The sequence below is a fragment of the Tachypleus tridentatus genome, chromosome 2, assembly GCF_004210375.1.
Source record: "Tachypleus tridentatus isolate NWPU-2018 chromosome 2, ASM421037v1, whole genome shotgun sequence".
NCBI classification, from domain to species: domain Eukaryota; kingdom Metazoa; phylum Arthropoda; class Merostomata; order Xiphosura; family Limulidae; genus Tachypleus; species Tachypleus tridentatus.
In genome coordinates, this window is record NC_134826.1 from 134,913,083 (window position 1) to 135,201,440 (window position 288,358).

Below are 288,358 nucleotides of genomic sequence, written 5' to 3' on the forward strand. Positions count from 1 at the left end.
TATTCGTTGGTAAAAGAGTAGCCCAAGAGTTGACAATCTGCCTTCCCTCTAGTCTTACACTGCTAAATTAGGGACGGCTAGGACAGATAGCCCTGGTGTAGCTTTGCACGGAATTCAAAAACAAACATAAAACAAAACAGGTCATGTCCATTGATGTACAAATGTAGATGTTTTTTATTTTACGGTAAATGCTTTTCTTCCTGTCGTTCCTTATAAGCATTAAGTCTTGGCCATACAAAGAGTTTCATACATACCGAGAGAAAAATGTATAGCACTAACATTATATTTACATTAAAAACATTTTAAAATAAAAGTAATACTATATCTAACTCCCGGTTTGTCAAGTAGTCGGTTGTCATAGGTTACATAACGAATCCACTAGACTTAATGGGAGATGTACTTAGGTCTGACTTCATCATGTATGATAAACTTGTACGATGCTCTTAGTGAAGTAATTTTATTTCTTGAAGTGTCCTATTGATCTCTATTGAAGTATTACTGACAACATAGGGATATTTACATACTTGTGCGGGAAGGCTGTGTTTGTGTAACTACGCTCTCTTTATGTTTCAGTGATTATTTAATTTTGAATTATGTGTAGATTGTTCCTTTGTGATTGGCTATATTTAATCATGATAGGTTAGCATACTTTGCCATTGGACCTATTATAGATTTCAAGTATGTTTTCAGTTTTTGCTGGTCAAACGTTTGTAAATAATTTGCTATTTGCCACATTTTATTTACGCTTTTGGTGTGTGTCTGTGTGTTTTCTTATAGCAAAGCCACATCGGGCTATCTGCGGAGTCTTCCGAGGTGAATCGAACCTCTGGTTTTAGCATTGTAAATCCATAGATTTACCGCTGTATCAGCGAGGGGCTACACCTTTGGTCCAATTTATTCTTGAGTTGTAGAAATTTGGCTAATGTGGCTATCGGGAGGAAAACTTCGTTGAGATGTAATTTTTGTGGCTGTTTGCTTCTCTTGGTTGATTTTTGTGAATAATATGATTTGTGTTTTGGAGGCATTTACCTTAACCCTCCATTTGTTTCGGTAGTTTTCTGCTTAAGTTAATCGTTATTGTAAATTTGTCGCTACTATAGTTGGCGTATAGGAGCGCTTCCAAATAACTACATAACCAGCAAATTGGCAAAAGAAGCAGAAATGTGGATTTTACTCACATACATGATGACTAGTACAGGACTAACTATACCTCCTTTGAAGGTGCCCAATACATGAATTCTAGCTTTTCTATTGTCTAGAAAGTTGGAGCGTCAGAGAATAATACCAAGCATAACTTCATTTTAGATACTTCGAATTTTAATCCATTATGCCATGCACTGTCAAACGCTTTCACAATGTAAGAAACCAGGTGACAATGAATTCGTTACAGCTAAAACTATCTACTATAACTTCTGTAATTCTCACCAGGTGATCTGTGGCTTGTCCTTTTTTTTTTTTTTTGTCAGAAATCAGTTTTATATCTCCAGTAATTTTGATGCCAGTCCGAGATAAGTCAAAAGTCTGGAAATATCTGTTTTTTTGTCTAGAAGTTTCCACTACAACTGGTTAAGCTGATTGTTTTTTTTTTTGTTTGCTATGAATTTCGCACAAAGCTACACAATGGCTGTCTGATGTAGCCGTCCGTAATTTTGTACTACCAACTCTTGGGCTACTTTATTACCAACGAATAGTGTGATTAGCCGTCCCATTATAACGCTTTCACAGCTGAAAGGGCGACATGTTTGGTGTGACGGGGGCTACTTTTTTACCAACGAATAGTGTGATTAGCCGTTTAGCGTCGCGCTAAACATGCTCGCCATCCCAGCCGTGGGTGTGTATAATGTGACGGTCAATCCCACTATTCGTTGGAAATAAGTTGCGATTTTAGTCATGTATTCAGAAAAGAGATAACTTCCTAGGTTATACTGGTATGTTCTTCTCGGTGGGTGGTGATGACTAGCTGCCTTCCCTCTAGTCTTACACTACTAAATTAGGGAGGGCTACAGATAGCCCTCGTAAGTAGCGCTAAACATCTTCGCCATTTGTGTATAATGTGACGGTCAATCCCAATTCAACAAAGGTTTGTTTGTTGGCTACTGCTGTGTCCACCGCGGATACTCGAATACTGGTTTTAAGTGTTATAAGTCGCAAGACTTACCCCTATCCCACCAAGCAATAAGTATCAGAAATTTGAAAAGTTAAGAACATTAATGAAAGACAGTCCGATTGAATAATTTGAGATTAAAATATTACAGCACGCACCAATAGAAAATAATTTTATATCTGGAAATTAAAAGTAATTGAAAGAAAGAGAAATGCGAAAAGCAATGGAAGAAAATAAGGTAGAAACTTACAACGCACGCAAGGGAAGTAAAAATGAAACCACCATTTCATAGAATGTATACTTATCTTTATTTGCTTCTGGACATTCAAACATTAGATTCTGCTTGTGAACAACTGTGCTGAGTTAGAACAATAATTATATTACATGGAGAAGAAGAAATTAAAAGGTACATATATCGTCACGTTCTGAGGAATAACATTGCCATGGGCCATTACATATATTGCCATCTTTTGGCGTTTTTGGAAATAACTCTCATTTGAACGTATTTGAGGACTAAGTGAAAAATATTGATAAAAATTGATATTAATTTTGATTGTTTGATAAATGACGTATTACAAGTTTAAGAACCATATTTATTACTAACGTAAAATGCCCATTAAACAAGAATATTCTAAAGGTTTATTATTATTATTATTTTACTTAGACAAATAATACTTAAAAAGAAAGAAAACAGAAATCGTAAAAATATGAAGCATAATATTCAAAATTACCCGTATTTCAATGCACATATATATTTATATATATTTGAAACTCGGTTTCTGTAAATAAAAATAACTGCAAACAAACATTTACACAGTTACCACATTTATATTATCGGGCCACATACTGATTGTTGCCTGTTTCTCTATTTATATCAATCAAACACTGGCTTGTTTAGAGATTACAAGTTATGAAAAAATCTCAGGTCAGAGAAGTGGGAAAACTTATACAATGTACATCAAAACTACCACGAAAGTAAAACATTTGGGGATAAAAAAAGCTAACTGATTTGTGCATATTCCAATACGTTTGTTATATTACCAGTGAGCAGTTGAGTGCCATTCTTGCTCTGACCACAAAATTAATGCTAAAATGTACACATGTACAAACATCCAACCAGCGTTTTCTTTCAGTATACTCGATATATATATATTAAGAGTATATATATATAGTTCGTCCTAATTCATATTAGAAGGTGAGTTCAAGAGCGTACAGACGTTCAGACTTCTAGAAACCGGTGTTCGATTTGCATACGTAATATGAACCACGTGCAATTTTTGTTAAGATGATAATACAAGACAAACAAGAAACGGAGGACTATTTACAAGTTTCAAACTTTTCCCTCATTTCTAGGATCACTACAGCTAAAAGGAGCTATATAAGACTGCCTAAGTCAATCTAAGGTCAAGGTCACAGATGATTATATGCCACAGATAAAGATACACAAAGATATTGCTCCATCAGTTTCTTTTTGTCACGAGTTTAGTAAGAGTAGCAGTCTCTGATAGTGAAACTAGAGAGAAAGTGTTCACCCAATTTTCAGATAATAACGGTTCGAAAACATAACAAATAAATCTTGCACGAATTTTACTCATCAGGAATATACAGATCACGTGATTCGGACAATTTGTCACCTAATTACCTAAATGTAACTTGGTTTTAACGTAAAAATATCACATATAAAACAAGTGTAATATTTGTATATCCAACTTTCTGAAAAAATAAAGATCGTATTTTTTCTTATGTGGCAACAGAAGACAATAATAATAATATATAATTAATGCACTGTTTTCTGGAAACATCCTTATAAAGAAACTGACAATCTTTCCGTTCCGTATTCTGATGGAATGAAAATTATTAAATTTATCTCTGAAGAAACTCCTTAAATTTATTTTTGTACAAGATAAACATCACTTTAAATAAACAATTACAGATGTATTCACTTAAGTAATACTAAACCAGTAAAGTACAGGACTCGTCGTATGATGTACGAGACACCAAAATACAACTTAACTCCTTACATCGTAACACGAATGTTAATTAATTATATTGGAACTTAACAACCTACGTTTAGATCAACAGTGTCGAAAGGACTGATTCTGCTTGGTGGTGTTTTGCTAGAAGGCGTTTTAGTCAAGACCTAAAAGTGTTACGACCACATTATAGTTACGATTTATAACACTTTAACGAACACTACGACAGGAGGACCTTTACCAAGTCTAAATTATTGGTGTGTTTTAGATTCAAGTGTACTTTGATTCAACACTGGGAAGATCGTTGGTTACATTCAGTTGTTTTATTTTTGACAAAAATCAGATGTGTATGTTGTTTTTATTTAATTAGCGGTTGTATGTGGTGTTAACCTACCAGTTCTAGGGTTTTAGGTCAAGTAAACACCTTTTGTTTGAAGCTATCTGTAAAATTATGCTTAAATGAGGCGTCAGTTTTTGGTGTGTTTTGTATGTGTGCTTTTATAGCGTCTGAATTGCATGGGTGCAGTAGAGTATGGAAATGAGAGCCCTGATGTCCACCTATGTATTCTATATTCTCCAAAAAGCTGTTTGTATACTTTTTTTTTTGTTTCGTTTAACGAGTTTAAATTAGGCTAAGATAAATCACTTAAATTATTTGTGTAAAAGAAAAACTCCGACAAACAATAAAAACGTATTCTTATGTAAAGTAAACATATCTTTAAATCTGAAGCACGTTATGTGTAACAATCTTTGATTTCATTTTGGACTAGATAAAAGTTTCGTTTTTTTGATTACGTAAAATATTACACAAAATTATACAAAAACCTGAGTAATGTAGTAACTTCTGATAGCTAATGCGTTTTAAATAAAACATAAGTATTAATGCCCATACAGTTTTGTCCCTAAAAATGATTATGAAACCAACTTTTTTATCCTGGACAGAAAACAAATAATGTACATCTTCGTAACACGAAATCATATCAGAAACCACAGTTATAAACTTCTGTACAATTCTAGGCCTTTGTTATATAATAAAATTCGAAACCATATATACATATCTATAGATTAAATGTATATAAAAAAATCCTTGTTGACCATACGAATTAAACTGTAAAGATGTTTAAATTCAATTTAAAATGTTGTAAACAAATAGAGTTGTTCAATAAATAAATAAATGTAACACTATTTATTAAAATGCAACTTAACAAAAAACACAACACCAACTGGAATTTGAAGGTAAAGAACACACTTTTTATAACTTATTTTCATTATTATGGTAAACAATGTTTTATATCTTATTGAGGAAACACGAACAAACTGGCTTTGGAGTATTCTTGTTTATCTATATTCACCAGATACGATTGTTAGAAGCTTATATAAAGCAAAATTATTGTAAAAATATAGGAACAAAAAAAATGACAATCACAGAACACCGCGTTCGTTGAAACAGGGTATAACAAACGGCAAATTATCGTAATTTATAAAACATGACATTGTGGAAAAGGTTTTATTGTGTCACACTTTGGAAACACACCCTCTAGTGAGTTAGTTAACAACGAGTCAATTGTACCTGTACGAAAAATGTTTGTAACAGAGCTGAAGAACAACAATAATAATAAACAGACGAAAGATACTGAAACATTTACAAATAACGTTTACAGTGTTAACCATACATATGTAAATATGGCTAGGACAATCATGAGAAACCTATGTGGAATGAAAAAGAAATGTACTCTCCCCTTCTCAAACAAGTACGTCTTAGAGATACGAAAATGGAATACGTATTATGCTATTAACTAAATTTCATATTGCTGTTAATGAAAGTTACAAAAATTTAAAATTTATTACATACATAAAGTTAGTCAAACACTAAACATTAAGCCTAATGTTATGGCATTACGAAATTCGAAACTAAAAAACAAACTTATCGGTGTACCTAGTTCTTTGTAACACGAATATCCTGACAGATGACAAACGTTCTATTTTTGTGAATTTAAACTTTTTCGTTTTGAGCTGCCAGTTTTATTATGGCATGTTTCAGGATTTTCCCCTTTTTTTCAAAATATTTTGAAATTTAACAACAAAATGGTAGAGAATATATGACTAAATGATCTATAATAGTATTAATACCTTGTTACGATGTGAAAAATAAGTAACTATTTTAAGTATATACACATAATATGCGAAATTTCTTTTTTTACTATAACATTATCTATAGTGCAAAATTATATATCATTTTGAATAAACTGGAATTTCAAAACACAGAACGATGAGATGCAATTTGCACAAGTGCTAGACGCGATTTGCTTTAAATTAAGTAAATACATATCAGTAAAAGTTATCAATACACTGGTTTATACATTTTTACTTTTCTCGAACAAAATATCGATTATCGTTTTCAGCAATACTGCCACCTACAGTCACCCGTGATCTTGCACTGTGAAGGCGTGACTTATACCACGATAATTTTAAGAAAAAAAAGTTTACTAAACACTGGCTATGCACAAACCTACATTTGTATTTTTCTACAGTTACATAAGGATTACAATTACTGATTTTAGTTCGTGCTAATATTTTAAATTATTATTATTAATGCTTTGATATTTGCTTTAAGTTTGAGCCACTTGTATATTACCATTAAAATTGTACAAGTCTCTCGCACGAACAGTGGTGGATGCTAAGCCTAATCAACCCATTTTTCTCAAAAAACGGTAATCATGATAGGGTGACGTAATTGTTGGTCTTACTAGCGCGTTATATAAAAGTCAGAATGCAGAATATTCACACCTAAGACACTAAAAAGTGGTTTTATGTGCATTCTGTTATCATAGCTCTGAATTGAAAGTTTCTAATTTTTAACCGTCCCCTCGGTCAGAGAAAGCAATGCTCACGAAAAAAGGATCGTCTCTACAGAGGGCGCTACTAACCAAAATGAAAATTTTTAGCGTTATGACGAAGTAACAATGCCGATGGGAGTTGCATAAATAAAGGGTGGCGTTGGTGTTGAGGCCGAAGTAGGTGACGGTGAGATGGCGCTAGTGTTCAGCATATGATTTCCAGACGAGTTGACACATTTGTTACTTATTGCATCACCGCCAGATTTGGACTTATCCTCGTCCAGCCACTTATCTTGTGAGCGCCGTCTAGCATTCATGAAGAAATTTCCCACCGTGCTCAGCTCCAATCCCAATTGTTGAGCAATCGTGAGTTGCATCTCTTTGGAGGGGCGTTTAGTCTCCTTAAAAATAGCTTGCAGAGTACGGCGCTGGAGGTCTGTAAAAACCAATCGGGGTTTCTTGGGTTGATTGGGGTTTTTGTGATGTTGCTGCTGCTCTTCTTTCCGCTTGCAAGCTAAAAAAGAAAAAAGGTGAAATCTCTGTCGTTATGGAAATAGGTATAAAAATGAAATTTAAGTTGATTTAAAATTAAAAATGGACATCGAAAACGTTCATTAGTCACGTGCATAATAGAAATGACATTATTAAAAGGATTTATTTAAATTTATTTTCTTTATTTAAATTTCTTGTACAAAATCCATTTTCGACACGATCGTGAAAACAATATTGCTAACTTATAAGCTAAACTATGAAGTATTTCTCTCATACAGTTTAGCAAACTTACAAAAACATCTAATAACATTTAATCTGATTACACCTGATTTCAATACTCCAGAAGTACGAGTTAAAGCTTTGAAAAGGACAGAACACAATAATGTTATAATTCCCATGATATATTACAAAAATGTTTTGTCAGTTCAAAGTTAAGTTTTGAGAAGCTTTATTCATTCGTTTTCGAGAACTATGTGCTTATAACCTTGATAAATATTTATTATTATATTGTAACAATTATTATTTTTTTTTTTAAAGGGCGTGTAGTTGTAACTCTTTTATCTAACAAAATACGTATGTACACAGAGTTTGTATTCTTCATTTAGTATTTGGCAATTAATGATTCATGCCGATGAACAAAATTAAACATTAATTTATATCATGATCACACACACGCAACTACAGTTATAATCACATAGTTCTTACCGACGTCGGGCTAAGCATATTATATGAACTGAATCGTATACTGCAAACAACGCCATCAACAACAGTTGTGGTAACCATATTTCTATCCTAGAGGCGTCCTTTATTAGTTATTAAAGTGAATATTCAAGTAGACAATATTTGTTATGTCATCAGAACCACTATTATAGCGAGTTAAACGAGCTCGAAGATTTAAATTATGATGAAATGAATAATACAAGCAGCCATATTTGGCATGTAATCGTAAAGAAACTAAGAAACTAAATAAATATTTGTTTCTAAATTTTTTGCACAATACAGTTAATATCCAAATAAAAGCATAAAAGGTTCTAGATAGAGAGAATTTTGACTAATCAATACAAGCAATAATCGAAAATAAGATATACCAGAAAGATTATACAGTATGAGATAAAATAATTCTACATCTAGAAAATTTTATAGATGTACCAAGAATGATATTGTTCAAAGAATTCTACATCTAGAAGGAAGAAATTAATCAAGAATGATATGTTTCAAACAGTTCTACATCCAGAAAGAGGAAATTAATCAAGAATGATATGTTTCAAACAGTTCTACATCCAGCAAGAGGAAATTAATCAAGAATGATATGTTTCAAACAGTTCTACATCCAGCAAGAGGAAATTAATCAAGAATGATATGTTTCAAACAGTTCTACATCCAGAAAGAGGAAATTAATTGATAATGATATGTTTCAAACAGTTCTTCATCCAGAAAGAGGAAATTAATCGAGAATGATATGTTTCAAACAGTTCTACATCCAGCAAGAGGAAATTAATCGAGAATGATATGTTTCAAACAGTTCTACATCCAGCAAGAGGAAATTATTTGTATTATCTTTCTATTTGTAACCCTAAAGTAAGTTTAAGCGATAACATTTGGAGTTTTATAGGACATTCACTGTATTTACGGAAACGACTGTAAATAGAGAAGTCTGTTACGTAGTTATATTTGAGAGACAGAAAATTATAGTAGGAAAATATCATCATTAGGAACGTTAACTAAACTGACCATTTGTGTGATCACATGTAACATTCACTTTGAAATACTGTACTTATTGTCGAATATATCTTGATTAAAAAAAAAACTCTTCAAATGGCTCAGCGGAAGTTCGAAGACTTATAAAATTAAAAATTAGGTTTCAATTCCTTCGGTGGGCATAACACAGATAGCCCATTGTGTAGCTTTACGCCAAGCGACAAAGGAATAAAAACAAGGAATAATGAGTGTATGTAATGAATATAAAAGTAAAAACTCAAAAGGTAGTTTGTTTGTTGTGAATTTCGCGTAAAGCTACACGAGGGCTAGCTGCGCTAGCCGTCCCTAATTTAGCAGTGTAAGACTAGAGGGAAGGCAACTAGTCATCACTACCCACCGCCAAATCTTGGGCTACTCTTTTACGAAAGAATAATGGGATTGACCATCACAATATCACGCCCCACAGCTAAAAGGGCGAGCATGTTTGGTGTGACAGGGATTCAAACTCGCGACCCTAGGATTACAAGTTGAGTGCCTCAACCACCTGATCATGCCGGGCTTTGCAGGAAGTCTATCAGATAGGATAGAACACAAATCACAGACATGAAAAAAATAAAAATACGACTCGTAAAAATAGTAAAGTTTTATTTACACAAAGTACAAAAGCGAGGAAGGAGCTGGAAAAGTAAACAGGGATGAACGGAAGTAAAATAATATTTTCATTGCGCTCACAAAAAGAAACAACAAAAATTATTAAGATGTAACCATTGTGCTTATTTTATGATCATGTGCTATCTAATGTAATTCAACTTTGTTGTTGGTGTTTCATGGTTACTGTTAATCACCTTCACAGAAGAACAATCGACATCTTGTACAGTCTGATGCTACCGTGAAAACTTTGCCCTCTTAAATTACTTTTGAATTCGTGGATAATATTTTCAGATTGTAATTGGAGATCAACTTCTCTGAGTTTCTCAGTGCGGACCCTCAAGTCCTCCATCAGTATAAGGAAAGACTGATGACTTTGCTCTTGATGGACTAAGTACATGCTGACAGAAAAGTTGTTTTTTTTTTTCTTATAGAGGGAGCTCATGAATAACGAAATGGAACTGAAACGTCTTTACATACGATCTGAAGAAAAAAACAGAAACACATGATTATGGGTATTTATCATACACAGACATGTAGGTAGAAATGAATTTATTTGAATTCAAAATTTGCAACCACATAGAGAGAGACGTTTACACACGCACGTGAAACAGTAAAATAATGATAAAAAATAGAGGGCAGGAGTTTATGTATAGATCTTTCTCAAATGTCTTCCAATAATAATAATAAAAAAAATTCTGAATTAAGTTTGTTGTTTTATTTTTATCACAGTGTTACTAACTATGATCATGCCTGACCAAAAGTTTTGGGAATAATGGTAAATTATAACTTCCCTACACAAACCTGCCAGCATTGGTGCCACCTCTATACGTTATGTAGAAGTGGGGGTGTGGAGAGGGGTAATGGGGCACAGACTTGTAAAGAAGGCCTGGTTGTGGGAGATTAGTCTAGAAAGAGCCACTGAAATTTGTTACGGAGATCTTTAGGCGACCGCGTGCGTTATCAAGTTGGAGGCGGGGTTCTAGGGGAAATAGACAAGTTTGTGACATGGCACGAGCAACGCTACCGAGAGAGGACAGGGTGGTCCTCGTGCGCGTGCCATTTCGTAGCCAACACACAGAGAAGCCGAGCTATGGGAACGAAGCCACCTGCCGCTTTTCGCTGCGTGACAAGCAGCTTACGGGGTGAGGAACTGAAAGGTGGAGGTTGATGGAAAACATGCAATGTTTGTCTCGAATCTTCTCCGTCTTTTCTTCATGGCTTTAATCACACCTTTTGGTTTAGCAACCCGTTTGCGTTTTAGCCAGCTAGAACTTGGGATTGGCGCTTCTATTTTATGAACTTTTCAAAGAATGGTAAACCAGAAAAATAGTTCTCAATAAACTGGTATCTTTTATCAAAACGTAGAACGACACCTTACTTCATTAAACTGTATAACGACTTCCAAAGCAGTCATATCAGTTAGAACAGTTAACAGTTGAATTGGCTGAATCAAAACACTATCAACGTAAACTTCAATTTATTCCAAAATATCTGAATTATATATATATGTATTATAATTATATAATGATCTATTATAACTATGTTATAATTATATATATATACTTATGTATGTATATATAGATAAGTGTAAATTCCTGTTCTGGCAGTCGTTTGCACATTAACGCACACTAGATGTATGGTGTTTAATTTTTCATATGCACGTGTTTTAGGTCCGGCATGGCCACGTGGTTAGAGCGTCGCTCGCAATCTGAGGATCGCGGTATCGAACCCCTGTCACACCAAATATGCTCGCCCTTTCAGACGTGGGAGCGTTATTATGTTACAGCTAATCCCACTATTCATTGGTAAAAGAGTAGCCCAAAAGTTTGCAGTGGGTGGTGATGACTAGCTGTCTTCCCTCTAACCTTACACTGTTAAATTAGGGACGGCTAGCGCAGATAGCCCTTGTGGAGCTTTGCGCGAAATTTAAAACCAAACTAAACAAAAGGATTTTCTTGTTTGAAAGGTACTGACGTCAGTAACAAAGAACTAGTACAATTTTGATGTCGAGTTCGTTTTCCTGGATAGATTTTCAGTGAATTCTGCTGTATCTCTTGTACTGGTTTTCAACATCAACGATCTATTCTTATTGTTTTTCCATACATATATATATATTTCTATAGTCATTACATTGGGCAGAAAATATAGCAGACGATGTTGTATTCGAATTAAAAGTCGTGTCACCACACGGTGATTCCGATATCGCAATGCTCGATTATGAATACATTAGAAAAACATACCAAAATAACACTCCTTTCTCAAAACAATAACACTCTTGCATGCACGTGTTTGTTTAATTTACAGTAGCGCTTGTGGATAAACTTTCTGATTAGTTTCGTAGAATGCAAACTGTAACGCTACTTATGTGGTTGTTTGTTTTGGGCTACTCACTGTAACGCTACTTATGTGGTTGTTTGTATTGGGCTAATCACTGTAACGCTACTTATGTGGTTTGTTTTAACGCTACTTATGTGGTTTGTTTTGGGCTAATCACTGTAACGCTACTTATGTGGTTGTTTGTTTTGGGCTACTCATTGTAACGCTACTTATGTGGTTGTTTGTTTTGGACTAATGACAAACTGCTAAATTCAACGGCGGAATGTGGACCCATAAGCGATTGAGCTTTTCAGCTACTTGGTCGTGTTAAATCACGTTTGACCAATTAAGCAGCCGTGCAATTTGACTAATTATTTGAGCCTCAAATTGCATGCGCAGCTCTGCTCTTGGTTAAAGCCCGACAGATTCGACGAAAGTTTGCAAGGAAAAGTAAACCTTCAGACCTAAAAGACTGTCTTTTATGAAGAGGTTCTTCTAATGCATTTTCAATATTTCATCCTAAACGTTTTGCAGGTTAATAACACTGCATTCATCTGTCGTTTTTTGTTTCTCTTGAAAACGTAACAAAATACTCACAAAGTGAGTAAAAACAAGCAACATTTCTGCGAGGATTTTTAGTAGTATTCATTCTCAAAGAAAATTGTTGTAAAACAGGGAATCGAGTGTTATGTTATGTTTTGAATTTCGTGCAAAGCTACACGAGGGCTACCTGCGCTACCCGTCCCTAATTTAGCAGTGTAAGACTAGAGAGAAGGCAGCTAGTCATCATCACCCACCACCAACTCTTGGGCTACTCTTTTACAACGAATAATGGGATTGACCGTCATATTATAACGCCCCCATGGCTGAAAGGGCGACCATGTTTTGTGTAATAGGGATTCGAACCCGTGACCCTCGGATTACGAGTCGAGTACCTTAACCACTTTAGTAATTCAGGATTAAGTGCTTATTTTAACCCTAGTATAAACCAAAAGTTAATTGGTGTGAATCAGGAAAAAGCGGGAATTGGAAACAGCAACAACATCTTTATTCTGCACTTTGTAGCCGGACAGTTTATCACAGTACGTTTTGGTTATTACGGAAAACAAGCAAAAATTCAGAAAACTTTATTTACAATCTTTGACTTGGACAGTTCTATTGTGGTTTGAATTTTGTTCATACTCAACTATTTACAATATCTACTGCTGTAATGATAAAGGAATTATTCTGTAAAGTATTTTTATTTTTCAACATATGAGAAAGTTTAATATGCGTTTTTTGCTCTAAGTCAGGATGCCAAGTTTGGTCCGGATCGGCTAACAGGAGATGAGTCCACAGACAGATAAAGTTTTCCTTGATAGTTACCACACCGTGATGGCTTCAGAAGAATATAGAATATGTTAAAACGTCTGTAATACAGTTTGTATTGAAGACGGGTATATCTGAGCACTAAGGGTTCAGACCTGACTACTTAGCCCGTGTGCGAATAACATGCCGTTTCAGAATAAAAATACAACTACTATCAGTTGTTTGTACTTGTAATGACAGTTAGACTTCGACGAGTATGTCGAAGTTTCGTGAATATCAGATCCTCAACTGTCGTTAGAACAGGAAAGTTTAACAGAGGTAGCCTCAACCTGCCATTAGAACAGGAAAACCAGGTTTAACTGGAGAAGGTATGAATACAGGCGATCTGGAGAAACGGTACCAGATGAATACAGGTGATATCTGGAGAAACGGTACCAGATAGAACAGGTGATATCTGGAGAAACGGTACCAGATGATAACAGGTGATATCTGGGGAAACGGTACCAGATGAATACAGGTGATATCTGGAGAAACGGTACCAGATGATGAAACAGGTGATATCTGTACCAGATGATAACAGGTGATATCTGGAGAAACGGTACCAGATGATAACAGGTGATATCTGGAGAAACGGTACCAGATGATAACAGGTGATATCTGGAGAAACGGTACCAGATGATAACAGGTGATATCTGGAGAAACGGTACCAGATGATAACAGGTGATATCTGGAGAAACGGTACCAGATGAATACAGGTGATATCTAGAGAAACGGTACCAGATGATAACAGGTGATATCTGGAGAAACGGTACCAGATGATAACAGGTGATATCTGGAGAAACAGTACCAGATGATAACAGGTGATATCTAGAGAAACGGGAGAAACAGGTGATATCTGGAGAAACGGCACCAAGTGAATACATGATATCTGGAGAAACGGTACCAGATGAATACAGGTGATATCTAGAGAAACGGTACCAGATGAATACAGGTGATATCTGGAGAAACGGTACCAGGTGAATACAGGTGATATCTAGAGAAACGGTACCAGATGAATACAGGTGATATCTGGAGAAACGGTACCAGGTGAATACAGGTGATATCTGGAGAAACGGTACCAGGTGAATACAGGTGATATCTAGAGAAACGGTACCAGATGAATACAGGTGATATCTGGAGAAACGGTACCAGGTGAATACAGGTGATATCTGGAGAAACGGTACCAGATGAATACAGGTGATATCTAGAGAAACGGTACCAGATGAATACAGGTGATATCTGGAGAAACGGTACCAGGTGAATACAGGTGATATCTGGAGAAACGGTACCAGATAATAACAGGTGATATCTGGAGGAACGGTACCAGATGATAATAGGTGATATCTGGAGAAACGGTACCAGATGATAACAGGTGATATCTGGAGAAACGGTACCAGATGAATACAGGTGATATCTAGAGAAACGGTACCAGATGATAACAGGTGATATCTGGAGAAACGGTACCAGATGATAACAGGTGATATCTGGAGAAACGGTACCAGATGATACCAGGTGAGCTTTGGCGAAACGTTTTTTGATTTTTCATGATTTAAACTGCTGAAGGTTTCAACAAGAACGTGAAACCTATTTTCATAACAAACGTTTCACAGCAAAATATAACGATGAAAATTCGGTAAATATTCTATAAATAAAAACCACAACACTTGTCTTAACACTATATAAATGTGTGGAATTTGAAATACATTCATAGTAGTTTTTATAAAACGCCACTTGTATTTCAGTCATTATACTAATTATATATAAGTTCATTAAGTCATAATAATTTTGACTGTGTATGGCTGTGAAACCATACCGAGACATACAGATAAAACGTGATAGATAGAGGCCGATTCTAGAGTAAGTAATCCAAGACGTATTAAGTGATACATTATTATACAATGGATGTCACGGTGTTGTCGGTGTTGTTTTCATTCCACCTTGCGGTACTTTATTTCAACTGTAACGATAATTATTCACCCTTGCGATTTCGTCTCAACTTGATAATGGGCTTCTGTTTATTTTTACATAATGGACTATCTGCGCTGTGCCCACCACGGGTATCTAAACCCAGTTTTTACCGCTATAAGTTTTCAAAATTAATGCTCAGCTATTAAAGCGCTCTGGCTTCCACGACGTCACAGACAATGTAAGCAATCAAACTGTACAATATAAACCCACAAGCAAAAGTGAATATTCAATGTTTTCTCTGTCTAACATAATAACGTTCAAGACAAACAACCCGAACTCCAAAACTCCCTTCTAGCTAATAAATATCCCAGACACTTATGTGCACGTGGGAAGCTACTGTTCTTACACTTTTACTACAATACAAAACTTTGTTTACGCCAGATAAAAGTTGCAATTAGCTCTCCAGTTAACCTCAGGCGAGAGCTACAGAACTCACGTCCTTTATTCACCTTGAGGTCAAATCACACCTCGTGCACGTGCCGACCCACAGGGTGAATCAAGTTTCGCCTGTCTAACTGGTGGGCCTAATTCGATAGGTCAACAGAACATTTGTGTCCCTTTCGGCGGCTAATATGATCAACTTCCAGCGTCACGCACTCTACGTGAATACAACTTAGTTGGAATCTGGTTTTTTTTTCTCTTCTTATGACCGATCTAAATCGTGTAGGACTTATATAATTAATATGGATTCAAATCATGCGGATACTAAAAGGACGCAACGTATAAAGAATTTACTATCAAAGAGGTAATAATAATTTTAAAAAAGTGGAGTGAAAAAAGCTGTTTCACTGAACAGAAAGTAGACGAAAAAAAATAACGAAGTGAGACGCATCTAGAAAATATTATTCCTAAAAAATCAGCTGCATTTGAAGTTTATAAATCTAGAGGAGTCGTAAAATTAGATTATAAACAGAAGTGTTTTCCGCTGTTATAAAGGTGTCGTTTTTTCTCTCTCGACGTTGAATAGAAAGCAGCCTCGTTTAAAACCTAATGCTGAAACTTCTCATAAATAGACTTTGGAATGTAATAAGACAGAATCTTTTTTCTATGTAACATCTGTTTTTGAATTTTTATGAACGCAGCATTGTTTCGTGGTGTTAGGCTTAAATTGAGACCAGTGAAGTAATGTCGTGGAAGTCTTCCATTGCCAAGTACCAACATAAACTTCTAAAACTTAGTGATGTTCCAGTGCGAATACTTCAAGTATACTAAAAAAAAAATAGAAAACTGAATAAAACTTATATGTGTTTCGTGAGTATATGTTTATTAAGTACCGCCCCCTTCCAAGCGTTTGTTATTTCGGTTCCTCTATTTAATGGGAGATGTAGCTTTTGAAAAACGCATGAAAATGTATTATTCTTTAAGAGATACACAGTCGTGTAGGTTATTCTAGTAGCCAGTTGTCTAACACCCATGGTCCTTTAAGTATTGGTACCCAGAGTTAAATGAGTTGACAACAGAAAGTGGGAAACAGTTGGAAAAAAAAAAGAAAGAAAAAGGCGAGTCACGTGATCGGGGATATATATTTGTTACCCCAATAGGAGTTTGTATACAAACTAAGTTAGATGTTTTTCACGAAAGATATATTGTGAGAGATTTCCCACATGGACAAGAGTAGCTTGGGTAATTATTTAATGAATTCACCTAGGAAGCTTAAAAAGCATATATGTTGTTTTTTACTCATGCGTGTGAGTCTCGGAGAAGAAATAAATAAAGGATTAATGATTTGATGTTTCCTCACTAGATGGTGCACAAATATCTCTTTCCTCGTGCGTAATTCGTGTTTTTAGTAATTTGTTTATAATTTCCCAAAGGTTAAGCACCGTTAGTTTCCAAAAGTAGCTTCATGATTTGCTCAACTGACTTTTTAACATTTTTATGTAACTTCGGTTTCCACAGGTCCGAGCGTGTCCGAAGGTTAGCATGTCGGACTATGGACTTTCGAGGTTTTAGTGCGTGTACCGTTATTGCAAAAACAATCGCAATTCGCGCTTTGGAGCTTGGGGTGCATTATAAGTGTAACCACCAAATCCCACGATTCGATTTTTTTTTTAATTTCGCGCATAGCTTCACGAGGGCTATCTGCGCTAGCCATTCTTAATTTAGCATTGTAAGACAGCTAAGAGGTAAGGCAGCTAATTATCACCACGCATCACCAACTCTTGGGCCACTCTTTTACCAACTAATAGTGGAATTGACCGTCACATGATAATTATCCACGGCTGAAAGGGCAAGCATGTTTGGTGTGACAGGGTTTCGAACCCATGACTCTCAGATTGCGAGTCAAGCGCCCTAACCACGTGGCCATGTCCTGCCTGTTATCCAATTAAGAAGGAATAAATGTTGTTTTAGTCACGTATTTAGGAAATACTGTATCAGATTTTAAAGTATTTTCAATTAAATACCTTTCAAAGCTTTCGGGCCACCATTCTATTTCACAAAACTAGTTCAAGTGTTGTTGGTGGGTATTGTTATGATAGGTACTGTTAACTAACTGTGTTTCCTCTATTTCTTTAATTCAAAATGAAGGCCTGTTAGCAAAGATAGCTTTTAAGTCAGTAGCTTAGAAGAAAATAAAATAAACAAAGCCCTTTCCACTTTTCTTGTGCCCTGCCAAGGAAACAGCGGTATATCTGCGGACTTACGAAGTTATAGACCTGACTTAAATACTCAGAGCACAGAGAGCCCATTCTGTAACTTTGTGTTTAATTTGAAATCAACAAACCGCTTTTTTGTAGTAGGATTTTTTATGCCACGAGTGTTTGTTTTCGTGCTGCTCTAGTGAAACACATCAGTGCCAGTTTATTCATGAATGTCCTTCATTGATAAAATAATAGAAAAAGAAATTTCAAGGTCAGGAGATGTGATTACAAAAAATCGCCATAACTGATCTATATTCGAGCTTAAGTGACCTCTAACTTTCTCAGTTTACTTGAGTTCATGAATTATGTGTGTTAACTGTCCGAACTGGAAGTCACGTTAACCACTATACCACTTGTTATAATGTTACTTGGTGTTAACTCTCCTTGTTGGACGGTAAAGTAATCACTGTACCACTTGTTATAATGTTACTTGGTGTTAACTCTCCTTGTTGGACGGTAAAATAATCACTGTACCACTTGTTATAATGTTACTTGGTGTTAACTCTCCTTGTTGGACGGTAAAGTAATCACTGTACCACTTGTTATAATGTTACTTGGTGTTAACTCTCCTTGTTGGACGGTAAAGTAATCACTGTACCACTTGTTATAATGTTACTTGGTGTTAACTCTCCTTGTTGGACGGTAAAGTAATCACTGTACCACTTGTTATAATGTTACTTGGTGTTAACTCTCCTTGTTGGACGGTAAAGTTATCACTGTACCACTTGTTATAAGGTTACTTGGTGTTAACTCTCCTTGTTGGACGGTAAAGTAATCACTGTACCACTTGTTATAAGGTTACTTGGTCCGTGATGACGAGAAAACCTTCTTGAAGAGAAAAATTAAATCTTTAGAAACGACTGGTATGGATAGAGAAGGCACTAATAAATGAGCGAACAACGTTTCGACTTTTTTCGGTCATCGTCAGGTTCACAAAGAAAGAAAGGGTTACTGCCCGGTAGCTGACCACATGTTTGAAAGCGGTTGTGTAATTGAGTGTAGGAATGTAGAGGGCGTGCTTAGATGTTAGATTATATTTATTAATATAGGTATAAAGATGTTCCTTTGTATTGGTTTAATTTTGGATTGAGTTGTTGTATAAGTAAGGCTTCTTTAATTTTGCGTTTGTTTCTTTATTTAGTATTTGGGTGTTTTCTATATACCCCACGATTTAAAAAATCACGAAACCATATACGGCTGCATACAATATATTCTCGACATCAGCAGAAAAATAACCAACATTTGGCAAAAACTAGTAACAAAGTATGACATTCCAGTTAATACCAAATTTATTCAAAAACCAGGCACAAAACTGAGGTCTATATTATGTAAAAACTACACTGACAAACACCACACCCACATTATTTATAAAATACAATGTGATAACTGCCACGACTTCTATATTGGAGAAACAAGTAGAAAAATGGAAACCAGATTCAAAGAACACGAAAAGTCACCTTCACACGTTTTCGAACACTGCAAATCAAATAAACACAACATAACCACAGAACACACCCAACTACTAAATAAACAAACACACATAAGCAAACGCAAAATTAAAGCCTTACTTATACAACAACTCAATCCCAAATCAAACCAATACAAAGGAACATCTTTATACCTATATTAATAAATATAATCTAACATCTAAGCACGCCCTCTACATTCCTACACTTAATTACACAACCCCCTTCAAACATGTGGTCAGCTATCGGTCAGTTACCTCTTTCTTTCTTTGTGAACCTGACAATGACCGAAGAAGGTCGAAACGTTGTTTGCTTCTCTTTTTCTGTTTTCTCTACCCATACCAGCCGTTTTTAAATATATAAGGTTACTTGGTATTAAATCTCCTTGTTGGACTTTATAGCAACCACTATACCACTTGTTATAATGTTAATTGGTGTTAACTCTCCTTGTGTGATGTTATAGTAACAACTATACCACTTGTTATAAGGTTATCTTCAAGCTTTAGTTATATTTGTGTGTGAAAAGTCCTTAGGACGAGAGCAAGTCGGATACTAAGTTACTGCTTCTCCAGATTATTTTGACAAATTAGGTTTTTTCTCGTGCGTAAGCTGATACGTATTGATATCGAAAAAAACTCGATCATTACGAGAAAAGCACAATGAATAGAAGATATGATTGTCGAACAATTTTATCTCCATGAGAGCAAACAAATAAAACAAGAGAACAACGTTTCAACCTTTTAAAGATGACGTAAAGATGCTTTATCAGTAAAAGTGTTAATACCCATACCAGCCGTCCTGAGATATATTTTTACTTCAAGCGACTTCCCATTTAGGTGCTCTTAACTCTTAGATCAGTCTTTTGAATATCAAAGCTTAACATATTGGATGTTTCTAAGCTAGTTTTTAAAAGTTTCTGATGAAGTTTCAATGATTATTCAGTAGACACTTCTTATCACTTAGGTTTCGATTATGCTAATATTAGGAAGATAAATATGTAACTTTTGAGTAACACTGGTGTCTGAAGGGCGGGAAAAACTGACGTTTAATAGTGTGCAATAAATATTATAAAATTAGACTTTCTGCAGTCTCAGAAAAAATCGTTTTATTTAATAATTTGTTGTATAAAGTACCATGAGATTGGGAACAATTTCATACACTGTACGTGAGACTGTGCCCCCCGCTAGTACAGCGGTATGTCTCCGGATTTACAACGCTACAATCAGGGGTTCGATTCCCCTCGGCGGGCTGAGCAGATAGCCCGATGTGGCTTTGCTATAAGAAAAACACGCAAAAACACACGTGAGACTGTTATATTCACCATATACCTGCGAGAGTGTTAGTAGGTTTTATTATCTACGTTTGAATGTTAAATGTGGTTCAAATTCTACACTAATGTACTATGAAAGTTATTTTACTTCGTTTATACGGTAAAATATTATGCAAAACAAACGTTTTTATGTTATTTTGAGACTGGAAATAGTATCTTTTTTGAAATTTAGTTGGACAAACAACAATTGACAGTTGTTAAAACACACAGCAGAAAGTTACACAATGGGCTATCTATGATCTGCTCGTGACGGGTATCGAAACTCGGTTTCTAGCGGTGTGAGTCTGCAGACATACCTCTGTTCCACTGGTGGTCGCGTGAGTTAAGAGGAAGACGAAATTCTTTTTTCTTTCGTCTTAAGATATTTTCGTCGTTTTCTACACTCGTGTTTCTACAACAGACAGTTGACGTTTATCCAACTGAATTTCGTCATGAATACTCTGACTAAGTAATGTATCGAAGAACAGTCTAATGTTTAAATATTCATTATATACTATTGAATGTTGGCTTTGTTGTTTAACACCTCTGTGTTAGTTTGTTATATTACCTATGTTTGAATATTAAATGTGGTTTAACTTCTACACTAATTTATTATAAAAAATATTTCACTTAATTGTCTCTCGAATTCTTGTCAGTTTTCAGGTCTGTTTTCGTCAGATCTGTTAACGGTTCACCATAAAAGGTATTTAATATTTGGTACTATCAACCTAAACCTTGGTTGACAGGGATCAGGGATCGTCTAAAAAGTCCTGGCATAGTCACTCCTGGCTTAAAACTGCTGATCAGAAGGTGGATAAAAAATAACACTATGTGACTATTTTGTTTAATTGCGAGAGTGACTGTTGAAAGTTGTGACTCTTACATTCTTTAGTGTAGCATGCTAACCTACATTCTACTGTCTACTCTTGACTCCGATGCTTGTTAAAATTGAGTTAACATGCCAGAGTTTGTGCTTGAGAAATTTCATGTATTAATTTGACAAGAGTTCGCACTTACATTTTGGAAGCTCGTGAATTTAGTTAAATGGGATTAAAGCTGGAATTCAATTTGATATTTATCATGACCAGTCTGAAAATCCGGTAATATTACTGAATCAATTCTACAGGAATCCAAGCTAGAATTCGACGCGTTTCGTGGACCTGTAGGTCCAAACTTGTATGGTGCAGCGTGTTTAATAATTCACTTTCTCATTGGCCAGTATCTCAAACCGACCTTGCTTCATTTTTAATGAGGAAACATTCCTACAACAAATACTCGCTCACCGTCACACCAAATATGCTCGCCCTTTCAGTCGTGGAGTCGTTATAATGTGACGGTCGGTCCATTCCACTCTTCATTGGTAAAAGAGTAGCTCAAGAGTTGGCGGTCGGTGGTTATGATAAGCTGCCTTCTCTTCATAAAATAATAAAATCAATTATTATTTAAAAATAAAATTTTAATTTATAGAAGCAAAGGTTTAAAGTGGCTTTTATTCCTGTTTTATGAAAGTTCATTCTTGTCGACTATAATTATCAGTTAGCTTTGGATAATTTGTAATGCGAACAAAACAGAAATATTATCTGAATAAAACCAATAGATGGCGTTACTACATATTATATTTGCAGGTGATAATATATTCGGATTTTGCTGTATTTGAGTGAGAGATAAAAATATCCTAAAAAGTACGGGCTAGGCGTAGACTTGTAGTTGGCATATCGGGTTGCCTACTACAAAGCTCGAGATGGGATGCCACTCAACACATTTGAACATTCAGGTGGGAACGTGTTATAAAAGTGACAGCCATTTCCGTTACTCAGTTTCAAGAATCAAGCAAAGCTCTGTAGCGATGGACGCTGCTAACTGGTTTCCTTCCCCTAAGGTCAGTAATTTAAAATAGGGACGGATCTACCTGAGCCCGTGCATTTAGTCCCGGGCCTGGCATGGCCTAGCGCGTTAAGGCGTGCGCTTCGTAATCTGAGGGTCGCGGGTTCGCGCCCGAGTCGTGCCAAACATGCTCGCCCTCCCAGCCGTGGGGGCGTTATAATGTGACGGTCAATCCCACTATTCGTAGGTAAAAGAGTAGCCCAAGAGTTGGCGGTGGGTGGTGATGACTAGCTGCCTTCCCTCTAGTCTTGCACTGCTAAATTAGGGACGGCTAGCACAGATAGCCCTCGAGTAGCTTTGTGCGAAATTCAAAACAAAACAACAGCATTTAGTCCATGTGCATATTTCGCTTCCCTAACAAAACGTTTTTGCAGTAGTTTATATGTTTCGTTCTAAATTAGCTAATATGTTCTGCAGCATTGCGTTACTGATTATTAAAGAAAGACACATCGAGTTGGCAAATAACAGTAATTTTGCGATGATGTAGTTTCAAAAATATCTTTCTCATAGAATAGATAAAAACTACATATGTTAATGAATATTCTGTCTCTATGTGTATACGTAGGTAGCGAGAATTGAAATTGAAAAAAAATATGATATTTAAGAAACTTAATTTTTAAATACCTCTTTACTTGCGAATGAATAGAATGGATATCTGAGTTGCTTGTTTTTATCCGTGATATACAGTAAAACATACATTTTCACTACAAATATTTAATTGGTAACAGATAAAACATTTTAGAGAATTTGAGAAAGAAATCGTGGTAAATAAGAGACACAATTAAGAAACACATAAAATGACTATTCATTATTCCTTAGCACCACATTGAAAATTGAATTTTGCTCTGTATTCCATTATCTAAAATAGGCTAAGTAAGAAATTAAGTGTTAGCCCTCTATCATTATCTGGGATATTTTTTCGTCACATTTTGGTGCTACTTCGAAACGAACCACAATCAAGTATCAATAATTATAAGCTATGTACAACAGTACTTGCCGAATAACAAACTAGTTTATATGTGTGCTTTTATGTGAGTGTATATTTACGTATGAACATTCAAGTTTCCATAATGTTATGCTACTATTAGTAATTCCGGCTGATGAGGGCAAAGGTAATTATATACATGTTTAGCTAATTTCAAATCATAATTTTCTCCTCGAGTTTCATTCCTAATTGAATTTTAATTCCTGTTGTCCAAGAAATTTTAACAAAAGTCGAAATGATTTTGTGGTTTGTAAATTCTTCTTAAAACAGGCTTTACGGATTATATATCTTAAAGTTTTGATAGTTAAACAGGCCTTTACAAAAACTGAAACAAAACCCACTTAGATCGTGTCAACAATAACGATTGATATATAAAGAAAGAACGTATGTTTTTCTGAAACTGTCCTCCCTTGGGTCAGTGGTAGGTTCATTGAATGTTTGTTTGTTTTGAATTTCGCGCAAAGCTACACGAAGGCTATCTGCGCTAGTCGTCCCTACTTTAGGAGTGTTAAACAAGAGGGAAGGAAGCTGGTCATGACCATCTACCGCCAGCTCTAGGGCTACTCTTTTATTAACGAATAGTGCGATTGATCGTCAGGTTATAACGCCCTCACTGCTAAAAGGGCTAGGATGATTGGTGCGACGGGGCTTCGAACCAGCGACCCTCAGATTACGAGTCGAGTGCCTTAACCACTTGGACATCGTAGGCCATTCGTGGAATGACAGCGTTAAATTTTGTGACTCGATTCTATGTGATGTACAAAGCGCAGACATTCTACTGTGAAGCTTTGGTCTAATACCTCTTCCCCACATAGACCAACACACGCACAAATACATACAGAGCGCTGTCGTTGGTAATGACTTGTAAATCGGGGGGGGGGGAAGCAGCAGACTTACAATGATAAAGTCCTGGGTTCGATTTCCCGCGATAAAACAACTGACAGGCACCCTAGTGTGGCTTTGCTTTAAAAACAAATAAATAAACGGTAATGAGGAATAGTGATTTTCATATATTTTATTTGTACTCATGCTGAGTAATAAATTATTTTGTTTGTAAATCTATTTCACCTTTTTATATGCATGCTTCAAAACATATAAATATATATTTAGGGTAAGCGGAAAACAAATCCAATTGTATTTATTTATTATTTATGAGTACCAACTTTCAACGATAGGTTACAGGTTTGCCAGACGTTAGGCTTATTACATCAGAAATTTTAACTTTCACTTGCTCAGATAAAATTGTTTTCTTTGCTTCGAGAAGAATGCAGACTTTCTGAACTAATAATGCATTATGGAAATACAGGGGCAAAGAGAAAATATCAAGTTAACTTGGAGAAATTGCTGGAGGCCGTGGACAACAATGAAGCAGATGCAAGCCTACAGACTTCTGTTCCACTATTACTAATGCATACACATATGTGTGTAAACAGCCGCTTCAATTAAAGGGTGTACAGGCCTGGAGGCTGAATGACATAATGAAGTTATGAAACAGTGTATACATTACAAAGATTTTGCTCTCGCGGATTCTTCTTTCTTTGACTGTCTGAAAAATCAGATTAATAATTAGCAGCGCCATCCTCAGGTGAATTCTGAATATGATTTATTTCAATTTGCCGAAAGGTATTATTTAATTTGTCGGCTCGACTGTGTGGTTTTAAAATGGTTAACCACATCCGGGAACTTGGCCAGGAAGTCATTTAGGTCGTTTCTATCTTGCAGAATGTGAAGTGCCTATTTTAAAAGAAATGTTTAAAATTTACGAAGCTTTACAGAAGGTGGGATAAAGTACATAATAAAATAAATAAACAAAAACAAGGGAAAATATTTCAGCGTCTTAAGGGACCATAATTCTTTAAAAATAGTTATATATCGTAACAAGAAACTGGTAAGAGGTCGCTAGTATTCGCGCAGCTAACTTTTAAAACTGACATGACTCAACATAAAATATTTTAAGCAACAAATATGAGACGTATATCCTTGCTTATCCATTGAAAGTTATAATTAGCATTCTGTATATTTAAATATATTGAGCTATAACTTAATTTTGTTTGAGTAATTTGTATCATGTCACGAGGCCTTCTCCACTGACTTTGGAGAATATAAATAAACTTGTGAATACCAAATATTCTTGACTTACTTGCATATTTAGAGCAGCATTGCTTGCCTGCGTCGAACTTAGATCATTCCGTTAGTTTAACTTGATCGTTGCCACAAAGTTATCAACAACTGGTTCCATCCAACCCGAGATTGACGGGGCGTGAATGTGGTTAACGTGCTAGGCTGCGGTTCGTAAGGTACAGAATTCGAGTCGTGTTGCAGCTGAACTTAATTTGTAAGTTCAGCTGTGGACGCGTTATAGTAGTGGCAGTCAATCCCGTTATTCGGTTCAAAGAGCCTGAAAAGATCACTGTGACAGTGGCTTTTGCTGATTGGTTGACTCCTTTTTAATCAACAGCTCAAATGAAAAAAAAACAAACAACAGCTGTGTTAGAACTCTAGTGTTCTGGACATTTAGCCCACGTGCCTCCTTTCAGTGTATGCTGATTCATTCATAATGCGAACAGTATAGAAAGAATGAAACGCACGATTATTCTGTATCATAGAGAGTGGGTAACCTGCTTTGGTTCTATCAAAAGCATTTTCTCAGAATGTTTACTGAAACTTTTAACGTTACTACACCACAAAAAGACTCTCTGCTGTTTCTTATATTAAGTTATACACTAAAAGGAAGGACATTTTCTAACAGCACACATTTTCAACACTTATTCAACCACAAGACCGTCTGTTTTATAACATAACAATGCCTCCAGAGTGAAAAGCGCGATTTTGAGACAAGTGATTCGAACTATAAACCCTCGGATTCACGGTTTGGATACCCTGACCACTATGGCACACCCGATCCATGTAAATGTATGACATAAAATCGCTTTACAATGTTAGTAATAAGGATGTAATGAATGATAATAACAAACGTTTCTTCTGTACCAGACGGAAGATGACATCATATAGTTCTATTGAAAGAACCTCCTTTGCGATTTTAACTCCACATGTATCGGTGAATCCTATTGCATGAAGAAGCGAGAAAAACACATCTGGAATTGTGTCTGAGAGATCAGATACGTTACTCTATGAATAATGTAATGTTTACGAGTTTCTTTGGAGACTTTACTCGTAGAAGCTTCAAAATCATTTCAAATTAAATGAAGCGTTTAATGTACTGCCCATTATATGTATATATATTCAAACAACCAGACCTTTGTGTAATTTTAAAATAAGCCATGCACTTTACTATAACAATTATTATGCTTGATAATATTTTTATTTAATATCATTAATGCTTATTGATAATGTATTAGGTTGTCCAGAAATAAATATCGAAATTCTCAGGATGACATTTAGAAGCTGAATATTCAGTAACTTATTGTTGGTTGATTGGTTTAATTCAATGTTTGTCACTTACAAGGTGTCTTAATTGTCTGCTCTTTCAACTCTAGTCAGAGTTAAGTTTTTCAACTCCCAAAACAGCATGGACAAGAAGGACTTTCGTCTGATTTCCCTCTACGACTACGGACTTGGACGAAAAGCTACCAAAACTATACAGAACGTCAACCAGGCATTCTGCTGTGGATCTATTACTGAACGTACAGACTTCGACATGGACATGAGTGTCTTGAAGAACACGAAGGTCATGGAAAGAAGCCATCTTTAGATGAAAATACATTAAGGGAAGCAGTTGAGACAGAACCTCACACAACTGTACGTAAGCTTGCAGAAAAGCTAAGCACAAGCAAATAAAGGATTACCAACCACTTGAGTGAAATTGGAAAGACAAAAAGTTGGATAAGCGGGTTCCACATGAGCTGACTGAAGATCAACAAAATCGACGTTACGAGACCTGTCAAGGATGATGCTCCAAAAATTGAACGAATTGAGAATCGAGGTTCTGCCTCTCATCCACCTTACTACCCAGACCTTTCCCATACATATTTTTATTTTTTTCAAGCACTTTGACAACATTTTGAACAATAAACGCTTTCAAAACCAGGCAGCTGCAGAAAATGCTTTCAGGGAGTTCATTGACCATAGACACTCTGATTTCTACAGCAGGGACATATACAGCATCGTTACACGTTGACAAAAGTGTATTGAATCAAATGGTGTTTACTTTGATTAAAGCATGTTGTACAAAACTGGTTTATATTTTTCCAAACTTCGCAGTTCAAAAACGACATTTATTTCTGGACAACGTAATAGAATGGTCTTGGATTATAGAATACGAGTAGGTTTACGGTGCAACATGCATACGAAAGACTAAGACGCTAAAACACAAAATTTACTTAATTATTATAATCTAAGCTAAGTTCTAGATGAATATTTTACCATTTGGCTATAAATACATCCCTGGTAAGTATGAAAGAAATTGTATTACCAGTAAGCCCACAGCTTTATGATAGCATCATGAAGAAACATGTTTTATCCTTTTTCGTTTTCTGTTGGAAAGTACATTGTTAACTTATTTAAAACAACGTTAATTTAACATAATTTGTACTTATATAATAGAGGACATTTTAAAAAAGTTTAATTTGATTAAGAAGTTATGAAAATCACACCAATTCAGAAAAGCCCTTTTCTGTTCAACATACGTAAATTGTAGGTATAGTTTTAAATGTTTGTGTATTTTAATGCGTATTTTATACCTGCATGTATTTGTTATTACTTTTTAAAGATTTGGGGCATATGTTGTATACGTTTTATAGAATATCTGTTTTATTTAACGAGCTATTCTGAAGAATAACCAGGAAAGTTATGTGTTTTTATTTTGTTCTTTTGTTGTTTATCAATAAGTCATGCGCAACTGACGTCTTTTATCTACCACGGGTAGAGTTCTAAATGCCTATCGAGTGTGGAAACCGTGTGCTTTAAACCCCAACTTGTCTCATATGTATATATAAAAATAGACAAACGCACGCGCGCATTCGCATTCATACACACATAACGTGTTACATGTTATTGATACTTCTGTTCTGATAGCATACATTAAATATCGTGGTTTTTTTATAGTACATTCGGCAATTTCGAAAAAAATACAGTATTCAAAGATCTTCATGTGACAAAGATAGGAGGACACGATAACTGATAATAGGAAAATTACACAAAATTCTTGTCGTGATATCTTGAGAAATGTTGTGGGTTTCTGAGAAGAAAAAAAAGGTGAAACAGATTTATATTGAGTTTTGAAATATGTATGTTTGTTTGAGGGTTTCCAATAAACCCTCAAGTAAATTATTCAAGTTGTCAAATAGAAATATTCATCGTTTCAAGTTTTGCATCGTATTGGATTTTGTTAAAGCAATGTGGTCATGTATTACACTCGGAAAATAAAGAAATATTACAGTTCGCGGACCTTTTCAGGTTTTATGAATACTTTATTACTTGCTTTATGTCTTTGAGTTTAGTTCGTTTGGTCCAAGTAACTAAACTCTCAAAGAAACTTCACAACTAACATTCAGATGTCAAAACTCGAAAATTTGGTAATGAAAGTGCAGTCTAAGTGGAGACCCTTTTAGTCCAGGGATTGATGAGGAAGGAAAGGACAGCTATGAAAAACATACATGAATTAATGCGGGAAAGGGGTAATCTATTTCCTACGCACGTGACTTGCAACCTCACGCAGGCGGCACAAGGCGAAGCGGTCGCACGTGCGAAAAGAGAACCGTTTGTGGCATGGCATGAAAATTAATCTATGAAACAGTATAGGAAGTCGACGAAGTGCATTAAAAGCCTTTTAGGCAAATGGCTCGATCTGGACTAGTTGTCGTTTTCAATCTCGGGGACACTTGTTGTAACGTACAAAATCGTGGGCTGGGCCGGTGATTTCTCTCGCCTCACGCCGCCATTAAAAAGTCATTTACTAAGCTCTGTCGCTTACAATTACCTTGCTATGAAACTTGCCATTACCTCCGTTTTGGTACTTACTCAGCCAGGAACTAGGAACTAAGCAATAACCAGTGTAACATAGTTTGTTGCATTTACAACAAGGTATTAATATTCGACAAAAGTGTAAATCAACTCATTAATATGTAGAAAAGTCAATACCTTTCTAGTTTACCCTCTATCTTTCTATCTATAATTCGTCGAATATCTATAAATAAATAAATACATTTAGATATATACTACAATGTTTATGCAGTTTCATAAAGTATCTATCGTATGCAGAGTTACAGGTTTAGTCCACCAGAGGCGCTGTTTCAGTTTGTCAAGCGCCGTTCTCTCTTCCACTGACGCTTATTTACACGCACTTGTTTATTACTTTGTAAATAAAACTTTCAGGCTTTGTTCGTTTTCCTGAACAGAAGACTACGTGGTTAATATTTGATTATTATTAGCGTTATTCTACGAATTGAGATATGTCATTGAACTTACAAAAATACCACGTAGATTAATTTTGGATCGTATTAAATCATTCTGGAAGATATATGCAAAAGCAATGAATGTACATGTACATTGTTATGTGATAACCAGTTGGTGAGAATTACGAGTGTTGTTTGAGAGTCATATTACTCCATAACCTGGTGATTACTGTGCTCGACTTTCAGTCTGTGTATTGCGGGTTCGAGTACCACCACCAAACATGTTCGCCCTTTCAGCCTTAGGAGCGTTATAATATGATGATTAGTCCCACTTTTCGTTAGTAAAATCCAGTTCAAGAGTTGGTGGTGGGTGGTGTTGACGAGATTTTATCTCTTTAGTTTATCACCTCTTAAAGCAGCGACAATTATCGCAGATAATTCTCGAACAGCTTTGCGTAAGATTAGGCAAACAAACAAACAAACAAATTCAAGAACTGTATGTACAATGTACGAAGAATAAGGCACAAGAACATCCACAAAGTCTTTACTCAATCATTTCATAAACCCATCCACACAGTCTTTACTCAATCATTTCATAAACCCATGCACACAGTCTTTACTCAATCATTTAATAAACCCATCCACACAGTCTTTACTCAATCATTTCATAAACCCATCCACACAGTCTTTACTCAATCATTTCATAAACCCATGCACACAGTCTTTACTCAATCATTTCATAAACCTATGCACACAGTCTTTACTCAATCATTTCATAAACCCATGCACACAGTCTTTACTCAATCATTTAATAAACCCATGCACACAGTCTTTACTCAATCATTTAATAAACCCATGCACACAGTCTTTACTCAATCATTTCATAAACCCATCCACACAGTCTTTACTCAATCATTTAATGAACCCATGCACACAGTCTTTACTCAATCATTTCATAAACCCATGCACACAGTCTTTACTCAATCATTTCATAAACCCATGCACACAGTCTTTACTCAATCATTTCATAAACCCATCCACACAGTCTTTACTCAATCGTTTAATAATTTGAATCCATTCACACGGTCTTTATTCAATAATTGAGTAAGTCAAATTCACACAGTCTTTACTCAATCATTTAATAATTTAAATCCATTCACACGGTCTTTATTCAATAATTGAGTAAGTCAAATTCACACAGTCTTTACTCAATCATTTAATAATTTAAATCCATTCACACGGTCTTTATTCAATAATTGAGTAAGTCAAATTCACACAGTATTTACTCAACCATTTAATAAATTCATCTACAAAGCTCCTCCTCATTGGGAAGAAAATGAGTTAACAGCAGAACAATCAGTTATACTTGATTTTTACTTCTGCTCCTAAATGTTAACCGCTTTTTTATCGTTTGTTTGTTTGTCTTAAGCAAAAATTCAACCAGCGGCTATCTGTGTTATACATATCGCAGATACAGAAATCTGATTTTCCTTTGATACAACAAGGAAACATTCTCCTTGTATTTTTCTAAAAACCATATCACACAATACCACCTACTCTCAGTGACTCAGCTGTAAGTTTGAATTTTCATAATACTAAAAATCCATTGTGGGCATGCTACAGATAGCCCACTATTCACCTTTGCGTTTAAGAACAGACAAGCAAATAAAATAAAATATATCATTATTATTACGTTTTTTCGTTGTTATAGTCTTCTGTAAAGGTGGTTTAGCGCGGTTACCATAGAGAAATGACAGTAAAAAAATGGTTTGGACATCCGTCATGCATTAGGACAGAGTACTAACTGTCACATATATAAAGTGTCAAACAATCCAGTTTGGCTTAATTTTAGAATGAAACACAAACATTTACTTTCCAATATGGGTTTTGATCATGGAAAGAGGTGTTAATCGCTTTTATATGAACGGTTTGTTTATATTTAAGCAGTGTTGTGTTTATCGCTGTACACACGAGCCGTGGCGCAGCGAACGTGTTCGACACCTTATGTAACTAGTCAAATGAGAATTCCCGGTAACTTAGTAGTGTAATGCTGTCAGATCATGTTACTGGAAAAGAACACGCCACATCCGTGTTCCGAAGGATAATAACAGTGTAATAAAGTTGTTAAACACTGTGAATTTCAAGGAGACAGCATTTAAAGAGAAAGATTTCTATATCCTCCATAAAACCAGCCACACGGTATGACAGTGAAAACAGTAACGAGTCACAAAATTACATCTCAAAGTAAAGGCTGTCTACGAAAAAGATCCCTTCAGCCCATAACCCATTGCGAAAAACCTGTGATTATATCGTGGTGTTATTAACAAGTTAATAAACAACAATTTGAAACTGATGGAAGCCCATAAGCCGAAAGTTCAGAATATTCTAGATCCATTCTGAAATCAGAGTTGCTTTTTTTTTTTTTTTTTTATGGAAACGATGGTTTAAGAAGCTGGAATTCTAGCAAATCCATTCGACCACGAACATGTCAAATTCTCTGATGCGACCCAGGGCGACGACACTAAGTACTTAAATGAATCGGGGCTCGGGTCCATAGGCGCGGGAATTCTTGGCGTTTCAGTATAATATCAATCCTGGTTTTTATCCTTCGATTTTTCAAGAATTCAACTAGGGATTCGGGACAGAACTAGGGCACGAACTCCGTACGTCAGTACCAAGATTCTGGGTGTGGCTTTTATAAACATTTTCGGTCTTTAGCTAAGAGTAGTGATGTGGTGTGTAAAAATATGTCAGGGTATGTGGCTTAAGAGTAGTGATGTGGTGTGTAAAAATATGTCAGGGTATGTGGCTTAAGAGTAGTGATGTGGTGTGTAAAAATATGTCAGGGTATGTGGCTTAAGAGTAGTGATGTGGTGTGTAAAAATATGTCAGGGTATGTGGCTTAAGAGTAGTGATGTGGTGTGTAAAAAAATATGTCAAGGTATGTGGCTTAAGAGTAGTGATGTCGTGAGTAAAACATGTGTCAAGGTATGTGGCTTAAGAGTAGTGATGTCGTGAGTAAAACATATGTCAAGGTATGTGGCTTAAGAGTAGTGATGTGGTGTGTAAAAATATGTCAAGGTATGTGGCTTAAGAGTAGTGATGTGGTGTGAAAAAATATGTCAAGGTATGCGGCTTAAGAGTAGTGATGTGGTGTGTAAAAATATGTCAAGGTATGTGGCTTAAGAGTAGTGATGTGGTGTGTAAAAAAATATGTCAAGGTATGTGGCTTAAGAGTAGTGATGTCGTGAGTAAAACATATGTCAAGATATGTGGCTTAAGAGTAGTGATGTGGTGTGTAAAAAATATGTCAAGGTATGTGGCTTAAGAGTAGTGATGTGGTGTGAAAAAATATGTCAAGGTATGTGGCTTAAGAGTAGTGATGTGGTGTGTAAAAAATATGTCAGGGTATGTGGCTTAAGAGTAGTAATGTGGTGTGAAAAAATATGTCAAGGTATGTGGCTTAAGAGTAGTGATGTGGTGTGTAAAAATATGTCAGGGTATGTGGCTTAAGAGTAGTGATGTGGTGTGTAAAAAAATATGTCAAGGTATGTGGCTTAAGAGTAGTGATGTGGTGTGTAAAAAAATATGCCAAGGTATGTGGTTTAAGAGTAGTGATGTGGTGTGCACAAATATGTCAGGGTATGTGGCTTACGAGTAGTGATGTGGTGAGTAAAACATATGTCAAGGTATGTGGCTTAAGAGTAGTGATGTGGTGCGAAAAAAATATGTCAAGGTATGTGGCTTAAGAGTAGTGATGTGGTGTGTAAAAATATGTCAAGGTATGTGGCTTAAGAGTAGTGATGTGGTGTGAAACAATATGTCAAGGTATGTGGCTTAAGAGTAGTGATGTGGTGTGTAAAAAAATATGTCAAGGTATGTGGCTTAAGAGTAGTGATGTGATGTGTAAAAAAATATGTCAAGGTATGTGGCTTAAGAGTAGTGATGTGGTGTGAAAAAATATGTCAAGGTATGTGGCTTAAGAGTAGTGATGTGGTGTGTAAAAAATATATGTCAAGGTATGTGGCTTAAGAGTAGTGATGTGGTGTGTAAAAAAATATGTCAAGGTATGCGGCTTAAGAGTAGTGATGTGGTGTGTAAAAAATATGTCAAAGGTATGTGGCTTAAGAGTAGTGATGTGGTGTGTAAAAAATATGTCAAGGTATGTGGCTTAAGAGTAGTGATGTCGTGAGTAAAACATATGTCAAGATATGTGGCTTAAGAGTAGTGATGTGGTGTGTAAAAATATGTCAAGGTATGTGGCTTAAGAGTAGTGATGTGGTGTGAAAAAATATGTCAAGGTATGTGGCTTAAGAGTAGTGATGTGGTGTGTAAAAAATATGTCAAGGTATGTGGCTTAAGAGTAGTGATGTGGTGTGCAAAAAAATATGTCAGGGTATGTGGCTTAAGAGTAGTGATGTGGTGTGTAAAAAAAATATGTCAAGGTATGTGGCTTAAGAGTAGTGATGTGGTGTGTAAAAATATGTCAGGGTATGTGGCTTAAGAGTAGTGATGTGGTGTGTAAAAATATGTCAGGGTATGTGGCTTAAGAGTAGTGATGTGGTGTGTAAAAAAATATGCCAAGGTATGTGGCTTAAGAGTAGTGATGTGGTGCGAAAAAAATATGTCAAGGTATGTGGCTTAAGGGTAGTGATGTGGTGTGTAAAAATATGTCAAGGTATGTGGCTTAAGAGTAGTGATGATGGTGTGAAACAATATGTCAAGGTATGTGGCTTAAGAGTAGTGATGTGGTGTGTAAAAAAATATGTCAAGGTATGTGGCTTAAGAGTAGTGATGTGGTGTGTAAAAAAATATGTCAAGGTATGTGGCTTAAGAGTAGTGATGTGGTGTGAAAAAATATGTCAAGGTATGTGGCTTAAGAGTAGTGATGTGGTGTGTAAAAAAATATGTCAAGGTATGTGGCTTAAGAGTAGTGATGTGGTGTGTAAAAAAATATGTCAAGGTATGTGGCTTAAAGAATTTTCTCCCCATCTTTCTCAGAAGCCTAATACAGTGAATATTGAGGCGTGGGATAATAGTGTATAATCATAGTCTCCATGATGGACAATGGAGGAAGTAATCCGGACATCTGGAACGTCATTCTTATAAAATGTTATTATTTTCAATAAATATGTATTAGTGTGACTGACGCATGTGAATTTTTTACTTCCTAATTAGAGAACGTACAGTTATTGTGTTTTTTTTTGTGATGATTTAGTAGAAAAAAACAGTTTTAATGATTATTTAGATAATTTCACAATTTAGTTATCTGGGTAGAACAAACCTTAAATTTCAAAGTTATTGGAGTAAAGAAAAAGAAACGTATTCATTTTGACGAGTTACAAATGTTATACTTGCGTAATGTTAACAAGTGTATTAGTTTGTTGTTTGTTTTGAATTTCACGCAAAGCTACTCGAGGGCTATCTGAACTAGCCGTCCCTAATTTAGCAGTGTAAGACTAGAGGGAAGGCAGCTAGTCTTCATCACCAACCGCTAACTCTTGGGATACTCTTTTACCAAGGAATAATGCGATTGACCGTTACATTATAACGCTCCCACGGCTGAAAGGGCGGGCATGTTTGGTGCGAGAGAGATTACGAGTCGAATGTTTTAACACACCTGGCCATGCCGGGCCTAAGAATAATAGTGGGAAATGTATATTATAAGACCCTAGCACACGATGCTATATTAATCTTTGCGTTTGGAGGAAATTATGTAAGTAATCATAATTGTAATAAACTCTGTGTCATCTAGAAATCCAATCTTCCCTCTTTAATTATTCTTAAAAGGAACAAAATGAATCGTCAAGCTAATTTTCGATCTCAGTACAAATATAGTTTTGATGTTGGTATCTGAGCGACGTCACCGAAAGGCTCTGATAACGAGAGTATTGCATGTCACGAGTTTCTTTTTTTGCACTCGGTGACATTTTGTATGTACTTTATACACGCGCGCATGTGGTCTTAGAGATAAACATCAAACGAAAACAAATCATTTTGGGTGAAAACAATTTTAGGGGCATTTTAAAAGAGTGTATTACTTCAATCTCTTTAAAGAAAGGGGAACCCATCTAATACTGTAACTGTGGTGAATAGTTGTCTTTTTACGGGTGCATTAAATCATAATAGTTTCCAAAATAATGTCTAATAAGAATCATATCTGAAGAACTGAATCTTCCCAGGTATAACACATAAAAATACTTAACGACAGAGTATTAACATTTCGCTAAATACATCAAAACAAACTATTCATAACATTTAGCTAAATACATTAAAACAAACAATTCATAACATTTAGCTGAATACATTAAAACAAACTATTCATAACATTGAGCTAAATACATTAAAACAAACTATTCATAACATTTAGCAAAATACATTAAAACAAACTATGCATAACATTTAGCTAAATACATTAAAACAAACTATTCATAACATTTAGCTGAATGCATTAAAACAACCTATTCATAACATTTAGCTAAATACATTAAAACAAACTATTCATAACATTGAGCTGAATACATTAAAACAAACTATTCATAACATTTAGCTGAATACATTAAAACAAACTATTCATAACATTTAGCTAAATACATTAAAACAAACTATTCATAACATTTAGCTAAATACATTAAAACAAACTATTCATAACATTTAGCTGAATACATTAAAACAAACTATTCATAACATTCAGCTGAATACATTAAAACAAACTATTCATAACATTGAGCTAAATACATTAAAACAAACTATTCATAACATTTAGCTAAATACATTAAAACAAACTATTCATAACATTTAGCTAAATACATTAAAACAAACTATTCATAACATTTAGCTAAATACATTAAAACAAACTATTCATAACATTTAGCTAAATACATTAAAACAAACTATTCATAACATTTAGCAAAATACATTAAAACAAACTATTCATAACATTGAGCTGAATACATTAAAACAAACTATTCATAACATTTAGCAAAATACATTAAAACAAACTATTCATAACATTGAGCTGAATACATTAAAACAAACTATTCATAACATTTAGCTAAATACATTAAAACAAACTATTCATAACATTTAGCTAAATACATTAAAACAAACTATTCATAACATTTAGCTAAATACATTAAAACAAACTATTCATAACATTTCGCAAAATACATTAAAACAAACTATTCATAACATTTAGCTAAATACATTAAAACAAACTATTCATAACATTTAGCTAAATACATTAAAACAAACTATTCATAACATTTAGCTAAATACATTAAAACAAACTATTCATAACATTTAGCTAAATACATTAAAACAAACTATTCATAACATTTAGCAAAATACATTAAAACAAACTATTCATAACATTGAGCTGAATACATTAAAACAAACTATTCATAACATTTAGCAAAATACATTAAAACAAACTATTCATAACATTGAGCTGAATACATTAAAACAAACTATTCATAACATTTAGCTAAATACATTAAAACAAACTATTCATAACATTTAGCTAAATACATTAAAACAAACTATTCATAACGTTGAGCTGAATATATTAAAACAAACTATTCATAACATTTAGCTAAATACATTAAAACAAACTATTCATAACATTTAGCTGAATACATTAAAACAAACTATTCATAACATTGAGCTAAATACATTAAAACAAACTATTCGTAACATTGAGCTGAATACATTAAAACAAACTATTCATAACATTTAGCTAAATACATTAAAACAAACTATTCGTAACATTTAGCTAAATACATTAAAACAAACTATTCATAACATTGAGCTAAATACATTAAAACAAACTATTCGTAACATTGAGCTAAATACATTAAAACAAACTATTCATAACATTTAGCTAAATACATTAAAACAAACTATTCATAACATTTAGCTAAATACATTAAAACAAACTATTCATAACATTTAGCTAAATACATTAAAACAAACTATTCATAACATTTCGCAAAATACATTAAAACAAACTATTCATAACATTGAGCTGAATACATTAAAACAAACTATTCATAACATTTAGCAAAATACATTAAAACAAACTATTCATAACATTGAGCTGAATACATTAAAACAAACTATTCATAACATTTAGCTAAATACATTAAAACAAACTATTCATAACATTTAGCTAAATACATTAAAACAAACTATTCATAACGTTGAGCTGAATATATTAAAACAAACTATTCATAACATTTAGCTAAATACATTAAAACAAACTATTCATAACATTTAGCTGAATACATTAAAACAAACTATTCATAACATTGAGCTAAATACATTAAAACAAAGTATTCGTAACATTGAGCTGAATACATTAAAACAAACTATTCATAACATTTAGCTAAATACATTAAAACAAACTATTCGTAACATTTAGCTAAATACATTAAAACAAACTATTCATAACATTGAGCTAAATACATTAAAACAAACTATTCGTAACATTGAGCTAAATACATTAAAACAAACTATTCATAACATTTAGCTAAATACATTAAAACAAACTATTCATAACATTTAGCTAAATACATTAAAACAAACTATTCATAACATTTAGATAAATACATTAAAACAAACTATTTATATACAAATACAGTGTTGAGCGACTTGAAGGACGACCTTATATTTGATTACTCTCAACAATATGCAATATCTCAACAGTAAAACTGTTATTATTATATTTTTAGCAAAATGAAATTAATTAAACGTACAACAAACAACAATTAATTTTAAGACCATAAACTGGTAATCAAGTAACTTTCTTCATATTAGTACGGTGCTATTCTTCCTAGCCCGACATAGCCAGGTGGTTAAGGCACTCGAATGTTAATCTGAGGGTCGCGGGTTTGGATCCCCGTCGCACCGAATATGCTCTCCGTGGGAGCGTTATAATATGGCGATCAATCCCACTATTCGTTCGTACAAGAGTAGCCCAAGAGTTGGCGGTAGGTGGCGATGACTAGCTTCCTTCAGTCTAGTTTTACACTGCTAAATTAGGGACGACTAGTGGAAATCGTCCTCATGTAGTTTTGAGTAGTACATTACAATGTTCCTCCTTATTCTTTCTCAAGTAACGACAAAGTTCCTTTTACCTTAGATAGTCGGACGTGGACTGTTGATTAGCGTGCTTAGTTTGAGCATCTTAGAGTTCATGGTTCGAACCATGAGGGCGGAGGAATGTTATAGAAGTGACCGTATAATTCGCTATACTTTCAGAATAGCCCAAGAGTTAGCGGTTGATTAGTTAGCTGTTTTCCTTCAAATGTATCATATTGAAACTTCTGGACGGCTATACGTAGTTTGTCCTTTGTGTAGAATTTCACAAAAAATTTGAATCATTTGTCGTGTATTTAAAATCACCAATCTCGAAATAGTAGAGCTTGATTGTAAAATTCGAACCAATCTAGTAATAGTATAGTTTGTCTGTAAAATTCGAACCGGTCTCATAATAATAAAGCTTCATTGTTCAAAATATTTTTGTAATGCATGGCCGGAGTCAGTCTCTTCTAATAATACAAATGTTGAAAACATACCACACTTCTATACTATGAAACCACGTTTCACTGAGCTGATGGACATAGACAATAGTCGGGAATCTTTTTCCACCTTCTCTTAACTCTGAAGATTTATAATTTTGACCCCTCTATAACCTAAGCTTTATTTTCACTAGAAAGGCTTAAGTATTTGGTTTTTGTTAAATACTTCTTTCCTGTGCCCCACCCTATACTCCTGCTTTAATAATGACGAAAGAAAGTAAATGAATCATCGTTTCTCTAATAGTATCTCGAAGGTGTTTGTTTGAGATGTTGCAGGATTTCTTACTGTCGTTTAACAGTGTCTCTTAAGATACTGAACATCAAACATATTAAGCTTTATGAAACGCCCACTTCTCAAAAGAGTTTTACGGTGCCATTGAGAAATGTTGACAGCTTCACGCTTTTTGTAGTTTGAACTTCTAGTTTTCGTTACTTCAACGAATGAGTTATTTAACTCTTTTATTACCCCGCGGTGTTTGAGCCCCGTCTTTCCTAGCAGATTGGTTACAGAATGATTATGGGGTCAAATGGAAGTAATCTCTGAAATCAGACTCGTCCAGCTCGATTTACTTCAGCAGTTACCTACAAACTAAGCGACTCATGCATGTCCAGCTCAATTTACTTCAGCAGTTACCTACAAACTAAGCGACTCATGCATGTCCAGCTCGATTTACTTCAGCAGTTACCTACAAACTAAGCGACTCATGCATGTCCAGCTCAATTTACTTCAGCAGTTACCTACAAACTAAGCGACTCATGCATGTCCAGCTCGATTTACTTCAGCAGTTACCTACAAACTAAGCGACTCATGCATGTCCAGCTCGATTTACTTCAGCAGCTACCTACAAACTAAGCGACTCATGCATGTACAGCTCGATTTACTTCAGCAGTTATCTACAAACTAAGCGACTCATGCATGTCCAGCTCAATTTACTTCAGCAGTTACCTACAAACTAAGCGACTCATGCATGTCCAGCTCGATTTACTTCAGCAGTTACCTACAAACTAAGCGACTCGTGCATGTCCAGCTCGATTTACTTCAGCAGTTACCTACAAACTAAGCGACTCGTGCATGTCCAGCTCGATTTACTTCAGCAGCTACCTACAAACTAAGCGACTCATGCATGTCCAGCTCGATTTACTTCAGCAGTTACCTACAAACTAAGCGACTCATGCATGTCCAGCTCGATTTACTTCAGCAGTTACCTACAAACTAAGCGACTCATGCATGTCCAGCTCGATTTACTTCAGCAGTTACCTACAAACTAAGCGACTCATGCATGTCCAGCTCGATTTACTTCAGCAGTTACCTACAAACTAAGCGACTCATGCATGTCCAGCTCGATTTACTTCAGCAGTTACCTACAAACTAAGCGACTCATGCATGTCCAGCTCGATTTACTTCAGCAGTTACCTACAAACTAAGCGACTCATGCATGTCCAGCTCGATTTACTTCAGCAGTTACCTACAAACTAAGCGACTCATGCATGTCCAGCTCGATTTACTTCAGCAGTTACCTACAAACTAAACGACTCATGCATGTCCAGCTCGATTTACTTCAGCAGTTACCTACAAACTAAGCGACTCATGCATGTCCAGCTCGATTTACTTCAGCAGTTACCTACAAACTAAGCGACTTACGCATATCCACCTGGTTCTACTTCAGCAGCTACCTAAAGACTTGGAGGCTAAGATATATTACATCTTATAAATATAGTATCGTAATTATGTGTTCATAAAACACAGAGTTAACATGAGGTATTGGAAGCAAATGTCGAGCTAGTAAACCACCTTACACACAAAGTTGCCCGTGTTGTAAAATGTTGTATTGTTTAATTAGAATCGATTTGCTCTCGTATTTTTTACGTATATGTAATTATATATACTGAAAGAGAAAGCAAAAATAGAGTCGCACACGTATGACAAACAAGCGAAATTAGGTACTAACTATGTTGCGTGGATGATAAAAATGTATCTTAGTGAAAAGGGTATCTGAAGAGGTAGGATCAATTCTTTCAATTACAAAGTTAGCGTTGTTACTTGTAAGCCTAACCAACAAGTGGCACTATATTTTTTTTCAGACCTAGTTGACAGTGTTTTTATACGAAGGCTGATAGAATATTTATAATTTCATAAATAATTTTACTTCATAATACAGTTACCTTATCTTCATATCATAGAGAAAAACTTTTATTAACAAGATATATAGCATTATATTCTGTCCTATTAACTTCATTGATGCGAGGTGTTAATTTATAGTAATATTAACATTTCACATGCGCACACACGAATGTAACAAACGTGACCTACATTAAAAATACTGAATAAAAACCCCAAGAACATGTGATTGTTTCATGGAACGTCGCTTTTTCACAGTAAAGATCCTGTGACGTGTTCACCAACCGTTCGAGGTTCGACTGTCCAGAATACCGCTAAAGAATGGAGTATTCAGAGCAGCGATCGACTGTTGTGACAATCAGAAGAGCTTCCACGAGCTTGCTGCCAGATCGACGTGTATCAAACAAGTGACAACCAGTCAGTCAGAGCTGACCAATATCCGTGATCGAACTACAAGCAAAACACTCTCTCTAATCTCTCCATCGATCACCTTTGACCTCTGCAAGCTCGTCAGTTTTGATATATATATATATATCAGCCGAGAGTAAAAAGTTGCTACTAGCTTTGCGAAAGAGTCGTTATTAATAGAGCGCAAAGTTTACTTTGTTCTATATTAAAAATACGGCGAGGTCTATGGGTTCCATTAAAAATTCTCAAATTAGTCACATAATTTCAGTTTGGTGTACGTAGAATCAAGCCGTACAGGAGACTTTGTGGTGTATACCATTTATCCAGTTCGAGAGAAATATAAATCCAGAAGTTAAATCTACTTTCCTGCTTCCAAATCTGTTAAATCTTACATGAACCAAAAATACATAATTTTTTTATCATTCCGTATGTATTCCAATACAAACTCGTGGTTGTCTTTTGTCGCAAACAGTAAATCAAACATATTAGATGCAAGGGAAATAATATAATACGTATGAACATAAACCTACTCCTTGTTATAACACTTATATGTTCTATTGTTTTCAGCTGCTTTTTAAGTGGATTGGTTCAATTTAATCATTTCTAGTGAGTATATATATATATATTTTTTTTTCCCCAAGTTCGTATGAATGCGCCTTTATATGTGCTTGAAATTGCATGACTAAACCACCGTGTAGTTTAGAAAACCAAGTGTTAGGACAAAACTTAGAAATCGACTGATTAAAGCTAACATTCACGGAATACAAATCGTTGAATAGAGTCGGACAAGCTTGAAAACAGAGAACGCCCCGTTCAATTTGAAACACCGCACATTTTCAGTCCAATCACCCGGTATAGTCGTAACGGACTGTTTAGACGTGGTAGAACAACGTGTTTACCCAGTATTGACTTAATATTAAAAGTATACCTAATCAATCTTACACATCTAGCACTGAACAGTGATGAAACAAACAACAGACTGTGTTAGTATGATATAATGGAGAAAATGTGAAAGTTGTAGGCAATAATGTTTTGCTCGTGCAGCACATAAAACTCCTGAGTTATACGTCAGAAGTTGTCTCGAGACTTATTTCGGAAAATGGCGGTTCATGGTAAAATTTTAACAAAGGCAGTTTTCAAACAACTCAATCTAACGGAAAACAAACAAATTCCTGGCGAAACTTGATTAACGAACCAATGAAAAAGAAGGAGAAACAAACTTGCAATAAATTTAGATCAAATATTCAATGTAGCTTTTGATTTAAAAACGTAAAAGGAAATCAGACAATACAACAAAAACCAATATCGTTCCAAGAAAACATTAAAAATTATATTATTTATTCACAATATTTCATAAAAAAAACTGCATAAGAAAATATCGAAACAAATGGTTCGAGATGTGAAAATTAAAAACAAACAAACTGCTTAGCGTATCTTAACAATACAACCAAAATTAAAAAAAAAAAAAAAACAGGTCTCGAAAGTTACAAAACATAGACAAACTGACCGGCGCTCAAATTTTAGTATGTTGTCGTTAGTTTCGAACTTGAACTAGTCCAATATTTTTTCTACATATTTACTTGTATTTCAGATTCTTTGGGCTTTATTAGAAGACAAAATTAATACACAACTAAAACAATGAGTATGAACTGGGGCGTTACTTTAGGAAGAATACTGAAATAGCAAATAGGACTCACTGGGGGTGTGCCCGTCTCCTGCCCTTAGTAGCTCCTGCCCTCTGGTGTTCATTGCGACTCTGATACTCTGCAATGAGACAAGAGAGCCTGACTGAGCTCGCTCACTCAAGTTCAACCAATTAAATTGCATCTTTAAATTAAATTGTTATAATACTCAGCGCGTTTAGAAAAGTTTCCAACATGTTTTCGTCTTATCACTGAGGGAAGGAATGTAAAAGAAGAAAAGAGAAAAGATAAAAAACAAATTACAGTTTTAACGGCTTAACAAAACTACAGCAAAATCAGTTTAAGTTTCTTAACGTCTTAGGCACGAAACTACCACATTTGAGAAAAACTTTAGTCTGTGTTGAACAGAATAACAAATAATAAGAAAATTCTATTTAATTTATAAAGATGTTATTTACAATTCAAGTGTTCATGTTTTGTAATTAGAATTATTTTCTACTAAGAAAAAACGACTTCAGCTAACTAAGCAGAGGTACTAAATAGTGAAACATCAAAATGGAATGGGCATCTTTAATCTCCAAACTCTGATTAAATAGACCGTTCCCTGCTATGGTTTCATTACTCAATATTGACGTCCTCATATTGCACAGCTTTTCTCTACATGAGATGTTATATAAGTGTGGGTGTGATTCTAGTGAGGTGTTTTAATTAAAGAACAAAATCTTATTGAGTATACACATATGTGTACGTGTTCTAAGTTCACCAAGTTGGAATTATCACGCTAAAACAAGCCGTGTAGGGTTAAACGGTTGAAATTTGAAATAATAATTCGTTATTTAACGAAATGTCATATAAACTTGATAATTATTCCATTAGTTTAATAGTTTAACTATGATCTTATCTCTCTAATTAATAACAATCTGACCACTACCTAAATACTAACTAATTCTAGTATCAATTTTGAGATTAATTTTAAGCTTGTCTCTTTCAATAATAATAAGTTATTGTCTGACTAAAACGTATACAAACTAGCTAATTCTCTGACTAATTTCGAGAATAATTCTGACTTTGTCTCTACAAACTACATAATTCTAACATTAATTTCAATATTAACTTCGACTTTGTTTTTTTCTTTTCTTCTCCGTATTAAATGACTGGCTATATGTATTGTTTTGTTCATATCTAAATCTTTCGAACATTTACTGTATTTTGAGAATAGTGGACATAAAAAGGATTACATTTGGATATTAACACCAATAAAACTATTGGTATCTGATGGAGTTGGTGTGACGTCATTATCTACGTCATAAACAGATTGCGTTTTGAGTTCATCACAACGAGCCAACTCCAAAATTTTGAACCTTGCAATTTAGAATTTTGGAAATATCAAAACCGATTCCTTTTATCGTTTTGGCATTTACCACTGGAATCGATTTGGTATTTACCACTGGAATCGTTTTGGTATTTACCACTGGAATCGTTTTGGCATTTACCACTGGAATCGTTTTGGTATTTATCACTGGAATCGTTTTGGCATTTACAACTGGAATCGTTTTGGCATTTACCACTGGAATCGTTTTGGTATTTACCACTGGAATCGTTTTGGCATTTACCACTGGAATCGTTTTGGTATTTGCCACTGGAATCGTTTTGGCATTTACCACTGGAATCGTTTTGGTATTTACCACTGGAATCGTTTTGGTATTTGCCACTGGAATCGTTTTGGTATTTACCACTGGAATCGTTTTGGTATTTACCACTGGAATCGTTTTGGTATTTACCACTGGAATCGTTTTGGCATTTACCACTGGAATCGTTTTGGTATTTATCACTGGAATCGTTTTGGCATTTACAACTGGAATCGTTTTGGCATTTACCACTGGAATCGTTTTGTATTTACCACTGGAATCGTTTTGGCATTTACCACTGGAATCGTTTTGGTATTTGCCACTGGAATCGTTTTGGTATTTACCACTGGAATCGTTTTGACATTTATCACTGGAATCGTTTTGGCATTTACCACTGGAATCGTTTTGGTATTTACCACTGGAATCGTTTTGGCATTTACCACTGGAATCGTTTTGGTATTTGCCACTGGAATCGTTTTGGTATTTACCACTGGAATCGTTTTGACATTTATCACTGAAATCGTTTTGGCATTTACCACTGGAATCGTTTTGGTATTTACCACTGGAATCGTTTTGGCATTTACCACTGGAATCGTTTTTGTATTTACTACTGGAAACATACCGAATAAAATGTATTGATCAAGATATTGCAAAAAATAGAGAACTATTCTTCTCTAGACCACAACTTTGTATCGCTTTTAACAACAGATTAAACTTTGTAACAATTACCCAGTATTGAAGAGCACCTACTTCGCTTCCTTATCCACCAATTGGGAGGAGGACTTGATCTCCCTGGTGGATCCACAGCGTAGGTATCCAATTAAGTAGCTTTACGCTAAAACGTAGGCTTCTCTTCCATAAACAAATTTAACTGTATAGATATAGCAATAAAGCAGGGATAATTCACCAGTGAAACTTTAAATTGGGTCAGTATTTTAACACCTAATAATCCTGTACATCAACACCACTTTCAGAACAGCAACTCACACCGTGAGGAATTAACGAGGCACTATACTCCTTTTAACACCATAACTTAGACATAAGAAATATCAAATTCAAAACTCAAATTGTGTAGGTTCAAACATTTTTGAATATTTCAAAATCAAATCTTTGTTAACAAACCCAATTTTTCAAACTAAGCAACCTTAGAAACGCTTCTGTACCTAAGAAGGTTTTAATGTCAAAGAAATTTAAAACTCAGAGAAAGAAGGACTTACGAACACATATCAATAAACCAAAGAACTAAAGTGAAGATCCTACTAACACTATAGATTACGTGGAGAAATAAGCCTAGAGAAAGATGAAAAAAAACTTGGTAGTATTTGATATTCAGTTACCGAATCAAATTCATTGTACTAAAAACGAAAACATTCGTAAAGAATGATGAATGACCTGAATGCTTAGAAATAGAATAAAATATCAGGTGTCAAAAAATCAGCATAGGTTACCAAATAGAAAATCATTCATGTTTTAACATGAGCGTGTATGTCACATGTCACTTCATTCTTTCAGCATAAACTGATAGATAAAAATATCTGTTATCTCTTAACATACATAAACGGACTAGAAAACCATGTTTTAATATCTGAACATAACGCAACAGTTAAAAATATATGGCACGAGATACCTTTTCAGAATGGTGAGCAAAATAATACATTTATTATCTGTTAACATATGTTAACAAATTGACATGTCACTATTGGCATGTGGTGCCACCTTATTCTGAAGATAAGAGCAACATTTTAAGTTTTTTGAACACTCTGGGACAGAAGATACAGTTTTGTGACTGACGCTTTAACAGCCTACTTTTATATATTCAAGAAAAAAATATGCACCACAAGAAGTGGTTCTTTGAAGTAAACAAACATATAGCTTGTAAAGCTGAATCCATGCACTAACCCTTCCCAAATAATAAATATATTATATTCAGAGCAGGGTTGTGAGTACCTTGACGTGCCATAACTTAGGAAAATCCTTCATTTCAATATCAGCTGAACGTTTATCTCAAAATCAGTTGTATTTCATAAACAATGCTGAAAAATTTAAACTTATCTTTTCAATGGTTTCTTTTGTTTTTAACAACTCGGGTTCAGATCTTTCTAAAATCGACACGAATCTTAACAAACTTTGGAACATATTTTTCAGTTGTTTTTTTATACTTGGGTTAGATACACAAAACCTGAGTTGGTTGAATATTTTACACTTAACTATAGATAAAAAGATAGGACTAACTGGCGCATTCCATTATCGAAAAAGAGTCCAAAATATTCTGTGATATGGACGATATGATTTTATACATGCCGGACAGGAAGAAAAGGGTATTGTTTGAGTTTGACTTGGAGAGCAAGGGATAAACCAGATTCGGACTTATGACTGTGATAATTTAAAGTTCTAATTATAACCAGAGCTGACAAATGTGGTCGTATCAGCTAACCACTAGAGAGAGAGAGAGAGACTCGTGAGGCATAGCAACTCAGCAGTAGCAGGACACTGATAAAATATTCACGTTAGAAGATCAGAGTGTTTTAATTTGAACACCGACTATTACTAGATCGCAAAGTATAAACTTTCACCCTCATGTTATTGATTTGTTTATGTACTTTTCACCACTGGTAGGATCTACATATTATATTAATTAATTAAATTATGTTCTTGTCTGATAAGGCAAACTGTGTAAAAAAAAATTGACTTCGAAAAACTGGGAAAAACTACGTAGAGAACCCCAGCAATAACTAGTTAGATTCATTTCATTAATGACAGAATGTTTGTTTACGTTTTGTATGTAATTCTTGTGTTTTTTAAGAATTCTTTAATTAACAAATTCGTGGATCCACAAGCAATACGGTGCATAAATATCCACAAAAATATGTTACAAAAACAGGTTTATTCCATATTGACTCCTATTGGTGGTGGTTCGAGGGTTAACTTTGTTGATGTTCATTCAATAACTGTGGATCACTCGTACATAGTACTAGGTTACAAACTTATGAACTACCATGATGACTTAACCTTAAAATAACAGCGATAATAACAATAATAAAACACTTGACCTTAAAACACTCTTTAACAACTTTCCCTTTGTGAGATATCACTGCATTATTTTCGTTTAATAGAATTTGCTGTACATATATGGATAGTATAAAATAAAGGTCATACTTTAACGTAAAACATTTTATCTTGGTACTTTTATTGAAAACGTGTTCTTTTTGCACGAGAATCTACAAGATCTGACAATGTTTTGGATTCGGTTTTCATTGGTCGTTTCTTATTTCAAAAAAAGAAAAAAAGGGAATTTTAACTCTAGGAGATGCTTCATGAGATGTAGGAGACTCGATGTAAAACATGACTATTCTCACTGATCCAACTCGTGCTTTCACTAGAGAACGAAACACAACAACATACACTTAATTAATTTCACACAGTGGAGAGTGAAACACAACAACATACACTTAATTAATTTCACACAGTGGAGAGTGAAACACAACAACATACACTTAATTAATTTCACACAGTGGAGAATGAAACACAACAACATACACTTAATTAATTTCACACAGTGGAGAGTGAAACACAACAACATACACTTAATTAATTTCACACAGTGGAGAGTGAAACACAACAACATACACTTAATTAATTTCACACAGTGGAGGTGAAACACAACAACATACACTTAATTAATTTCACACAGTGGAGAGTGAAACACAACAACATACACTTAATTAATTTCACACAGTGGAGAGTGAAACACAACAACATACACTTAATTAATTTCACACAGTGGAGAGTGAAACACAACAACATACACTTAATTAATTTCACACAGTGGAGAGTGAAACACAACAACATACACTTAATTAATTTCACACAGTGGAGAGTGAAACACAACAACATACACTTAATTAATTTCACACAGTGGAGAGTGAAACACAACAACATACACTTAATTAATTTCACACAGTGGAGAGTGAAACATTGGTCTTTTCCAGAACTCGTCAGGTCGAAGTTTGGAGATTTTTATCATCAAAAGGCCTGTAATATTAGTGGTTCTGGACGTTCGTGTATTGCCCTAGAATTTGAATGTTGTAGACAATTAAAAGACAAAGTTATTAGTACGAGACTTTTTCTTGTTGACAAAATGACTTTACATGTTTGGTAATGACGTAAGTTGTTGATTATGTTAGATTTATTCACGAATTCAGTATACAACCCTGTAGTGCTTCAGCGGTAATTCTAAATCCTTCGAGCACTAAACACTGGGCTTCGATACCCGTGATGGGTGCAGTACAGAAAGGCTATTGTGTAGCTCTGCGTTAACAACAAACAAATTTAGCACCGTCAGCAGTAGCTTTGATCGTTTCGGTTTAGTTGTCCGAATCTTTAGGCTTACTGAGCTGAAATACCCGTTGTTTGCAGTCACAATAAATGGATCGATGATATGAAAGTTGACCATCTTTTAAAAAAATTCCAAATCTTTCATAGTTTTTAATCTTGACTAAATTTGCGAATGAAAGTTTAGGCTACATGAATCAGGTTACCATGGAAATGAAATCAAAATAGTAGAATATTGTTTTGGGGCTTCTATTTTTATTCTGACGGTGATTTACAGTGGAAGGTTTTTTTTAGTTATTTTACGTCATTCTAAAACGAAGTTTGACATACTAGTAGCTGATTCGTAAACGGAAAGATACGACCAGAGAATGTTCAATCATAACAATAGAAAGGACTGCTCCCGATCAGTTCACCAATAATAAACATCCAGAGAATAAGCCACATAATATAAAATTCTGTACTGCTCAAGTCACTAAGGAAAGTTTTTAGCGAGGAAAAAGTAAAAAGAATGATCCACCTGTCTTCAGCTTAGGAAACAAAATACAAAATATTCACTCGAACATTTGGTAATCCATTAAATTGTAAAATCAACTGTATGTCCAGTATAACATGAAAACTCTTGGTAATTTATTACATTATAAATCAACAGAATGTTCTAGTATAATGTGAAAATATTTGGTAATTGATTACATTATAAGATCAACAGAATGTTCTAGTGTAACGTGAAAACACTTGGTAACTGATTACATTATAAAATCAACAGAATTTTTTAGTATAACATGAAAACACTTGGTAATTGATTACATTATAAATCAACAGAATGTTCTAGTATAATGTGAAAATATTTGGTAATTGATTACATTATAAAATCAACAGAATGTTCTAGTATAATGTGAAAATATTTGGTAATTGATTACATTATAAAATCAACAGAATGTTCTAGTATAATGTGAAAACACTTGGTAATTGATTACATTATAAAATCAACAGAATGTTCTAGTATAATGTGAAAATATTTGGTAATTGATTACATTATAAAATCAACAGAATGTTCTAGTATAATGTGAAAACACTTGGTAATAGATTACATTATAAAATCAACAGAATGTTCTAGTATAATGTGAAAACACTTGGTAATTGATTACATTATAAAATCAACAGAATGTTCTAGTATAATGTGAAAACACTTGGTAATTGATTACATTATAAAATCAACAGAATGTTCTAGTATAATGTGAAAACACTTGGTAATTGATTACATTATAAATCAACAGCATGAGTTTAATGCATTTGTTTATTTTATCTTCCAAGCAATATTGACGAGCAGTTAATTCGGCGAACTACAGAGGGTGTAACGAATCAAGGAAAAGTTTGGACCTCTAGGTAATTCTTTCTTTTTCTTTGAAGATCTTGGGATTGACCGTCAGATAATAACGCCCAAACAGCGTTGTTCTCACTGTTAAACAACTGTTACATTTAACACGTCGCACCAAACATGTTCGCCCTTTCAGTCGTGGCTATAGTGTGCGGTTAATCCCACTATTCGTTGGTAAAAGTGCAGCCCAAGAGTTGGCGGTGGGTGGTAATGACTAACTACCTTTCCTCTCGTCTTACTCTGCTAAATTAGGAACGGGTAGCGCAGATAGCCCTCGTGTAGTTTTGTGCGAAATTCAAAACAAACCAATCTGTTACATTTAAATTTAAAAGAACATGTAACGAGCTCCTTGTCTGTTTCGTTTTATATTTTCTGAAAATCTCAGAAAAACTTTACCAACAGTATTAATTATAGCGGTACGTCTGAAAGTTGGTGAAGTGCTTGAAATTGACAAGACTTAATATTTATAATAAAAATTACGTAAACTGAATATCTCTCCCTCCGTCTATTTATCTTAATTAGTTTATTTGAAATTTGAATTCAGAGGTGTGTAATAAAAACAACTTTCCAGTTGATATGTTTTGGTAGTTGATTCGAAATTCGAAAAGAACATGTTAAGAGAAACGTAAAAGAACAAGGAAACAAGGAGTAGGAGATGATGAATCTTACCTGTACTTTTAAATCTGAGTAAGAGATGATAAGGCCTAATTATACTTTTGAAACTGAGTAAGAGATGATAAGGCCTGATTATACTTTTAAATCTGAGTAAGAGATGATAAGGCCTAATTATACTTTTGAAACTGAGTAAGAGATGATAAGGCCTAATTATACTTTTGAAACTGAGTAAGAGATGATAAGGCCTAATTATACTTTTAAATCTGAGTAAAAGATGATAAGGCCTAATTATACTTTTGAAACTGAATAAGAGATGATAAGGCCTAATTATACTTTTGAAACTGAGTAAGAGATGATAAGGCCTAATTATACTTTTGAAACTGAGTAAAAGATGATAAGGCCTAATTATACTTTTGAAACTGAGTAAAAGATGATAAGGCCTAATTATACTTTTAAATCTGAGTAAAAGATGATAAGGCCTAATTATACTTTTGAAACTGAATAAGAGATGATAAGGCCTAATTATACTTTTGAAACTGAGTAAGAGATGATAAGGCCTAATTATACTTTTGAAACTGAGTAAGAGATGATAAGGCCTAATTATACTTTTAAATCTGAGTAAAAGATGATAAGGTCTAATTATACTTTTGAAACTGAGTAAGAGATGATAAGGCCTAATTATACTTTTGAAACTGAGTAAGAGATGATAAGGCCTAATTATACTTTTAAATCTGAATAAGAGATGATAAGGCCTAATTATACTTTTGAAACTGAGTAAGAGATGATAAGGCCTAATTATACTTTTGAAACTGAGTAAGAGATGATAAGGCCTAATTATACTTTTAAATCTGAGTAAGAGATGATAAGGCCTAATTATACTTTTGAAACTGAGTAAGAGATGATAAGTTCTAGTTTTCAGTTTAAGAGCTTGAGTAAAATGTTGTTTAATTCAAAATATAATGTTATCTAGCTCTATGTTAAATAGTTTATTTGTTTGTTTTAGAGCAAAGCCACACTAGACTATCAGTTGTGTTCACCACGGGGGGATCAAACCCCGGATGCTAGCTTTATAAGTCTGTAAACTTACTGCTGTCCCACCAGAGCATTATATATGTTACAATAACAAATAATAGAGGTAACTTATGATAGGAATGGTTTGGTTTGAATTTTGCACAAAGCTACCAGAGGGCTATCTGCGCTAGCCGTCCCTAATTTAGCAGTGTAAGACTAGAGGGAAGGCAGTTAGTCATCACCACCCACCGCCAACTTTCGGGCTACTCTTTTGTCAACGAATAGTGGGATTGACCGTCACGTTATAATTCCCTACGGCTGATAGGGCGAGCATGTTTGGTGTGATGGCGATTCGAACACGCGATCCTCGGATTACGAGTCGAGTGCCTTATACCACTTGGCCATGCCAGGCCGTGATAAAAATGACCTTTCGTTTAATTTCAACATATTCATTATGCTTATGCATGAGATATTTGACCACCTACTATCAGAAAACTGTTCCACCTGTGATGCACGAGAATAACAAACTACACCTGCGGACAGCGTGTAAGAGTGCGTTTTGTATCCAGTAACTTTGAATAAATAAGACAGTAAAATGTTATTTATATGTAATTGAAATTTAACTAAGTACATAAGTATTATTGTAAAGTTCTGTTTCGCTGTATTCCTAGCTTGTAAACTGAGATTGTTTAAAATTGAGATGTTTCTTTCCGACATTTTCTCTTCACTCGCACGTGCCTTGCAGAGAATCCCTTAATTCTTCGCACTAATTAATCACTTCACATTCCCATTGTTAATCCCGTTCTCACACAGCATATGCGCTTGAACAGATGAGCACTAATTTACTCTTTCTATCACATTCTAATACTGTGTTGCTTCGCCTGTGCCAGTTTCAATCCATGCCACGATAATGAGAATTTCTCCCCAACTCTGACTTCCACTATCAGCAAAGAGAGAGAGAGATTTAGCCGGCTCCAGTACCAGCTGTGGCCTGGTACCGGACAAATGACCCTTCCACTAGCTACTTAGTGACGTCGGCCTCCAAAGCTGCTTTTGCTGCCAGTGGTACAACCGTTTTGTATACTATGTGCAGCAGAGCGATCAGGTGATGCCTGTTCCATCAATCTTCACTGTTAGACTTACACATATTCAGCAAGAGCCACTACATTCACCAGTTTGTATGGGGGGCCGTGCCAACAACAGCATGGTTTTACAATCACTGATCTTATTTTGATTGGGCAAAGCTTCTGGCACCAAATGGTCAAGGGGAATTCTGACCGTGCCAACACTCGGTCAGAAACTTGCAAAAAAAACACAAAAACGTAACTGTATACGACCAGCTGCGAACCATTGTCCATGCCATTAGTTCAGTCTACGTTACACTAATGTCCACATTTGGGTGCTTAGACAAAAAAACACCTACTAATATTCACCCTTGGACACTCGTTTCCGAAGACAGGTTAATAACGAAGTGTCACGATGTTTCAGATAAAACTGTTTCGCTAAACCTACTGTGGGAAATTATTCGATTGGTTAATAGTTTCTGCGGTCGTTAAGGAAGATTTCAGTCGATTAGCAACGTATACAACAGTTTAAATGTGCCGTTAACATAAAGGAACTAGAAACTCGAAAGTCAGTTTAAGATCTCTCGAGGTCTAGCTTTTAGTATTAGTTGACGAAATGAAACTGATTAGAATTCTTTGATATTAGTTCTGTGAGTAGAAGAAACCCCCAAATTCATTACTACGTCTTTATAAATCTCGACAAAACCCGTGCTGGGTGAAACATAACACTTGGATGTTTACTGTGAAACATACTTACGTTAATAATAAACAAACTAAGCACTAATTCAAACTACTGAAAAAAAATGTACCCCCAGAATTTCAAAAGTACAATAAATCGCGTCGTATTTTAGTTCTATCAAAGTGCGTTGTTTATACATGGAAAAGCTAGGAAATTGTATGTTATTGTGATAGTATTAATAAAATGTAAGACATATGTTTACTATAATCTACAGCAGAAGAAAGTAATAACTGAATAAAGTAATCATTTGATTATTTTCTTTGGAAATGAACCGAAAACTTGCAAAAATAAAATGTCCACATCTTTAGTTTTCGTGAAGAAAAGTCTTAGAATTATTCTAATGGTAAGTTAGTCCTAAGAGGCATTTGATAACATATATTTTACTTTCAACTTATTCTTAACGAATCACTGCCAGGAAACAAGGAGAGCTAATGTTTAAGGGCAAAGCTAGTCAGAGAAATTAAGTCGGATTATATTTTTAATATATCATATTTGTAAATATGAGGGCAGCTGTCCGTGGACTACTACTTTCAAGATCAAATAACACAAACTTTGAGATATTAATTATATATCTTTATATAAATGTTTTGGTTTGGTTTATTTTCGAATTTCGAGCGAAGCTACACGAGGGCTATCTGCGCTAGCCGTCCCTAATTTAGCAGTGTAAGACTAGAGGGAAGGCAGCTAGTCATCACCACCCACCGTTACCTGTTGGGCTACTCTTTTACCAACGAATAGTGGGATTGAATGAACATTATAATGCCCCCACGTCTAAGAAGGCGAGCGTGTTTGGTGTGACAGGGATTAGAACCCGCGACCCTCAGCTTAACCACCTGGCCATGCCGGGCCATATATATATATATATATATGTACCTTTGCCACAATAATAACACAAATATCAATCTATTACTTAAAGACAACAGTATCTTTATTTCAATAAAATAAAAGAAATGTTTGACTTCATTTTGTTGTGCATTACTTATTTGTTTCACCCTTCGATATCGCATGCACTGAACGGGTTATATTACCAAGTCAGAAACACCTAAATGACCAGGACAGAGACACCTATTATTTAAGCATAATTTTTAACTGCAGAAACAGCTACTTCTAACCAAGTGTAGGGATTGACTGTTACTCCTATAACGTAGCCACAGCTGAAAGTTCAGTTCGTGTTTGGAAGCGCAACGCTCGTATTCTCGATAGGCCTATCACTAGCTCACACATGAACACCAACTAAACATTTAATATGTTTTCACCTTTGCCTATGCATTAATTTTCACAATAATTCTATAAATATATGAATGCATCAATATTTTTATTAAGTTATACGATTAACAGGCGTTATTTTACACTGTACTTTCATTCTAAATGTATTAGTTGGTACCGAATAAATAATAAAAATAAAAAAAACGTGTTAATTTTTCAAATGCAATTTTTACCCATTAGAAAGTTTAGAACATTTGTAAGGGTCACTTGCTTTGTAAATGTACCATAATGTTTATTTATTTACTCGTTTTAACGGTAAAGGAATTTTTGCACCAATCAATGTGCGAGATCTTCTCCCAAATTAAAACATGATTAGCTACAAAATAACTAAGTCACACAGAAATTAATAACACGTTTGATCTTATACGAACCTAACTATTACATCATCAAAATTACAGTTATTCTTTCCTACCTGAAGCTACCTGTTAATGAGCAGACCACCACGTGATAAAAATATGAATAGAGTAAATACGTGATTTAAATAATTAAATAATAAGTAATTACTACAGAAATTAAAATATTAATATCACATTTAATTACCCGTAGTGGCTTAGCGGTAAGTATTCGGACTTATAATAGTAAAATCAGGTTTCCATACCCAGTTTAGATAGTCCATTAGTTCGTTTTGTGCTTAACTAAAAACAAACATATATATTCAATCATTTATTTAACTTGGACTATAATTCTTCTGCAATTCTGAGTGAAAACAATGACGTCACATCTTAGTAATAGGTAAATACACAATATTGTGTCATCCAAATTTTGTGTCACGTTTTTTTAATTGGGTAAAAAAGTGTATATAAAATTCATCGACTGTGTTCTAGCTTTCACTAAGACATGCCTCTGCTTAACGTTATCTCAAATAATAGTAAATTTAAAAAAAATTATACAGATATTTTATTAAATATACTTACGAACCACTTAAATATACTTGTAAGATTTTTATATCATGACATATATAGAGTCCCCTCCCCAGTGACACAGCAGCATGCTTGCGGACTTACAACGCTATAAACCGGGTTTCGATACCCGTAGTTGGAAGAGCACAGATAAGCCATTGTATAGCTTTCTGCTTAATTACAAACAACAAGAGGACCATGAAAGGACCCGGTCATGTGACTGTTTTGAAGCAAGAGGTTTTCAAATGTGGGGCAAAAATTAAAAAAAACAAAACAACATCAAACAAAACATTCGCACACAAAACGAGTATTATACAAGAATATTAGAATATGAATATCACATTTAATTGTCCTTAGGTGCTTATCGGTAAGTCTACATACTTTTAACTCTAACATTCTGGTTTCGATACTTGTGTACCTTTTCAATTTCACCGCTTGTGTTATTTAAATTATTGTGATACATTTTACTGGTTGTAATACTTTTAAAATATTCTATAATATAAAAACCTTGGACGAAGAGAAAAGATGAATTCATTATTATGTTAAACCAGAGGGAAAAAAATCGCTTCTTCGAGGACAGTAGTTATACAGAGCGGAAGACATATTTATTTAATAAGCTCGATATTTCTTTAAACTACAATACGTAATACTGATAGCATAAAAACTACATTTTACATACTTTTATCTTTAAGTCCTTAACCATTTTAAAGTAATTGTACGTTTACTTTCGAAAATATATCTTTCATATCTATATCTATATATATATATAACATCTTAGTCGTGGTTCCTATATATTTGGAGAAGACAGACACTAAAACACGTTAAAGGTTTTCGAGAGATTGAATTAAATAGTTTCTTATACTATTGTCACTATTCCTCCAACCGACGGATTCTCAACGTCACACTGTCATCTTTGATCACGTGATACAGTTATTGTGCTTTGCTGCTTCCAGCAATGGTGAATGTATCAAAACTGGTTTTAGCATGCCCGCTTTTCTGCTTTAGCTAGTTTTGAAGGTGTTTCACCTTACTCTCGATAGTAAGCTAGTGTTAGACATAACATAAACCAGCCCTGACGTTTCGACCAAAATCATAAAACGATGTGGTGAAATCACAGGCCAAATGCAGGAATTGGTATTCCATTAAATGTTAGCGTTGATGTAATAGACGATGCGGTTCCAGGTCTCGTTTTTTGATGAACTAAAAAGTTTTTTAAACATATTTCAAACAATAGAACAACTTTTCTTGTTAACATTGACCTAATAGGCACCAATTCTTTCTTTAGAACTCGTACGAGAAAGTGCAGAGTTATCACAAACATCTGATTGTAAACTCTCTACGTAATTTTGGTCTAATCTTCTACAAGCCTTTTTTATATGCCCGTCCGTATATTTTGTCCCGTGTAATTTAACTTTAATAAACAGAACCACAGAACTATTTTTTTTTATAAGAAGGTCTTGAAATATATATCTATCTACCGAATGAAAACAACAACTACAAAATGAATTTTCTTCCCACACATTTGCTCGTTTTTAATAACGTAAAATAAATAAGTCCTAAAATGCTAAATCAGTTTGGCAATTCTATTTGTTCGTGAGTTTCTTTCTTCATGTATCAACGGTACCGATTAACTGTAAGGTGTCTTCCTGCTACAAATATTAAATGCACTCCGACAACTGGAGCGTTGGTTAAATTTAAAGATTCTTTTTCGACAGATTATAAGACGAAAAAAACAACAACAACTTATGATTGGAACGGGAAATTTAGTTTCGGTTTTTCCCCGTGTTATTTATATTCGGTTCAACAAAGAGTGCATTTTTCTCATCAGCGTCGTTTGTAGCTATTTTTCAACAAATAATGCTACTTATATCTTATATTTTAAACTACAACTGCTTTGTGAGGATAAAATCTTTTTTTTTACTGATTTATACTTTAAATTTTTTACTTCGGAAGATGCAGCAACTTTTCATGTTTCCATTAGTGTGATTTAAACAGCGTTTTTGTTTTAAATTTAGTGTCTTTAAAAGTAAATAGTTTGGTGATTTTAATCGTGAAATAATTAATCTTACGTACACTCTGCCCGCTACTTCTTGACTGTGACATCATTAGAAAGACAGTTTTACGCTCAAGTATTAAAACTAATTATGCTTGAATAAAATAACAAGTATGTATTTGAGATCTTTATTACGATGTCCCCTTTATATTGTTATGCTACAAATTGTTACTATGTCTATAAACCAGGCCCGGCATGGCCTGGTGGTTAAGGTACTCGACTCGTAATCTGATGGTCGCGGGTTTGAATCAATGTGTTAATGATTTTAATAACTCGATTCTCGTGTTAACATGTGATCTCAATTTCAGGGCCCGGCATGGCCTGGTGTGTTACGACGTTCGACTCATAATCCGAGGGTCGCGGGTTGGAATCCCCGTCGCACCTAACATGCTCGCCCTTTCAGTCGTGGGGCGTTATAATGTCACGGGCAATCCCACTATTCGTTGGTAAAAGAGTAGCCCAAGAGTTGGCGGTGGGTGGTGATGACTACCTACCTTCCCTCTTTTCTTACACTGCTAAATTAGGGACGGCTAGCGCAGATAGCCCTCGAGTAGCTTTGCGCGAAATAAATACGTATTTTAATTTCAAATGTAAATTACTTTCCACATATTAAGAACTCTTGAAAAAAAAGACGAAACTTTTCAGTTTAACTTTACACTTGTTTATTTTTATTCATACTTTACATTTATATCTTCAATCACACTTACCTCTACACGTTCCCACTTTTTATTTTCCATTTGCACAGTTTATATATTTTAAATTTCCTTTTACATGTTTTAATAGGCACGATACCCGCCTCGCAACCTGTAGGTCGCGGAATCGAACCATGTCATGGAACATGCTCGTCTTTTCAATTGCATTATAAGAGTGACCAAACCAAACCGTTCAATTAGATATCTACCTTCCCTCAAGTTTATAAGCTGAAAGTTAAGGACGGCTTTCTTTAGTAACTGTCGAGAGTCTCTACGTGAAATCCACTAAAACAAATAAATAATATTTTCGGTCTCTATTCATACAATTTTAACCTGCAGTTTCCGTCTGTACATTTTTAAACACCAAATACGATATTTTATAGATTTAGTATGCATAAAGATTGAATAGATTAACTAAATCATTCACTTTAGATTTCACTTAACTAGGTATTCGTCCATCTAAAATGTAAAAATGTCCAGTGTGAAATAAAACCTACTATACTGCCAGTCGATATAATTGGTATTATACGGTTGGTTCTAAAAATATTGCTAATAACTAAAGCCAAATTAATTTTTATTTATTTCAGAGAAACAGCAATACATTAAGCTGTTCTCAGTAACAAAACTGTGTAGCGACTTTTAATCCATCTTGTATTAGCAGACCAGATAAATACTTCATAGAAATCTAACCAAACAAACCCAGCTCTATTCTGAAGCGACTAAAAAAATAGCGATTGCTCTATGTAATATGGTGTTCAGAAAACCACATTGAGCTGTTGATGGCTTATAAACCAATGAACAGGCATTTCCATGGCATTATAAGTTACAACTTCTTTTAACTACTGATGACATATCTCTATGACCATGACTTTTTATGACCCTTATGTCTTTTTCTTCCAAATCTATTTGTTTTTCACGGATCATACGTGGCAAACCTCTAGCTGTTTGTTTTCAAGTGAACAACTCAAAAAATAAAGAGACATAACTTCTTAAAAAAATATAACAGAGAGTTATAACCCAATAAAACTTCATAAAATACTTGTAACATTGATTCTAAGTTTCACACTTGTCATATTGTAACTATAATTTTCATTCATATAAGCCTTGACCTATCACACCAGAGAACGTTTTTTGTTTTAAATAGAGTGATATATAAATATATATATATGTGTGTGTGTATACATAAAATCATACTTATGAAGTTGTTAAACTTTTTTATAACTTTGAAGACAGTCCCCTATTTGTGGTCAATGAAAAATAGCCATAAAACGATTATAACAAACCGCTGTGTTCACCAGTTTTTAAAAACAGGCTGTTTAGTCTATGGGGAAAAAAAGTCTATTTTAAGGATTATTCAACGTTAGCTGTTCTTGCTATGCTATTTCCGCTTCACTATTGGGAGTGATAGCTTCTTTCAAGGCTCTAATGAGGCAAAATTAATTAAAACTGTACTGTGTGCACCTGTTCACTGGTGCTAGCGGGTAAAAACTTCGTGCCTTGCCTCCACGCGCCACAATTTTTTCATCCTTTTTGGAGCGCGCATGCCACACGCTTTTACATTAATTCACGTGCAGTATGAATTCTAATGAAAATTGCCCTCTAGGGCTAAACCAGTCGTGGTTGTCAGACTCAAGTTATTTGTATACCATTCGTACGGTTTTATTCTTTTATTCTGATTTGAAGTTAAATACTTAAGTAAAGACAGGCGGAAGTTAAAAGGACGTTGCTTTACTCACGAGCTACACGATTAATGACATATAATTCAGTTTCTTCGCTTTCATTTCTCTTCCGACATATAAATCAAGATTAAATAAACTTAGCAGTCGTCCTTTGAATACAAACCATGTTTTTAAATCAACATTTGAATACTTAAGAGTGGAATTTAGGGACACTAACACTTTCGAGTTAGTCTCTTACTAAGGCAACCAGCATTCGGTACTAACTATTTATCGGCTGTTTTGTTTAATTACCAGTATAGGTATGCACGAGATCTAGCTGGTGAGCCATTAACATAAATAATGTTGTTTTTTTCCTGTATACGACAAGGAACTGAAATAAACACTTGAAACGAAAGGATCGTTTTTCTACATGAGAAAATAAAAACAAAACAAGTAATTACAGAAGGGCGAGTGAATCACAACAGAAATTATATTTTCTACCTGAGTCGATTAGCTCCCCGTAACACGACTTGACAAGTGTGCCCCTGGGTGGTCTGTATCCTGAGTCCTCGTATGGGTTCAAATCTAAGATGGTAGGAGAACCCATAATTAGAACCCATTATTACAAAGGGTAACGGTTTGATTTTAACAGAACATTTGTTAATCTAAACACATCAGCATTCGAAATAGCATTTGAAAACAAAGATATAGATTTCTGTGGTGTTACTACTGGTTAATTGTCACTATTTATCACAGTTAAGCAAGTGTGGTTTAGGTTTTATTTTCGGTGCTACGTTTGTTGTTGTTTTTCAATCTGTAATGTGAACGTTACCCACAATTCAGACTGTGAATATGGGGTTACGTTATGGGGGAAATAAATTTTGGCTGTGATGCATAAACAGCAAACTTTGCTATTTCATTAACTTCTTTTGTCCGTAGATATCAAGTTATATGATGACTTCCCATAGTTGACAGCAAGTAATGTTTTAGAACTATCCAGTATAGACGATGCTAGAATGGATGCAGTTTATTAGAAATGTAATAGCGCGATCTAATGTGTTTATATGTTTATTACAACGTATAAACAACAGTCTTTTCAGTTAAGGATCTATTGAATAGATCGTACATGATCTAATTTAGATCAGAATGGGTTGATATTAATCCCATCCAACGTATTTAGAACAGGTAAGTACAACTTAGATGTCATAAAGATTTATTTCTCTGAGTTATGTCATTTAGGTTGGAGTAATTTCATCTAGGTGATTTTAGGATCGGTGATATTAAAATGAAAAAATCCGATGTAGTTAGGGTAACACAACACGCTTGAAATATTCTGAAGAAGTAAAATCTTAGTCGTGGTGGATTTCAAATCTACAATTCTATTTTCATCAAATGTTTTAATCAATTAAAAATACACCGTACAAGGAATACCACTATTCATGGTTTACACTCTGATAACTATAGACGATGGAATTTTCTAGCTTCACAGATCAGTGTGACACTGACAATAACTAGAATACAGGTCTTAGTTTTCACTTCTGAAAGTTTCTAACTTCACAGATCAGTGTGACACTGACAATAACTAGAATACCGGTCTTAGTTTTTACTTCTGAAAGTTTTTAACTTCACAAATCAGTGTGACACTGACAATAACTAGAATACAGGTCTTAGTTTTCACTTCTGAAAGTTTCTAACTTCACAGATCAGTGTGACACTGACAATAACTAGAATACCGGGCTTAGTTTTCACTTCGGAAAGTTTCTAACTTCACAGATCAGTTTGACACTGACAATAACTAGAATACCGGTCTAAGTTTTTACTTCTGAAAGTTTCTAACTTCACAGATCAGTGTGACACTGACAATAACAAGAATACCGGTCTTAGTTTTCACTTCTGAAAGTTTCTAGCTTCACAGATCAGTGTGACACTGACATTAACTAGAATGCCGGTCTAAGTTTTTACTTCTGAAAGTTTCTAACTTCACAGATCAGTGTGACACTGACAATAACTAGAATACCGGTCTTAGTTTTCACTTCTGAAAGTTTCTAACTTTACATATCAGTGTGACACTGACAATAACTAAAATACCGGTCTTAGTTTTCACTTCTGAAAGTTTCTAACTTTACATATCAGTGTGACACTGACAATAACTAGAATACCGGTCTTAGTTTTCACTTCTGAAAGTTTCTAACTTCACAGATCAGTGTGACACTGACAATAACTAGAATACCGGTCTTAGTTTTCACTTCTGAAAGTTTCTAACTTCACAGATCAGTGTGACACTGACAATAACTAGAATGCCGGTCTTAGTTTTACTTCTGAAAGTTTCTAACTTCACAGATCAGTGTGACACTGACAATAACTAGAATACCGGTCTAAATTTTCACTTCTGAAAGTTTCTAACTTCACAGATCAGTGTGACACTGACAATAACTAGAATACCGGTCTTAGTTTTCACTTCTGAAAGTTTCTAACTTCACAGATCAGTGTGACACTGACAATAACTAGAATACCGGGCTTAGTTTTCACTTCGGAAAGTTTCTAACTTCACAGATCAGTTTGACACCGACAATAACTAGAATACCGGTCTAAGTTTTACTTCTGAAAGTTTCTAACTTCACAGATCAGTGTGACACTGACAATAACTAGAATACCGGTCTTAGTTTTCACTTCTGAAAGTTTTAACTTCACAGATCAGTGTGACACTGACAATAACTAGAATACCGGTCTTAGTTTTTACTTCTGAAAGTTTTTAACTTCACAGATCAGTGTGACACTGACAATAACTAGAATACAGGTCTTAGTTTTCACTTCTGAAAGTTTCTAACTTCACAGATCAGTGTGACACTGACAATAACTAGAATACCGGGCTTAGTTTTCACTTCGGAAAGTTTCTAACTTCACAGATCAGTTTGACACTGACAATAACTAGAATACCGGTCTAAGTTTTTACTTCTGAAAGTTTCTAACTTCACAGATCAGTGTGACACTGACAATAACAAGAATACCGGTCTTAGTTTTCACTTCTGAAAGTTTCTAGCTTCACAGATCAGTGTGACACTGACATTAACTAGAATGCCGGTCTAAGTTTTTACTTCTGAAAGTTTCTAACTTCACAGATCAGTGTGACACTGACAATAACTAGAATACCGGTCTTAGTTTTCACTTCTGAAAGTTTCTAACTTTACATATCAGTGTGACACTGACAATAACTAAAATACCGGTCTTAGTTTTCACTTCTGAAAGTTTCTAACTTTACATATCAGTGTGACACTGACAATAACTAGAATACCGGTCTTAGTTTTCACTTCTGAAAGTTTCTAACTTCACAGATCAGTGTGACACTGACAATAACTAGAATACCGGTCTTAGTTTTCACTTCTGAAAGTTTCTAACTTCACAGATCAGTGTGACACTGACAATAACTAGAATGCCGGTCTTAGTTTTTACTTCTGAAAGTTTCTAACTTCACAGATCAGTGTGACACTGACAATAACTAGAATACCGGTCTAAATTTTCACTTCTGAAAGTTTCTAACTTCACAGATCAGTGTGACACTGACAATAACTAGAATACCGGTCTTAGTTTTCACTTCTGAAAGTTTCTAACTTCACAGATCAGTGTGACACTGACAATAACTAGAATACCGGGCTTAGTTTTCACTTCGGAAAGTTTCTAACTTCACAGATCAGTTTGACACCGACAATAACTAGAATACCGGTCTAAGTTTTTACTTCTGAAAGTTTCTAACTTCACAGATCAGTGTGACACTGACAATAACTAGAATACCGGTCTTAGTTTTCACTTCTGAAAGTTTTTAACTTCACAGATCAGTGTGACACTGACAATAACTAGAATACCGGTCTTAGTTTTTACTTCTGAAAGTTTTTAACTTCACAGATCAGTGTGACACTGACAATAACTAGAATACAGGTCTTAGTTTTCACTTCTGAAAGTTTCTAACTTCACAGATCAGTGTGACACTGACAATAACTAGAATACCGGGCTTAGTTTTCACTTCGGAAAGTTTCTAACTTCACAGATCAGTTTGACACTGACAATAACTAGAATACCGGTCTAAGTTTTTACTTCTGAAAGTTTCTAACTTCACAGATCAGTGTGACACTGACAATAACAAGAATACCGGTCTTAGTTTTCACTTCTGAAAGTTTCTAGCTTCACAGATCAGTGTGACACTGACATTAACTAGAATGCCGGTCTAAGTTTTTACTTCTGAAAGTTTCTAACTTCACAGATCAGTGTGACACTGACAATAACTAGAATACCGGTCTTAGTTTTCACTTCTGAAAGTTTCTAACTTTACATATCAGTGTGACACTGACAATAACTAAAATACCGGTCTTAGTTTTCACTTCTGAAAGTTTCTAACTTTACATATCAGTGTGACACTGACAATAACTAGAATACCGGTCTTAGTTTTCACTTCTGAAAGTTTCTAACTTCACAGATCAGTGTGACACTGACAATAACTAGAATACCGGTCTTAGTTTTCACTTCTGAAAGTTTCTAACTTCACAGATCAGTGTGACACTGACAATAACTAGAATGCCGGTGTTAGTTTTTACTTCTGAAAGTTTCTAACTTCACAGATCAGTGTGACACTGACAATAACTAGAATACCGGTCTAAATTTTCACTTCTGAAAGTTTCTAACTTCACAGATCAGTGTGACACTGACAATAACTAGAATACCGGTCTTAGTTTTCACTTCTGAAAGTTTCTAACTTCACAGATCAGTGTGACACTGACAATAACTAGAATACCGGGCTTAGTTTTCACTTCGGAAAGTTTCTAACTTCACAGATCAGTTTGACACTGACAATAACTAGAATACCGGTCTAAGTTTTTACTTCTGAAAGTTTCTAACTTCACAGATCAGTGTGACACTGACAATAACTAGAATGCCGGTCTTAGTTTTCACTTGTGAAAGTTTCTAACTTCACAGATCAGTGTGACACTGACAATAACTAGAATACCGGTCTTAGTTTTCACTTCTGAACGTTTCTAACTTCACATATCAGTGTGGCACTGACAATAACTAGAATACCGGTCTTAGTTTTCACTTCTGAAAGTTTCTAACTTCACAGATCAGTGTGACACTGACAATAACTAGAATACCGGTCTTAGTTTTCACTTCTGAAAGTTTCTAACTTCACAGATCAGTGTGACACTGACAATAACTAGAATGCCGGTCTAAGTTTTCACTTCTGAAAGTTTCTAACTTCACAGATCAGTGTGACACTGACAATAACTAGAATGCCGGTCTAAGTTTTTACTTCTGAAAGTTTCTAACTTCACAGATCAGTGTGACACTGACAATAACTAGAATGCCGGTCTAAGTTTTTACTTCTGAAAGTTTCTAACTTCACAGATCAGTGTGACACTGACAATAACTAGAATACCGGTCTAAGTTTTCACTTCTGAAAGTTTCTAACTTCACAGATCAGTGTGACACTGACAATAACTAGAATACCAGTCTAAGTTTTCACTTCTGAAAGTTTCTAACTTCACAGATCAGTGTGACACTGACAATAACTAGAATGCCGGTCTAAGTTTTTACTTCTGAAAGTTTCTAACTTCACAGATCAGTGTGACACTGACAATAACTAGAATACCGGTCTTAGTTTTCACTTCTGAAAGTTTCTAACTTCACAGATCAGTGTGACACTCTAGAAACGCGTGGATTAAAATGTATTAAGTGTTTTATCGATGTAACCTTACTGGCTTAAAGTATAACATTGGAACTGATGAATACAATTACTTGTTGTGTTTTTGTTACTTGTTTATTGCGTGATAAAGAAAACAGCCAGTTACGTTTTTTTGAATTGCTTAGAGCCTAAAACAAGAAAAACCGAGTTATAACAGTATTTATTGCTTGTAAATAAACATTTAATTACTGACAGAATAAACTTTGAAAACCAGATATATTTGTGTGTAAATCGTAACCAGAATAAACAAAATTTGAAGTCTTAGCACAACCTATATATGCTCCGTTTTGGAGATGTAACGTTTTTCTTTAAAAATTATATTTGATAGTCATCCAGTAATGGTTTGATCAAAACATAAGATTTCTGAACCCTTTTTTTTTTACATACTGCTTTACGAAAAACACATAAAATGTTTCATCATTAAAGGACAGTTAAAAAATTAAATTCTAGGTAAATGATAAAAAACAAGTATTTTTAAAACATGAACAATGTAAAGAGAGTTTTGGGACATGTAGTGGAGCGATATAAGCCTAACAATAAGCTTTACTCAGAACAAAAATGCAAATATGTAATCAGGCGGGAAAAGTAAACCAAACACAATGTTTCTTCACACAGAAATTGATTCGACAAAGACTGAAACTGTATATAACCGATTCTTCTACATTTTTAGCCAGTAGATGATTGATAGGCAAACATTTCTCACATGAAAAGTTATTTTGAAAGTCGTTTAAGTAATATATGTTCGAGTAAAAAAAATATCTTTATAGAAGAATAATTCTTGTTTTCTAGTAGTTACAGCCTAACAGTAACTGAAACAAAATTAAAAACGTTTTTATCATTAATGTTTACATCTTAGCAGAAGTCAACCAAGGGATGTATTGTTATTGTTTCTTTTCACATGTTCGTCTGATATAAATAACGTTTCATTAAAGACTATGCAACTCAGTCGGTCTAATTAGCTATGGGGCAAAAACTCTTGTCCACAAGTAATCAAACAATAAAGCATAATTGACATGCGATTATTCATTTTTCCTACTGAGGGCTTCTACTGGGTCACTTGATAACTCTGACTTCAGTTATCATTGTTTTGTTTGTGTGTAGGTGGGACTTGATATCACACCTGTAATAGGGCTAAAGGTATTTCGCGTTTTTTTTGCTTTTCGTTCACAAGCCTGGCGTAGTTAGTGATTAACATGTCAGTGTATGGACCCGGAAGTCCATGGTTTCAGTTCCGTTGTCGCAAAATTATGCTTCTCCTTTTATTTCCGAGAGTATGCTATAAGAGGGGCGGTCAAGTTGAGCTATTTGATTGAGGTCACTTAATAGTTGCCAGTGGGTGCTTGTTGCTAGCTGCCCTCCCCTCTAGTCTATCAGTTCAAAATTGAAGGACGGCTAGCGAAGATAGCTTCTGTGTGGCTTTGCGCGAAGAAACAAACTGTTATTTGGGCCTATACTAAAGTGTCTCATAAACGTAAAATAAAAACGGTCAACACACGATCATTGCGTGGTGCATGGTGTTGTCGACTCCACGCTCACATCTCACGTATAAACACGCATCTAATGGGCTGGCTGCCTTGAAGTCTGTCGTGTAATAGTTCATATAAAATTAATGTGTAGCAAAGAAGAACCTGGTGGTTATCTTTATGTTACCTAGTTCATGATAAATATTTAAAAACTACCGACAGGTATAAGTCTGGCTACCCTGTGAGAACTTCCATTCTGTGAGAAATTAGTGGTCAAAGCCCATAAATTCCACGTGAGCGATGCTGAATTTAAAAAGTAGAACCAAGAGTAGGCAAACTGTGACTAAACAAAAAAATTGATCGTTGTTCTGTACATCAATATGTTTATAAACATAAACAGACACTGAAGGAAACGTCGCACGAATTTATGGTTTGCCATAGTCTACATTTAACTACAGTTTCAGTTTTGTTGTTTTTAACAATTACTAAGAAATGTTCGTAAGACATGTCTGAAATACAGTCATCTAGCACGAGACCTGCACCACCTGTTACGTATGAACAGGAACATGCATGCATCAAATACGTATAATCTGTAGTTCGGAAGTTATTTTTCTTTGTCATGAGTTTTCCATAGTGCTATAATGATATGAAACACACGTACTCAACCACCCATCTACAGTGAAGGAGGGCGTATAAGAAATTGAGGCCAAAAAGCTTTAAAGATCTGAAACAAAATGAAGTCATTTTTTGTCGCTTCTTTTAAAATGAGATCAAGTAGAATCAATAAACAGTTAGCTTTTGGAAATACAGAACACGAAAAAGAGATAAGGGAAAGTTTATCCAATGTGTGGAATTATTCACGACTACATGGTGTCTCTTGAAAGACGGGGTAAGGGTAATAAACACCTATCGGTACGACTTGTTCGTATCGGATCTATAATGGATAGGAAACTCTTGAAGATATATTTTCAGTTTTCACTGAAGTTACAACATTGACTAGTTTGATTTGTTTTGAATTTCGCACAAAGCTAAACGAGGGCTATCTGCGCTAGCCGGCCATAATTTAGCAGTGTAAGACTAGAGAGAAGACAGCTAGTCATCACCACCCACCGCCAACTCTTGGGCTTTTCTTTTACCAACGAATAGTGGGATTGATCGTCGCATTATAACGCCCCTACGGCTGAAAGGGCGAGCATGTTTGGTGTGACGAGGATTCGAACTCGCGATCCTCGGATTACGAGTCGAATGCCTTAACCGTCAGGCCATGCCGGGCCTCATTGACAAGTATAGTTCTTTTAAATAAGGAGAAAATGACGAGGTAGTATGTAGATGTTACTTGTTTACAGTTAGACATAAAGCTGTGCAATGGGCTACCAACACTGTGCCCATCAAAACCGGATTTTTAACGTTATCAGCCTTCAGACTTAAATGCTATGAAAGTGTTATTGGAATACAAGACAAATTTAGCTTCATTATATTACATAGTTTAATATCAGACCTTTTTTACTTTCCGAAGTCATAACAAACAGTTTGGACTTTGAATTCGAAATATCTTTATAGAATCTACAGTTCACAAACTTAATAAGGGATTGATATTAATTTCATTTGGAGATATTTTTGTATCTTGAAACATGGAAACTTTTGACTGTTTTAAATCACAAGACAAACGTTTTTTAAATGAAAAAACTGCCCGAACAAAGAGTATTTCATAGTAAATTTAATGAACATACTTGAGAGATAGAGAAGGTCTAAAACTGATGCAGAACTATACAGATCTGCAGGATAAGGGAGACTAAAACACCACTGAAGTGTTTACTGCAGGGAAAAATATAGGGACCGATGATTCTTTGATATTAACACCCAGTAAACATAGATTCATTAAACGAGAAAAGTTTGTTTTTGAATTTCATGCAAAGCTACACGAGGGCTATCTGTGCAAGCAGTCCCTAATTTATCAGTGTAAGACTAGAGGGAAGGCAGCTAGTCGTCACCACCCAACGCCAACCATTATGCTATTCTTTTACCGACGAATTCGAACCCGCGACCCTCAGATTACGAGTCGAATGCCTTAACTCACCTGGTCATGCCGGGCCTCGCATATTAACAAAGATATATAATGTTGAAATGGTTATGAGTGTATACAAATAAGCCGTACTTTTTCTAATATTGGAATTATATGTGTATGGCGTAATATTAAATGTGTTATGTGTTTATATATCCACTTCGTCAATGACTCGAAACTTCTGTATTCATTCACTCGTCAGCTCTTAGTCTCTATATTCGAATATTCCCTTAACGCCGCTTAGTCTCTTATATAATTGTCTCTGCATCCATTCACTCAACCTCTCTTGATCTCTCTATGTCTAACCCCCCGCAAGTACAGCGGTATATCTTCGGATTTACAATGCTAAAATCAAGGGTTCGATTCACCGCGGTGGGGTCAGTAGATAGTCCGATGTGGTTTTGCTATAAGAAAACATACACTCTGTATTTCTTCATTCAATAACTATCTTTCTCTTGTATAATTTCGTTTATCCATCTATTCAAAGAAGAATAATTTATTTTTCCACAATTTGCTTATTTGGTTCTGAAAATAATTTCTATGAATTCATTATCATTAATTGTTTTGTATGTTAACTATTTTTTTCTATTGTATTAGATTCTTTCTTTAGGGGCAACAGTAAGCTGTAAAATACATTATTTTGTAAACATAATCACAATTTTTTTGGATAAGAAAGCGAATTTCACGCAAGGGAAACATATAAGAACGAAAGTAAAAACGAACTTCTGTGACAAAATGCTCATGGAGAAACATATATATTTCCATCATAATTCCTTCCAGCTTTGCGACTCGAACACACAGAGATTAGTTAATAAGATATGATGCTTTGGTGTATACCAAAAACGTTTCCTTATAAGCTTAATAGAGGGCGTGGTAAATTTTCTTAAAAGCTGCAAATGGAAGCTCGAATGTCTGATGTCCATCATAAAAGAAATGCGAAAATATAAAAACGTCTGTGGATTTTTGTTTTGGCTTCTTGAAAACGTTCTGAATGCCGTATTTTTATATCAACTTGAAGAGTAAAAATTTAAAGAAAGGGGGCAACAAATGTAGGTAGATACATGCATGTTTAAATATGTTGCTTCATTGACTGAACCAAGAAAATTATACATGAAACTAAACCGCGTTTATGGCTGCTTTATGCAAACATAAATCAATCTATTAAAACTCGAACGACGCTTACATGTAGCGTGTAATTTTCTTTAAAGCGCTATTAATTCTGACTTCTCTTCATCTATTTAAGTCCGTTAACTCTGAAGACAGTACGTACAGTTAAGAAAATATTATAGCCACGAGGCACCTGTTTTTACAACTTCAGTTTCTCAGACACCTGCCTCGTTTAGTAGTTTTTCCTGTCTTACCTGTATTGTACACGCCTCCTCTAGGCCTTTCAACAGAGTAGATATTGCACAGAAAACCGTCATTGTATAATGGTCTATTTGCATGTCGACCAAACAAAGAAACAATTCAAAAGAATTAATATACATATGTATTTACGCACATATATATGTACTAAAACATGCATAAGAAATGCAAGATTCGTATGTACAGTTGTGCTCCCACACTTTCGTTATTATTTCTCGTGTAATTTTTTTCCCCTTATTGCATGGTATTTATTATTAAGAATATTTCTACAAAAGACAACAGGTTCTGTTTAGTAGGATACACTCTGTTTGGAAACACTGAAACAGCCAAGTCTTTAAAAAGAAACAACAAAAATATTGTTGACGTGAAAGAGACAGAAACATGAATAATTTCCGTAATGAATTAAGTTTTCGATTTTTGAGTTGAATATAAGTGTAAAATTATTGCACTAACTATTCATTTATTTCTCTTTCTCTCTTATTTGTTGTTTAAAGAAACAGACACGCTCTGAGCCTCCCACAGTCACGTGATACCAACATTTTTCTAGCGTGTACTTCGTTCGTATCTTCCGAATATTTGTAAATAACTAGTATATACTTTTTGTTACGTAATACCAAAAGGTAAAATTCAACAATATTTTTCTAGCGTGCACTTCGTTCGTATCTTCGGGATATTAATAAATAACGACTATGCCTTTTTTTTTTGTTACGTTACGGAGCCGTTAGATTACTGAAAACATTAATCCAAGTAGTTATAAACATTTATTCTGTAATTATAATAACATTCAGCACACTTTCGATCCCTCAACTTTTCCCATTTACCTTTGTTGGCACGAGAGGGCGCTGGTTTTACGTGATAAATGAACCTTTCACTATCGTAACTATTCACATTATCATAAAGTTGTTTGAAGGAAGTTAGTTACTCGTGAAGACATGTGACAAAAACGTTTTGAAAGTAGGTTCCGGAAAAAAAGTACAAAATGATCAAAGTAACTCTTAAATGAAAGCTATATTTCCAGTTAAGAATCCAAAAACAAATAAATAAATAAAAGACCATTCATGAAATTGAGGGAATCAAAATATATTTTATTTCATAATTTTGTGAAAAGCCACACGAGGACTATTTATGTCCCTAACTTTGTACTACCAGTTTCTACTTAACAGCAGCACCCGCCAATAAGTGCTGGACGTTTCTTGTATGACTGAGTGGTGGAACTTAACCACCACACTTATAGAACAGCCACAAAATGTATAATGCTTTGCAAACTAGGAGTCTATGAATTCACAGTCTGGGTTTACTAACAACAGGCCACTCCCAGGTCCGGAAATCAAGTTAAGCTACAGTTACAGAATAGGAAATACTTGTGGATTATTGTTTGTAGTTAACCACAAAGCTACGCGAAGGACTAGTTGTGCTCTGCTCACCACGCGTATAGAAACCCAGATTTTAGTGTTGAAGTCCGCAGACATACCGCTGTGCCATTGGGGGGTAGTGTTTGTGGAACAAACTCTAGTTATGTTTGCTAAGCAATTCCTGATTATTCGATTTTACGAGCATATATAATGAAGAAATATAAGTTTTGTTAAGTTATTCAACAGCCATTGCATTAGAAACATCATATATAGATCCACGATCACCTGTAGGTATTATAATTACTTTTTTGACATGCGTGTTTAGTATCGCAAGTATGACAAGAGGTATGATAGTGAATCCAAAACTGTTAAAATGTAATAAATTTCACACAAAACTACGCGAGGGCGATCTGCAATAGTCGTCCCTAATTTAGCAGTGTAAGACTAGAGGGAAGTCAACTGGTCATCACCACCGACCGTCAATTCTAGGCTACTCTATTACTGACTGTCCTATTTTAAAGCCCTCATAGTTGAAAGGACAACCATGTTTGGTATGACGGCGATTTGAACCCGCGACCCTCAGATTAGGAGTCGAGTGCTTTAACTACCTGGCCATGCTGGGCCTTGTGTAAAGAACTAGAACAAACTAAAAAAAAAAATTGCGTCAACCCCTATGAAAATCTTTTCTAGTGTACGCAGCTTTCACTTGTTTCTCCTGAGTTCACAACTGCTTATTGCTTTTACAATGTATTTTACCCACTTCACTACTTCTTACACTTAAAATATATCGTCACTATCTGCACTAATGATTTTTAAAAGTTATACTTTTGAACGATTTTTCTGCTTAACATTTTCTTATGTTCTTCGATTTGCGGACAAATATATAGGACTCCAGTCCGTCAGATTGTTTGTTTGTTTGTTTTTGAATTTCGCACAAAGCTACGCGAGGGCTATCTGTGCTAGCCGTTCCTAATTTAGCAGTGTAAGACTAGAGGAAGGCAGCTAGTCATCACTACCCACCGCCAGCTCTTGGGCTACTCTTTTACCAACGAATAGTGGGATTGATAGTAACATTATAACGCCCCCACGGCTGAAAGGGCGAGCATGTTTGGCGCGATGGGGATGCGAACCCACGACCCTCAGATTGCGAGTCGTACGTCTTAACACGCTTGGCCATGCCGTCCGTCAGATCTTCAATAAACAAATTTATCACAAAACTCTTAGAAGGCCCGGCATGGCCAGGTGGTTGAGGCACTCGACTCGTAATCCGAGGGTCGCGGGTTCGAATCCCGGTCGCATCAAACATGCTCGCCCTTTCAGCTGTGGGGGAGTTATAATGTGACGGTCAATCCCACTATTCGTTGGTAAAAGAGTAGCCCTAAGAGCTGGTGGTGAGTGGTGATGACTAGCTGCCTTCCCTCTAGTCTTACACTGCTAAATTTGGGACGGCTAGCGCGGATTGCTCTCGAATAGCTTTGCGAGAAATTCAAAACCAAACAAACTCTTAGAACATTACAGAGAGCCTGGGGGAAAAATACAGCATTTTGTTACACGCAGTTAAGTTAGCCACTTGCGGTTTGTTTCATTCTTGCGAATAAATATTCATTATAGGATCTCTTCAATTTATTTTTTTGGAAATTAGCTAAAGAAAACGAGTTGACATGCGTTACGAAACAAATTAGATGTAAACCTTTGTTTGTGTAATTTCGGGTAAAGTTATTCGAAAGCTATTTACGATAGCCGTTCCCTAGTTTTAGTGATAGACTAAAGGAAAGGCAGACAGTAAACATCACTCATTGACAACTCGTGGGCTAATCTATTCGACTACTGGGATTTGACAGTGACTCTTATAATGCATCTACTACGATGCACGAGTTGTTGTTTTTTCGCTAATGGAACGAGAACCACGGTAGCTTTGATTTACAATGTGGAACACAAACCATTGTCCACATTGGTCAGTTTGTGATGGTGTATTAATAAGTTAAGGTTTTAGTAGTGTCTTTTTCTGCCTGAAATATTTCTTGTCATGGGGTAACTGATTTAACGACCTGTGCCTAGATCAGGAAGGAACCACCATCAGCATATAGTCTTTCTTAAATTAAAGTAGATGAGGTGAAAGGTTGTTCAGTTCGCTCTGTTCTTATTTAACTAGCTTATTTTTCGCGAACTTTTAACATTGTAATTTATATGAACTTTTGTCGTTTAATAGATTGAACAGACAAGACCTCACGCCGTGGTTTAGCGGTAAGTTTCACAGTTTACAACGTTAAACTTTGAGTTTCAATACCCGTGATAGGCAGAGCTTAAACAGTCCATTGTGTACTTTTGTGCTTAATAGCGAACTATTGGAACGTATGTCAAATTTCATAATGATTTTGTTTGTTCCTTATGAAGACAGGTCCATCAAGTATTGAAAGGTTTGGCATTTGTCAGAGTTGTTTTGTTGCTTGGTTTAGAGTTAAACACAGAGCTACATAATTGGCTATCTGTGTTCTGCCATCCACGAGTATCGAAATCCGTTTTTAGCGGTGTGAGATCACTTGGGGGGAGGGGCTACCACCAGAGTTATAAGGTGACCAATCCGGGCCTGCTTTCCCACACTAACGTTGTATAAGAAAACCATACCCTCGACAGAAGGTTCTTTTACTCCTGTGTAAACCCATTCTTCTTGCTGCACCTGTTTGTTTGTTTTTCATAGCTGTATGAACCTATTTATCTTTTCTTATTACTGCGTGATAAACTTGAACAGTTGCTATGCAAACATATCACCCTTCTCTTACTATTACGTATTAAACACAGGTAGGTGCTATGTAAAACTATATTCTTCGCTTGCTACTGCCTATTAATAAACAGGTAGCTACTATGTCAACATGCATCCTTCTCTTACTGCTAGGTATTAAACACAGATAGGTGCTGTGCAAACATATGTCTTTATTTTACTATTTCGTATTAGAAACAGGTAGCTGCTGTGTAAACATACATCCTTGTCTTGCTACTGCGTATTAAGCACAGATAGCTACTGTGCAAATATGTATCCTTCTCTTACTATTACGTATTAAACACAGGTAGCTGCTGTGTAAACATACATCCTTGTCTTGCTACTGCGTATTAAGCACAGATAGCTACTGTGTAAACATATATCCTTCTCTTAATATTACGTATTAAACATAGGTAGCTGGTATGTAAACATGTCCTCTTTCTCTTGGTATGTGTTAAACATGGATATCTGTCGAGCAGATTAATTACAAGTGTACTACACATTTTAGGAGTTATGTTGCTACAGTGTTACAGCTCTATTACACATTTTTAGGAGTTATGTTGCTACAGTTTTACAGGCATATCACACATTCTAGGAGTTATGTTGCTACAGTGTTACAAGTCTATTACATACTCTGGGAGTTATGTTGTTACAGCGTTACAGGTCTATTACATATTCTAGGAGTTATGTTGCTACAGTGTTACAAGTCTATTACATATTCTAGGAGTTATGTTGCTACAGTGTTACAAGTCTATTACATACTCTGGGAGTTATATTCCTACATTGTTACAGGTCTATTACACATTCTAGGAGTTATGTTGCTACAGTGTTACAAGTCTATTACATACTCTGGGAGTTATGTTGTTACAGCGTTACAGGTCTATTACATATTCTAGGAGTTATGTTGCTACAGCGTTACAGGTCCATTGCACATTCTAGGAGTTATATTGCTACATTGTTACAGGTCTATTACACATTCTAGGAGTTATGTTGCTACAGTTTCACAGGTCTATTACACATTCTATGAGTTATGTTGCTACAGTGTTTCAAACACAGTATGCGATCTCTTCCTCACAGTCCTATCAATCAGGTGGAACAGAATGACAAGCAGTCCACACAGATATTTACGAGACAGACATTCTAAGAGCAATAAATCATTATATTTATTCACACACAGCGTGCATGTTAGGTTACAGAAGAAATGTTGCCCACCTGTAAGTTGTAATCAACACTTTCAAAGGAGATATAAGAGTAGAAAAGATCGATCGTGTCAGGAGGTAAAGCTGTTCCCCAGGGAATAAAGTTATGAAATATTTAGAAATGTCAGTCACGAAGTTTTGAAAACACGAATGTTTATAAGTTGGTGAAATTAAAATACACTATAGCGTCCAATACGAGAGAACGCTACGTGTGTGGGATCTGAATAAATATTCAAGTTGAACATGAAAGAATGGAAATAGGCTGGAATTGAACTTCCTAATTTGTTCGTACAAGCCACTCAAAGTTAGCTAAAAAAACTACGTGATAAACGAAAAACTTGGCACATTTGTAAATCACACGTTTTATCTTGATATTCAAGACACTTTCTACGTCTTCAGTTTCATTAATCAAAATCAATGTTTTGTGCTGTTTTCCCACTTGAAAAAACTACGTTTTTTAATTTAGTATTTCATGTCAGTACTTCGTATAACCTTCTCAGAATGAGCAACAAATTAGTGCTCTGTTGGGACCGTAAGTCGACACTCAGGTATAAAGTAAGTTGTATCACGCCATTTGAATAAATCTTTGGTTTAAAGTTCATTTTCTGTTTCTCTTATTTTATGCTATGTAGGTTAGATGCACGCAATGAGAATTATCTGATTACGTTGTATAGTGAGAAAATACACACCGACTGTTTCAACTCCACCCGTTTCTTGCAACTGCAAACGTATAATTTCTGGAACATCATCTTTTAATTATAAAGACCATCTTTTTAAGCTAGGAGACTACAGTATAAACGTCTTTTTTTAATAACAAGTAAACCTCGTGAGCATCTTCTGCGTCGCATGTGATGGTTCCTCAACAATACCTGTATTTATATCATTAACACACGTTTTGGTTCGATCTGATAAAAACTTAAATCCAAATAAGAACAGACAACTTGTTCAAATACACAGGTTTCCGAACAGCTAAGCTTGTGCACAGACTAGAAATGAAAAGAAAATCCTTTTCTCTATGCGACAGGTCTACAAGAGTAAGGTTGTGATTCAAAATTGGGCTTAGTAACAGCCAAGATACGTATGTAAAAACAGCCCGCCAGAAGTTATGGGATGGTTAAACCCAGCCATTCCAGAAGTTAAAACATTGGTAAATCCTCAGATTTTCCAAAAGTTATCGAATGGTTAAACCCAGCTTTCCTGGAAGTTAAGACATAAGTAAAAACTTAGACTTTCCAAAAGTTATGGGATGGTTAAACCCAGCCTTTTGAGAAGTTGAGATATGGTTAAACTCAGCCTTTCCAGAAGCTAAGACATTGGTAAAACATCAGGCTTTCCAAAAGTTATGGGATAGTTAAACCCATCCTTTCCAAAACATAAGGCATGGTTAAACCCAGCCTTTTCAGAAGTTAAGACATTGGTAAAACCTCAGACTTTCCAAAAGTTATGGGATGGTTAAACCAAGTTTTTCCAGGAGATAAAGTATGGTTAAAACTTAGCCTTTCCAAAAGTTAAGGTATGGTTAAAAACCAAACTTACCAGCAGTTAAGTGACAATTTAAAAGTTAAAATTACCAAAAACTATTTCGTGGTTATGTCATAAATATTCTAATAATTACGTTTTTCTTAAAGCGCACACTTACCTGAGATAAGTTGTAATTAATACCCTGGCTTACTAAGTTGTGGTTAAATTCATGACTTAACAAGAGTTAAATTAGGACTAAAATCTAGAATTTAAATTATGGTTCCATTTTTATACGAGCTTCTACTGACAACTGTCTCTTGGAGGACTAATGTTTATAAATCAAGCCTACTTTTAATCATTTTCGGACTTATGTTTCACTTTACTGGATCTTACAAAGGAACTTTTTGGATTTCATTTCCTAATCTTGTCTGTTTCTGGATAGGGTGTTAAAGTTTCGGATTCTTTTTTGTCCGATAAACATGTTGTTGTATTTGTATGAATATTAAGTTAATTGTATGTTAATAATCCTGCTCAGGTTTGTATATAGAAATACCATTCAAAAAATAGACGTTAATAACGTCAATCCTAAACAAGACACATTAACATCCAAAGTAACTCCGCTGAAGATCCACCCCCTTGACACGTCATAACCGGGCTGCCATTATCGTCAGCCGTTCACAGCCACTCCTTCTCGTGTTGAATAACTACTCTTAGAACAAATACTGAGTTCATTTCGTTAAAGGGCTGCGTGTATAGTAACACCAAAGATAATCTCAAAATTATAAAATATACTAGAAGATATTGCTGTCTTTTTTCTTTGTCCAAACACTCAAATTTCCACTTCTAATTTGTTTGTGCACAGCAAATGGTATATATATATATAATCCAAAAACTGCAAGTCGTCATGTTTACCACTAATCAACCGTGTACATAGTAAGCACACTTGCTCTCTCTTTACTATCTACGAAGAGTTAAGGGTATATTTTGTATACGAGTACATTATTTGTGTCACAGAAAACATGAGGTTGGAAAACAATAAGAACACAGTATTGAACTTTAGGAGGATTAAAACTAGGACTGCTTAACTTAATAACAGCATGTAAGATGTCGAAACTTAACACGTTATTGTGTTTGAGAACATATCAGAATGATAAGATGAGCTGCTATTCTTCTAAGAAACGTTTGTTCTCTTAAAACAACAACTGTACGTATAGGGAAGAAACTTGAGGTACGTAAGGGAGGAGTAGATAAAAAAAATGGTGGAACACGTGACAAAATGATCACAAATGGAAGAAATTTATGACAGGAAGATGTTGAATTTTGAGATTATTTTACAAAAAAATTCGTGAGAGAATTTGAAAAATAGAACGAAAGATTAATAACTAGAAATGAAAGGTGTGGAAGAAAAATAACAGATAGTGTGAACCACCGTTACAAGCTGTTTGATTAATAGTTACTGTAGTTAGAAGGGGTCTTCCCGGGTAAATAGAACACCCACTCTCTTCGTGCACCTGGCGTCCTTTCAAAAGTGTGTATTTCAGGTGCACGCTGTTTCATTCTCGATGTACTTCCATGCTTTTTTCGTGTTGTTTTTTTTTCTTATTTAAGCCACAGCAACGATTGCGTTTGGTACAGACAAACAAAGAGAAAGACTACGCGTGTATGTGAAAACAGCAGGAGGTCATGAAAAGGTGTTACATTTCCCACACGGACATTAAGAAGGACACAATGGCCCCTGGTTCCACTACGCTCAGTGCAAGTGGACTCGTGGCTCGCGCTTGTCATAGTTTATAAGCGAGACTGACATACACCGTTGCCACATGCAATGCTCTATCCATGTCCCAGCAATTAGATCAAAGTCTCGTTTCAATGCACATGTATGGACGTATTCGACTGTTACGGTTATTATTGTATTAATAAAAGTGGATATCCACAACAGCACAACTCGTCATATTTATTTCAATATATGCTATAAACTAAAGGCAGGAAATTTCTGTAAAATAATATCCTTATAAAATCGCTTGATTAATCTTAAGCCTTAAACGAAAATTAGATTTTTCTAAATTCATTTCAATGCTTTCAAACTAATTTTAATTTTCCACAATTTCATCTTAACACTATTTCATGTTCCAAGGTCTACATCAGTCATTCTGCAGCACAAAATCATAATATACCATTCAAAACATTAACCACAATATTTTCGAATTGTACTTCCGATACAATAAAAAGATAATTATTTATATTACTTCGAAATAACCCCTACCCCCAGTGGCACAGCGGTATGTCTACGTACTTGCAAAACCAAAATTCGAGCTTTGATACCTGTGGTGGGCAGAGAACAGATATCGTGTAGGTTTGTACTTATCTACAACAAACAATGTACTTAGCTCTATATCATTGGATGACTGATTATGGAACAAGTAATACAAGTAATCTAAGTCTTGCTTTCAAATGACTGATTATGGAACAAGTAATACAAGTAATCTAAGGTGGCACGTCTTGTTTTCAAATGACTGATTATGGAACAAGTAATACAAGTAATCTAAATCTTGTTTTCAAATGACTGATTCATCCTTAAGCTTTAACATAATTGATCTATCTCCAAGTACAAAGATGTCTGATTCTTCCTCAAGTATTAAGATGCCTGATTCTTCTTCAAGTATTAAGATGCCTGATCCTTTCTCACATATTTAGATAGCTGATTCTTTCACAAGTATTAAGATGCCTGATTCTTCCTCAAGTATTAAGATGCCTGATCCTTCCTCAAATATTTAGATAGCTGATTCTTTCACAAGTATTAAGATGCCTGATTCTTCCTCAAGTATTAAGATGCCTGATCCTTCCTCAAATATTTAGATAGCTGATTCCTTCACAAGTATTAAGATGCCTGATTCTTCTTCAAGTATTAAGATGCCTGATCCTTCTTCAAGTATTAAGATGCCTGATTCTTTCTCAAATATTTAGATAGCTGATTCTTTCACAAATATTTAGATGCCTGATTCTTCCTCACAATTTAGATAGCTGATTCTTCACAAATATTAAGACATTCTTCTTCAAGTTTAAGATGCCTGATCCTTCCTCAAATATTTAGATAGCTGATTCTTTCACAAGTATTAAAATGTCTGATTCCTTTACAAGTATTAAGATGTCTGATTCTTCCTCAAGTGTTAAGATGACTGATCCTTCCTCAAATATTTAGATGTCTGATTCTTTCACAAGTTTTAAGATGCCTGATCCTTCCTCAAATACTTAGATAGCTGATTCTTTCACAAGTATTAAGATGCCTGATTCTTCCTCAAATATTTAGATGTCTGATTCTTTCACAAGTTTTAAGATGCCTGATCCTTCCTCAAATACTTAGATAGCTGATTCTTTCACAAGTATTAAGATGTCTGATTCTTCCTCAAGTATTAAGATGTCTGATCCTTCCTCAAATATTTAGATAGCTGATTCTTTCACAAGTATTAAGATGTCTGATTCTTCCTCAAGTATTAAGATGTCTGATTCTTCCTCAAGTGTTAAGATGCCTGAACCTTCCTCAAATATTTAGATAGCTGATTCTTTCACAAGTATTAAGATGCCTGATTCTTCCTCAAATATTTAGATGTCTGATTTTTTCACAAGTTTTAAGATGCCTGATCCTTCCTCAAATATTTAGATAGCTGATTCGTTCACAAGTGTTAAGATGCCTGATTCTTCTTCAAGTATTAAGATGTCTGATTCTTCCTCAAGTATTAAGATATCTGATTCTTCTTCAAGTATTAAGATGTCTGATTCTTCCTCAAGTATAAAGATGTCTGATCCTTCCACAAGTATTAAGATGTCTGATTCTTCCTCAAGTATTAAAATGTCTGATCCTTTTTCATGTATTAAGATGTCTGATTCTTCCTCAAGTATAAAGATGTCTGATCCTTCCTCAAATATTAAGATGTCTGATTCTTCTCAAGTATTAAGATGTCTGATCCTTCCTCAAGTATCGATCTCTATTCTTCTCAAGTATTAAGATGTCTGATTCTTCCTCAAGTATAAAGATGTCTGATCCTTCCTCAAGTATTAAGATGTCTGATTATTCTCAAGTATTAAGATGTCTGATTATTCCTCAAGTATAGATCTCTGATTCTTCTCAAGTATTAAGATCTTTGATTCTTTTCAAGCATTAAAATGTCTGATCCTTCCTCAAGTATTGAGATGTCTGATTCTTTCTCAAGTATAAAGATGTCTGATCCTTACTCAAGTATTAAGATCTCTGATTCTTCTTAAGTATTAAGATGTATGATTTTTCCTTAGGTGTTAAGATATCTGATTTATCCTTGAGTATTAAGATATCTGATTATTCCTTGTGTATTAAGATTTCTGATTCTTCTTCAGGTATTAAGATGGCTGATATGTCCTCACGTTTTATGATGGCTGATTATTTTCAGGTTTTATGATGACTGATCTTTCCTTCCACAAAAGACTGTTGATCTACTCTCAAGTATTAAGATGTTTCACTCATCTGCAATCTTTACAGATGGCTGATTCATGTTTCTATCCTACAGCTTTAAAATGGCTATCTATAAATAAACCTAATTGATATGTTATTCAGCCTTAAGATAGTATTATACTCGAGAGATTTAAGACGTCTAAAGTATTCTCAAGGTTTATGATGGCTTGAATGTATCCTCACGTCTTCATTTTACTTTAAATTTTGATGTGTGATCCATTTTTGTGTAGTTATGAAACAAACAACACTTGACATCGCTGAGGTTTGGAAATGTCTTGTTCTTTTTGGTTTAAAATAGACACTCTTTTCTCAGACTTTTTGTACAAGGTTGATTTATACTGTTGCTTTAAAGTAGCTTTTTCATCAGATCTTGAACAAAGTTCATCTGTTTGCAATTTTTAAGATGTTTAAGTTACCCCAAAGTTTTAAATCTTCGTATTTAAACAAGCTTGGTTCGTTCTTTTGTTTTAATAAGGCTAGGCTAATCTGAATATGTAAAATAGATGACATTTTCGAAAATGAACAAGAGTTATATATTAAACATCCTAAATCGTTTTATCTACTATCAGTTGTGAGAAAGGAACTCTGTCACGAAGCTTTACTTCAAGCTATATACAAATCTGGACGTGTCTTAAAAAGCTTAAACTCCCTTCACAATTTGGCATTATGATTTCTTTTAACTATATCCTTAAATTCTGAAGTCTGATGTTTTCTTTCACAATCTTTAGAAAGACCAAACCATTTTCATACTTGAAGAAGATTGATATAATGATGACAGGATAATAATGTATCGGAAAACTGAATTTTTACGTATCTGCAGCTATGAAGAACGTATTATTAGCGATGAATTGTCATTGTACTTTTTTCGGGTAACGGAATGCTAATTTGTTTCATTCCAAAACTAAAAGCAAACATGCATTATTTATTCCACGTGGATTTTTATCGAGTGAACATATAATTATTTATAAATATTGAAAATATTTAAATGGACTATTAGCCTATTGCAATTTTGTGTTCGAGTCTGATAAATATGTATAGATCTGTTATATACAACAAATGTATGAAAAACCTTCTTTAAATACTTTTTGAAATACAAGCAAAAAGTAGTTGTCCCAAGAAGGTTGGCCCAGCAGGGCCAAGTGGTTAGGACACTGGACTCGTAATCTGAGGGTCGCGGGTTCGAATCCCCGTCGCACCAAACATGCTCGCCCTTTCAACCGAGGGGCGTTATAATGTGACGATCAATCCCACTATTCGTTGGCAAAAGAGTAGTCCAAGAGTTGGCGGTGGGTGGTGATGACTAGCTGCCTTCCCTCTAGTCTTACACTGCTAAATTAGGGACAGCTAGTGCAGATAGCCCTCGTGTAGCTTTGCGCGAAATTCTAAAACTAACAAACTCGCAATCTGAGGGTCGTGGGTTCTAATCCCTGTCACATCAAACTCGCTCGTCCTTTCAGCCGTGAGGGCGTTATAATGTGACGCTGATTCCCACTGTTCGATTACAAAAGAGTAATCCAAGAGTTGGCAGTGAGTGGTGATGACTAGCTGCCTTCCATCTAGTTTTAAACTACTAAATTAGGGACGGTTAGCGTAGATAGTCCTCGTGTAGATTTGCGCGAAATTCAAACCAAACAAGAAGATTGTAATGTCGAATATACGTGAAATGAATTCAACTATTCTAGAATTCATTGAGCGTCTTAGAAGAGCTGCTGAGACACTTTCTTTCTACAAAGGCATTTAGTTATAAGAACGTTTAATAAATCCAGATGACATTCTGAAGTTTGTGAAGAGATAAAACTGAGACGCCCGCGATTCGAACCTGAGATTTAGCTGACCAAGCTGATTATTTAGCCAATTGAGAGTGTTATTTGAGACATGATTAGTTTAGTTCGAGTGACCAAAATACCTCACCGTTAGCAGAATCGGGAGTTCGAATCTTGCCTGATGTTCATTTTTACTTTTTTAAGAAAAAGTGCTAAGTTCACAGAAGAGCGTGCCATTTCTGTATATTGCAGTGTTTGTTGACCTTCGAGTTCGTTCGACAGAAACAATCCCATCTTGATAAAAAGTTTAAAGTGTAAATGCATAAGTTTTATAAAAATCTACATTTATCATTTAAACAAGATAACCAAAGCTTCAATTATGGGCATTGTATTTAAAAGATAAAATCAGTCTAATGAGATTCTTTAATGATCTTACGAGATTTATTAGCACAGGTTTAACATAAATTTGTGTATCATACTTGTCTGTTTAATGCTTAGCTGATTAGTCATTTTCAAATATACTGGTAAGGTGTTCACGTGACTCATAACATTCTAAACTAAAGATATTTTCTTATTAGATGGATAGATACGTACGAAACTCAGAACCATAGGCACACGTTTATACGTATGTGTAAATAACCCCACAGAAATTATTCACTGTCTTTCGCGAAATAAAACCAAAATAGGGCGGTAAAATGATTCTCCTTCAATTCTATTTCACGTCATGTATCTGTTTCCTGGTCCTACTTTATTTATAGCAGAAACCTTATATCAAAGTTTCATGATCATTTCATTAATTGCTTTGATGTCCGATTCGACGCGTCAGACATTTCTCAACTTTTCCAACGCGGATTTTATTAGAAACATTAAAACACGTTTTGGTGTCATTACGCTGAAATCTCAGCCAATCAGCGACAACAGAGTTTGAAAAGTTTAAATAATACCGTTTCATGTAAGTGACCAATCCATAGATAGAGTAGAATAGCAAGGCCAGATATTTTTTGATAGGAAATAATGAAATTCCATGCAATAAATTTTGTTTTTTTCTCAAATCTGGCCTCATCAGTGATAACAAGTGGTTACTGTCACGAAAATCTTAATATCTCACTGAAAACAGTAACATATTTATGGTTTATTAAAAATTAGTGTTGTATGCATGCACACAAAGGTTGTCAGTTGGTACAGGAATGAAAGGATGATGCAAATGTGGTTTAACATCTGGGGAATGGAAGTCGTTCATTTAGATATAAAACAGAAGCTTTTGTATCTGCGCAACAAATATTATACAGGGTGGCCCGTAAGTCTCTACCCATCCATATGTTATTATGTTATATTCAATTACGCATGTATTATAAATTTGTTTCTTTTTTTTCAGAGAAATATGGCCGATGTAAGCCCATTTACACTTGAAGAGCGTATTGTGCATAATATTATGCAACGAGAATGAGGAACAGCACACAGATACACTGGATACATAAGATATATGGATGGGTAGGTACTTTCGGGCCACCCTGTAGTGAGTGGAAAATGCAGAAACAAATGGATATTTATTAGTGTGCTTTCTTTATTCACTATTTAACAAGACACTACTTATTTCAACGCCGAAATCCGGCGAAAAATGGAATATAGAAAGAGAGAAAAAAGAGCGCGTATTTTATAACAATTTTTAGGACATAAATTTCTGGTAATTATTACAAGAGGACAGGTCTTGTTCCTTGCTTGTTGTTGTTGTGAATTAACCCCAAGCTACACAATGAGCTATCTGTGCTTTGCCCACCAAGGGTATCGAAGTCCTGTTTTTGGCTTGTAAGTCCACAAACATATTGCTGTGCCAATGAGTGGCACCTTGGTTGCTAACAAAAAGTAAATTTTCCTGAAAAGGGTCTAATCTTGTGGCATATACCAGTTCTAAGAATAGGCTAAGCCTCACGTTTCATTTTATTTGTTTGTAGTTAAGTGCAAAGCTACACAATGAGCGATCTGTGCTGTGACCATCACTGGTATTAAAACCCCATTTTTAGGGTTGTAAGTACACGGACTTACAACTGTTAGAGAGCCTGATCTCAACACACATTTCCTTTTATGGAAGTACAAAGTTCTGATAAAACAAAAGAAATTATGATCTATCCGACAGAAATATCATCCAATTACCTAATATATGTTCATTCGTATATATTTGTTTTGTTCTGATTTCTCAACGATACGTAGTAAAAGTTTATAATATCAGCGATTTTCGTACAAAGGGCCCAATCTTTTCAATTAAAAAATCATTTATTTGGTTAAGCGGTGTCGAAGTTGCTCATTGTTACGCGAGAAGACCGTGCAAGAGGGCGCTGCAGCCCTGTAATTGGTAACCCCACTTTGCTTCTGAAGAGCTGTTGTTTTCAGACATTCATCACCCCAAGGTTATAATCCGCAAACGTCTCCTGGCACTTTTCGTTCAAAAATTGCAGGTGATTAAATGGAAATCTCCATAGAAAACGGTTAGGTGCTCTTTTACCAGCTTTCAGAGCAAGATGCACGAGCTGGCGAGCTCTTTAATGACCCTAGTCCCCCCGTTTCTTTTTTGTTTGTTTGATGAAGAAACAAGAAAAAAAAAATGCAATTTGCATGTAACTCGAAGAACCAATACTTGGAAAACTGAGTGAAAGGGAACGGCTGCTGATAGTACGCTACTTGCTACCGAAAACGCTTACTGGACAATCACCGAGAAAGCAACCGGAAGTCTGCACACCTCGTGCAAGGTGCGAGAACAAGGAACTCTTAAGACATTAAATTTTGAATAGAGGTATATTCTATCTACTAACGAAGACAAAAACCACTCTAGGCGAGGAATCGCATGCTTTTCTCTAGCTCTTAGTGTGTGTAAGAGAATTGCTTCTTATTATAGACGGAGGCTATTGTTAAATTTTGTAATAAAACTATTAAATACGATAAAACATATATCACATTACTTCTGCCACATGAACCTTTTTTTGCAACTAATGCGTATGGCTTCCTTTTTAACATTTGGTAAAAATAGGAATAAACAATAATGTCTTATCGTGACCAAATGTTTAATTAGTCTTTCTTTCAGTTGGAAAGTTGTTCAGTAATACTTTAACTTGCACAACCTAATTTTCCATTTAAATTCTCATGTATTTAAGGTTTACGTTGCAGAACATAGAATAAATAATAAAGTCTGTTTTACATTCTGTTGCGCTAGAGGACGACTTGCAGAGTTTTGGAAACAATACCACCAAATATTAAGGTTAAGTGGTGGGCCTGGCATGACCAGGTGGTTAAGGCGCTTGACTCGTAAGGCCTGTCACACCAAACATGCGGCCCGGCATGGCCAAGCGTGTTAAGGCGTGCGACTCGTAATCTGAGGGTCGCGGGTTCGCATCCCCGTCGCGACAAACATGCTCGCCTTTTCAGCCGTGGGGGCGTTATAATGTGACGGTCAATCCCACTATTCGTTGGTAAAAGAGTAGCCCAAGAGTTGGCGGTGGGTGATGATGACTAGCTGCCTTCCCCCTAATCTTACACTGCTAAATTAGGGACGGCTAGCACAGATAGCCCTCGAGTAGTTTTGTGCGAAATTCAAAACAAACAGACCAAACATGCTCGCCCTATCAACTGCTATTTAATCTCGCTACTAGTTGGTAAAAGAGTAGTATAAAAGTTGGTGGTGGGTGGTCACTATTTCACAGAATGCACACGTCATCACTATATAGAACAGTTCTTCTACGGTGTACCTTACAACTAAACAAACAATGCTCCTTTGTCTCATCTGACAATGTTGTTTGTGTTTTAATACTAATGCTGTCAGAAAACTGTTTTATTTAAAGAGGGTTTTATTTGTAATTATGCTTTCCCACGTGGATAATCTTAGTTGGAATTCTTTGTTTTTTTTCCATAGGATGTCTACAGCTTTGCGTTGAACGTATCAACACATAATGTAAGTTGAAGTACAGTAAATTATAGTGAGCGATTTTAACACAAATTTCTTAATGTTTCTCCACTATAATGGCTTGAATTATTCTTTTGCCTCTGCTGCTTCACTAATATTCAGTTAGTATTCAAACATCTGAATTGTAAGACGAATATTTATTTTCTTAATATTTCACGCCTGTTTCGCAGTCTTATATTTTCGTAACTTTCCTCCACCAGGGTTGCTTCAATGAATGCTCATCTACTATCATTTGATCATTACCCTACTCTTGAAATATTAATGTTTTCTTTCCTTTAATATTTTCGCATTAATAATTCTCAGCTGTTTTTCTAATTAAACGATCAGCCTAGATATCTGGTATACCTTTATCTGTCTATATGATTAAACCAGTCATATCTTGGCTTTATAAGATTAAAATGAGGAGACTTTGGAATTTTAACACTTAACTTTGTTTATGGACTTTTTCCTTTTCAAATTTCGCACAAAGCTACACGAGGGATATCTGCGCTAGTCCTCTCTAATTTAACAGTGTAAGACTAGAGGGAAGGCAGCTAGTCATCGCCACCCACCGCCAACTCTTGGGCTACTCTTTTACCAACGAATAGTGGGATTGTCGTCACATTATAACGCCCCCACGGCTGAAAAGGCGAGCATGTTTAGTGCGACGGAGATTCGAACCTGCGACCTTCAAATTACGAGTCGAACGCCTTAACCACCTGGCCATACCGGGGTCCTATTACCTTGTTAACAATGAAAAAATACGTAGTGAACACCAAGAACCTGTTTGTTTGTTACCAAGCTCAACTGTGCGCCACACGGTATCGAAAGTCGAATTTTAGCTTTGCCCAGTGAGCTCGACTGGCACATGCTAAAATACCAAGCTTTCCAAGCTCTGAATTAACAGCTAAACTCATTCGAAAACAAACGCCGATTAAACTTGGAAAAACTGCCACCTGTTTAATAATAATAATTAATATTAAGTTTTAGTGTTTGTACTGCCATCTGTTGTTTGATTTTTAAGATTGTTATAAAATTGTTATCGTTGTGGTTTGGAAAATGTTGAAACAAATGTCGAATTTCGTAATTAATGCATTTTAGCTCTTGTATTGATATATTTCTCTGTATTAGAATACCACAGGTCTTCTTTTATTAGTATTCATTCTGCCTTATCTTTTCTTATCTTTGTTTTTTTCATTTTTATCCAACTGTTATTTTCAGATACAAATAGATTAACTGAACTGATATTTCATAATTTTATCAAATAAACTTGCATACAAAGTTTAATTCGCTTATCATGTCTAACATCAGTTTACCTTAGGGCTCGTTTTGTTTTTGTTGTTTTGAATTTAGGCCCAAATCTACACAATGGGCTATCTGTGATTTGCCCGCTAAGGGCATCAATACGCGGTTTCTAGCGTTGGAAGTTTGAAGACGTAGCGCTGTGCCACTGTGGGTGAGGGGGATATCAGGGAAAGGTCTCCATATAATTCTGCAAACATCCACATATCTCTCCCCCCTCTGCTTCTGTAACAAAAACAGAAACACTCAAATAATAGCAACCCAATTTACTCTCCGCTACTTGTAAATATATACAGACTCCATCAAGCTAAATAATGTTAGTAACAGCAGCGCAAGTCATATCTTATACAACAAATCAAATTCAGTAATGCTAGCTAAATTCCAGCCTGGAGTTCGTTATCCTATCGATTATACAAGTGTGGTACTGGTCTAATAATTTTGTACGAGTTACAAAACTTGATCGACACCAAAATTTAATCTTAAGATGAAACCACAAAACCAGAATATTCCTTCACACAGTAGACAGTGGTGGCATTGCGAGCCCCCTTCCCCTACAATTTCTAAGTAAGTGCTTTAGAACGCCGCTGTCAGCTTTGTTGTACTGGTCCACACGTGGTTGCCAGTTTTAACTTCATCAAAGCTACATCCATCACTAGATGTTTTATTAAAGCCAACCAAACGCCTTCCTTTCCTCCGCCAGCATCTTGCCATCAGCCCCGTCAGCTGCTGTCTTGGCGGGACGCATAAGTAAGAAACACACTGCAATGCCGCGCGCGAAACATGCATAAAGCCAGTGGGGAGGGAGGGGGAGAAGAGACTAGTTACCCTAGTTGCTCGATGTTCCCTTTGGTAACGGTCACTCACCCAAGGTAGTGCAGGCTTCAACATTCGGTGAGGTCACCCTCTATTGGTCTATTTCTAGTTATACAAACAATGTGCCATTCATACAAGTATCACAGCTCTGTCGTTATAAACAGGGTCGTTAGCTCAGAGACGTAATTAAAATCACATTCCACAGTATATAATTATCTTAATCAATATTCACCCTGAATCTGTTGTCTAAGTAGATAACGAAAGAGAGACAGACTTGGTTCAAGTACAACTCATCTTTTTAGTGTAATTTTATTACAGAATTAAACGAAGAACGTACCATTATGGATTTACTAACTTAGAACAATGTATTTTTACAGAATGGCTAAAAGTTCAAGTGACTTTATTAAAGGCTCCCCACGAACATTTGTAGAACAATTCATTTATTTCGGGCGTGGCAGGACTTGACTGTTAGGGGTGTTAAAGCGTTCGACTCGTAATTTGACAGTTACGGCTTTAAATTTCTTCGCCAAAAAAGCGTGCCATCTCAGTCGTGGAGGACTTATTGTGTGATGTACAATTCCATTATTCGCTAGTAAAGAGTAATCCAAGAGTTGGTGGTGGGTTGTTTTCACTAGCTGCCTGTGATAGATGTGGATGTTGCTTGAGTCCTGTTAAATGCAGATATATAAGTATATCATGGTTACTTTACAAGACAATTGGTAGAAACAAGAATATCTTGAACTTCCAGAAAAGTTCGATTTGAGGTTGCTCGTTTAGCAAGATCTTCATTATGAAATACCATTTTATTTCTTGGCTGTTCATTACATTTGTTATCAAACGTACCAACATTAACAACTGAAAATTAAGAAGAGAATCAGAATCGTAACTGTAAACTGCTGATAACTGACTGAAATCAAGGACGAGACTTGTAAAGTGCAAAAAACATTGAACTGTATTCTAGTTGACCAATTCCAATCATACCTTGTAAAATCCATAAATAACATGTCACGTGATAGTAGAAAAAAAACAATTCACAAACTTCTTATTTCTTACGAACTGACCGGAAATGTGTGATATGGTCAAATTACTGGGGAAAATAAAATACGAATAATATTATAGATACAGCATAATCTGATTATGCTGTATCCACAGTTGCTGGAGGTAAAATAATGGTGTGGGAAATGGGTTTCTGGTGTAACATCCTTTGTGTCATTTATAAGAATGAATAACGCCCTTGATGTACGTCTGAAACGTTGCTTTCCTAACAATGATACATTTCTACCTTGGGGTAAGAGCACTCTTTCCAAAATAAGGCAGCACTTTACTGTTGTTCGTAATGTCTGATATTAAATTGATCAAAAAATTTAACGGATTTCAATTGAATTAAAAGCTTGTAGGCTGTACTTGGACGTCGCATTTCCTACCTTAACTTGTAAGATAACAGGTAAAGCATACTCCACCTAGACGAATGGACTAGTATCAAACAAGATGTTTTTCGTTACCTTCGGAAGGGGCGCTAGTGAGCCCTCGGGATAGTTCTGGATGTCAAACAATATTACTCATACTTTTAGCAATGGGTGAGTTATAAGAATTGCATTAAATTCCTTTCCATGGATGGTGGGTAATAGGGTTCTGTTGACTGGCTGTTTTTCTTCTTTGTGGCAGCGCAAAGTAGAGACGGCGACAGATAGACTTAGTAACTTTACCATAAATACTAAAACAACAACAGAACAATACAGTTACGTTTGGAAGACTATACCATTCTAAGGGATTTCAGGCTAATTTAGCAACAAAAGACTATTCAAATCTTTCTCATGGTAAATTATTTTATTCATTATCATTTGTCTTCTCTGTGTCAAACGTTGAGCTCAATGTTTTGTTATTCTTCGCAATAAAAAATCGTTTGTTAATTTTCAGTAGTTTCCTACGACAACTTCACACAGACACAGTTGTAACAGAGGTTTTTGATGGGTTTTTTTTTACAGTACAAAGCTGCTATGAACTCACTATCAGGATAGTACACCATGATAAAAAAGGTGATGTAACTAGGCTAATTGTTTAACTTCTTTACGATACCAACAAGGCAGTTAAAGTAGAGATTTTTTTCCTGTTTGCGACATACTTGGTTAAAAATAGGGGTTCGATTCCCCTCGGCGGACTCAGTAAATAGCCTGATGTGGCTTTGCTATAAGAAAACACACATACATAGTCAGTATCCGAGTCGAGCCTGATGCAACACATACGAACCGCTGTGTTGTAGCAGCAAATTCAACGTTACAATAGTTTAAAGTTCTTTGATTTCCAACATTGGGAGCAGCACAGATAGTTTAACAAGAAACAAACATTACTTTAAAGTTTCTCGGGTAGCTCAACGGTAAGGCCAACGGTTGGAACTTTTAAGAATTAGGTTTCGATACTCGTAGTGCGCACAGCATAAATATTATTTTGTATATTTTTCCCCTTAACAACAAATAAACAAAAATAAGAGTTTAAAGTCCCTCATTTAGTTAAAGGTAAATCTGAAAACTTATAACGCTAAAAATCAGGTTTCGATACCGCAGCGGGCATAACACGGATAGTCCACTGAGTAGCGAGGTGTTTAACTTCAAACAGATAAACAAGAGGTAAATTGTAATGTCACATACTGCAAATGATTGGATAGTTAATACAAAAAACAAACTATTTACATGATACACGGTCGTTTTAGAAGGTAAATGAGAACCTAGGAATGTCTTTTAAATCTTCTATTTATGAAGTTCAAGATAATTACATCTTTCTGTTCAATTAATGGTTGTAAATAACAGACGATAATGTACCCAGTAAGATGAACAGCGACATCTATATAATAAGCAACTATATTCATGAGGATTTATTTGCATGTTTGAAATTATTGTAATATTTAGCGATATGACCACTGATGATTTAATTCTGTTTTTCCGACAAATTTATGCGAATATTTATTCGCTGTGATGGTGTTTTCAGAGCTGCTTAACCCAAGGTGCTTATTTACATATGCACATAGACCAGTCATTATGTAGTGACGTAGCATTATAGATGATCAAACAATCCAAAGTGATCTATTTCACGAACATATGACCTCAGTCTCATTATTAGCATATGAAATAAAAAAGTAAAAAAAAACGTTTCATTACATAAGCAGTACTCCAATCTAAAGTATGCAAAGTAGAAGGACAAAAAAATAGTATAAAAATTAGAATCTAGGAGTTCTTTGTAGGGGGCGTATACATGCCAGTATATATATAGATATCTCTTCATACGTACATATATATTCACCTGAAGTGATTGCATCAGTTCTAAATTAGCTTTAAAAAGTGGGAACTTCCTCATTTGAACAGGTGCAGAAGAGAGTAGCAAGGCTTGCTCTACGAGAACACGTCGTTTAAATGCACATATGCAATAGGATTTTCTTTTTCGTAGGAAGTTCTATATAACTTATCTGCACAAGCTTTTTTAACTTGTTTAATTGGCTATGATGCATGACCAATACGAATGGGCTGCTTTATGTAATTAGACGATCGACATTATTATTATTATTTTTTTTTTGCATGAGAAAAAGTTTAGAAGGATTGTCGTTAATAACAAAAAGTTCTCAAACAAAGAAAGTTATATCGCTCTAGTCTATTTCAGTGTTACCTGTCTGCTTGTCTGTCTCTCTCTCTCTATATATATATATATATATATACACATCTTTTCAAAATACTAAAAATATAAATAGTCGCTTTTTAACGGCCCTCGTAATCTGAGGGTCGCGGGTTTGAATCCCCGTCGTACCAAACATGCTCGCCCTTTCAGCTGTGGAGGCGTTATAATGTTACGGTCAATCCCACTATTCGTTGGTAAAAGAGCAGCCCAAGAGTTGGCGGTGGGTGGCGATGACTAGCTGCCTTCCCTCTAATCTTACACTGTTAAATTAGGGACGGCTAGCGCAGATAGACCTCGTGTAGCTTTGCCCGAAATTCAAAAACAAACAAAGAAGACACCGAGAAAAATGGCCCTTTGACAGTATGATATTTAAGACTTATGGAAAGAAAGTAAACCAACAATCCAATTTGTTTGTTTTATATGAGTCCTACGATTGTATTCCATTTTACACTAGGATTTTTTGTAATGAGATTCATGACTGAACAAGACATTTGACGCAAACTTCGCTTTAATTAACTGAGTAAAAATAACGACCTAAAACGCCGAGCAAGTAAAAAAAAATTTTTTTTTTCTTCAAGATTAAAGAATGCTAATTATGTTTTGATTTATTAAAGCAAAATTAATGGGATAGGTAAGGAACAACTGAATAGTGTTTGGATGCCCTTAAAACGATCACAGGGAAATATTTCTAGATGACCATTTTTGTCCAACAGGCCCGGCATAGCCAAGAGTGTTAAGGCGTGCGACTCGTAATGTGAGAGTCGCGGGTTCGAATCCCTGTCGCACCAAACATGCTCGCCCGTGGGAACGTTATAATGTGACGGTAAATCCCACTATTCGTTAGTAAAAGAGTAGCCCATGAGTTGGCGGTGGGTGGTGATGATTATCTGCCTTCCCTCTAGTCTTACACTGCAAAATTAGGGGCGGCTAGCGTAGATAGCCCTCGAGTAGCTTTGCGCGAAATTCGAGACAAGCAAACCCTTGACAACCAAGTGGTAGGGAATAAAAGTACAGCACCCCCTAGTAACAGGTAATAAAAATTCAGACAAATAAAGATGAGCGAATAAGAGACGAGATGATTAAATTGTGAATACCTACTTTTGTTACAATAAAGCAACATCAGTGAATTTGAAATTATTTCATTTATTTTTTCACGTTTTCTTTATTTTGAGATAATTTTATCTGTTAAAGAAGGGGATATTATTTAAACCATTATAAAGTATCACACAGTTTAATTTGAAATAAATGTAAGAGAAATTTTGACCGAGTCATTTCTCCAGAAACGAGCCTGGGGTAACGCACGTAAATATCTTTTTATGAAAGAAACGTAAGGAATAGCAAATAAATTGTCTTGTTAGTGGAGCGGGTTCGCGCCCGCGTCGCGCTAAACATGCTCGCCCTCCCAGCCGTGGGGGCGTTATAATGTGACGGTCAATCCCACTATTCGTTGGTAAAAGAGTAGCCCAAGAGTTGGCGGTGGGTGGTGATGACTAGCTGCCTTCCCTCTAGTCTTACACTGCTAAATTAGGGACGGCTAGCACAGATAGCCCTCGAGTAGCTTTGTGCGAAATTCCAAAACAAACAAACAAACTTGTTAGTGGATGCAAGACTTGTTTATCAGAAATAATGAAAAAACGAAAAGTTTTTAACTTCATATTGGTTCTGTCTGCTCAAGCTTCTGAGAAAAAATTAAACAAATAATGGATACTTCACTAGTTGTTGTGTGATATAAAGTCAACACTTATAAACACACACATGTGATAACACAACAGAGAGAATGAACTCAACTCTTCTTCTTAACCCTACGAACCTGTAAGTACGTTCACAATATGGACACATTTTTGTGAACAACTTGATAAAGTAAGAAAATTTATTTACAAAGAACATTGTTAGCTTTTTCTTTGGCACAGAAAATCACGCAATAAATTTCAAATTAAAAAAAAAATCCTTTTTGTAGTAGGTTTCGTTCATGTTGAATTAGGATAAGGTAATTGAAAGAAACGACTACTAACGGGAAGTATGTGAGACTAACTGTGACTTAATAATTATCAAAACATTGAAAACCTTATAGGACTGAACTGCAAGTTATCTAAAGATTGAATACGTTGTAACACCGAATTGTGACTGAACAAGTGTTTAACGTTAAGAATCTGAACCACTGAGCTGTAACTTAACAACCATGTAGGGCTGAACTGTCACATATAAGTTATCAAAATATTAAAACCTTATAGGACTAAACTGTAACTTAAAAGTGATCAGAACATTAAAACCTTATAGGACTAAACTGTGACTTACAAGCTATTGCAACGTAAAAAACCTTATAGGACTAAATTGTGACTTACAAGCTATTGCAACGTAAAAACCTTATAGGACTAAACTGTGACTTACAAGCTATTGCAACATAAAAACCTTATAGGACCAAATTGTGACCAAGTAGTTGTCAAAACATTAATATCTTATAGAACTAAACTATGGCTAATTAGTTATCAGAGCAAATATTGCTAAATATGAAATTTCTCCTAGTAGTAAGTCTGAAGGCTAATAACGCTAAAACCCCGAGATAAGTACAGAAACAGATAGCTCTAATATGGTAACTAATTGAGAGTTTTACACAAAGAAACAACACTGTTTATTTTCAGAAAGAACAAATAGTGCTAAAATCAGGGGTTCGATTCCTCTCGGTAGACACAGCAGATAACCAGAAGTGGCTTTGCTCTAAAGAAACATAAACACATACAGACAGACAAATAATAAGGTTTATTTCTTATCGTCACAAACGATAAAAAATCCACATTAACCCTAACGTTTCATCTTTGATTATTTTACCCTCTTTCCAAAAAGGGTAAAGAACTAGGAATGTTAATTTCATCACTAAGTAAAAGAAACAACATTGATTTTAAGTTTAAAGGGTTTTCCATCATTACGTATTTTCAGAGAGGACAAATAATAAGTTTTTTTTAAATATTTTCTGACGAAAAGAATTAACACTGAATTTTCGAGTTAAACGTATTCAACTCACCTTTAATTTAAAATAGAATCGTCTGCTATCATAAACGATATGTCTATACGAAACTGCCTTCGTTACAAAGCTTACAGACATTCGTAATTAATCGCATAAATTTCAGCTACTTTCCAGATGAGTTTTCTAGATTCTAATACACAGCCATAATCTACAAAACGTATTAAAGTTGATGTACTTTTTTTTTCACGTCCTAGCCTTTCGGAATTTGTTTCCAATATCTGTCAACATCTCTTCTAACAAAAGAATAAGTAACCAATTGCTTGTAAAAATTAGCACTGAATGTTCAGTCATGTGTAGTAACACTTAATACGAAGCCTATGGCAGCTTCACTGTTGATGTATGAACAGGAAAAGCGAGGTATCCCAAATCACATCTCTCAATAAGCGAGTTAATTTATTAAGAGTTAACAGAGACTCTAGGGTTACATATAATCTATATAGCATCTTTAAATCAATTCAATTACTATATTAGCTTTAGGGTGCTCTAACTGAATTAGTTCAACCAAGCCTAGAAGTTAGCCTGGGAGTTGTTTAGTCTTTTAACTTATTCCTGGAGTTTATAAGTAGTGAAACTGTGTATCAAGTAAAGGTTATACACGATATCACAAATATATTGTGCTACAAAATTTAGTTAGTATTATTTATGCACGTGTACTTTCTGTTGCTCGAGCTAGTAGTTATGGCGCTCGAATCGTAATTTGCGAGTTGATAGTTCGAATCCTGTCACCAAACATGTTCACTCTTTCAGTCGTGGAGGTATTTTAATGTTACAGCCAATCCCATTTTCGTTGATAAAAGAATAGTCTTAAAGTTATCGTTGATTGGTTGGACTAACTGCCTTCCCTATAGTCTTACACTGGTAAATTAGGGTCGGCTAACACAGATAGTCTTCGAGTAGCTTTGTCAGAAATTTCAACAACAAAAACTTTTTGCTCATTTTAAAATAATAATACAAGATGTTCTGAAGTTCGTGGAAAAGGTTCATTCTATGTTAAAGAAAGGTCACACAACAAGTTGTATTGAATACTAATTATTACGATGAATACACTTTACTTATATTTAAAGACCCCGGCATAGCTAGGTGGTTAAGGCACTCGACTCCTAACCTGAAGGTCGCGGGTTCGAATCCCCGTCACACCAAACATGCACGCCCTTTCAGTTGTGAGGGCGTTATAACGTGACGGTCAATCTTAAAAGAGTAGCTCAAGAGTTGGCGGTGGGTGGTGATGACTAGCTGTCTTCTCTCTAGTCTGACACTGCTAAATTAGGAACGGCTAGCGCAGATAGCCCTCGTGTAGCTTTGCGCGAAATTCAAAAACAAGCAAACCTATTTTTAAAAAAACTAATTCTCTTTCACCAGTTTGTTTCGGTCTGGATTTGTTGGAGTTAAACTGGTAAATATGACATTCAGCTTAATTTAACTACTAACTGACTATTTCAGTTTATTATAAACTACTCGGTACCTCTCACACTTTTAAAGTGCTTGCGAACTCCTTCAGTTAACAATAAACTATTAATTACCAGTTTCTGGTTCGTATTCAAGATGCTAACGGACGCCTTCAGTTAACATTATCTATTAAATACCACCTGGCACGGCATGGCCAAGCGTGTTAAGTCGTGCGACTCGTAATCTGAGGATCACGAGTTCGCATCCCCGTCGCGCCAAATATGCTCGCCCTTTCAGCTGTGGGGGCGTTATAATGTGACGGTCAATCCCACTATTCGTTGGTTAAAGAGTAGCTCAAGAGTTGGCGGTGGGTGGTGATGACTAGTTGTCTTCCCTCTAGTCTTACACTGCTAAATTAGGGACGGCTAGCACAGATAGCCCTCGAGTAACTTTGTGCGAAATTCAAAAAACAAGCAAACAAATACCAGCTGCAGAATTGAGTTGCTAACGAGAGCCTTAAATGGACGCTAAATCGCTAATTAACTTTTTTAGGTTTATTTAAGTTACAAATGGACTTATTCTCCCAAGTCAATCTGCTAAATATCACCTTCTAGTTTAAGTCAAACTAAGTCTCCATTTAACTCTAAACTGCTAATTACCTGTTTCCCTCCCCCTCCCAGTGATACAGCAGTGGTGGGCAGAGCACAGATAGCCAGCCCATTGTGTAGTTTTGTGCGTAATTGTAAACAAACAGACAAGCTAATTACCTTCACCTTCAGATTTTCATGATTCATTTTTGTCTTATTTAAGTTAGCAACCAATACCTTCAGTTAAACTGCTAATTACTTCCTTCAAATTTATGTAAGTTGACAACAGGTGCCTTTAGTTAGTACTAATTAGCATCTTAGGTTTATGTGGTGTTTATTTATTTATTAGAGTGGAGCTTAATTGTATATTTATTATGTACTTAAAGCGCGGCTATTTCTAGGTATTCTACCACATGTCAAATGTACTGAGCAACATACAAAACAAATTTCTTCCAGCTCTTCTGGTGTGCTCCATTGTTACTTCTGTTTGTTTGTTTTGAATTTCACGCGAAACTACTCAAGGGCTATCTGCGCTAACCGTCCCTAATTTAGTAGTGTAAGACTAGAGGGAAGGCAGCTAGTCATCACCGTCAACTCTCGGGCTACTCTTTTACCAACAAATAGCTGGATTGACCGTCACAATATAACGACCCCCACGGCTAAAAGGGCAAGCATGTTTGGTTCGACCGGGATTCGAACCCGCGACCCTCGCATTACGAGTCGAACGCCTTAACCCACCTGGATGTTGTTCTCCCAAGTGGATGGATGACTTATTCTATCCACTCTCTCTAAGATACTGTGCTACAAACAGTAATTGTGTCTAGAAATATCTTCAGCTTTCTCTTGAATAATCGTTCCTCAGGTGTCGTCCATGGAACTCGTAGAATTATTTTAAAACAGAGAAGTTCGGTGTCTAACATTCACATCCATGTAAGCATCTAGGTGATAAGTGGAGTATAGAATCTTCAGACTTAGTGGTAGTACCTCATCAAGTCTTGAGAAATTATTATTATTCCCCCCGCCTTATTTCTCAGCCTTGCTTGTGATGATAATTCATTCCAGTATTCAAATGGTTCCACCGCTTCAACAGCTCCACAATCAACGGTTAATGGTACTTTATTTATTCTCTGGATATCAAGTACCACAATTTTTGCTTTATTTGTGTTCAGGAATGGCTCCTTTCCTCTTGCTTTGATTATTAAAACACAATTCTTTCAGTTCCAGAGATTTTCTTAAAAATTGTACACGGTTCAACGACATCACACGTTCTTCGAGATCTTCACCTACTCCGCATGGCCATATTTTAACCTGATTATTACTTCTTGACTGGCAATAAAGCCACTCTGATAAATTGAGAAAACCGTTATCAGCAGTACGGCCCACAATAAGTTGTGTCTCAACACATTCACAAGTCTGGTATTTATTAACAACCGTCTTCAGATTGACATTTCTGCTTTCAAATGCTAACAGTCTTTGTGAACACGAGATTCACTGTTAATCCCTGCTCACAGGTCCACTAAGAAGCCCTTTTTTGAAAGTTTAACATATAAAATCATGTTAAATGTTACCTTAACAGTTTATGCCAAGTATTTGATATAGTTCTTCGTTTTAGGCGCTACCTGTAGCTACTCACGTCAGATACTTAACAAGGACCACTGTGTTAAAAGTCGTTTTTCACAACGGTTTATGTAAAGTATAACGTTAAGGGTTATGTTTTTTAGAGACTCGTCTCTTATATCTAACATGGACCACTGTGTTAAAAGTCGTTTTTCATAGAACTTTATGCTGAGTTCCCTAAAATGTACTTATTATTATTCACACTATATTTAACATAAATTGTGGACGGTGTTGTAAGTCGTATTAACAATTATTTTACACGATTAAATAAGACATTTAAGTAAATGAAATAAAGACGAAATATATTTTTCAGGTATTCATCGCGTTATTGCAAACTGTCTGAGTCATCCAAAAATTGTGACAATGCGTCGTAAACTGATTCAAAAATTACGCGTGATACAAGAACACAAACTTCCTCCAAAATAAAATTACAGTTAAAATGCTGTGATTTTTAGAGGTTATTTTTAGATAGAAGATTTATTAACATTTGTCTTGGATGAAATATGTTGAGGAAAATAAAAAGGTGTTATTATGTGTGAATAAGAGAGGCAAACACTTTGAACATTGGCTTTAAGAAAAGTTATGTGTGAATAAGAGAGGCATACACTTTGAACATTCGCTTTAAGAAAAGTTATGTGTGAATAAGAGAGGCAAACACTTTGAACATTCGCTTTAAGAAAAGTTATGTGTGAATAAGAGAGGCAAACACTTTGAACATTCGCTTTAAGAAAAGTTATGTGTGAATAAGAGAGGCATACACTTTGAACATTCGCTTTAAGAAAAGTTATGTGTGAATAAGAGAGGCATACACTTTGAACATTCACTTTAAGAAAAGTTATGTGTGAATAAGAGAGGCATACACTTTGAACATTCGCTTTAAGAAAAGTTATGTGTGAATAAGAGAGGCATACACTTTGAACATTCTGCTTTAAGAAAAGTTATGTGTGAATAAGAGAGGCATACACTTTGAACATTCGCTTTAAGAAAAGTTATGTGTGAATAAGAAAGGCATACACTTTGAACATTCGCTTTAAGAAAAGTTATGTGTGAATAAGAGAGGCAAACACTTTGAACATTCGCTTTAAGAAAAGTTATGTGTGAATAAGAGAGGCATACACTTTGAACATTCGCTTTAAGAAAAGTTATGTGTGAATAAGAGAGGCAAACACTTTGAACATTCGCTTTAAGAAAAGTTATGTGTGAATAAGAGAGGCAAACACTTTGAACATTCGCTTTAAGAAAAGTTATGTGTGAATAAGAGAGGCATACACTTTGAACATTCGCTTTAAGAAAAGTTATGTGTGAATAAGAGAGGCATACACTTTGAACATTCACTTTAAGAAAAGTTATGTGTGAATAAGAGAGGCATACACTTTGAACATTCGCTTTAAGAAAAGTTATGTGTGAATAAGAGAGGCATACACTTTGAACATTCGCTTTAAGAAAAGTTATGTGTGAATAAGAGAGGCATACACTTTGAACATTCGCTTTAAGAAAAGTTATGTGTGAATAAGAAAGGCATACACTTTGAACATTCGCTTTAAGAAAAGTTATGTGTGAATAAGAGAGGCAAACACTTTGAACATTCGCTTTAAGAAAAGTTATGTGTGAATAAGAGAGGCATACACTTTGAACATTCACTTTAAGAAAAGTTATGTGTGAATAAGAAAGGCATACACTTTGAACCTTCGCTTTAAGAAAAGTTATGTGTGAATAAGAGAGGCAAACACTTTGAACATTCGCTTTAAGAAAAGTTATGTGTGAATAAGAGAGGCATACACTTTGAACCTTTGCTTTAAGAAAAGTTGTGTGAATAAGAGAGGCAAACACTTTGAACATTCGCTTTAAGAAAAGTTATGTGTGAATAAGAGAGGCAAACACTTTGAACATTCGCTTTAAGAAAAGTTATGTGTGAATAAGAGAGGCAAACACTTTGAACATTCGCTTTAAGAAAAGTTATGTGTGAATAAGAAAGGCATACACTTTGAACATTCGCTTTAAGAAAAGTTATGTGTGAATAAGAAAGGCATACACTTTAAACATTCGCTTTAAGAAAAGTTATGTGTGAATAAGAGAGGCATACACTTTGAACATTCGCTTTAAGAAAAGTTATGTGTGAATAAGAGAGGCAAACACTTTGAACATTCGCTTTAAGAAAAGTTATGTGTGAATAAGAGAGGCATACACTTTGAACATTCGCTTTAAGAAAAGTTATGTGTGAATAAGAGAGGCAAACACTTTGAACATTCGCTTTAAGAAAAGAAGTTGTTTTATAAACACCCTTAAAACTTGTTCATTCATCTTTCTTATATTTTGTACTAGCATAAAATACCCAGATTCCGCTTCGAGATTCTAAGGTTCCCTTATGATTCATAGAGGTCTAAAAGTACCAGTCAAGCGTCTCCATTATCTTAATTACTTATGTAGCTACCACAATGCGCCAGGTCTTTAACTGATTTGTGTGTTACCATTTCCCGGACTGAAATCACTTCAACTCTTTTTAAAAGCAAATAGTTTTGATTAAGATTCTCGGATTCGTTTTTTTTGTTCATTCTGGGTTTTTATTTAAATTATTTTCATTTTTCGAATTCTCCAATATTTCCTGATTGATATTTTACTCGCTGTTTTTTTTTCTTCCGTTTACAACAATTATAACGATTCAAATGCTTTTAAATTCTCAAATTTATATTTTTCTTCCCATGTTTGTGTTGAAAAAAAAATGTATCTTGCAGGAAGCCTCCACATATTATTCATTTAGTAAGTGAGAATTAGAACAAAATGTGATACTTTTCAAAAGACCTTCAGAAATGACAAGTACAGAGATTAGGTGTTACAGGGGGAAAATTCGCTAAAAGTTCATTGAGTCAAATCCGAAAAAATAATACCCAGGTGCACACCTCAGAATACCTTTATTAAAGTTTTGGGTCTCTAGGTTCTGCTCCCCTGTAGTAGAGCGGTTTGCCTACGGACTTAGAACGCTAGAAACCGGGTTTTGATACCTGTGGTAGGTAGAGTACAGACAGCCTGCTCTGTGCTTAACTCGAAACTTAATCTTTAGTTTATTTACCTTTGGAGCTTCGAAAGTAACAACATAGAGACTCTTTTATTATTATTATACATCTAAACCAGTCATTAAGTGGGTCATCCTACACGTGGCCAGAATAATTATTATTATTATAGATCTAAATCAGTCATTAAGTAGGTCATCCTACACGTGGCCAGTATAATTATTATTATTATAGATCTAAACCAGTCATTAAGTAGGTCATCCTACACGTGGCCAGCATAATTATTATTATTATAGATCTAAATCAGTCATTAAGTAGGTCATCCTACACGTGGCCAGTATAATTATTATTATTATAGATCTAAACCAGTCATTAAGTGGGTCATCCTACACGTGGCCAGAATAATTATTATTATTATAGATCTAAATCAGTCATTAAGTCATTAAGTAGGTCATCCTACACGTGGCCAGCATAATTATTATTATTATAGATCTAAACCAGTCATTAAGTAGGTCATCCTACACGTGGCCAGCATAATTATTATTATTATAGATCTAAACCAGTCATTAAGTGGGTCATCCTAGACGTGGCCAGCATAATTATTATTATTATAGATCTAAACCAGTCATTAAGTAGGTCATCCTACACGTGGCCAGCATAATTATTATTATTATAGATCTAAACCAGTCATTAAATGGGTCATCCTAGACGTGGCCAGCATAATTATTATTATTATAGATCTAAACCAGTCATTAAGTAGATCATCCTACATGTGGCCAGTATAAACTAGTCACTAAGTGGGCCATCCTACACTTGGCCAGTATAATTATTATTATTATAGATCGAAACCAGTCATTAAGTGGGTCATCCTACACGTGGCCAGTATAAACTCATTAGCTCCTTCCTAGTGGCACAACGATACGTCTACAGACTTACAACAGTATAAATAGGGTTTCGATACCCATGGTAAGCAGAAACTTTGTGCTTAATAACAAACAACAACATAAACTCACTAACATCTCTTATGTGCCTAGCATTAAGACAGAATTTACTTTTTATTGAAATAACATAAACACTTCTACCTACTGATACATATGTTATTTAATAAGATTTAACTCTACATAACCACGTTATTGGTAGTTTTGTAAATCTCATACAGAAGAATGTGTAAATATTCACATTTCATATTGTTTTCTCAATATTTATGCCTCTACAAACAAATTATTAGTGCACATATATGAATAAATACTCCATGTAGATAGAGTACTACTAAACTCGGAGATTTCTAGTTTCCGTGACACTAAGAAATTTCCTTAATTACCTAAACTGAATCCGTAAAGACACCAGGAAAGCTCTTAAAACGATATAATTTTCTTATTTTTGTTGTAAAACTCGAGAGGTACTGAGACCTGTATAAACTAACTTAAGAATCTTTCTAACAGTAACTGAGTCTGGAGTTCGTTATTGTACACGAAACTTGAAGTAAGGTAGAACATTATTGAAGAATGGAGTGGAAAAGAATTATTATGATCGTTTTTTTTAAATTTACATATAAAACCTATGGATTACGTGACTAATAACACAAGCAACATAACTAAAATTGGCGTTTAAACATCATATCAATTATGAAGTTTACTCCTATATTTTTTAAGTACAATTTACATAAAATGTGCAAAAAAAGGAATTATTTTAATCGTATAATGATGTTAAAATGTATATGGTGAAATATAGATACAAAATATTTTATTAATTTCATATTATTACAACTGAAATGAACCTCGGAATACACAGAAGACTCCTGGTGAGAAAAAAAATTCAAAATCTCTCTTTTTTTACCTTTATGATTTAAGAATGGGTGAGTCTAATCTTTTACAAAGCTTTTACAACGCAACTAAGTACTAAGTGTTTATAATAGGACCCTGGTATTTAAAATACTGTAACAGTACGATTATATATAAGGAAACAGAAAACGTGTAAATGATAGTTTTAAACGCACGACATTCGTTTTAAATTAGTGCGTTTCTAAAACACGTAAAAATACAATACTTAGTTTTTCAACCTTATGCGACACAGGAATAAAAATGTCAAGTTAGTGACCACTAAGTTCGAGAGTGGCCAGCTCTAACATAGAGTTGCTTGTCAGTAGGAGGACAGACTATCAGATGCGCTTTTTTGTACGGAGATTCTTAACGGGATAGCGGCAACAACTGTCACGCTTATAACACCATGACAAGTGAAATAAGCGTAGAATGTCCAGTGGGATATCACGGATCAAACCTTGCACTTCCGATCCGCAGCTCAACATGCTAACCAATAGGGAGGCTAGAGTCTAATACACAGGAAGGCATAGAAGTAGGCAGTCCTGAGTTTGGTTATTACAGATACCACAAGTCTAAGATGTTAAATTCGCCTATTGCCTAGAGATATAGATTAACTGTGCTACAAAGATGGTCACAAATGTGATTTTTATCACGAGGTAGGCCCCTCCCCTACTCTGACACTAAAAACAAGGTTTCGATACTGTGTTAAGCAGAACACAAACACTTCATTGTGCAGTTTAGTGCTTAACTACAAACAGATATAATAATCAGTCACGTTTAACCATACACAAGTTGATAACATCAAATTTTATAGTTCAAAGTGTTGAACTGCGCAAACTTTCATTGTTCCTGTCAGTGTCAGTTTCCGTACCAGATGCAAGTTAGTCTGCGCGTGCGTGTGTTTGAGTTTCAAATAAACTACAGATACTACGTAAAACACAGAAGAGAATTCTAGGGACTTTTATAGCTACGTTTTGAAACAATAAAATAACATAAATTCATATATCGGTATAAAAGTAACAACTGACTGATAAATCACTTCTTAAAGAAAGCTACATGTGTTTTTCCGCAAAGTTTAAGAGTGAGAAATTGTTCCAGAAAAACATACCTCTCTCATTTATACAAGTTACTGTCACCAACAGTGCACAATACTTTACCTTATTACGTTCACATCTTAAGAAAGAATGGAGCACATAATAAGTACAGTTACGTCTAACTGGATTATCCTGTTATATTAAATAACAGTTACAATTTACACTTTGACTTTTTAAAAACGTAATTCACCATTTTAACGATAACATCGGAATCGTTTAGTTGCAACAAAAATTAGTTCAATAAATTTAGAGTCACGTGAATGAAAGTGAAGTTGGAAACATGAACCAACTATGTTTACAGTTAAAGTAATAATAACAAAGATTTTACAACAACAGTTGCTTGAATATGGTAAAAACTAAATACCAGAACTCGTGATGGAGAGTTATTTCGTAATGCGAGAACTAGACCTGTTTCTATTGTTGGGTTGCTAAGTAACAAATTAAATAAGCTGTTGGTAATGTTGGGGTTGCTAAGTATTTAAGTAAACAAACTGTTGCTAATGTTGGGATTGCTAAGTAATTAATTAAACCAACTGTTTCTAATGTTGGGGTTACTAAGTAACTAATTAAACAACCTGTTTCTAATGTTGAGATTGCTAAGTAACTAATTAAACCAACTGTTTCTAATGTTGGGGTTGCTAAGTAACTAATTAAACAACCTGTTTCTAATGTTGGGGTTGCTAAGTAACTAATTAAACAATCTGTTTCTAATTTTGAGATTGCTAAGTAACTAATTAAACCAACTGTTTTTAATGATGAGATTGCTAAGTAATTAATTAAACCAACTGTTTCTAATGTTGGGGTTGCTAAGTAACGAATTAAACAACCTGTTTCTAATGTTGAGATTGCTAAGTAACGAATTAAACAACCTGTTTCTAATGTTGGGGTTGCTAAGTAACTAATTAAACAACCTGTTTCTTATGTTGGGGTTGCTAAGTAATTAATTAAACCAACTGTTTCTAATGATGAGATTGCTAAGTAACTAATTAAATAAGCTGTAGGTATTGTTAGGGTTGCTAAGCATCTAATTAAACAAACCGTTGCTAATGTTGGGGTTGCTAAGTAACTAATTAAACCGTTTCTGTTGTTGGGATTGCTAAGTAACTAATTAAATAAGCTGTTAGTAACGTTGGGGTTGCTAAGTATCTAATTAAACAAACTGTTGCTAAGGTTGGGGTCGCTAAGTAACTGATTAAACCAATTGCTATACTCCCTTTTGCATGTACATAATTTATGTCAGCATACACTAAACCTGGTGAAACATTCTAAACTGGCCATTATTAAAACATTCCAAACTAGTCCCTGTTAAAAGATTCTATACTAAAACCATGTTAAAGCATTCTACACTAAGCCTTAGGTCATCCTATACTATCCCTTGTTAAAATATTCTACACTAACCCTATTAAAACGCATATTTTTCATAATTGCGAAATTGAGTCTCATTTCACCTAGTGAGAAAAAGTAAAAAATAAAACTTTCAATATTAAAAGTCTTCATTTCTCTGTAACAGTTATTCAATTCGAAAGACAAATTTGACTGAAAAGCTGCTATATATATAACCCACAATAATGCTATTTAAGCTGAGATTAAAGCGTGAGCAATTAACAAGCAATGAATGAAAAAGTGTACTGGGCAAAGAGTTACAAAAGTTGGACAGTATCGTCCAGAGTTCATCATTTCTCGTGTAGTCCATCAGCTGCCATGTTTTACGATGATATTACTCAAGTTAAACGAACTGTCAGTGGCGCCAAATCATGGCATACTCCGCTAACCCGTCACGTGCCACGCTAAATTCAAATAGATGCAAGAGAACAAACAGAGTTTCAGATTTGAAATGACAGGAACCTGCGTTAACCTGAATATAGAACATATATATATTTATAAACACGTTAGCAAAAATTATGTTAAATTGAGTACAATTCCGGCATAAGGATACAAAACGAACCGAATAATATTTCATAAATTTGGAGATCAGAAACGCTTTATAAGTAGAAAGCTGCCAACGGATGGGAAAGCAAACATCGGTGGTGGGGGGGAAAAAAAACTCCCAGTGTTAACATTAGAATAATAACCGGAAACATCTGGTAAGTTTTGTTCTGTACCAACTATTTAAAAATAATCACCTCTAAGTCCACATGCCACACCTTGTATGCAAATCTTATTTAAGTTTGTTTATTGGTTGAAAAAAAAAGCCTGATGATAAAGACCGAAATAAATTTAACTTGGTTTAGCTTTGACAAAATAGATAAACATTTGAAACAGCGCGAAACGACATTCAGACAGAAAATAGGAAACTCTTTTATGTATTCCTTGTACTTAAGCCTTTCAGAACTTCATACAAAATGTTGGTTTTCATTATATTTCGATGTCAAATTCAGATGGGTCTTTTTAAACAACCAGTGAGTTCTTGTCGCGGGTGGTAAGTATATGTCATAGACTATACGTTCATATTTCATGTGTAGGTTAGTGGCGCCAATAAAACTACAAACGTGTGTGGGTGGGTGTGTGGTGGGAGAAACAGCTAATGCAAAAATTGTAAAAAAAGTGAACCTCTAAACTAATTCTCAGGTATTCTCTGCAGGATTGTATACTGTCCGAGTCATTAAAAATTGCAACAACACGACATAATCTTTTCAAAAAGTATGTGTGACATATGAGCACAAACTTAATCCAAAATAAAATTTCAATTGAAATATTGTGATTTTAAAGTGTTTTTTTTTAATAGAATGATTTGCTAATATTTTTCTTGGATGAAATAATTTCAATAAATCAACATTTAGTCTTAGTTGTTTATTTTAGTCGTCTGTTTGAATGTTATATTGAGATTCTGGAAACAGACAAATTGTCGCGTGCGCAGAGTAAATTTATCAACAGATGAAGCAAAGACGGTAAAATGAGGAGCGGTTTGGTTTGTTTTGAATTTCGCGCAAAGCTACACGATGGCTATCTGCGCTAGCCGTCCCTTATTTAGCAGTGTAAGACCAGAGGGAAGGTAGCTAGTCATCACCACGCACCGCCAACTCTTGGGCTACTCTTTTACCAACGAATAGTGGGAATGACCGTCACATATAACGACCCCACGGCTGAAAGAGCGAGCATGTTTGGTGTGACAGGGATTCGAACCCACGACCCTTAGATTAGGAGTCGAGTGCCTTAACCTCCAGGCCATGCTGGGCTTGAGGAACGGCAAAAATGCTCAAACGTTCACAGTTGAAAGTTTTATAAAAGCTTCTTCCTCTTGCTGTTAGAATTGGGGGGAAACCTATTTTGTTTAAAGTGTGTGGGAGATGATCTGTTGCCACCCTTTCTCCGTCGCTATGGTATAGAACAAATTTGTCATGTCCTGGCTCTAGTCACCCGGTGGTACAGCGGTAAGTCTACTGATTTACAACGCTACAACCGTGGACTCAGCAGATAGCCCGCTGTGGCTTTGCTATAAGAAAACACACACTGGCTGTAACAAAACATTAGTAATCTAAATTGAATTTTTGTTGTTGTTGCCAAATTTCGTGCAAAGCAATTCGAGAACTATCTGTCTTTAATTGTGAAGCGATAGAGTAGAGAGAAGACAGCATCCTTCATTGCCAACCCTTGGATTACTTACTCACCAGCTTCCCAGCGGCAGATCTGCGGACTTACCGCTCTAGAATCCCGGTTTCGATACCCGTGGTGGTTAGACCACAAATAACCCATTGTGTAGCTTTGTGCCTAATTTCAAACGAACAAACAAACCACCAAACATTACGGGCTAAAAAAAGGATATGGCGAAAAGTAACACTAATGCTAAAGGTAACATTACGCCATTACAAATAAAAAAAAAAAATTACTTTCAAGTTGTGCTTATCTGTTTCATCTATTACTACCCACACGGCAACCCCGCTAGTACAGCAGTATGTCTCCGGATTTACAACGCTAAAATCAGGGGTTCGATTCCCCTCGGTGGGCTGAGCAGATAGCCCTTTGTGGCTTTGCTATATAAAAAACAAAACAAACTACCCACACGAGATATATTTCGTTTAAAATTTTAAGCCATCCATTGAGTAATATAAGCGTTTTTAACTTAACTTATATAACCACAAAATTAAAATCGTGATTCATACTTCCAACATTTTGTTTTCTGTGAATTTATTCCATTAATTTCTTGGATAAGAAAACTGGAAATGTGTACACGCAGTACGTGATTGACAGAAACGTCACAAGACTCAGGCTCGTGGCTTGTACGCGCTGAAGGGCGCCTGTTGATGAGTCGCCAAACGATTGTCTGTTTCATCGTTTTCGACACTAGTACTTGTTGCGTTCGTCGTCAAGGTGTTTGTTGACTGACTGTTAATCTATTTCTTCGTAACACAGCTGGAAACGAGACCAAATAATGGGAAAAGAAACAGCTGAATATGTTTGTCTTTTCATAACTACCTGATACATAGAGAAAATGACTACCAATAAAAACAAGCGCACAAACATCCATAACTTATGGGACTGGGCGTGGCCTCGGGGTTAGCGTGCCGGGTTGTGAATCTAAGGTATGAAGAGTTGGCTGGGGTGCTGTGGACTCCTTGCTTTCCCTCTAGTCTATTAGTTCAAAATTAGGGACGGTTAGTACAAATAGCCCGTATGTAATTTTGTGTGTATATCTGAAACAAACAAACATAACTTCTGTTCCTAGTAAACGTACATCAATTTTGACAATTTGCTAAGAGTAAGAAAATCGACATATGGCAAACACGCCTTTTACAGCGAGGACGTGTACATGTAAACTGGTTGCTGAAACAGTGCATTGTCTTCTACGTCACTTTGAATGTCAAACAGAACCACACGAAAATACTATTTGGCAACAAATTACAGTGTGATTACAGATAACTTTTTCGGATAATTATTTGCATTTCACGTGCGGTAAACTATGTTCTACATCGCGGTAATAAAGCAAAGGTAATTCAATTTTTCTTTTTCCTGAAAACAAAACTGATATGGAGAAAGTATCATAGTGTAGCGATTATAGTATAGACTAGCATATTATCTTTAAATATAATTCATATACATAATACATTTCATCAAAGATTACACTAGCTTGTACTCGCGGAACGAAAATCCTCGTTTAGTCAAGGATATAAAAAACGTACTGACTAGATTCCCCACCATCGCTATCAAATCATGCCTCTTATGTAATAAGAAGCAATGTTTCATTAGCGGTGATCACAGCAGGGAACCTCGAATAAAACAAAAAATATATATATTATTCGGAATTTGTTGATCCAAAGCCATCTATAAAGGATGTTTCGTTTCTTTTTTTCTTTACATCAGAGCCTGAAAATGACTTTATTAAGACCCGTGTTTTCCTGTTTGCGATTTGCGCAGGCACGTGTGTATGTAAATATAGCAGCAACAGAAGAGGGGGGTTTCATTGTGAGTAGCTCTAAGCACGGGGGAATTCTGATCGTCCCTGAAGGTCCTTATATATAACAAATCATTTTTCTTCCAGATCCCGCCGGAGCTGTGGGTGTCACTATGAAAAATGATTGTTACTTGTACGAAAACTGGTTGTCATATTTTCAAAACGGGGATCTTTTTTTTTTCGAAAATCGTGACATCTCCTAATCTGCAGTGTCTTAACTAGATTCTCGGATACTTACTCTCCTATACTGAACGTGAATAGTTAGATCGAGAGCTGTTTTCGTGCATACGAGATGCCGCGGAGATTCGGTTCACTAATCTCCAAGTCAAAAAGGTTCCTGTGGTGGACAGACAGACGGATATACAACCTTGCTGCCTTAGTGCTAGAATGTTTGTATAAAAACTAAGTGCAACTGAATGGATCTTGCAAAGAACACAAACACATGTATAGACGGAGAGAGGCGGAGCAGGAAGTAGGCGGGGCCTGAAGATCAGCAGCTGTCATCATTTTCAATATGGTGTCTTTCATCGTGGTTTGAAATTCATATAAAAAGAAACAAAAACAGAAATCGACAATTTTACAGTGAAAAGGAAATGATATCACTATATCCCTGATAACTTTATTTTTAACTAAAGATTTTTTGTTCTCAGTGAGAAGAAACTTATGCCCAGTAGAAGCCCGGCATGGCCAGGTGGGTTAAGGCACTCGACTCGTCATATAAGGGTTGCGGGTTCGAATGCCCGTCACACACAAACATGCCCGCCCTTTCAGCCGTGGGGGTGTTTAATGTTACTATCAATCCCACTATTCGTTGGCAAAAGAGTAGCCCAAGAGCTGGCAGTAAGTGGTGATGACTAGCTGCCTTCCTTCTAGTCTTACACTGTTAAATTAGGAACGGCTAGCGCAGATAGCCGTCGTGTCGCTTTGCGCGAAATTCCAAAAGAAACAAAACATACCCTGTAGATATCTCACACCTGTATTTTCTATCCAAGTGTAGAAGTACATATGTCACTCAGATATCTTTACTTTAGAGGTTTTAATCCTCAGTTAGCATCTACAAGTTCCCCACTCTTACATCTTTTTAAATAAATAAAAGGATTTTTATTCCCAAAAAGGAACAGATCCAACTATACACGTGATATCTTTACTTTTTATTGAAAATAATTTTAATTCCAGTGTAGTAATACAGATCTTACTACGTCCTTGGTGGTTTTACTTTCAATTCAAAAGGTTGGTATTCCTGGTTTAAAAAAAGGTCCAAATCTTGATATCTGTATGTGCTGTTGAATAGGATTTTATTTAAGTATTGCTCGAGAGCACGTGTATATATAAAAAAAACAAACATGCACGCGGTGGTTGGTTGTCCTACTACTATAAAGTCATGCACTCAGTGGTTGTGTTATTATTCAGTAAGAGCGTGTTCTTATAAATATTCATTTGTTCTGATTTATAGGTTGTAAGTTACAACGCCAGATATACCAATCACAAATTTATTGTAGACATATTATCCCAGTTGGTAAAAGAGAATAGCCTTGTTTCAGTTTGAAAAATGACCACCTATTAAATAACAGTCCAGTTACAGTTAGAGATCTGACTATCTATTAGGTAATAGCCCAGTCTCTTTAGAGAGTGAAATATTTTATTTTTTGAGATGTAACCAGTCTGAAATTTTTTACAAACTGAACATGTTTGATTGATTACAACGCCATACCTCTGTTAGGATACAAACAGTCCAATATTCAGTTCATCAGAGTAATGCGTGACTACCTAACGAATAATATTCAACATCGGGTTAAAAATCCACTGATATATGACATCATATATTTAGTTCTGACTAATTGAGACATAATATCCGAACTGATACTCTAACCATCCTAATATATACTATCACAGACTATCTTCTGACTAACTGATTACGAATATAACGTGTATTATAAATTCTTTTGAGACGAATTTATTGGTAGAAGTATTATATATATATATATTCATTTATTTGGCGAATATTTATTTCATGAAATAATCATTGATTGATTGGTTAAGAATCGAGACTAATTTACGAGCTTAAATATATTCTGATTTCTTTGTTTTTTGTTTGTTACTTTAATAAATAGTTGCTTTGGCTCTAAATTACAAATTTATGATTGTTCAATCTTTATTTAACCGTCAAATATAATTAACTAGTGTAGATATACGTTACTAGATGGCGGGACAACAGTTTGCTTTTAATCTTTTCGTTTGACAAACGTACAAGATTATATTAATACCAAGTAATTTTAAAAAATACAAAACGTTAAGTGTGATGTAAGAAAGTCAATGCTAAGAAAGCACAGAAACAAGTTAGGGATAAATACACGAAACCAAAAAAAAAAAATCTTTTCACCAGTAACCAATAAGTTCTGAGTCAATCTTACAAGTTTATGGTTATTAGCCACTGTAAAACTATATAGCACTTTTCAGTTCAAATGCTCATAACCAAACACGAACTAATGCAATTGACAGGAATTCTACACTTATTTGTAGATAAGAGTTAGGCTTAGAGAAACTGGGTTACATATGTAGTTATTTTTGTATGATTTTTGTCTATTTATCTCTACCTTGTTTCTGTACCTTAAGGCTTTGCCATACTACGTCATACTTAAATTTTCCAAATTTTTTATTACTTGTTTACTCTCTTTACTTAAATAATTTCATTAAAGTACGTTGATATGTAAACATTCGTTTTAATTTTATCAATTCAATGGTAATATATATTGTTTATACAATATCAGTTTCTTCATTTCACTTGTAGAATGACCCCAGATATTAATATCATATCATACAATTGTAATGGCTACAACAGAATACTAATCACCACTGGTCATAATCTTGACTTGTGTGAACTTAGTGTTGAGAATCCTACAGTAAAGGAAGAACATATAAATAACGTATAGCTGTGTCATCTCTATATTCATGTTTCCGTTCTTTTGGTACTGCCATCTACACAGCATTTTATGTTTACAAAATATATTTATTACTTGTTTTATGACGTTTTCCTCTTGACTGAAATGTGTGTAATAAAATTTAATATTATGTGTATTTATCTTTTTTTGCACTTTCACTTTATAAATAATATAGAGGTTGGCTCCCTAAAGACATCGATTGTATAGTACGCAAAGCATTGAATATTCTACATCTTACAGTAATCTAATGCTCATCTATTATTTGCTGCTAATTCTCCTGTTTCACTCTACACTTAAGCTTTTTAAAGAACTTCCAGATTTCTATAAGAAAGCTAACTTCAATGTGTAATGATAACATCATTTACACTATAATTACGAATATTAAGCTCAGCTAAGAACTACGGCGCTTATCGATAGCCTGTTCCCAAATACTCTTAAAATGCATTTCTGTCGTACTGAAGTCAATGGCTGAGCATGATCAGGTGGTTAAGGCACACGACTCGTAATCCGAGGGTCGCTGGTTCGAATTCCAGACACACCAAACAAGCTTGCCCTTTCAGCCATGTGGGCGTTATAATGGTACGGTCAATCCCACTATTCTTTGGTAAAAGAGTAGTCCAAGAGTTGGCGGTGGGTGGTGATGAGTAGTTGCCTTCCCTCTAGTCATACACTGCTAAATTAGGAACGACTAGCGCAGATAGCTCTCGTGTAGCTTTGCGCGAAATTCAATACAAACAGACAGACAAACAAACAAACAAAACCAATGCCAAAATTTCCCATTTTTTTAATTTAGTCTACCATGGGAAAAGAGAAAAAAAATCATTTTGGTTCTTTAGCTCTGCTGTAAAGGTTTACATACAATATAAAGATAGTAATGTTAATTTATTATTTTAATAAAATCATATTAAACCTACAATAGATGCAAACATTTGGTAAGAATCAGTTTGTTATACATAAGCATAAAGGTAGACAATCGGTTACCTGTGCTTCGTCTACCACGGGTATCGAAACTCGGTTGTTAGTGTTGTAAGTCTGCAGATATACCTTTGTATCACTTGGAAGCTGATAAGTTGTTTGTTTGGAATCAAGCACAAAGCCACACAATGATCTATCTGCGCTCTGCCCACCAGGGGTATCGAAACCCATATTCTAGCAGTGTGAGTCTACAGACATACTGCTGTGCCACTGGGAAGCTGTTGAGAATCGGATTGATTTTGAAAATCGTGCTCAGTGTTGACTTGAGATATTTATCTTTTTCTACTGGTTTATTTTAAAGTCGGATATGGTTATCATAATAACATTTAAAGGGTATTAAACAACTTTGTACTTCAAATAATTGTTGTTTTTTTCTGAGATATTTATTTGAAATTAATGCGTTCACATATAATATTTCGGCTCACCTGTTCAGAAAGAAACTGGGATTTCCATCTGAATAACGTCTTCTGTGAATGTGAGCTAAACGGCCAGATCAGGGAACCACTGACCAAACAGCAAGATTTTTAAAAAATTCAGCTCGTCCTTTTCACGTGATAATACAGTCTATTGTTGTTAAAGAACTAATATTTATTGTGTGAAAGCTTCATCAAAAACACTACACGAAACCCCACTTTCTTATTTTGAGAACACTTTGATAGCCTAACGTATAACATACAGTTTATAATATTTTTCCAACACGAGAACTTACGGCAAAGTATCAGATACGCGTGACTTCAGTGTTAAAAAGCAACATGTTTGATGGAATAGGTGTGTATATAGTAATATCCGACTTCGAGTTTAATATTTTAAGTTTAAATCGTTTTCGATTGAATATTTTCTGTGCTCAAAATATCAAGATGCCGATTTTACACCAAAAACAAATAAACATCTACCAGTATTAGGGATAAGTTTTATTAAAATTTTACATCAAAAACAAATAAACATCTACCAGTATTAGGGATACGTTTTATTAAAATTTTACATCAAAAACAAATAAACATCTATCAGTATTAGGGATAAGTTTTATTAAAATTTTACTTCAAAAACAAATAAACATCTACCAGTATTAGGGATAAGTTTTGTTAAAATTTTACATCAAAAACAAATAAACATCTATCAGTATTAGGGATAAGTGTTATTAAAATTTCTGTTTTATTGCGCCCATTTAAAGCGGTTCGTAATTTACAATCTAAACCTGTGTCTATGAAACAAGGAAAAAAAACTGTACGAGTGGTACAAAAAAGTAATTTTAAATAGTTGTAGAATTTGGTTTTAATGGACAGATCCTGTGGGTCACAGGATCAAAACCTGTCTCTGAACTTCCTCGCTTCTGCAGCCGTATGTGACGATCAATCTCGATATTCAAAAAGTAGCCCAATAGTTGGCGATAGGTGGTATTTACCAGCCGCTTTCCTTCTGGTTTATTACGTCAAAATTACAGGTGGGGTACTTCAATAATGACTCTTAAGTAGCAATGCGCAAAATTCAGTAAATAAACAAAAAAATTAACTTCTATTTTGAGATACTTTTCAGGTTGAAATACTATGCCTATAAATAAATACTCTGGATTGTTTCTTTGTCTTGGTTTTGAATTTCGCGCAAAGCTACTCGAGGGCTATCTGCGCTAGCCGTCCCTAATTTAACAGTGTAAGATTAGAGGGAAGGCAGCGAGTCATCACCACCCACCGCCAACTCTTGGGCTACTCTTTTACTAGTGATAGTGGGATTGGCTGTCACATTATTAGCCTCCACGGCTGAAAGGGCGAGCATGTTTGGTGTGACGGAAATTCGAACTCGCGACCCTTAGATTACGAGTTGCGTGCGCTATGCCGGGGCCTAGTACGCTGGAAACAGCTTTAAATAGTGATTTGTAAAACTCACTGTAAAAACTTAATGTATGTGAGTCGTATTTATACTTTTGACTAATATCGTTCAATTTATTTATTTGTAATTAAGCACAAAGCTACACAATAGGCTATCTGTGCTCTGTTCATCACGGGTATCGAAACTTGGTTTTTATCGTTGTAAATTTGAAGACGTACACTGAGGGTGTCGTTCTGTTTCAGTGTTACGTTTATCAATCCATTCTGTCTTGTAAAATTAAAGACGAAATATGCACTTGAGAAAAGGTCTTGAGTGATAAAACTCCAGAACAGGTTATTGGATATACTAATAACACATTTTGTTCATCTATTTTTTTTATCAACCTTAAGGTTACATGCTCTTTCTAATTATTCTTGTCTTTGTTACTTGGATATATTTTGTACCAACACAAACACACACATACTAATGTTTTACAAAATATTTATCCTGACTTTCATCACATCACACAATCCCATTACAATTGAACAGAGTCTTTCTCTTTATTATACTACGAGAAAAGCATAACTATATAAAATAGCACTGATAGTTCTATATACAGTATTATCAGTGGACGCATCGTTTAACGCACGGAGAAAACATAGAACCCACTGGAATGACAAGGGTGGGGGACAGATCTAAAGACAGGCCCCTCTAGATCACTCTTTGTAGCTCCTAATGGTACACAGCAGATTACAGGCCCCTCTAGATCACTCTCTGTAGCTCCTAATGGTACACAGCAGATTACAGGCCCCTTTAGATCACTCTCTGTAGTTCCTAATGATACACAGCAGATTTTGGTAACAGTTGGTCTAGTAGTTCACCATTTGTAAGCTGTAAAACATCCTTTACGTATCCTGTACGTATATTTTGGATATCAAAGACTAGATGTGCTGTATTTGTCTATAGTCCATTAAACATCAAGGAACCCCGAGGAATAATAGAGTTTAGTCAAAAAGTGCTATAGATAAACATTTTTCAACATACATTACCCTCCAGAGAATGTGTTGAATTCATACGTAGTCTCTGATTCCTCAAAACTACAGGTTCTTATCAATAACTTAGTTTTAAAAGATTTGATGATAACGTCCCATTCGGAGCCTATAAAAACAAACGTTAGTGTGGAGGTTCATACCTTAGTACTCAGAGTTATCAAGATAACTTCTCATCTATAACTTGTTGACACCAAACATTAGTGTGGAGGTTTATAACTTAGTATTCAGAGTTATCAAGATAACTTCTCGTCTATAACTTGTTGACACCAAACATTAGTGTGGAGGTTCATAACTTAGTACTCAGAGTTATCAAGATAACTTCTCATCTATAACTTGTTGACACCAAACATTAGTGTGGAGGTTTATAACTTAGTATTCAGAGTTATCAAGATAACTTCTCGTCTATAACTTGTTGACACCAATATTAGTGTGGAGGTTCATAACTTAGTACTCAGAGTTATCAAGATAACTTCTCATCTATAACTTGTTGACACCAAACATTAGTGTGGAGGTTTATAACTTAGTACTCAGAGTTATCAAGATAACTTCTCATCTATAACTTGTTGACACCAAACATTAGTGTGGAGGTTCATAACTTAGTATTCAGAGTTATCAAGATAACTTCTTATCTATAACTTGTTGACACCAAACATTAGTGTGGAGGTTTATAACTTAGTATTCAGAGTTATCAAGATAACTTCTCGTCTATAACTTGTTGACACCAAACATTAGTGTGGAGGTTTATAACTTAGTATTCAGAGTTATCAAGATAACTTCTCGTCTATAACTTGTTGACACCAAACATTAGTGTGGAGGTTCATAACTTAGTACTCAGAGTTATCAAGATAACTTCTCGTCTATAACTTGTTGACACCAAACATCAGTGTGGAGGTTCATAACTTAGTATTCAGAGTTATCAAGATAACTTCTCATCTATAACTTGTTGACACCAAACATTAGTGTGGAGGTTCATAACTTAGTACTCAGAGTTATCAAGATAACTTCTCATCTATAACTTGTTGACACCAAACATTAGTGTGGAGGTTTATAACTTAGTATTCAGAGTTATCAAGATAACTTCTCGTCTATAACTTGTTGACACCAAACATTAGTGTGGAGGTTTATAACTTAGTATTCAGAGTTATCAAGATAACTTCTCGTCTATAACTTGGTAACTACGAACTGTTGTACTGAGACTTATAACTTAATCTACAGAGTTTTGACAATACCAGTTTTTCGTCCATAATCCAGTAAGAAAAACCGCTGTTGAAATAGGTGAAGTTAGTTAATTATTTATTTAAACACGGATTTTTGTCATTTCTAAATTCAAGATAAATAGGGACATTTGTGAGTTGAAAATGTCTGGTAATAAATTTCCTACCTATACCCAAAAAGCTGAAGTATATAATTGTTTGAAGTTTTCTATTTTATATAATCTTAAATTAGGTGATTGCCTCCTCCTTCCCATTGGCTCGTATTTAAGTCTGCAGGCTTACGACCTTCAAATTCTGTATTCAAAACAATTAACGTGTAGAGCACAGATTGTGTAGCTTTAAGTTTAATGGCAACCAAACCAACCCTACTGGTTGGACCAAGCGACAATTGCCGTTTTTTATACCGTAGAAAAGACGTGGTGTTTTTTTTTTCTTCTGAAAATACATGAACGTACAAGTTAAACATCTCGAAACAAATATGTGAGTAATGTTTGGGTGAAACAAATATGTGAGTAATGTTTGGGTGAAACAAATATGTGAGTAATGTTTGGGTGCACTGAAGTTTCGAAATTTTGAACATTACTGCAGACGAAAAACAAGTTGTTTATTACAATAAGTTCTTGGATGTTTCGTTCATTTTGATGAGGCTACAGAAAATAATAATATAAGAAAGATTTCTTGCAACGATTGTTTTGTTTTCTTATTTATTTGATCTCAGTAATATGAAGTTAGTTGTGTGTAACAACAGGCAACTGCATCGACCAAAGAGCCAGCGAATAGCTTGTGACTTGCTTTTCACTAACATTGGCCAACTTTGATCGAATATAAGGGTATTCACGAATGTGATTTGCGATTAGACTCGTTCCATCGGATTCTACCTTTTCTAGACAAATAATAATAAAGAAAAACAGCTATTTTATTCGGGATTCTTGAGCTATAGAATCCTCAAAAATCAATTTCATATTTGTTTGTTTTTATAGATTGTCCATCAAACCATCGATGCTAAATTTCAAATTCAAAGGTAAGAACATTACGGGTAAAGAGAAACAAAACTGCTCCTGTGGTTAACTCTCTCACTGGTCTAATCACAAGTTTTCCACCCCCATCCCCTTTCCGTCACGAGGCGGGTTTTTCACTTGAGGAACACTTTGTCGCTGATTACGAGACAACTTGGATGTTTAAAAACGACTTGAAGATAGAGAAACGTGATCAAGTTGCCAAACCGACCCGTAGGAGACCTTGTCAACAAACCCAAGATTTGTGAACGCAGGGCTCATGTTGATACAGATCCAAACTTTGTGCTTTGTTAACAAACGACAAGATAGCTTCAAATAGGTTTCAACCTAGCTATCATTAGTAAGTAGAGATCCCACTTGATCTCGATAGGTTTGAAACGCCGGACTTCAACAATTTCAAGTACTTTGCGCATGTAGCGTCTCTGAATAAAAGAATGGAACAACACAGAAAGATATGTGATGTATCAACAAATTGAGGCTTATTTACCCCAAGAGCGCTTGAAATTTTATTAAGCAACAGTTAAACGGATTTTCGGCTAATAAAACTGTTCTCTATGAACGACAGTAGAAAGAAGAGAGGATGGTATTGTATCTGTACTTTTGTACACACAACAAGCACTAAGTTATGAAACACCCACAGATAAATCACGTACCAAGGCACGTTTCTAGGGTGCTAGAAAATAAGGTTTATCAGTGCATATAAAACAAGGTGTTTCAAGTGACAAGATCAAAGGTCAAGTATTGATACTTTAGAAAAAAAATCAAATATATATCGAAACTAGTAAATGCTACAAAAATAATAACTGCAATTTTGATTCACGAGTTTATTGGTTGACAGGGATCGTATGACCCCCAGCAACCAATCAGCATGTAAATCAAAAGTGCAGTACGTACGTAACACGCGTATACAAAAGTATAAGAGTACTGGTGAATTATGTAAAGAAAAAGAGTATTTTTTTTTTAAATACGATGTACTCTAAGTGACATTTGTTTTCAGATGCTAAGCACTTTTGAGATTGGTCTAATTTAAAGGACTTCTGTTTGTTTGTTTTTGGGAATTTCGCGCAAAGCTACAGGAGGGCTATATGCGCAAGCCGTCCCTTATTTAGTAGTGTAGGACTAGAGAGAAGGAAGCTAGTCATCATCACCCACCGTCAACTCTTGAGCTAATCTTTTACCAGCGAATAGTTATATTGACCGTAAGATTATAACGCCCGCACGGCTGAAAGGGCGAGCATGTTTGGTGCGGCGGGGATTCTAACCCGTGAAGGAGTTCTGTACCTGGGATTTTATTTCGTGAAGCTATTTTCCTATACCACGGGAAAATAGCGAATTGTATATGTATTTATGTTTGTTAAAACTAGATTATTAGACGTTTGTAGTGTCGTGAATCAATCATCGAATCTTTCAACATCTCAGGATATTTGTTTCGAAATCGTGAAATTCGTTTAAGCAAAATCACCTTATTTCTAATTTAATAAATCAGTTAAAACATTTACGCTGAGTGAATTGTATTTTTTTTTTCAAAATAAAAATAACAATACTAGGTTAATTTAATCCAAGTGATTATTTTCACTGTAACCTGTTATGCTCCCTCTAACTCAGCACAGATATATGTTCCGTGATTATAAGCCATGGTATATGTTCTACAATTTTTGAAAACAGTTTTCTATAAAATAAACAAAAATAATACTTTCAGTGAGTGTGACCAATATGGATATGTCAAAGTTCGGTTACTAAGTTGTTATAAATTAGGAATTGGTCCACTGGAAAACCGGGCAATCAATCGCCCGGTGGGCCGCTGCATTTGATGCTTTCATGGAAAATGATTTTAAATTCTATTTTTTTTTTTATAGCAATTATAAGCATGTGATTTTTCCCGGGCTGATCCTTTGCTGCCAATCCGCCCTTGCTATAAAATAAATGACACAAATATTCTCCTCGTCGCACCAAACATGCTCGCCCTTTCAGCCGTGGGGGCGTTATAAAGTGACGGTCAATCCCACTATTCGTTGGTAAAAGAGTAGCCCAAGAGTTGGCGGTGGGTGGTGATGAGTAGCTGCCTTCCCTCTAGTCTTACACTGCTAAATTAGGGACAGCTACCGCAGATAGCCCTCGAGTAGCTTTGTGCTAAATTCAAAAACAAACAAACAAACACAAGTATGATTTTTAACAAATGCAGTTATTGTTTATTTTTGTTTTTGCTGAGAAACATACGAAATATGTGTTCTTAGATTATAATACAAAACATAGGATACTGCTTTTTTGCTTCTGAGTTGATTTTATATTAAATCTTTAATTATACAAATATTAAACTGAACCTGTTTGAAGGCGAACGAAAAATTCAAAGAAAATGTGAATGCAAGGAAAGACTGCTCTCTCCACTTAAGTGGTTTCTACCAATGATACTATATAGTTGAATCTACAAAGGGGAGGAAGGAGGGATAAGGGGTAGACAACAATTCCTATCAACAGTACGGTTATTCTTTTATTCTTGCCAGCGTTCCGAAATGTCGACTCTGTCGGCAAAGTGAATCTTTATAAAAATCCTCTTGACCCATTTATAAACAGTGAACTTAGCTAAGCCTATTATTAGACTCGAAACTAGTGGAAGTCAGCATTTTCAATAAGTTGTGTCTGTACGTGAATTTTGGCAGTTATAACCAGTATTATGGCACAATTTGTTGACGTCATGCATAGTTTCTCAGAGATTTTCTTCTAAACGGATTCAGTACTGAACTTATTTTGAGTCAAATGGATGCCCATTGTAATCTGACACTTTACATGAATATCTGAGGGTTCTTTGTTATTAGTGTCATACCTGTCATTTAACCTAGGATCCTGAGGGTTCTTTGTTATGATTGTCATACCTCTCATTTAACCTAGGATCCTGAGGGTTCTTTGTTATGATTGTCATACCTCTCATTTAACCTAGGATCCTGAGGGTTCTTTGTTATGAGTGTCTTACCTGTCATTTAACCTAGGATCTTGAGGGTTCTTTCTTATTAGTGTCATATCTGTCATTTAACCTAGGATCCCAAGGGTTCTTTGCTATTAGTGTCATAATAACCATTTAATTTAGGAATCTGAGGGATCTTGGTTACTAGTGTCATACTAATCATTTAATCTAGGATTCTAAGGATTCTTGGTTATTAATGTCATACCTGTCATTTAACCTAGGATCCTGAAGGTTCTTTGTAATTAGTGTCATACTAACCATTTAATGTAGGATCTTGAGGGTTCTTGGTTATTAATATCATACTAACCATTTAATTTAGGAATCTGAGGGTTATTGGCTATTAGTGTCATAATAACCACTTAACCTAAAATCCTGAGGGCTCTTGCTCACTAACATCGCAGCAAATAACTTTATAATAAGATTCTGTCAACGTATAAAGAAACAATTTCAATTATGATCGCGAGAGTTACAAATGTCACAGCAAACCATTTCTGAATAGTTTTAGTAGACACGTGTTTGTTGACGTCACAGTCCGTAGCATATGTTTTATACATACTCTCATTGGATAAAATAAGGGGGGGAGGGAGGAAAAAACTGGACTTTTCGGTGACGCTCTTGGTAATAAGTTCCAGCTCACACGTGCATCGCGGGTACCACTCCTCCCAGCCATTGCTCCTCCTAGCTCACAAGTACATCACAATACGGTCACCCCTCCTCCACGGCCACTGTTCCTCCATTATTAGTGCACTTTATTTTGTTGCTGTAAGGAAAGAGACGATAGAAAAAAAAACAGGCTTAATTACACGTGAAAAAGAAAGATTGTATATGTGAGCAGGGAGCAACACGACGGCTGGGCTTGTTCCCACACAGCTAACACTCCACGCAGCGGCCTCGTGCTAGATGATAGTTTCAGGGTTGTTAGCAAAAGAACGTTCCAGTTCTTTGCTGGTTCTACAATCGAAACTGCTAACTTTGAATTCATAAAAACTCTACTTCCTTTTCTCTCGGTTTCACAATATAACAGCGGAAGTGAATAAAACAAAATGCAAGATAAGTGTTTGGCACGAGGAAGTGAACAATTATTACAATGTCATTCTTCTTCATTAACATATCGAACATGCAGTATCTTTCACTGTGATTGTTTTTAAAACAGAATTTCGTCCACTGATGTTTGGTTTGTTTGTTTTTTCTTTTTAATTTTGCGCAAAGCTACACGAGGGCTATCTGAGCTAGCCGTCCCTAATTTAACAGTGTACGACTAGAGGAAAAGAAGCGAGTCATCACCACCCACCGCCGCCAACTCTTGGGCTACTCTTGTACCAACGAATAGTTGGATTGACAGTCACAGTATAACGCTCCTACGGCTGAAAGGACAAGCATGTTTGGGGTGACGGGGGATTCGAACCCTCGATTCTCAGATTACGAGTCGAGTGCCTTAACCATATGGCCATGCGGGGCTTTTCACTAATGTTGTTGTTCAAAACATGTTTAAACAGTGATTCAGAAAACCTAAATTATAATGGTGTTCTTGTTTGTTTTAATTAACCACAAAGCTACACTATGGGATATCCGTGCTTTGTCCACTACGGGTATCAAAACCCGCTTTTTAGCGTTGTAAGTCCACCGACATGCTGTTGTACCAATGGGGGAGGATTGTAATAGCATTGTTCTTTTAAGCCCAAAAAGATAAAAAGGTGCTTATCATTTACGTGAAGTTTACAGAAATTATTTACATTGACCACACACGTCCATATTTTTTGCAATATTTTTAAGTGTTATATTTTCCCACAATGCATGTTTTTTTTAAAGTCTTTTTTTTTGTTTCAAAATGAACACAGTACGAGTATGGTTTGGACTATTTAGGATGTTCCAAAACACATAAGATGAACAGATAAAAGACAGAACCAGAAAATAAAGTGTGTTGTGATCGCTTTCGAGAAAATGGACTTTCTTTCATCTAAGGGGTAAATGAGCCCTGGTGGAGGTAAGTCCATTTCCCGAAAGCGCTCGGGGAGCTCTTTTATAGACAGTAAATTAATACTGAAGTACAGAAACAATGCCATATTTTTAATCCCATACCCCAATATGCTCGAAAAATAAAAGAAACAGGTCTCAGAACAGTTTATCTTTCTCTTCACCTATTGCTATTAATTAGATCATTTTGCCTATAGCAACGTTAAAGGTTCGGATTCACAGTTCGTACTTGTCTGTAGGACGTCATTTGGTGCTACTTGCAGTGAAAGGTTCCATCTGTTCTACATTTGAATCAGCGTGAGGACACTGTTCCTTTACGTATTTTTTATACGTTTTTTTTTATCCTACCTATCACGTCCAAGCTGCTTTTACTTTAACGTGAGAGAAATGTTGGCTCTTTGTAGTGCAAGCTTTGAACACAATCTACTGAAAATTCGTTGTTTATCTTCGTGTAATGTGATATAAATTTGTAAAAATGACGCTAGTCTTACAAGAATCAGATGAGGTTTATTATTTAACCATTCAATAGAAAGAAAGAGAGAATGAAAAACAACAGCAAAAGATTAAGAATTGATATAATTTAAATTGTTTAAGAGTTGTAGGGAATTATTTTATTGTTGTTTTTCCCTATATGACTCAGACAGCCCATCACTGTTTTGGTTTGAATGTTTTACTCAACAAGTAGCTGCGAAGGTCCTGGTGACAGGGATCGAACCTGGTAAGTATATGGTGTACCAAACTGTGGATTTGCAGGTCCCACGTTCATATCCAACTTTAGAGCTATGGGTATGTTACAAGGCTGACCACATTATTCAGTCAGATAATAGTAGACAAATGCGATGAATTATATTGACTACTTTCCTTCTATGTAATCAGTCAGCTCAAAATAAAGTACAGGTAGTGCAACTAACGCTCGAATAGGTTTGTTGTGAATATCCAACGGCTTGCTAATTTAGCATTGTTAATCCGAGAATTAATGGTTCTCGTTCCATTGGCACAATATTATGTTCTGCTCTTTGGGGCTGTGGGTTCTCTGTTAAATCCCGCTATTCAGTGAATGAAGAATAGCTTGAGAGTTGGCTCTGAGCTCTTTTGACTCGTTGCTTTTCATGCAGTATATATAACTTCAAAATTAGGGTTAGCTATGCACATATAACACTTTAGTAGCTTTACGCGAGGCCTGGCATGGCCAAGCGGGTTCGCATCCCCGTTGCGCCAAACATGCTCGCCCTTTCAGCCGTGGGGGCGTTATAATATGACGGTCAATCCCACTATTCGTTGGTAAAAAAAGTAGCAAAAGAGTTTGCGGTGGGTGGTGATGACTAGCTGCCTTTCCTCTGGTCTTACACTGCTAAATTAGGGACGGCTAGTACAGTTAGCCCTCGAGTAGCTTTGTACGAAATTCAAAAAAGAAACAAATGAACAAAACAAGCTTTACGCGAACTTATTAAACTATCTTTAGAAATACTCTGCATGTTTAACACACAGACATATATATATATATATTTATTTGAAAATGTATTTTGATTTTCTACATTTCCTCGTTCTACCTTTACAGTGGTATTGTTAAACCTGTCGTTTTAATTACTGAGAAACGTTTCCTTACAACTTATAACACATTTTACAAAAAAAAACACAACAAAAACGTTTAAGTACTGAATTCTTACTGTTCAATTTAATATCATATAAACTTTTCTGTGATGATAATTCGTATTTCATAATTGGTCGTTTCACTGACAAAGAAACTTACTAAACTTATTAACAAGAGGTCCCCCAAAGCCTTGACAGCGTCATAAATCATTAAAAAGTTAAAATTCTTCTTACAATTCGTCACCATCAAGTTTTACACTGAGTTAATAAATGTGTGTATTACCTTAAGTTGTGGAAGCATTGTTCCTCTTTAAAATTTGAAAAACTGTGACGGTTATAAACTGCAATCAATACAGGCAAAACATAATTGCACATCGTTCTTTTAGCGCCATCTATCAATATGTTTTTTAGCAAAATGAGTCATTGATATTTCCCTAAGCTTTGGTGAAAACTACGCTCAAGCAATATCGACGTGGACAGAAACTACGTAACCTCTCTTGTTGGGGAAGAAAATATTTTTAAAAGTCACTTTTTAAACTACTTTAGGCTGTGTAGCATTTATTTAGTAAAAAATATATCGTAAGTTAACAATAAAATTCATTAGCGAGGTCTACAAGTCAGCAGTGATAGTCATGTTTAAGCCGTTATGAACTGCATCCAAAGATTTACAATCATTGTAAAATCAGACCCATTAGAAATAACATATATATGTATATATATTTGTGTGAGTGTGTGTGTGTGTGTATTTACAATATTTTTAACTCATTCGTGCTTGGTTTTTGGATCACTCAAAGATGAGTGAAAACTGAAGGACAACGGATGCAACATGAAACCATAGGCAGAGTAACCTTTATTTTTATGTAAAAGCATCATCACCAAGTAGCCCTCAACCATATCACAACACTCGCACTTGTAATCATAACCCTACTAATATTTTATCACTTCCTAAGCTTATACTCATAAAAGGTTATTAGAATGTGTGATAAAAAGCTAGGATGCACTCATGATTATGGCTGTGTGTTTCCATAGAGATTTGTCTGGATATTAACTAAAATAACATATTTCTGCTTTGGACTGGTTTCATGTGGAAACTACACGGCTGCGTGAGAAAATTAAATGAAAATATGAAATTGTAGCGGGATATTTAAGGCAAAACTGATGTTACCATATGGTGAGAATAGCTGAGCAAAGCCTTGCTAAATCAAAGAGTGAAGACAGAGTTTAGGAACCAGCTTAGTACGAACGTGACAAGAATCAGATGAATTTTTCTAGTTTAGCAGTGAAAATACTTTTACAGGGGTTGTCTTAGTCAACACAAAGAAAAGTTTCGTGAGAACTATCCCTGTCAAGCGGTGATAACAGTTTTACAGGGCAACGTGGGTAAGACATCGAAAACAGTTATACAGGGTTATTTTAGCCGAGATATGGAGATACTGATAAACACTGTCGAAATAAAACAGTGAAGGTAGTTTGGAATACCTCAAGTAAGTCAAGAGACTAAAATGTCTTAACAGAAACCATTCTCAGTCACGAGATGAGAGCAGTTTATGTGAATCAATAGGCAAAGGAAGTTTAACCACTGCTGCTCGCACTAAGTGATAAGTACAGTTTAACACGCATTATTCAAACCAAGCAGTAAGTACACCTTAAAACAGTGATGGGTGATGGTTTGAGAGAGCTTATCTGATTCAAAAGATGAATGTTGATTGATAGGACCGTTTGAATCAAACTACGATGACAGTTTCACAGGGGTTGTCAACTTACATGAGCTGAGCTTTGAAGTCATTTTGATGCAGAACCTATCTGAGTTTAGCAATAACAGATAGACGACATGACAGTTACAAATCGACACGTGAAAATTAGACACTGATAACAAAACAAGTCTTTACTTTGAGGTATTTTTAATTGAAATAAATATAAAAAGGCAAGACAGGTTAAGAAGAGTTACTTTATTCGAGTGACAAACATCCAAAGTAGTTGGTAAACTTAATTTAATAAAGTCAGTTGATAGCAATTAATAGAACAACAAAACAAAACACGATTTTTAAAAACGTTAACTGAGAACTAGTAAAGGAAATTACATGGAGTAACAATGTCTTGTGTCAGAAAGCAATACGTCAAGAAATACAAAAGTGGAGAACAATGACTATTGTCAGAAGACAATAAGCCAAGAAGTACAAAAGTGGAGTAACAATGTCTTATGTCAGAAGACAGTAAGCCAAGAAGTACAAAAGTAGAATAAGAATGTCTTATGTCAGAAGAGATTAAGTCAAGAAGTAGAAAAGTGGAGTAAGAATGTCTTATGTCAGAAGAGAGTAAGTCAAGAAGTACAAAAGTGGAGTAACAATGTCTTGTATCAGAAGGCAATACGTCAAGAAATACAAAAGTGGAGTGACAATGTCTTATGTTAGAAGGCAATACGTCAAGAAATTCAAAAGTGGAGTAACAATGTCTTATGTCAGAAGAGAGTAAGTCAAGAAGTACAAAAGTGGAGTAACAATGTCTTGTGTCAGAAGGCAATACGTCAAGAAATACAAAAGTGGAGTAACAATGTCTTATGTTAGAAGGCAATACGTCAAGAAATACAAAAGTAGAGTAACAATGTCTTATATCGGAAGGCATTAAAGTCTTAAACAAGTTACATCGTAAAAGTGAAGTAACAGTCTCTTCTGGTACAACATGTTTTTATTGTTCAAGTTATAAAAAACCAAAGAAGTTGGCATCCCACAAGTTACATCGTACCAAGATTAAAGTTATCTTAAATGCAGCACGTTCGACAAAAATCGCACAATTTGGTAATTATACAGAATATTGAATCAGTTGCTAAAGGAGCCAAAGCCTCAAACTCGGAGTAACAGAAAAATGTATTTATAGTCCATTCTCTATATCATGCTAGTTTCCAAAGTCTCTGAGCCGTCATTACACACACATATTCAAAATCAGCAAAAACACAAAATATGCTGACGAACTAAAAAGTGAAATACGCATTTCCTTAGAGATATCATTATTATATATTATTAACTACAGCCACTTTTTAAAAAATAGAATATTCTATTCATTAATAGTAAGTACCACGAGATGTTTTTTTCTTCTGAAAAGGCAAACTTGCTAAAATTCTCCACATAATAGATAGTTTATTTTCTCTATTCAAACAGTTAAAATATTTATTTTTCTATTACAATGAGTTAAAGTGCAAAATAGTAGATAAATAAGTAAAACATGCCAGACGATTATTACTGCAAATAGCAAGAGTATTGTTATAGGGTTAAAGCCCCCCCCCCTCCACTCCCAGTCGTTGAAATAAAATATCAGAAGAGAAAGGAAGAAAAAGTGCGTTATTAGCAAAATAGATTTAACGTAAGAAAAACTGAAACAAGGTACATGTTTAGTCAATAAGGTTTTATGAGAAATATCTGTAATTAAAGTCAATACACTTCACTTAGTGTTGAATATTACTCATGTCTCGCATATTCCAGTTCTTGTCTTTTAGTAGATAACAATTAGTGTTGAATATTACTCATGTCTCGCATATTCCAGTTCTTGTCTTCCAGCAGATAACAATTAGTGTTGAATATTACTCATGTCTCGCATATTCCAGTTCTTGTCTTCTAGCAGATAACAATTAGTGTTGAATATTACTCATGTCTCGCATATTCCAGTTCTTGTCTTCTAGCAGATAACAATTAGTGTTGAATATTACTCATGTCTCGCATATTCCAGTTCTTGTCTTCTAGCAGATAACAATTAGTGTTGAATATTACTCATGTCTCGCATATTCCAGTTCTTGTCTTCCAGCAGATAACAATTTATGTTGAATATTACTCATGTTTCGCATGTTCCAGTTCTTGTCTTCTAGCAGATAACAATTTATGTTGAATATTACTCATGTTTCGCATATTCCAGTTCTTGTCTTCCAGCAGATAACAAGTTCTCGTCTTCTAGTAGATAACAATTAGTGTTGAATATTACTCATGTCTCGCATATTCCAGTTCTTGTCTTCTACCAGATAACAATTTATGTTGAATATTACTCATGTCTCGCATATTCCAGTTCTTGTCTTCTAGCAGATAACAATTAGTGTTGAATATTACTCATGTCTCGCATATTCCAGTTCTTGTCTTCTAGTAGATAACAATTAGTGTTGAATATTACTCATGTCTCGCATATTCCAGTTCTTGTCTTCTAGCAGATAACAATTAGTGTTGAATATTACTCATGTCTCGCATATTCCAGTTCTCGTCTTCTAGCAGATAACAATTAGTGTTGAATATTACTCATGTCTCGCATATTCCAGTTCTTGTCTTCTACCAGATAACAATTTATGTTGAATATTACTCATGTCTCGCATATTCCAGTTCTTGTCTTCTAGCAGATAACAATATGTAATATATTAAACGGTGACTCACACCTTTGAATTATAATGTGTGTAGCCTTGACTTTTTACTTGTTTATACAATTTAAAATAATTAATACCTGTTTATAGCGCACGTGAGAAGAAATCTCTGTGGAAGTGGGATATGACAATCGCAATGACCTTGTGGTCTGTCTCAAAATGTATTCCATTAAATGTAATTTATGTGATGTGTTGCAATATAGCTAATAAAACATTTCCGGTTAAACTAAAATAACTGCATATTTCCTACAAGATAACTTGAAGTGAATCTGGCTTACTATATAACGTACGAAGACGCGTTTTAATGTGAGTTGTAACCAGTGCCACAAAAACATTCTTCTAAATGTCTTCGTAAAGAAACTAATTAGTTTAAACTTTCATAGTTTTGAAAATAAAATTACGGCTGTGACCAATACATCTTTTACGAGAACCCAATCTAGGTACTATAGCTGAAAACTAGTCACAAATGTCAATGAAACTGTCCAATAAAGTTTTCTTCCATAATTCTATGTCACATAACATTTACGTATTCTGGGACTGGGAGTTCTACTGATATCTAACTACGAGAACGAAGGTCGAGAAGAACAAAGAGCGTGAACTTTTTTTAGGCCTCACATCTGATAGGGCCCGGCACGGCCAGGTGGGTGGGTTAAGGCGTGCGACTCGTAATCCGAGGGTCACGGGTTTGCATCCCTGCCGCATCAAACATGCTCGCCTTTTCAGCCGTGGGGGCGTTAAAAAGTGACGGTCAATCCCACTATGCGTTGGTAAAAGAGTATCCCAAGAGTTGGCGATGGGTGGTGATGACTAGCTGCCTTCCCTCTAGTCTTGCACTGCTAAATTAGGGACGGCTAGTGCAGATAGCGAAGGTGAATCTTTGCGCGAAATTCAAAACAAACTAAACCAAGTAAAGAACTTTGAGGTTCAAAAAACAAACAAACACATAAACGCATCTGATAGAGTAACTACTGAACTTCTTGTTACTGGAATACAATAGTTCAAAATTTATCCACGTGTATCGAGAGCTCAAGACGATTCTCGTATCACGTGCATTGAAAATTTATGGCTATCTTAGAATCATTTCATGTAACTTCTAAAGTTAGAAACATGATAATATTTTAATGAATATGGAACAGGTTTATAAGTCGTCATAGAATAGCTTGGCAGGTCTTTGCGACAGAAACAAAACAGCATCGTTTCTATTGTAGTGTACCTGTAATAACACAGCAGTTGGTACTATTAACATTAATTAATAATATTGTATGTTATGCTTTCACAATTGCTTTGAATTTATTTTTGTAAATCAGAAATAAATTCCCTTAAAATACAAGCAATATAAAGAAGCATACAAACAGAAACTAAAAATATGAAATAGTCGAGTGTGTTTGTGTGGAATAAATGCTGTCATCTTTTTGGGTATCATTTATGCTTTGTCACAATAAATGTAATTTAGAATAAAAATGTTAAATAACTATATATATATATATATATATATATATAGTTAAATACTGACTCGTATAACGAAGAAAATTATTTTTTTCTCTGTACAATAACGTGTTTATCTTCTAGGAAACTCTTCAGATTTCTGATTATAGTGGATCCTGGAATCCTTATAAAATCTCAGCGCCCTTCTCCAGGGGAATCCTCTGATTCTTTGAAGAAGTCATATTGCCATGGCAACAGCGGACATTTTGGCTCTGTGAACCCGGAATCGGAAACCATATCAGTCTAACCAGATTACCCAACAAGCCCCACTAGTAATTATATTAGAGCAGCCCGAGTCAACAAAGCGGCCTCTGCTAATCACGTTATGAGCTGTGAACAAATACAGCTTTCAGAATGGGACCAGTCCAACTGAAAACAGGAGTCCCTTTAGAGACCGCCTGATCATAGAATACGTCTCATCCACTCACAAAATAGCACACGCATGTGTGCTGAGAAAAACTAAAATAAACAAACAGACTGATAGACATATAGATAGATATTGTCATTAAAACCATCTTTAGAGTTGTGATGCAGCAACGTTGAGTTTTATCTATCAACATGGCTATGAAGTTGTGATATGTAACATATCAACATTTTTTTCCTTTTAAATTAAATAGAGGGCGTGATGAATTCCTTAAAGGTTGTAAATGGAGTCACAAACATCTGATGCCGAGAATAAAAGAAATAGCCTAACTTTAACTGATTTTTTTCTTATAAAAATGGTTGAGGTACTTAGGCTTTATGAAAACATATTATGAACACATGTTTCGTGATTTTATATCACATGATATCAACAGTGTGATTATTGGTTGAACTGATAAAGTTTTATTATAAAAGTTTGCCACTAAAAGAAGCGCATGAAGCTGAAACCAGAGCTTCAGTCACAAATCCAAACTTGAAATTCAGAACGCCAGTTAAACACAACATATTAATAAACAAGGTTATCCAATCTTACATGTCGAGTCAATAATTCGTAATCTTCTTTCTCAACATGTTCTTAATATGATATAAGTGTGATGGGAGTTAGCAATGATAGGGTATAGGAGTTATAGGACTTTGGTCTAATAAGGTGCAGGCCTGATACGGTATAGGTGTATAGGGTAGAGGTCTGATACAACACAAGAGAAAGAAATTAGATATATATGTGACACTGTATCACTATAACACTGCAAATAATTTAATAGTATCGTTTCTATTATATACCACTTACGATAAGACCTTTATTTAGTACTAGAACTCATATTGTCTAAGTTACATCATTTAAAGCCTTCACTGAAATTGTTTATTTCTGTTTTTTACAAAGCGTATAGGTACATAGGCTGGTGTTTTCGGAACCCCACAACGTCGCGACAGTTCACGTTGCCTCCTCCAGTCATGCTCTATCTGACAACTGTGCACCTTGACAACTGCCCTGCAACGTAGTTTTTATTGTAAAAGGCTTCGTTGTAAGGTTGTCATGTTCAGGGCAATCTACTACTCCCTGTGACTTTACATAATCCATTTAGTATATGAGAATAATATTTTTTCCAGAGCATGTTTCAACAATTCTATCCCACAGAAATTCATACGTGCTGTATCAGGCGAGGTGACTGGAATGTCTTCATGTGGAATATCATGAGTAAGCGATTCAATGTTTAAATACTTGAGATATGTAATTGTTAAAGGGATGATTGGTAGAATAAATCTGTGAACCACCTGACTTGTGTTATTTTACCTATCGGAAATTCTGTTTGATTTTTGTAACGTTACCTGGAGCTTCAAGAAGGCTCCTGCTGCTGAATTTTGTGTTCGTGGATTTTCGCCCGTCACAAAACTTTTGCTTAGAACGGCTTGCGTAGGACTTGCTACATTCTGAATGGTTCTAGTTCCCAAATCTATACATATTTCTTTGTAGTCCGATACTTCAGCTAAAAAGGATTATACCGTTTTAAAATTTCCAAATATTCCATCTAAACATATTTTTATGATTTTATTGTACGAATATTTTGCAGTGGAAAGGGCTGTTATGTGCCCTTTTAGAAAGCAACGATTTTTTTTTATAAAATAACTATCTACACGACGCTAAAGAATAATAAAATATTCAACACGATATTATATCTGCTGTAATTATCACATCACTTGTCAATTTTAACACTTAAATTCGTTTTTGTATAATGTACACAACCTAAGCTATTTGAGTACGATCCCTTAGCAGGAACTAGGTAGACCACTAAAGAATTATCCAATTCAAATTATTATCAAATGTTGCTATGGTACACCTTTTCCATGGTAACCCCCATCCCGTTACCTCAACAATAAATATAAAAGCTTATAATGTTAAAAACCAAATTTCGACAACGTTAGGCATAGCATGAACCGCCCATAATATAGCTTTAGGCTTAGCAACAACAAAACCCAAAACAGTTTCTCTATTAACTATGGTGCTTCGCTAGTTTAGACATTATGGAATGTAGCATACTTTAAACCTTGCATGTAATGTATTCCAAATCGATTTTAAAATATTCTTAAAATATTATTCACAACAGCGAGTCATTATATGCCCGTTCTTGGGCGCACTATGTCTACACGAATACAAACTGGGTGCAATGTTGAAGAAAGTCAACTAATGTGACGTCAGGAAAATTGAAAGAAAAAAAAACTGATAATATATATTTCAAAATACTTATACCGAATACTTCACAATGTTCTAGAGACAAGATAATAAAAATTTATTTTATAAGTATTTTACAGTTCTCACAAATTAAGGCTTAAAACATGGCTACTATAACTACCAAAGCTATAGCAGTTGACCTGCTGTTGGGTGTAACATTGATAATTTTGTTTTCTACACCTTCCCTCTACTTTCATTATCGAAGTTCTAGCAGTAGGTAAGTCTCTTTAAATATCTTACCTCTCCTTGTGTTCCTGCAGTTCGTGCACAGTTCACGCCTTCCATTCCCAGACCGATTGGCTTGTATTTAAATTAATTGAAATAATAATACTTCCACATGTGGTCGTTTGATTGCAAAACTTGGTTTCCATGGCGACCTACGCCAGTTCACTTCGTTTGCCTTGGTAAGAGGCGGATCGTCTCAGGGCTTAAAGTTTGTACAATTAAATAGCAGCCCCCCTTTCATCAACTTTATATACCTACAGGCAGTAAGTTATTGTTACCATAGTCACATTTTCAATGTTTTTGTTGTTTGTTAGACGTCAAAATGTCAGCCATTATCCTTTGAAACTGTATAAAGCACACTTATGCAATATCCTATGCTTGAAATGGCACACGTAAATTCACTGCTCTTATAATGTATGAAGGAAAAACAAAAATAAATTAAATTGTTTTTTCTATTTATAAACACATTCGAAACGTGGAATTCAACAACCTTACCCGGCCAATCACAGTTAGGACTGTTCACTTCTAGCCAATCACAATCAGGGCTGTTTGCACTTTCTCTGCTTTTGCTTAGAATGCACGTTTCTCTCTTACAATGGTCATTTTTCATGCGTTTGTAACACTTCTCGTAAAATTATGCTACAAGTTGTAATATGTGATGTCAGAACTCAATAATATTAATATCGTTTTATAAGTTTCGAGAAACTATGTGTATAACAACGCTTTCAATACATGTAATGAGACAATACAATAATAATTTCTTAAACAATATCTCAATGACCATGACGAAGCAAAAATTAGGTAAATTCAGTTACACAAAACATCTCACTGTCTTACCTGCATGCGGTTTAAACTTTCTACTTATTATAACCCTTACCCTATGAGAGGTTATCCCTGTAGCGAATAAAATGGTCTGACAATAAGTAAAGGTAATAAGGTCTCACAATTATTGACACAGAAATTATAGCTTTACATGAGAAAACTAACGTCTGTTTAAGTCTGATTACGTAAATATAATAAATTTTTGTGGCTTTGTCATGGAAATACAATACCAATCTGACGTAGCTTTTAAAGTTCAAAATGAAATGTACAATTTTCGTATTACGTCATAGCTAGTACCTTCAATAAAATTACGGTGGTTTAAAACACATTATCATTGTAATATAAATGATACTGGAAGTTCCTTGGTTTCAGTAGTTTAATACAATGCTTAAGCAAATCGAAACCTTAACTGCAGAATTGCTGGGTTTTAACCAATTAACCATCTCTTAAGATACTGTCCCACAATGTGCTAAAGAAAAACCCATTAAAAACATATCCGTCATTATTTCGACTTAAGTTATATCCTTTGTAATGATGCAAACATAAATGTATTTCATTGTGAGATAAATCTTCGACTGTACACTGGTTTGTTAATTAAAGTTTCAAATATGTAGAATACTTACCTTAAAACCCGGAGGGGTTTTTTTTTCACCCTAATTAACCAAACTTACGTGAATTATGATCGTCTCCCTTCACTGGCTGTCTGTTACGTTGCTGAGTCTGGGTAAAACTGATGTCTCTCCGATCATCACGGTTGATCAGAGAGGTCGAGAGAGATAAATCAACGTCTACTGTCCACTAAATAATTGATAGAAACACTTACTGCCTTGACCACGTGTTTTCTTATTTGATCACTTACCTAAAAAGAAAAAGAAAGGAAAAAAAACCTTATTTCGCTTGCAAATCGCAGTGAAACGAACATATTTTGCAGATGAAACATTTTTTTTCTTAAACTTTTATAGCTTCCACATAACGCTGGTAGACAAATAAACATACGAATTTATCATAATAATACTCAATTTTTGCCTATTCTGAAAATTCTCGTGCACTTTACTGTCTAAATGCGAATGCACGAGCACTTTATTTTAACAAATGTTTGTTTTTTAACTTCGCGCAAAGCTACTCAAGGGCTATCTGCGCTAGCCGTCGCTAATTCAGCAGTGTAAGACTAGAGGGAAGGCAGCTAGTCACTACCATCCACCGTCAACACTTGGGCTACTCTTTACCAACGAATAGTGGGATTGACCGTCACATTATAATGCCCTCACGGCTGAAAGGGCGAGTATGTTTGGTGTGATGGGGAATCGAACCCGCGACCCTCAGGTTACCCACCTGGCTATGCCGGGCCTTTAACAAATGTAAACAGACAGCTGATGTAAATATGATTTAGTAACTGGTTTGTACAACAACACAGTAACATATTAAAAGATCAATCAAAGTTTATGAAAAAGGTCTAATTTTAGGTCTGAGAATGACATTATAGGTTTATTTATTCATAATATTACGTACGGTAAAGTTCAACTCTAAATAAATTAAAGCAAAAACTTATTTCAGTTATTATAGTGTTAGTTTTTAAATTTATCGCATGTTTGTTTGTTTGTTTTGCATTTCGCGCAAAGCTACTCGAGGGCTATCTGCGCTAGCTGTCCCTAATTTAGCAGTATAAGACTAGAGGGAAAGCAGCTAGTCATCACCACCCACCGCCAACTCTTGGGCTACTCTTGTACCAACTAACAGTGGGATTGACCGTCACATTATAACGCCCCCACGGCTGAAAGGGTGAGCGTGTTTGGTGCAACCGGTATTCGAACCCGCGACCCTCGGATTACGAGTCGAACGCCTTAACCCACCTGGCCATGCCGGGCCGAATTTATCGCATACAGGCTCGCATTCAATAAAGGTTAATGCTAGGCCTAAGACGAAAGAACTTAACAGATTTCAGTGACTGCGATTAGAATTATTTTACATTATTCTAAAAATTCTGTATTTATAAAAAGAAGTGTTATTGTAAAAATACGATAACTTGAGAGTAGATGTTTTTCGGTTCTCCACTAGTTGAAAAATAAAATACACTCATTGATTTCCGGAACGTTTCGTGGCTATTTAGAATTACAGAATTCTTCGGGACAGCTGCGAAACAACTGTTCTGTAACGTTTCCATCCTTATGGCAAGATTATTATAACAAAGTGTGCACCATAGAGCTGTAAACATTTTTAAAGATTACCTGATCCGACATTATAAACCTAAACAATTACTGAAAAATGTCGAATTAATTTCATTTGTGGGCTGAAATAGTTAAAACATGTAACCAGTAAATATGAAAATATAAATTTCTTTGTTCCCTTGTTTTTAATTATTGGAATATTAAATATCGAAGTAAATATACCTTGCTGGCCAAAATCTTAAGGCCAAGGAACATAAAGAAAAAATATGCATTTTGCGTTGTTAGACTCAACTACTTATTTAAGCAGAGCTTCGAAAGATGAAAATAAGAAAAGGGAAAATGAAAATAAAAACCTTTATTAGCATTTAATAGGGAAAATGTGAACACTATGAAATTAGCCTAAATACTAGCTGGTCAAAAGTTTAAGATCATACTAAAGGGAAGTCCTAAACAGGGTAGGAAATGCCCAACAAGAGGTCTCAGTAGTGAGTTGCACGGCCGTCATTGCGAATAACTGCAAACATTCGCTTTGGCATGGTCGGTATAAGCGTTTGCAGAAGTCTGGCTAGAATGTTATTCCAAGTGGTGAAGATGGCTTCACGAAGATCATGCACTGTTTGGAATTGACGTCCATTTCTATAGACTTTCCTTGTCATCCATCCCCAAACATCTTTAATGGGGTTCAGTTTGGGCGAACACGCTGGATGGTCCAAAAGAATCACGTTATTCGCTATGAAAACGTCCTTTGTCCTGCGGGCATTGTGGATTGCATCGTTGTTCAACTGAAAGATCCAGTCATTTCCACACAAACGAGGGCTTTCAGTCAATAAAGGTGCTTTCTCCAACATGCCAATGTAGCCAGCTGATGTTTGACGCCTCTGTATAACCTGAAGCTCCATTGTTCCATGGAAGGAGAAAGCACCCCAAATCATGATAGAACCTCCTCCACTGTGTCGTGTAGAAAATGTCTCCGGTGGGATATCCTTATCGTGCCACTAACGTTGGAAGCCATCTGGACCATCCAGGTTTAATTTTTTCTCATCAGAGAACAAAACCTTTGTCCACTTTTCTACGTCCCATGTTTGATGCTTCTCAGCAAAGTTTAACCGAGCTGTTTCGTGGTGTGGAAGGAGGCGTGGCCTTTGAAGACGTTTACGGTTTTTAAAGCCTTTCTCTCATAGATGTCGTCTTATTGTTCTTGAGCTGCATTCTGCGTCCGTAAGGGCCTTAATCTGGTTCGACGATCGGCTGGTGTCTTGCCGGACAACCCGTCGAATCCACCTGCTCAACGCCAGCGAAATTTTCTTGGCCGACCACTTGAAATTCTCGTTCCGTATCCGTCTTTTAAGAAATTTGCAACAACAGTTTTACTACGTCCAATCTCACCAGCAATGACACGTTGAAAGAGACCTTGCTTTTGCAGCTCGACAATTCTGCCACGTTCAAACTCTGTCAACTTTTAGACTTTGCCATGTTTTTACCCAATGTAACACAGGAGATGTCAGTGGGAGATGTTGACAACGCTAAAGCTTGGACAGAAATGACAAAATTTTGTTACGTGTTTACCGATTAACGCTTCGTTTTAGTATGGTCTTAAACTTTTGACCAGCTAGTATTTAGGTCGCGTGGTTCTATCTTCTGCAGTTGCATTGTGACACCTGTAGTTTACACTCAAAGCTTTGTTTTGTTTGACTTTGTATTTTAGCACAAAGCTACACAAAACTCCGTCATACTAAACGCGCTCGCCATTTCAGCCATTCTATATTTAGTTTTAGATTTAATTAATGAAGCATGCAAATCTAGAATTTAAGATAAGTGGCTCTGGCATGGGGGCGTTATAATGTGACGTTATAATGTGACGGTCAATCTCACTATTTGTTGGCAAAAGAATAGTCCAAGAGTTGGCGGTGGGTTGTGATGAGTAGTTGCCTTCCCTCTAGTCTTACACTGCTAAATTAGGGACGGCTAGCGCAGATAGCCATCGTGAATCTTTGCGCAAAATTCAAAACAAACTAAACCAAGTAAAGAACCTTGAGGTTTATTGTGTACTTATACCTAGACTTAATCAGTGAAATATTTACATCATTGAAGTTTTAAAGCTTTAATACTATATGCCACCGTTTATAATTTTGAACCACTGACCAGAGGGAAAGCAGAAAATCTATATCACCCAATCACTTATCATTCACACTTTGGTATTACCTCTCACCCACGAATAATCGCGTAGAATCTAAACTTGTTACTATAAATTCATTTTGTAAACCACTTATGTGGCGAATGGTATATTTTATACACTACTTCATTTGGTAATGGTAGTTTTTTACAAACTGCTTAAGTGGTGAATGGTATATTTTTATAAACTACTTGTGCAGTTTGTACTCTTAAGTTTCACTTGTTGCATATTTCACAATGCGCCAGTTTCAATGATAGAGATTCTTATCAAAATTCGTTAATCACGTGCAGTGTTTCACTTTCTGAAGGAAGAATGACCACCTATAATTAAGAGGGTTCTATGACAGAACTTCTAATTACAACAAAACTTCTTGTTATTTCTGCTGTTTGAACCAATGCTATTTCAGCTCTTATAAGGTGACGTCTCGACACGGTAAGCCAGCAGATGTTTAGTCTTATGAGCTGAAGGACGTAGGAAGAAAGGAAGTTGTGGGTGCAAAATATGGCTTGGTTGTTATTAGATGCAAAATTTCTCAATGTTCTTCCCACCACGAATAATGAAACCTGATTTTTAGCGCATTAAGCCTAAAGACTTACCGCTAAGGCCTCTTAATACAGAGTAGCATACAAAGGAGTAATGCTTAATGGTTGCCGATAGAGGGCTTTTGTCTTAATTGTTATTACCTTCATTATATTGTTTCTGTTGTTCAGATTTATGTTTTTCATGTTTACAAGTTTTGTTATTTTATTTGTAATTAAAACATAACTATTAAAAGACTGAGACTGCTTTTGCTAATGTATGTTGGAAATTGACGAATTAAAAAACGATAAAGATTTACCTATTATAACTTTCAAAAATAATTCAAAAACATTATCCAGCAATTCATCTTTATGCAGAAAAGTAAATTTAATGGGCCTAAAAGTCGCTGAATAAACGTAATTTTATGGCGAATTATTGTAACATTTGAGCTTAAAGTAGTATAGGAACACAGTTAATCCAAACCATGCTTGTTCCAATAAGCCTAACTTACACATTGACATTCTATCCTGTGCTAATTATTATTTTATCTATTTACTTTCTGTAATCTAGTATCACGTTATTTCACCCTAAATAGTAACAAATACTTCTATAACTTTCCAACTAAGCGTTTGATTTTTATTTTTAAAGGTATTTCAACTGATCATTTTGAATAATTGTATTCAAAGCTCTTTCAATGTACATTTATATACTCTTAGTGAAAACCTTATTTTAATACTTGTATACAACTAGGAAAGGATTTCTCCACAGCTACGATAATGACTAAAAAAGACGTATGTTTCACCAACTGTTTAATCATGTGTCATTAAATCAACGTGTTATTTTTCTGAATACATTTGAACATGCATTGAATTTTGTAAGAAAAGACACAGAAATAGAATTCTCGACCTGAAAAGCACTTTATGTGCACATGGGACAAATTGTGAGGTTAGCGACCCCCCTCTAGAGATTCACGTAGAGCCAACTCTAATTTAAGAAAACTGATTGGAGTGAGAAAAGTTACACAGCAGCACCCGGACGATCAGAGCTGTGAACCGAACATCAGCATTGAATTTCAGTATTATAAAACCCGTGGCTGTGAATCGAACACCCGCATTGACTTTCAGTACTATAAAACTCAGGACTGTGAACCGAACATCAGCACTGAATTTCAGTATTATAAAACCCGTGGCTGTGAATCGAACACCAGCAATGACTTTCAGTCTTATAAAGTATTCACAGCTGAAAGTTCAGAGTGTGTTCAGCTTCCTTGGCACCATCCTCCTCTCCCAGGATCTTCAGTCCGGCAGGCTTACCATCAGACTGTACCGTGGTCCGATTGTTTAAGTTTAACTCTGGTATTGGTAAAACACTACTGATTAAATTTAATTGTTAGTTTAAGCCCTGGTATTGGTAAAATACCACATATTAAATTTAATTGTTAGTTTAAGCCCTGATATTGGTAAAATACCACATATTAAATTTAATTGTTAGTTTAGTTCTGGTATTGGTAAAATACCACAGATTAGGCCCAGTCTTCAGTTTATTCTTCTAGAGAAACTATTCGAGATAATTGTCTTCGCTCAACACTATGTTCCGACTTATGACCACTTAATTATTTTAAATTTTAGGATAAAATGCTGCTGTGTAATATACGTTTGTTATAATCATTTGCCAGCTAGTAGCGTCACTGTCTTTCACTGTACTATGTAAATAAATAACAACATATCAGTTTTATGTCAATAATGCTTCGTATACGAAACTAATATTTTATGCAATGAATTTATGTCATAAATATATTTACGGTCTTTGTTTGTTTCGACACGGAGTTATTTATATATAGCTTTAGAATCATAACCTTAATTTTTCCTCAGTTCATATGAAACAGATTACTTACTAGAATCAGGTTTAGTTGGTTGGTTTTTGAATTTCGCGCAGAGCTACACGAGGGCTATCTGCGCTAGACATCACTAATTTAACAGCGCAAGACTAGAGGGAAGGCAGCTAGTCAACCCACCGCGAACTCTTGGGCTACTCTTTTACCAACGAATAGTGGGATTGATCGTGACATTATAACGCTTCCACGGCTAAAAGGGCGATCATGTTTGATGTGACGGGGATTTGAACCCGCGACTCTCGGATTACGAGTCGAGTGCCTTAATCATCTATCCGTGTTCGAAGGTGTATAAATATATGACCGGTTTTAGTAATCAAGTACTTTGTGGTGTTTTATTTTGATAAACATTTTTTTTAAAGAGAAGATGGAATTCTGCAAACCGTTTTAAAGTAACTTAATATAAAAGTTATACAAACAAAATATTTTATTTTGCCTTTGTTTTCGGACCCGGCATGGCCAAGGGGGTTAAGGCGTTCGACCCCTAATCCGAGGGTCGCGGATTCGAATCCCCGTCACACCAAACATGCTCGCCCTTTCAGCCATAGAGACGTTATAATGCTACGGTCAATCCCATTATTTGTTGGTAAAAGAGTAGCCCAAGAGTTGGCGGTGGGATGATGACTAGCTGCCTTCCATCTAGTCTTACCCTGCAAAATTAGGAACGGCTAGCTCTGATAGCCTTCGTGTAGCTTTGCCCGAAATTCAAAATACAAAATACTCTTTGTTTTTCCGAAAAAGTAAGAATCAGTTTAAAATATTTTTACATTTAGTTTTTTTTTTTCAGCTATATTTGAGTGTTAGGCTTATAAAGCTGTATAAATTGAGTCTAATTCATGATATCAAAAATCCACAAATCGAATTTTTGTATAAATGGACACGTATGTGTAAATTGATAACCTCTGCTACTCAAGTAAAGAAATCGCAATCTTTTGTTCTCAATACTGGACAAAAATAAATTTGGGGTATATTTATATTTATGTGTGTATTATCCCCGTACATGTACCCACATGCTTCTCTATCTAGTCCCAAGAGATTCCATACAATTTCACACCCGACTGAAGATGCCTGTTTAGGCCTAGCCCTGCGGAAAAAAATCATGTACAGAATGCTGGTATTGATCAGTTAGGCCTAATCTCCTATTGTTATCCAGCAACCTGTAGACATCTCGAAGAGGAAAAGATATTTTAAAAGACAAACTCAAAAGCGATTTTCGACGTCATACTTATGTCTCACTTATTCTTCTGGCTCTGTAAAAGGCCTGCAAAATGTTGTGTACTTTAGGAAAACTCTCTGTCTCTACTTCTGTAATTAATTACTGTGATTAGAATAAGTTGTTTACTAGAAAATAGTTGAAAATTTGGGCTTCTGCTCGTGAAATATAAGATACGATTCTTAATAAAACACAGTTGAAGAGTTTATCTCTCTACTCACAAAATACAGGATGAGGTAATTAATAAAACACAGTTGAAGGGTTTATCTCTCTACTCACAAAATACAGGATGAGGTAATTAATAAAACACAGTTGAAGAGTTTATCTCTCTACTCACAAAATACAGGATGAGGTAATTAATAAAACACAGTTGAAGGGTTTATCTCTCTACTCACAAAATACAGGATGAGGTAATTAATAAAACACAGTTGAAGAGTTTATCTCTCTACTCACAAAATACAGGATGAGGTAATTAATAAAATACAGTTGAAGAGTTTGGCTTTCTACTAACAAAATATAGGATGAGGTAATTAGTAAAAAAATACTTTAATGCGTGTATGTACGAAAAACAAAAAGGAAAACCGTGTTCTTATTTATGGTGGTTACACTTGTGACTAAAGCGAGAACAACATATAAAAATCATGACCTTAATCTGATTTGTAGTGATTTAAATGGTAAAAGTGGAAAATAAAATTAACACTTTATAAATTTAATCCAATCACACCTAAGAAGTTGTTATTCAAGCAATTGGACGATATAAATAACATCTAATATGTCACTGTATCCCAGCCGGTCCGAAGAGTCCTGGTAACACCCGAAAGGCCTCATCGATACTGGATATACCACATATAGTACAGTTTAGGTTTTATTATATACACTCGTTTTGTACTTTCACTCACAATGTCTTAACGATATCACGTTATATAAAAGTGCTTGACCAAAAATTTCATTCCAAAACGAAAAGAATCATACAGAAAAATGCTTTTCACGGATATTTTTTATCCTTTATAATTTGGTAGACAGGTAAATAGTCAATATTTTAGTGTTGAAATACAACCTTTGCATGCACTTTCACACACGTAAATCGGTTGTGTCATTACCAAGTTTCATTTTTACAGAATTGTAAAAAAAAAAAAAAAAAGATTGAGGTAATCCTACTTTGAGAAATAACTTAGGCCTGTTACCTTCATTTACAGGTGCTGATGACTAACCTTTTGTACAGCGTTGGACTTGAGTTAGCTGCTTGGGAAAATATGACCCCAGTCTGTCACTCATTATGTACTTGTAGCTAGCTTTCAGTAACACTCAGGTCCAACATGGCCAGGTGATTAAGGCACTCGACTCGTAATCTGAGGGTCGCAGATTCGAAACCACAGTCCCACTAAACATGCTCGCCCTTTCAACCGAGATGGCGTTATAATGTGATGGCCAATCCCATTATTCGCTGGTAAAAGAGTAGCCCAAGAGTTTGCAGTGGATGGTGATGACTAGCTGCCTTCCCTCTCGTCTTATACCGCTAAATTAGGGACGGCTAGCGCAAATAGTCTTCGTGTAGCTTTGCCCGAAATTCGGAAAATAAACAAACAGTAACCTCTATAATGAATCAGTAGGCTTATGTTTGCTTAATCATAATGCGTTAGTTTTTGTTGTTTTGTTTATCGTTTTCAGTAGTACGGTTACTTAGTTCACATGCTAATATAAAGATAAATATTTCGAGTTAGCGTAATTCCACGTGCGTTTTATAATCTTTAATTTTCTTCTTTTTCTTTTCGTCTTCAAGAAAAACAGCTAATCCTCAAGCATTGGCTCGTGTAATCCTTTGAATAATGCGATAGAGATGAATAATGAACAGTATTTCGAATGAATGTGAAGATACCAGTACACTCAGCTAGAACCACATCTTGTCAGAGATAGTGTTGTCTATTTCTGCTCAGACGGTCAAGGTGAGTGTATGCATTGAAATAAAATAATGACGAACTGGATTAATGTACGCATCGCTGACAAAGAAGCAATGACAACAGTGCAGGGACAGGAAAGAAAGAGCACAAACAAAACCAAGATACAGTAATCACATAACTAACCACAGTTTCCATAGCAACCGCGTCCTTAGGTAATAGTTACCACATAGTGAAGGAGCTTGAAGTATTAATAGCTGAATAAACTTGGTTAAAATGACCGTGCAGATTAACCCTAAATACCCCTAGTAGCAATGAAACCAACCTTATATGATCATGTTAATTATCGCAAGAGGCTGGAGTTATCCTAAATTAACTATAAGGATCCAAGATCACCAAATATTTATTCAAATGTCACCGTAGTTACCTTACAGGTAGCCCTTAAAAGTCACTCACTGTTGTTATGGAAACCGTAAAACTCAGTGTGAATATATAAGGTCAATAATATCATCCCGTAAATAAATAGAATTTGAAAGGCGGGATACAATAAACATAGATCACATTTCATAGATAAATAGAACTGAACTCCTTATTGGCTCGGTGTAAACTTTCTGAATGCAGTTTCACAGATGAAGAACAGCTTGTGAAAGTTAACTGAGTCTAATCAGTTAGTTATTTTACACGTGGGTATACTTTTCACATATATTCTATACGTTGATTTACAAAACCGTCAGATAAAATTCACGTGACATTTTCAGTAGTACTATATTTTTACTACGGTAAATTAAACAGATATATTTCTTGTGTTTTCTGTTGTCGCTCTTAGGAGGTTTCAAAAGCAAACACGAATATCCAATAATCCGAACAATGATTTAGGAACAGTTTTGTAAATAGATATTTTTAAAATTGTTACCTTGTATAAAGAAAGATGTCACCGAAAGCAAAAATTAGTACTAGTTGTTTAAAATGGAAGCGATAATTCTACGTTCTCGTATCAGCTATAACTTTCCGTACTAGAACGGCAACGAGTGTGTTTGTTTAGTGTTATTGATAATACTCGCTAAATACAATTAAATCAAGTGAGCACACCGGGGCCCAAAATGGCGCGCGTCTCGTTACGTAGCGTGACTGATTATACAAATGACCTCCACTAATTAATATGGCATCTTAAAATTGCCGCTTGTTTTCCATCCTCTGTTCTTGCTTTAAGTAAAGATACATAATTGTCAGCGAAGTAGCAGTTCAGTGAGACAGATTAGCGTACGTAAACATATGTTAGGCATATATATGGGTGTCTGTTTCACGTACACTGAAACAGGATTATAATGGTAATAACGGAGGCCTTGCCATGTATGTATTAAGAAGAGGTTTAAAACACAACTTTGCATAAATCATTAGTAATGTATATCGTCCATCGTTCAAGAACACATGCACAAATAGAAATGAGCAGAATGACGTGTTTTTTTTAATCTATCGATGTAGTAAACACGAATAGTTCCAAAATGGTAAAAACATCACACATATTTCGATGTGCGAAAAAAACAAAACAAAAACATTTTGCACGTTTGACACATTTTGATGGAATAATAATTAGAATCATTAATTATTTTTATCATCAAAAGTATTTCTTTTATATATTATAATTTTAATTTTACTCATTTTCACAGATACTGTGTCTATGGTCGTTATAGTAAATATACTCTGCGGAAAAGGCACTCATTTCCTAATCTTACTTACAATAAATCGTTGTCAGGGTGGCTTACTTTAACGTAGTCCTTTCTCGTTTTAGTTACAATAAATCTTTGTCAGAATAACTTATGTTTAACGTAATCTTTTCTCCTCTTAGTAACAATAACTATCTGTCAGAATAACTTGTGTTTAACGTAGTCTTTTCTCCTCTTAATAACAATAAATCTGTCAGAATAACTTGTGTTTAACGTAGTCTTTTCTCCTCTTAGCTACAATAAATCTGTCAGAATAACTTGTGTTTAACATAGTCTATCCTCGTCTTAGTTATGTACAATAAATCTCTGTCAGAATAACTTGTGTTTAACGTAGACTTTCCTCGTCCTAGTAACAATAAATCGTTGTTAGGGACAATTTGTTTTTAACTAATTTGTCAATAACTTGTCCCTCTCCTCAACAGGAATAGATGACAACAATCCTATATTTTTACTCCATCTCTTGTGTTTTACTCATAACATTACTACGACAATGAATAATTCATAAGGACGATAGGCTGAATGTTTGTTTGTTTTGAAATTGAAAGGCAGTTAGTCATCACCACCCACCACCAATTCTTGGGCTATTGTTTACCAAATATATAGTTGGATTGACTGTAACATTATAACACCCCCATGACTGAAAGGGCGAGCATTTTTCATGTGACGGGGATTCGAACCCGCGACCGTTGGATGACGAGGCGTACGCCCTAACCACCTGGTCTAGGTTGAATGCCAGAAGATCATTTTCTGGTTATCGCTCTGGGAGTTTCGTATCATAAAAAAATACAAACTCTGAAGGTGGTATATTAGAAGCTATTTTTTAATGTATAATTTTATTACAGTAAACTGTAAAAAACGTTTAAAACTTCTGTTAGTCTGGTCTTACAAACATTTTGCAAATTTCAAAACAAGCTAGTTTTCAGTTCCTAAACGTTTATTCTCAATATATATTTTCAAGAGTATAAAAACTTTATTGCCGTACAAATGTTTTTTTGTTTTGTTTTACTTGTGTGCCACTGTTACACCAAACATGCTCGCCCTTTCAGCCGTGGGGGCGTTATAATGTGACAGTCAATCCAACTATTGGTTGGTAAAGGAGTAGCCCAAGAGTTGGCGGTAAGTGGTGATGGCTAGCTGTTTTCCCTCTAGTTTAAGACTGCTAAATTAGGAACGGCCAGCGCAGATAGCTCTCGTGTAGCTTTGCGCGAATTTCAAAACCAAACAAACTCTTCATTGTTGAAACGCTTTCAGTATTATATGTGAAATTAACTTTCTCTGTGGTACTGATATTTGTGTTATCAACTTCTCTTGCTGTGGTTGCGAGATTCGTCAAATTTTGTAAAATTAATATAGAAAGAAAGAAGGAATTATATTCCGAAAGGTAAACCACTAATGGCTTTCCATGCACCTCTACCTGCGATATGGTAAGTAGTATTGAACATTTACTGCGCTATTCAGACTTTCCAGGATATTTCAGTTAGTTAAAAACCAGACCTCTCTCAATACGAGACTTTCAGTTTCCCAAAATGACAACAACTTTTAATGCTAATTAACATTTGACTGAAAGCGAAGATATTGGATTACAGCAGTTGATTTAAAAAACAAAACAAAAAACGTTCCTCTATTTAAGTTTCACTAACTCGCTAGCTGTGATAATTATAAATGAACATTAAAAGAAAAGACAAAAATCTTAATAGTTACGACAACACGACCAACATAAAAAAAAAAATTGTGTTCGTTCCTGGCTACAATTGGTTGGTTTTGAACAATACGCAAAGCTACACGATAGCTATCTGCGTTCTTAATTTAGCATAACACACTGGAGACAAGGCATCCAATCAACACCATCCAACATTAACTTTTGAGCTTATTTTTATCAACGAATATTGGGATGGGTCATAATATTATAACTCCTCCACGACTGAAAGGGCGATTATGCTCAGGGATTTAAACCCGAGATTCTCTGATGGGGAGTTGAGTATCCTACTACCAAGTCATGTCAAACTACACCACGTAATTTTATAAACGTTTTACTGGGGTTAATGGAAGTTCGTTGCAGACGTTTCTCGAACATGTAAAATGTTTTCACTGCTTGACAATAAAATACACATACATATATATACATACACTTATATATCCGTGTATTTACACGTATTTTTTAGAGAACAACAAAAAGTGTACAGTTTGTCTTGTCACATCTTCTAAGCACATTTTTGCTTTTTATTCAGAGGTATTAGCACTTAAACTAGTGTACAAAACTATAGACTTACAAGTTAAAGTGAGGAAAAATCAGAGTACTTCGTGTATATTCTATATAAAACTAGATTCTTAGCCGGCAAGTACACAATTTATAATCAAAAACTCAATGTTTTATTTGTTTTTCTTTAAATCAAAGGACATTTGTTATAGACACGCTCAATTTATACGTCTCCCGCACGTGATCTTTGTGTGAAATCGACCAGAGAAGCGTCACACGTGGTGAAGCAACATATTAAGTTAGGTGGCCAACAAACAAGAGTGTACGTGGTTGCACAGTGTATATGTGTGTAAGTAAACCAGTTTCACCACCCTTTGAGGACCAATGCCGGACTCACTAAATAGGGTTTAAATACGGGAATTTGATTCAGGACGAGTATCGTACCTTGATTTTAATGATTTGGATCTAAGCACAGTTCTTATTATTATCAAAGAAGCTTATTTTCCTATCATGTTGATGTATTCTGAATACTATACAATGGCATCTCAGTGTTAGGCAAAAAATTAGAAACTGTACTTTTACAACATTCCTAACAATATTTTCCTATAACCAAGTTTTGTTACGAACAACCATTTTCAGATTAAACAAAGTAATAACCTGTTTATTGCGAAAGATTATGTACAATGTGAAGATAATATCAAATTATATATATATATCTTTAAATCCATAAATAGCAGTTGTTAACCCATTCTCGCTTAATATATGTGTGTGTGTGCTATATAAATCAATACCACAAACATGCTATGTTTTTATGAACTTAGCTTAAATTATATAAAAAAAATGTTAGTCCATAATATATACATATATGCGTGTGAGTGTTCTTATTTATTGTATACGATGTTCATGGACCATTTAATCCCTAGTCTATCATTTAATATCGCAAGAGAACAAATCCATTACAAATACTTTCTAGTAAAATGCCTCTTACGTATAACGGTAATGCCAGCTTCGATAATGTCTGGTATATGTACAGTGCATACCATGACGAGAATGACAAACGTCAAGACAACCAGACACTGAAAGTAAGAACAAAAACTATTAAATGCCTTGAATAATATTCAAAGACTGGAAGATAAAAATTGCCCCAAGATTATTAAATTACAGTACTTAAAGAATATTCCGTATCTAATAGAATCCCCATGTTTTAAAGTAACCGGAAATTGATTACCTTTGTGCTATTGTGTTACTGATCTATTAATACAGCAATTTTGTACTCGCAATTATTAACAAAGGAGAATAGACGTGTTGGTTTTATCAGTAAACAATCATTTGTAACTGTATGACAAAACCTGGTTTTCCTGTAAATTTCCGCAAAACTATACGAGGGCTATCTGCGTTAGCCGTCTCTAACTTAGCAGTAGAAAGGGAAGGCAGCTAGTCATAAACATCCACCATCAACTCTTGGTATTTTTTTTTTACCAAGGAATAGTTGGATTGACCATCACGTTATAATACATCTACAAATGAAAGGGGGAGCACGTTTTATGAGATAGGGGATTCGAACTCGCGACCCGCAGTTTGCGAGTTGGGCGTCCTAACCAGCTGGCCATGCCAGGCCATCATAATAAAATGCAAACATAAACACATTTTACGCGTGTTTTGGATAGTTCTGTAAAATATATTTAAAGTAACAGCCTATAAGTTACAGTTTAACCAGTTCCAAATGAGAGTTTCTAGTTTCTCTATATAATGGGGAAACCCTGACTGTCATTGTCACCCTCTAGATGTGCCAGAAACTTGCTACCATGATAATAATTAAACACGTTTCAGCTACAAGGTATCTTCAGACTTTTGATATCTGAAACCGTAGTCAGAGGTTTTTGGACAAAACATAGCGCAACGCTTGAAACATGAAATGAACACATATTTATTACCAACACCATCACTAAAGTAGCCAAGAATTTGGTTAAAATGTTTACATATAATATCATTATTATTAACACTTAATACATTTAATGCTGTATCATAATATGTAATAATCTGTATAACTATACCGGTTCTATTTACATCATGAACGATTTATTAAAACAAGAAATAACTTTATAACACACCTGTAGAGAGTTGTGTGATTCGGAATTTATTAAAACAAGAAATAACTTTATAACACACCTGTAGAGAGTTTTCTGATTCGGAATTTATTAAAACAAGAAATAACTTTATAACACACCTGTAGAGAGTTGTGTGATTCGGAATTTATTGAAACAAGAAATAACTTTATAACACACCTGTAGAGAGTTGTGTGATTCGGAATTTATTAAAACAAGAAATAAATTTATAACACACCTACAGAGAGTTGTGTGATTCGGAATTTATTAAAACAAGAAATAACTTTATAACACACCTGTAGAGAGTTGTGTGATTCGGAATTTATTAAAACAAGAAATAACTTTATAACACACCTGTAGAGAGTTGTGTGATTCGGAATTTATTAAAACAAGAAATAACTTTATAACACACCTGTAGAGAGTTTTGTGATTCGGAACTTATTAAAACAAGAAATAAATTTATAACACACCTATAGAGAGTTGTGTGATTCGGAATTTATTAAAATAAGAAATAACTTTATAACACACCTGTAGAGAGTTGTGTGATTCGGAATTTATTAAAACAAGAAATAACTTTATAACACACCTGTAGAGAGTTGTGTGATTCGGAATTTATTAAAATAAGAAATAACTTTATAACACACCTGTAGAGAGTTGTGTGATTCGGAATTTATTAAAACAAGAAATAACTTTATAACACACCTGTAGAGAGTTTTGTAATTCGGAATTTATTAAAACAAGAAATAACTTTATAATACACCTGTAGAGAGTTGTGTTATAACTTTATAATACACCTGTAGAGAGTTGTGTTATAACTTTATAATACACCTGTAGAGCAAGTTGTGTTATAACTTTATAACACACCTGTAGAGAGTTTTGTGATTCGGAATGTATTAAAACAAGAAATAACTTTATAACACACCTGTAGAGAGTTGTGTTATAACTTTATAATACACCTGTAGAGAGTTGTGTTATAACTTTATAATACACCTGTAGAGAGTTGTGTTATAACTTTATAACACACCTGTAGAGAGTTGTGTGATTCGGAATTTATTAAAACAAGAAATAACTTTATAACACACCTGTAGAGAGTTGTGTGATTCGGAATTTATAAAAACAAGAAATAACTTTATAACACACCTGTAGAGAGTTGTGTTATAACTTTACAACACACCTGTAGAGAGTTGTGTTATAACTTTAGAACACACCTGTAGAGAGTTGTGTTATAACTTTAGAACACACCTGTAGAGAGTTGTGTTATAACTTTACAACACACCTGTAGAGAGTTGTGTTATAACTTTATAACACACCTGTAGAGAGTTGTGTGTTTCGGAATTTCACCTATCACATTTAGACATATGTACAAAATAAAACATCATATTATTATAAGTAGCAACTGTAACCTTATATACGTTTGTATTAAACACTTAGTAGTTGATTGGCCCTTCTCCTACTGTATTAACCTCTGATAGGTGGTGTAGCAAATTGTTGATGGGATTATTGGTATAACCCACCGTGATTTTACCCAAAGTTTCACCAGAGGAAACTTTAATTCAGCTAAAGTAACTGGTTTATGGTTGTAGTTAGCAGTTTTCCAACTTAGTATGTGTGGAAAATAATATCAACATAGAATAGTACACAACCATTTTTGCCAACAGTGTATTCCTTTTTCTTGGACGTACTACATGTGTATTAAAATCTAAAAATATCTTGTAATGTAAAGAGTGACAGATATAAAGAACATCACGCTAAGCATCACGTGTTTATTTGAAAGACATTGTATCCTTTCTTCCACGGCGCAAAGACCGCGACAAATAGAACCTGCCTATATGTGGCGACAGAAGCATACTGGATTTTTACACCTTAAGACCTACAAACTTTACGGTCAATATTTTGTATTCTTATCACGTCTCTATATAGCATGCATTTCGCACCATATCCATAACATAAACGTCCAATCAACACTTTTGTCAGCGCGTGGTCAAAACGCCTGTGAGATAAACGTTCGATAAGACGGTATTGTCATATGTGTTTTTTATTGTCTGTTGAGGCATCAACAATTGATAACAAGGTAATACTGTACCCCATCTTATAGGGATTCCGTACAACCATAGTCTCATAACAGGCGTTTCATTATTTTAATCAATTTTCAACATCACGTGTGAGAAACGTTTTGGAGTTCATGGTTGCATACCCTTTTCATGTTGACACCACCTTATCAGCCGCCTCTAATCTCATTTAGAAGACTAGACGTATTAAGAGTTGGGATCAACACGGGTCATGCATTTTACTCCTACAGGTGTCGCTGTAAATAAACACAATGATCATGAAACTGTTACAAGCTACTGATACAAGATTGATGCGAACTAAAGAACTTTGTTTTTGTCGAAATAACTCCCGTGTTTGTTCAGGAAATAAACTTTATTGTTCAAACCAAAGAGAATAGGAGAAAAACTGGTTGTATCTATATCAGTACACGTATGTAAACCAAACAGAGTAGGAGAAAAGCTGGTTGTATCTATATCAGTACACGTATGTAAACAAAACAGAGTAGGAGAAAAGCTGGTTGTATCTATATCAGTACACGTATGTAAACAAAACAGAGTAGGAGAAAAGCTGGTTGTATCTATATCAGTACACGTATGTAAACCAAACAGGGTAGGAGAAAAGCTGGTTGTATCTATATCAGTACACGTATGTAAACCAAAGTAGGAGAAAAGCTGGTTGTATCTATATCAGTACACGTATGTAAACCAAACAGAGTAGGAGAAAAGCTGGTTCTATCTATATCAGTACACGTATGTAAACCAAAGTAGGAGAAAAACTGGTTGTATCTATATCAGTACACGTATGTAAACCAAAGTAGGAGAAAAGCTGGTTGTATCTATATCAGTACACGTATGTAAACCAAACAGAGTAGGAGAAAAGCTGGTTGTATCTATATCAGTACACGTATGTAAACCAAAGTAGGAGAAAAGCTGGTTGTATCTATATCAGTACACGTATGTAAACCAAAGTAGGAGAAAAACTGGTTGTATCTATATCAGTACACGTATGTAAACCAAACAGAGTAGGAGAAAAGCTGGTTGTATCTATGTCAGTACACGTATGTAAACCAAACAGAGTAGGAGAAAAGCTGGTTGTATCTATATCAGTACACGTATGTAAACCAAACAGAGTAGGAGAAAAGCTGGTTGTATCTATATCAGTACACGTATGTAAACCAAACAGGGTAGGAGAAAAGCTGGTTGTATCTATATCAGTACACGTATGTAAACCAAAGTAGGAGAAAAGCTGGTTGTATCTATATCAGTACACGTATGTAAACCAAACAGAGTAGGAGAAAAGCTGGTTCTATCTATATCAGTACACGTATGTAAACCAAAGTAGGAGAAAAACTGGTTGTATCTATATCAGTACACGTATGTAAACCAAAGTAGGAGAAAAGCTGGTTGTATCTATATCAGTACACGTATGTAAACCAAAGTAGGAGAAAAGCTGGTTGTATCTATATCAGTACACGTATGTAAACCAAAGTAGGAGAAAAACTGGTTGTATCTATATCAGTACACGTATGTAAACCAAACAGAGTAGGAGAAAAGCTGGTTGTATCTATATCAGTACACGTATGTAAACCAAACAGAGTAGGAGAAAAGCTGGTTGTATCTATATCAGTACACGTATGTAAACCAAACAGAGTAGGAGAAAAGCTGGTTGTATCTATATCAGTACACGTATGTAAACCAAACAGGGTAGGAGAAAAGCTGGTTGTATCTATATCAGTACACGTATGTAAACCAAAGTAGGAGAAAAGCTGGTTGTATCTATATCAGTACACGTATGTAAACCAAACAGAGTAGGAGAAAAGCTGGTTCTATCTATATCAGTACACGTATGTAAACCAAAGTAGGAGAAAAACTGGTTGTATCTATATCAGTACACGTATGTAAACCAAAGTAGGAGAAAAACTGGTTGTATCTATATCAGTACACGTATGTAAACCAAAAGAGTAGGAGAAAAGCTGGTTGTATCTATATCAGTACACGTATGTAAACCAAACAGAGTAGGAGAAAAGCTGGTTGTATCTATATCTGTACACGTATGTAAACCAAACAGAGTAGGAGAAAAGCTGGTTGTATCTATATCAGTACACGTATGTAAACCAAACAGAGTAGGAGAAAAGCTGGTTGTATCTATATCAGTACACGTATGTAAACCAAACAGAGTAGGAGAAAAGCTGGTTGTATCTATATCTGTACACGTATGTAAACCAAACAGAGTAGGAGAAAAGCTGGTTGTATCTATATCAGTACACGTATGTAAACCAAACAGAGTAGGAGAAAAGCTGGTTGTATCTATATCAGTACACGTATGTAAACCAAACAGAGTAGGAGAAAAACTGGTTCTATCTATATCAGTACACGTAGGTAAACCAAACAGAGTAGGAGAAAAGCTGGTTGTATCTATATCAGTACACGTATGTAAACCAAACAGGGTAGGAGAAAAACTGGTTGTATCTATATCAGTACACGTATGCAAACCAAACAGAGTAGGAGAAAAGCTGGTTGTATCTATATCAGTACACGTATGTAAACCAAACAGTGTAGGAGAAAAGCTGGTTGTATCTATATCAGTACACGTATGTAAACCAAAGTAGGAGAAAAGCTGGTTGTATCTGTATCAGTGCATGTTTATAAACCAAACTGTGTTGGAGAAAAACTGGTTGTATCTATATCAGTACACGTAGGTAAACCAAAGTAGGAGAAAAACTGGTTGTATCTATATCAGTACACGTATGTAAACCAAACAGAGTAGGAGAAAAGCTGGTTGTATCTATATCAGTACACGTATGTAAACCAAAGTAGGAGAAAAACTGGTTGTATCTGTATCAGTACATGTTTGTAAACCAAACTGTGTTGGAGAAAAACTGGTTGTATCTACATCAGTACACGTATGCAAACCAAACAGAGTAGGAGAAAAAGCTGGTTGTATCTATATCAGTACACGTATGTAAACCAAAGTAGGAGAAAACTGGTTGTATCTGTATCAGTACACGTAGGTAAACCAAACAGAGTAGGAGAAAAGCTGGTTGTATCTATATTAGTACACGTATGTAAACCAAAGTAGGAGAAAAACTGGTTGTATCTGTATCAGTACATGTTTGTAAACCAAACTGTGTTGGAGAAAAACTGGTTGTATCTACATCAGTACACGTATGCAAACCAAACAGAGTAGGAGAAAAAGCTGGTTACATCTATATCAGGTACACGTATAGAAGGTTTCTTTAGTAGAAGGATAACGCACCGACAGATATCTGCGCTACGTTCACCGCGGTTCTCCAAACCGAACCCTAGTATTATAAGAACCAAAGTTCACCATTGAACCATAAGGGACGATATCAATATAAATATTTTTTGATGGTCTTATTTCTAAACCGATGACAAAAGTTTTTGCGATGTTTATGTTGTAATAAAATCAGTTACCTTACGTATACAAATAAAAATCGTGTTTAAACTTGATATTTAGCAAAAAGATTAAGTACACTTCAAGTAGAATAAGTGAATTATTTCTAATAATAATTAAGTATTTAAATGTTATTTGCATTATTAAAATGAGCCTTATAACGCTAGAGAAAGTGGCCACCGTCACAAAATTGTTATCTCCGGTTTGTATATTAATTTTATCTGTTTGAAACTGTGTATATAGAAAGAAACTATGACTGTTCTCGTGTACTGCAGTTTAACAAGCCAGGTTATCTATTATATAAAGGAAGGCCTGGATACCCTGAGGACGTGCGCGTGTCTCCAAAGGGACAAGACCCAGCTTTGTTAACCACAAGTTCGTTACCTAGCAGTGCTTTAGTTGGATTTTCCCCCAAGGTCCAATTATTTCCTAGGGTGAACGGTACTTCAACGCACGGTTGAAAGCCTGCAGCCTGCTGAACCAAGTTGACACGGACAGACAGACAGACCTTTTTATTACCGCCTGTACTCGAGCTGACGTTGTAGTGAGATTCTTTTGAGTTAAACAATATGTGAGCTTTTTAAATGCTCTTAACTTAAAAGCCAACTTTAGGATGTCTAGGAGCGACGGCACTGCGTGAGCACCCCCGGCTGATTGTTAAAATTGTATCTGAGGGTCCTCGTGATTTTGTTCAACTTAGAATAATTGTATACAATAACTATGTTGTCTACAGACAAAATCTGATTGGGTCTAAGCCTATCTAGCTACAGGACTGAACAAGAACCTCGAGCACAAACAACCGATTGAACTGCATGTATCTCAGTCTTTTAGTGTTTATAATAAGCAAAATTTCAACAAGAAAGGTCAGCAAACGTCGCCAAATTCTATTACTTCCTACTCCTAAATTAAAACTCCTACACATTAAAATTGTCATTTTTTATATATTACGTTTAGACTGTAATTAGTAATTAGCAGGATAAGTGTTTATGTTTTATTAGACGTATTAATAAATAACTTACTACTTTTGTTTCTATCGTTTCGCTATTTATATTTGTTTATCCACATAACGAAACAAGTCAAAGTTATATTAATCAATTATTATATTTTGATTTCGTTATGGAAACAAGAGGTTTAAAAAAATGTACCTAATTGCAGATCGTTCTCTCACTATGCAAGTTTACAGACTTACAACACTGAAATCCAGCGTTCGATCATTCATAGTGGACAGAGAGCAGATAGCTACTGTACTGATTTACGCTAACAGACAACTTACAGACTAACAAAGATGTACGAATTTACACGAACGAGCTTCAAACCCCTTTTTCTTTTCCTTCATACACTGTTCAAATTAACTGAGTTTATTTTTCATTTCAAATCTAGTTTAATTGTTCATTAACTTGTTCATTAACAAGCTGTTGACACCGCCTTAACGACAGGAAATGTTATCTACGTAGTCAAGTCATTCGTGTGAGATACCTGTTTTATGGTCATAGGTTCTAAACTACATATTCTCTGATATAAACTGTTGATTCTGTTGTTTTGACCAGAAGCTTATTCTACACATTGTTACACGTTGGCTGTTATAAGACCAAAGAACTGATTTACATATTTTTATATGTTGAGTGTTATAATAATCAAATAACTGGTTTACATATGTTTATAGGCTGGCAGTTATACTGCCCAAAGGCCTAGTTTACATATCCTTGTATTTTGGCTGTTATACTGAACAGGAGCTTACTTTAAAGATTCGCCGTTTCTGCCGTGGAAGCGTTATAATGTGACGGTCAATCCCACTATTCGTTGGTAAAAGAGTAGCCCAAGAGTTGGCAGTGGATGGTGATGACTAGCTACCTTCCTTGTAGTCTTACAATGCTAAATTAGGGACGGCTAGCGCAAATAGCCCTCGTGTAGTTTTACGCGAAATTAAAAAACAAACAATAATAAAACACACTTTACAATTTGTCATATGATGACTGTTGTACTGAATATGGTCATAGTTTAAACATTAATACATGTTTACTGTTATACTGAATATGGTCATAGTTTAAATATTATTGTGTGTTGACTGTTACATTCACATAAAGAAACAAATCAAATTATATTAATAAATCAATATATCTAGAAAGGCCTAGTTTATATATCGTATTTGATTAGAAATGGGTTCACATCATTTCGAAATGTTGTACTCAATCTTCAAACGGAGCTAACTTTCTATTTTGGAGTCGTCACCAGAGTCATCGTGACTCTTTGGATGCAATTTGTTGTTTACTGAAATGATGTATTTTTTTCTATTTGCTGGTTACGTGACCTTTTGCCTTTTGTATATTCATTAAGATGTCGAATCTGTTTTTTTACTGATATGAATCTAGTTTTATGTTTCCTTGGGCAAGCTACACAACCATTTTACTGATGTGAAATCTAGTTTTATGTTTCCTTGGGCAAGCTACTTAACCATTTTACTGATGTGAAATCTAGTTTTATGTTTCCTTGGGCAAGCTACTTAACCATTTTACTGATGTGAAATCTAGTTTTATGTTTCCTTGGGCAAGCTACATAACCATTTTACTGATGTGAAATCTAGTTTTATGTTTCCTTGGGCAAGCTACATAACCATTTTACTGATGTGAAATCTAGTTTTATGTTTCCTTGGGCAAGCTACTTAACCATTTTACTGATGTGAAATCTAGTTTTATGTTTCCTTGGGCAAGCTACTTAACCATTTTACTGATGTGAAATCTAGTTTTATGTTTCCTTGGGCAAGCTACTTAACCATTTTACTGATGTGAAATCTAGTTTTATGTTTTCTTGGGCAAGCTACTTAACCATTTTACTGATGTGAAATCTAGTTTTATGTTTCCTTGGGCAAGCTACTTAACCATTTTACTGATGTGAAATCTAGTTTTATGTTTCCTTGGGCAAGCTACTTAACCATTTTACTGATGTGAAATCTAGTTTTATGTTTTCTTGGGCAAGCTACTTAACCATTTTACTCATGTGAAATCTAGTTTTATGTTTCCTTGGGGAAGCTACTTAACCATTTTACTGATGTGGAATCTAGTTTTATGTTTCCTTGGGCAAGCTACATAACCATTTTACTGATGTGAAATCTAGTTTTATGTTTCCTTGGGCAAGCTACATAACCATTTTACTGATGTGAAATCTAGTTTTATGTTTTCTTAGCTACTTAACCATTTTACTGATGTGAAATCTAGTTTTATGTTTCCTTGGGCAAGCTACTTAACCATTTTACTGATGTGAAATCTAGTTTTATGTTTCCTTGGGCAAGCTACTTAACCATTTTACTGATGTGGAATCTAGTTTTATGTTTCCTTGGGCAAGCTACATAACCATTTTACTCATGTGAAATCTAGTTTTATGTTTCCTTGGGCAAGCTACTTAACCATTTTACTGATGTGAAATGTAGTTTTATGTTTCCTTGGGCAAGCTACTTAACCATTTTACTCATGTGAAATCTAGTTTTATGTTTCCTTGGGCAAGCTACTTAACCATTTTACTGATGTGGAATCTAGTTTTATGTTTCCTTGGGCAAGCTACATAACCATTTTACTGATGTGAAATGTAGTTTTATGTTTCCTTGGGCAAGCTACTTAACCATTTTACTGATGTGAAATCTAGTTTTATGTTTCCTTGGGCAAGCTACTTAACCATTTTACTGATGTGAAATCTAGTTTTATGTTTCCTTGGGCAAGTTGTTCATCCTTTTTCCTAACATAAGATATTGTTTCGAAGTTCGTAGTTTACTAATGTAATTTGCATTTATAATATAATGACGGTTAATCCCACTATTTGTTGGTAAAAGAGTAGCCCAAATAGTTGGTGGTGGGTGGTGATGATTAGCTGCCTTTCCTCTAGTCTTACATTGCTAAATTAGGGACGGCTAGCGCAAATAACCCTCGTGTAGCTTTGCGCGAAATTCAAAATAAACAAACAATGTGAGCCTATTAATTGAGAGAGCTTGAAATAATTAAAGCACATAAAGCGCCATCTTTTGTTTTTTATTTAATCGTACAATGCAAGTAACAATTAAGAACTGAACTTGAGATTTTTCAGAGACAGCTGGCTTATAGATACTGGACTTTTTAGAATACCTGGATTTTTATTCAGAAGCTGGGTGTTACAAAATGGTTATATTGATTTGTGTAAAATGTGAGATATAGTTAAATAAAAATCAAGCCAACTCAATAAAAAACAGATTTTAGAGAAAACAAAATCAGTCATCTGTATAAAAACAAAAATATAACGTATATTTTTGTGCTTACATCGTTTTGAATGGAGATAAAATCTGTTTCAGTAACATCGAGTTTATGTTTAGTGCACGAATTATTATGGAACTGGAGTTTCAAAACCGAACCAATGTTTGTATTAGCTCGTGCGTGCAAACACAAGCTATGTCCTAAAATAAAAGGTAACACCTGGATTGAAATGTTGATTGTAGTCTCGAATGAATGAAAGCCTGTAATCACTGCAGGCTTATCGTTGGACGTATGTGTGCAAGTGTGTATGTATTAAATAAAACTATCGAGCTACTCTGAGAATGAAAGTACTGCGAGAAATATAATATTATCAGAGTTACTTATTAAAGGAAAAGGGATAGAAAGAGTAATGAAGGTCTGACAAATTAAAGGGAGAAAGTAATCACAATAGAACAGCGTACACACAAGCACAAAGAGAGAGAAAGAGAGTCTAGACTATGGGACAATTAATAGGAAATGATAACAGGTTTGTCGTGAGCACTCCCCAACCACCACACCTGCGTAGGCAAAATTATAGGATGTCGACATAGCAAGTAATTCTACAGCTATGAAAGTTAAGTCTTCATCAACATACATAGCTTGTTTTCCTAATACTGATTAGATAAATAGTTACTAGTGCATCGTATCAACAGACGGACAGAACAGCTAACAGGCAAATATGTATACTTATGTTGTTCGATATAACGTTTTGGTCGTTTGTCACGTTTTACATATTTATTATATCCCAAGAAATTCAGACTACATCTTCGTATGTAAGTGCGTAAAACTACACGTGTTACAAATATACATCCACGTTTAATAACTTGAATTAAGTGTTTATTTTCACGTATACGTGTATATTAAGAAAGTAAAACATTGTACGACTTTCAGTTCTGTCGCACAGCACAGTTCTTTCTAATTAGACGTTTGTAGACTGCTGTTTACTGACGTGCTTGTGTAAACCCCTGGGAACGTGCCAGTGGCTCAAGCCGCTAACGACCACTAGGACGGCCAGGTCTCAGGGCGGTTGTTCCCTATATGAAGTTCTAAGGATCGGCAAATACACTTCTCAGCTAGCTTCAGAAAACAATGGCCAAGACAAATAGGGGAAAAGCTAAGCCTGCCACCAGTCTGGTTGTTTTCCCTGTCTAGTAGTATGTGTTTAGGCATGCAAAAGCACTGTACCAACGTAACCCTCTGTTTTTGTATGAAAGCGTACTCCCCTTTTTCAGTTCTTATCTGTTTTTTGTTATTACTTTTTACACAGATAATGCTTTACGTTAGATGGTTAAATCTGCCTATTGAAACTGACATTTACCGACACTATTTTTTTTTTAACTTGCAGCGTGTAATTGAGTGAAGCGACACCTCAGAGGATGGTAAACTTTAACCTTGATGTTTATTCAATCTTGAACATAGAATACATATACTTTAGTGGGTTTTAACAGCTCACTGCTACTTACACACAACCACAAAGGATGAAATGTCACATTAACGTTTCGCGATTAAGTGCGTGTGTGTTTTTCGTATAGCAAAGCCACAAAGGGCTATCTGCTCAGCCCACCGAGGGGAATCGAACCCTGATTTTAGCGTTGTAAATCCGGAGACATACCGCTGTACTAGCGGGGGGCTCGCGATTAAGTGTTTATTAAAGTTTGTGTTTTGTCTTTTGAATTTCGCGCAAAGCTACACGAAGGCTATCTGCGCTAGCTGTCCCTAATTTAGTGGTGTAAATTTAGAGGGAAGGCAGCTAGTCATCACCACCCACCGCCAACTCTTGGGCCACTTTTTTACTAACGAATAGTGGGATTGACCGTCATATTATAACGTCCCCACGGCTGAAAGGGCAACATATTTGGTGCGACAGGGACTTTATTAAAGTGTATTCTCGAAAACTACACGTTGGTAGATAAGAGACAGTTAGGTAACCAACAGCATACACCAAGACTACTTGTGTCTGGCCGAAAGTTTTTCTTAACACATGTTATCTTTGTACAACTTTAATTTCCATGGGTTTCATGGTATTCGTAATGAAGTAGCTTAAGAATAAATTACACTTTTTTCTAATTAAGAAGGCTAGAAAATCACACCAACGATTCTTAACGAAAACAACTAAGTCACCTTTCTCAGATTTTATATGTGTATCAGATACAGCTATTCCACACACATATTAAACGAGAAATTACTTAAATAATTTCTGAATAATTGGTCTCTAATGCGTAATCTTAATTGGTTATTTCTATTCTAAGTATACAGATAACTTCTTCAGTTTAGTTTCATTAAGATATGGTCCTGCTGGAAGTTAAATACTTTTATATGTATTATTTCAAACCTGCCACCCCAATTTATAAAAAAGTAAAACAATTATGAAAAATAACAATACTTAGAGCAACAAATAGTCTGATTACGGTATGAGGTAAATATATAAAAACTTAGCTGCTACTAAAATAAAAACGCTTTCAGTAAATATACTGTATCAGACGAAACTATAAGTGTTTATTATTAAAAAAAACGTGCAGTTTTCACCAATAGAACGTGCAGAACTGTCAACATTTAAAAATATTTTGTGGTAGGACTGACAAACTGGATGAAATAGAACTCAGCATTCTCATGAAGTCAAAATTTATCAATGAATCAGTGATTACTAAAACGTTAAAAGCAACTTAATACATTTGACACATGGCAAAGAGGAAAGGGTTAGATTTTTAAGCTTTAAGTATTTACCCTATAAACAGGGCTGGCATGGCCAGGTGTGTTAAGACGTTTGACTCGTAATCTGAGGGTCGCGGGTTCGAATCCTCGTCGCACCAAACATGTTCGCTGTGGGAACGTTATAATGTGACGGTCAATCCCACTATTCATTGGTAAAAAAGTAGCCCAAGAGTTGGCGGTGGGTTGTGATGACTAGTTGCCTTTCCTCTAGTCTTACACTGCTAAATTAGGGACGGCTAGGGCAGATAGCTCTCGTATGGCTTTGCGCAAAATTCGATAACAATAGTATAAATATGTATGCAATATTTTTTATGACGTAACATGTTTTATTTATTATACATATTCGTCCACTATTACAAGCACATCAGAGATGAAGTATGTTTTGAAAAGCACCAACAACAATATTTATTAAATAAAAAAAAAGATAATAAAAGTTTGGGAAAAAACTGGAATTTTATCATTAACTCTAAGAGAAAGTTCAAAAATAGCACCAAAATAAATCAAGTTTTATGTAAATAATAAGATTAATACTAATTACGTACCATAATCAATAAAGCTAGTTTACTAGCTCTCTTATAATTTGTGGTTTGATATATTATAATACCAAAATAGCAACGTACTCTAGGAGGACATGTAGTGAGTGAAACGGTCTCGAGAGCACAAGGTTACTGAGTCCGAGATGTATCTGATAACTCTGTGAAGAAGGTAAGCTAGAGAGAAAACCTGAATAAACACATGTTTACACAGGCTCCAGCTGCCATCGTGTACTCTAAGTACATCTCGTTCTGCCGTAGAAATAACATGTAAATGAGTGATGAGACTGATATAACATCTCCCCCCCTCCACTCCCCGAGATCAGCGTAAGGTGGTTACTATGGCAACACCCCCATTCTCTGGTTCGTGGTGTTGGATACCCTGCGGTCTTATTGTTTTACCTAGCTTCATCTTGGCCTATTCATTAACACGGACATTAGAAGTCTCCACAGGAGATGCGTACACAAGGCAACAAAGCTTCCTATCTGCTCTGTTTACACACGCTCAGATAAGAGGCCGTGATTGGCTATCTTATATAATTGTTTGTAACAGATGGTAAAGGTAAGATTATATTTATTTCCAGATGGCAGAGAAACTTATACGCAAAGAGAACTTGTGCAAACAGAATTAATAAAAAAAAAGACAAGTTAATAGCTTTCACAACTTCATTTATATTGTTATTTAGCTAAATCTGGAATTCAGGTTTCCAAACGAACTTTCCAAGTAGTTATTGTACACCATTGCATCTTGTGGTTTTTATTTTGAACCTGATTGTGCTTTTTCTGCAGTTTCAAACTGAATTAGTCGACCGGTACGAAAGTTTATTCATTCAGCTTGTAACATTCCATTAGTAAACTATTACAATTCACCATCACGTGATTCCAGCATAACCTAGCGTTTCGTTTCTCTGCTTCTTAATCTACTGAAACGCTTCATTTAACTACTATTCTAAAAGCAGAACCCTTGTGCTTCGATCACTAGTCTGAAAAAAAACTGACTTACACAGAAATTAATTAGGTCACTTTCGTAAACCAGTTTCTAATCTATCTTCTGTTGCTAAGACTACTTAACTAAACTAGTGACTATTCTCGCTCTTAAATTAACTTCAGTTACTGTTGTAACGGAATTATTACTTTAAATATTAACTCTGGTTTTTTGGTCACATTAAATAGAAAATTTTTACTTAATTTATTTTTTGTGACACTCTTTAAACACAAAGTGAGAAGCGTTGGAACATCAGAATACTGGTAGATTTGACTGATACAGCTAACTAATGTGCAAAGTATACTTGAATTTTAAACTTATATAAGGGTAGACTCGACAGTAAGGAACATCACCACTAGACCGAATTAAATGTGAATTATAATTCTGATCTTATGATTCAATTACTTACCTTATTCCTATAGACTGTTACATTGAACGTAAACTTTGGTATCTTTACTGACCTTATTCCTATAGACTGTTACTTTGAACCTAAACTTTGGTATCTTTGATTATTAATCTGGACAACAATTGAGAATCTTGATATGGGTAACTCATTTTGATATGTTGTGTACTACTCTGAACTTAAACTTTGGTTACTCAGGTTACTACGCTAGACTAGTTATCTGAACTTCTTTGGTTACTCAGGTTACTACACTGGACTAGTAATCTGAACCTAGACTTTGATTTAGGTAATGCAAACTACTACGCTGTACTAGTAAACTGAACCTAAACTTTAGGTTCATTAAAGTTATTAAGGTAGACTAGTAATCTGAACTTAAACTTTGGTTAGTACGTTGTACTAGTATTGTGAACCTAAACTTCAGTTATCCAGGTTACTACGCTGGATTAGTGATCTGAACCTACATTTTGGTTACTACGATGGACAACTACTTTGCATCTAATCTTTGAAAATTTCGTTACTGAAGTGATTAGTTACTACGGTGGATCGCTACTATGAACCTAGACTTTGGTTACTGAGGTTACGCTGTTCTTATAATTTTTAATTAAAACATTACCATCTTGGTTAATTAAGCCATTATAGTGATTTAATTGCCTATAGTTGTAGGCTATTTTATTCATATCAGAAATATATGTTTGATAAGGCTGATTTATACCTTTATTACAATAGGCGAGCTGTGATAATCCTAATAAGCATCATCCCCGTCACACCAAACATGCTCGTCCTTTCAGCCGTGGGGGCGTTATAATGTGACGATCAATCCCACTATTCGTTGATAAAAAGAGTAGCCCAAAAGTTGGCGGTGGGTGGTGATGACTAGTTGCCTTCCCTCTAGTCTTACACTGCTAAATTAGGGACAGCTAGCACAGATAGCCCTCGAGTGGCTTTGCGCGAAATTCAAAACAAACAAACAAACTAATAGGCATGTGATTACAATGTTTCCACTGTTAAAGTTGATACTGAAAACTAACATCTCACTTACTTTGATCAGTTATAATATAAATATAAACTTTAGTTACTTTAGGCTATAAATATAATTCAAATGTAAACTCTTTGTTTCTCAAGTACAAACAGAAATTAACATTCAGAATAAAAGTTTCTTATGAAAGTTGTGTTATCGAATCACTAACCTAATTGTAAACCTTAATTATACTAATCACCTTGTAAATTCATTTACCTAATTCAATATTATATTTACATAATCTGCTTTAAGAAATTGGTAATTTAAGTTCAGCAGTACAAACCAGATAAAAGTATACTTTTTGGTAGGAACTCAGTTATGTAATCTAACTTGTGGGTCTTGCGAGCGCGTGTCTACAACTTCCACGCCGTATCAATTAAGTGCTTTATTTTCATAAACCAATACCAAGTGTCAAGTATGTTCGTGAGGGATATTAAAGATTCACTCAGTCATATCTAAATATTAATTCCTCAAGTATTTAAGAAACGTATTTGTCTAACGATCATTTTAAGAGATTAGGTATCTCATTTGTTTGTTTTGAATTTCGCGCAAAAATACACGAGGTCTATCTGCGCTAGCAGTCCCTAATTTAGCAATGTAATACCAGAGGGAAGATAGCTAGTTACCACCACCCATCGCTAACCTTTGGGATACTCTTTTAACAACGAATACTGGGATTGACTGTAACATTATAACGCTCCCATGGCTGAAAGAGCAAGCATGTTTTGAATTTCGCGCAAAGCTACACGTGGGCTATCTGAGCTGGCCGTCCGTAATTTAGCAGTTTAATACTAGAGGGAAGACCGCCAGTCATCACCACCCACCGCTAACGTTTGGGTTGCTCTTTTACCAAGGAATACTAGGATTTACCGTAACATTATAACGCCCCCACGGCTGAAAGAGCGAGCATGTTTGTTGCAACGGGGATTCGAACCCGCGACCCTTGGGTTACGAGTCGAATGCCTTAACCCATCTGGCCACGCTGGGCCAGACATTTCATTTACCAAGAGAACCTAACAGTTGGTTAACATTGACCTCAAACCCAGAGTTCAGTTCATCCAAAATATGGTGGATGAAGTCGACAGCTTGAAATGTTTTGGTTTGAATGATCTGAATTTATGTTCTCATTATCTTTAAATTTTTCTTAGTCTCCAACATATATTAGAATTTGTCACCGAATGCAATGAACGACCTAAATGATTCACTGATTTCGAACTATGTTTCTTTCAAGCCTCGGAATGAAACATCCAAGCATAACTCAGTTTCTGTGTTCATTCTTTATTCATTTAACCGCTGGAACGACATGGCCAGGTGGTTAAGGCACTCGACTTCTAATCCGACCGTTCGCGGGTTCGAATCCCCGTCACACCAAATATGATCGCCCTTTCAGTCATGGGGGTATTATAATGTGACAGCCAATCGAACTATTATTGGTAAAAGAGTGGCCCAAGACTTGGCGGTGGGTGGTGATGACTAGCTGCCTTCTTTTTAGTCTTACACTGCTAAATTAGGGACAGCTAACACAGGTAGCTGTCGTGTAGCTTTTCGCGAAATTCAAACCAAACCTTTAACAGCTAAATCATATTTTTCCACATGGTTTTTTGGTCATGGCTAAGAATAATATTTCCTCTAGCTGACTCTTTACAAAATGGAAAAGACAAATGACAGGAAGCAAAAACGAAGGTATATTTCGAAGTTTGGTATCAGCTATTTTCGTCTACTTCTAAAACTAACAAACGCGTCATGATTTTCTGTTTATTTTTTAATGTCGAATACAGGTATACAAACGCCTGTGTTCAGACTTATTCTAAATCAATAATTTAAATGTTTATCAGATTCACCACTGATTGTGTTGATTATCCGTCATCAGTATCCAACGTGTTGCCTCTCTCCAACATAAATAAGGTTTACGTTTTGCTTAATCATTTAGACAGCAGCAGTCTAACAGGTCTTGAAAGTTTGTAGGCGAGTAGGTAATAAGATTTTACTTTTAACATTGAGAAAGAAAAAACACACAAAAAAATCTTGCATCTGTACTTATGGTCTTTACGGCAATACTCTGAGGTAGTTTTGAGACGCTTGTATAAATTGCATGATTTAATTTGAGATTTTTTCTTTCACAAACTAAATGTAATTATTAATAATCAACTAAGCTCCAGGGTGTTTCAAACAGTTACTTATTATGTTTAAACCCCATATGAATGGCTATGAAGTTCATCAAATTGTTAACAAAAGTCTTAATTGGTGAACGCTAGAACTTCACTGTATGCCATTTTTTTCAGACTTCTGAAACGCTAATAAAATCAGTAGCATCCGTATTACTAACGATCTATCCTTTCTTCCTTTTCAAAGGTGTTTCGAGTAACAATAAACTATCCCAAAGGATATAATAAAATCTTAAAATGGTGAACTTTCTTTCAGTATACAATAATTGTTTTTTTATTTTTTTTAATCTGAGGGTTGCGGGTTCGCATCCCGGTCGCGCCAAACATGCTCGCCCTTTCAGCCGTGGGGGCGTAATAATGTGACGGTCAATCCCACTATTTTTTGGTAAAAGAGTAGCCCAATAGTTGGCGGTGGGTGGTGATGACTAGCTGCCTTCTCTCTAGTCTTACACTGCTACATTCGTTGTAAATGTTGATTTGGAAGGTTAATTCAGTGAGTTAAAATGGAACAACTGTCATCGCATTGAAGGCAAAAAAAGAATAACAAGATAAGGATGACAGTAACCGGTCACGAAGTCAGATTGACAAAATAACATTTCTTTTCTGCGAGAAAATGTTCAGAACTTATTACTACTTAACAGCTCGCAATTATATGTCATCGCATTTTTTGTTTCTAAATGTAAGTAAAACGTTTAAAACGAACTCAGACTTGTTTATTTTTCAATACCAACCAAAACAAATTATAAGCTCCAAAGTCTTGTATTTTTTTATACTCTAAAACGTTATAAAGAGACTTTTATCTGTTTCAATCTAAAGATTGTTTGTTTTTTGAATTTCGCGCAGAGCTACACGAGGGCAATCTGCGCTAGCCGTCCCTAATTTAGCAGTGTAAGACTAGAGGGAAGGCAGTTAGTCATCACCATCCACCGCCAACTCTTGAACCACTTTTTTACTAACGAATAGTGGGATTGACCGTACCATTATAACGCCCCCACTGCTGAAAGGGCGAGCATATTTGGTGCGATGGGGATTCGAACCCGCGACCCTCAGATTTTGTTTGTTTGTTTTGGAATTTCGCACAAAGCTACTCGAGGGCTATCTGTGCTAGCCTTCCCTAATTTAGCAGTGTAAGACTAGAGGGAAGGCAGCTAGTCATCACCACCCACCGCCAACTCTTGGGCTACTCTGTTACCAACGAATAGTGGGATTGACCGTCACATTATAACGCCCCCACGGGGCTGAAAGGGCGAGCATGTTTGGCGCGACGGGGATGCGAACCCGCGACCCTCAGATTACGAGTCGCACGCCTTAACACGCTTGGCCATGCCGGGCCGACCCTTAGATTATAAGTCGAACGCTTTAACCCACCTGGCCATGCCGGGCCAATCTAACGACACATGAATAACTAACCCTATTCATAATAATTTTTATAAGACTTTGATAAGTGAACAGTGGTAACAGTGTAACCAAACGAACTATTTTTGTAAAAGGAAAAATTTGTTTCTCAGAAAATTCTGAAACTTCAAATTAGGTGTGAAGATATTTTTAGTTCAGTTTTTTTTACGGCTGCCTCTCGCCTGATTAACTCATTATATGCTAAATCATTAAACGAAGTTAAGATTTTCATCTGGACAATGGCCCGGCATGGCCTAGCGCGTAAGGCGTGCGACTCGTAATCCGAGGGTCGCGAGTTCGCGCCCGCGTCTCGCTAAACATGCTCGCCCTCCCAGCCGTGGGGGTGTATAATGTGACGGTCAATCCCACTATTCGTTGGTAAAAGAGTAGCCCAAGAGTTGGCGGTGGGTGGTGATGACTAGCTGCCTTCCCTCTAGTCTTACACTGCTAAATTAGGGACGGCTAGCACAGATAGCCCTCGAGTAGCTTTGTGCGAAATTCCAAAACAAAACAAAACAATCATCTGGACAAAACTGCACAACTTTGACACCGTATCAGTTATACAATGACGTAGTTAGAAAACTGTATGGCTTTAAACCAATGAGCAGGCAAGGTTAACATATGCAAATAACTCACAGCTTGAGCTCAAACTACCGAGAACAAAAATAACAATGAGAAAAAAAAACATAAAATTATAATAAATATAATTATTTTAACTGAGTACCTCTTTTTTATTTGAGTACATTTTAGACGTTTTTATATCTTACAGAAACTACACGTTTTTAAAGTCTCTACCGAGAGAATAATGTCTTCATAGCTCGACACACGTTACTTTAAACAATAATCGTAAAGGATAATTTTAACACGCGTTTAAGAACTGCCTTAAATCATACAAATGGAAAATATAATCAATCTCTCCCTTTGGTGCTATAATACGTCCTTTTATCATTCTCAGTGATCATTAAAGCAGTCACACGTACATTAAAACCCGGGCATGTTTAGACTTAACTAAACTAACGTAATCAACTTTGTATTTATTGAGATTTAACCAAACAGCATGCAGTTGGCACAGCCTTGCAACAAAAAAAAACAACTACAAACGAATTATCATGATTTAATCTCGTATAAAAACCTGTTGGGAATAAAGTTTATGGTAATTAAATAATTTATTACGTTTTTAAAGGTTCACGATAAATACGTTTTTATTCTATACATAACGACAGTATTCGCCAGGAATGTATTCTTTACAATTTCATTTTATATAACCATGTGCATGTAATTAGGCTTATCACGTTTGATTGAGTGAAACGCGTCGTCAATAATGGATATAAACGTACAAAGTGTGGTTGAAATACTGTTGATTTAGATTCTTTTAGTTTTAAAAAAAATTTCTAAGGGAGTAAATTAAAAATACTGTGTTCAAAAATATAATTAATTATAAGCAGGCTTGGTAAACTTGTAAAAGGTGTTCGCACCATAAAATACGCTGTTGTAACAAATTGTCTATATAAATAATCTTCCGGCCGCTACTATATTTGTTGTATTTCAACCGTCTAGAAGAATTCTGGATCGAGCGACACATGTGGTTGTTAATAAATATAGTACGAAATAGTGTGGTTGGAATACTATTATTACATACTCTACTGGTTCTTGAAAATCCTTAAGAGATGAGATTAAGATATTGGTGTCAAAATGTAATAGGCTTAAGGTAATTTCTTTTGTGAATTACGATTGATAAACAATAATGATTTGCCAGTTTATAAAAGGCGACTATACCATAACAATAATGTATATAGATATATATCCATATCATTTTATGTAAGTACACACGTAAACAGTCTTTCGTTCATGCCGATTATTACTTCGTTTCTCAAAATTTTAGTAGAAAAAATATTAAAATCATTAGACTATCAAACTTTTCATTAGAGAAATAATTTCGTCAGGAATGTATATTTGCTTGCTTTTGAGTTTCGCGCAAAACTACACGAGGGCTAACTACACTAGCCGTCTCTAATTTAGCAGTGTAAGACTAGAGTGAACGCAGCTAGTCATCACCACCCACCGCCAACTTTTGAGCTACTCTTTTTACTAACGAATAGTGAGATTGACTGTAACTTTATAACACCCCCACGGTTGAAAGGGCGAACATGTTTGGTGGGACGGGGATTCTTCAAACCCGCGACTCTCGGATTATGAGTCGAGTACCTTAACAACCTGGGCATGCCGGGCGTTCGTCAGGAATGTATTATGTAAGCAGTCACACACAATTAGCCATTCACGACTCAGAATAAGTCAGGATTATTTTTCATATTTTTCCTTTTTCTTGTTTATTGAAATATTTGTTTCTTACAGTTTAAGTTTCATAAGCTTTCCAGAATTACTTAGGCTAAAAGGTAAAATCACAAGAAACATTCATTAGGTGACTATAGGTTTCGAAGGTGTTCTTTTTTATATATATATATAAACTTTAAGTAGATGTGATGGAGAAAATAGGAAGTGTTGTCGTCTCGATCCAGTACTGTTCTCTTTTCCTCCATCTACTGAATCTCGACAAAGAAACAAAAAAGAGAAACTTGGACTTTCGTCATCAACGTCAACCATCAAAGCTTGATGTTCTCTTCCTTCTCCCGCATACTGGCAAACGTGAGAAATGTTGCAGCTGACATAAACGCGAAAGAGAACGTGCTAGTTCTTACTCGAAGACGAAGTATGTTTTTGAAGGACGCAACGTTATCGTTCTCTCATAAAGTTTAGAAGGACCCCTGCTGCCAGACTTTGTTATATGAAATAATGAAATATTGGAAGTCTCGTACAAAAAAATAATTCAAAAGACTTCAACAAAAATTTATATATACTGTTTGAAAAAAAAACAAGTTGTACTTGAACTCTTCGGAGAAACATAAACGACCTAAACTAAAGTCCATCAATTAGACAAGACAACTGAAGTATATACCACTAGCATTCACAAACTTTTAACCTTTCAACAATGATATATTTTATGAAACAAAAAAGGCAAACAACTAATGTGTTAAACCGGACAAAACACAAAACAACTAATGTGTTAAACCGGACAAAACACAAAACAAATAATGTGTTAAACCGAACAAAACACAAAACAACTAATGTGTTGAACCGGACAAAACACACAAAAAAAGGGTGAAAACGCATAGACGTCTTCGTGTGTCTCAAACTTTGAGTCAGTGACATAGAGGATAATACAAACTAATAGTTTAGTATTATTCCAAAGACGGTTACAGAGAGCTGCGCAATGAACAAAGCTTTATGTGAACACCAGTATCGTAAGAAATCACTTGATCAGTCAGCCTGTTAAACATTGGTGTAGGAGATAAACAATCACGTAGTCGTATAATGTTATAATAAAGGACAATAGATTTCTGTTTCTGTTCTTCGATATGGGGATGAACACATTGAGGTGTTATGCACATGACTGATATTGCTGCTGACACGTGTTTGGTTACTAACTGGATTGAACAAATGTGTTTCTATCGAAATACATCTGTAACTTAAGTCTTCCGTTAATTTTACTATGAAAGATAGATAGGTGTTTTAGATTATATTGCTCTTCACTTGGTCAAACATAATTTATATTGCGCGACCAATGGTTTTTCCTTTACAGCTTCAAAAATGACAGTTTTAATAAATAGGCCTAACTGCTGCCCACTCAGCCTCCGTGTCTGAAAAAAACACAATAAAAAACGTGTAGTTAATATTATAAAAAAGCCATGCCATATATAGCAACGGTAAGAGAAGGCCCAAGCTGTGTTTGTGTAACATCAGTAAATCGGAAAGCAACAATAAACTAATTGGGCTCTTTACAAAGTAAATGATACCCTCGTTACTAGAAGACATACAGACTCAAATGTTTTGAATAAAGCTGTATTATTCGACAGATCAAATATCCTCAACTCCAGCAAGCATCCAAAGAGAATTAGTTTACAAATAATAAAATATTATTCAGCTGAAAAAAAAATCTCGATTTTAGCGGCTCATTCTATAAAGTAATCCCCCCCCTCTAATAAAAGAAAGATGAAACCTCTCGTATGTTACTTGTATAAGTCTTCCAACTGAGTTCATGACCAGGAAACCACAGTGCTCCCTCTACAGCAAACTCATGGCTGACATGTAGATAACATACTCCAGTGAACCAGCCAACTTATCTGACTTGTCGTCACCATTTTATCTGTCCTTCCTTTCCCCTACCATCGTCCAGCTGGAACTGGCGTTCACACTTGGGCGGACGACACTCGCATGTCACTTAGGTGACAGTTCATGAAGAACACAGAATCGGCAGCCGAAATCTGAACTCAGAAGTGTTAGAAAAATGTACGAAAACGGAGGGTGAGACGAAACGGGAAAAAAAGCAAAATATAGCGAACTTCGATTTTCATACTTCGCTGGTTTTCTGTATAGTTTGATGACATTGAAGTTTTAAAAATCTAAACATTAGATGGTGGTTTTATGTTCGCCTGCCATAGCTGACAAGGGCTGTTTTCTTGACTCTGTAGGGAAGGAGGGAGGGAAGAAAAGTAATTGTTGAAATCTAACTTTTCAGATGACATAACAACGACCTTGGAATGTTTTAAATTCACTCAACATTAAAATAACACAAACAGTATTCCAGACTTTCCACCTACGCATAAAAAAACGTTATTAGCGTTTTTTTCAAAATATCAAAAATGGAGATGTCACGAGCGTTTACAAAATCTTACCTAAAGAAGTTGGAAAACTCAAAGTACTTACATCTGTGTCAGAGTTCATATCTGTTATGTACATGTGTTCATACAACACAATATATCGTACTTACGAATTAGAGAAAATGACAGAAATCTTACGTCCCAAACTTTTGGACTGGCAAACAGTTTCTTGGAGATACTGCAATCCCCAAGTAAAGGCTGGCTATCTGTTAGTTCGAAACCTTAAGACGTGTAAAATCTTTGTGTGCGTTTTTAAACTGTTTGTGTAGTACGTTGTAATTCTAGTCCGCTTGGAAAAAATCCTTAGTAAAACAAAAGTAATTAAAGTTATTATTTTATTATCTAATTATATGAACTTTTTATTAACTGATTTTAATTACAGATTTCATAAAAATGCTATTATCGGAGCTACGAGCATATGTTGCTGTGTTTAAACCGCCATATGGTTAAGACCTTATTAGAGGAGAACGAATATTTACACGTATGTCCATACTCCTAGACACGATCCTATACGTATGTCCATACTCCTAGACACGATCCTATACGTATGTCCATACTCCTAGACACGATCCTATACGTATGTCCATACTCCTAGACACGATCCTATACGTATGTCCATACTCCTAGACACGATCCTATACGTATGTCCATACTCCTAGACACCATCCTATACGTATGTCCATACTCCTAGACGCGATCCTATACGTATGTCCATACTCCTAGACACGACACGTCCATATCCTATACGTATGTCCATACTCCTAGACACCATACCTATACATCCTATACGTATCCATACTCCTAGACACGATCCTAGATGACCATCCTACACGATCCTATACGTATGTCCATACTCCTAGACACCATCCTATACGTATGTACTTAATAAACTCAAAATTAAAAGACAGTGTTGGCTCAATCTGATTTTAGTAGGATCACTCAAAAGGCTGTGGTGGGACAACATTTACGTATGGGTCAACGATGTATTCATGTAAATTTGTTTAGCAGAACAATCTAAAATCGATAACTTATGTCGTTTAAATCTAGCTAGAATCAGTGGCTGGTGATGTAGCCGGACAGCGATATTTAAGTTAGGAAGGCAATGGAGACCAGACGTGACTCAACGTTTCTAGTTAAGATTTCTACTACTTAAAGATCGTGTCCAATTTGTCATTTTCAGGGATACGGTGTTCGAGTTTGTTTGTTTTTTGTTAAAGAATCGAACTGTTTTGTAGGAGGCTACTTAGAAAAGAAAGTTGGGAAAAGAGCTAAATACTGGTTAACTAAATAAATATAATTAAGTCAGCTGAACAGAAGTTAAAAGCAGTTGAGAACATAAGAATTAATACGTGACATAAGTAGACTATATATGAACTTTTTTACAAACAAAACTGGAGTTGTAGGTTTGATGTAAAATTATATCGAAAAGTAAGTTGAATCTGGAGATATCTGGAGCTAATAGCTAATAATAGCCTATGGAAAATGTTTCTTCATTAAAGCAGTTGATTAGGGATCTATATAGAAAAGTTAAGATGTTGGTTAGAGATCTATATAGAAAAAATAAGATGTTGGCTAGGGATTTATGTAAAAAAATTAAGTTGTTGGTTAGGGATCTATATAGAAAAGTTAAGATGGTGGTTAGGGATCTATATAGAAAAGTTAAGATGGTGGTTAGGGATCTATATAGAAAAGTTAAGATGGTGGTTAGGGATCTATATAGAAAAGTTAAGATGTTGGTTAGGAATTTAGATAAAAATGTTAAGATGTTGGTTAAGGATCTATATAGAAAAGTTAAGATGGTGGCTAGGGATCTATATGGAAAATAAGATGTTGGTTAGGGATCTATATAGAAAAGTTAAGATGTTGGTTAGGGATCTATATAGAAAAGTTAAGATGGTGGTTAGGGATCTATATAGAAAAGTTAAGATGTTGGTTAGGAATCTATATAGAAAAAATAAGATGTTGGCTAGGGATTTATATAAAAAAATTAAGTTGTTGGTTAGGGATCTATATAGAAAAGTTAAGATGGTGGTTAGGGATCTATATAGAAAAGTTAAGATGGTGGTTAGGGATCTATATAGAAAAGTTAAGATGTTAGTTAGGGATCTATACAGAAAAGTTAAGATGTTGGTTAGGAATTTAGATAAAAATGTTAAGATGTTGGTTAAGGATCTATATAGAAAAGTTAAGATGTTGGCTAGGGATTTGTACAAAAAATTAAGATGTTGGTTAGGAATCTATATAGAAAAGTTAAGATGGTGGCTAGGGATCTATATAGAAAAGTTAAGATGTTGGTTAGGAATCTATACAGAAAAGTTAAGATGTTGGTTAGGAATCTGTATAGAAAAAATAAGATGTTGGCTAGGGATTTATATAAAAAAATTAAGTTGTTGGTTAGGGATCTATATAGAAAAGTTAAGATGGTGGTTAGGGATCTATATAGAAAAGTTAAGATGTTAGTGAGGGATCTATACAGAAAAGTTAAGATGTTGGTTAGGAATTTAGATAAAAATGTTAAGATGTTGGTTAAGGATCTATATAGAAAAGTTAAGATGGTGGCTAGGGATCTATATGGAAAACTTAAGATGTTGGTTAGGAATCTATACAGAAAAGTTAAGATGTTGGTCAGGAATCTATATAGAAAAATTAAAATGTTGGTTAGGGATCTATATAGAAAAGTTAAGATATTGGTTAGGGATCTATATAGAAAAGTTAAGATGGTGGTTAGGGATCTATATGGAAAAGTTAAGATGTTGGTTAGGGATCTATACAGAAAAGTTAAGATGTTGGTCAGGAATCTATATAGAAAAATTAAAATGTTGGTTAGGGATCTATACAGAAAAGTTAAGATGTTGGTCAGGAATCTATATAGAAAAATTAAAATGTTGGTTAGGGATCTATATAGAAAAGTTAAGATGTTGGTTAGGGATCTATATAGAAAAGTGAAGATGTTGGTTAGGAATCTATATAGAAAAGTTAAAATGTTTGTAAGAGATTTATACAAAAAATAAAGATGTTGGTTAGGGATCTATATAGAAAAGTTAAGATGTTGGTTAGGGATCTATACAGGAATGTTAAGATGTTGGTTGGGGATCTATACAGAAAAGTTAAGATGTTGGTTAGGGATCTGTATAAAAAAGTTAAGATGTTGGCTTGGGAATTTATATAGAAAAGTTAAGATGTTGGTTAGGAATCTATATAGAAAAGTTAAAATGTTGGTTAGGAATCCACATAGAAAAGTTAAAATGTTTGGTAGGGAAATAATGAAAAAGTTAAGATGTTGGTAAGAGATTTAGAGAAAAAATTTAAGATATTGGTTAGGGGTCTATACAGGAAAGTTAAGATGTTGGTTAGGAATCTGTATTGAAAAAATAAGATGTTGGCTAGGGATTTATATAAAAAATTAAGATATTGGTTAGGGATCTATATAGAAAAGTTAAGATGTTGGTTAGGAATCTATATAGAAAAGTTAAGATGTTGGTTAGGAATCTATGTAGAAAAGTTAAAATGTTGGCTAGGAATCTATATAGAAAAGTTAAGATGTTGGTTAGGGATTTATACAGAAAAGTTAAGATGTTGGTCAGGAATCTATATAGAAAAAATAAATGTTGGTTAGGGATCTATATACAAAAGTTAAAATGTTGGTTAGGGATCTATATAGAAAAGTTAAGATGGTGGTTAGGGATCTATATGGAAAAGTTAAGATGTTGGTTAGGGATCTATACAGAAAAGTTAAGATGTTGGTCAGGAATCTATATAGAAAAATTAAAATGTTGGTTAGGGATCTATATAGAAAAGTTAAGATGTTGGTTAGGGATCTATATAGAAAAGTTAAGATGGTGGTTAGGGATCTATATGGAAAAGTTAAGATGTTGGTTAGGGATCTATACAGAAAAGTTAAGATGTTGGTCAGGAATCTATATAGAAAAATTAAAATGTTGGTTAGGGATCTATATAGAAAAGTTAAGATGTTAGTTAGGGATCTATATAGAAAAGTGAAGATGTTGGCTAGAAATCTATATAGAAAAGTTAAAATGTTTGTAAGAGATTTATACAAAAAAATAAAGATGTTGGTTAGGGATCTATATAGAAAAGTGAAGATGTTGGCTAGGAATCTATATAGAAAAGTTAAAATGTTTGTAAGAGATTTATATAAAAAATAAAGATGTTGGTTAGGGATCTATATAGAAAAGTTAAGATGTTGGTTAGGGATCTATATAGAAAAGTTAAAATGTTGGTTAGGAATCTATATAGAAAAGTTATAATGTTGGTTAGGAATCTATATAGAAAAGTTAAAATGTTGGCTAGGAATCTATATAGAAAAGTTAAGATGTTGGTAAGAGATTTAGATAAAAAAGTTAAGATATTGGTTAGGGGTCTATACAGGAAAGTTAAGATGTTGGTTAGGAATCTGTATTGAAAAAATAAGATGTTGGCTAGGGATTTATATAAAAATATGTAGATGTTGGTTAGGGATCTATATAGAAAAGTTAAGATTTTGGTTAGGAATCTATATAGAAAAGTTAAGATGTTGGTTAGGAATCTATATAGAAAAGTTAAGATGTTGGTTAGGAATCTATACAGAAAAGTTAAGATGTTGGTCAGGAATCTATATAGAAAAATTAAAATGTTGGTTAGGGATCTATATAGAAAAGTTAAGATGTTAGTTAGGGATCTATATAGAAAGTTAAGATGGTGGTTAGGGATCTATATGGAAAAGTTAAAATGTTGGTTAGGGATCTATACAGAAAAGTTAAGATGTTGGTCAGGAATCTATATAGAAAAATTAAAATGTTGGTTAGGGATCTATATAGAAAAGTAAAGATGGTTGTTAGGGATCTATATAGAAAAGTTAAGATGTTGGTTAGGGATCTATACAGAAAAGTTAAGATGTTGGTCAGGAATCTATATAGAAAAATTAAAATGTTGGTTAGGGATCTATATAGAAAAGTTAAGATGTTGGTTAGGGATCTATATAGAAAAGTTAAGATGTTGGCTAGGAATCTATATAGAAAAGTTAAAATGTTTGTAAGAGATTTATACAAAAAATAAAGATGTTGGTTAGGGATCTATATAGAAAAGTTAAGATGTTGGTTAGGGATCTGTATAGGAAAGTTAAGATGTTGGTTAGGGATCTATACAGAAAAGTTAAAATGTTGGTTAGGAATCTATATAGAAAAGTTAAGATGTTGGCTAGGAATCTATATAGAAAAGTTAAGATGTTGGTAAGAGATTTAGATAAAAAAGTTAAGATATTGGTTAGGGATCTATACAGAAAAGTTAAGATGTTGGTAAGAGATTTAGAGAAAAAATTTAAGATATTGGTTAGGGGTCTATACAGGAAAGTTAAGATGTTGGTTAGGAAACTGTATTGAAAAAATAAGATGTTGGCTAGGGATTTATATAAAAATATTTAGATGTTGGTTAGGAATCTGTATAGAAAAGTTAAAATGTTGGTTAGGAATCCACATAGAAAAGTTAAAATGTTTGGTAGGGAAATAATGAAAAAGTTAAGATGTTGGTAAGAGATTTAGATAAAAAAGTTAAGATATTGGTTAGGGATCTATACAGAAAAGTTAAGATGTTGGTTAGGGATCTATACAGAAAAGTTAAAATGTTGGTTAGGAATCTATATAGAAAAGTTAAGATATTGGTTAGGGATCTATACAGAAAAGGTAAGATGTTGGTAAGAGATTTAGAGAAAAAATTAAGATATTGGTTAGGGGTCTATACAGGAAAGTTAAGATGTTGGTTAGGAATCTGTATTGAAAAAATAAGATGTTGGCTAGGGATTTATATAAAAATATTTAGATGTTGGTTAGGGATCTATATAGAAAAGTTAAGATTTTGGTTAGGAATCTATATAGAAAAGTTAAGATGTTGGTTAGGGATCTATATAGGAAAGTTAAGATGTTGGTTAGGGATCTATACAGAAAAGTTAAAATGTTGGTTAGGAATCCATATAGAAAAGTTAAAATGTTTGGTAGGGAAATAATGAAAAAGTTAAGATGTTGGTAAGAGATTCAGATAAAAAAGTTAAGATATTGGTTAGGGATCCATACAGAAAAGTTAAGATGTTGGTAAGAGATTTAGAGAAAAAATTTAAGATATTGGTTAGGGGTCTATACAGGAAAGTTAAGATGTTGGTTAGGAATCTGTATTGAAAAAATAAGATGTTGGCTAGGGATTTATATAAAAATATTTAGATGTTGGTTAGGGATCTATATAGAAAAGTTAAGATTTTGGTTAGGAATCTATATAGAAAAGTTAAGATGTTGGTTAGGAATCTATATAGAAAAGTTAAGATGTTGGCTTGGGAATTTATATAGAAAAGTTAAGATGTTGGTTAGGAATCTATATAGAAAAGTTAAAATGTTGGTTAGGAATCCATATAGAAAAGTTAAAATGTTTGGTAGGGAAATAATGAAAAAGTTAAGATGTTGGTAAGAGATTCAGATAAAAAAGTTAAGATATTGGTTAGGAATCTGTATTGAAAAAATAAGATGTTGGGCAGGGATTTATATAAAAAAATTAAGATGTTGGTTAGGGATTTATATAGAAAAGTTAAGATGTTGGTTAGGAATCTATATAGAAAAGTTAAGATGTTGGTTAGGAATCTATATAGAAACGTTAAGATGTTGGTTAGGAATCTATATAGAAAAGTTAAGATGTTGGCTAGGAATCTATATAGAAAAGTTAAGATGTTGGTTAGGGTTTTATACAAAAAAATTAAGATATTTTTAAGAAATACAATTTTTTTTTTTCAAATGATGAAATTAATTTGGAGAAACGTTAAGTATTTTTGAGAGATTCAAATAATTTGACGAAACATTTATATTACATGTCTTTACTTATACCTGATGACGTAACATCGCCTTGACGAAACATTAAGGATTAAGGAACTCCTCATGGAAGTCAATAACTTGACGAAGTATTTATGTTGCGTGTCTTCAGTTACGCCTGATGGCCTCAAATTACTTCAGAGTTCTGAGCGATGTTTTTTTCATATCATATTCAGATATTTTTATAAAAGGTTTTAGACTTAAACTCGAGTTTTTTAAACAAGTGATTTAAATAGAAAAGATAAAAATCGATTATCAAAATAAGCAAAACAAAACGTTGTCACTTTTTGTCCATTTATTGCATAACTCGATTTGAAAACACTTTCTCATGATTTCATTACATTGAACTACGTATACTGAATAAATAAGTACATAAATATGTAACTGCGGTGAATCCAACGTGGATGTAAGCCCACACCGAAACAGAGGTTATAACGAAGAAATAATTGGACAATATAAAGAATAACATTAAAACCTTGGCAGTCCTAATTATTATTAATAACTAGCATTAGAAGTGTTAAGACAATGCCTCAAAACCGGTTTGGGCCCGGCATGGCCAAGCGTGTTAAGGCGTTCGACTCGTAATCCGAGGGTCGCGGGTTCGAGTCCCGGTTGCACCAAACATGCTCGCCCTCCCAGCCGTGGTGGCGTTATATGTGATGGTCAATCCCACTATTCGTTGGTAAAAAGTAGCCCAAAAGTTGACGGTGGGTGGTGATGACTAGCTGCCTTCCCTCTCGTCTTACACTGCTAAATTAGGGACGGCTAGCGCAGATAGCCCTCGAGTAGCATCGCACGAAATTAAAAAAAAACAACAAACAAACAATTCCCAGATTTAAGAAAGAATGGCTTCTGATTACCAAGCTGAACACTTTGGTACACTAATCTGACGACGTGATACTTGTTTACAGCACAGATTAATAAAACTGTAAAAATTCGTATCTACACGTGGTTATTTCTGCTCTTCCTTACATTACGCTAACACACTATTCAAATTCTTAATGTTATTTAAACCGGCATTTTGTTACTATTAGCCATTGGCTCAGGTGTAATGAACGTTTGATACATTACACTTATTACAATAAAAATAACTGACTTCGACCCCCAAAATAAAAGTTTAGCTAAAGTAGTTTTTCATATTTTGCAAGACTAAGGCATTTCTGAAAATGCACGCGATTCTATAATTACAAGTTTCCTCAGAAAGCAAACACTAGAGTTCTGTTTAACTCGTGCATTCTTTAGCACGAGACTCACTTAACCAGGTAGCAGTTAATATGCTGACGTCATTATTAGGTAAGAATTAAATAGTATTTTTTAAAAAATGCACAATATGATAAGGACAAGCATTATTTAAATCTCAGGCTGTCCGTCCTCCTTTACTTTGTGGAGGTTTTATTGTGATTCACAGTTTCTCCACAAGGGCTAACAACATATGTTTTTGTTAGTTAAGGCCAAGCCGTGTAATAGTTATTTTGACTGTAATGTCAAAATTAAATACCTTCTAGTTTCATCTAGTAAGAACCTGTGGAATGAGGTTAAGTTACAAGTCTTAGAGCAGCAGTACGGGAATTATATATTTTGTTGTTTTATGACTAAAACTACAAAATACGGTTGTTTCTTGTGGGTTAAGATCAAGTTATATTTCTTATAAGAGCAGTGTTAAAATTAAGTTCGTTCGAGTTTCATCACTAAGTCTGGAAAATACAATTGTGTAAGGTTGTTCTTTGCTAACAGTCTCGGCTGGAATATCTATATTTCCCAGAATTATAACTGTTCTCTCTTTCTAGTATCTTATGACAAGAGTTCTTATTCCCAACCGACTTTATTCTGCACTTCTTACCTCATACAGGCTTAATTCTACACTTCTTACCTCATACAGGCTTTATTGTACAGTTCTTACTTTACTTCATACAGGCTTTATTCCACAGTTCGTATTCCATACATGATTTATTTTACAGTTCTCAGCAGTATATCCTTTTAAGCTACACTTGAAATAAAATTTTCTTGTGGTATATTTTTCCATTTTAATTAATAATTTCAGTTCTTCTGTGTTAACTGTGACTTTAATGGATTCTAGTTTCATCACCAACTTTAATATTTCTTCAGCCGGATTCTTATATCCTTATGTGCTGAAGCATCTGTAATTTGGTCACTTGCCAAAGAATCTATCACTTAACAAGGAGAGTCCAGGAAAATAGTTGTGAAATCTTTCTAAATCTTCTGCACGTTTGGCTAAGACATCTTTCCTTCCTACACTGTTACTGAACTTTATTCTAGAAATTCCTTATAGGACAGCCAGTTGCTACGACTCTCAGCCAGAAGGCTACTTATTGTCGTTAAAACTAGATATTTTAATAAAGGTAAGTAGTTGAATAGTTTGTGTTTTCTTAAACTATTCCATGATTACACTTTGGAACTGATTTCGAACTGAGCCCGAAATGACTTCTACGATACATTCAAATTACAACCCTTTGATTTTATTTATTTGGCTGATGCTGAAGTGGCCAGCTAAATTCTGAAACTGGATTTGGTAATGATATAGCTGGAGTAGTCCAGGAGAGTCCCAAAGTAACAAATAGCAGGTCAGTAGTGGTAACGGATTAGGGGATGAATAGATTCTCCCACTTTATATTTTGTAGAAAATGGTGTTTCGGCTTGGAATTCTTGAACATTTGCAAAATGAAAAGTAGCTGGTATGATATTTGCAGAAGTGAAAGTAGCTGGTATGACATTTGCAGAAGAGAAAGTGGCTGGTATAACATTTACAAAAGGGAAAGTGGGTTGTATGACATTTGCAGAAGAGAAAGTGACTGGTATAACATTTGCAGAAGGGAAAGTAGCTGGTATGACATTTGCAGAAAAGAAAGTGGCTGATATAACATTTACAAAAGGGAAAGTGGGTTGTATTACATTGGCAAAAGAGAAAGTGACTGGTATAACATTTGCAGAAGGGAAAGTGGCTGGTATAGCATTTGCAGAAGGAAAGTAGCTGGTATGACATTTGCAGAAGAGAAAGTGGCTGATATAACATTTACAAAAGGGAAAGTGGGTTGTATTACATTGGCAAAAGAGAAAGTGACTGGCATAACATTTGCAGAAGGGGAAGTGGGTTGTATGACATTTGCAGAAGAGAAAGTGGCTGGTATGACATTTGCAGAAGGGAAAGTGGGTTGCATGACATTGACAGAAGAGAAAGTGGCTGGTATAACATTTGCAGAAGGGAAAGTAGCTGGTATGACATTTGCAGAAGGGAAAGTGGCTGGTATAACATTTGCAGAAGGGAGAGTGGCTGGTATAACATTTACCATTTCGTCCTTCCGTTAACGATGTTTATTTCTACTTCATTAATCTTGTTTTTATCATCCTTCCATACTTCGTAGATTTCTTTCTGTACTTCGCGTTTGACATCATCGATGCCGTTTCTCTTCTTCAATCATATAATTACAGTCTTTTCACATTTCCTCAGCTGTTGTTGTAATCTCTCTGTACATCTCAATAGCTTCTTGATCATTTCTTTTCTAAAAATCCCATTTCAAATCTGGATCAGCTTCCAATTTGCTCAAAATGTCTTCTTGTTTTCGTCTTTTTTTATTTCTAATTTTCCTTCTTTTTTTTTTGCTCAATTATCGGTAATTTTTTCATATCTTTCTTCTAATTTTTTGTCTGACTCTTCATGATTTCATTAGCTCCAACAAATCTCCGATATTGCGTCGTGAGGTCAAGGTTGAACTTTACCCAGAGTTCTATTTTGTTTCTGCTAAAATAATGCCACTTCTGACACAATTATCGTGACGTTGTTCTTTCATTGAAGAGATTCTTTTAAATTATTTTGTTAAAATAAATTGATATACAGTACACGTAACGATAACTATTTATTTTATGTTTTCTTTAACGTTTCTACGTTTCACTTTACACTTTTTAAACTTGTAGATACGAGAAGAACATCGCTAGTTACATTACGTAAAAAATAAACTTACTCTTACAACTTCGCGGCGAATCGATCAGGTAACTCAATATACATGATAACATTGATTCAAATACGACACTAACACTAAATATGACTGCCACTTTACCAACAAAACTAACTGATTAATTACTAGCTTACTAAGTGATTGACCCACTAGTATTTGCATATGATATTTCACTAGTATATATCTATCAAAGTTTCTAGATTTTTGTGATGTTATTTAGAATATTTTCTGTATTAATCACCTGATTTTATAAACTTTTTGAGCTTAACGTCATGCGACCTTTTTTTGATATTCAAGTTAAGTCATTGAAATGATCACTTGTAGCAACATATTCTTGTAGAGAAAAGCCAAATTATGGTTCTTGTAATATTGTTAATATTGGGTTTGTTTAATTTGATTGTTGAGACTAGGCCTGGCATGGCCAAGCACGTAAGGCGTGCGACTCGTAATCCGAGTCGCGCCAAACATGCTCGCCCTCCCAGCCGTGGGGGCGTTATAATGTGACGGTCAATCCCACTATTCGTTGGTACAAGAGTAGCCCAAGAGTTGGCGGTGGGTGGTGATGACTAGCTGCCTTCCCTCTAGTCTTACACTGCTAAATTAGGGACGACTAGCACAGATAGCCCTCGAATAGCAAAAAAAAAAAAAAAAAAAAAAAAATTGTTGAGACTAGAAAACACATTAGGTTCGTGTGGAATAAATCCAAGTTATGGTTCTCATCAGGGTTATGCTAGTATAATGTTCGTTCTAGTTTCCCAACGAAGAGTAGGAAATATAATACATTCCTGTAAAGTTCAAGTGTGTCAAAGATTATAACCTCTAAATTTCTTGGTAAATTATGCTTTGTTAATAACACACACATTATGCCCCACTGAATTTTACGATTTCTCTCAATATGAAGCATCAGTTCTTATCATTCCCTATTTTACACAACGTGTCTCATGGGAACTGTTATTAATGTATTTTAACATGATACATGCTCTGATACGTATCTCAGTTACACAATATAGTGTATTGAAACTAGACATTTCAAATGAAAACCGTGGGTGTATCCTATGCTTTCCTTATATAATAACATCGTGGGTCTATCCCATGTTGTCATGATATAATAATACAGTGGGTCTGTCTAATGTTGTCCTTATATAAAAATACAATGAGTTACCTTATGTTGTCCTTATATAAAAATACAATGAGTTACCTTATGTTGTCCTTATGTTTTAGTACCGCGAGTCTATCTTATATTGTCTTTATGTAATAATGCTTGGGTCTATCCCATTATTATTATATAAAGACAACATTAGATATACCCACTGTATTATTGTATAAGGACGACATCGAATAGACCCAAGATATTATGACATAACAAAAATGCCATGGAGCTATCCCATGTTGTCCTTATATCATAATACCATGGATTTATCCCTGTTGTACTTATATAATAATACAATGAGTCTATCTAACGTTGTCCTTATATAATAATACAATGAGTCTATCTAATGTTGTCCTTATGTAATAATACAATGAGTCTATCTAATGTTGTCCTTATATGATATTGCAGTGGATTTATCTCGTGTTGTTTATCTGTATTAATACCGTGGGTCTATCTCATGTTGTCCTAATATAATAATACAATGGATCTCTCTCATGTTGTACTTATATCATAATACCGTGGGTTTATTCCATGTTGCCCTTATTTAATAATACAGTGGGTCTATCTAATTTTGTTCATATATAATAATACAGCAGGTCTAGTTAATGTTGTCGTTACACAGTAATACAGTGGGTTTATCTCATATTGTCCTTATATATTAATACCGTGGGTTTATCTTACTTTGTTCTTATGTATCATAATCTAAAGTTTTGTAGTTCGCAGTGCTTGTCTGAATAACACAAAAATATGTTTCATTTATCTTGTTTTTGTATGTTTTACCTTTTGTAAAGGAATCGCTCTCTTTTATTGTTTAAATAAATAGTGAATGGACAAAATATCCACACTGCATCTTATGTTGTTATGAAAGAAAAGTTACTTTGGTCAGAAATGATGAAATATTGACTTAACATCATTTGGTTTAAGCGAAACGGTTTTAATTAGTAAGTTATTTCCTTTTGAATTTCGAAACTTAGAGTCGCAGCTAATAATCCATGATATGTAAATACTATAAGTTTTAGTTAAAGCTCTAACTCTCTCACGCTTATCATTCTAAAAAGAAAAGAAGAAACCTGGAATTTTTCAAAAATAAAAATGTATAATGTCTGTTTCTCGCAAAATACATGTTGAATTTTTATTTATATTCTAAACAAAGCTTGCTGTACAAATGTTGGTTGAACGAATTAATATCATGAAAATTCTCTTCCAATCCTAGTAAAACCTACGTCATAGCAAACATTTGGTAGTTGTACCTTTAAAGTTTCGTAACCAGAACAAAACTAAGATACGTGATAAGCTTGACTTTATTACACGAACAGTTCCAGATACACACAGTGTTGTGAAGAGTTATCCAAACACTTCATAATAAACATCATTCATTTCTATATGGTATGTAACTATTTACATGAAGTTTTATTTCAATCCCCGAGCTATGTAAAAAGTAGTAAAGAAAAGAGTAACCTATTTTATATTAGTTCAGTGGTATTATTTCATTATTTGAAAGGCACACTCTTAAAGCTTTTCTTGTGGGTTTTGTACCAAAAGGAGATCTGCTCTTTGATGTGGTTACTATTTACATCCATCGATGTGGATCACTAATCCTTCACCTAGCAGTATTTATTCCAAATCCTCTTGTCATAATTTGCACCCGTCTATGTGGATCACTAATAATTTAAGTACCCATATTTGTACTAACTCTTACTGTCACACTTACAAATATCCATGTGGGCCCCTACCACTTTGGTATCTGTATTTCTATTCAATCTTGTCGTAATCACTTACATACATTCATGTGGATCATTATCCTTTTCATACCTGTATTTCTATTCAATCTTGTCGTATCACTTACATACATTCATGTGGATCATTATCCTTTTCATACCTGTATTTCTGTTCAATCTTGTCGTATCACTTACATACATTCATGTGGATCATTATCCTTCTCATACCTGTATTTCTGTTCAATCTTATATGAAATCACTTACATACATTCATGTGGATCATTATCCTTTTCATACCTGTATTTCTATTCAATCTTGTCATATCACTTACATACATTCATGTGGATCATTATCCTTTTCATATATGTATTTCTATTCAATCTTGTCGTATCACTTACATACATTCATGTGGATCATTATCCTTCTCATACCTGTATTTCTGTTCAATCTTATGTGAAATCACTTACATACATTCATGTGGATCATTATCCTTTTCATACCTATATTTCTATTCAATCTTGTCGTAATCACTTACAGATGTTAACCTATAAGACTTTCATTAATCTGAAAAACTATTATTTCGCCTTTATGAAATTGCTTTATTACTTAAATACGTCCCAGTTGATTAACAAATGTATTAATATAATACGATCAACTACTTTATTCGTTTAACAACATTGTGTACATGTTGATATTATAGTCAACATTTAACGATCCACAGTAGGACGTTGGTCAATCCCTTAAACGTCTTCCATTTGAACAAATCAATATTTAATCTCGCTATTGAAAAAAGAAAAGACCACATAAAAAATTCTATTAACTCCCATTAAAACGAATGTGGGTGACACGGGCCACAGTGTTACCATTTAGCTACTGACAAATTCTCAGCAGAATAGTTTGCCAAGTTTTAGTAATTTTTCCACACGGACTTCAATGTTCATTGAATAATAACAAGTCAATTCATTGGACGAACTGCAACCTATGTATGTATAACAACCAATGTATTTGAGTTTCTTACTGTATGAAACACTAAATGTTGAGTATTTTTACTATTTTATGTTTTTTACTCTTAGTTGGTGTGACTTTTTATTCTTATTTAACAATCGTTTTTCTTTTGTTCATTCTCCAGCTCGGTCTCCATGCGAAGTATTATCCAGAAAATTATCTCAAATTATGGTTTTATCAGGTTATTTTACTTTACAAACCCAGCTAAAACTTTCCGAGAATGGAAGCTATATTTAAAAGACATTACAGTTGCATTACTAATGTAATTTATTTTAAGATATACAGAAAAAGAACAATATAACTATAATTTTCTACCCGGAAATTGTGGTGTTGCACCCAGTTTTAGTTTTACCAAGCAGAAGCACTTTTCTGTTCCTTTCGATTTTTTTTTTCCATATACTTTGACGGTCAGCTTTGAACCTATTATTTCCTACCAGAAAGCTGCCGATCTACAAGCCAGGTTTAGGGATGTTTGTTAGTAGCCATGGCAACGAACACGCACCCCACCTCCTCCAAGCAATCTCTTGATGAAACGCATGCGCGAATGTCTACAATGTTCTACACGTCGTTGACAAAAGCTGTTTCATCATTAATTTTTATTTTTAGTTGCTATTTTGACATATTTGCATAATCTCAAGGTATAAAGTCTTACATCTACAGGTACGTGTACGAAGTGGTGTCTTCATCCCTGGAGAACCATTACTAAACTTTTACAAGGAATAAGGGCTACTTATCGTTGTTGAAAGTACACGAGAAAGCAGATTAGAAATATCAGATAAATGTTATTACGGACAAGAACTGGAAATTATATTAATAAATCATTAGCATGCGTACTTTAACTTTCAGGTAGATGTGCATTTTAGCAATATAAAGCTTTACAGCAGGAAAAGTTTCTTAGGACACTTTCTGGTAAAAGCAATCGATTAACCCTTTTTTCAACAATTATAAGAAAGAAAATCAAACTCTCACTATAGAAAATTCAAAATATCTTTTATACATTGAGACAGATGCTATCTCATATAACGATTACACATAACATAATGAATTAATGTTTTTAGATTACATTGCTTATAATTTTGTTATATCTCCACGTGTCTTTGTTGTTTAACTTAACCACCTAGACTAGTGAGTGTTTGTTTGTTTAGTTCAGAGCAAAGGGCGACTAGAGAGTAAACATGTACGAGCGTTGGTTTAGGGTGATTTTCAAAATACTAAAGGAATCAAAGTGGCGCTAAGAATTTGTTTGTTTTGCTTGTGGTAAAACTACTAAGATTGTCTGCTGAAACGAAGGAAAGAAACCAACTAGAACCGCTCACTGCCAACTCTTTAGCTATTCTTTTACAGACGAATAATAGGATTGATCATCACTTTATAACACTCCTATGGATGGAATGGCGAGCATGTATGGTGCCCTGTTTCGATCTCGTTACGAATCATTTTACTCTAAGCACCAGGACATCATAATAGTTACATCTTACGAAAGTATTATATACTATTTTTCTCTTGAACGAACATATGTTTTGTTTTGTAACGAAACTGACATAAAATGTATCGTTAATCACGTGAGTTAGAAAACTTATTGAAAGTTATTTAAAGTTGCTTGCTTCACAGTTACGGTTGTGATTACTAATTAGGCCTAATATTTTTAGTGTTTGTGTTATTGTTTTTTTTTTTAAGTTAAATGCCTCATATTTTATTATCCCTTATTGTGTTCTGAGTGTGTGTGTGTTTTTTTATGGCAAAGCCACAATGGGCTATCTGCTGATTCCATCGACGGGAATTGAACCCCTGATTTTTGCGATTCTTATTATGAACATTTTTTTTCTAAATAGGCCAATTAAGAACGAAATCGAAGCTATTAATTATTGCTGTAACTTTTTTTTAAGAATGGTACAAATGAGATGTAGTCGTCAAACTTAGCCTGCTTACGTAACTACGAAACAAACAATATGGTACAAATGAGATGTAGTCGTCAAACTTAGCCTGCTTACGTAACTACGAAACAAACAATATGGTGTTAAACACGAGCCAGTAGAGGTGTCTAAAAAAATACGAAAAAGCTCAAATAAAAAGTAGCTAAAAAAAACTTTTCACTGTATATTATTACTGAGAAGAGGAACGACTCTGTACGGATGAATAGTTTCTTTCATACATCTAATCTCATAAATTTATCCATTCTACAGTTTGTGAACGTTGCGGCTGAATTCTCACGGACAGATTACATTTCTATCAAGATAATTGTGTGGTGCTGTCACTTCCTCTATTAATCACAGCACGAAGAAGACCTCTCTGTTCTTAACTTATATCCTCGTTTTCGTCAAGATGCGAGGTTAGAGATATAGTTTGTTACTTTTATTGTGCGAACAAAAGTCTAAGTTCAGCGTTTAAACCAATGTAGATGTAATGCTAATGACTACCAGTTTACTCTGGTCTTGTTCAAATGGTTTTATTATAATTATTATTCAACGTTCCTTTAAATTTAAATTCTCTGTGTTTATATAAAACAAGTTGGATATGGTGATGTATATAAAATTTCATAAGTTTTAAAAAAAAATCATCTTAAAATGTTACTTATTATTTTTGTACAGCCCGGCATGGCCAGGTGGATTAAGGCGCTCGACTCGTAATCTGAGGGTCGCGGGTTCGAATCCCCGCCGCACAAAATATGCTCGCCCTTTCAGCCGAGAGGGTGTTATAATATGACGGACAATCCCACTATTCGTTGATAAAAGAGTAGCCCAAGAGTTGACGGTGGGTGGTGATGACTAGCTACCTTCCCTCTAGTCTTACACTGCTAAATTAGGGACGGCTAGCACAGATAGCCCTCGTGTAGCTTTGCGCGAAATTCAAAACAAACAAACAAACTGTCACATTGTAATACCTCCACTGCTTGATGAGCAGCCATGTTTGATGACAGGTTTCGATCTCACTACAGCATATTTTGGGTTGAAAATCCCAACCACCAGTTCATGACAGGACAAGAGAGATTCTTAATGTTGCCCAAGAGTTGCACTTTAATGATCTAAGCATATGTTTCAGTTTACGAAATGTAAGTTTATTCAGCCATATATATGTGATATGCTACTTCGAGCTACGCTTTTATTAGCTTTAAAAGTAAAACCAAGTCAACAGTGCTACTTTCAAAAGAATTAAAACCCATTACATTATAGAACAAGCAAGTAATATTTCTAGTTGAAAACCTTTTGCAAAAAAGTGTCGGGAGTTAGTTGTAACATATTAAGTTCAACCGAACGTAGGCTGCGAAAAGGAGATAGACGAAACTAAATATAGCTAATGTATCTAATACATAATCTTACAACGCCAAAAACCGGGTTTCGATACCCGTGGTGGGCAGAGCACAGATAGCCCATTGTGTAGCTTTGTGCTTATTTTACAACAACTAATACATAATCAGATATTCTAAATCTATATAATTCCCCCTCCATATATCTGTTCCTCTAAATGTGAGAAATATCGTACTCTATTTTATATGTAACTGCCCATTTAAGTACTCATATAAAATTCACTAAGATAACGCAATAAATAAATTATATTTCAAAAGAAGGACGTGTAACATCTCCCTTCCTCAACTTAAAGATCCAACTGATGTAAGCCTCAGACTTAAACAAAGGCAATAACAAATTAGTCCTTAAAACGTTATCATAAAATAATATAAATTATAATAATTCATAAATTGTTGTTTCTTCTAAACGATTTTTAAATAAATACAAAATAATGGATAACTTTAACATATCTAAGGAAATTGTATATGTTACTAAAAACAATGCAATAATAAAAAATTATATATCTTACTGAAAAACAATGCAATAAACAAAAATTATATATCTTACTGAAAAACAATGCAATAAACAAAAATTATATATCTTACTGAAAAACAATGCAATGAACAAAAATTATATATCTTACTGAAAAAAACAATGCAATGGACAAAAATTATATCTTACTGAAAAACAATGTAATGAACAAAAATTGAGCACAACATCAGGATGTAAATAAAATATATATGCACATTTATCTCTAGCTATTGCTTACGCCTAACTCACTGTTAGAAACCAATGTAAGCTGTGTTATTTCAACATCTTCCCTTAAAAAATACCACAGTTTAGCTTCTTTCACTCATAAAAGACAAACCATACTTTAAATTGGCTTCTCTGAATGAATTACCTTTTTATCCTTTACCAATAACATAAACTATAGTTTAGAGAGTTTGGTTTTTTTTTAGTTTTGCGCAAAGCTACACGAGGGCTATCTGCGCTAGCCGTCCCTAATTTAGCAGTGTAAGACGAGAGGGAAGGCAGCCAGTCATCATCACCCACCGCCAATTCCTGGGCTACTCTTTAACAAACGAATAGTGGGATTGGCCGTCACATTATAACGCCCCACGGTTGAGGGGGCGAGCATATTTGTTTGACGGGGATTCGAACCCGCGACCCTCAGATTACGAGTCGAGTGCCTTAACTACCTGGCCATGCCGGGTCGGCGTTAAAGAGGCTTTTCTGGATTATTGGTTCCTATCCCTTTATAACCCGTGCAATACTAGACTAAACCAAATAGTTGAATGTACAACTTTGGGTACATTGCTGGTGTGGATTACTAAAACTGATGTGTGTGGTGTTTTTTTCTTGTTTTTCAAGAAAATCACATTTTAAAAGATCTCAGTTTTTTTTTAATTCCTGGTTCTCATAAAGAAAAAGAAAATAAATTATGATTTTTAAACTTCCAACACTCTCAGAATATTTTCTCGTGAACAAGTATTTACGTTTCTCTTGTTTGCACACATATATACAGTGCCTTACCAGATACATATTGATATGAAGTCTCACCTTAGAATCCCACGATTTCTGTTCAAAACACTATATTACTGCCCACGGACAAAATAAATATGTTGTAGTGCAAAGAATATCTCAATGAGACACTTTACAAGATGCCTTTTTTAAAGTTCAACCAGCTACACATTTCCAGTAATTTCATTTACAATTTACCAGACTGCTTGTTTGTTTTGGAATTTCGCACAAAGCTACTCGAGGGCTATCTGTGCTAGCCGTCCCTAATTTAGCAGTGTAAGACTAGAAGGAAGGCAGCTAGTCATCACCACCAACCGCCAACTCTTGGGCTACTCTTTTACCAACGAATAGTGGGATTAACCGTAACATTTTTAACGCCCCCACGGCTGAAAGGGCGAGCATGTTTAGGCGTGACGGGGATGCGAACCCGCGACCCTCAGATTATGAGTCGCACGCCTTAACACGCTTGTCCATGCCGGACCTACCAGACTGCTTTAGTATGCTGATTGAATTGGGGTGGACGATTCTGTTATCTGACGATTAACAGAAGTGCCAATAAGACAAAGAACGCCGAATATAAAATAAATACTTTAAAACAAACAAAATTGCGTTATAAACAAAGGTGCTTCCAATAAAAGCTATGAAGTAATGATGAACAACCCAAACACTAACTGGCCCATTTAAGTCTTTTCTGTGTGTGTGTGTGAGTAGACCACATTCGTTTTACATCACCCAATCTCGAAAAGTCATCATGCCACGCCTCTGCTGCGCTCACTTTGTACTCGTGCATCAGTTTGCAACAGATGAAAAATCAAAAAGAATTTCGATACTGCCCTTTGTCCACTAATGTTTAGAATATGTTATGTACTGAACGCAATAATTAAAAAAAAATGCATATTTTTTTTATTTTAACAAACGTTTTACAGGTTGCTAATTAAAAGAATAAAAATGAAACAGAAAATTATGTTTTGATTTTGTTCTGGCATAACAGTCTCTAGTCTAGCAACCTGGCACGCGCGCCAGCTCGTGCAACACACGACAGCCACGGCCCAGTGTAGCCAATTACCTCCAGCTGTTAAAGGCAATTAATTCTGAAGACTGCAAATCAGTCGAAACTTCAGTGCGGTTGGCCTTGCGCCTCCATGTTTGTTACTCGCTTGATAGTCAATGACATTTCTGTATAAATCTTCTGTCCAAGACATTAACATTCCGCACGAAGCAATGATACTGTTAAATTCGCAACTTAAGCTAAAGGTTGGTTACCTTATTCTGAATTGATACAAATTAAAACTTAATCTACAATCTGATAACTTGTATCCAGAACTTTTCTCTTTTAATTTCGGCAGAACATCTGAAATCCAGAAAGAAAGAAAATACACTTGTCATTTCTTTTTTAGGCGTATAGTCGGAATATTTTAAAATTTCTTTATTCTAAAACATCAAAAGAGAACCTGATGATACGGCTCGGCATGGCCAAGCGTGTTAAGGAGTTCGACTCGTAATCCGAGGGTCGCGGGTTCGAATCCTGGTCGCACCAAACATGCTCGCCCTCCCAGTCGTGGGAGCGTTATAATGTGACGGTCAATCCCACTATTCGTTGGTAAAAGAGTAGCCCAAGAGTTGGCGGTGGGTGGTGATGACTAGCTGCCTTCCCTCTAGTCTTACACTACAAAATTAGGGACGGCTAGCACAGATAGCCCTCGAGCAGCTTTGTGCGAAATTCCAAAAAACAAACAAACAAACGTTGGTAAAAGAGTAGCCCAAGAGTTGGCGGTGGGTGGTGATGACTAGCTGCTAAATTAGGAACGGCTAGCGCAGATAGTCCTCGAGTAGCTTTGCGCGAAATTCAAGAACAAACAAACCTGATGATACATAAATACGCATTCTTCAGGATTTCGTTTTTTACCCGGTAACAAAGTCTTCCTCACAGTATTACGCTCATGTTTGAGAAGACCCAGTCTCACAGTATATTGAAAACCACTACAAGCAAACGGCACCTCTTTTGTGACCTAATAAATCGGAATTGCCAAGAAATTCAAAACGTAGTAGCTTGATTTCGGCCTGTATGAAAGAAACGGTAACCCACTAAAAATTGCTGAGAAAACCGGCACTGAGTTTTCACGAGGGTCAAAAGAATCGTATTTCTGGTTTATAATCATACAATAATTTTTATTTCTAAAATATGAGCTGTATATATATATGTGTGTGTGTGTATTTTATTATAGCAAAGCCACATCGGGCTATATGCTGATCCCACGGAAGGAAATCGAACCTCTGGTTTTAGCGTTGTAAATCCGTAGACTTACCGCTGTACCAGCGGTGGACCATATACATATATATATTACACATTGCTCGTCGCAATATCTCAGTCTTTGAAGATTTAACTTTTGAAGCCAATATACTTTAATGCAAATAATATGTTTTATATTTCACGTCATTCTGTTTAACTAATATACGAAATGTTTGGGTCCGGCATCGCCAGACGGTTAAGGCACTCGACTCGTAATCCCAGGTTCGAATCCCAGTCACACCAGATATGCTGGCCCTTCCAGTTCTGAGGGCATTATAATGTGTCGATCAATACGCTATTCGTTGGTAAAAGAGTAGCACAAATGTTGACAGTAGATGGTAATGACTAGCTAGCTGCTTTTCCTCTAGTCTTACACTGCTAAATTAGGAACGGCTACCGCAGATAGCCCTGGTGTAACTTTGCGCGAAATTCAAAACAAGCCAAACGAAATGTTTGTTTGATTATAAATACTTGTTATTAATCAACAATTTTACGCTGTAATTTTGTTTTCAATCAGTCCAGTTTGTGACATCCTGATCAAAAAACAAACAAAAAAAATATTTATTGTGATTCTCTCGCTTGTTAACTACGACTTAAAATTTATTTATTCATGTGGAACCCAGTACAGTATTATGGGGGTGGGGGCGGTAATTAATGTTATATTCATAACAAAACCATATTAAAATATAACTTAAGGGTAAGAATTTTTGAATAAACATTAAAAGTTTAAAGACACTCTAATTTCTTAGTGTTTCTGCCTGCACTTTTAAAGTTTCTGTGATCCTACTAAAATGCTAAATGGCACCCTGTTCTTTAATGTAATATACATAGTAAGTCTGGGTGGAAAACGTAGGCACCCTAGTTCTTTAGTGTAATATACATGGTAATTCTGGGTGGAAAATGTAGGCACCCTAGTTCTTTAGTGTAATATACATAGTAATTCTGGGTTGAAAATGTAGGCACCCTAGTTCTTTTGTGTAATATACATAGTAATTCTGGGTGGAAAACGTAGGCACCCTAGTTCTTTAGTGTAATATACATAGTAATTTAAGGATTAATTCGTCTAAGATTTCTTGAAGTGACCCAAAGGGTTTTAACGCTCATACGTTCACATATATGTATTTATTAAAGTTAGTTACAAAACATATGACAGATAGATTACGTTAGAATGAAAGATACGTCAATATTTATTGCACAGCGTATCAAAACCTCAGATGAAGTATAGTTTATTTTTATAAAAATGGAAAAAAAACAACATTTCTCTCTTTCATTTACTATGAAATTATATGTATGTTTATATGTACTTATCAACCCCTTGAATTTTATTAACTGTAGGAAAAACGTGAAACAGTTATATGTATAAGTTTACAAGGTTACGTCCCATAGGTGGTTATTGTGTTTTTAACTCAAACAATCTACATAGCAAGAGTGAAATGGATGAATTTCAATTCACTTCTTTTTGTTTTTATTTTATGGATTTGAGTAATTACAAACAGTGATTAATTTCATATTTAAAATTAAAACCATTTCCAGCCCTCCCAAGCTGATAAATACGAGAAAGTGAGTAAATTACATATCTTTAATACTTTTCTCTTTTAGTAGAATAGAAGTGAAGTCCTTAACCTCTGTTTAGTCATATCCTAAATATGAAGTATATACATATATATCGTTTCTTTTTATCCCCTGCCTAAGAAAGATATGTCTTTAACCTCTGTTTAGTGAAATATATGTCTTTTATCTCTTGTGCCGTGAAGTGTATAATTATATAATATTTTTTATCGCGTCCTTTGAGAAATGTCTTTAACCCTGTTTAGTGAAATGGTAAAAAAACTACAGCTTTTAACTAGTGGTTGAATGTTATTCTTGCACCAACACTAACAGACTTGTAGATTATTTTCTTTTCTTTTTTATATCGGATATAATACGTGATATTCCAGATACAACGGGTAAAGTAATCGTGGTGATTCGCGAACTGAAAACATTTTATTTGTCAAGAAGCACGTGGTTTTAAAATCATGAAGGTTTTCTAATGAAGGAGTTGATTACATGCAGCGTTTAATTAAACCTTTGAGAATGTTTTACATCAGTCCGGCATGTCATGTAACCTATTGACAACTAAAACTGTAAGAAACACATGAAAGAACAAGAACTGTATTAATAAAGTATGTCATAAATAAATTCTGGATCTAACTTTTAACCGTTAATTTATTTTCTTACCGAAACGTAAATAAAAGTGGAGAAAAAGTAAAGTAAAAGCCTAAGGTAGTCATTGATTCGCTATTTCTGTAACAACAGACTAGTTTCGCGGATTTCACAGCTCACCTGTGCTGTTTGGAAGAGAGAAACAAACAAAGTTAAACCTTATATAGCAGTAGCACTTTTGGAAGTTCTGTCCACTGTGCTTCCTAATTAATGACTAAATACAGGAATTACAATTTTCTCTCAATTTATTGGTTAGTTATGTAAAACTAGACTAATTAGTTTGAGTTTAATCATGTTATAAAAAACCACTTAGCGACTTCTAATATTTACGGTTCAGTCCGCCATTTCTGAAAGTGTACGAGATGCATTTTGTGTTAGGTTAATCAATATAGGTTTTAAACTGTTAACGTTATGATCAGATGCATGGAACACGTAACTTCTATCGTGTTCATTGCTCTGTTTGAAACTTTTTTGAATTGTAACAATACACACAATAATTACAAACCGTTTTAGTTTTGAGAATTCAAAAGAACTTAACACTGATCAAAGACCTGGACAAATAATATAGAAAACAGATGAGTGCATAAATGGTATTTTTTGAAGTTAGAACGTTAAGAAAGCAGTGTATTACAATACCTAAAGCAAACTAATGTAAATTATTCGTGATATGTCATATTTAATGAAAACACCTTAGGTGTGAGAGAGGTGTGGCCAAAAAAAAACCAAAAACAACCTTGACAATGAGACTTAAAAGAATTAAATCAAAACTGGCGGCCAAACTGGTAACTACACTTACAGCAATGATAATCATTCTACAGCAAGAATTCATTTATTAGTTAGAAAATACTCGGTCTCGCTAAGTAGTGAATAAATATTTTTATAAAATTTTTAACAAGTATAGCTACAAGTTTGGTCACCAAGTTTGAATTAATTCCTTTAAATCGCTCGCTTAATGATTTATTTGGCTACACCTTCTTTTTCACAATTAAGGTGTTTATGATTAGGTGTTATGACTTTTTGTTAATACACACTAACAAACCACAATGAGTAAAAAGTGACACCAGATGATAACCAACACTAACTTTAGGATCGTAACCCTTTTATTTTGAACGGAACTTTACTTTACAGAACAAATCAGATTCTTAAAATATATGGTGACAGTTTTTCTCTTTAAAACAGTGTTAATAGCTTCCTTTTACAGTAACACCATGGAATTTAAATTAACAGTTTCTTGTCATCACCGCCTGCAACTGGTAGAGTCGTATCAAGCATCATTATTTATGCTACTTGCTTAAGTTAGTATCATGTGATGTTGAAAGCTCTTTAATTAAAATAATTTCATGAAATATGGTAAATTTGCTGGTACATTCGGCAATGAATAATCATTAATAACAGGAAACCCGTATGATTATTTTGAAAACTTGAGCTAAAAATTTCTAATCTAGTTTCTCTAAACAACGTAACTGCACGTTCTTTTACCTTGTAGTTTTGCTGCTATAAATCAGACGTCTTTAGTCCGAATAACAACAAAACGAAAAAAGATTCCCTTTTTCTCTTAAGTGGAGTTGTAGTAAATATGCTAGACCGATAGCTCACATGCCGTTTTGTATAGGCGTGCACAAAAATATTCGTCAAATGTGAGCGGTTTTTGTCGAATAACTTTTCGCATGTGGCTTACATCAAACGCGACTCTTAACTGAAGATTGAAAATATCTATCAGTGCACGAAATTTGAAAAAAAAGTCCACAAAAGCTGAATATGTGTTTCTATCAAATACATTTTCGAAAGAAAGAAGCTCAATCCAAATTCAAGATGTTATATCTCAGTTATTTTTAATAAATTGCATTAAAAAATCTGGTATGCGAAGTAAGAGTTTCATAGCTAATATCCACTGAAAATATGTGATAGTTTGTGTTAACGTAGTCTGAGGTACATAAGACCAAAAATATCTAAACTGTCACTCTTTAATAACACACACAGTGTCCTGCAGAAGGTATTTTTGGCCGTACGACACACTACCTTGTGTCTTAATAGGGCAAAGAGACGTAAAAGAATCGTTTATGTGACATCTCGTTTTAAGGTGTTTTATACTATAGTCTTGTTACTTAAAAGTACCAGAATTATGGCCGTAAATGTAGATTGGAATAAGCATATGACAATCATTGCATTACGTTATGATATCTCGAGGATCAGGAGCACCCGCACGAGATAATCAGGATGAATTAGAGTAAATGTATCACAAAGAATTAATGTAGTGTTCTGATTAATCTGAAAAACTCGGAATATATGATATTATGATCGTGAATCAGGCGAAACCGAAACGATCGCGTGGAAAGCACTGACTCTAAAATGGGTTATTGTTGTGATTGTTTTCTTATAGCAAAGCCACATCGAGCTATCTGCTGAGCCCACCGAGGGGAATCGAACTCCTAATTTTAGCGTTGTAAATCCGTAGACTTATCGCTATACTAGTAGGGGGGGGGCTCTCTAAAATGATGAAAATGCAGTTGTGCTACAATTATCCAACAAATTCACGATAATCTTATACACGAAGATGAATTTTAGTAACCGTAATAATGAATAATCAAATGTCGAGAAAAAAAATTAAATTTAATTGCAGTAGCTCAAGATGAACTATATTAGTCAACAAGCTGGAGTACCCGTCCCTGGGACGGAAAACATGTAAATTCGTGATTAATGAATGGTTATCTTAGGACGTGAAAAGTTACTTGTTTTATATGTGATTGTAAAAAACGCCCATCAGAAAACAGCAGAATACAAAGCTGGAACATTGCATGTTTCTCCGCACGGACCCAATTTATTTTCATACCAATTTTGGTGAAGACCCATAAAGACCCATCTACAGGAGGCAACAGATAATAATGGAGTGGCTGAAATAAATAAACAGTAATCAGGATAACCTACGTAAGTTTAATCAAATTCGATAGTAATAAATTATAGAATGACTTTAGAGGGCCTGGCATGGCCAAGCGCGTAAGGCGTCCGACTCGTAATTCGAGGGTCGCGGGTTCGTACCCGCGTCGCGCCAAACATGCTCGCCCTCCAAGCCGTGGGGGCGTTATAATGTGACGGTCAATCCCACTATTCGTTGGTAAAAGAGTAGCCCAAGAGTTGGCGGTGGGTGGTGATGACTAGCTGCGTTCCCTCTAGTCTTACACTGCTAAATTAGGGACGGCTAGCACAGATAGCCCTCGAGTAGCTTTGTGCGAAATTCCAAAAAACAAACACACAAACAAGAATGACTTTAGAAGTTGTAACATATGTCTAAATACCAACAAAACAAAGTATGTGATTATTCTTAACCGAAATGCGGAAATGACTACCACGATAAGAATGCCCGTACAAATAAACGTGCGGGGCGTATTCACCAGCACATCACGGCTCGAACCTTGGACTTTCCAATTCGCAGCTTGGCACGCTAATCCCTTGGCCATGTCACGTTTCTGCCATTTACTATTATGACGTTTCCAATTCTATATTGTGTTTTGTGAGAAAGGACAAAAGTTTCAATAAGATAATGGTGTACTAAACTTGAATAACATAGGACTGGATTCAGGGAAAACTATAACAAAAACTCCAAAGATAATGGCGTACAGAATTTAAGGGAAACGGAAGACAAAACTGTGATAAAAATTCCAAATGTAGGGGTACACCGAATTTAAAGGAAAGAGGATTTGATCCAGATACAACTGTAATAAAAATATAATGATTCCCATGAATAGCTAGTGTTAACTTTAAATAATAATATTAAGCGACGATAACTTATATACGTGAACGAAGGGGAGGGGGGGGGGCTGGCGAGTATCCTATAAAATGTTTGATGTTTTTTTTTTCTTCTTTTAATCCCCTTGTAGTAGAAGCTACATCAATATCGCACGTACTATGTAAACAGAAGCACGTGGTTTAGTTTTACAAGAATGTAAGTTGTTCCGCTAACTTGTGCGTGACCTGCAATGTATCGTAGAAAAGTATTTAGCACGTTTTACACTAGTCTCTTAATTTACAGCTCAGAGTAGCATACGTCTTAAAGAGTGGTTTGGTCAAAACGTCTCTCGCTGGTTAACAAACAAACTGGCAATCACAAAATCCTAATTACTATAAGAACTAATGTCTTGATTAAACTTTGTAGAATGGACGGTAACTGTGGAGACAGAAGTGTAGAGGACGACGTTTAGAAAGTATTTCGTCTTTAGGTCAGTTGCCGTCCATTTGACAAAGTCTCATCATGAATACTCTCTCTAAACAAAGAACAACCAATATCTTAGTTTATATCCCTATCTCTCTTACCGCTTCATAGCTTAAATAGTTTTTGTACTTTTATTCTGTAGCCTTTCTCCGACTGGTAGTTTCAACAAATTTTAACGCCACTTACAAAATGTACTTTGTTTTAAAAATCATCCACACAAAAAAAACACATAAAAAGTTTCCTATTATTTGCTTCAGTCACATTCATATGTTATGTGTGGTGATTTCTTTGTTGTTTTAAGATCATTTAGAACTAAACATACAGACGTATCTCATAACGGCTGGTACGAGTATTAACTCTTGTTAACCTGAAGATGACCTAGGAAGGTCGAGACGTTGTTCTCTGCTTAACAATAAATGTGTTAATACCCATACCAGCCGTTCTGAGATACATTTTAATTTAAAATGGCTTTCTTGTCATCAAGAACTAAACACATAGACGTTTTGTATTGTTTACATAAACCATGTTTGTACGTCACGTAGAGAAGTTCCTTCGATATTTCTACGTTAAATTACCAAAAACGCGTAAACCACTTCCGGTTATTTGTTTAAACAATATCTGTATGTCACATATGGAACTTTTCATTTTTGAACACATTGTGTTTTTATACGACTCATACGTATTAGGCCCACCGCTAGTACAGCAGTAAGTCTACAGATTTACAACGCTAAATCTGGGATTTGATTCCTCTCGGTGGGATCACCAGATATACCGAAGTGGCTTTTCTATAAGAAAACACACATACATATCAGGATTCTGTAACCAACAAAGTCATGTATCCAACAACCATTTGGTAAATAAATAATTATTTTTAAAAGGCAGTAGAGAAGGGAGCACAAGTCATGTCAACATTTTCAACATGCCAACTTTTAACATTTTCAGGTATTTAAGTATCTCTAATTGCACCCTGCACGTAGGCTACAGTGGTAGCGAACATAAATCATAGGCTTGGCGGGACACAAGTAAAGTAACTGATACTACATTTTGCTCAGAATTCATCCTCCGAATATCTCGGTAGTCAGGGATTGAATTACCATCCAGTATTCTAAAAATTCTAAAAGGATCATTATATATTCTGATTCATTTTCAATAAACACTCGACTTACACATTCTTTCTGTAAAATAATTCACGTTTTTGGAGAAACAGTCCGAACTTTGCAGCTCTGACTACATCTCTCTTGGACCCTCACTAGTATAGCGGTAAGCCTAAGGACTAACAACGCTAAAATCAGGGTTCGATTCTCCTCGGTGGCCTCAGCAGATAGTCGGATGTGGCTTTGCTATAAGAAAAAACACACACACACACGTGTCTCTTGGACATTACCACTGCCTTTATTTTTTCTTTTCGAAATCACAATAATTTCCAAAATTGGTTTTTAGTTATATTTTGGGCATGAGTCACGTCTTGGTCAAAAATATACTGGCCTCTATTATTATTTTATAATTAAGTATTTCAAAACGTTCTTCACAAACAGATGGTAGTGAATGAATTCATTATTTTGTGAACGTGGAAATGTTTATTTGCTTGTTTTTGAATTTCGCACAAAGCTACTCGAGGGCTATCTGTGCTAGCCGACCCTTGTTTTTGCTTGTTTTTGTTTTTGAATTTCGCACAAAGCTACTCGAGGGTTATCTGCGCTAGCCGTCCCTAATTTAGCAGTGAACGACTAGAGGGAAGGCAGCTAGTCATCACCGCCCACCGTCAACTCTTGGGCTACTCTTTTACCAACGAATAGTGGGATTGACCGTCACATTGTAACGCTCCCACGGCTGAAAGGGCGAGCATGTTTGGCGCGACGGGGATGCGAACCCGCGACCCTCAGATTACGAGTCGCACGCCTTAACACGCTTGGCTATGCCGGGCCACGTGGAAATGTATCGATATTATTTGGTCAAAAAATTAGTAAATATCGATTATATTTTTAACTCACTTCAAACCCAAGATTGGTGTACAAGAATGTTTTAAATAAACTAATGTATACAAACGGTTTGTAGAGGGCTGATAACGCACTAAGTGTTTACCTTAAGACTATTTTCTTTTTTTCTTGTTAGGAAGAGAGAAAAGAGTACAAACAACGTGTTGTTTTTAAATAATTTGTTATGCAGAAATGATTTAATTTGCCTAATATTGATTGTACTGTAAGCCTACTTTTTTCTACAGTAATGCGTTCGTGATGCTATCTTATTACTTACACTTGATAACACTGCGAAATACACAGCCAATAAACGTGTATTATAAATAAGTATTCTGGTAGTAAATGTTGTTGGTGAGTGTTACGGCAGAGGGATGCGTGAGTAAAGATAACAGCCTCTTTGATAGTTATTTCTCTTACTAGTAAATGAACAGATAAAATAATAATTAAACTTCAAAACAAGACTTAGAAATTCTTTCAAGCCGTCTCCAGGAGAACCGTGAAAAGAATGAGACACTCGGTTAAGTTACAGCATTTTATGTACAAGTTTTTATAATTTAACTGGGAAAAAAAAAATCTTTCAGGCGATGGATATACTAATAGCAACCTTGGGAGTAAATAAACCTCTGAGGGTTTATTTTACATCCATACAGTTTTATGCATCTGAACTATCTACTTTTCTAGCCCCCGAATGTTAGTCACGATCCTTTACAACCCAAGCCTCCTTTCCCGTCTGATTATGCAGACGTGTATTGAATGAGCATTGTGCTAGTCCTAAGTGGGATTGGCTCTGTTGGAGGTGTCTCTCCCACACTTTTCACGTGACACTTTCTTTCCCTCTCTACTACCCCATTTTAGCTGAAGAAACAGCTGCCAGCACATACCCTAAGGCCCTTTAATCACGGTGGCAGAATATTCCTGATGATTCACGAAATGGTAGAAGAACAAATCTTTCATGGAAACTTGTTAAATGGAATGAAAGTCTGATTTGTCGAGTTAAAAAATGAACATTTAAAATAAGTGATTTAGTTATTTAACAAATACCAAGAGTTCAAATAGTTGTAAAATGAGTTACGTTTTTGTATTGCATTAATGTTTGAAATAATATTTTTAGAAGAAATTTGTTGGGTTTTGTTTTTTTCTAGCCTTATAGTAAACAGTGGTTCATATAACTTTTTTAGAAAGTTTGGTTGGGTTTGTTTTGAATTTCGCGTAAAGCTACACGAAGGCTATCTGCGCTAGCCGTCGCTAATTTAGAAGTGTAAGACTAGAGGAAAGGCAGCTAGTTAACATCACCAACCGCCAACTCTTGGGCTACTCTTTTGCCAACGAATAGTGGATTGACAGTCACATTATAACGACCCCACGGCTGAAAGGGTGAGCATGTTTGGTGCGACGGGGATTCGACCCCACGACTCTCAGTTTACAAGTCGAGTGCCTTAACCACCTGGCCATGCCGGGCCTCGTATTTAAATAAAAGAACCGTGATGACAAGAAAACCCACTTGTAGAGAAAAATATATATGTAAAAAAATATATGTAAAAATATATATATGTAAAAAAAAATATGTAAATATATATATATATATATAAATATATATGTAAAAATATATGTGTAAAAATATATATATGTAGAAACGGCTGATTTGGGTTGAGAAAATTTTTATGTAGAGGTTCGAACAACATTTCAATCTTCTTCGGTCATCGTCAGGTTCACAAAGAATGAAAAAGGTAACTGACCAATAGCTGACCACATGTTTGAAGGGGGTTGTGTAACTGAGTGTAGGAATGAAGAGGGCGTGCTTAGATGTTTGATTATATTTATTAATACAAGTATAAAGGTGTTCCTTTGTAGTGGTTTATTTAGGGCTTAAGTTGTTGTATAAGTAAGGACTGTTTAATTTTGACCGTCACATTATAACGCCCCCACTGCTGAAAGGGCGAGCATGTTTGGTGTGACGGGGGATTTGAACCCGCGATCATCATATTACGAGTCGAACGCCTTAACCCGCAACAAACAGAACAGGATATTAGTAGTATACAGTGAAATTGTGACCGAAACTTTGAACTTCATAAAAGTAATGCTACCAAACGGTATTAAAATATATTTAGTTGTTAGTTATAGCTCTAAGCCTGTGAAAGATTTAGGCTTTTTTTTTACTTCTATCATCATTAGGTAACTGTTATATTTATTTTGTTTTTTACGAGTTGAGCATTTAATAAGATTAATGAATACAAGAAATGACTACAGGCTAGTAAAACTTGCTGTAATAATAAACAAGGCGTATTTCACGATCTTCCAATTGCCCCTCGGCCCCATTACCGCCTGGCTAGCTTGATGTCAGAACGGTAATATCTCTCTGCACCGTCATCTGCTGCCCTACGCTTTACCACTGGGCAAATAATATATCACTACGGGTGACAGGTTGTAATGAAGCATGCGCAGAACGACCAAGTACGGTCCTGTGCACCAGTTTGTGATCCAAGATATATTTTTTCCACAAATCGTTGTTTGTGCACGACGATAAGATATAACCAATAAGAAGTTACTTCTTCAGGAACTGGTGTTGGAAATATATCCAACAAACGAAGGATGCCCACGTTGTTCCGACCGATCTCATCATCCGAGTAGACTTTGTTTCGAAGACTATGTAACTTAGAGGGACGATAAGTGACTAGACCTGAATCATGAAGTAACACACTCTTGTAAGTATGGGTTCTGTGGAGTATAGACAATAGGAGGGTAGACCTCTATCATAAAGTAACACAGTCTTGTAAGTGTAGCTACTCTGGAGAAGAGGGACGATAAGTGGATAGACCTCTATCATAAAGTAACGCAATCTTGTAAGTGTAGCTACTCTGGAGAAGAGGGACGATAAGTGGATAGACCTCTATTCTAAAGTAACACAGTCTTGCAAGTGTAGCTACTGTGGAGAAGAGGGACGATAAGTGGATAGACCTCTATTCTAAAGTAACACAGTCTTGCAAGTGTAGCTACTGTGGAGAAGAGGGACGATAAGTGGATAGACCTCTATTCTAAAATAACACAATCTTGTAAGTGTAGCTACTGTGGAGAAGAGGGACGATAAGTGGATAGACCTCTATTCTAAAATAACACAATCTTGTAAGTGTAGCTACTGTGGAGAAGAGGGACGATAAGTGGATAGACCTCTATTCTAAAGTAACACAGTCTGTAAGTGTAGCTACTCTGGAGAAGAGGGACGATAAGTGGATAGACCTCTATTCTAAAATAACACAGTCTTGTAAGTGTAGCTACTGTGGAGAAGAGGGACGATAAGTGGATAGACCTCTGTTCTAAAGTAACACAATCTTGTAAGTGTAGCTACTGTGGAGAAGAGGGACGACAAGTGGATAGACCTCTATCATAAAGTAACACAATCTTGTAAATGTAGCTACTGTAGAGTATAGGATCGTAGGGTCGATAAGTGGGAAGACCCCTATCACGAAGTAACGCAGTCCTGTAAGTGGGGGCTCTGTGGAGTATAGGGATGATAAATAGATAGACCTCTCTTATGAAGTAATACAGTTTTGTAAGTGTAGGTACTGTGGAGAATAGGAACGATAAGTGAATAGATCTTTATCATGAAGTAACACAGTCTTATAAGTACGGGTTCTGTGGTGTATGGAGAAGATCAGTGGGTTGACCTGTATCATAAAGTATCAGGAGTTTGGTTTAGTGGGTGCTGCACATACAATGATCCAAACAAATAGTAGAATCAAATTATACACATGAATTGTATAATTTTGCTATTACAGGATTTAATGTATATATAAAACACATGCACATATATTTATCTAGTTTCATAACCAAGCGATATTTATTACTTTTGATAATACGTTCATTTTATAATTGTCCAATTGAGAACAATCTCCCGTCATATGATTTTGCTTTGCCTAATATTACGTGTTTGTATTTTAAATAAAAAAATCCTGTAAATAATACCGTGCTAATCGAACATTAAGATATCGGTAGATGAATAATACCCTGCATATAATTTTTAACAACGACCTACCATTATTAGAGATACCATATGTAGAAATCTGATATTCAACAAATTACGATTCATTTATTTTATTTAATGTTTATCATGTTGTTTACGATAACATGATTTCGTAAAATGAAATAAAAGTAATCGTTATAATTTGTACGCTATAATGTAAGACAGAGAACAGGTTTCTACGCAAGTATGCAAATCATGTAAACATAGAAACCCGTCTTTAGTGAGATACTTCGATATTGCTTAAGAAAGATAATTAACGCCCCTAACGGCAAGTCTACACACTTAATAGCGTTAAAAACCGGATTTTGGTAGGCACAACACAGATCGCTTATTGCGTAGTTTTGTGCTTAACTACTTAACTATAGACAAGCAATAGTTTTAACCTGAAATATCTTATTCGTGATGACTAGAAACCCAGTTGAAGTATCCTTGTATCTCAAGACGGCTGGTATGGGTATTAATACTTTTATTAAAATAAAGTAGAGAACAATGTTTCGACCTTCTTAGGTTATTTTCAGGTTAACCAAGAGAGTTTGCAATTGACGTCTTAGAGACGAGAGTGTAATCGGGTACGGGACTGTAGGGGGCGTTGCAGAATATTTAGGTTATTAATTAGTATAGGAATAAAGGTGTTCCTTTATGTTAGTTTAATATCTTACTCTACAAATTAAGAATTCTATATTCATTCCATCTATAATTACACTAAATGTAACACTAATCAAATGTAATTCTGATAAGCATTTCTAATTTGAAACACGTTCTGTATCAGTTCGTATATATATATGTTTTTCTAATATTAATCTGTAAAACAAATCTTGTCGCTAGTTGTTATGGTTTACTTAAAGATATCCGAAAACTTTAGTTATAGACTATTTACCGTCTCAGCACATACTAAGTTGTTTAACAGCCTTTTATCACCATGTCAGTAATCAACATTGGACACAAAACGACTGATTCCAGTTGGAAAAAACATCGTTATAAATTGTACCGAGACTTTTAGCTATCGTTATTCTGTACTCGGGGCCTGTCTGTAAATATGATTCTGAGCCTCTCATACGTGACAAGTAAGTTTACATTCGTCGTCTGCCTTGTGTACTTTTAAAGATGTGAAAGATTCAGTAACAATGGCAGAACTATAATTTACCTTACCGAAAGAAAACAAACAAACAAAAACCAAGTACGTTAATTTATCACAGCTTGTAAATCTCTCCCACACTTCAGTATTAGATGTTCGAAAGTAAGTCATTAAAGAAGAGAATGGGAAGGACTTAATACGCACGAGCGGATGCTATAAGAGAGCTACTCTCTCGCGTCTTATTCTCTTAAAGAAGGCTCTTTGCTCGCAAGAGAGGAGCATCGTCACGAGCCAGCGAGGAGGAAATATTTGGTTAACTGACGTCAAGTGCAGTAGTAATCACTTCCTTATTTTCTAAGCGGACACTAAACATTGAAAGATGAGAGACTGGACTCAGTGAGTTTACAGATTCAAGACATTGTCATTAATGTTATTCATTTATTATTGAAATAGTAAAAATAAAATATGTTTATAAGAACAGTTAAATCTAAAAATAGTTTGAAAAAAATTGGGTTTACCTCAGTACACTGGAAATGTAAGGAGAAAGACGTTTCACAGGGGCCCGCTACTAGCGAGCTAAAATTTGGTTTTAATGGGAACTACTTGACACTTGGATGTACACGGTTAAAATGCCAGAGTTCGTGTCACTATAAGTAATATCTTGCTTACTTTCAAGAACCTTATTAATGTTATTCATTTATTATTGAAATAGTAAAAATAAAATATGTTTATAAGAACAGTTAAATCTAAAAATAGTGTGAAAAATAAATGAGTTTACCTCGGTACACTGGAAATGTAAGGAGAAAGACGTTTTACAGGGGCCCGTTACTAGCTAGCTAAAATTTGGTTTTAATGGGAACAACGAGACACTTGGATGTATATGGTTTAAATGCCAGAGATCGTGTCACTATAAGTAATATTTTATTTACTTTCAAGAACCAACTCAGAAGTTAAAGTTGTTTGTAGTTTTCTTTTGCATTTAGAATAAATTTTTTTAAAGTTTTCAATTAGTTGTGGAAAATGATACATTTGTCAGCTGATTTCAGTTATAGCGAAAATGACACTCCTATTCGACAACTACAAACACAAAACATTATTTTCCGGTTCTAATTCAGTTTAGTTTGATCATTATTAGTTATTTGCAATAGGTTTATTCCACACGTTTTCATTCTCACCTGTGAAAATGCTTCCACGTTATCAGTAAGAAAAACGTGAATACAATAGAAAAACAAACAAATTCGTGTTTAGAAAATAATTAGTAAATTTTAAGGCGTGAACAAGGTCAAACTAAAAGAAATGTTAAATGTTAAAAAAATAGATACTCTCTCTCGAGCGAAGATGTCATTATAACACAGCACATGATTCAATTGGAAAAATGGTATTAACTCAACCAAAAAATGAAGATATAGGAAATAACATGTATTGTTGCAGATGCTTCAATTTAATATAATAAAGTATCAAACACGGATGTTTGTGTAGATTGTGTGTATATGGTGCAATATTGTGTAAGGAACATTTAAATTAAGATGTCACGTAATTGAATAGAAGACATAATTTTCTGACGATTTACACGCTTTAATACAACACGATGAAAAGCGTTGAAACATGCGGAGTGTGCTCTAGACTGGAGACCAGTTGACAAAAATATTTTATTGAGTAAAAAAATAAGTTATATTTTATAAATGTATTTTTCTGTTTCACACAGATGAACAAAAATTTTATTCCTATTACATATTTATATGTGTGTGTACTTGTACGCGTATCTTAACACACATTCATTTATTTTTGTATTTATAAATATAAATTACTTGAAAGAAGAAAATGGAGTTAGTATATTATCTGTATGATATATAAACTTAGCGTATTTGATCCGAAGATAGAAAAAAGTTACACTTTGTGTTCTTAAGTTATATCTTTCTTTTTAAATCGACTCGGTGACTCACCGGCATTTCGCTTAAAACCGAGTTTCGATACCCACGGCGGGAAGAACATTGTAGATCTCTGCGCTCAACAACAAACAAACAAATCGTTTATATGCCTGTTTTTATTTGTTATATCTTGTTTAATTCGCTAAAGGTTGAACACGTTCTGCAGATTGTTGGTTGAACGAAATGGGTGCAAAGTTTCTAATTAATTCTCTTTGTGAATATTTCTGCAAACGCAGTTCCATTTATTTTCTCTTTTATTTACGACATTGTTAACAATTCAGTTTTCGTATGTCTGTCCAACTTTAATGGAAAGTAAATTAGCAGTTGGGATGGAATTTTCACCGAAGTTAGCTTGTCATTACGAACACACAAACAATGTCGACATAACCCGATAGTTAGCGTTCCTATTTATACCTCATTTGTCAATTCTTCAGCATAGCGAAACGGTTGGCGTCTGAGAATCTATATCTTCCGAAGTCAAGTGCAACTTCTTTTGTATAGCATCGTTATAACCTAAACCGTACAATCTAGCTTCACGTGATTAATGTGAAAGTTCGCATCAGAGATTTCCATTCCTGTTTGGTAGCGAGTATGCACGATAGCAAGGTCTTAATTACTGAATAAATATATACATATATACGCACACGTGTAGAAACAATATATGTAGTAGGACGGTTTTAACAACTTCTGTCGATTTTATCTCCAGTTATTTTGTACTTTAACGTCACTTCTCTTCAACTGATATGGAAACATTGGATATAGCTAAATTAATACAAATTAAATATACTACATTCTGTGGACCGAACCTAAAAGCCGACTTAGGGTGTGTTTTAATAAGCCTAAACAGTGGCCTATCTGCGGTAAGTCTGCTGCTGGAATTAAACACCGAATTTAAGAATCATAAACTCTTAAACTTACCACTTATTTGTCTAAAAATACTAAAAATGCGATCAGAAATGGCGTTATGACAAATAAATTCGGAAATAGCTTTGTTCAAGGACTGACTAACCAAACAAAATTTTAAAATTAAAATCAATAGAATTACCTTTATCCATATAAAGAGGTTAATAAGTTCAAGCTTTATCTAACAATAATGATTTTGGGGGAAGACTACGGTACTGTGTTGTTTCTACCAGAATTTAGTTTGGAAATTCGTTTGTCAAAATTTTCTTAATATTCAAAATGGCTAAATTATTATGTTTTAAATCCCCGCTCACTGTAATTAGTGCGGGTGCGATGAGTAAGTTTGATATTTGCGAGTTGTCACAAGCATTTACAAAATAAATTAATAATGCATTTGTGTGTCCGTGGATAAGCGACTAAAACAACTGTTAAAATATTCTTTAAACATAAAATAAATTCTGTTTGCTTTGCAATCTTAATGTCTGCCATACAGCTCTTCTGTTGATACAAACACAATCTCACCTGCTAATCTCAAAGCTGACATCCGTTGGAACTCTGGCTCTTCCAACCACTTGTACATCCTGCGAAACGTCTCTCTGCCGGACTTCAGCTTGCTCCAAGGCTTGGGGTTCCTCAGTAGATCGGAGAGGGTTCCTTGGGACCGGCACAGCACCCGCTGGGCGAAGATGGCTTGAGGAATACTATAGCGCTTCAACTCTGCACTTATTCGCTGGGCCAGTTCTTTCGTGTTGATCTCTTCCACTTCGTCGGCTGCTCCACTCTTAGAGCTGTTAGGAGTCTGGCACCCCGAGTTTTTTAACGTAATCCCAGCTTGGGCAGCGGAAGAGACAGCGTTAACCCCTGTGTTGTGAACTGAAACTGGGCTCAGACTGACCATGGGCTGAGAAAGGAGGGATTCCTAAATTGATATTAGACACGCACGTCTGGGCGGTCAGGGCTGCCACGTTTACGGGTTTGATGTCCTGGTGCTCCGGTGGTGTTACCGGGCCTTGCAGGTGCATCGAGGGGGGAGTGTGGGGTGCATTAAGTCCGTTCAGTGTAGGCATCATGTTTGTGGGAGAATGGAGGCTCACAGTGGGGCTTTGAGGAAAACCCAAGCCACGTGATAAGTCCCGATGATGTGTATAGGAGTCATATGTGTTTGGAGATATAGCTTTGTCTGGAGAATGCAAACCATTCTGAAGATACGGAGGCGAGGGAATCCCTGTCTGCTGGGCCATCGTCCCAAGTCCATTACTGGTCATCATTGACATGGCAGATGGGTGAGCTGCCCCAAGAGTGGGGCCCATGTTCATAGGAGCCATCCCTCCCACATGGCTTAACTTATCATATTGATAGCTATTCATGCTCACACCCAAAGCATTGTTTTGCATCAAGGAAAAGCCACCGCTGACGTTACCAGTATGGCCATAGTGGCTAAATTTGTCGGACATGGTAGAAATGGGTGGCAGGGGCTGAAGTGGGGTGAGAGTAGCATAACTGTTAGCTACTGACAGTCCAGGTGACATCCGGCCATTCAAGCTTTGGTAGCTGGGCTCAGTCAGGCCTCGAAAGTCCGAGGCGTCGATCATCGTAGAGGTTACTGTTTCTTCGTCCGAGTCTGAACGCGGAATGTCCGAGGTGATCTCGTGGCCCGGGAGTAGTTCGGGCGGACCTGTCACGGGATCGACACTGGTTATACTACCAACCGTCTCAACCGAATCGACAGCTTTCTCTGACTCCACTGATCCGACCACTGGCACGGCTGCTTCACCGACGCTTGGCTCGCTGCTGATTTGTTGCTCACCTAACTCTCCCATGTTTTCCATGATTTGCGCGTTTTAATGACAATCCAAATTCATTGAACGTTCCTGTGACACTCCTAGCTTTGCCGTAGATGGATTTTAACGATCGGTGATTAGAGTTTTGGGCGTAGTTACAGCCTGGGAATGGGCAAGCTGCTAGTAAACCTGTACACTACCGCCATGTTTACACTCTGATAACTGCACATCAACATCTGCGCAATCCTTGGGGCAAATAGCGCACGCGCTCTGTCGCTATTGTGCGTTTTTGTTCGTCTGCTTTTGTCTCACAGCCATGCAGGAGTGAGGACTCAGTCTGTAGTAACTCCAAATGTCTCATCATTCATTTGTTGAAAAGGGCAGAAAACATACAAACATTTCTCAGCTATAAGCACTTTTCATTGTCTCTTCCAATAATCTCAATTTTCCAGACATTCTGCCAAATAACATGTCTTCTCAGAGACCTCGCACGTGCTGCTGGCACGAGTATTTAGAAGCAGACGAATTTCCAATACCTCGGAACGCAAGGTCGATATCAATTATCCTCTTTTGTAGATCTTGAGGTCTAAGAAGCATTATAAGCTACTTCTGCGCTTCGTCCATGCCACCTTTTCACGTGGTTAATCGGTACAAAACGTTTCGAATTAACATACCCAAGAAAAACGTTTCACTAATATGTAAGAGCTTTAACGCAACGACATCTAAGGTTCACGAGTGAAAAGAGCTCTCACACATTACCAGATATTCTACCCCGCTTCGAACAGGTATGTAATTGAATAAACTTCCTCAGCAACAGAAAAATAATGTTTTCATTTTGTATTTTGAAGACACCTTTTGGCAAATTGTTTTTGTTAGACGAAAGTATGTACGAAAAATATTCGGTAGACCTTAAATTAATACAGCTAATGGAGCGAAAATATTCATTGTACACCAATACGAAAATAGCTAAATCACAACCATGAAAACGTAAAGTTATAAAATGCATCTTTGGCATATATAATCATTGAGATCCCTTGAATTTTGTTTAAATATGAAAGGATTGGTTGGTGAAAATCTTTTTAAGTTTCATTTTTGTTTTTTAACCCTTTGTTTTATGTAACTGCATTCTCATCCGGGTATTTCAGGGACTATATAGGCTTAATTGATAATGTTTTTCGTATCGAATCCGGTGATATGTGGTTTGTAAATCCTTTAAACAATAAAGATTGCTTGTTTGTTACACGATAGCTATCTGCGTTAGCCGTCCCTAATTTTGCAGTGTAAGACTAGAGGGAATTCAAATAGTCATCACCACCCACTGCCAATTCTTGGGCTACTCTTTCAGCAACAAATAGTGGGATTGACTGTATTATTATAATGCTCCCAAGGCTAGAAGGGCAAGCATGTTTGATGCAAGGAGGATTCAAGCTCGCGACCCTCAGATTACGAGTTGAGTGTCCTAACCGCCTGACCATGCCGGGTATAATAACACCTTATTCACATATAACACGTTTGATATTTTTTGCCCTATTTCCCTGTTTTTCGTGATTTCAACGAACATAGAAGGTCTGTTCGCGAAAGAGTTAAAAATGAGTCCAACATCTGTATTATCATCCATTACCTTTTATCAGTTAGAAAAACTAAACAACTTTAGCAGAAAGGCTCAATTTCTGAAAAAGGAAGTAACAATATTTGCATGAGAAGAAGTTATGTGACCTTAAAGTGACCAAAATCTACTAAATAGTTTCCAGTTTCCTCCGAAGAACTTGTAATACTTGAACGTACAGCCTATAAGATCTTCTGTTACAAGAAAAAGTCATTTTCTGTTTCCATCAGAAATTCGGGAACGCACTTATGATACTTTGGCCTAGTATATATTACGAACTGTATGAGTGGGCCTTGAAATTATAAAGACGTCTTTAAGTTATTGTAAGTTATGCAAACATACGTAAGGGTTCACAGACTGACAGTGAAGAATCCTTTGGTTTATTTTAAGTTCTGCGTTAAAAATACAGGTTTCTTTAAGTTAACTTACAAAGTAACTTCTGCGTTAAGGAAGAAATATCCCAATGAACTACTTTAACCGTATTCTTTCAAAACAACAAATACTGTTACACAATTTGCCAAAAGAAATCTATATGATGATTTTCTTCAATAAAAGATTTTAAAGTTAATCTAATACAGAAAAAGATCTTATTTCTATACGTGAATGCGTGTTTAAGTGTCTAAATTTGTACTTCTATATCTAAATGTGTGTTTCCGTTCTGGTGTCTCACCACATTGTAAGAGTCCATTTCGCTACGTCCGGTCTTTTTCTATCATACGATCCTGCATCTTCATAAAAACTATACAGCGTACTTACCATTGCAGAAAGCTTCATCGTAAGGCTGTCTTGACCAAAGCACACTATTCCTCAAATTAGCGTTTCATAATTCGTTTAGCTTATGAGGAGAAAGATTTTCCAGTATCGTTTCAGCAACACACAGAAATCCTTAGTCTGCTTTATTAGATTATCATGCATTCCTGTTTCACTTTTCAACTCTTTGAGGTACATCACTGTTGAAATGATGTATTGTGGAAGCAACTTACGTCACCACTTACGTCACCTTTTCACTTTCTATCAGCTTTAGTTGAATCTTAATATGTCATATTAAAAACATTTTATTGTAACTTTTGTTTGTTTGCTTGTAATTAAGCGCAAAGCTACACAACGGGTTATCTGTGCTGTGCCCAGAATTTCACATGGTGATTCAAAAGAATTCATAACAATTAAACATTTGAGTTTTATATGAATCAAATGAATCTGTTTATGTCTAGCATGTAAAGGACTGGGTTTGTTTGATGAATCAAACGTTTTGACACGTAAAGTTCAATGATTGTTTCGTACGACGATTCATTATTTAAAATAAAAGATAAAAGTTAACTTATTCTGTATACTTTCGTGTATCAGTTTACTGTCTTTGAAAACCACAAGCTTTCTAAATTCTCGATTTTATTAACTCAATGCTGCAAAAATTCTGCGTGCATTTGAAGCAGCTGCAGTCAAAAGGATTAAACCCTTATACGAGGGCTGTTCAAAAAATACGCGGACTGCTTGAATTGCGCGGCTCCAGTTGGTTCCAGGGGAATCCGCTTGGTGTCGCTAGGTTCGCACAAATCAGCTTATTACGACGCCATTTCCCGATTGCAGATATCTTCATTTGTGTATTAGCTACGCGGTTTTAAGTGAAGTGCGATTTTTTCGTTTGGCGGATTTCAGAATGAATGACCTGAAGGAGCAACGACTTGCTGTGAAATTTTGTGTTAAACTTGGAAAATCTGCAACTGAAACTTTTGCTATGCTTAACACAGCTTACGGTGATGTTGCTATGAAGCGTACGGCATGTTTCAAGTGGCATGAACGTTTTAAGGATGGTCGAAAGTCCATTGAAGATGATGAGCGTCCTGGACGTCCTTCCACGTCAACTGACGACCCACACGTCGACAAAATCAACACCTTGGTGCGGGCAAATCGACGTCTAACTGTCAGGGAGCTTGCTGAAGAGTGTGAGATATCAGTTGGATCTTGTTACGAGATTTTGATCGAAAAATTGAAGATGCACCGCGTTGCTGCAAAATTCAGCCCTCAGAGCTCGTGAGTTTTTGGCCAAACACTCGATCACTGTTCTTCCCCACCACTCCCTACTCACCTGACCTTACTCCTTGCGATTTTTCATGTTCCCCAAACTCAAAAGACCCTTGAAAGGAAGAAGATTTGAGACGATTCCCGAGATTAAGGCAAATGCGACGAAGGAGCTGGAGGACATTACAAAAGAAGCGAACCAGGACTGTTTCAACAAGTGGAAACACCGTTGCGATAAGTGTGTGCGTTGGGGAGGAGAGTACTTTGAAGGGGTCCCAAACCTGTAACTTCTAAATAAAGTACATTTTGTTTTATGACGTCAGTCCGCGTATTTTTGAACAGACCTCGTACGATGAAACAATTTCACACTTTACCAATCCTATCAACGCCGTCAGTTTAAATAAATACTGTTTAAAATACTAGCGCCATCTTCTATTTTACTAGTTTGTCACAGATAGTTTAAAATTACAATAAACTTTCTTCTTAGATCTTAGGAAGGGGACCCAGCATGGCCAGGTGGGTTAAGGCGTTCGATTCGTAATCTGAGGGTCGCGGATTCGAATCCACGTCGCACCAAACATGCTCACCCTTTCAGCCGTGAAGGCGATATAATGTGATGGTCAATCCCAGTATTACTTGGTAAAAAAGTAGCTTAAGAGTTGGCGATGGGTGGTGATGACTAGCTGTCTTTCCTTTAGTCTTACACTGCTAAATTAGCCCTGAGTAGCTTTGCGCGAAATTCATAAAACAAACAAACTTAGATTTTAGGAGACTGCTAGAAGAACTGCTAGAATTTATTTTGCACCAAATATCATAATTTTTTGTTTTTATTTTACTTTTTCATTACTGAGAATTCTACTGTTCTTCATAATTAATTACCATTCGTATTTCTTAGATGGCGCTTTATGTTGAAAATGTTGCAGACGATAGCGGTTTAACTCTCTTTAGGCGCACAATGACAATCCTGAAACAGTTCTTTCCTATCTCAGCGATCGCAAGGAGATTAAAGAACGCTTTTCACACAGTTTCAAGTACTAATAACAATACGTTCTTAATGCTGTATGTTCAATAGTTACTTACTGTCATTTACAATAGTTTGTTTGAAAACGTACAGAATTTCTGGAACTAATCGGTATCTTGTGAGATAAATTTTTAACCTTCCTTTTTTTTTGCTAATTATTTATTTTTTTATTCTGATATTAATATTATAATGTTGCGTGACAGTCACGACGTAAACAAAAATAGATAAATGAAATTACTAAAATAGAAACAAAAGCTGTTATCTAGTGAATCAAATTATTTTTATAGCATTCTATATTTAAATTTCTAAATCACGCTACTTAACTAATTCCTAGCACCAATTTCAGTTCTGTGAAACATGGAATATAACAATATGCTTTGTCTTGATAATTTCGATATATTCTTATTTTATGATTTCAAAAAAAACTTTAAATAAAATTCCATTGATCTATGACATGATTTACAGCTCAATAATCTGGAGTCTCTGTCGTGACCCTGGGGATTTTAAATCCCAAATTGTATTAATCTATCAAATTGTTTACAGCAAAGTAATACAGGTTCGTTCTTGTGATTCTGAGGATTTTGAATCTCACATCCCATTAATCTATAGCATACTTTGCAGCTAATTAATACAGTTTTTCTCTCATGATCATTATGATTTGGGATCTCAGATTTTATTAATCTATAACATGGTTTACAGCTTAGTAATTCAGGTTTCCTGTCATGATTTTTTAGGATTTTTTATCCCAGATTGCATTAATCTATAATTACAGTTACCTTTAGCATGGTTTTTAAGTTTCCTGTAGCGTTATTCAGAACCAAAAATTCCAGATTACATCAATCTATAGCAGGTTTTCAGCCCAATAATACACATTTTCTTTCCTGTTAATGTATTCCTACTCCTTTGCTGTTGAAGTACTGTCAATATGCACTTGTTCCTTTGTTGTAGAAATACAGTCAGTTTACTCCCATTATTTAATTGTTGGAATATAATAAATAAGCTTTTATTGTTGTAGAGTTGAAATTACGTTAACGTATTTTTGTGTAGTCCAAAGACAGTTAACATATTACTATTCCGGTATTATTTAAATTCTATTAATGCATTCTTACATCTCTTGCTGATTAAGCCTGACATTGGTGGTCAGTAGTAAAGTATTAACCTTTGTGATAATGTCATTAAGATGTATTTAATAATGTTAGGAAAATATTTCTCAAAATTATGGAATTTATAAATACAGATACACGGTACTGATTGCTAAGGTGCTAAATATCCTTCTTACGGCTACATAACTCGAAGTTACGAACTCCGAGTGCAATATTTTGATATTATTTCTAATACACTATTACAATTTGGAGTATAGCGGCAGTAGAGAGACACTAAGATTCAGGATAAAACGTTATTTGTTACTATTATCAATACAAAATAATATAATAAATGAGTGAAGGGAAAGTTTAACTATTTCAACAGAGAAGAAAAGCTCAAGTGTTACTAGATTTAGTTTCGTTTCCTCTACTATTTCAGTTCAACATCAGTCACTGTGTGAAATTCTGAAGCGAACGGTTTCAATCTCTGTTACCTGAAAAACTCAAAGTACATCTTTCGTTGACGTTAGCCCGGCATCACCAAGTGGGTTAAGGCGTTCGAATCGTAATCCGAGGGTCGCGGATTCAAATCCCCGTTGCATCAAACATGCTCGCCCTCTCAGCCGTGGAAGCGTTATAATGTGACGGTCAATCCCACTATTCGTTGGTTAAAGAGTAGCCCAAGAGTTGGCGATGGGTGGTGATGACTAGCTGCCTTCCCTCTAGTCTCACACTGCTAAATTAGGGACGGCTAGCACAGTTAGTCCTTGTGTAGCTTTGCGCGAAATTCAAAAATAAACAAAAACAATCTTTGACGTTATTTTCAAATTTAAATAAAGCTCGTGAGAAACTCAAAGTACATCTTTCTTTGGCGTTATTTTCAAATTTAAATAAAGTTTAACCAGTTGCATTTTCATATAGTTAACTTAGGCTAATTTAAGATTATATTAGGAAAGTATATCATAATTTTAAACTGTTAAATGTTTTAGTCGTCCGCGGCTAATATTTTAATCAGTACGCCAGCCTCACAAAACCATTGCTTCTGCACTAGCTTACGACATTTACCGAAAATGATCTTAAAACACATGAAAACATTTAAATATTTACTCAGGGGAAGTCTCAGGATAGTTGAAATTATTCTAAAAATTATAGATAATTACTGAAACGTGGTTTTAAGCGACAGACTCGTTTTGTCGTCTTTCAGAAAATGAAAAATGAAACATTAACTGCCGTAGTTATGTTTGTAAGACCCTACCTGATTAACGCTGTTTCTGAGATGAGAAATCATGTTTTAGCTGGTGTAAGTGTGAGTACCTATAAATTTTAATGTAATTAACTTTGTTTCTGAAAATGAGAAATCTTACAGTAGCTACTATGGGAGTATATTGCAAAGGATTTTGTTGGTTTATTGTTAAGAGCAAAGCTAAACACGAAATTATATGTGCTGCTTTTACCGACAGTATGGAACCTCAATTTATAGCGTGATCAGACCTCAGACTTACTGATGTCCGTATTGTAAAGGTAATAAAATATTTCATATTTTTTGAAGTTTGAGCATTTTAGTATCTATTTCTGTCTTCTTAACTCGAAACACAATGTTTACATGAGAAAACATACGATATAATGCAATCTTGGCACAAAGAGCAACACATTAAGGTTACAAGTATTAGCTTACGATGCTTAATAAGTGTGATTTAAAAAAAAAAAGCAAAAGTTACGTTTCAACAAAGTAACTTACGTCATCTACTGTACGTATGCTACATAAAGTACAATAAATAAACTCACCTTTCGACAGAGCAGCTAACTTCATCAAGAACACCGTATTACATCACAAAATGTACTAATATCACTTTATCTTCTGCGTACTAAACACCTTTTATTCAAGTTTACGATTAAACAATAAACATAACCGTTCCGAATGTCTTTTTTGGACATAGTGTTAGGTACACTATGGTTTGTTTATTTTCGCTTGTGATTTTCGAGTTCCTTAGAGATGAACTCCTTAGTAACAAGAGAAAATTTATTTTCTGGAAAGTTGATCGCCGAAAGTAAAAATCTTCGGTCGTTCTGTGCAAAACGTCACAACCGATCGCCTGAAAGCTGTTTTATATACTCCAGTAAGTCTTGTATAATTTTATTTTGAAAAATCGTTTTTTAAATAAAATATATTTATGATTATATAAATTTATATGACGACTTTGTTTATTACTTTCTATAGTTTATTTCCTGTTTTATGCAAACCATATAAAAATGCCAACATGTAAGTTCGGTTTGGTTTGTTTTGAATTTCGCGCAAAGCTACACGAGGGCGCTCTGTGCTAGCCGTCTCTAATTTAGCAGCGTAAGGCTAGAGCGATGGCAGTTAGTCATCACCACCCACCGCCAATTCTTGGACTATTCTTTTACCAAGAAATAGTAGAGCTGACCGTAACTTTATAACGATTCCACGGTTGAAATGGCGAGCATGTTTGGGGTGACGGAAATTCGAACCCGCGACCCTCGGATTACGAGTTGAGTGCTTTAACCACCTGGCCATGCCGGGCCTGTCAGTTCGGAAAGAAATCATTATATTGATACTACCATAAAATACCCTTTGTTTCTAGCCTTTACAACAATTCATAATGTTTTATTTAAGAAATTGTAATAGCCATGTTTGTCGTGTGGTCGTATGGCATTTAGGTAAAATATGAACACTTTCAAGTTCTAATAGAAAACTTAGATTATAGTTAGATCCTCGTGGATAGTTTTTGGTTTAAACAAAGCAAACGGAAAACGTTGTATACGACATTTACTCGAACAAAGGCATTCTTTGTTCCATAATATTGAACACAAAACCTAAACCCTGGCACTCATTTTTACATAATATATGTATATAGAAATAACACTTCAATAAAACATGAACATACCCGCTCTTGTTCTCTTTATACTGAAAAAAGAAACTTAACTACAACTACTCTTCTTCCCACGATATGGAACACAGAAAATTAAACACAACTACTCTTCTTCCCACGATATGGAACACAGAAAATTAAACACAACTACTCTTCTTCCCACGATATGGAACACAGAAAATTAAACACAACTACTCTTCTTCCCACGATATGGAACACAAAAACTTAAATACAACTGCATTTGTTCTCACAATATCGAACACAGAAACTTAAATAGAACTACTTTTGCTCTCACGACAGAGAACACAGAAACTTAAATAGAACTACTTTTGTTCTCACGATAGAGAACACAGAATCTTAAATAGAACTACTTTTGTTCTCACGACAGAGAACACAGAATCTTAAATAGAACTACTTTTGTTCTCACGATAGGGAACACAGAAACTTAAATAGAACTACTTTTGTTCTCACGACAGAGAACACAGAAACATAAATAGAACTACTTTTGTTCTCACGACAGAGAACACAGAAACTTAAATAGAACTACTTTTGTTCTCACGATAGAGAACACAGAAACTTAAATAGAACTACTTTTGTTCTCACGACAGAGAACACAGAAACTTAAATAGAACTACTTTTGTTCTCACGACAGAGAACACAGAAACTTAAATAGAACTACTTTTGTTCTCACGACAGAGAACACAGAAACTTAAATAGAACTACTTTTGTTCTCACGACAGAGAACACAGAAACTTAAGCACAACTTCTTTTATTTTCACAATATACTGAATATAAAAACTGAACACAAGTTTTCTTTTCACAATATTGAAAACCTAAACGCGAATACTTAGAAACTTCACTAATGCTAAAACAATATTGGTAAAAAAAGTATAAATGGTTTGTAGATCTAACAAATAAAAAATCACTTTTTGTTCTACACTTTTCTCATGATTGATAACAACTGTTTGCGAACTGTTGTTTCTCTGTCGTCTTTAATTTGACGATAGCGTTCAGTTCGTGTCGGTTAATCTACCAAACAGTTATAACTGTTATCCTTTTATTAAAACTAAATCTCAGCGTTTTTTGTTCGTTATTTGATTATTAGTTGAAATTATGTTATTTGTTAGAATGGAAACAACGTATACAAACAGTTTGTAACCTTACTAACACGAAATAACGCCAATATTTTAAATAGGCAGCCATCTGCTCAAACGTATGTAACAATGTTAAGTGATTTGTGTCTTATCAAATTTTTGATAATTTTAATGTTTTTAACAACAAGTCCGATGTGAACTTCCTTGTAGAGAAAAACCAAAAAAATTGTATTAATAGCTTGTAAGTAATAGCATGCTAGTCGTATGTCGTTGTCGACGAACAAATAATGACAGAGTTAACATCTTCAATCGCACTGTGATGTAATATTACACATAGTAATAAAATAAAGTACCATGTACTGCCTTCTCAAGTGTTATACATTATTAAACTTCATAGATTCCGAGTTTCGCTTGCGTATTAGCGTTTCAGCAGCATGAATTCAATGGTTCGAATTTCGCGACCCGTTGTCGTAAAAACACGCTCCGTACTTTTGGAATACTTTTATTAGCTAACAATAATAATTAGAGAAAATAAAGAAATGTAAGAGTTATCGTAAAGCTATTGATTAATTATTTATCTTCCCTCTTGGCCATCAGTTTTGACAACTTTACGTAAATATTTTTCTATAGCTTGGCGGGAAAGTCTTAGATAAACAAAGACATTACATATATATATATATATATATATATTTACATACAGCCATACGATTCGGCAGTTTCGTTTCTAAAGTTTTTGCTGTACATTATTGATAATAATAATTGTATTCAGTTTTTTAAATAGATTTCAAATAATGTTTAGTAAGGCTGGAGCTACGTAGGAAAGCACTCCAGGCTCATAGTTTGTAGAAACAGAACTGCTCAAGGGCTGTTTCATTGACACCAGAATCAGAACTGTTCAGAGTTCTGTCTGTGACACAAAAATTATAGCCGTTCAGTGCTCTTCCATCACACGAAAATCAGAACATTTTAATGCTCTGTTCGCGATGCCAAAATTTGAACTGTTCAGCGCTCTGTTTGTGACACAAAAATCAGAGTTCTTCAGTGCTCTGTCTGTGACACATAAAACTGAACTGGTAAGTGCTCCTTCCGTGATACGAAAATCAGAACTGTTCAATGCTCTATTCGTGACATCTTGTGTCTTCCCGGCCCAGCATGGCCAGATGGATAAGGCACTCGACACATAATCTGAGGGTCACGGGTTCGAATCCCCGTCACACCAAACATGCTCGCCCTTTCAGCTGTGGGGGCGTTATAAAGTGACGATCAATCCCACTATTTATTTATAGAAGAGTACTCCGAGAGTTGGCGGTGGGCGGTGATGACTAGCTGCCTTCCTCCTAGTCTTACACTGCTAAATTAGGGACGGCTAGCGCAGATAGCCCTCGTGTTGTTTTGCGTGAAATTCAAAACCAACCAAACCAATCGCGACTGATTCCACAAATATTCACAACTATAGAGCAGTACAATTACTTACATTAAAAATACCTGATATCGTTCAAGAGACCAGAGCTCAAAAATGTCACAGTAGTATCAGAAGTGTCATGTACTTTTCATCATCAGGATTTAACCATTTCTTGCTAGAAATGTTCATACCATTAATAAGTGGCAGCGATAGTAAGCACTTCATGTTTAGAGCAAATATTGGCATAAACGTATCCCTTGCTAATAAAGAAAATTAATGACCAAATTAATTAAACTGCTATTATAACATAAAGTGATTAAATAATTAGATGCTTATATGAAGCATACCCTTCTTACAAGCCAGCTGTGAGCTTAAATATGTGCATACATAGTTAGCTTACAAACTTGAAACAATTTCGCCATTGCGAGATGGTTAGAGCGCTCTACTCCTAAGCTAAAGGTCGCGAGTTCGAATCCCCGTCACATCAAAACATACTCAACTCTTTACCCGAGAGGGCGTTATAATGTGTCAATGACAAGAGAGTAGCACAAGAGCTAGCGGTGATGACTAGCTGCCTTCTCTCTAGTCTTATGTCGTTAAATTAGGAACAGTTAGCTGAGACAGTCCTCGTGTACCTTTGCGCGAAATTAAGAACAAACAAAATGGAAGTACGTTTTGAAATCAACGCAAAAAGTTAGCAACGGTTGAAAAAAAGTTGTTGACAGTGCGATTCTAAAATCGCAACGTTCAGTTAGTTTTTAAAAGTTTCATTTTAATTATTTTGAATATATTTTTCTTTTTATATTTTTTGCGTTTTCTGCTGGAATTATTTTACTCATGTTCTAATAGTTATCACGCACATCATAATGTCCTGTAAAAATAATTTATTTAGACTGACTTTTCAGTTACATTTAGACCCGACATGGCCAGTTGGGTAGGGCACTCGACTTCTAATCCGAGGGTCGCGGGTTCGAATCCCTATTACATTAAACATCCTCGTCCTTTCAGCCGTGGGGGCGTTATTATGTACGTTCAATTCCACTCTTCGTTGGTAAAAAGAGTTGGCGGTGATAACTAGCTGCCTTCCCTCTAGTTTTGCACTGCTAAATTAGGGACGGCTAGCGCAGATAGCCCTCGTGTAGCTTTGCAGGAAATTCAAAAACAAACAAACAAACAGTTACATTTAAAAACATAATTTGATATAGAATGTGCGTATTTCTTACCAACCGTTGAGCTATTATTAGTACTTAGGTTTGAGTTATATAGGTAGTTGTTTGCTTTCTTTTAGCGTAGAGCTACGTAATGAGATATATGCGCTCTATACACCACAAAGAGACGAACCTCGGATTTTAGTGTTACAATTTTCTACGTTGATTGTTTACTCACAGAGATAATATTTTCTTGACTTGAGGGTATAAAATTATTAAACAATGTTTCTTTCTTTACGAAATGTAATAGTTAGATTTGTAAGTTAACCAATAATGCCTAGCGCGCTGAGCTCTGAAGATGAGGTTCCAGGTTTGAGTCCTGATATCGTTAAAAAACAGGGAGAGCTTCTCATAGTGGATGCATTATGAGAGTAAAGGCTGATTAATTTTCATCGTTAGGGCTGACAAGTGTAGACCAAGATATGGTGATAAGTGTTTATTAGCTATCTTTCCTCTAGTTTATCAGTTCACAATTAGGTACAGGCTCTGCCCGGCATGGTCAGATCATCAGGGCACTTGACTCGGAACCTGAGAGTCGCGTATTTAAATTTCTCGTCCCACCAAACATGCTCGTACTTTTAGCCAGGGGTGTTATATATTCAGGGTCAATCCCGCTATTCGTTGGTAAAAGAGTAGCTCAAGAGTTGGCGGTAGGTGGTGTTGACTATCTGCCTTCTCACAAGTCTTTTAGTGCTAAGTTAGAGACGGCTAGTGAAGATAGCCATTGTGTAGCTTTACACAAAATTCAAAACAAACCAAAGTACGAGCAGCTACATAAATAATCCTCGAGTAGCTTTGCAATTAGGCATAAAGCTAGATACAGGACTATCTGCCCACTACGGGTATGGAAACCCGGTTTGTAAGGTGGAACCCTAAGTAATTTTGCACGAGTATGTGTTGTACGTGTTTTTCTTATAGCAAATTCACGTCAGGCTATCAGCTGAACCCACCGAGGGGAATTGAACCCCTGATTTTGGCGTTGTAAATCCGTAGACTTACCGCTGTACTAGCGGGGGGCTATATTCTTCTGTGTGTGTGTTTGTGTGCGTTTTCTTATAGCAAAGCCACGCCAGGCTATCAGCTGAACCCACTGAGGGGAATCGAACCCCCGATTTTAGCATTGTAACTCCGTAGACTTACCGCTGTACTAGCGGGGGGCTATATTCTTCTGTGTGTGTGTTTGTGTGCGTTTTCTTATAGCAAAGCCACGCCAGGCTATCAGTTGAACCCACTGAGGGGAATCGAACCCCCGATTTTAGCATTGTAAATCCGTAGACTTACCGCTGTACAAGCGGGGGGCTATATTCTTCTGTGTGTGTGTTTGTGTGCGTTTTCTTACAGTAAAGCCACGTCAGGCTATCAGCTGAACCCACTGAGGGGAATCGAACCCTTGATTCTAGCGTTGTAAATCCGCAGACTTACCGCTGTACTAGCGTCAGGCTGATTTTGCACGAAGTCCATCAAGTAAGACAAAAAGCACTTTTGAACTTACGCTATATTTTAATTATATTTGAAATACTTCTAACAGAATACCTGCAAACAACAATAAAACAATTTCTCAATTTACTTTAATAATTGTGTTACACCACCTTTTATTATAATTTATATTCACTATTTAATGTCCGTACACGCGAACAACGTGGTTATGTTATTCCTTCATCTTTCTTCTTGTTTGTTCTTAAATATTTCATTTGTAAAACCAGCAGATAGACCGATGTGGCTTTGCTATAAAAAAACATACACGAACGAAAACCAGTTTTCGTATATACTCTAGTAAAAAATAAACCAGTAATTCTATACATTATCCTACGTTATTAAATTTAATTATTCAATTACTTTATTTTTCCTTGTCCTTCAGTGTCTCAGCGGTAAGTCGGTGGACTAATAATGCTGAAACTTGGGTTTCCATACCCGTGTTGGACACGTCACAGATAGTTACGTAGGTTCGCGCTTAACAACGAATAAACAGTTTTTTCCGTCTCTCTTGACGCTGTTCTTATAACTTTAAATTATTATTTTAATCATTTCATGTAATAAAACAACTATTTTTAATTATTAGATGGCGCTTCTACAGTTTTTCATCACTCAGTATATCGTGAGCTTCACACGTTGTTGTGGCAAACTTGTTGTAGTGCACTTGAAATTATAATTGTAATTTTCTTTTCGTTCTTATTCTCAAATCATCACAAACTTACACATAAGAAACAAATAATCTAATTTAAGTAAGACATTACTTTAACTTAAAAATTGCTCAGGTGTTACTCGAGGAAAATAAATTTCTTTAACCGTAATGAAAGTTAGATTAGAGCTACGAAAAGGATTAAATAATTACTTAAAAATATTAATTTATTCAGAAATCTTGTTTGGTTTGGAATTTCGCACAAAGCTACTCGAGGGCTATCTGTGCTAGCCGTCCCTAATTTAGCAGTGTAAGACTAGAGGGAAGGCAGCTAGTCATCACCACCCATCGCCAACGCTTGGGCTACTGTTTTACCAACGAAGAGTGGGATTGACCGTCACATTATAACGCCCCCACGGCTGAAAGGGCTAGCATGTTTGGTGCGACGGGGATTCGAACTCGCGACCCTCAGATTACGAAGCGCACGCCTTAACGCGCTAGGCCATGCCGGGCTAGGTGTAGGTTCGTATCATTACTTACTCATGTACAGGAGTGTTGCTTGTTTCAGTATCATCTAGGTGTAGGTTCGTATCATTACTTACACATGTATAGGAGTGTTGTTTGTTTCAGTATCATCTAGGTCTAGGTTCGTATCATTACTTACTCATGTACAGGAGTGTTGCTTGTTTCAGTATCATCTAGGTGTAGGTTCGTATCATTACTTACACATGTATAGGAGTGTTGTTTGTTTCAGTATCATCTAGGTGTAGGTTCGTATCATTACTTACACATGTACAGGAGTGTTGCTTGTTTCAGTATCATCTAGGTGTAGGCCCGTAACATTACTTACACATGTATAGGAGTGTTGTTTGTTTCAGTATCATCTAGGTGTAGGTTCGTATCATTACTTACACATGTATAGGAGTGTTGCTTGTTTCAGTATCATCTAGGTGTAGGTTCGTATCATTACTTACACATGTACAGGGGTGTTGCTTGTTTCAGTATCATCTAGGTGTAGGTTCGTATCATTACTTACACATGTACAGGAGTGTTGCTTGTTTCAGTATCATCTAGGTGTAGGTTCGTATCATTACTTACACATGTACAGGAGTGTTGCTTGTTTCAGTATCATCTAGGTGTAGGCCCGTAACATTACTTACACATGTACAGGAGTGTTGCTTGTTTCACTGCTGTAAATGTAAGGAAGTAATTTTTCGCAGCAGGAACATTGTAGAGTAACTGAACAATGATACTGCTGATGTACAATACGAAGTGAACTTGATGTTATTCTATCGATGCTGTAACGCACGTATAATTACAAAATAATGCATTTAAAGACTTATATTGTAAAAATTACGCTAGGAATACCACTACCTTGACAATACCGTTACATTGACAATAATACAAATAAACGTGTTTATAACAATAAACTGCCGTTACCGGAGAAGGGAAATAAGCTATTTGTTTAAGAGTATGACAACTGATATAATTGAACTATTACGTGGTATCAGCCAAATATGCCTTTTATATATCACCAACCTTACCACTGAGCTCGAAGTATCTTTGCATGGTACGTGGCGTATGACATGGATAGCGGATTTTCACCACCCAGTAACTTACGTTATACAATTTAGGTTTAAGGGTGTAGTGAAAAATAAAAAACACTTTTGAACAATTATATCGCTTTAGTTAACACGTATTTTGAAAGTTCAAAGTACGTTAATATTTTATAAAGCTACACATGCACTTCGATAAAAACTATATTTTGTTTATAAGTTTGTTTGTTTTAGAGCAAGACATCAGACTATCTGTTGTGCCTAATATGGGGTATTGAACCTTGAATGTTTGCGATGTAAGTCCGCAAATTTACCTTTCATCTACTAGGGGACGTTTTGACACAGAAGAGGGAATGTTTATAATAGTTGACATTTTCTGTAAAGCCAGAAATGCAGTATAGACCGATTATCAGTAAAGATATGATTTGCATATTTCTGGAAACCTAGCTTTTCGAATTTCAAGGAAAAGCTACATGGGGCCATCTGCTTTAGCCATCCTTAAGTTAGCAGTGATAGACTAGAGGAAAGACAGACAGTCAGCACCACCCACCGCCAACTTTTGGGCTACTCTTTTACCAACGGATAGTGAGACTGGCCGTGACATATAACGCTCCAATGGCTGATACAATGAGCATGTTCGGAGATTGTTTTCCGAACCTGCGACTCTCAGATTTCGAGTCGAACGAATTAGCCACCAGAACAGCTTTTTTTTTTTTTTTTTTTTTTTTTTTTTTAGTATCGAGTCTGTTAACGTGAGGTTAGGTAATTGATCGCCAGGGAATATTTTGTTCCAAACTTTTAAAGAGAAAAGTTTCTCCAACAATAATAAAAATATATATATATAAATATAAAGATGCTGACTTTGTAAGTAAACTACCGTGTGACGAACTCTATTTAGGACAGCGAGGAGATCCAATGCCATCTAATTTAATATCGTAAAATATTACGCTGTCTGACACATCCTGTTCCATAGGAACCAGTGAGTCTGGTGCAAGCAACATCCATACGTTTCTCAAATTTACGGAAAAAAAATAAAGTAAACAGAAGCTAGAATATTAGGCTTAACTGAAGAACATGTAATTGTTGTAAGAATAAACGTAAATTTGTTCTGAATTCTATACAGTCGTTTATTCGATGACATATTTTGCGCAGTCTCTAATATTTCTTTCGCTATTCTGGTAGTAATGTCGTTAATGCACGTTATGGTTCGGGTAATTTAAAGTTCCTGCATGACTTTTCTAAAATGGTTCGTTCTGAATTTCATCTAAAGTTTAGATGAAGTCGGTATCTCTTACATATCATGTATATGTGTGTGTGTGTGTATTTGTTTGTTTTTGAAATTCGCATAAAGCTACTCGAGGGCTATCTGTGCTAGCCGTCCTTAATTTAATAGTGTAAGACTAGAGGGAAGGCAGCTAGTCATCACCACCCACCGCCAACTCTTGGACTACTCTTTTACCAACGAATAGTGGGATTGACCGTCACATTATAACGCCCCCACGGCTGAAAGGGCGAGCATGTTTAGGCGTGACGGGGATGCGAACCCGCGACCCTCAGATTACGAGTCGCACGCCTTAACACGCTTGGCCATGCCGGGCCGTGTGTGTGTGTGTGTGTGATATATTTATGCATGTTTTTTATATATATATATATGTAAAAATATATACGCACGTATATATTTACTGTTTCTTAATTGTCAATATTTTAATTGGACGTTCTGAAAATTCACTTACACGTAACCAAAAACTAGTTTTGGAAAACAAAAATTCATCTCTTTGCATACATACGTTTTAAACACGTAACTAATGTTGTTTTTTCATGTAATACCTCAGTCATCATGGGATGTCTTTGTTCGTGATTCAGATATTCATATTGTAATTCTTTTTACCAGCTAGAAAATATCTTCAAAAACCATTAATTTTCGCTCGATTCTTTCTTTTGGTTATATGTAAAATTTACTCCCCCCCCCAAAAAAAAAAGATTTTTTTTTTGTAGATTTCTTCTTTCTCCAGATAATTAACTTCCCAAACTAAGAAATATCTCTTTATTTTCCTGTTGGATTACAGCGAAAACTGACGAGACTTAAAAAGAACCCAAAAAACTTATCACCAGCCATGCAAAACGTTTTCTTGTAAACATAGGTGGCAGTGCTGTGTTTTACGTCACTTGAACTAGCTTTCTTATAAGTTGAAATTTCAGCTACAACTGCCAGTCCTGCCCTTTTTACTGGCTCAGCGAGAAGTCTCATAGTTTTACAACTCTAAAATTTGTGCTTCGATATTCATGGCGGACAGAGTACAGACGACCCATCGTATAATTTTTGCTTAATAATTAAAAACAAACAAACTATCAAAGGTTACAGTTTTTTTGCAATTACTGTTATACAATAACCGCATATTATACACAGTTTTATTTATTATGCCGTGATAGACAGTCTAAGATTAATTTCCAAGTTGTTTCATATAGTTTTTTGGTTCCAGTTGATGACGATAGTCCAATTAAAATAATCTGTAAATGTATTTATTTTAAGAATTAGAGGTTTATCTAAGTGTATTGAAACCTGAAGTATGTATAAACTCAGTTACTTTCATGTATTTTGCTTGTTTATAGGTGAGCACAAAGTTACTCAAAATGCTGTGTGTTGGTGCTCACAACGTGTGTCGAAATCTGGTTTCTAACATTATAAGTTTGTAGACTTACCACTGTGTCACTATGGGAATGAGGGAGGGTACGTCAACGTATGTAAAATACTTAAAATTTTTCATACCTCTACTATAATTTCGTAGTTACGGCCATGGTAGCTCGTTTCATATATAATAGATTGTTGGTTATATCTGTTGTGTTGTTTACAATAAATTTATTTTACTCTAAAAATACTACAAAGTTATTGGTTTACATACTGGCATATTTAATGTCCCTGTGTCAAAATAATTCCCTCTCCCGTGGGTCAGCGGTAAGTTTACCAACTTACAATGTTAAAATTTGGAATTCGATTCTTGCGTGGAACACAAATCAGGAAAAGCAACTGTGTAGCTCTGTGGTGAAATGAAGTAAGTAACAAAATCCTATTGAAACAAGGCAAGAAAACATGAATCATGAAGTAAGTAACAAAATCCTATTGAAACAAGGGAGGAAAACATGAATCATGAAGTAAGTAACAAAATCCTATTGAAACAAGGCAGGAAAACATGAATCATGAAGTAAGTAACAAAATCCTATTGAAACTAGGCAGAAAAACATGAATCATGAAGTAAGTAACACAATCCTATTGAAACAAGGCAGGAAAACATGAATCAGTTAAAAGGTTAAGGAGTTCGCTGATGAAGTAAAACTCCAGTTTCCCTAACTTTTGAGCCCGGCATGACCCGGTGGTTAAGGCACTCGACTCGTAATCTGAGGGTCGCGGGTTCGCATCCCCGTCACGCCCAAACATGCTCGCCCTTTCAGCCGTGGGGGCGTTATAATGTTGCGGTCAATCCCACTATTCGTTGGTAAAAGAATAGCTCAAGAGTTGGCGGTGGGTGATGATGACTAGCTGCCTTTCCTCTAGTCTTACACTGCTAAATTAGAGATGACTAACGCAAATGGTCCTCGTGTAGCTTTGCACGAAATTCAAAACAAACCAACTCTAACTTTTGAAGATTCGTTGGTACATTAACTAAAGAAATGGTAAATGATAAAAACAACTATAATTATTTTCTTACCTGTAGTTTTATAATCGAGAGTAAAATTGATTATTATTTAAAGTTTATAAAACCTTCTAATCTGAAATTGATAGATTACACCTAGAGCTTTGTTTAATTCCCTTTCTACCTGCGATGGTCTGGTGTCAAGAGTAAAATTCCTCTTTATTCAGGTTAAAATCTTTTAAGGAACTGTACTTTGCAGGAAAAAAAAATTAATTTGAACTTTTTATAATTTAGTTTCTACCTGTGGTGGCCTGATGGCTATGGCATTAGTATCGTATTTCGTGGTTCGTGAGTTTGAATGTCATCACTGAACATGCTCGTGGGGACGTTGTAATGCGATTGTTAAGCCCACTATTCAATTAGAGTATCCTAATGATTGGTAATGAATAATGTTGACTAATTTCCTTTCATTTACTAAATAAGTTCGAAGTAACTTTGTGTTGTTGTTCGTTGGGATATCAATTGTGTCCACTTTGGGAAACTGATCCCCTGATTTTAGCATTTGTAAGTCCTTAGGCTTAGCACTATCCTAATGGAGGACGAGTAGCTTTGTGCGAGACAAAATTCAACAAACAAGCAGGGCTGTGGTTCCATTAGCAACAGTAAAATCGATCATTGTTCGACCTAAAATCTTGGTTTGAGCTTTGTTTAATTAGTTACTTATCTGTGGTTCTGTTTAAGCAAGTACAATTGTTGGTGATTAGGCAGCCAAGTTCTGTAAGAACCGACGACTCATATAAAAGGTTCATTTCACCACAAACTCACTGCTTCTATTTTCGAAATTCAATTTCCCAAGCGTCTCCCGTTGGGACAGCGGTAAATCTTCGGATTTACGGTGCTAAAATCGAGGGTTCGATCCATCTATGTGGACACAACAGATAGCCCGATGTGGGTTTACTGGAAGAAAGCATGCATTTTACAAGGCCTCAGTCTCGAGTTTGAATTATAAACAGTTTTAAAACTGGTTATTTTAATTTTATGCATTTCAATCATTTGTTGTTCTTTTCATTAATCGGGCCCGACATGGCCTAGCGCGTTAAGGCGTGTACTTCGTAATCTGAGGGTCGCGGGTTCGCGCCCGAGTCGCGCCAAACATGCTCGCCCTCCCAGCCGTGGGGGCGTTATAATGTTACGGTCAATCCCACTTTTCTTTGGTAAAAGAGTAGCCCAAGAGTTGGCGGTGGGTGGTGATGACTAGCTGCCTTCCCTCTAGTCTCACACTGCTAAATTAAGGACGGCTAGCACAGATAGCCCTCGAGTAGCTTTGTGCAAAATTCCAAAACAAACAAACAAATCTTTTCATTAAACCTTTTTTTTTCCCAATAACTAATTTTCACCGTTATCTCACTCGTTTATTTCCTTTTCAAATCTTTCATTATTTTAAATGATACATAAAGCAATTGATCTTTTAACATTATATCTTTTTATTTTTTTAACTATTCCTTTTGTTAATTTTCTCGGTCCTGAGAAATGTTTTATCATCATGTTCGTAACATAAATGGAATATCAATTCGTTTTGCAGGAAGTCGGCAATGAAAGAACTCTATTACATCTGATAAGTTATAATATAACCTGGGATACACATTCTGATAAGTTATAATATAACATACTCATTTAACGCAGAGTGAAGACACAGCGAGTCATGTCGAATTCCAAACCCAATCTGCTACATATACGTGTATTCCAGGTTCTAGGTTTGATTCTCCAGTTGCAAGAAAAAACAAAGCATAGGGAAGAAACGCGGATTCAGTTGGGTTACGTAGCGACAAGATTCGAACACCGACTTTCTTCCCTATGTTAATGATGGGATGGTTCTAAAATTACATGGCAAATTTGGTAACAATCGGTCTAGAGGTTCGCCAATAACTCACAAGAACACATAGACTTTAGTCAAATAAAGTTTTACATAAATATACATATATGTATATGAACATAATATAAAAAAAAATTATTCATTTGCAAAAAAATTAAAATGATTAAACAGAAATCATAAAACAATCATACATGTGAAACGAGATACATAAAAATCAAACAACTGATTCCATATTTTCTCTGCTACATAACATATTGACTGTTGATCTACTGGCTTTTTGAATAACAATATAGGTAAATTTGTAATAGTCCTTGTTTCGTAAGGAGGAGTTTATTTACTGTGTTTGAATAGGGTTAAAACTCTGGGTATATTATTGTATTTTTATCATATAGATAAAAATATTTCATGAATGTTTAAAATATTAATTTTATAGAACAACTACAAAACATTATCCTTATAATTTAAACCTAGTATTCTTTTTACGTTTTCTTTTCCAAGAGAAACAAGGTGTTTAAATCGATTTCAGATTATTTTCACCAAGAAATATTTCTATATATCAAATGAAGGTATATAATACTAAAGTACAATTAAACGTAATCTTTTAAACAAATATATTAATTTATTTATTACGCTTATATATTTGGCCATAGTTTTCTGACAAGTATAATATATTCATAACAATTTAATTTATCCTCAATGAATACACCTAAATACTTCGTAATGACGAGAAACCCACTTGAAGTGACAATGTATCTCAGGACGGCTGGTGTAGGTATTGACATTCCTACCAAAATAAGACAGAGAATAACTTTTCGAACTTCGTAGGTTGTCTTTATTAACCTGAAGATGACCGAAGAAAGTCGAAACGTTGTTCTCTGCTTTATTATGGTACAAGTGTTAATACACATACTAGCCGTCTGAGATACACCCAAATATTGTACTGTGGAATATCTCTTAAGTCTTACTCCATATATATATACATATAAATGTATTTATTTCATAATAATGTATAATATTATTATAAAAGAGATACATTTAGTCTTAACAAGATTCTCAAATAAATCAAGAGACAAGCGTGTGTGTTTTTCTTATAGCAAAGCCACATCGGGCTATCTGCTCAGCCCACCGAAGGGAATCGAACCCCTGATTTTAGCTTTATAAATCCGGAGACATATCGCTGTACTAGCGGGGGGCAATTTAATTTCTATCATTCTTTATTAGTCTGTCATTACTAATTTAATTTCTACCATCATTTATTGGTCTGTAATTACTAATTTAATTTCTATCATCCTTTATTAGTCTGTAATTACTAATTTAATTTCTATCATCCTTTATTGGTCTGTCATTACTAATTTAATTTCTATCATCCTTTATTAGTCTGTAATTACCGATTTAATTTCTATCATCCTTTATTGGTCTGTCATTACTAATTTAATTTCTATCATCCTTTATTAGTCTGTAATTACTAATTTAATTTCTATCATCCTTTATTAGTCTGTAATTACTAATTTAATTTCTATCATCCTTTATTGGTCTGTCATTACTAATTTAATTTCTATCATCCTTTATTAGTCTGTAATTACCGATTTAATTTCTATCATCCTTTATTGGTCTGTCATTACTAATTTAATTTCTATCATCCTTTATTAGTCTGTAATTACTAATTTAATTTCTATCATCCTTTATTGGTCTGTCATTACTAATTTAATTTCTATCATCCTTTATTAGTCTGTAATTACTAATTTAATTTCTATCATCCTTTATTGGTCTGTCATTACTAATTTAATTTCTATCATCCTTTATTAGTCTGTAATTACTAATTTAATTTCTATCATCCTTTATTAGTCTGTAATTACTAATTTAATTTCTATCATCCTTTATTGGTCTGTAATTACTAATTTAATTTCTATCATCCTTTATTGGTCTGTCATTACTAATTTAATTTCTATCATCCTTTTTCATCTATTGTTCATTTCTATCGATTTTAACTTTTGTTTTAAATACTACATTACTTGTAACTTTAGGTAACTGTATATTCCATATTTACATTCAGGATCCCAATTTACAACATTTAGTTTATTCTCTAATTTTCTTTTATTGATGTTCTTAATTTTCATATAAGTTATTTTTAGCGTCTGATATATTTACAAGAATAAATTAAGTAAAATGTTATATAATGATCATTACAAAATACAATATTCATATCACTCTTTCCAATATCACATATATATATCATATCCTATTAATGTACTACTTATCTCTGTTATTTTTGTTTGCAAGTTGAAATTAGTTTTTTTTATATTTTGATTGCAATAGACTAAATCAAATAGCTCATTTACTTATACACTTTGCTCATTTAAGATGTTAATTTTGAAATTCTAATTATAACAAATGAAGTGTAATTCTTATTTAGCATAATTAAAACATTTTGAAATGTGTTTATAGCTATTTTCATAGCATCTATAAGTGTTCAGTATAGACAACTCAAATAGTAATTTTCAATTTGTATCACCATAACTTCAATATTTTCATTATTATTAAAATTTTTGACGAACATCAAACGAAATTTCATCTTTAATATAAACTACTTTTCTGCCACTTATTAAAAAGAAAGGAAAATAGCCTCGAATATCGAACATAAATCAACATCTTTGACTCAAGTTTCTATAAATACCAAACAAGTACAATCATAATCTGTATTCTGTAATTCACAAACAATTTCATCTAAATTCGTTCTTGAACTTTCAGCAATCATATAACAGACCGATGAACCAGACAAGACGCTTGCTTTTGTTGTTATTCAATTTGATCAACACCACTATCGACGCGTATTATTTTAGGATCTATTTCTATAAAACTAATCCTATTTGGATTGCTAAACATCGTTGAACATAAAATTACGGCCCAGTATGTTAAGGCGTTCGACTCGTAATCTCAGGGTCGCGAGTTCGAATCTCCATCGCACTAAACATGCTCGGCCTTACAGCCGTGGGGGCGTTATAACGTGATAGTTAATCCCACTATTCGTCGGTAAAAGAGTAGCTCAAGAATTGGCGGTGGGTGGTGATGACTAGCTGCCTTCCCTCTAATCTTACACTGCTAAATCAGGGACGGCTAGCGCAGATAGCCCTCGTGTATTTTTGCGCGAAAATTAAAAAAACAAAACAAACACAAAACAACAAATAATAAGATAATATTAGCTCACGAGCTACATTGTATTGCATTAATATTTTTACAAGTAGTTTATTTTAATACATTTTAACCAGTATCAAAGTAGCAACCATAACATCAAGTTCTATTTTCTTTCTACCAAACTTGTTAGGTTACTGATTGTGATAAAAATGCAATTTTTAAACTTCATTTTCAGTCCTTACAAATATAATATTCGTTGATTCATTTTTTATTAAATGGAATCTACAAAGGTTAATCCTTCTTTTAATTGCTTTGCTACACGAAACACATTTCTAAAAAATCATGGCGAATATTCATTTATATGAACACTATCTGGTTCATAAATTACCAAGCCTTGAATCTTTCTTTGTTCATTTATTTTATTCTTTGCACGTAATAAAAATATTTTCTTGAAAAGGTTTGCTGCTTAGTGTTATAGTTATGCTTTTGGGTATTTTGTGAATCAGTCATTTCCTCCAAATTTGTGTGTTTTGTTTGTTTGTTTGTTTGTTTTGGAATTTCGCACAAAGCTACTCGAGGGCTATCTGTGCTAGCCGTCCCTAATTTAGCAGTGTAAGACTAGAGGGAAGGCAGCTAGTCATCACCACCCACCGCCAACTTTTGGGCTACTCTTTTATCAACGAATAGTGGGATTGATCGTCACATTATACACCCCCACGGCTGGGAGGGCGAGCATGTTTAGCGCGACGCGGGCGCGAACCCGCGACCCTCGGATTACGAGTCGCACGCCTCACGCGCTAGGCCCCAAATTTGTGTGATATTTTTAAACTACAGCCCGGAATGGCCAGAGTGCTAGGTCCCTCGACTCAAATTCTGAGGGTCGCGGATTCGAATTCTCACCATCCCAGACATGCTTGCCTTTTCAGCCGTAAGGGGCGTTATATGTGACGGTCACTCCCACTATTCGTTGGTGAAGGAGTAGCCGAAGAGTTGGCGGCGGATGGTGATGACTAGCTGCCTTCCCTCTAGTCTTACACTGCAAAATTAGAAACGGCTAGCCCAGATAGCCCTCGTGTAGTTTTGCGCGAAATTCACACCAAACCAAAACAAACAAACAACTAAGTTGCTCAATTCCATCTAGTATAGATGTGGGGTCTTCCATCTATGTAGATAGAAGTACCCTTTTGGTTTTCAATTTTTCGACTTCATTTTTATATTCTTTTAATTCTCTATGGGTTAATTGCACTTGTCTTATCTGTTCGTCTTGTTTGAGAAAACGAAAGCGTACAGTTCCCGACAATCATTTTTGGTTTCTTTAATTTGCAACAACAACAAGCCTAAAATAAGCTTACCCGAGTCTATGTCACTGCTACTTGACCACTGACTATCTTCGTTCTGACATTTGTTTCGTCTCCTCTTGAGTCTATTTAGTTTGGAAAATTTACGAAAACTTTGTTCTGTGAACCTAAAACATTCATCACTACATTTTATTATATCAATTGCATTACGGATATCTTATTTACATTATACGCATTTGTTGAAAGATTCATTGGATACCATATTAGGCTTCACATTGATGTATGTGCGTTACACTTAACTTCAGTTTAATTATTTACAGCAGTAAGTTGGCGGTTAAAGGTTTCTTGGTCACTGACTTACGCGTTTCACTCAAAACATTTTAGTTTGGTTTCAGTAAAGTACTGTTTAATATTCACATTATCTTATTACTCTATAAATTGTTTCTTTCTAACTCGAGGATCGAGTCTTAGGACTTCTTTTGTGTCTCGCCATCTTTGATTTTGAGCCATCATTAAACAAAGCCGTTATAAAGTAAAAGTATGTGAACATAACGAAATAAAACCATATTCTGTGTGTTTTTTTATAGAAAAGCCACATCTGGTTATCTGCTGAGTCCACAGAGAGGAATCGAACCTCTAAGTTTAGTGTTGTAAATCCTTAGACTTACCGCTCTAACATTGGTGGACGAAACTATACTAAACACAACTTTTTATCCCCTTGTATCATTTCAATAAGATAAGCATAATTTGTTAGAAGGTAAGTGTTTTTTTCGTGATGGTTTTGTAAACTTACAATATTTTTTTTTAAAAAGGTAATAATTCCTTTTAACCACTAACCAAAACTGAACTTTTTCTAATAACACCTTTCACATTAAATACACTAGTCATTCATAAGTTATTAATATAACAAAAAAATCTAATATTTCTTAAGCTCTAAATCCTCTTAATCTATGGATTATTTTTAAATTAATAAAATAAGCGCATAACCTTTCCTGCCAGCTGGAACCAAAGCTCTCACTGCCTCAGATCATTTTGCGTTATGTGCAAAATCCTTAAGTTTTATCATAGTAAAATTACACGATAAAGAATGTTGGTTGATACATTTTTGTAAATCATGCAGGAAATTCCCTTCCTACACAGATGTTTTTTGTTTGTTTTTTTCAAATTGCCTGAGTAAAACCATCCCCAAAAGATATGAAAGCAAACTTATCTTTGAAAATATCAAATAGAATAATACGTCCCTCAAGTTAATTGTTTGTATAAGCGGAGAAAGTCAATATAAATTGTATTTAATTTTATCAATTTGAAAACTCTGTTCTCTTGATAAAACACTGCATGGATTAGATTTCAGTTTTGAGCCTATCTATTTAGGTCAAGCTAATCGAGTGGTTTGTATGAGACAACTTAATTTATATTTAATAGAAAATATTAATAACTTTATAATAAAACATATATCAGTAATTCATTGTTCTAGCTGTTATTTAAACATATTCCAAAAAAAAAAAACAACAGGGTTTGTTACAATTCAGTAAAAATATATTTGTAAGAAATTTTCCACTCGTGCATAGAATATTTTCAGATGGATGAATCATCATGCTTTGGAAGAATGGTTTCAGTTTCTTTTTTTTTTTTTCAAAGCACTATGTTGTCCTGATAGTGAATTAAACAATGAATTTAAAAATTGATGTTGTAAACCGGGTCATAAATATATTCAGATAAGATAAGGTTTTCATGCAGAAGCACAATAAAAGTTCAAAAAGATGATAAGAAGGCCTAGCCTCATCAGTTACCAATATATCCGCTTTCTTATTCTTTTCTCTTTTAATTTTACCCCGGAGACAAGTCGGTACATTATCTTGGTCTATCAATCATCGTTAATATCTGCAACATTTCCTAGATGGCGCTAGCTATCAAGGTAACTTTATGGGAATGAGTTTTCTCAGCTTTCTCTCCCTCGTTTCAATAAATTTCAGTGCTAATGTTTGAATTTCTACTCATACTCTGAATATAGATTCCTTTTAAGTAAGTTTATAAATTACGTTTAAAGATGTAGCTGTGTCTGAAAAATTAATGTCTTTAAGCTAATTGAAAAGTTGGTACTTGTATAGTTTAAATACTGAAAGATCTGCGTTAGACACGTCGCCTAATTAATAACAGCCTTTACACATCTAGGACACACAAGTAAACGCTATTAAATTATATTCATAACGGACAAACATGTTAGTGTATTTATACGTTTCAGTGGATACAGCTCTTTTGGGACAGTGTTTTTGTTTGTTTGTTTGTTGGGTTTTTTTAATTTCGCACAAAGCTATTCGAGGGCTATCTGTGCTAGCCGTCCCTAATTTAGCAGTGTAAGACTAGAAAGAAGGCAGCTAATCATCACCGCCCACCGCCAACTCTTGGGCTACTCTTTTACTAACGAATAGTTAGATGGACCGTAACATTATAACGCCCCCACGGCTGAAAGGGCGAGCATGTTTGGCGCGACGGGGATGCGAACCCGCGACCCTCAGATTACGAGTCCCACGCCTTAACACGCTTGGCTATACCGGGCCCAGCGTTTTTGATTTATTAATATTTTCCGGGCCCGGAAAATCCGAAATTGAGTGTGCTAGGCTTTGTGCACTAGGTAGAATTTTTACTGTCTTCCCGATATGTGAAGTCGACACATTATATAACTTGGCATACATCGGAAATAACCACACTTATTCCTTTTACGCTCAAGCACCCTTAACAAATTCAAACAAAACGAGATACTCAAGACTGATGACAAACTTGTAGAAGACTACAGATTGTCTGTGGATTACCCTTTCCTTCAAAGAATAAAATCTATCAAAACAGCTGCAAGACTGAGTTCCCAACGCTAGAAGTGAGAACATTTTTCCGCACACTCCACGGAGTGTCAGTAAGGCTTCATTATGCTATTCGCGCGTGGGATCAATAAGTTTCATTGTATTCATTCACAAATGACAACCTTAACATGTAATTGCAATCGTTTGGGACACAGCTACTGGACATAGCAGACGAAGGTATTTGTGATGCGTAAAATTTTGGTTGTCTGTTGTTAAATACAAACCGACACAATGAGTTATTTGTACCGTGCCCATCACGGGTATCGAAACCCGATTTTAGCGTAATAAGCCCTTCGACTTACACGATGAACTACGGAGAGCCATATGTTTAAGTAAGTACAAGTTGGTTTTTACTTGCTTTCGGGACTTTACATCATGAGTCGTTAAGTTAATGTTTTAGTGAAAAATTTCTTAATCTTTCAAAATATCCCATTAAAAATCAATTCAGGTTTTTCTTTCTAATACTGAAACCCTGAAAAAAACCCACAAAAACGTTTCCTTTCTTACTTGACTCTTTCAGATAAACCCAGACGTCAGAACTGTAAGTTATTCATTTGCAATCTAATTAAGATACACGTGCAGAACTAGTGTGAAAGTTAGAATTTTAATTTTACTTTCAACGGTTTACTTTCAAGAGAAGATACAAATAAAAGACAAATCATAAGTTAAAGTGTTTTAAAATTCGATATACATTTCTCTTCGAATTATAGAATGTGGCATGAAAAAAGAAGTGAACAAACAAAACAGAAAGAGAGAGAGACTAAAACCGAATCGAAGTTACTGTCTAATCCCTGTTTTAACAGCTTCGTTTCTTAACTTGTAACAAGATACCGAATACCACTTCAGTGAGCTGTAAGAAATAATCTACATAATTCTTTTGAACTATAAATATTTCAACTTTTATAAACGGAAGAAAATGAATTTAAAAAATGAGAGAAAACTGCACTAAAGTAGATTGAAATACGAAGGAAATATCCTTTCTTACGAACACCAAATTATTTGACTTCTGTTGAACACTGACGTTTACAACTCTAAAAATCCTTAGTAGGAAATCCAATAATGAACGTAAAAAATGTAATTTTCCCCGTTAAAATATAACAAAAAAACACGTAATTTCTATTGAAATATTTCTCGCTCGGGAGATCGGTTGATGAAGAGACTAGCGTGCTATGCATATGATTAGGAGTTTTATTGTCTTGAATTAAAGGCCGTCGATTAAATGGTTCATGGTTGGCATCCCGTTGCGGAAAAACTGTAACGTTTAGTACTTTATAAGTGGGAAAGTGAAATTCATCGTTGGATTAGAGTTGGAGGTAGCTGCCTTTGACTCTGTAGCTTACCATTTAAAAATTACAAGCAAATAGCCTCCGTGTAGTTGAGTGACAGTATTATTAACAACTTTTTAACGTATCACTCCGCGACTAATGACCTTAAAACAGTAAATGTAATGCATTATAATCCTATGATTGTTCCTTGTTTAACGCACAGAACCTTTAATTACAAACATCGAAGTTTATCACGTGTAATCTTTATGGAAAACATTTTTTTTAAATTTTTTTATTCTTTTTTATTATATTTCATGTCGGACGGACGTGGTCTACTGATGAACATTCCCAGACTATGAGTCCGAAGATTTAATGGTCCGCGTCCCACCAAACATGATCGCCCTTTTAGCCGTCGGGGCGTTGTAATATGTGGTCAATCCCACTATTCGTTGGTAGCTCAAGAGGTGACGGTAGGTGGTGATGACTAGAGGCATCCCTCTAGTCTTACACTGCTAAATTAGGGACGGCTAGCCCAGATAGTCCTCGCGTAACTTTGCGCGAAATTAAAAAACAAACAAACAAACAAGATTTTATGGTTCGTGTTTAGTTTCCTCCAGTTCGTCCAGTGACAATTATTAAAATACTGTATAATATTATATACTATTATATAAATAGTAAATTATATAATAGTATTATATAAATATTATTGTTATTCGACAATCGAATTTTTATTTAAGTTATTATAAACAACTGTCTTTAATAATATTAGTTAAGTGTCAAAATTGTAAAGTTTTACAATGACCTACACGATGGTATTATACTGACTAGTAATATGTTATGCACCATAGTTTCCGTACATGCGGTAGTTGTATAGCCTATAAGATACGTTAAACGTTGATGGGACAGCAAGAAACATTAAATATAGTCAAGATGATATACGTTTAAAAGTGGTTTGGTAAGCCTAGTTTAAAACCGCACCAATCAACTCACGTCCCAGAGAACTGGCACAGAAACATTTATAGAACAATCATTTTCTTTCTGAAACTATGAAATTAAAACGCTGTAACAGTTACCAGGCCAGTCAAAGTTCAGTATTTAAATTACATGCTCACACACATATATAATCTTGTATTAACTTTAACGAAAAATTGTACTTTTTTTCATGATGTAATTAAATCGATAACTTGAATTGAAACAAACAGTAAAATCTTAAAGAAAAGTAGGATTTAGGAAAAATTAAAGATTATATTAGGCTGAAAACGATTACTGTCGTTTCGAAACGCTAGCTACAGCGAATTTCATCAGACTCAAAACAATGAATATAAACACAGGTGTGTAAGCCTAAAACGTACACTTGTTAAAATATGTCTAGTAAATAAAAACTTTTAGGGGCCACGCTATAGATCTTATATAAAAAAAAAAACACAAAACTTTCTAAAACCAAAAGACTGAAATGTGATAAACTATCAACAATATGTTAAGCGCTGTTAAAAGGCGCGGTTTATTTAGTCTTAAAGTTGGTTTGTTATCAAATAAAAAATAGCAAAGTGAAAGCAAAAACCACATAACCAAATCTATTGTAAAGAAAGGCTTGGATTTCTACACATTATAATTGATGTATGAAAACAAGAAGCTTTATTTCAAACATATGTATTAAACTCAGAATAAAAGCATAGTATCAAGGCATAAAAATAATTTAAAGACTAAAAAATGCGTACAACGTGGACTTACTTTTTCTGGTTGGTAATCTGTGATGTCCTTAATTTTACGATATACAAGTCTTCTGTATTATAAAGACATAAATAAAAACGATAATATCAAATTATTTATGTCATTCGTGTGTCCGATATGCTTCTAATTTATGTTTACTAACAAATATAATGATTAGGAATGAAAATCGGTTATCGTTAGAGGATAGGAACACAATTTTTTTAGAGACCGGCTCGAGGTTAAAGGTGAAGCGAGGAACAGCTTGGCGTTAGTTTAAATGTCACCATAATTACCTGCGAATGAGCAGTCACATAGTGCTAGCCAGTCTACTCGCCAGACATCAATTGTTTAAAATTCATTTTAAGGTTCCGAGGCGAAACTATTGGTGACAATTACGTATAGCAGTTTGTAATTACTCATGCTTACGTCATGTTCTAAAACATGGCTTTCGCTAATAGTGTTACAGAACCATTTCGGTTGATCCGTAGAATCGTACCGCGGCTGTAGAATACAAACTTTCAGGGAAAATAATCAAAAACGAGGCCCAAAACAACCGTATTTACTGAATGTTTGACTCCCGCATGAAATAATTAATTATTACTCGTTTATAACTAACGCCAGTATTCATCAAAAAGTCAAGCGTTTTATTTTCTGCTCAGGTAGATCGACAGAATGATAGATGGACAGCTAAATAAACGGACAAATAAAGAAATAGACAGCGTCGTTTGAAAATGAATATTTGAAACATGTCGTGAGAAGGTCAACATTTATATTTCCCATTACGTTCAAACTGAGAGGTGGAGTGAGGGAAATTATTGAGTAATTCTGTCACGCGATCCTGCTATAAAGGTCTGCCTCTCCAACACAACTGTTGAGGACACGATATAGAAATTAGTTAAAAAAGGGAGACTAGAAGAAATGCTTTCAGCAATTATATACCTGGATTTTTAGTTCAGGGTCTAGGCAACGATGTATTATTTACGCAAGGCGGTCCTCGTCTCCGAGTTGCTACATCGGTGCACGTGCTTGCTTGGTGATGGGACAGAGTGGAACCGGACGATACGATAACAACAGTGTTGTAATAACTTGCTCATTCGGTTAAATTTCCAACGGGTAAGGACAATAATCACTGAAATGTAGACCGTGTATCTGTGGTATCGAAAAATATACATAACAAGTTTATTGACAACGTGCCTGTTTCTTTCGTCTCCTTCAATTGTTTTTTTTTTTTCACTGCCTTTCCGTCTAATTATACGTTTTCTTGTTTGTCAGTTTCGTTTTTCAAATTAATGGAAATTAGAGCTGTGAGACAAACATTAACTGTCGACATAAACTAAATACGATTTGTGCATTAAAAATACTTGTATGTACTCCAAGGGTTTGCATAATTATATCTCTTTTTGGGCCCGCCATTGACACTGCGGTATGCGCATGAACTTGCACATCTAGAAACCGAGTTTCGATACCTGTGGTGAGAAGCAATACCTCTTCTTTGTAGTTAACTACAACCCAAACAAATTTCTCATTAGGATATTTTTTTACATCTTTAAGTTGAATAAAAAAAAGGTTCTTGTTTGTCTTTTTGCTGGTGGATAGTGCAATAATTTAGGCTTAGTTTAGGAATAAAACGTTGTACGTTTAACAAGTTGAAACTGCACATTGTCATAGTGTTAAACCTTTTCATCTGCGGCTGCAAAATGCTTTACTTTGTACGTTAACAGTTAAACTTCTCAGTATCGTAGCATCGTACGTTTTTCATCTATAATTGCAAACTGCCATATTGTTGTACTTTATACCTGTCAGCAAAATGTTTGGTTTGATATATATATTCCTTTATTCGTTATTAAGAAATCAAACTACTTTAGATGTTTGGATAACATATGACATACCGTTTGAATCCATTATCCATCATTATTCAGAATTACTTGGTTATTTTTTAATTTCTTTTCTTCTCTGAACGATAATTTAGGTGAAGAAAAGATGACGTAGACACTTAATATAGTCTTTGACTCGTCGCAACAGACAAGTTTCGCCGAATTCACGGCTCATCAGTGCTGCTTGAAAGCAGGAAGTGAATAAATAAAGTAGGCCTTATACAGTGGTGGAAAGTGATTAATTTGTTTGTTTTAGATGTGTATTTTTTTGCTCACCAAAAACGCTTTTATTCCGTAATTCGCTTTTTGATGAAGGTTTGATTTAAATTTCGCGCAAAGCTACACGAGGGCTATCTGCACTAGCCGTCCATAATTTAGCAGTGTAAGACTAGAGGGAATACAACTAGCCATCACCACCCACCGCAACTCTTGGGCTACTCCTTTACCAACGAATAGTGGGATTGACTGTAACATTATAACACCCCCACGGCTGAAAGGGTGAGCATGTTTGGTGCGACGGGGATTCGAACCTGCGATCCTCAGATTACGAGTCGAACGCCTTAACCCACTTGACCAGGCCGGGCCCCAATTAGGTCGCATAAGCATAAGCAGTTATGAGAAGGCGATAACCCTAAATGTAACTGAAACTGTATTATTTATAACAAGCAGCCATAGTTGTATTATATTCGAAGGAATTTAGACCAAAATAACATGGAAAACAGAAAAAAAAAAAACAGTTATATTTTAACCATGTTTATCAGAATTTCAATTATCTGAAAGTCGAATACAACTGAAGGAGGAACAGAGACAAACTCAAGTCTACGGTTGTGGTAATTGCCTTAAAGTATATGTACTAATACTTACCTTAAAATTGTGGTAATTGTAGTGATTACATTCAGTAGCCTCCAACATCTAGTTAGTCACAAAGATATTTTCAAAATATTCGTACAACTTTCATATAAAAATCACTTGTATTTCTTTCATAAAAACGTATTTATTTAAATATTAATTAAGGCAGTAACAAAAACATACGAATTTCACAGTTGTAGTTTTTAGTCAATTCCAAATGTATATGAAATTCATAGTTGTAGATTTTAGGCAGTAACAAAAATATACGATATTCACAGTTGTAGTTTTTCGTCAGTACCAAAAATATATGTAATTCATAGTTGTAGATTTTAGACAGTAACAGAAATATACGATATTCAAAGTTATAGTTTTTAGTCAGCACCAAAAGTATATGAAATTCATAATTGTAGGTTTAAGTCAGTACCAAAGGTATATGAAATTCATAATTGTAGGTTTAAGTCAGTACCAAAGGTATATGAAATTCATAATTGTAGATTTTAGACAGTAACAAAAATATACGAAATTCATAGTTGTAGTTTTTAGTCAGTACCAAAAGAATATGAAATTCATAGTTGTAGGTTTTAGACAATTACAAAAATGTACGAATTTCATTGTTTTAGATTTTAGACAGAAACAAAAATATACGAAATTCATAGCTGTAGTTTTTAGTCAGTACCAAAAGAATATGAAATTCATAGTTGTAGGTTTTAGACAATTACAAAAATGTACGAATTTCATTGTTTTAGTTTTTAGACAGAAACAAAAATATACGAAATTCATAGCTGTAGTTTTTAGTCAGTACCAAAAGAATATGAAATTCATAGTTGTAGTTTTCAGTCAGTACCAAAAGAACATGAAATTCATAGTTGTAGGTTTTAGACAGTACCAAAAATGTACGAATTTCATAGTTTTAGTTTTTAGACAGTGACAAAAATATACGAAGCTCATAGTTGAGTTTTTATACCCACAACTCTAGAATTACTGATATAGTTAACTAGTTACACATCAGTTGCTTGTTGATCCAGGACGTTGTTGTCTGGAGGGTCCCTAATAACATCTTTAATACTGCTATTAACCTCCCTTACTACTTTATACACAACACAAAGTGGTTTCGTCCGGTTGGTTGGATCAGTTCTTTACATCGAACGTTATAATAGGTAAAACACAAAGATTCTCATTATGTGAATCACCTCAGTAGTGAACCAGTACACGTAGTAACTAATACATTGTGTTGCATATACACGTGGTTTCTACCAAAAGATGATCCATGTACCCTAAACAATGGTTTGCTTTGTTGTGGTTTTCAAGCACGAAGCTGCACAATGGGCTATCTGTACTTTGCTCATCACGGGTATCGAAGTCTGATTTTTCGCGTTATAAGCCCGCAAACTTACAGCTAAGCCAACAGAAGGCCAAACAAAGAGATAAACAAGACATAACAACAAAATCTTTTGATAAACAACGACCAAGGAGCATTTAGTTACCAACAATTTGAAAGGACAATTTATAACATTAAAAATAACTTAAACACCGAGTATGCTAATTTTCTTCGAAGCCAAAGTTTGTGAATGAGCAAGCTCTGTCCATCGCTTATCTTTACCAAGATCATAAGGTGAAAGTGGATGTAGGTGTTTTCGTATAGCAAAGCCACATCAGGCTATCTGCTGAGTCCACCGAGGGGAATCGAACCCATGATTTTAGCGTTGTAAATCCGTAGGCTTACCGTTGTAGCAGCGAGTGAGACATGATCTAAAAGTGACTTTAATGTACGTAAACGTCACATTCCCCAGAACATGTTCACGTACACTCAACTTGATCCAAAACCCCAAACATGGATGTTCTTTCGCACGTGCTTCTTCTAATAGGTTCAGTAATAGCAGGGACAAGTGAATGACCACATTTTGTGGTTTTGATGGAGGAATACAGTTTTAATTTTAAAAATAAAGTAGCAGGTGGCGACTGGACTTAAAAACACATCTCATTGGTGTCAGAGGATAAACTCTCACAAATAGTATTTCTTAAACGTTTTGAATCATCAGAGAATATTTACCCTTGTATGACGGTAATAACACCAGGGCACATCGAACTTCATACATGAATGACGTATTAAAACAACACTTATTTATGTACACATGAGGTATTATATCAATAACATATACAGAAAAACTATTTTTCCATAATAATTCGGCCAGGCATGGCCAGGTGGTTAAGACACTCGACTCGTAATCTGAGGGTCGCGGGTTCGAATCACCGTCACACCAAATATGTTTGTCCTTTCAGCCGTGGGGGTGTTATAATGTGACGGTCAATCCCACTATTCGTTGGCAAAACAGTAGTACAAGAGTTGGCGGTTGGTGGCGACGACTAGCTGACTCTCCTCTAGTCTTACACTTGGACGGCGAGTGCAGATAGATCTCGTGCAGATAGGTCTCGTGCAGCTTTGAGCGAAATTCAAAAACAAATAAACAAACAGCTTTCCTTCTTCCCTGTGTTTTGGTTAGTTTACTGCTATGTAGAAGTTCGGTGACCTCTGTATTACCCAATGTTTTGTTTGTTTTTTGAATTTCGCACAAAGCTACTCAAGGGCTATCTGTGCTAGCCGTCCCTAATTTAGTAGTGTAAGACTAGAGGGAAGGCAGCTAGTCATCACCAACCACCGCCAACTCTTGGGCTACTCTTTAACCAACGAATAGTGGGATTGACCGTAACATTATAACGCCCCCACAGCTGAAAGAGCGAGCATGTTTAGCGAGACGGGGATGCGAACCCGCGACCCTCAGATTACGAGACGCACGCCTTAACACGCTTGGCCATGCCGGGCTCTGTATTACCCAAACAGAAGTAATTTCAAAATATGTATTATATCTGGTTTGCAGTTTAACATGACCATTTTCACGAGCCATATGTATAGATGAAAGACAGTTCGAAAACAGAAGATAATATTATATGTATGATACGTTTACATTAGAATTACATTATTAATAAAAGAGGCCGCGTTTATGTAAGAGAGTAATTCAACGTAGAAAGGTTATATTTTACCTGGTTCCTAATATTATGTAATTTGTTTTGCTTATAATTTTAATTTCGATTATTTTTAAAACGTTAAAATGTTCTTTCCTATAGTCCAGTGGTTCCCAACCTTTTTTATGCCCAGCACCCCTAAAAAAATTTAATATGTTTTTGCACCCCTCACAGTAATCATTTACTTAAGAATAGAGGTAAAGGTGGCCAAAACAAATTTTTATAATGTTATCTCGCACTTCCTGGAACGCTATCTCGCACCCCTGGTTGGGAACCACTGCTGTAGTCTTACACTGCTAAATTAGGGACATCTAGCACAGATAGCCCTCGTGTTGCTTTGCGTGAAATTCAAACCAAACCAAACAATCTACTTTTCTTTGATTTTAGATTGACTTCCTCTCCAAGGTGGCTCAGCGGTACACCTTGAGGGCTAATAGCAATAAAGTTAGAGGTTCGATCCCTGCGGTAAGAAAAGCACGTAGCCCATTGTGCAATTTTGCACTTTAAATAAAACAAAATTTTAGTGTCAACTAAATAAGAACAAACAGTAACCCTCTTACATTTATTGATAGCGCTGAGCGCTGTATTATTAATCATGTCTGTAGTGGTCAAACGTGCTGTTAAACATCTACACTGCACAATCGTAATCTGAGGGTCGCGGGTCCGAATCCCCGTCGTACCAAGTATTCTCGCCCTTTCAGCCGTGGGGCGTTATAATATGACTGTCAATCTCACTATTCGTTGGTAAAAGAGTAGCCCAAGAGTTGGCGGTGGGTGATGATGACTGGTTGCTTTCCTTCTACTCTTACACTGCTAAATTAGGGACGGCTAGCGGAGATAGCTCTTGTGTAGCTTTGCGCGAAGTTAAAACAAAACAAAACAAACACATCACAAAATAAAACAGTAGTAAACATAGAACCTGAAAACCTGATTTATAATATTATAAATCATAATCTCAAATGGGAAATCAGCTCAAGATTATACCCTAATATTTGTCCTCTCAGATCTTAGATAACGTGTATGACGTCATATTTTAAATATGTTGTGACCCAAAAATGCGTTATATAAATAATATTATATATACATTAAAAATAAATACAAGGTTTCAGAGGAAATCTAAATATACAGAGGTTAAATATATGTAACGGAACAGTCCGGAACAGCGTTCCGCCTCTTGTGGATTCAACACATTAACGTTCTTGGCTTTTTGATTAGATTACGCTGTGATTCACGATGTTACAACAAATTACAAAAGAGAGTGCAACCTCATTCAAAGTCCCAGTTTAACCATTGTAAACACAGCGAAATGAGACCAATAATCTCATAGGTTGTATAACACTCGAAATCGACTTTTCAGTATTTCCATGTTATGCAATGTTGCCTGATATGCACGTGCCACATTGTGAACCACGTGATGGAAATGTTTTAATCTGATGTTTTTACTTTTTTATAGCTAACTATCCAACATTCTTAAAAACCTCCTTTCATTGAATATAGAAGTTGAATAATAATATAATAACCCTAAAAGTACATATTGTATAATAGTAAATAGTCACGTTCTATCAGCACATGACTCAATGCACTGTTTCAGTGCCTATCACACCATTCTTCCAGAAAATAAAATAATACTAATATAATCAGGTATGCTGAACTGAAATACACTCAGAATGAATTCAATTATTCTCGTCTGAAACCGGAACCAAATCATTTCTGTATATTGTTAAACGCTCAAGTTCCATAAAAGTGCATTGAGCAACAAGCGGGTATCGATAACCGTGAAGTGTGCCGTGCCTGGACTCTATTCAGTCATTTAAATATCGCATTATGTAATTACTGTAGAGCAGTTTAAATGTTTTAGAGTTATCATGAAATGTTGCTAATCATCGCAACATTATTTTCAAGTTCGAGATTTGTTTTGATAATACAAGCCAAATGAATTTTCATAAGTATTCACTCTGGCTAATTCTAAACCTAGGCCCGGTATGGCCAAGCGTGTTACGGCGTGCGACTCGTAATCTGAGGCTCGCGTGTTTGCATCCCGGTCGCGCCAAACATGCTCGCCCTTTCAGCCGTGGGGGTGTTATTATGTTACGATCAATCCCACTATTCGTTGGTAAAAGAGTAGCCCAAGAGTTGGCGGTGGGTGGTGATGACTAGCTGCCTTCCCTCTGGTCTTACACTGCTAAATTAGGGACGGTTAGCACAGATAGCCCTCGAGTAGCTTTGTGCGAAATTCAATAAACAAACAAACAATTTTAAACCACTTCGGGACATTGCAGACATTGTCAGAATCGCTTCTAAACAAAAGTTGTTAAGTTCAGTGAATTCTGAGGGACTAACTTTCTATTTATCTATGCTTTTATTTATACCCCAAACTTCCCCGCTGGTACAGCGGTAAGTCTATAGATTTACAACGCTAAAATCAGCGGTTTGATTCCACTCGGTGTACTTCGCAGAGAGCCTGATGTGCCTTTGCTAGAAGAAAAGACACACGTACCCTAAAATATACTACTAATGGTTGAAATAATTATTAAATACATTCTGATAAACTGTGTTCAATTTTATAAAGATAATATCTTAATCAATATTAGTGTATGCTAATTGTAATTTTTTTTTAAATATAAAACCTGATATTTATATACCCGATCTAATATGAAAGGTACTGTTAACTATATTATGTTCCTACCTTCAAGTGGTGGCCTGGTGGGACAGAGATAAGTTAACGGTAATATCCGGGGTTTGATTCCTCTGGGCGGATGCAGCACATAGGCTGAGGTGGTTTTGCTATAAGAAAACACACAGACACCTTCTGGAGCAATTTTACTAATAAGTGGAAAAGAGTTTTTAACTCATTTCTTAGTATACAGAAAATGATAAAACAATTTTTCTATTAACCATTACCCGTCAGTAAGTTACCCAGAACTGTGACAATATTGGTTTTGAAGCCCGCATGATAAATAACGTTGAGTTAGATAATTTTAACTCTACATCAGACCTTATAGTTTCTTTCAGTAATACTCATAACCCGGTATGGCCAGGTGGTTAAGGCACTCGACTCATAATCTGAGGGTAGCGGGTTCGAATCCCTATCACACTAAACAGGGTTTGGTGGTGGGTGATGATGACGAGGTCCCTCCCCTCTAGTCTTACACTGCTAAATTAGGGACGACTAGCGCAGACAGCCCTCGTGTAGCTCTACGCAAAATTCAAAACAAACTGCTCACTATTACACACCAGAGAGTTGCGATTGTGTCACCTGGACTACAAAGAAATTTCAAAGTTATTTTTAAGGAGAGACGATCAGTAATTGTGCATAAAGGACAGAGCTAGTTTTAAAAGTTAGTTTCATTAACAGTATTAGTTAAAATGTGTAATATTTTTATTACATTTCTTGATGACAAGAAACCCACTTGAAATACTTTTTATACCCATACCAAACATTTTGAGATACATTTTTGTTATTTTTTGTTTATTTGTCACATATATTAAAGATGTCCGAAGCTCGTGAGATATTAGTACTCACTTTGGATGTTTTCTAGTTACTTCAAAATTAAACATTCCTTGCATCTTTATAAATAGATAAACTCCTTCCTAATCAAATTCATCAAGCTAAGGCCCGAAAAATACAATGTGTAAATAGGGACCACCTAAGCATGTCAGGTCGCTCATATGAAAAACAGTAATTTAATCTAAGCATTATAATTTGTTTTCGCGCGTCGTTTCGCTTGGTTTAAATGTACGGTCCCTTACTCACTATTAATAACCTAAATACTTTAGATGATTGGATAATATGTGACATAACGTCATAATTAATTATCCATTGTTATTCAGCGAACTAATTGATTAGTTATTTATTTTCTTCACCAAAACATGAATTTGAATAAAGAAAAGATGAAATTCATTTCAGATTTATCAACTGATTCGCTACTCTATCCTCGACAGGAGAAACAAAGCAAAGAATATATTGGGTCTCTGCATTATATTTTCTTCGTTGAGGGTCCGGGTTCGAGTTCTCGTTATACCGAACATGCTCTCTCTTTCAGCCGTGGGAGAATTATAGTGTGACGATCAATCCCACGATCAATTCGTTGGTAAGGAGAGTAACCCAAGAGTTGGCGGTGGGTGGTGATGACTAGCTGCCTTCCCTTTAGGCTAACACTGCTGAATAAGGGACGGCTAGCGCAAATAGCCCTCGTGTAGCTTTGCGCGAAATTGAATAGAAAACAAAAAACAACAACCACAAATTCCTCGCTGAAATTGACGTCAAGATGAATGAAAACAAACAAACAAAAATACAAAGTTAACGACACAGTGATCACTTTTGTTTAACCCATATTTTCTAAAAAAACGGAGGACGTTATGAGACGCGTTTCTTAAATGCTTATCACACAATCAAAACCCACGAGTATTAGTGACAGATGCCAAAACACCACATTATAACGCTCTATTCCATATGTTAAATGTGCAAAATTTGCTGGAAATGTTTCCTCCATAAAACAAACTTTCAAAACATAACATTACTTATTAATGCCCAGAAAAGTATAACTTGCGTATAAAATATTGTTTTTCTTTGAAATTATTATGAACTTTCAACTCGCCATCTTCCGGACAAGCTTTAAAATTTCTTATTTTCCTGCTGTCAATGTAATATTAATAACATTTGAAAGCTTCTTGTCGTGAGAAACCAGTTCAAATTGGGGAAAAAATGTCAGAGTTGAAAACCAGATTTGAGGTACCAGACTACGTATAAAATCTAAAAATAGGTTTTCTTCTGATTTAAAAAAAAATACTCATAAGTAAAATTTGTAAACTGTCCTGTCAGGAAAACAAACAGAGACAGTGAGGAGATTATGGTTTTTGTAGATGGTGCTTACCTGTGGATTCATGTTGAATAAAGTATGTCATATTAACTGGAAGTGAAGAAATGATGTTGAAAGCGGAGAAAGAAAAGTAAAGAGAAGGACAGTTGACCTAAGATGTCAAATATCATATTAGATTAGACCAGTGGTTCTTTACCGTTTTCATCTTCTTACCCCCTGAGACTCTCCAGGGTATTACCGTGAACCCTATAATAATTTTTGTAATGGTGAACTTTGCGTAAAGGAAGAATAAAACAAAACTGTATAAAGATCCTAATTTATTGAAAATGTTACAAAAATGACTTTGAGAGATGCTACATGTGCTAAACAAATGCAAAATCCATGGAATTACTGAACATAATACAAAACCTACTTACTCACTCAGTGTGAAGGTTGATATAATATATATACATATAGTGAGAAAAAATACTAAATACAATGGAAACTTTGATATTTAAATTTTAAGTTTGATGTATTAATATTATTTAGCTACAGGCACTTGTCACAAAAACAAAAAAAACTGCTCCGTGATTTCCCCAATAATTCCCAAACCTTCCGTGACCCCGAGAAACTTCAAACGACCCCCAGGGGTACACGACCCCCAGGTTAAGAACCACTGGATTAGAGGAAAGCAAGGCGTACGATACTAATTCTGAAACTATTAAAACCATTACTGCTATATACAGCTGTATGGTTTTTCGTACTTCATGGATTTCAAATGTAATAGAATATTCTCAGCAGTAGAGTCAAGTTGTTTATTTCTACCAGTCAGCAACTTTTGGGACATAATATTTCAAAATTTGGAGTAACACCTACAGGGGTTGGTTTTCTGTGACCTTCGGCTGAACTGAAGGACTGCACATTTTACAGATAGTTTTATATTGTTTTATTGAATCATGTAGTCAATCATAAGTGCACTAAAGGAAATAACGTAATTTTTCTTGACCTTGCTGTTTGCCCCCCTCCAGTTAATACAGCGGTAAGTCTACAGATTTACAACGCTAAAATCAGGGGTTCGATTCCCCTCGGTGAGCTCAGGAGATAGCCCGATGTGGCTTTGCTATAAGAAATCGGCCCGCCATGGCCAGGTGGGTTAAGGCGTACGGGTCGTAATCGAAGGGTCGTTGGTTCGAATTCTCGTCGCACCAAACATGCTCACCCTTTCAGCCATGGGGGCGTTATAATGTTACCATTAATTCAACTATCCGCTGGTAAAAGAGTAGCCCAAGAGTTGGCGGTAGGTGGTGATGACTAGTTACCTTCCCTCTAGTCTTACACTGCTAAATTAGGGACGGCTAGAGCAGATAGCCATCGTGTAGCTTTGGGCGAAATTCAAAACAAATATAAGAAACACACACACACTTTGCTGTTTTCTCTCTACTGGTTCACTTGATAAAAAATAAAGTATTTATTCCTGCTAAGTTAGGAACATCCAACACATTTAGTGTATCTCACCAGAGCTAATTTTGTAATTCGAACAAAATAAGCACTTAACACTTGAATAACGTTTGTTTGTTTTTGAATTTCGCGCAAAGCTACTCGATTGCTATCTGTGCTAGCCGTCCCTAATTTAGCAGTGTAAGACTAGAGGGAAGGAAGCTAGTTAACACCACCCACCGCCAAGTCTTGGGCTACTCTTTTACCAACGAATAGTGGGATTGACCGTCACATTATAACGCCCCACGGCTGAAAGGGCGAGCATGTTTGGTGCGATAGGGATGATTCGATCACGCGACCCTCGGATTACGAGTCGCACGCCTTAACACGCTTGGCCATACCGGACCCACTTGCATAACGTATTTAGCTCAACTTGGCCAATTGTTTGACGTAAAAAGTGTTAAATTCATAAGAAGCTTGGTATGTCTTTATTTCAAAACAAAATTTTTCGGGTGAAAAACTAAAAATCGTAGCTTTTGTTCCGACATAAATTTAGTAAAGGCCATAAATGGTCTCCGTGAAGTTTCTACTAGCCCCGTGGTCAGTAATATCCTCGCTGTATTACATACTGTGACGTAAACATTGATATGTGACCCATATATGTTACTTAACCACCTTGTATTTACATATTTGTAAAATAACAATTCCATCCAAGCTAACACTTTCTTTAGCGTTGAACTTGCAACAACTTTCCCTTTAAGTTGTTTATTTAGATTAACATAACATATATTGTTAAGTTTCATACAAGTTTTCGTGTTTCTTGTAATTTCTCTCTCCCAACTCCGAGGTCAAGTTCGTGTGGGTGTGTCTCTTTGTGTTTCCGCGCTCGTATTTCAAAAACTAATGGACTGATGTACAAGTAGCACCCACACATAAATGCTAATGAGGATACATACATGAACATTTGTCCTAAAAGTGCAGTTTACCCCCATCCTTATAAAGCATCACCATCTACATTCAATAGGAAACAAATCAATACCACAGACAGGAGGAAGAGGTCCAAGTGAGTCTGATCCTTTCTGGTCTATTAGACCAAAGTTCCAACAACAATACAAAGTAGCATCTGACCTTCCCAGGTTGCCAGTGACCAAAATTTTGATTCGGGGAGACAGACGAAAATTTATGCAAGATTGAAACTCACTAATTAACAGCCCTCTCAAAGTTTGGTCCGGATACACATCCAGATCTGGATGGTAGATTTCTTTGAAGCTTTTTTCATAATTAGGTACAAGGCAATTCGATTTGTATCAAATTTCAAGGATATATTAAGGTTGAAACTCCTAATAAATAACATGGCCAGGTGGTTAAGGTTCTCGACTCGTAACCTGAGGGTCGCGGGTTTGAATCCCAGTCGCACCAAACATGCTCGCCCTTTCAGCCGTGGAGGCGTTATAATGTGACGCAGATAGCCCTCGTGTAGCTTTGCGGGAAATTCAAACCAAAACCTAATCAAAAATTAAAAATTCTGATCATTGACAGTTCTGGATCTGAAAAGGATTTATCGAGTTTTCGAAGGTGAAAGTTTAAGCTATCCGATATAAACGCATGCAATTTCAAAAAAAGAGCGGCAGGGTAAGAACATGGGATATCTCTTGTTTGAGTGATTTATAACGTTTTCTGTTCTGTAAGAACCATTGCGCTCATAAGAATTTTTAATGGATGTCTCTGTGATACCCAAAGGCTAAATGTTCAAACCATTATAATTATAAATTTATGTCCAGCAATGCCATCTGATATTTGATTTCGGAGGGGGCGGGATTAGCATACTTTATGACGTCAAGCGGTCTGGTCCTAGTTGCTTCTGAATTTTTTGAATGTGAAAATGCAATAATATGTGGGCTGCAATCGAACGGTTATATAGCTATACAACGCACACACTGTCAAAGCATAAAATCGGTGCTTTATTATCAGGTTCATTTTTGCTTTTGTGTGGGGAAAACAATGCCCCTCCCCTCAAAACAACACACAGTTAGCCTTCCTGATTATGTTTCGGTGAATGTTGTAGCACACCGAACGTGTATGGTTCACACTTTTAGCACTGAATAAAACATTAACGCAGGACGCATAACAACTTATGACTTTCAATGCCCAAAACGCTCTTGGACTTTTCAAAATAACCACGAATCTGATCAATGAATGAACATTTGCATTATTAACGAAGAACCAGAACAAGTTACAGCAGTAATGCTACATGCTGACATTTGATATGAATGGTTATTTGTAAGCGTGGTCACCTTCTCTCCGAAATAACGCTCACCGATTTCGTTTTGTTTCTTAGTGATTTATTTATGAGTTATCTTAAACGAAATGACCAAGGGTTCAATAGCTAGTGGTCGCACAGAACTGAAAGTCAATTTTTAACAAGCAAATACATTTGAGGTTGTTCGTTCACGAAATAAATCGTGGTAGAAACCAATACCGATCGACCGGTACATTTATATCTTCGGTAAGGTTCACGAAAGGGTTATACGATCACCTTAATTTAAAATCACGCACACATACAATGGTAAAAACAAAACAAAAAAACTTACGAATTGAAACAACTGTTCAAATAAACAGTTTCACCGTAATACAATATACCTCAATGTTTCTATAATGTTCTAGGCCCGCCTACACAAAGCACGTTTTTCCTGAGTCATAAAAACGCCGTTCAACTTGAAACAGTTCCGTGAACTTTTTATTTGAGCGTATTCGTCTTTAACTTACTTGGTTTGTTTTGAATATTCGGGAAAAACTGCACGAGGGCTGTCAGCTCCAGCTGTTTTTAATCTTAAACTAACAGATTAGAGGGAAGGCGGCTAGACGACTCTTAAACTACTCTAATCGCAGTGAAGAATTTTTCCTTTGCTTAAAATCATCATGGCCCCAAAGTACGACTTTGAGGCAACAGTGTACTAAAATAGGATTGATAGTCCGGTGCCCCTAATCAGTATGACACACCCAGTCCCATTCACTGCCAATCCAACCAACTCAGCTCCTCTAGTAGGTTCTTAAATTTACAGATATGAGCAAACACAGAGATACTTATTATACCGGTGATTGAACGTATACCGCAGGTAATTAAGCACAAAGTTGCACAATGGGTTCTCTATGCTCTGCCTGCCAATGATATCGAAACCTGGTTTCTTGCGATGTAAGCACGCAGACATACCGCTGTGCCACGGGGAGTGCACTATATGTACCAACACTGAACGATACAGGTTACTATTCATCCGACATCAATCACTTTCTTCAGCAAGCGTTTATATAGTGACGTGTAAATTCATATTCAGAGCTATATAGTGATTGTGTTTATTATGTTTAGAGCTACAAAGTGATTGTGTTTATTATGCTCAGAAATATATAGTTATTGTGTTTATTATGTTCACAGCTATGGAGTGATTGAGTTTATGTTCAGAGCTATATAGTGATTGTATTTATGTTCAAAGCTATATAGTGATTGAGTTTATGTCCAGAGCTATATAGTGATTGTGTTTATTATGTTCAGAGCTATATAGTGATTGTGTTTATTATGTTCAGAAATATATAGTTATTGTGTTTATTATGTTCACAGCTATGAAGTGATTGAGTTTATGTTCAGAGCTATATAGTGATTGTATTTATTATGTTCAGAACTATATAGTGATTGTGCTTATTATGTTCACAGCTATATAGTGATTGAGTTTATGTTCAGAGCTATATAGTGATTGTGTTTATTATGTTCAGAGTTATATAATGATTGTATTTATTATGTTCAAAGCTATACAGTGATTGTATTTATTATGTTCAGAGCTATATAGTGATTGTGTTTATTTTCCTCTTTCAGTGTTCTCCAATGGAACAGCGGTAAGTTTAGAGACTTACAACGTTAAAATCTGGAGCTCGATTTTCGCGGTGGACACAGCAGGGGGTCGAATATGGCTTTTATGGCTTTACTTTAAACTAAACAAACAAACTATTTATTAATTTTAGCACCAAAGTTCAAAGATTGAAGAAGAAAAACTTAATGATTATAAACGTGTGATCCATGTTAAGTAAACTTAACTAACTGATGCTGGTGAAAATAGTTACCACACATTTTTTTCAAAGAAAGAAAATGAAATGATCGACGGCGAAGTGAGAGAAATGGAGATAAATTAGTTAAACACAAAGAATAAATGAATTCCAATGAATCTCTGATCATAACGTTTGCCTGATCTTATCAGACGACTGACGAGATAATTTGGTGTCTCTAGACAAAAGTACATTGTTCCTGGTGTCTTTTTTCTTTTCTCTATTCGAAATCTAGCATCCACCGATTTTTCGAGTGACTGCTAATGGAAGCATTTTGAGTCAATCATTCTTTCGACAGCTTAGCTTTCACATCTTCCGCCAAAAAAAACACAAAAAACAGCCACATTTAGAGACAAAAACTCTGCACGTGTTTGTCTTCTGCACAAAAGCAAACTGGAGATAATACCGTCTAATTGTCATTTATGTATGTATACTTATATGTATACATATATAAAGTGTAGTTTGTCACGTTCCTGCCTTTCTTTTGTCTTACCCTAGGTGTGATAGCGTCGAGTCGCTTTGCATACAGGGTAAATTATGCGTGAACTCGAGTGCAGAGAGATAAAGGCCTGCGTCACCGAGTTGGACTTTGAAAACATTGTTTCATCGAAGTTTTCCGTCAGTTACTAACAACGTCAGTCACCACACTTCATTAGAGCTCTTTGCTGTTTTTTTGTATTTTTTCGCGGTCTTTAGATAACGAAATGACCCTCACTATCACTAGAATCTGTTTTTACTACATATGTTCTTTCTTACTTCTTACTTTTCAGAGTTTGCGTCCGAGGTCGCATTTGACAAAAAACAACAACAAACAAACCTAAAGAAGATGTAATTAGTAGAACCCATCAAAGGCCAATCATCGATAAGATGTATGGCGACCAATAAGCTTTTATGGTGATGTATGATGAGGACCTTATGTCAGAAGACATGACATATAAGCTTATCCAATACATCAAATGTTACTGAAGGAACCCTTAATAGATATGGTCACTGGTAGAGAGTCTTCATTGCGTTCTTTCTTAATATTTCCAACACCAAATTCAAGTATTATTAATTGATCTACAAATTATGTTCAACTTTTTTCATTATTATTACCACTTCCAAGGATTAACGAATAATTACGCAACGTATTGGTCTTCTGGTCACACCAGTAAGGAATCTTGGAAGAATTTCTTACATTACGGATAGAAAAACAAATCGTTGCTCTTATCGATACGTATTTCGTTTAGACAGTTGTAAGTTTGCGGATCTACAATCTCAAAGGCCGAGGTTAGATTCCGCGGCGCAGAAAATCAAATAGCAAAATGTGGCTTTGCTTTGAAATAAGCAAATCTTATCAATAGGTCAGCTTTCTACAGTATACAGTCATCATACTTTTAGTTTATCAATAGGCCAGCTTTCTACAGTATACAGTTATCATACTTTTAGTTTATCAATAGGTCAGCTTTCTACAGTATACAGTTATCATACTTTTAGTTTATCAATAGGTCAGCTTTCTACAGTATACAGTTATGATACTTTTAGTTTATCAATAGGTCAGCTTTATAAAGTATACAGTTATCATACTTTTAGTTTATCAATAGGTCAGCTTTCTACAGTATACAGTTATGATACTTTTAGTTTATCAATAGGTCAGCTTTCTACAGTATACAGTTATGATACTTTTAGTTTATCAATAGGTCAGCTTTCTACAGTATACAGTTATGATACTTTTAGTTTATCAATAGGCCAGCTTTCTACAGTATACAGTTATGATACTTTTAGTTTATCAATAGGTCAGCTTTCTACAGTATACAGTTATCATACTTTTAGTTTATCAATAGATCAGCTTTCTACAGTATACAGTCATCATACTTTTAGTTTATCAATAGGTCAGCTTTCTACAGTATACAGTTATGATACTTTTAGTTTATCAATAGGTCAGCTTTCTACAGTATACAGTTATGATACTTTCAGTTTATCAATAGGTCAGCTTTCTACAGTATACAGTTATCATACTTTTAGTTTATCAATAGGTCAGCTTTCTACAGTATCTAGTTATCATACTTTTAGTTTATCAATAGGTCAGCTTTCTACAGTATACAGTTATGATACTTTTAGTTTATCAATAGGTCAGCTTTCTACAGTATACAGTTATGATACTTTTAGTTTATCAATAGGTCAGCTTTCTACAGTATACAGTTATGATACTTTTAGTTTATCAATAGGTCAGCTTTCTACAGTATACAGTTATGATACTTTTAGTTTATCAATAGGTCAGCTTTCTACAGTATACAGTTATGATACTTTTAGTTTATCAATAGGTCAGCTTTCTACAGTATACAGTTATGATACTTTTAGTTTATCAATAGGTCAGCTTTCTACAGTATACAGTTATGATACTTTTAGTTTATCAATAGGTCAGCTTTCTACAGTATACAGTTATCATACTTTTAGTTTATCAATAGGTCAGCTTTCTACAGTATACAGTTATGATACTTTTAGTTTATCAATAGGTCAGCTTTCTACAGTATACAGTTATGATACTTTTAGTTTATCAATAGGCCAGCTTTCTACAGTATACAGTTATCATACCTTTAGTTTATCAATAGGTCAGCTTTCTACAGTATACAGTTATGATACTTTTAGTTTATCAATAGGTCAGCTTTCTACAGTATACAGTTATGATACTTTTAGTTTATCAATAGGTCAGCTTTCTACAGTATACAGTTATCATACTTTTAGTTTATCAATAGGTCAGCTTTCTACAGTATACAGTTATGATACTTTTAGTTTATCAATAGGTCAGCTTTCTACAGTATACAGTTATGATACTTTTAGTTTATCAATAGGTCAGCTTTCTACAGTATACAGTTATCATACCTTTAGTTTATCAATAGGTCAGCTTTCTACAGTATACAGTTATCATACCTTTAGTTTATCAATAGGTCAGCTTTCTACAGTATACAGTTATGATACTTTTAGTTTATCAATAGGTCAGCTTTCTACAGTATACAGTTATGATACTTTTAGTTTATCAATAGGTCAGCTTTCTACAGTATACAGTTATGATACTTTTAGTTTATCAATAGGTCAGCTTTCTACAGTATACAGTTATGATACTTTTAGTTTATCAATAGGTCAGCTTTCTACAGTATACAGTTATGATACTTTTAGTTTATCAATAGGTCAGCTTTCTACAGTATACAGTTATGATACTTTTAGTTTATCAATAGGTCAGCTTTCTACAGTATACAGTTATGATACTTTTAGTTTATCAATAGGTCAGCTTTCTACAGTATACAGTTATGATACTTTTAGTTTATCAATAGGTCAGCTTTCTACAGTATACAGTTATGATACTTTTAGTTTATCAATAGGTCAGCTTTCTACAGTATACAGTTATCATACTTTTAGTTTATCAATAGGTCAGCTTTCTACAGTATACAGTTATGATACTTTTAGTTTATCAATAGGTCAGCTTTCTACAGTATACAGTTATCATACTTTTAGTTTATCAATAGGTCAGCTTTCTACAGTATACAGTTATGATACTTTTAGTTTATCAATAGGTCAGCTTTCTACAGTATACAGTTATCATACTTTTAGTTTATCAATAGGTCAGCTTTCTACAGTATACAGTTATCATACTTTTAGTTTATCAATAGGTCAGCTTTCTACAGTATACAGTTATCATACTTTTAGTTTATCAATAGGTCAGCTTTCTACAGTATACAGTTATGATACTTTTAGTTTATCAATAGGTCAGCTTTCTACAGTATACAGTTATCATACTTTTAGTTTATCAATAGGTCAGCTTTCTACAGTATACAGTTATCATACTTTTAGTTTATCAATAGGTCAGCTTTCTACAGTATACAGTTATCATACTTTTAGTTTATCAATAGGTCAGCTTTCTACAGTATACAGTTATCATACTTTTAGTTTATCAATAGGTCAGCTTTCTACAGTATACAGTTATCATACTTTTAGTTTATCAATAGGTCAGCTTTCTACAGTATACAGTTATCATACTTTTAGTTTATCAATAGGTCAGCTTTCTACAGTATACAGTTATCATACTTTTAGTTTATCAATAGGTCAGCTTTCTACAGTATACAGTTATCATACTTTTAGTTTATCAATAGGTCAGCTTTCTACAGTATACAGTTATGATACTTTTAGTTTATCAATAGGTCAGCTTTTATACAGTTACATACTTTATTTTATCAATAGGTCAGCTTTCTACAGTATACAGTTATCTTACTTTTAGTTTATCAGTAGGCCAGCTTTCTACAGTATCTAGTTATCGTATTTTAGTCATTTCAGCTATCAACTACAAGATATAGTTATCGCACCTTTAGTTATATCAACTATCAACTACAGTATCTAGTTATCTTACTTTTAGTTATTTCAACTATCAATAGCATCTAGTTATCTTTCTTTTAGTTATTTCAACTATCAGCTACAGTATCTAGTTATCTTACCTTTAGTTATTTCAACTATCAACTACAGTATTTAGTTATCTTACCTTTAGTTATTTCAACTATCAACTACAGTATCTAGTTATCTTACTTTTAGTTATTTCAACTATCAGCTACAGTATCTAGTTATCTGACCTTTAGTTATTTCAACTATCAACTACAGTATCTAGTTATCTTACTTTTAGTTATTTCAACTGTCAACTACAGTATCTAGTTATCTTACCTTTAGTTATTTCAACTATCAACTACAGTATTTAGTTATCTTACCTTTAGCTATTTCAACTATCAACTACAGTATCTAGTTATCTTACCTTTAGGTATTTCAACTATCAACTATAGCATCTAGTTATCTTTCTTTTAGTTATTTCAACTATCAGCTACAGTATCTAGTTATCTTACTTTTAGTTATTTCAACTATCAGCTACAGTATCTAGTTATCTGACCTTTAGTTATTTCAACTATCAACTACAGTATCTAGTTATCTTACTTTTAGTTATTTCAACTGTCAACTACAGTATCTAGTTATCTTACCTTTAGTTATTTCAACTATCAACTACAGTATTTAGTTATCTTACCTTTAGCTATTTCAACTATCAACTACAGTATTTAGTTATCTTACCTTTAGCTATTTCAACTATCAACTACAGTATCTAGTTATCTTACCTTTAGGTATTTCAACTATCGACTACAGTATCTAGTTATCTTACCTTTAGTTATTTCAACTATCGACTACAGTATTTAGTTATCTTACCTTTAGTTATTTCAACTGTCAACTACAGTATCTAGTTATCTTACCTTTAGTTATTTCAACTATCAACTACAGTATTTAGTTATCTTACCTTTAGCTATTTCAACTATCAACTACAGTATCTAGTTATCTTACCTTTAGGTATTTCAACTATCAACTACAGTATCTAGTTATCTTACCTTTAGTTATTTCAACTATCGACTACAGTATTTAGTTATCTTACCTTTAGTTATTTCAACTATCAACTACAGTATCTAGTTATCTTACCTTTAGTTATTTCAACTATCAACTACAGTATTTAGTTATCTTACCTTTAGCTATTTCAACTATCAACTACAGTATCTAGTTATCTTACCTTTCGGTATTTCAACTATCAACTACAGTATTTAGTTATCTTACCTTTAGCTATTTCAACTATCAACTACAGTATCTAGTTATCTTACCTTTAGTTATTTCAACTATCGACTACAGTATCTAGTTATCGTAAAATACTGAACAAATTATGATTTCATGAAAGTTTAACTTTTGCGCTGCTGAAAATCGGGTTGGGTCCTCATTACATCTTGGTGTCAAATATTTCGCTTCTAACCACACAATACTAAAGTTTTGGGTTTGATCCCTGCACTAAGCCCACAGTGGCATGTCTGCTGACTCACACCGCTAGAAATCAGGTTTCGATACCTGTAGTAGGCAGAGCAAAGATAGCCCATTTTGTAGCTTTATGGTTAATTCTAAACAAACAAACAAAAACCCTGCGGTAAAGTAATCGTAGATTATTGGGCAGCTTTCTAATTAAGAACAAGTAAGCGTACTAATTTCATGTGTAAACACAATAGTAATATAAACAGTACACAGCTCTGGAAATAATAATAACGTACACAGCACACAGCTTTTAAAATAATAATAAAATATGCACTACACAGCTTTGGAAGTAGTAATAAAATATACACTACACAGCTTTGGAAATAATAATAATATATACACTACACAGCTTTGCAAATAATAGTTACATATACGGTACACAGCTTTGGAAATAATAAAAATATACACAGTACACAGCTTCAGAAATAATAATAATACATACAGCACACAGCTTCTGAAGCAATAATAATACGCAGAGCACACAACTTCGGAAATAATAATATGTACAACTCCATACTTTTCAGAATCGATTATTTAGTTTGTTTGGAATTTCGCGCAAAGCTACACGAGGGCTGTGTACGTGAGCCGTCCCAAATTTAGCAGTGTAAGATTAGAAGAGAGGCAGCTAGTCATCACCACCCATCGCCAACTCTTGGGCTACTCTTTTACCAACGAATAGTGGAATTGACAGTCACATTATAACGCTCCCACGGCTGAAAGGGCGAGCATTTTTGGTGTTACTGGGAATCGAACCGTCGATTTTCGAATTACAAGTCGAGTGTCTTAACAACCTAGTCATGCTGGGACGGGAGTATTTAGTTTCAAAAGGAAAATTTTTTTAACAGTTTAATATATCACAAAAAAGAGACAAGTAAAGCCTTGACACCTGTGCCAGCTTATCAGAGAATTCTTTTTAATCTGTTTCTTTGTTGTTAACCACAAAGCTATACAATGAACTGTATGTAACGAAACCCGGCATCTTAGCGTTTTAAGTCGATAGCCTCAGCTCTGAACCAATGATGGTAATTAGGCTAGTGTTAAAACACATAATTTTAATGTGTAGGTTTTTTCAAATGTGTTGTAGTCAAGCACGATAACATACTTTGGTCGCGATAATTAATTTCATCATTTATAGGAAGTGTATTTATTTTATGAATAGTTTTAGTTGAATGTAACCCTTCTATTAACACTATATTAATGCATACAGTATGTGTGACACGAATTAAAGTATATTTTCCTTATATTTCCTTAACGAAATGCAAAGTTTCATTGTAAGTGAAACAAGTATCTATTTCGGGTCAGTACATTCATTGCAATTTTTATTTTTCTTAAATATATTTTTATAATGATTAATCCTGATTTAAAAATTATTGTTTTCTATCTACGATTAATTTTTATCACAAAGCTAATGATATTTAACTCAACTAATTATAGTCAAAACAAGCTGTAAGAGAAAATAAGAACTAAAGTTTCACTTTCCACATTGTAAAGCCAGTTACTTTAAAAATCTATTTGTGGTTGATATCGCGCCATCTCTAGGCTTAAAGTATCACTAACCCGATAATTGTTGTAGTTTCTAGTTTAACTTTAGAACCTCGAAATTAATTTATTTGGTTCGTCTGGTAGAATATCACCTTTATAGTGCTAATAATGCTTTAATAATACATATATATGTATATTTCTGCGTGTGTTACTATTTTTGTGAGATCTTAAGGTAATTATTTTATACTTTAATGAATTTTTAATTTGTGCATTAATAACACCAAACCCCTTTTCAGTTGTTCAACAATAGAATTTATTACTATTATTATTATTAATGTGAAATTTAAAAATTCATTCTTTATGACTCTCAGTCTATATTGGTTAACAAACTCAAAGTGATCGAAAATCTTATATACATAAAAACGTTTTATCATAAATTCCAACATTCATTCTCTCTATTACCTAAATTTTATATTAGACTTCTGAAAATCCCATTATTTAAAATGACTGTATCATGTTTGATTTTCTATAACATGATAATGTACAGCAACGGAGACGAAACATTTGATATTTATACTTTGATGTGTGACTTCATAAAATATCAATTAATGTTTCGGTTTGGAGCACGTGACCTGACATAATACTGATCGGTGCTGAGAACGAGATATAATATTTTGTACATGGTACAAAACAAATAAACTTATTGATAGGATCACATGAGTATACCATTTTTTTCTTCTTTTTCTTGGCTTTTACAGAACTGATTTATCTCTCCAGCTGGTAATCACGTTTTTTATTTACTTCGTAAATATTGTATACCTTTCACTACCGGTAGGACTCGCATGTTGCATTTTGATTTGTTGATTTGTTTACTGTTTGTTTATTTTGGTGTTAATTACCCCAAAACATTGTGCGAACTCATTCATTTTCCATGAAAAATACACGGGAAGGAGTGGAAAATACGATTAACTGCATTATTAATGTTGTTTTTTTTTCCTGCGATTCGTATGCTCTTAAATACCACGTGGATAAACACTAGAAATAAGCGTGTTTTAAAGGTTGGAGAGTTTTCACTCTGTCGTTAATTGTAGGGATAAGAATCTCACTAATGACACACTCTGATGGATTTAACACATTTATGAACTGTGTCAGTTAACTCCTTTCCCAGCCACAATAGAGTTATCAAACATCGGTTAACAACACTAGAAGAAATAACACTTTATACAGGTGAGCTAAGTTGTAAATGTAAACATTTTGAAAGCAGCTTTGTGACGCTCAAAATATGTTGTAGTTATCATAAACTTGTTTTAATAAAAGTGAATTTCTTATTAGCTATTTTCATTTTATTTTCTCATACTTCTTACTCGACTTCCGATCTTTTCATTAATTCACAAATTTACTTATATAAGAGGAATGTCATGTTTTATTTGTTTTACATTTACGCTTATAAACAACACCTGAATTGTCATACTGTCAGCAACTGGAGATAGGTTTACTGTCAGCAACTGGAGATAGGTTTACTGGAATTACACCCTTTTATGTTCGAGCGTAGAAAGTGGAAAGGCAGTTACGGCGCTTGAATCATAATCTGAGGGTCACAGGTTCGAATCCCCGTCGCACCAAACATGTTCGCCGTTATAATGTAACGGTAAATCCCGCTATTCGTTGGTAAAAGAGTAGCTCAAGAGTTGACGGGGGGTGGTGATGACTAGCTGCCTTCCATCTTGTCTTACACTACTAAATTAGGAACGCCTAGCGCAGAAGGACCGGCATGGCCAAACGTGTTAAGGCGTGCGACTCGTAAGCTGAGGGTCGCGGGTTTGCATCCCCGTCGCGCCAAACGTGCTCGCCCTTACAGTCGTGAGGGCGTTATATTATGTGTCGGTCAATCCCACTATTCGTTGGTAAAAGAGTAGTTCAAGAGTTGGCGGTGGGTGGTGATGACTAGCTGCTTTCCCTCTAGTTTTACACTGCTAAATTAGGGACGGCTAGCGCAGATAGCCCTCGAGTAGCTTTGCGCAAAATTCAGAAACAAACAAACCCAGCGCAGATAGCCCTCGTGTAGCTTTGCATGAAATTCACAAACAAACACATGTCAAAATATTACATCAAAGTTTCGGGTCTCCGCTGTAGGCCGAGCGTGGCCTTACAGTTAACGTGAATCTGAAGTTCACCATTATCTGCGTCTCACTCCTGCAAAATGCGATCTGTAATTTGAATTAGTGTATGCGCTATAACAGCAACAACCAATCACCATTTGTTTAAGCCACGAATTGGCTGTGAATGTTATTGACTTCTGTCTAGTCACTAATAGCTCCACTTCAGGGGCGGTCAGCGTAAATTGCTCTTGTTGTAGCTTTGCACAAGTATTCGATATAAACAAACAGACCTTCAGTTTTCCCTTCCTTTGAATGTGTTATACTCTCCCAAGAATTGTTAAGCTATTCCAGTCCTCATTAAAAACAAAGTATATCAATATTTTATGTGCAAAGTGTTGAGATGAGAGCACATTGTTGTTGTCGCTTTAGCACAGAGCTGCTCCAACTATACCTGTGATAAATTTCAACGATTTGCAATTGATATTCTAAAGGGAAGGCAGCTAGTAAACACCCCCCCCCTCCCAATGCTTGGGTTACTCTGATCAAATACTGGGATTGATTGTCACATTACAATGCATCCCAGCAGAAAGGGCGAAGTTGTTTGATGATACGATTTGAGCCCAGATCCCACAGATTGTGAAGTGACCCTATCTTAACTACCAGGAAGCGCCAGTTTCTGTTATAGTAGCATTTTATTAATATTGTAGTGTTTAATGATTTATGGAAACACAACTATAACTATTGGTTAAAAGAATATTTTAGACAGTAGTCGTGGATCTTGTGACAGGTCTATGTAATATTTTAAGCTTAAAATTTTGTTTTCAGGTGTCCAAACTTTGTACTACATATTTTTAAAATGTTTTAAAATGGAAAGAAATATTCTTTAGTTCATGCAGTGGTAAACCTACTTAGGCTAACAATGTATTGTTACAACCGGCATTTCGAAAACATATGATTCGTTAAACCTAACAGTAAAGGGCCGATGCCTAGAAACTGAATATTTTTATCAACAGTTTTCGTAACTCTTAGTAACAGTAATACATATTAATAGCAGCTGTCATGGTTTACTGTTCAAGAACATCAAAACATAAAGGATTTTAGTTTTCATTACTTTTAAAAGCTCATTCTAACAGTGTGATAATATAAACACTGGCATCACATATTTATTTATCAATTGGCCATGAAAAAACTTTCTTTTGAGAAATTATACTACCAGTAAGTTATTGAACTTTATTTATTAAGATATTACATGCTTAGATTCTACTAAACCTCATCATGTTTTCGGAAAGTCGTGATGAATGTTCGTCGTTATCATAACGCGATAATTGAAATGACAACAATCTGCAACCTAATAGAACAGTACAGTTCCATGACTGGGAAGAACAAAATCATTGAAAATAATTGTATTCAAGCAAATTGTTGTAACTAAGATATATTGAAAAGCATATTAAAATAAAAACAAGCGTATTGATGACAACGCACACGAGAGAAGGCTACATTTCCAAAGAAGGGGAGAACTGAAGGATTCTTATTGGTCAAGTGATGATCTTGTCCAAACCATCACGGTGTCAAAGGTCGCTAAAGGGGAACTCTGAAACTGGCACAGTAATATACTTTAATTAAGTGGGTTATAAACACTGGTACAGGAAATATAAGATAGTAAAACGTCCTAGTCAAATGTTAATGTTTTTTTCTTAATATGATGACAGATTCTTGGGCTGCCATTTTCTTTGTCCTTTTGCTACGACATTCAGACGAACGGAAAGACACGTACAATGTAGGATACACCTTTAAGCTTATCCGTAAGTAGAGGGAGTTAAAATCCATAGAAAAATATTTCAAAATATGCCGAAATTTTGAATAAATATAAACGGAGAAATTTTAAAAATCTGTGTGAACCTAAGGAGCATCAGCTATCTTTAATATTTACAGCAATAACGGTTTGATTAAATAAAATACATAAAAAAGCAGACATAATTATATACTCTCCATTTGGTCTTACAATGCAAATTTGTTTTTGTTTTTGAATTTTGTGCAAAGCTACACGAGGGCTCTCTGCGCTAGCCGTCCCTAATTTAGCAGTCACCTGTTGGGCTACTCTTTTACCAACAAATAGTGGGATTGACCCTCACATTATAATGCCCCCACGGTTAAGAGGGCGAGCGTGTTTGGTGTGACAGGGATTTGAACCCGCAACCATTGGATTTCGAGTCGAATGCCTTAACCCATCTGGCCATGCCGGGCCACTTATAAATAACGCTAAAACCTAGAGTTCGTTTCCCAGTATTGAATGAAGCGCTGGTAATATTTTGTGTAACTTTGCGCTAAAACAAACAAACTTAACTACATCAAGCAACTTATGGACAAAATGATTTTATTTTAATATACTGTTTATTCTGTGCGTGTAACTAAGATAGCTCTTGTGTAACTTTGCGCGAAATTCAACAGGAGGAACAATCGTGAATATCAGATAGTTTACAAAAACTCTTACTTTATGTGCTTTGTTTAATAATACAGCAGAATGAGCTTTTTTGTATTTCTTTTATACACATATATATACATAACACTTGCAGAAAGAGGAGCGAAGTTCTATTCTGGGTTATTAAATTTTTAAAACAATTTTACTTCTATTGGCTGAATAATCCAAAGGGGTAATTCTGATGGGATAGGAAATAAAAAAAATAATCTTTTTTGTGTCAAGATAATAAAAAAATAAGAGAAAAAAGGCTATTGTGGCTAAACTTTCGGTTTATTTGTTTGTTTGCATTTAAGTACACAAAGGGTTATTTGTGTTTGCCCATCACGGGTATCGAAACCTGGTTTCTAACAGTACAAATATGCAGTTAAATCACTCTGCTTCCAGGGACATAAGTTTGTTTGGAATTTCGCAAAAAGATACACGAGGGCTATCTAAACTGGCCGTCCCTAATTTAACAGTTAAAGCTAGTTATCACCACCCACCAACAACTTTTCAGCTACTCTTTCACCAACGAATAATTGGATTGACCGTCACATTAAAACGTCCCACAGCTGAAAGGTAAAAATGTTTGGTGAGCCTGCAATCCTCACATTGCGAGTCGAGCGCCCTTTTACATGACTATGTCAGGTTGTTGGGCGTAAATGATTTATAAAAATATAATTGAAAAGGTGGACATGATTATGGGTGATTCCAAGGATAAGAACAATAATATCGGTAAACACATAAAGTAAAATATTTTTATTCACTAATTTAATAGAATGATGCAATTTTATGAAAATCCCAGTAAGGTAAAATAAAACAATAAACAGACACTGTGAAAAAGTGATTATAAATTAGTTTCATTATCTGTTTGTTTGTTTTTTTAATTTCGCGCAAAGCTACACAAGGGCTATCTGCGCTAGCCGTCCCTAATTTAGCAGTGCAAGACTAGAGGAAAGACAGCTAGTCATCACCACCCACCGCCAACTCTTGGGCTACTCTTTTACCAACGAATAGCGGGATTAACCGTCACATTATAACGCCGGTATGCTTGGTGCGACAGGGATTCGAACCCGAAACCCTCAGATTTCGAGTCGAACGCCTTAATACGCTTGGTCATGCCGGGCGGGTTTCATTATCACCATATCTGCACACCACTTTCATAAACACCATTTGTGGTTTAGTTTATAGCAAAAGCCAAAATCTTTGATAAACAACAGTATATCAAACTCTTTCTCATTAAACAGTAGAATTGTAACGTTGAAAGCAATGATATTTAGGTTTTCTTCCAAGAGACCTTGTTTCTTTTATCTTTTTTTTTAACGTTGGTTAATGACGAAAATCCATGTTTGTATTTTTAACGTCTACAGGAAGTACAGACGTCAAGGTACTAAATTAAGTATAAATTTATATACCTATGTACTAATATATTTATAAATATACGGGCCTACATTATATTTGGCTCTCTCATTTGTTTGTTTGAGAAATTCACCCAAAGCTACACGAGGGTTATCTGCGCTAGTCGTCCATAATTTAACAGTGTAAGACTAGAGGGAAGGCAGCCAAACATCTCCTCCCACCGCCAACTCTTGTGCTACTCTTTTAGTAACGAATAGTTGGAGTGACCGTCACATATAGCATCCCCACAGCTGACAAAGCAAGTATATTAGGCGTGACTAGGATTCGAACCCGCGACCCTCAGATTATAACTTGAGCGTATCTCTTCAATAAAGCAAGTTAGCGAAAATCACATGGAAAAGGAGAGGTTCCTTATATAATATCTTTTACTTTGTAGAAAAGTTAGTGCAAAAAAGTATATATGTTATCATTTTCTGCTGAAATGGGCTCAGAATACACACACACACACTACCATCCTGATAACCCAAGCGAATCCGACTATTTTCGCTAGTAAAACAATAACAATAAGTATAAACAGAAGTATACTGTTACGAGGTATAGTATTAAAACTCTGAAGGTTACTTTATGGTTACAAACTCGGTCCCACTGACCGAGCTTCTAGTGAGAAGGCCCACTTGCTCAATAGGTGTACTACTTTACCTCATTCTCACATGACATCTCAATAATATATATAGTTCTCCCTAGTTCCTTGCTTCTGTAACTATTTATTACATCGTCCATTGAACTTTTCCCTTTGAGAAATTTTCAATTCTACAAAAAGGTCACTGGTTTCAGATCCTCCTGAAAAGAAGGGAGTTACGTTCTGCCACATTTCAAACATTGTATATAAACTAAAAAGACTGATGACCAAAACTGTATTTGTTATTTTTAAAGTGATTTTAATGTAAAAGTCTGACAAATGTGAGTCTTTTTCTCTCTAACTGTCTGTTGTTGTTGAAGTGAAGAGTGTGTATAGTGTTTTTTGACACATTTGTTTTGAGTGAATAATTTCTGTCTTCAGAAAAAGTTTTGATTTGCTCAACTTATGTTCTCTTAACTCTTTCAGGAACTAAATTTGGCTTTAATTGGTAAACTCAGAATGAAATAAAGGATAGTTTACAATTCAAACTATGAGTCACATAAATCGTAATAAGTTTTGTAAAAAAGAAAGAGTGAGAGATCAATATTTTGTTCTGAACTTGGTAGTTTGTTTGTTTTGGATTTCGCGCAAAGCTACACGAGGGTTATCTGTCCCTAATTTTGCAGTGTAAGACTAGAGAGAAGGCGGCTAGTTATCACCACCCACCCCAATTCTTGGGATACTCTTTTACCAACGAATAGTGGAATTGACCGTCACATATAACGCTCCCACGGCTGAAAAGGTGAACATGTTTGTTGTGACAGAGAGTCAAACCCGCAATCCTCCGTTTACGAGTCGAGTGCCTTAACCATCTCGTCATGCCAAGCTGTAACTTTGGTAAACTTTTGATAAATAATCTCAAATAACGTGTTCTAAATTACAAACTTCTTCTTGAAATATATATATCTTCGAAGCCTTCTTCAAAGTTTAAGTTTTATTAAGTTTGTAATTTACCAGCTAAAACTGATTTCTCTTGTAAAATATGTTAAAAACACATTTTTTTTCCTATTTATTATCCTTTGGTGACTCATCAATAAACGTCTTGGACGTTTGTTGAACCCAGTACAAGCAGCCAAATGTGTAGTTTTTTGCTAAAACCAAATAAAGATGTTTGACCTCTCTAGAGATGCTTTCAGTAACTTCGCGATAAGATTATAGACTTATGATCTAAATAGTTCTGGTTTCGAAACCCGGGATGGACAGATTACAGATAGCCAAATGTGTAGCTTTGAAATTAATAAGAAACAAATAAATATACCCTCAGGATTTAAATGCCATTACTTTAGAAAATGTTTAACATATAATAATTAAAACTAACTGACTGTAAACTACGAATAAAAATATTTCAACCTAAATAATTATAAATCACTGATAATCATTCATTTTGGACGACTCTTTTCGAACAGTTCTAATTCATAATAGTCTCATCATAAAATTAAATTAACTAAACAGTTGATGCAGAACTTGTAGATATAAATTAATGTAAAGCGAAGTATCATACTAATAGCACATTTGAAATCATAGTTTAAAGTTTTTAATTGTAACTCGACTGACTCATTTTATGTTAAACTGATTTGTTTTTTAACTAAACTTACACAGTTTAATACGTTTAATTACATACATGTCCTCCAAACGTAGGTTTTAAGGAATGTTTTCAATATAATTCTTACTAGAGGCTTATAAATTATGATGTGTTGCGCCACCATTACTGAAATATACCACCATATTGGTTAATTAAGTTTAATGGGATGGTTTGCTTTCAAAACAAAATTTCAAAATTAACACTTTCGCTAGGGTTAATGTAAACCTGATCTAAGGTTGTTAAAGAATAATCTGTTCGTTCCTTTAAAGGTAAGCCAGGCGCGTGGCACAATAGTTAGTGTGATGGCCTGCAGATCTAAGGGTTCGAGACGGAATACTGCTGAACATGCTCAGCACGTTCACTAGTTACCACCTTATAAAAGTGTTTTCAATCCCATTAATTAATTCACAAAGCTATACACAGCCCTTTCGACGAGTGCAATTGGTTAGTTGCCTTATAGTCATTTGTTCAAAATTAGAAAAGACCATACCTTTCACTTGTCCATTTAATATACGGGCGAATGATGTTCTGCTCAACTTAAAATCCTGATGTCAAATCTTTTCAAGGTAAGAAGTCGTTCAATATTTAAAGTATAAATACAATCAGCAATGTTGCAAGTTTATTATATAACGAATATCATTGTTAAATAAGTACTGCTATGTCTGAACGATAGAGTATTAAGTTATAGCAACTGTTAGCTAAAGAGATGCTCAGTGATATGAAATCACTGGCAAAACGGTGAAAAATAATGCAATAAGAATCACCGCTAATGTCAAATAAACATGTGCTGAAGATATGAACAGATATATTCTCTCTTGCTGCTATCCAACTTTTACATTGTATGAAACGTCAAGATGTCTGAGTATTAGTAACAGTAGTTACATCAGTGCTTTTATTTCTGGTTAGAAAATGCGGTAAATGTGATCTTAATAACTCTATACTACAGACAACTTGTAGTTTGATTGTATCATGAGTATATGAACTTGTATTTAATTGTAGTTTGCTTGTATCATGAGTATATGAACTTGTATTTAATTGTAGTTTGCTTGTATCATGAGTATATCAACTTGTATTTAATTGTAGTTTGCTTGTATCATGAGTATATCAACTTGTATTTAATTGTATTTTGCTGGAATCGTGAGTACATGAACTTGTATTTAATTGTAGTTTGCTTGTATCGTGAGTATATGAACTTGTATTTAATTGTAGTTTGCTTGTATCATGAGTAATAAAGTTGCATTTAATTGTAGTTTGCTTGTATCATGAGTAATGAACTTGTATTTAATTGTAGTTTGCTTGTATCATGAGTATATGAACTTGTATTAAATTGCTCCAACGTTATATAAGTGCAAATGAAAGAGTAATTTTAAATTTATTATAAATCCTAGCAAGAACAGATTAAATAAAGAGAAAAATTGTCACTGTATATACGAGTATAAACAGTATTAATTGACCCAATTTATAAGGAAGCTATCTATACATAGATATATATATATATAAAGTACAAAACAAATCTCTGTGTTTAATTGTCCATTATCTAGCTACTTCTAGATCGATGAGTTAATGAAATGATGGTTGGGTAATGTAGACATGTTACCGGGGTCTAACGTTCCCTGTGACCTCCCATTACTGCCATCATTGAGCATTTATTATCTTTGACGTAAGTTAATGTTAACTACCTTCATACATGACGGTATGTGATTACACCGACACCTTATTAAAGTTTCTACTGCAACAGCCATCATAAGGCTGATAGAAAGGGTTGTTTCTTTAATTATACCTACTTCCTACTATGACCTGTGACCTTTCAACTTCGGCTCGTAAGATACTTCCGCTCCCAATGGCCGTCCATTAATTAATCGCGTGAAACACTGTGAAAGGACATTAAGTACTGGGTATTGAAAACAGGTAAGAGAAAGTAGTACCTCCAGCGCCACTCCTTTAGTCGCTACCTCTTGATACAAAGTTTCCCTAAACATCGCACAGAGTATATACATGTTCAGTTCATAAACCTTACACAAAATGTTAAGTAAGGTAATAATGAATACTGTAATAATGTGTTGTGTTATAAATAAACTGTGGAAATTAAGACATTTTGAGTTATTTATGATAGCATCCTTTGTCTGGGTTATGGACTTAACAAATGTTGGTAATTTGTTCTAATTGATAATACGGAAGTGTTTTGTATCGTAAGCATTAAAACACTAAAGCAGACTTAATTTCAGGGAAAAAAGTACCGGATGTGTGTGTGTGGAGAGGAGGTTTAATTTAGAAGATAAATGTTACCGGATGTGTGTGTGTGGAGAGGAGGTTTAATTTAGAAGATAAATGTTATCGGATGTGTGTGTGTGGAGAGGAGGTTTAATTTAGAAGATAAATGTTACCGGATGTGTGTGTGTGGAGAGGAGGTTTAATTTAGAAGATAAATGTTACCGGATGTGTGTGTGTGGAGAGGAGGTTTAATTTAGAAGATAAATGTTACCGGATGTGTGTGTGGAGAGGAGGTTTAATTTAGAAGATAAATGTTATCGGATGTGTGTGTGTGGAGGAGGTTTAATTTAGAAGATAATGTTACCGGATGTGTGTGTGGAGAGGAGGTTTAATTTAGAAGATGAATGTTACTGGATGTGTGTGTGTGGAGAGGAGGTTTAATTTAGAAGATAATGTTACCGGATGTGTGTGTGTGGAGAGGAGGTTTAATTTAGAAGATAATGTTACCGGATGTGTGTGTGTGGAGAGGAGGTTTAATTTAGAAGATAAATGTTACCGGATGTGTGTGTGTGTGTGGAGAGAAGGTTTAATTTAGAAGATAAATGTTACCGGGTGTGTGTGTGTGGAGAGGAGGTTTAATTTAGAAGATAAATGTTACCGGGTGTGTGTGTGTGGAGAGGAGGTCTAATTTAGAAGATAAATGTTACTGGATGTGTGTGTGTGGAGAGGAGGTTTAATTTAGAAGATAAATGTTACTGGATGTGTGTGTGTGGAGAGGAGGTTTAATTTAGAAGATAAATGTTACCGGATGTGTGTGTGTGTGTGGAGAGAAGGTTTAATTTAGAAGATAAATGTTACCGGATGTGTGTGTGTGTGTGGAGAGGAGGTTTAATTTCGAAGATAAGATCTTAAATGTTATTGAGGTTAAAATTTAGGGCAAAGGTGAAATAAGTTATGTGGAAGACAACCAATTAGCAATGTTATCAAAGCAGTTTTAAAATTCATCACACTGTTTCTACTTTTAGATAAAAAATAAGAAAATCCCCACACAGGTTCTCCAATCAGATCCGTAGAAACCCTGAAGCGTTGCTTAAGATAGGTTTGATTGTATCGTTATTCTTAGAATGAGAAAAACGGGTTTGTAAAGCGAGCGTCAAATTTTACACGATCAGCGGCAGAAAACCTTATATTGATCTTCAAATTTGTTTAAATATCGAATGTTTTATCACCCATTACTGTACACTGCCCTTCAAAATATGCCTATTGTTCACAAAACGTTTATATATAACAGCAAATATGTTAGTCGTGTTGCTGTTCAGATACTGACTATTGTTTACAAAATGTTTACACATAGCAACAGATGTGTTAGTCGTGCTGCTGTCCAGATACTGACTATTGTTTACAAAATGTTTACACATAGCAACAGATGTGTTAGTCGTGCTGCTGTCCAGATACTGACTATTGTTTACAAAATGTTTACACATAGCAACAGATGTGTTAGTCGTGCTGCTGTCCAGATACTGACTATTGTTTACAAAATGTTTACACATAGCAACAGATGTGTTAGTCGTGCTGCTGTCCAGATACTGACTGTTGTTTACAAAATGTTTACATAGCAACTGTCCAGATGTGTTAGTCGTGCTGCTGTCCAGATACTGACTGTTGTTTACAAAATGTTTACACATAGCAACAGATGTGTTAGTCGTGCTGCTGTTCAGATACTGACTATTGTTTACAAAATGTTTACACATAGCAACAGATGTGTTAGTCGTGCTGCTGTCCAGATACTGACTATTGTTTACAAAATGTTTACACATAGCAACAGATGTGTTAGTCGTGCTGCTGTTCAGATACTGACTATTGTTTACAAAATGTTTACACATAGCAACAGATGTGTTAGTCGTGCTGCTGTCCAGATACTGACTGTTGTTTACAAAATGTTTACACATAGCAACAGATGTGTTAGTCGTGCTGCTGTTCAGATACTGACTGTTGTTTACAAAATGTTTACACATAGCAACAGATGTGTTAGTCGTGCTGCTGTCCAGATACTGACTATTGTTTACAAAATGTTTACACATAGCAACAGATGTGTTAGTCGTGCTGCTGTCCAGATACTGACTATTGTTTACAAAATGTTTACACATAGCAACAGATGTGTTAGTCGTGCTGCTGTCCAGATACTGACAATTGTTTACAAAATGTTTACACATAGCAACAGATGTGTTAGTCGTGCTGCTGTCCAGATACTGACAATTGTTTACAAAATGTTTACACATAGCAACAGATGTGTTAGTCGTGTTGCTGTCCAGATACTGACTGTTGTTTACAAAATGTTTACACATAGCAACAGATGTGTTAGTCGTGCTGCTGTCCAGATACTGACTATTGTTTACAAAATGTTTACACATAGCAACAGATGTGCTAGTCGTGCTGCTGTTCAGATACTGACTATATTTCACAAAATGTTTACGTATAGCAAACAGTACGTTAGCCGTGTTGCTGACCAGGAAGTGGCTATTGCTTACGAAATCTAAATATATATACATTAGCTATCATTCCTAGATTCAACTACTGGAACGAACATTTCTGATTGGGTTTCTCTGTGAGGCTTATGGCGTATGTCCTGCAGATTGACCAAAGGGAGTGCACTAAGCACCTTTTCCAGGAAGTACATTTTTTTCTATATCATATAAAACCGACAGTTTTGCTATAGTATTCGATTCACATATGAAGTGGACTTTAATACATACTTTGAGAGTTATATAATGACGTTCGATCATTATCGGACCACCCCTGACCGTATAAAATAGATTGTCGTGTTGAAGCAGGAAAATGGATTCTCACGTTTCCTATATATGAGGCTTCGAGCACAGAGTTTTCGATTATAATAATACTTTGTTGTTTGGAACATGTTGTTTGTAAGTTGGTAACTTCAACCAACCAAGCGTAGTCGTTCACTTGATTCAGAAGACTTCCGATTATTTAAAACATCTCTTTTAAAATGATTACCTAATCAATAAACTAATTTAAATGGAATAACAATAAAAACAAACAAATAGTAAGATTTAAGTTCATCAAAGGCATATATGAGATACAATCTGACAAACATAAATATTCGTGTGTGTGTGTGTTCCATTTTTTATCAATGAAATTGTAATATTCTAATACAAATTATCTTCCTTGTTTGTTGAAAAACTTTTCGGGCAAAACTACACAAGAGCTTGTTTGGAATTTCGCGCAAAGCTACACGAGGCCTATCTGCGCTAGCCGTCCCTAAATTAGCAGTGTAAGACTAGAGGGAAGGTAGCTAGTCATTACCACCCACCGCCAACTCTTGGGCTACTTTTCACCAACGAATAGTGGGAGTTAACGTCACGTTATAACGTTCCATGGCTGAAAGGGCGAGCATTTTTGGTGTGACTGGGATTCTCAGATTACGAATCGAGCGCTATAACCCACCTGGTCATACCGAACCTAATGACCTCTGATAAAAGTCAATTGCACAGTTTAATTCCTATATTATAGAACCTTGGAATTCAGTCATACTTTTACTATTCGATAAAATAACAATTGTTTCGTCTGTTTTATACTTGGTATCTACGGGTGTGATAACTGTAATATATTCGTAATGATAACAAAAAGTAACCGCACCTCTCAAACAAAATATTCATGACAGATTGAGCAACTATGTCACTCGAGATGGCTCAGCTATTATGGGTGAATTTACTTGAAACTTGTTTTCTTATATGCAGTTTATTCATAATAAATACGGGAATAGTTTATTAATGATCTACATTTGTTAAATTGTTGTGCTACCACATACTTTTTTTTTATCCTAAGTATCGCAAACACTCTGTAAATATATTTTTGAAGCGCCATCTCATGAAGAATGTGAGTGTTAGCACACTATGCTTTTCAATAATATTAATTTTATTTTATTTGTAAGTGTTCCAACATTTGCGGCTTGATGGTTAGGACATTCGATTTACAATCTGCGAACATGCTTATATTTTCAGCAGTGGAGAGCGCTATAATATGGCATAATATTTAGAAGACCTATGGGTCCACCTTTACTATCCAATTTTCTAAACTAAACTAAAACAATTAAATAATAAAAACAAACCCTAGAAACTTGCTTTTGTCATTCATATACTTATAAAACTTTTCTTAAACTCATTTAAATTTACTGCCTTCATAACATTTGATGGCAACCCGTTCAAAAGGCCAACCACCATGTTAAAAAAAATAAAATAAAAGATCACTCCTACCCTGCAAGAAAATTATATTTGTCCTCTAGTCCTAATATTATTATCATTAAGTGTGAATAAAGATGGTGCATCAACGATCTTAAACACCCCAGTTAGATTTTCTCTAACTCTTATTTTTTCAAGATATGATAATTTCAATGTCTTAACCTCTCCTTATATAACAACCCCTCCATCTCAGGCGGCCCGGCATGGCCAAGCGCGTTAAGGCATGGGACTCGTAATCTGAGGGTCGCGGGTTCGCATCCCCGTCACGCCAAACATGCTCGTCCTCCCAGCCGTGGGGGCGTTATAATGTTACGGTCAATCCCACTATTCGTTGGTAAAAGAGTAGCCCAAGAGTTGGCGGTGGGTGGTGATGACTAGCTGCCTTCCCTCTAGTCTTACACTGCTAAATTAGGAACGGCTAGCACAGATAGCCCTCGAGTAGCTTTGTGCGAAATTCCAAAACAAACAATCCATCTCAGGCATAGTTTTAGTAACCCTCATCTAAACCCTTTGTAACTATTCAATATCCTTCCTAAAGTAAGGAGCCCAAGACTAAACGTCAGCTGTGGTATAACCGTTGACCAACACATTTAAATGATAGCGTCTTTAGACTTGTATTCATTTATGTCAACATATGAGTATGAATCAGCTACCATTTTTCTACGTTAACACTCAACTATGTATATAGCCAGTCTGAGTATCAATTATCATATCAAGCTTGTATAAATCCGAAAACACAGTAGAAAAATAAAACTTAAATTGAGAGCTTCCAAACTCTTTCTGGAATTGTAAAACTGCGACTGAGATAAGAAAAACTTCTCCAAGCCTTCTTCCCTCAAATTTCTTCCAAAAAACCAACAAAAAACAGAAACTATGTCAATGCTGTGCTATATTTAAGTGGTAGCTAACACTAGCGGTGTATTTCAACATTTTTGGCCACATCTACTATCCAATCCAAAAATTCTCAAATCTAGCCGGATGTCACAATCCAGATACCAGAAATTTAAAATATGATCAAGATAACTATTTGTTCCATCTCTAATACAAAAAAAAAAATAAAAAATGATGACGTCATGATCAACACATCACAGCGTAAGTTTCAATCATGGAGTGTCTGTAGTATGAAGTCCTCATTAGTCACGTTCAGAGTCCTCGATCATCATATTTAAAGTAAAAGGAAAACATTACTTTGAGTCGTTATTTAATTTCTGTAGTGCGTGTGTTTTCCTATAGCAAAGCCACATCAGGCTATCTGTTGTTTCTGTGCATATTGGTGTAATGGTTTGTTTTGAATTTCACGCAAAGCTATCTGCGGGCTATCTGCGCTAGCCGTCCGTAATTTTGCAGTGCAGGACTAGAGGGAAGGCAATTAGTGGTCACCACCCACCGCCAACTCTTGGACTACTCTTTTACCAACGAATAATGGGATTAACTGTCACATTATAAGGCTAAAAGGACGAGCATGTTTGGTGTGACGGGGTCTCGAACCCGCGATCCTCAGATTATGAGTCGAGTGCCTTTATCCACCTGGCCGTGCTGGGCGACATACTGGTGTAATTGAAGATGTATTAATATCAGAAATAAAAGACCTTATAGCGCCAAATTCGTTATTTTACTTTAAACGGACACTTAACATTTTTACCTTACAGCTTATTCAAGAAAGTTACACTATAACACAAATTGT

General features: G+C 35.2%; 1 protein-coding gene across 1 annotated transcript; it reads right to left on the reverse strand.

The window, feature by feature from the left end:
• Positions 1-2,419: 2,419 nt before the first annotated feature.
• Positions 2,420-216,905, reverse strand: LOC143245612 (one cut domain family member 2-like). The gene is made up of 4 exons (XM_076491967.1): positions 216,090-216,905; positions 215,608-216,004; positions 61,610-61,693; positions 2,420-7,428 (listed from the first exon to the last, which is right to left on the reverse strand). The coding sequence occupies exons 1-4, from the start codon at positions 216,903-216,905 to the stop codon at positions 7,025-7,027; spliced, it is 1,701 nt and encodes a 566-aa protein (XP_076348082.1). The 3' UTR covers positions 2,420-7,024.
• Between the last annotated feature and the right edge of the window lie 71,453 nt (positions 216,906-288,358).

Coding starts and splice junctions, on each gene's coding strand:
- LOC143245612 (XM_076491967.1), bottom strand. CDS start 216,905: ATGGGAGAGTTAGGTGAGCAACAAATCAGCAGCGAGCCAAGCGTCGGT. Junction 216,005..216,089: donor CGATGCACCTGCAAGGCCCG/GTAACACCACCG, acceptor ATATCAATTTAG/GAATCCCTCCTTTCTCAGCC. Junction 7,429..61,609: donor CGGGGAGCTAATCGACTCAG/GTAGAAAATATA, acceptor TTTCTTTTTTAG/CTTGCAAGCGGAAAGAAGAG.